At 41.5% G+C, this 287,094-nt stretch overlaps 3 protein-coding genes and 1 long non-coding RNA gene across 23 annotated transcripts; 2 read left to right on the forward strand and 2 right to left on the reverse strand.

The window, feature by feature from the left end:
* Window positions 1-42,042: 42,042 nt before the first annotated feature.
* Window positions 42,043-49,538, reverse strand: OTOR (otoraplin). Its single transcript, XM_075147677.1, has 4 exons — window positions 46,622-49,538; window positions 46,007-46,146; window positions 45,316-45,426; window positions 42,043-42,377 (listed from the first exon to the last, which is right to left on the reverse strand). Exons 1-4 carry the CDS (start codon window positions 46,743-46,745, stop codon window positions 42,354-42,356), a joined length of 399 nt encoding a protein of 132 aa, XP_075003778.1. The 5' UTR covers window positions 46,746-49,538; the 3' UTR covers window positions 42,043-42,353.
* A 249-nt stretch (window positions 49,539-49,787) lies between these two features.
* SNRPB2 (small nuclear ribonucleoprotein polypeptide B2) lies at window positions 49,788-57,746 on the reverse strand. Of its 2 annotated transcripts, none has more exons than XM_075147675.1 (7): window positions 57,658-57,746; window positions 57,265-57,352; window positions 55,229-55,401; window positions 53,548-53,688; window positions 52,357-52,410; window positions 50,696-50,784; window positions 49,788-50,171 (listed from the first exon to the last, which is right to left on the reverse strand). In XM_075147675.1, the coding sequence occupies exons 2-7, from the start codon at window positions 57,326-57,328 to the stop codon at window positions 50,012-50,014; spliced, it is 681 nt and encodes a 226-aa protein (XP_075003776.1). In that variant the 5' UTR covers window positions 57,329-57,352; window positions 57,658-57,746; the 3' UTR covers window positions 49,788-50,011. The 2 variants fall into 2 exon arrangements, with proteins under 2 accessions (XP_075003776.1, XP_075003777.1); XM_075147676.1 differs by having other exon boundaries at window positions 57,523-57,659.
* Window positions 57,747-80,562: 22,816 nt separating this feature from the next.
* KIF16B (kinesin family member 16B) lies at window positions 80,563-220,992 on the forward strand. 19 transcript variants are annotated; one of them, XR_012673241.1, is made up of 26 exons: window positions 80,563-80,750; window positions 96,509-96,578; window positions 97,620-97,733; window positions 102,104-102,220; window positions 106,464-106,561; window positions 107,065-107,174; window positions 107,805-107,947; window positions 109,320-109,488; window positions 109,691-109,822; window positions 113,220-113,395; window positions 115,303-115,368; window positions 118,512-118,571; window positions 144,573-144,692; window positions 145,204-145,255; window positions 146,490-146,627; window positions 151,664-151,746; window positions 151,947-152,035; window positions 159,227-159,280; window positions 160,869-162,224; window positions 165,708-165,866; window positions 166,699-166,804; window positions 167,334-167,384; window positions 174,647-174,769; window positions 175,088-175,156; window positions 175,935-176,061; window positions 181,990-182,056. XR_012673241.1 is itself a non-coding variant. In XM_075147684.1 (26 exons), the coding sequence occupies exons 1-26, from the start codon at window positions 80,704-80,706 to the stop codon at window positions 219,958-219,960; spliced, it is 3,966 nt and encodes a 1,321-aa protein (XP_075003785.1). In that variant the 5' UTR covers window positions 80,563-80,703; the 3' UTR covers window positions 219,961-220,992. The 19 variants fall into 19 exon arrangements, 16 of the variants coding, with proteins under 16 accessions (XP_075003785.1, XP_075003786.1, XP_075003787.1 ...); XM_075147684.1 differs by lacking the exons at window positions 175,088-175,156; window positions 175,935-176,061 and adding exons at window positions 204,131-204,214; window positions 219,802-220,992 and having other exon boundaries at window positions 181,990-182,079; XR_012673242.1 differs by lacking the exon at window positions 175,935-176,061.
* Window positions 220,993-241,827: 20,835 nt separating this feature from the next.
* Window positions 241,828-243,473, forward strand: LOC142081471 (uncharacterized). Its single transcript, XR_012673341.1, has 3 exons — window positions 241,828-242,060; window positions 242,797-242,940; window positions 243,059-243,473. It is a non-coding gene; the product is annotated as an uncharacterized LOC142081471 (long non-coding RNA).
* The last annotated feature ends 43,621 nt before the right edge of the window (window positions 243,474-287,094 follow it).

Below are 287,094 nucleotides of genomic sequence, written 5' to 3' on the forward strand. Positions count from 1 at the left end.
AAATGCAACATGATGCTGGCTGAATAAAGAAATCCAATTATTTTGCTCATCAAAAGGAGACTGGCTTGTAGTATTTTTATTTGATAAAGAATCCACCACTGCAGAAGTCTGCACCTCCGCTCCACATAAGCTTGTGGAAAATGATAAACCAAACAGCACCTTCACTTTAAGCCTCCTTAAGGAGCTTTGCTTCACTGAGTGCTTTTAGAGGGCAGAAAGAACCTGTAGTTTTCACACTGCCTCATCTCAGTAGAATCATAGAATCATTAAGGTTGGAAAAGACCTCCGAGATCATTATGTCCAACCGTCAACCCAACACACCATGCCCACTACACCATGTCCCTAAGGGCCTCATCTACACGTCTTTTAAATACTTCCAGGGATGGAGACTCCACCACTTCCCTGGGCAGCCTGTTCCAAGGCCTGACCACTCTTTCAGTAAAGAAATTTCTCCTAATGAATGGAGACAAGGTTGTACGAAGACAGTATGTAGTCCAGCTAACGGTCTTCCTTCTATTTCCAATGATGCATCTAAATCCTGATCAAGAAAAACATTGTTGAGTCTTCATACTTACCTCTTCTCAATTTATGCTTACTCTTCTCAGCATAATATATTAAGTCACTTGATTGCAATAGGCTGAGAGTAAGAAAGTGATGATGAGGGACAGGAAGAGACCAGCTGATGGCAGAAAGTGGAGAAGATGGAAAGTAGGGCAGTGACAGTAGTGAACCCACGAGACAAGAACAGGGGAAGGTGCGCTGAGCACTAGACTGGTTTCAAACACTGCCTGGGGCAACTGCGGCCGACACTGCTGGTTGTATAGGGGCGAGCTGGCAGAAGGACACCCTCCCAGAGACCAGCGTACTGCAGCAGTTATGGAATCTCCACCAGGTCATGAATCAAAAAGGCATACTTGTCCCTACACATCTGGACACTCAACCCCAGGTGGCACCAACCCACTTCTCAGACTTTGAAGGCAGCAGCCCAGGATGCATGTTTCCAGGGAATTAACCTTGCAGCCTTGGTGGGAAGACAGGAGGTAGAGAAGGAAAGGGAGGGAAGTCCAATCGATGATATTTCAATAGCTGGAGGCTGGCACAATATTCTGTACTTAACTGCTCTCTTTGTAGAAGAAAAAGCCATCTGTCAGTTTGCTTGATAGCCTAATTCTCCCCTAATTCAATCCTCTTAAAGACGATGTTAAAATTCTACTGAAGGTATTTTTGGTGTGCAGTTGGGGGGAGAGAGGACGGTTGTGTTTTGACATGGGAAGAATATAGATACAGCTTTATTTTTTTAAAGCTGCCATCGTAGCAACACACGTAGAGAAGGAGCTTTTGTGCCTTAACCTGCATTATTCTACAGTTTCCTTTGTAAGCTACTCAGATTTCTTAATATCTTAGAACAGAGGAACTAAAAATGCAGCCCTCTGGCCCATTACAGCCCATAAAGGTTTATTTTATGCAGTCACCAAAGAGACTTTTAAACTATGACCTCCCTCAATGGTACTAGCTGATCTTCGCTATCCTCATTGTGGTAGTAACTGCCACAGGATTTCCCCAAGGGATGCAGGGTCTCAGAAGGGGCTCTAGGCATCCACTGGGAACATTTGGGGTCAGGGCTGGGAAGGCCAAGCACTAGAAGATTTGCTGGCTCATTCCAGCAGCTGCTCTGCAAAGGCCATACGTCATCCTTCAGCCGAAGGCATCTTAGACATCCCAAAAGAGAGACTACTCTTTCTTTTTTTTTTTTAAAAAAAAAAGAAAGAAGAAAAACCAACAACAACCACCACACAAAAAAAACCCCGAAACAAAACCACCCACACAAACATCTCCTGTTGTAAGGCATACAGGCATGGGGTGATATGGCTGACACTGGAGATCCCAAGGCTATAAAGAACTCAATGGGCAGATAAAAATAAATGCAAAGCCAGGAGCTGGATAAAAATCATTTTAGGGGTAACAGAAAACAAAGAACAGTTATCCAACGAATGAAATACACAGCATATATATAGTAAATTTGGATGTAATGTGGAGATGCAAGACAGTCAAGAAAAAGCAAGGTATAAAAGCTGTTTGAAAACATTTTAAAAAAATACACCATGTTCCTCCCAGTGATGATGATTTGGGACAGTCATAACTCACTGTAAACCCTTCACCCTAGCCCTGAGCCAACCTTAGGACCCAGAGGGACGATGGAAGGGCAAGCATAATATCAGAGAAGGGATAAGCACTAGGAAGTATCAGTGAGATGTTCCTAGCAGTTATTAAACCACAAGACCACCAGTGTTCTTGTGCTTCAATATTGCTTTGAGAAGAGGCAACGCAGCAGCCATCTGTATGTTATGGATTTAAAAGATTCATTCCTCAAGCAGCACGCAGCAGAGTTGAGAAAAATCCATTGGGGAAAAAAGCTTTAGAAACTAGAAGAAGAAAAGCTGAAAAGAAGCTTTGAAAATAACTTCTTCTGGATGAAAGTGACACCAACAATAAGATGTGATGAATGGAAGGACATAAGGTCAAGCGTTAAAGGAAACCTGCAGCCATTTCTCTCAGCCCAGCAGTCTAAGAGTTCACAAGACAGGAAATCAGCTCAGACCGTAAACAAACTGTCAAGTGCAACGTTTTTTTCATCCTTTTAAAAAGAAAATGAAAAAAAGGACATCATACTTTGAGCTTATGGGTAGCTATATCTTCAGAAAATAAGGATTAACAGGTGAATGGCAAATTAATAAATATCTTTTAAATGCCATACTGCTCTTTCTCTATTTTAGCCATGCCAATAAGCTTCTCTGATTCTCACAGACTTCATACCCGTTTTCTGCTGAGCAACAGTATTGCTGCCAAGCCAGTAAGCTCATCTAAACTTACTTCCCAATTTGGGCTCACAATTTTTAGTTATTGGTAGAACATAGGGAGGCGTAAGACCAATGTGAGAAGGGTTCATAAAACCACAAATAGATGTCAGTGAAATCTGACTTCTGGGGCATGGTTAAGCATTGAGTTCCTAGAGGAAAGGGAAAAATCAGCATATGCATTGACAACAAGAAAATCCCAAATGGCAGAAAACTGGTCCACTCGTCAGCCGTCCTTACAGTGGCCACACGGCATTTCTGAAGATGGAATGAGACTAGCTGTGACTACATGTGGCACTGTAATTCAACTTACTTAGGGCACTGAACAAACCTGTGAAAATCAGAGGCCTGTAGCTTCTCTCCAGTGCGCTCTATCAGTACTGATTCCTGCCCGCCCCCCCCAGTTGTCAGAGTAGAAGTCAACTTAATATTTTGACAGTCTTCCTAAAAGTAAAAACAAGAAACAAACACAGCCTTCAAAAACTCTACTATTACACATGATGATACAGTGTCTGCAGTACTTAATGTGCTGTATTTAATGTAGGAAAAATACTGAAACCTCACCTTAGACAACTAGTAGATTTACCACTTCGCAGCCCACATGCCCATTTTATGGGTGTCAATTTATTACGTTATAAATCGACCGCTGCCAGGACGTGAAGAACATTTTAGCAACCTCTTTATACAAAATGGCGTAACACCTGCAAGCAAAAACTTCAAGTCAAATTCAAATATAAAAGAACTCATGTAAGTGTCATGGTGCCCTCTCAACAGGTAGTTTACCAATTCCTCAGTGTACTTCTAATCAGTTTTATGTTGTGACTTGATTATTTGATAATAACATCTCCCAATATCTTCATTCCTCAGAACTAAAAACAGTAATTGTTTTCATTTACTGCAGTCTCTCTCTTGCCATTTACTCACAGCTGTATCAAGAGAGACAAATTAGCCAAAAAAATAATCACAAAACTTCAGTTTGCAAGCATGATGAAATGAGCAGTGAGAAGGGTACCTATCTAGAATAGTATGTCATTTTTAAAAAATTACTACCACATGAACAAATCAGGCACCAAGAGATCCCACAAGAAAAGTAAGGCTCATCTTAGCCCACTTGAAAAACAGAAATAGGGCCTGCATGCCCCTTCTTTACAGCCTAATGCCTAATAAAGCCTAGTGTGAATCCACTAGACTTCACTGAACTTCTACAAATCTTCTAAACTGACGGACATTCTACCTCATACTTCTCAAAAGAATAGTAATTGGAGATTTAGGAAAGTTGGATAACAAAAACGAGGACCAACACATCTCCCTGGGCATACTTGTTTTTCCTCTAAACACACTATTCTTCTACTCACAGGAGCATCTGTGATTCAGCTTAATCTTAGGAAATTCATAAATTGCCTGCATGAAATGAAACAACAATGCTTCCCTGGCAATTAGATCCCATTTTTCTGAGCACACTGATCAGAACAAATGGCCAGATGTTTACGTGAGCCCCATCTGGTTTGGATTCACTGGCCAAAGAGAAGCAATGCGGATAGAATAGTATTTCCTTTCATTAAGTATAAAGAGCATTATTCATCCAAAATATCTGCCTAATATTTCTCTCAATGTATTTTCTTCATTTTGCTAAAACCATCTTATATTAGCTTGACGTCACGTGGCCTGTCATCACCGCAATTTTTACCATAGCAACCCATTATCCTACACAGTCACATGAACTAAAGCTGAATGTGGTACTGTCCCTATGCATATGAAGTTTTAATTTAGGTCAGTATTCAGTGCTGCCAGCTAACAAAGCGCAGTCACAGGCTGCCTCTCATATCTAGAGCACAAGGAGATGTGTACAGTGTGTACCAAGGCAATTTATATAAGGAGGTGTTTTTGCAATGCCACAGGGTTGGCAAAACATTAGTTATACCTCTCGACTTAACCTTCTGATCACTTTTTTCCCTTAACTATTGTAATCACACTGCCATGTGTAATGGAAGGATTTGTGGATCAGCCTCATAGGGATGCCAAGGACTTCTATGTATGTACAACTGGAGCACAGCTCCTCTCTAGGCACCTAAACAAAAGGCCATGAGCAAAGCCTTCAGATACACTCCTGAAGACCCAAGCTACCTTATTCTACTGCTCAAAGGGAAGCAGATAAGTTTTAGCCTAGAGATCCAACCAAATTTGTATCTTGCACTGTAAAAATTTATCTCAGTAGTATAAAGCAAACCCTGGAATTGGAAATCCAAATCCTGCAAGTATTAGGGAACCTTTTTCCCCCCTCTGGCACTTCTGTAAGATAACATGAGCTCTCATATCAAGACTAATGTGAAAAGAGCTGTGGGACAATATAAGCTGAGCACTGGCAACTAACTACAGCAAGCGAGAAGGCATTTGCTTGAGCTCAATACTGTGAGTATTTCCAGTTGCCTCACAGCAGCTCACTATTTTTTTCTAGTTGGCTCATCGCACCATTGAAGGAAGACTGGGGAAAAAAAAAAGAAACCTACTCAAAGGACAACCACAAAACAAAGTGAACCCTTAGCCGTGAAAGAGGATAAAATGAAACATAAACAAGGACTAAGCAGCTAGTAAGCATTTGGAAATTGAAAATATTATACAGAAACAAAGTTATACAACTTAAATATTTTCTTCTGATTTTCAACATGGAAAATAAAATGAATTCCCAGAAATGGCAGGAAGGATTTCATATTATGCCCACAATGCAAAGGGTTGTACCACTGAGTAAAGAACATCACATTTGAAGCTGTCTCTGAGTGGGCAGTAGGAGAGGATGATCTGAGCATGACAAGTTGGTTAGCGTGACCTCAGTGTAAGGTTTTAGAACAAAATTCTGAGAAGGCAAAAAAAAGGAGAAAAAACCCCCAAGACAATATATAATAGAACATCATTAAGAGGTTAACACATTTCCAGAGGGTCATTTGAAGAATCAAAAGCAGAAATCTAAAGTACGTGATCCCCAGAGAGCATCTCTCAGCCTTCCATTCCTCATCACGCCCAGGGCCAGTGAAATCATTTACTTATCTTTTCTATGCCCCCAAGTGGAAAGCAGAGCACTGATGCTGGTGCAGTCTCACACTAGAAAACTCTATAAATCCCTGTTGCTAGGGTACCCTACAGGCTTTTTGTTGTTGTTTTGGTTTTAAGCTTCATTTCCTTTCCAATTTCTCCTTCTCAATCCTTTTAATCACAGTACAATCTACAATTAGCAAAGTGGTGCAGATGAGCGCTCTCCATTTACAGAAAAAACCCCAACTCCTAAAACCTTACAGACTTCCAATCCCCTGTAACAGTGCCTCCCTACTCAGAGCACTCAAGGTGTCAAGTGAGCTTTAGCTGAACTCCAGATAAACCAGAGATGCAAAACCAGTAGTATCCAGCTCAGAGCACATGCACTGGGTGAAAGAGAAGATGTAAAAGCTGAGACACACTAGAAAAAGATTTTGTAAGTATCATAAGATCTAAATACAGCATTGAGTTACTTTGCTCCCATACACAGTGCATGGGAGCAGAGTCAGGAACACTTCAATCTACTAAAAAACAATCTAAACGAAGAAGAGCTCCCAGGAAATGTTCTGCTATTTCTTCATTGCTACATACATCCACGTGCCTCCATAATCCTCCAGGAAACTGCAGCTAATGCAGTTAGACCCATATTTTCTACTTTACCTCCTCATTTCCTGTTCTGGGGCCCTTTTACAGGTGACCATGTGTAGAAAAACACACGGAGTTCATTTCTTTTTATTTTCAACTATCTTTGATACTGACCATAACCAGATTCTGACCCAGCATTTCTTCTAATTTAAGTAGTCCTCAGCTGAGATCTCAACTTGAATACTGTCCATTTCCAGTTTTGCCTAAAAGACTGTATCCAACAAATCCCTTAAAAAACAACGGGAGTCTTAAAAGCCTGGCTGCCAAGAAAACAAAACCATGCTCCTTGCAGGTTGTTTCTACCCTCATCAGAGCCTGCTGCTCATGACACTGGGGCAGAAACTGCTGGTACTGAAACTTAAGATCAGGCTTTCCAGTTCAAAGGGCTGAATGTCGTCATAACTTTCTAAAAGTGCCCCTGTAATGATGAATCAATTATATTATTCTTACTGTAATTTACTACTGTGCACAAAATGTGCTGCATCTGGACAATAAAATCTACCCTTCTGGTTAGCCGTTTTTACAGAAATTACTGTGTCGGGGGAATTCTTTTATGGAATGAATGCTGAAAGTTCAACTCAGAAGCAGACTCTCAGCTTTGACTAACGATGACATCTCTCTCAAAGTAGCAAAGACAAGCCCTTTTCGCTCTTTTTAAAGGCTCACAGATTGCCACAAATTTAATAAGACAAAAGATCAAAGCGCTCTTAATAAGCCATTGAATTTCAGCACTCCTTGAAGCTCGGGAGAGCAAAGCTACATCTACAGAATTGCAGCGTTACCGATTTAGACTCATCTCCACCAAACAATAATTTGATCACGTCCAAAGGGTATTTTTGCATTGTGCCCATTTGTCTCAATGAAGCCACAAGGAAAAAGGAAAACACAAGATAAAAACATCAAGGAGGAGACAGCTTTTGTGAAAGTGAAAATATAATCAGTAAAAAGAAACCTGCAGCAGCACACTGAATTGGTTTTTCCCTTGGCCACAACGATACAGTATTAATAGCTTGGAGAATCTGAAATAAGACTAAATACGTAATTATGGTACATTACCTTCCTGCTCTTGAGAAACACTGCCAGGTTACTTTGGCACTCAAACTCCTCAGGAGCATCAATCCAATCCTTTGTCTGGCCAGATTGGATTCAGAGTGCTAAACAAGGGCATCAGGCGGCAATTTGGCCAAAATAAACAGATGGGTTTCTCTTGGAGTTCCAAAATATACCAGAACTCCCATTAAAGACGTTTGTTTACAGCTTTTGAGGATAAGAAGTTTTGTACTTCCGTAACAAGCATTGTGTCTGTACAGCAGAGAAATGTCCCAGCATTTCCCTGCTCAGGACTTTCATATTTAACAAGTATCACTGTAACTCCAACTCATCTATTCTTAAAAGGCACCATATAGGTAATTTATAAAGCTTTATGTTTACAGACCACGAAAACTTATTCTACATAGTAATTATGCTTAAGTGTTTCAATGCCTTTGCTTAGTCTGAGATCTCCCAAGCTACCACCCAAGATCAACACTTCCTGGAAAATTAGGATTCCTACCTGACTTCATGTTAAGACACGGCACAATATAGAACCTCCATGAGACCACAAAACCCGCTATCAACTGTACAACAGTCACTGATGTTTCAGTGAAATGCTTATCAATAACTAGGCAAACCAGAGTGACTTGATAGTGTATTATTTTAGGGATAATCCACACTCCATATATTTTAAACTCATCTTAGGAAAAGCTCTGTAGGAACACAGTTACAATCTTGACTCCACTACAGCCACTGGTAAAGGCTACTGGAGATATCAAGCCCAGGATTTAATCTTCTTAACTGACTGCCTCCTGGCCACCAATGTTAGACTTACAAAGGCAAAAATAAGATAAACTGTCAAGTCTCTTTGGAAGTTCACTGCAAAGATTTATTTACTCTCCAGTTTCCTAACCCTTCTGTTTTGTTCACAGGAAGGTGCCTTTGTTTCACAATGCATCAAAATACTCATCTCTAAAATGCTTGCAGCTTTCACCAATACCTTCCTTGATTCCTCTGAACTCTTCTTTCTGTGTTTCTGTGTGTTTGGTACCTTTCCTAATTGTAGAATGACAGGCAATATTAAGCATAGAACATAGCTACAGATTAAATACTAATACCAGATAATAAGTACCAGTTCTTATACAGGAAAGAAGAAACAAATCACAATTCATTTTATCTACAGTATGCAATTTAAAATTAAATAAGGGCCAGAAAATTGCCTGGTAGAAGCACAAGCTCCATTTCCTTTGGACTTTGATTTTTCTTCAATTTCCAAAATTACAGCAAATACAGAGAAATATAAAGAGGACATATAACAAAGTTACATTTTTTCTAGAAATGACAGGCAACCTGATACTAGTATATTGTGAGATGAAACAAAACTAAACAAAAATCAGAAGGGAGGATCTCTAATGGTTACCTCTAATGTTTGTTGTTGGTTCCCGCCCCCCCCCCCCCCCCCCCCCCCAAAAGGAGAGGAGCTTCAGATTTGCACAAGCATTAGATAAAGGATGAACTTGCAGATAGATTAGCTATGCAGACATCTGTTTTTCATTGTTTCTTCATATATTTCCACATTGGCCTGTGCTCTCAAAAGTCAAAGCTACTACGTCTGTATGAAACAAAATCCAAGCCTAACAACATATCTCGTATTAGAAATTTTTGACCCCAGTACTCAATCTTTCAGCCTAATCTCCTCACTGTGAGGCCAAAATAGGAGGTGGTGAAAGGCAAGAACTTCTATAGTTTCCCAACATCCAAAACTGTTAAGAGCTACTTTAGTCCCAGCACAAGGCTAGAGGACCTGTCGCGAATGAGTGGTTTAGAGGCCGCTTAAAGAATCACCATCAAAGATATTAGCAGAAAGTGATTTTAATAGAGATTTATAAAGGTGCAACCTAACAGAATTTGATGGCAACGTTCACTCTATTACTTATTACACGGATGAAACATATAAGGAAAATCATGTAAGAGTTTATATTTCAGGGACTGTATGTGTTTGGCAGCAGTCTAGGTTTCATTCACAATTTAGCAACACTTAATTATCAACTAATCATTTACAAACTTTAGTAATGCTTAATCATGAACTAATTCAATATTTGCAAAGTGAGTTAGTTAGGTCTACTACAATCGCAACTTAATTACAGATTATGCTTACTATCAGTCCACACACACAGAGAAACATACATATATATACATAAAAAAAAAATGTACAGAAGGTATACCTGTTAAAAATTCCCCTCGATTTCAGTGAAGAAATATCCACATCGAATGTCTAGGCATTCTCTCTCAACAGGCGCAAGGGTTGAGCTTCGAAGGGGACTCAGCCCAGGACCCAACGGTCCTTCGAATATCGCAGGCCCGAAAGATCGCAAGCTCTGAGAGGCGTCCCACTCAGAGGGAGATGCTGGGTGCAGCCCGCTGCGGTCCAGGAGAACTCAGAGGGCCTCACTTAGGACCGCCGTTTATAGGTTCGCAAAATGATTGGCTTTAGTCATCCGTAAGTTTCCATCCTGGCCACGGTCCCAGGTGGTAATTACCAAAAATTCTCAAGGTTTCAGTGTTGTTCTACTGGACACCTGGGCCAGGCAGTAGGAGTATGTTCCTAGCCTCAGCGATGTAGTGTTTCTGATACAGTCAAGGAGCGCTCCACTGCCAGACTTCAATACACCAAGGCCGAGGTTTCATGGAGATTTCTGAGATCAACAAGCAGCCCAGGTCAACAAGTGGCCCAGGGAAGAAAGGGGGGGGTATGAATGCACCATCTGCCATTTTGCATTTAACCAACTACAATAACCCTTAATCCTTTCTTTCCTACATGGGAAGACTTCATTCACCTGAAGATCCTGGGGATACCAAACATCCAAAACATCTCCCTATCTAGAAGGAAGTTTTCAGCTGGCCTACAGTGCTTTTTGGGGATGGGATTTTTTTTTGTTTATTTGGGTTTGTGTGGGGTTTTGGGGTTTTTTAGGGTTTTTGGGTTTTTTTGGGTGGTGGGTTTTGTTTTGTGGTTTTTCTTTTTTTTTTTTTTTAATGCAGCCTTATTGATACCAAGGGCATAGGTTACGTTAATTGAATTGTTTTGTCAGCAGTGGGACTGCTGTAAATTATCACCAACATCATCTGACAGTTCTTTTCCTAGCATCATCCTTGTGCCCTACCAAGAGTTACCACATTGGCAGATCTGCCATCAGAAGTAGATAGCTGATTTTTAAACCATATCTACCTATTCTTCTTTATATGTGGATTTTTATATGAATGTATATATGGCATATACATAATGAAAAACAAATCAAAACTGCCTTTGAATAGCTTCTCTTTGGAATAGGGGGAGGAACATTTGCCTGGTTTGATTGTGATTTTTTTTTTTAAAAAAAAGATTAGGTTTCAGGAAGGGCTCACATTTGAATCAGTGTAACTGAGGAAATGGTAATTTTTGTGAGGACAGAATGAGGACTGGCATTACTCAGATCTTTTATAGACAGAGCAATTCTATATAAACACAATGGTTTTTTTTCCCCGGTTTCACAGCATCTGCTCATTTAATAAGCATACTTTATCACACTCACACATGTGTTGTTGCTGCAGTAATAGCTCACCTTTGCTCAAGACACCGATGACAGTACTGTCACACATTTTCCATACTCACAAGAGTCACCAATAGATACCAGATAAAATCAAAAAGGTGAGACTACTATTTTGGATATTTGGTTTTCCCCAAGGTATATCTTAACAGCTGGAGACAAGAATTACACATAGATACATCAAATACATGCATGTTCACCAATCTTCCAATAACATGGTTAAGATCTCAGACAGAAATAAAAAACTTGGATTTTCTGTGGATTTTAATTCAATTGTTTGTGATCCCTTAGAAGTGTTCTGTCAAAGTCCAGAAGTACAGAAGCTGACAAGAAGATTTGGCAGTTTGACGCATTTTGTATTCCATCGCAGACAAAGACAATGTATTCAACAATTTCTACCTTTAGGAGTTAGATGTTTATACTGAAATTCATAAAAAGGAATCACCCTTCAGGAGTACCAGGAAAAGAGGGTGCAGGACAGTTGAACAGGATTAGCTATTTTTGTGTACCGTTTGCTTTGCCACTCATGTATTAGAGACAAAAAGCTCTATGTTGTTGCAAAGCTAAGTGCACAAAACTGCTATCACCTCCCACCAAAGACGTTACCCTTTACAAAATACCACTTCACTGCAGCCGGCAAAGCTAGTTACAGAAAGTAAGAGCTGTGGAAGAAAACAATTTTGTGCTCAAATTGTAAATGGCATAGGAAAGCTCCACTCAAAAACTGCTGTATTACCTGTTATAGCAGGGACGTTTTCTGTTCTAGACTGGCGGTAGGGAAATGGAGCAGAGGTCTGCTCCTAAACGAAGGAAATTGTTCTGTCAGAAAGGTTGCATGGGCCTTACAACAGGGACTCGAAGGAAGCGGTAGCACCTCCCGCCCCCATGCCCCTCCTTACCACCCCACAAGGGACAGTATTTACAGTGGGGCACAGACAGTATGGCAAACCCAACCTCTACATTCTTAAGGGCTTGTAAAGTCCTGGTCTACCAGTAACCAGTCATGCCGAGAGGCACAACTCCTAGAAGAGATCTAACAGTATTTAATTTTGCTCTGGAAACTACTTTCTGCTTTTAAGGGAATATGGGCAATCTCACGAAAATCACCTGGACTTCACAGATCATATTGGATCAAGCTACTGCTACAGACAGCATTAAATAGCATGGAATCGGGAATTTATAACATCATCTACAATAAAGCGATAGTAAAAACCCTGCTAAATAGCTTAACATCAGCCACAACTACAAGTCAAAGCAGGGCAGCTGGGCTAGATTCAGTATAGATTTAATGCCAAACCATTAATATGTTCTCCCCCAGAGACTTGCACAGGACTTTTTTTTTTTTTGAGCAGTAAGGACTGGTAGTGTCACTTCAATTACTCAGAAGACATATAATGGAGTTTTGGCTGTAAATGAAACAGCGCTGAAGCTAGGCTCATGTTAGATCCTGCCGCAGGAATAATTTCCCTGCCTTCTCATTAATAAAAATATAACACCATCAGCATACTCTATAGACTTAACACTTCTCCTATTTTAAAAATAAAGTAAGGCTGCCGTTAGATAGTACTCTCCTCTATTTTGTACTGACTGGTTTTAACTGATGGCAAGCATAATATTGATCATCAGCCTCTCTTTCCCTCTCTATTTACAATAACTAACCTCCAGTCAAATACCATGCTACCATTTATAAGAGTGCTCACTCACTAGAAGATTCTCTGCCCCACCAAGGGCTGTGATGGATGTCTGGTTGATCTTGTTTCATATTCCTCATTTGAGCCTTTGTCCTGCCTAATACATACATGGTGGCCATTATTCTCTCCTCTGAGCTCATTTAATGAACATACCTTAAAAATAACGCTGCAATATACAGAAGGGCTACTGCACTTCTTTAAAGGTGGGAAACCAAGATGGGTCCCTGCCCCTGCAGGGGTGCAGGCATGCCTAGGCCCCCAAGAGGGGCATTCAGCCCTCAGTTAGGTTCCATTCCTGTACAACATGCACAGAAGGCCAGGTGCTTTACAAGAGCCAGCACACTCAGGAGGAGGTCAGCACAGACTGTAAGAAAATTTGATGAAATTAAATATCCTAAACAATATCTCTTTCTGGAGAGGATGCACCTTTTTGGGAGCTGCAAAACCAGATCCACCTCACCTGGCATTCATATTTGCACAAAGATTCAAGCAGCATTCAGGCACCTTACTCCTCCAAGTTGGGGCAGGAATCTGGCGGTGTGGAGAGACTTTACCCACCCTGTATCATTGCATATATTTCTCTTTAGACTCACCAAGAGGTCAAGGGAGGTGATCCTTCCCCTCTGTTCAGCGCTGGTGAAACCATCTTCAGTGCCAGGTCTAGTTCTGAGAGACATGGACATGCTGGAGTGAGGCCAACATATGGCTGACAAACATGGACGGGCTTGGAGCATCGGACACAGGAGGAGAGGCTGAGAAAGCTGGGCTTGTTCAGCCTGAAGAAGAGAAGGCTGAAGGGGATCAGTGTGCATATAAAAACAGGGCAGGAGGACAGACAGCATTGTTAGTAAAGAGGGAGCCAGACTTCTCAGTGGTGCCCAGTGACAGGACAAGATGGCCACGAACTGAAATACAGGAAATTCTGTATTAAACAAGAAACAGTAAAAAAAAAAGCTTTAAGGGTGACAGAACACTGGAACAGGTTGCCCAGTGAGGCTGTGGAATCTCCACCCTTGGAGGTGGACAATATCCAACTGGACACAGCCCCAAAAAACCTCTAGTTGACCTTGCTTGGAGGGAGGGGGTTGGACTAGATGATCTACAGAGGTGCCTTCCAACCTCAGCTATTCTGTGATTTCTGTTGCAATCAGTGGGGGGTTACAACTCCCATGCTCTAAGCCACCTTCTCCTTTACAACATCAGGAGCCTTGGCTCCCAGGTTGCATGACACAATACCTTTTCCACCCACTCCCCAATCCGTCTGTATTTAATAGCACAGAGGCAAACTACCTGCTTTGAAGTCCATTCTGCACTTGCACTTTACACAGTCAGATTTTCCTAATTAATGTCGGGGGTCTGATTTTTTGGGGGGTTTTTGTTTTGTTTTGGTGTGGGTTTTTTTTTTTAAAAAAAAAAAAAGAGTAACTGATTCTTCGTAACATCTTGTTTCCAAAAAAACAAAGCAGCACAACAGCACAGCATGGTCTTACAAGCAGATTGAAATTTAGTTTCTGTAAATTATCAAGTTTCTTAATGCTCTATGTGTAAAACCTGATATAAAATAACAAACCAGGTAACGTGCATCATTGGAAGCACCCTGCCCACAACAGTAATTTTCAGCTTTTAATCCAGCAGCCCGCCCCTTTACAGAGATTACTTAAAACTTCTGCAAAACTGCTGGGTGGGAACAATCAGCTCTTTCAGAGCAGCAGAGAAAAAAGTTGGGACTAATTACATTTCTATTGCCACTGTCTTTTTCACATGGCCCTATTCCTGTTTACCCTCTTCTCCCATTCACTCCAGTTCTGAAAAGAGGTAACAGGAAAGCCACTACTTTCTCTTTAGATATTGGACAACTTCTGGAGACTAAGAAGAATAATTATTGGCCATTCACATATTATAGGACATTCACATATGCCCTAATATATATCAAAGATAGCAGCCTCACCCGGGCTGCCAAACAGCAAGCACAAGATGCTTGGGCTCTCTTTAAAAAAAAAAAAAAAGCAGGGGCAATAGAAGAGATTTCTAGAGTGTAATGGGACCTTGCTCACCTAAGCTAAAAACATCATTCCAGCATTGTTTGCCATCTCTTCAGGGAAAACTTCCTCAGCTCCTTCCCTGTCTCCTAACTCCAAGCTGGCTCCCCCTAATCAAGCCCCTCAAGCCGATTCCTGCTCACTTGCTTCTAACATATGCTAGCTGTTTGCAACTGCATCTGTTCATTCTAGTTCACTGGAAAAGGTCTATTTTTCCAGCATGAAGCAATGCGAGGCAGAGTTATTGTATCTGAATTAAGGCTCTGATGCACTTAGCTCAGATACATACATAAACTGCAGAGAAGACAGAAATGGTGTTTTCTATGACACATGCTAGCTGCCCTCATCACCCAACTCACGATAAGCACTCATCACAAACAAGTTTACCTTCCCCTTCCTCCTGCAAACATTTACCCATTCTGTATTTCTGCTCTATTGCGCTCTGAAGGAAAATCAGCACCTCTGAGTAGATTGTTGCCTACCAGCTTCCAAGTATATACCTGGAAATCTTCAGCTCGTTTACCTTCCGATGTCGCATAATCTCCATACGTGCCAAGGCTGAAACTCTACTTGAGTTTTAGACATGTTATCTATCTTTACAAGTGAGCAGCTTTTTGAAAAGCTGTTCTTTGTTGCATACTAAACCACAAGACATTTTGTGTTATTTCAAACACTTTACCGAAAGTAGATTTTAAGAAACAACGCAGAAAGACCATTCACATGATTACACTTTGTCTGGCCACGCTGAAAAGAAAGGCAAGATGACCCTCTCACAAAATTCTGACTTTAGACATCCAGACACAGGCCACCACACCTGCAAATCACCTAATACATCCAGGTACTGAGAGCAATACATTTCAGTGAAAATGTTCTTAGGAAGAAAAGCAACGAGAGTTTAAATCATCCCACCTGCCATTCTGTTAGTGCACCTTCTTTGAAACGCACTGTCCCTCACCCCTTTGGAGCTTTGTGCCAATATGCAGTTGCCAGTTTTTTCCCCCCCAACCTGTAAAACATTTATGTATTTGCCATCACAGCGTGCGATTAACTTGGCTGTACATTAGCTCAGAGCTTTTTAAAAGCAAGCCACTCGCAGTCCATGCAGGACTCGCTCATGGTCTCTGATTCAGTGGCGCTTTTGCCTGATGTTATGAGATTTATATTCAAGTCTGCCAGGTGCAGCAAGCAGCTCATGCAGACATTTTGTTCCAAAGAGGGCACCACGTCACAAAAAGCAATAGAAAAAAATCATGCCATCGGAAAGATCCCTACAGGGTCCCTGAGCCCCAACACTTGTTATTATGTTTATAGAGAAAGTTACCCTTTCCCGAAAGAAGCAGTGGAGGCCAAGTCTCCTCACTTCCCCTGTCACTCAACTCCAACTGCCAGCTTCCCCATGCTCTTTCAGACCCCGAATTCGACAGTCTCCTCTGAACTGGTTGCTGTTTGTATTCAGTGGGGGACAGCTTTATCACTGTTTGCAAAGGCATTAAAGCTGCTCTCGCTCTTCTTTAACGATGCCCAGTTTTGAAAAAAAGACAGTATCTGCCCCGAGCAGGAGCTCCTATTACGCGTCGCTAAGTTCATGGCCCTGGACTAGGCGGAGGTTTCTTTTGAAGGCTTCACAGCAATCCAAGACCCCTTGCATGACTTTTCTGTACTTCTCTGCAATAACAATTTTTCGTTTGTTTAACTTCGTCACTAACAGATTTTATTTGTACAGTCTGTCGTCTTGTAGTATTTCTCCTATAGAAACACATTTCTTAAAACTAACAATCAATAGTAGAAAATTCTGAATGGTTTTCTCTTTCCTAGTTCTTTCTGTCTTCCCCCCACCCCCCACCCCCCCTTAAGACTTCTTGTAATAACCCCCTAGAGTTCGTTTCTCATGCGGAACTGTACAAATTTAAGTGACATCCAGACAAATGTGAATTTAATTCAAACATAAAAGAGGTGGCTGCGTTTCCTGGAACAACCTCATACAGTAATCCAGACTATGTTTTTACCCCCATTTCCCATTCGTGTGTCATCCTGCTGTCATAATATCCCCCAAATTTCACCTCAGCAGCACAAACCCGCCATCAACTCAGAGAAGTTAGCTCTCAATGTGAGAGTATTTCCTACAAGCTAGTAATGAGTTACAGACATCACTCACACACGCATATGCAGACTACATGTATCTGCAACATGCAGCTTCGAGCATCGTAAGTATAAAAAAGCTGTCCTGCAAGATGAAAATCTATAGATTAATGGCTGCATATCATCCTTTTATCCCCTTTCCAAGCCCTCCCACCCTCTCACACTCTGCTCCAGGGAAAGGCAGCATTTATTTCAAAATGAGCTATTTGTTTATCGCCAAGTTAAATACTAGAGCAATCATTAACACTTCATTAACGCTTCTGTTTACCATCTAGACAGGAGATGGCTTCAACAAACCATGCCCAAGGGAAATTAACATTTCTAAAAATTTAGATGCTAAAACAAACATCCTAATTAAGCTTTGGGTCACAAGAAACACCAGGGAGAAGGAGATTTGAATCTACACCAGAATTTCAGAGAACATCTGGGTACGTCAGGAAACATGAATCCTAAAACAGGACCACCCTTCTGTTAACACTCCACCTAGTGTGAAATTTTTTTGTTTTAAGGATGTCCTCACACCTCCTTAATAGCTGAATGATACAGAAAGAAAGAGAAACAAGTATCTCAGCGCTGGCCATGCAAACGGGACTAGTGCAGTTTTCCTTTATGAAATCCACGTATGGGCATCACATTTATTAAGCTAAAAGACAGGAACATAAAAACCAGATTACCTCTTGCATTTCTCTTTGGGACCAAGGGTAAGCTGGGACCAGATGGCAGGAATGGCATTCCACTTCCAAGGCTGCAGCAACATCCCAAAGTAGCCTCAGGAGGACTGACAGGAGAATGGATAGAACGCTCAGAGGCTGAACTGAACAGTCTCCCTGCAAGATCAGGCCAGCTACCACTGAGACACCTCAGGTACAATTCAAAAGGGAGCTTCCCTGTCAAATGAAGCTACCTTGAGCATTTCAGAAAGGAGAGGGTTTTTTTGTTGCTGTTGTTTCCTTTGCTCTCCCCAAACTGTGATCTTATTGCAGTTTTATTTCCACTTTACCTGCAATAGTTTTAATTACATATCTTCCTTTTCCTCACAGCCAAGGTTAGCACTCTAACTCTTCTTAACCTCCACAAGTTCTTGCTGTCCTGATGCATCCTGGCCTCTAAAACACGGCAGCCTTTGGTTATCAGCTGTAAGGATTAGAGAAGAAGTAAAGTACCCTGTTTCTGAAGCAATCCTTCAGAGAAGAAGATAAGCCACTTTAAACTACCTTTGGCTTCCACTTTTGTTTTTCATCTTAACACTTTCTTCTCAGTATCTCCCATCAAATATTAATAACTCAGTAACCAAAAAATTCACAACAAAACAAAACATAATTGAACAAGAGGTCGGGCAGAGCTAAAATCCTGTAAATTTCATCAGCGCAGATGAGTTTGAAAAATCACTGCTAGAGCACAGATTGTTTGAGCTGCAGCTCAGTAAAGGATAATTTTAAAACATTTACACTCACAGCAATATTTGGATTGTAACTCGGTGGGGTAGGATTATTTTCTACATCTTTATTCCCAATGAAGGACTCCTACTGCAGAGCTGGAGTCAGTTTCATGGGGTTTTTTGTGTCATGACTCATACAACGAAGATGGGGATGACACCATAGAGAAATATTTTTGCCTCTTTCTCTCAAACTTTCTTATCCACTGCCTGTCTGCATGACTCATTTAACATCAAGTACAAATAGAATAAGAACTTTTATTCACTGAAAAATAGTTGTATTTCATGGCTGCCCTTAATGCCAAAAGAAAGTGGGAAAATCTGGACTGGTAATTAGGTTTATGTAGTTATATAAAAATTGTGCACAGATTTCCATGTTTGTGACATTTATAAGAGACTAACCTGTATGAACAAGTTCAACCCCAGCTGAGGCATAAAAACAGTTATTGCATAAAAACATGTTTTATTCATCAAGAAAGCACCAGTACTGTATTCTCTCCAGACTCAGTTTTTCAGAGCTTAATCAGCACTGTTGCACTGAACGAAATGGCAATACACGCTATCTTGAGAGAAACCCAATCTTCAGGCCCACTCAAGATTGATTTACATTTCTGAATCTTGCCATTTATCCTAGCTTGTGGGGCTCACGAGTCAGCCTGTCATGAGCCACATAACAGGGCCTTCACAGACAGATCCACCTCTACAGCACAACACAGAAGAATTCAAAAGAGGGGTGTAACAGCACAGGGGGTCAGCACACCCTGTTCACTTGGACTGTTTCCTACATCCTGCTCTGACCAACACAGAGATAGTGCAGCTCTAACTCATTTAAGCCACTTGAACATCTAGCCAGCTCCTGGTAGAAGTTTTGCAGTATTCACTCTTTGTAACATGATGCAGGAGCTCAGCATGGCTGAGCCTTGAAATCCAACCAAGAACAAAAGGCACCAAAAGAAAATAAGTAAAAATTATAAAAAGTGAAAGACAGTGGTACAGCTGCCCATAATGCAGTAAAGCAAGCAAAACAAGTCACTGTGAAAGGGAAGTACCTTTAAACAACCTGTCAGATTTTTATCTACCACAAAAAGCCATCCACAAACCTCTCAACTCCTAATGGGAAAAAATCAAAACGTCACAGAGTTGTTCTCCCAGACAAATTTGAGCCTAAATCATCACTGGAGGTGCAATCAAAATCTGTTTTTGGGCTGCTGTTTCAAGCAAAACTCTGCATAAACAAAGAAGCAACCCTTTGCTTTCTTTAGCATCTACACCTTCCTGGAAAGTTCCCTCTCCCTACAGGAACCCCTCATTGCTGTAGTTCACAGCAAAGAACAGAAAGTCCCAGCACAAAAGCACAGGAAGGGGCAGCCATGCTTTGTTTAACGATGGGCTATGATACAAATGAAAATGGCTTCCAGGAAATGGCTCTTCAGAGTGCATTTACTATGCTACACACTTCATTTCTCTGTATTTTAGAAATATTCTTCAGCCAAGCTACAGCAAAGTGTCTTGTTTGCTTGAATCACTACCAGTGACAACCAGAGTACTTGCGTTAACATTCACCCTAATGGTTTTTCACTGCCTACCCTTTCACGCTTTCTGCTATTAGATTTTTTTTTAAACCTTTCAAGATTAATTCTGTAAAATGATCAATGACATTTGTAATGTTTAAACAAGAAAGAAAGAGTGCCTTGATGCTTCTTTGTCTGTTTGTACTTTTGCAGCTTCAATGGAAAGTCTACAAGCTGGCTTTTGTTTGCTAATTACTTTAATTTGCAGAATGAAGAGAAGAAGGGTTAGCACATGGCAGGTAAGCTTTACTCTAAACATGAAAGGAATCACATGGCAGAGCATTCAGGCCCTAGGTGAATTATTTCCATGCTCTTTATGAATGAGAGAACAATGTCAGCCATAAATTACATTTCCAGAACAAGAAGAATGTATGCATGTCCCAGGCTCTATCTGCAAAGGAGAACATAGGTTCATTGACACTGTCCTCCACTTACTTGCTTTAGAAAAGAAGTTTACACCGGAAGTAGTTTCAAAATACACAGCAAACAATTCTTTTGTAACACCCTCCTTTTTCAGTGACTAGCGCTGCCTATGTTTCCCCTGCTATTTGATTTCTGTATGCTGTCATCTAGGAATATGTGTGGTCTTAAAAAGGCGTTATTCCTGCCAAACCTGCAAAGCCTCGAGTCTCCAGGCAGCTGTTTGTTGTTAGCCAGCCATGTAGTCCCCATACTTCAGTTTTGGCCAATTGACAATATTCCTCAATATAGCAGGAAATTAGATTATTCATTGATACTAGGAAGAGAGTAACTGGACTTTATTACCGACATTATAACAAGCTGTCTGCTGCTCACCTACCAGATGCTGCTCTGGGGTTTTTTAAACTAACAGGTAAATTTTCACAGAGGATGTGCTGAAGAGGTCCATTTTAAGTTAAAGGGTGTAAGCTTGAACACAACTCAGGAGTCATATGTCAGGTGCTCCAGTCCACCCCACAGCACACAGAGAGAAAAAGAGGGGACAACGCTGCTCCTCCACTAATGCGTGGCCCTCGTCCAGGTCCCTCACAAGGCTGCAGCCACACATCTCACCACACATCTCGCCTCATCTGCCTGCTTCACGGTCGGCAACTGAGCTGCTAGCTGGGAATTCGCTGGCACTAGACCGATGCAGAGACCCCAAGTACTGACCTGTAGAGTCAACACTGACTATAAATCAAAGAAAACCTAATTGAAACCAATCTAACAAACTAAGCATGAGGAGCTATTCCCTCAGAGGAAACCCCACTTGGAAAATTTTTTTTTTCCCCGCTTTTTTTTTTAAAGCTATAATCCCTAAGTGCCAACATAACTTTGTCACAGATACAACAGTGAGGTGAGAAGCAGTAGAGTACAGAGTATAACAGACCCCACACACACACACAACAGGAGAATGAGAATATGCTACTACCTTATTGAAGAAAAACACCAATATTTAAGTTTTCAGTACACTAGAGAAGGGAAAAAATAATCGGAGATCTTTTTCCCATTTCACCTTCTTTAAAGTAGCCAATAATTTACCTTTTGGATAAGAAGCAAATAAGTAAAAAAGGACAATGGTTCAATGCATATGCTGCTTTTGGACACCGATGTTATTCAAAACCCGCCCCATAACGGTGCATTACATTATGTTAACTCCCAATGCAATTCTAGTGTAGCAATTCAAGCTAGACCGCAGAATACTTATGTCAATTCCTAGGTGTACAGTAGTCTTTTCCATCCTCTGCTTTTCCAGTTCCTGACACATCCACTAGCAGGTACCCAAGCTCCTTGCTGATACTTTTTTGTCTGGTCTCTTTCCCTGTACCTGTTGTGAGCACAAGACCAAGCAATGCCACTTGCTGAGCTGTTGCATGGTTTAGACTGATCTGCCACCCAGTGGCTTCCTGCCTGTCCTGCAGCCTGTCAACGCTCAGTTTCTTCTTCAGTTAAGCAGTGTAGAGTAAACTTTTTTTTTCTAGACACTAGGGTCAACTCAATGGAGTATAATGACAGCATAAGCCAAAGCATGGTATTCTCAGCACACTTGAAATAAAGCCACAAGCACTTTTGGGGCTTGGGGTTTTTCTGATGTTCTTTCACTCAAAACAAAGCTTTCCTCAAAAACCATGAAGTTCCAGTGAAGACTCCTCTCGTATTCAAGACGGAAATCCTGGTTAAAATCTGAGGGAATAAAAATAGCCTTCAGCATAATCACCAAGACTGTTTCCCCTGCATTTTAATCCTGAAGCAAGCAAAGCAAGGACTTAAACAGTGTCTTCCAAACACTGTGGCAAGAGTCCCAAGGTACAGCAGTCTTAAACACTTGGGTTCAGGGTTATGTTTGGGGTTGTTGTTTTGGTCATCAAAAGCACTAGAAGGCATTACTTGCATCCAGAGGATACTGGAAGTCAGTCAGATTTCTGAGTTGCAAAGACTTCGACGGAAAATTGCTCCTCTTCTTCCACACCAGAAGATTCCCAACCAGTACCTGAAAGAGCACCTTTGTCCCAGACTTAACTCATACTGCATTCTGACAGCCTTAAATAAGGCTCTAGAGATATGCACCATATTAATTTTATTTTCATTTGATTGTTCTTTTATTCTCTTGAAGAGAGATCACAATAGATAATGCCTCCTTTGTCAGGGAAGTGCTTTTGCAAGTAGAAAAGCTCCTGCTCCAAGGAACCAGTTGCTAGGACCATCTGTACAGATGACCTTGACTTACGGTGAGCATACCTTCTGACAGAAAACAGTAGTCCAGCCTGTACATTTAATGCATTGTATTGTAACAGCAGCCTACCTATCCAACACGTTCTTGTTGTACGTGAATGTTCTACACTTGTGACTGTAAACTCAGTATTTAAAAACTCCTTTTTAAGTTCCATTCCTTTCTCTCTCTCCCCCCCTCCACATAAACCCCATCCTTCCTGAAATGCTACCAGGAAAGCCTTGTGTACCTGACCTTTCACATTGTGTTCTAAATGCTTTGTGCTAACGAAGCGACTGCATTCACACAGACACAAAGACCACGGCACTAAAAAAGAAATTAAACTCACTCATTTAGGCCACACAGTGTAATTTGGTTCTCCGTAACAAGCTAAAAGTAGTTCCTACAGAGACTGCAGTGGGTAAATTCTATACAGATAGCTCTGTCCAAATACAATTTCCCCCACTTCCATCGTGTTGTGACTTCTACTTTCAGCCATTTTTCCCCTCACAGCCTTTGACTCAGTATGACCAACACTAATGCCTTGCCTTACCTGCTAACACCTCTATTCCCTCTTCATGATAAACCCAGATACAACACACCATTGTCACTGAATCTTCATCTTCCCTTACATTTCACTCTAGATTTCAGTTTTCTATCCCCCCACAAAATCCAAATCTGGTTATTTCTCCACTCAGCTTCCAAATAACGATTTCCCTCCCTTAATTAACAAAACAAAAACCACACACACTTTTTTTTTTTACTTCTAGTTACACTGATCGTTGAATCCCCTCCACTGGCTTCCTTGTCCCCCTATTTTCAAAAATCCTATCTCCCACCCTTGACACATTGACATCTTTTTGGTTAATATTGGTTGAACTGCTTATATCTCCCCAGGTATTGAGGTCCCCTGAGAAGATATAAGTAGAAGTCTCCTAGCAAGATTCTGGATTTCATTCTGGGGAGAGCCAAGTCACTAGAAAACAGGCATTTTCACTGACTGCAATGCATCTTGAGTAGCTACAGTATAACCTTGAAGAACCATCTTCTGAAGCCTCGGGAAACTATTTGTATGAGACACGTTACCATTACTGGGTGACCTAGGCTCCGTGCTCAGTCCTGTTCCCAAACTACTTCAGTGGTACATACTGCATTTTTGTCATGTCTTGCTTTGCCCTCTCAATTTTCAGCTGTAAAGTATAAGCAGGTACAAGGAATCTTTAGTCTCCCCTGAAATCTGCCAGCACTCTATAGCATAATCTTGTCTTCTCCTGGTCAACTGAAAACAGTACATCATGGCCAGTTTTAGGCACCATTCACAGAGTAACCCTCCTCTTTCTCCCTTCCCAACTGTTCAACTGGTTGAACAGTTAAGACAACGCTGCTCAGTTGGGATCTGTAGTCACACCTACACCTTAAAAAAGAGAGTGCATACTTAGGTGAGAGGAGGAAAAAAATATAAAATTAGTCCTGAAGTAAGAAGAACTGGCCCATTAACCAGGTTGTCAGGCAAGTAAGAATTCTCTGTCTCACAATCATGGCTTTAGCTTCTCTTGTTTAGAAAGCGGGGAGCATAGACCCATTTTCCAGAAAATAATTCATATAAGGAAACCGTTGTTTCAGACTTCAGAAAACCTAAACTTTAGAAAAGCCACACAGCATTTCTTTCAACTAGATCAATAAGCACATTTTAATTGTCATGTTTGTTTACATAAGACTGTACGAGCTGTCAAGGCCCATCAGCACTGGATGGAAAGCAACTAGCCACCCACTCAGCTCCACATTGCTGACGTATTTGGCATTGCCTTGTCTAACAAGCCTTGACAGCCCTGGAGGCAGGAGACCTTTATTCCCCCATATTCAAGAGGTAGCTCAGGAAAAAAAAAAAAATCTCAAAACTAAGCAGCAGCAAGTTTCACCTCATCTCCTCAGTTTCATGTTTTTACCCATGAAGAACATTTTAACTGTTTGTGTAGAAAATGAGACAGTCTAACAGTGCCTTCGCCTTCAAATGTCTATGGAGTTTTATTCACAACTGTTGACATTGCCTGTTTGTAAACCCATATGACTGGTAGAACATTAAGTCCAAGATAAATCACCCCCTTGCAGCAAAGGCTTCTGGGCACATGGCTGAGGTATTTCAACAGTGAAGGGCAGTAGCTTGCAATGTTACATGGAAAATATCTGTGGAGGTACAAGACAAAGAAGCTCTTTCAATACCACATTAGATTCTTTTGCAGCTGCAAAAGAAAGCTGTTCGCCCAGATACAATTACCGATTTCAGCTGAGTCACTGTAGAGATGAACTTGTGTTTGTTTTAAGGCCTCTTCTACCTAGTGCACTACTGACAAGTGATGCATTAGAGTGAGCAAAACAAGCTCTTCCCTGAAAATGAGTCCAGCGTTCTAGAAACACAGTAATTAATTGTGTCAAAGTCGGACAGCAAAACCTCGTTAAGTCACCAGATTGGGAGCCGGCAGTAAACAAAGCGCATGTCCAACCCACAGCCCCAGGAACCCTCTCTCCGTACAACCCTGTGCACAGTTCTCAGAAGAGAGAAAGGGGCAGAGTCCAGCCTCTTTCTTCTCCCTCCTAGCTGCTAAAGTCAGGGCCAGAAACTCTCCAAATTCTTGCCCTTTTAATTTTCTCCCCTTTGCTGCAGTTCCCTGGCAATGGTAACTTCAAGAAATTGGAGGGGAAGGAAGAGAGAAGGTGTAAACAAATCATTTTCAAATGGAGAAGGGAAGAAAATAGGGTACAAGGAGGCACTCCACACAGCAAGCATTGCAGCCCTTCTATTCAAAGCACTTGCTTTTCTATTTATTGTTGCCAGACAGTCCAGCTGCATTCCCCCTATTTTGTGTGAATCCCTAGGATTTTCTTTGGTTAAGAGAGACTTGTTTATAGGAATGTCTGTAGTCCACTCGTGGAAGAAACTCGAAACCAGTAACTTCACCAAAAAAACTTTTAAAAGCACATAGCAGAAAAATAAAAGGCACCATACCCAGTGCCCCTTAAGTGGTGAACACAAAATGCTATGCTCACACATTTACAGTGGTATTTTATTTGGCAAATAAATCCAGCAAAACTTCTCCCAAAGGAGTCCATAAAGGCAGTCAAGCAACAACAAAAAAAAGCTGCATGAAGATTAGCTGTATCTCGGGCTCTGAAGTTGAGCAAAATAAGGACAGAGGCACTGGAAAGCCTTGCAAGATAGCAGTCGGTATTTCACTGTATTTTGTCATCTACAAATCATGCAGGTAGCACACTGACTGCCCATTGAAAACCGCAACTTGTAGCATGAGTGCACAACAGCAGTTCCCACATGAAAAACATTGCCTAACTATCACATCTACCAAGCCTTAAGAATGGATGTCAGGCAAAACAAATCTAAAATCTAGCTTTAGATTAAAAAAAAACAAAACGAGAAAAAAAGCTTTCACTCTACACTAGGGCACATATTGTTAAACTCGCTGTTGAATACTTTTAAAAATAAGTAAACAAACTTCAGCGCACTGCAACCAAGTGTACTTTAGTTTCCCCAGTGTCATAAAAACAAAAATTTGCCATTTTCACTCATATAATTATAGAATCAGTCTTCTATACACAGGTCTTCTAATAGAATTGCTGTTCTTCTGGGAAATCGTAATACCATTAAGCTTGCATTTAAGAGGGAGTAATGCTGCTTGGGAATACTGCTACAAGCAGTTAAAAGAAAAGAGTCTGAAGAACTCAAGAGTTTTAATAAAGCCAAGGACATCTAAGACTTTTTGCTGATTCTTACTTAAAAGATTTTTTTGCATTTGTAGCACACCTAGTGTGACAAAAGATGCCTTGTAAGTCTTACACTGCTCGAGACTAGTATAGCTTCACACAGTGACACTTGGGACTTGAAATGCCCGCTCTATCCGCAGTGATTCTTTGCAAGACCAGAACACCCTCGCCTGGCCATACCCAGCGCTAGAGGGCCCACCACGTCTGCTCAGGGAGCTCACGCTGTCCAGCAGCGCAACAGCTTGTCAGTGTATTGTAATAATCTGGCTGATGTGTTCTCAGAAAAACAAAAAAGCATGCAGTCAACCAAAAACTCAGTATTATTTCCCTTCATTTAACTATAAATATTTTGCACTAAGTAAAATAAAAAACCCAACCTTCTCAATAATGTGTTACTCCAAAATATAGCTTAGATTACAAACAAACCAGCCAACCCTAGAACTACTGTGAAAGAACTACTGTCTTCTCTGCCTACGTTCATAGGACTTTGACAACACCAAGATCAATCCGTTTTTCTACAGAACTACAGCGCTGTATTACTCCTCCAGATGCAATTGCTATGTGCTTTGAAAAGCACAACTTTAAAGCCTGTTTGGGAATTTCAAGTGCCAGCCTTAAAAACACCAAAATAATTATTAATGAATAATAAAAGCAAAGGGAGGGCTTCCTTTTGTAACACATGTTTTCTTCATGGTACCTGCTAATTCACAAGAATCTATTCTCTTTCCCTTTGTTGGTGTCATGGTTTAACCCCAGCTGGCAACTAAGCCCCACGCAGCCGCTCACTCACTCCCCCCGGTGGGATAGGGGAGAGAATCGGAGGGGTGAAAGTGAGAAAATGCGTGGGTTGAGATAAAGACAGTTTAATAGCTAAAGCAAAAGCCACGCATGCAAGCAAAGCAAAACAAGGAATTCATTCACTCCTTCCCATCGGCAGGTGGGTGTTCAGCCATTTCCAGGAAAGCAGGGCTCCATCACGCATAACGGTTACTTGGGAAGACAAACCCACCATCGCTCTGAATGTCCCCCCCCTTCCTCCTTCTCCCCCCAGCTTTATGTGCTGAGCATGATGTCATATGGTATGGAATATCCCTTTGGTCAGTTGGGGTCAGCTGTCCCGGCTGTGTCCCCTCCCAGCTTCTTGTGCACCCCCAGCCTGCTCGCTGGTGGGGTGGGGTGAGGAGCAGAAAAGGCCTTGACTCTGTGTCAGCACTGCTCAGCAGTAACGAAAACAGCCCTGTGTTATCAACCCTGTTTCCAGCACAAATGCAAACCATAGCCCCATACCAGCTGCTGTGAAGAAAATTAACTCTATCCCAGCCAAAAACAGCACAGTTGGTCTCCTTTTATGATCTTCAGTTTTGTTTCCTTACATTTCTCTGACCCTACAATCTTGCTTCTGTGTTTCCCTTTCACTGCATCTTCCCCTGAGCCAGGCTTAAGAATTGCTCTCTTTCTTGGAAACAATCTCCCCCCCCCCCGCCCCGCCCAAAACTGCTAAGCAAGCGCTTTTAATCTGCTATTACCCCGATTCATTTTAAACAGGAAGGGCAGGTAAAGACACAGTTCTTTCAATCATTGTAGCTGGTATGCAATAATGCATTAAAATCTTGGGTTTTTTTTAATCTGAATACAACGTAATCTAGGATTACATGTATATAGGAAGATCTCTAAGTATAAGCTATCTTTTACTAAATTTTAAATCGGAGCCTTCTAAAACCACAATGTGAGCAATGTGTAAAATTATTTCAGCAATTTTTCCTCATTCATTTTAGCTCCCCAGCATCTACAGACCATCCCTTCTGGAAAACAATTTCCATTTAACTGACATGCAACAACAGCAACAAAGATAGCATTGCTTGTGTATGCAGAATCTCAAACAACTACAAGTGAAATAGAAAAGGATTTTGATATATGACCACCAACTCTCAAATAGAAACCTCATCAAAAGAAGTAGTACTGCATAAAAACATGACACAACAAATGCAGATCATTACAAAGAATGATTTAATGAGATGATGCATATTATCAAAAAAGCAGCTGGCTTTTCATCCTCCAATAATTTCTTGTTTTGCTAAATCAAATGCAAATAGCCCTTAACAACAATTTCTTTAATCTCAATTAGTTACATAGGCAGAGAGGAGAGTCTGGACTAGCTAAACAGAAGTGAGAAAATTCCAGGCATTTAGGATAATATAGACAAAATAAATATCTAAGGCTTCACTCAAGCCTTACAAGACCAGAACTCTTCATCAAGATTTACCAGCCTCCTACATCCTGCCCAGCAGCATCCCCAGCTGCTCCGACCAGTCAATGCAGCATTCATAGTTTTCATTCCCCTCTCCTAATTCCCTCTTACAGAAAAAAGAAACTGAGTAGTGAGGCCAATATCCAGTTCTATCATCTGTTGTTTTATGTCTAAAGAGCTACTTCCCGTGTTCTGAAGAGGCCCAGAGGTCTAACTCTAGTCAGTCCCACACTCCCCGAGATGAGCCAGGAATGGTGCTGCACAGGGCTGGTCACGGGCAAGTTCACTGTTCTATGAAAGGATGCCCAAATGCATACAGCTACTATTTTGCTGTAACACCAACAGACTTTCCTTCCTCTTTATCAGGTATTTGATGGAAAGATTGTTAAGAGATCTTTCCATCTATAAGAAGCTTATTGGCTTGTAATACTGCAGAGCCAAATTAATCTCCTTGAATTAAATCAATACTGCAGCTGAGAGTGATGCTATGACATAATGGATACAGGCTGAAAGGGAAGTATAGGCTGAAAAGGAAAAAAAAAAAATTCACAGAAGACAAGTACAGCCAGAATATAGAAGAAAGTTGCAGATACCCTAGGCCTAATTCCTTTAAACTGAAGAGCTCCAGGCACACAGCCCTTGTAGGAGGGTGGAGGAGGCAGACATGCACAGGAATGAAACAGACTAAGTTTTACAAGCAGTAAACTAGTGCATCAGATGCTATTGTAACATTAATGGATCCATAATTCCTAGCCTGCAACGTGCCTTTCTTGAGCATCCACAGGTTAAAGCAAAGTAACTATGAATCTTTAGCAGCCTGCCTACTGTAAGGGTAAAAAAACCCAAACAAAACCACTTTGCTAGTAGGGTGTTGTGTCCAAAGAAATCTTATCTCTGTTCTCAAGTACCAGCTCAAACAGAAATCTGTTCCATTGTCTCAAAAGGCTTCAGCAACAGCCACTTCCCATTTCTCAGAGAAAACTGTCTCTTCAGCTCCATGAAATTCTACTGAACCTAGGAACGATATAATCCTAGTGGGAAGCAAGTTATGGGGAAGCCTGCAGTAAGAGATTTTAAGCTGCATATATCAACAAATCACTGAGCTTCAGATTACCAACACAGCTCTGTGATGCTGCTGCAGGCCCTTCTATTGGAGCTCTTGCCAGCACATCTCCTGGGAAGTCTACAGTTACCCTCAACATGGCCAACCTTTGACAGATCTTTGAAACAGCAATGTCAGACCAATGGCAAGAATGATGAAAACAGAGATAACACTTAAGTGTGGTGGGTCTGGCCTTGTCTAACACACAGAAAGACCAAATGTGATCAGTTGCCCTGTATCTGCAGATTCCCAGTCTCTTCAATCAGGAATCCATAAGTCAACAATCCAAGTGAACTGCCGGTTGCGGCGCAAACGCTCCCCCCACGCTTGGGCCATACTTACTCAAACTCATAAACTGTCGTTTCAAAAGTTGACATAATCAATTCTGGCTCCTGAACAATTTAAAATGGAAGTGCGTCAACAGTGCAACTCAGTCAATAAAACACCACTTGCATTTACAAAACAAAACCAGTGTGCTGTCTGTCAGCATTTCCCCAAAACATTTGAGTCAGTTACTCAAACTAAGATGGTAAGTTACTGCGACAAACCAAGTTATTGCACTATCACATGCAGTAAGTCTACAAGGCTCAGACCTTCATTTGCGGCAGGGGAGATACTTAAGCCTCTAAACTTTAACAGCAAGGACACCTAAAGTGCAAGGCAACTACTAAACCCAGCTACTCTAGTTAGAGCTGATCTGATACCCAAACGTGACATCTAAAGTTGTTACACAGTGTTACTCTGTAGAGGCTAGAGTGCAGGCAGCATGGCTGAGGCACCTTACCATTTATCTGAGCAAAATGAAGCATTATCTTTGTAGCTAGGTAGCTTGTGACAGTGGGAAACCCAGAACGTTCCGATGTTCAGGTACTCAGAGAAAAGCAGGCTTACACAAGTTTTACTGGAACAGCCTCTGCAGCCACCTATGGCAGCAGCGTGAGGCAGAAATTCATCAACTGCCACATTAAGAGCCATAGAAATAAAAAAAAACAGAGCCCACAAAATGCATCTTTAAGGCACCTCACACCACGCACAATTCAGAGAAGCAAACAGCCTGTTTAATAAGTTTTGTGATTCTTCAGCACAAGGAGGACAGTAACATTAGATGTGCAAAACACAACTTAAACATTGATTTAACAGCCTAATTCTATGCCTTGAAGAAGTCCCTGAGCTAGTTCACAGCTGGATAGTGGTGGCAGTATGCATCACAGAACAGATCACACAAAATTTTAACAATATATTCCCGGATTGAGTTTCCCTCAAAACTGAAGCCTCCAAAACAATCCGTTTTAGTCACCAGCAACGAAAAATCTTCTCCTAATTGTGTATTACTCAAAACCTTTTGTGGTAACTGAGAGACTGAGCAGGAGATTGTGCAGGATGGGGTCTCTACCCATTTTCCTCAAAGGAAATGAGGAAGGGCTGCCCAAAAGGCACATCCTGTAGATGTGTACAAGTAGAGACGTACAAGTAGAGATGAAGGCTACTCTAAGGCTTAATCTCTGAAGGACTGGATTAGCAGGTCACAGTGCAGTCTCAGTAAGAGGATCATGAGTAATCCATGCCTCCACTCATGAGAGCAACCTATTCCACACCTTTCTCTCTCTCGGAGCCGACTGCCCAACTTCTCTCATTCAGCAATGCTAACTGATACATAGAAAACAGAGCTATTTCATAGAATCATTAAAGTTGGAAAAGGCCTCTAAGGTCATCGAGTCCAACCGTCAACCCAACACCACCATGCCCACTAAACCATGTCCCTAAGCACTTTCAAAATGGATGAAGCAGACTTTTTCCCCCCCCTCTTGAAGGATTAATAGCTTTTACCTTCAAACAGTTCTTCCTCCTTCATCAGTTAAGATCATAAACAAGAGAAAGAGCAATTTATTAAAAAAAGGTGCCTGGCAGGTTTAAAACAAAAGCTTTCTCCACAAAAATTAGAGGTGGTGGCTGACACTACCTGTCAAAGCTTGCTAACATTTGGGCTTGCAGCCAGCTCTGCAAAAGCATTTAGTTTTCTGTTTGGTGGTACAATCACTCAGAGTCTCTTCCCTGCAATGGTTTATGAGAAAAGTGGAAGAGGTCAGCTTATATACACGTCCATCTTCACACTTCTAGTTTGGAAAAAGTGCCAGCAGTAGAAAAAGTTGAAACAAATCTGTTCGAGGATACATTTGGGGTTAGAAAACGTGGCTGATTGTATTTCTGTAGGTTCTGCAGTCTTTACTCCTGTGGAATGCCAGCCATACCCACGCTGACAAAGAAGGGGCTGGTAGGGAAAATGTTCATGGTATGTGCGGAACAAGCTATACCTTGAAGAAAGCCAGTTCTTTGCATGGTAAAGGGACTGAGGATAGTTCTGTGAATCTCAGTAGTGCTTCAGTGAAGAAAGTGCTGTGGGATATGACAAGAGGTCAACAGCCTCCCCTTGCCTATAGTCCTCAGAGAATATGCAAGATGTTCTTAAAAACTAGAGCAAAAGGGGATTCACTTACATCACTTTTTTAACATTACTGGAGAAGGAATTTGATGGTGGTGTCAAATATGATAAGAGGGGTACAAATTCAAAGTCTTTAAAGCATAAGCTAGCAGAACTATTTAGGGTTACCATCATTCACATTAGCAGTTGAATCTTACTATTTTTTCCTAGTAGAGACAGAGTAGCAATAGTCGGTTGTTACAAGTGCATCAGGGCAACCCCAATGTAGGAGTGGATGCGAGGTGTGATTCCCACCCTTCAGAACACTGTGCCAAAAACAGCAGGGAGTGATTTTTGCATGTTTGTTCCCTAGGCTATCAATAGGAATGGATGGCTGCAAGTAGCTTCATCTTGTTCATAAAAAGTTACCTGAAAAAGGAGAGAAGGAAAAAAAAAAAGCTGACCTGAGAATTTCAGAGAAAATAGACCAGGCTGTGTCTGCAAGTGGATGAAGAAGTCAACAAGGCTGGCTTATGAGTGGGAACCTCATGATGGTCACACTGAGATGACCATGGTGTCATGCATTAAGTACACAGAACTCTGCTGCTTTCAGTTGTATTGCAACATCAACTGAGAACCAGAGCAATGAGCTCCATAACACCACGGAGACATCTAATCCATGCCGCACTGTGCCTCCCACAAAGAGAAATGCTTTAAAAGCTGCTAATCTTCCCAATCACACCAGCTGCTCTTCACACACAACCAGCCATCAGCAGCTACCAAATTGAACAGAACAAGAAAGCCACTGCCTGCACCCTGCAGGGGCCCTGCTACTGCCAGACTGAAGTTTCAGCACAGCTAGAGCCAAAGTGCCACAATCAGCTCAAGGTAGAACAGAGCAGACCTGCAGAATTCACAGCATGAGCAATACTTATAGAAGCATAACCACTACTCATTGTGCAACAGACATAATTACAGTAGTATTTAGTTGACAGGTAGAGGGTGGGAAATGATCAGTATGTATGTTTGCAGAAAAAGTCAAAATAAGCATTATTCTACTACACTTTTTTTCTTCTCCATAAACTCTACTAGCTAGATACTAGAGCAACATCACTATTCTGAGAAAGCTCCAGAGCTGGCCTGCAAGACTCTCTGTTCACTGGTCAGACTCAGGCAATTTGGGGCCACTCCAAAAACCATCACCACACACTAACACTGAGTCAGAAATTGTGTGAGCTTCCAAATAACTCAGTATTTTTCTAGTGCCCAAGTGTGTCTAACCCACACAAATGAAAACACAAGCTAAATAGATGATTTTGATCAACAGCGTATTATGACCTCACAAAACATACTTTACATACACCTACACTGCAAATGGCAAAGGATGACCCATCTTAACAGCCTGAACCACAGAATTATTAATTTTCTGCCATGGCTGTTCCAAGTATCCTTGAATAGCTGCTTCCTTCTGCACTTTCCTCTCACCCTTAAAACAAAAGAAAAAAACCCCAGTGTTTTGGATAGAACTCTGTAATTGGAACAAAAGGTGGCAGTTCAAACCCTTCAAAACACATAGCATCTGCTTACAGTTCTACAGCACAAACAAACCACAAGCTAGTGAAAGCATATTGAGCTCGTTCTGGCAGAAAACCGTGTCTCCCCCAGGGAAGGAGGTGGCGGTAATGCCTTAGGGACAGAGATTTTGCAGTCTTCCCTCTATTGATTAGGTTTAATGACATAAGGCTTTTCCTGTACATGCAGTTTTCCTGTTGAAGAGCATGGCACTTGGGCCACGACACTGACCTTTTCTTCTGAGTTAACAGCAAGATCCACAAGTCCGTCCACACTGCAAAAAGCAGCATAACGAGGAGAGCCTTGAGCTAGCTAAAAACACGCTGCGAGCATTATAGTTACAACACTGTGGTGCCCTACAAAAGCTATTTATTGAGTTGAAAGATAGGGCTAATCTACAGTAGGCACAATGTCACGCTCACACGGCCAAGCAGCTTTCAAGAGCCACATCCATAGCTTGGTACAACATGATTTTGCACTGTGTAGATGTAACTAAGCCTGGTGCATGTTGAGTATCCTTGCAACACAGAAAGTGGAACAGGGCAGGTATGCTAAGTACATGAAGCTGCAGTGACTGGGATGAGCTTCACAAAGCAACCAAGCAAACTTGTGAAAGAAGAATCCATCCAGAGTTACTAAATGCAAAGACATCACCTCTGGTCCAGGGAATGCAGGGATGACGAGGACGAATCCGTTATCTAACACAGGATGGCTGCATTTTTGAATGCACAAGCTGCAACATCTGCGCCTTGTTCCCCCTGCTTGATGTGGGCTATCTCCCACGTCAAGTCTGCCTCCCTCAGCTCTTTTGAGGTTCCAGGCATCTCTTTGTCCCGGTACCCTACCCAGTCTCCCACTGCTTCCTTTCAGTCCACAGTTCTTTCTCTCCCATTGGTATCATTTGAGCCAGGAGACTTTACCTGTTAGTGCACTGCTGCTTTTACGATACTGTTCTTGCTGCGAGTTACAGCAGTGATCTCACAGGTCAGACCCTGACCGTGGCGGATAGAGTACCCTTCATGACTGTGAAATATTTCAGAAGTTTACTATCATATCTTTGCAGCCAAATGTCCCACGCCCCATGAAAACTGAGCCCAGGTTCTATCATTCACTGTCTTCTCCCACAAAACTCAGGCTAAAATACTAATCCTAGCAAGATGAGTTATACGCCAAGGGGAAAGGGCAACATGACAATAAGAGGCCAGATTAACTATACAGCAAAAGACATGAGAAACAGGTCTATAGCAGAACTGGAAAACAATTACAGACCTCTGCTACTTGGGTAAGGTCTACTCCTCCAGGCATTGCTTAACCTCCCTACTTGCACAGTCTTCAGAAGAAGCTACAGCCCAAATGAAGTTTTGCCAACTCTCTCAATTTCCCATTATACAGTGTAGTGGGATGACACGTTGAAGACCTCATAGTGACTTTGCATCTTCTGCTTTTCCTATTATTTCGCATACTACTACAGTCCTTTATTCTCAACTTTCCCCAGGAATTATTACTTCATCTCTCTTCTCAGAACTGCCTTGCCTTTTGAATCACTGGCAATTATTATTTTTAAGGGGCAATATAAAATGATGAGGATATTTACAGATATCCTTAAAATATCCTTCTCTGTTACATCTCCTTCTAGATATTTCAAGGCAGTGTGTGGAATATTGCAGAGAGCCATTTGCATATCAAAGATGATACAAGGAAGTTTAATGCTTTGGCTGGCATCATGATCAATATATGCTGTACAGTATATTAAGTTAGCCTGACCAGTGCTAGCAATTTTACCCTTTGTAGCTCAAAGTGCTGGAGATTGCCTAAAGAAGAACCCAGGCACCAAGCTAGCTGCATTTAGTTTACACAAAGCTGCGTCACCATTTCCAAAGAGAAGAGTAAACAAGAGTGCATTGGCAGTTACACCACCTACAAGAGGCCATTCATTGGAATAGAATAGCTAACGCTTCACTTGACACAAAGACTTTCAAAATCCACCAGAACTCAGAAGGAAGTAGGAGTTTTTCTCCTGTGAAACTTTCTTACTGAGGAATTTCTCTATTCTGCACCAGAACTGGGAACCATCCCCTTCTATCACCGATAACTGCCCCAGTAGCCTTCAGAAACGAGGACAAGTAGGATGCAGTTAGTCAGAGTCTCAACCACCAGGAATTAGAAACAGGATTTCCCTGTATCACAGCTAAGCGTCCAGCCCCCTGGGTTATTATGAATGCAGAGGGATTTCTCCACAGCTCTGGGTTCCAGAAAGTCTGCCTGGGACTTGAGCGACCTTCAGCCAACAAAACATCACTGATACTGGGAGATTCATAACGGAATACTAACTGGTGTGGGCTATACTCCAACACAGCCATTAGCAGATAGACTAGCAGCTCTTCTTTTCCACACTGCTGTTCAAAGGGTGTACCATATGGGAGGAAAAAAATCTAATCTGAGCAGAGCTGAGTACTACACACCCAAACTTAGTCCACCCCTTAAGAAGTTTTACACACTCTCGTGGCAAAAATACAATAGCGGAGCCCAGTCTCCTTTTATGGGAATCCCCCCCCCCATCTGAAAAAAAAAAAATCTTTGGTGAAACCCTCTAACAAATCTTAATATCACTGCCACTACCTGAGGGCCTGACCATAGGCAATGCTTTGCTATCGAGTATATGAAAACAAGCATTACAATACATTCGGGAGAGCTGTCTTTAAGCTGCATTCTCACTGCACTATCATGTAAGACAAGCTTTACAGTTTGTGTGCTTGTTCAAGACTAAGTGTTCTTTTGCATTTTACGCTCTACAGAAACATTAATACCTTGGTTTAAACAATGCTGAGAAACTCAAGTATTATGTGTAAATATTCAATACTATTTACTAAATACTCATGCAGTTTTACCTAATACCATGTATTTTGAGCTCCTGTTTTTCATGGGCTGGCAGTGTAATTTCAGCCTGAGCAGGAAGAACAATGATCCTCACACCGGTTCCTTGTGATTTGTATTGACATAACACTATTCATCCATCCCAAAGCAGTTTTTTCCACCCACCCCTAAAAACCCAGCCATTTCTAAACCTGAAAGTCATTTCATTCCACAAACCCATCAGTCATCTCTCAGGGCTGGTGACATAGCCATACCACACTGGTTCAAGAAAAACAAGCAGGGGTGGGAGGCTGTAAGGGAAAAAAACCCTGCAGACAAGTCAGTGTCAGCCAATGGAAAATAAAGCATCTCTCCTTTGCCAGAAAAAGGGAAAGAAAAACAAATTATGTTTCAGCTTAATTCAGGTATTTCTAGTTAATAAACATAAATCACAAATAGTTTAATAGCAAGCACTATTTTAAGACTCAACTCAGGCCCCAAGGTTAACAAAAATATTCTCCAGTTATTCTTTTCCTTACCTGGCTACTCCATACCGAGGGTTCCTAAATCTCATGAGAGGTTTCAGATTCGTATCAGAAAGGTATTTTCTTGCAATAGCCAGCTCCAATAAAGTACTCTGGGTGACACAGACTAGGAGAGCACAGGCCACCACATTTCAGATGAGAGGTCACCACTTCTCATTCTCTCCTACATCTTGTCCTACCTGCCAGCCTAGCCGCCTCCTCCCTTAGCCTGCATTTGCAGTCCCTGACTTCCCTCTCACCCTGCCGAGGCAGTGATTTTTATAGCAGCTGTTGCTCATCCTCCCTTGATCCCAGTCAGGGCTGCAATTAGCCCTTCATTAGCCCTGCGCCAGGGCAGCTGGGGATTTTGTTTCCCCTCCTCCAAAGCCCTCATGCTGCAACCTGTGTGCGGAAAGGAACTCAACACCCACCATCTGTCTGCTGTTTTCTGTCGCTGAAGTCTGTGGTACAGAGTTGGCTGACGTGTTGGTACCACCACCCCACTGTGGGTACAGGCACCTCACGCACTGCCTTTTCGCCACAGGGCCGGCACGCTTCAGGAACACACAGCGCTCTCGTCGTCAGAGTGCATTGGCACGACAAAGTTGTGGTGGCAAGAACACGTTTTCTGTGGAAGAAACACATTGCAGGAAAGCCCTGAGTGAACTCCTTGTCATCTTTCCTAAGCCCTGAGGCATATTTATTGTTAGTAGAATAGATTACAAGACACTTACAGCAGTGTATGTAATTAGGAAAAAATCTCCAGTGTAAAATGTTAGTGCCATCACAAGTAAGAATCAGATAAGCACATTGTGAATCCTTCATAAACTCAGTCACCCTTATTGTTACCAAAAAGCCAAATCGGAAACCTGGCCTGCTGCTGTGCAATTTGAGCATGTTCTGCGGAGAGGCAGTGAGATGGGCAGGGGGCCACCAACCCTGAGAGGAGAAGCTGTGGGAGCTGGACTTGTTCAGCCTGGGCAAGAAACCGCTTCAGGAGGACACAAAAGCAGCGCCCGCCGAAACTACAAGGCGTTTATTCAGAAGATGGATCTGGGCTGTTTATTGAGTTGTTCTGTGGAGGAAAAGGGACAATGGACATTAACTGAAAAAAATGGGTTTTAGATAAAGAATGTAAGCTTCACTATGAGAATAATTAAGGAGTTACCCAGTGTCCTTGGAAGTTTTCAAATCCGTGGGCAAATCCGTGAGCAAATCCGTGAGCACTCTGATGTGGATTCAGTGTGACCCTGCTTTGGGCAGGAGACCCCCGAGGGCGCTCCGGCCTGGGGTGTCCCTGTGATGCTATTAACCAGCGAGTCCTTCCCACAGCCAGGCAGAAGCCAGCCGCTGGATGTCACCCTGCGCTCACCAAACAAAGCTGCTCCCACCGGCAAACAAAGGATCAAATCCATTGCAGCAGGAAGGCTTTCTTAATTACAAGCTTTTTACTTCAGGTAATGATTTAGGAGTATTAGACTTCTTCAAAGCCAACCTTGCTGAAAAATCCACAACGGTTTAGTTTAAAAGCTTTGGAATCCCCATCTAAGGTTGAAAACTTAATGCTAACTTCAGCCAGATAGATACCATGAGATCGTAAGTTAAGAGTGCAGTTCGAGGCCACATTGAGAGTCCTACACAGCCTTGTTTAAACGCAAAACCAAAATGCACATCAAGCTGTGCGTATATTTCCCCTATGCTGGGATAAAATGAACAGAAACAGACTGGAAGATCTTGTCATATAAATAGCACACACTGCATGTAAGATACTGTGTACATATTACTAAAACAGTAACAGTGAAACTGCTGTGATTTCTAGAAAGAAACTGCAAGGACAATAATCACTGTAGGGGAAAAAGAAAGAAACTAGAAAATCAAAAGCATCCTCCACTGCCTGCTAGCATAATATTGATTCTCCGCTCCCTCTCCTGAAAGTCAGTTCCTGTTTATTTCAGCCAGGTACGCTACAGCATGAACACTTAGGGGTCTGAATGGCAAGCTGTGTTGTTCTGAAACGAACTTCACCCAAGAATGTGAAATGCAGAAAGCGTATCTGTGTTCAGTGTCAAAACTATTGATCTTTAACTGTCAACTTCACATTAATAGTGCTGCCAACTGCAAGGACTCAAAAGTTTTCTACAGACATCCCGTGCTCCCCTGCCATTTCTTCCTTCCCCACTTCCCACGGATTTCATCGTACAAGTCAGGGATCATTTTGTTTACCTTTGGTGCTAGTGCTGTTAAGATTACGGCTGTCACGCTTCCCTACATTTGTAAAGGGTAGAAACTTAAGACTTTCCTCTAAAAACAGTAGATTCTCTGCAGAGAGAATCTAAAAACAGCAGATTCTCTGCAGAGTTCAGACTGCAACATCTCCACTCTTACGAGTGCACACACCATCCCTTGCAAAGTGAATCTACCCAATGTGCCTTCTCGGTGTAGCATTTACAGTGAAGAGATTGCCCTCAGAGAGATGATGGCCATAAAGATCAGGAATTGCTGCATTCATTGTATCACGTCCCTGGTGACTAACGAATGAAGTCACAATTCTCCTTTGGACAACAAAAAAAATGGATCCTGCCAATAAGTCACATAATGAAGCTATAAATTTATCTAGTCTATCATACCAGAGTTCAGATTGTAGCATAGGTCACCAGTGCTTGTGAGATGACAGCTTTACACAATGTGGATGTAAAAACAAGTACCTACGACATTGTGCAGACGAAAGGTGCTATAAAGCTTCATGAGATTGGAAACCATCCAACAGTTGCACATTAGAGACTGAATTCAGTAGACAAGTATCTTTGCCAGTACAATGCTTCTTCACAGCCAGATGCTTTATGAACACCACAAAGCGAACCCTTATCTTACTTTCCTCAGAATTAGATATTCAAGTAGCAAAGATGGACTTTGATGCCCCTTGAAAGCCTGCTGAGTTATTTTCTGCACAGGAGAGATCGCCGCAGAACAGGGCCTCTGATGGCAGATGGGAAAAGGCAAAGAGAAATAAATACAGACTGCCCACATTCTGCCACAATGGTCCCAGACTCGCTGTAACTGCCAAAGAAGTCATAGCAGGCTGTTTTTCACCGGTACTCCAAATGTTGCCCTTTGTGCACGCTCAAAAAGGACAATATATGCATACCTACGCCCTGTTGTATGCATCCTGCACTGAAAGTATTCTCCCCTTAGTTGTTTTACTATTCTGAAGTATCCATAGCTCATACAAGCTGCTAACGGAGCAAACAGGAGCTGAAAGTAGTTACGTCTGCAAGCTTTTCTTTACAAGGACATGGATTAAGGATTAAGCGCAATGTCAAGGACTACAAGCACTGGTCTCACTTTATAGCACAGAAAGTCCAGTTCTCCCGCCCTGGAGCTCCTGCACTGTAAACGAAGAGGAAAGGACAGTATATTTGTGGAGAAATATATATATAGCTTTTTACATCTGCCTCTTACACATCCATGCAGAACTGGGTACATTAATAACTCTAACCAACTATCTGAGATGGTAATTTGAAGAAGAACTCGTATTTTCCAATAGCAAGTGCTAAATCTCACCTCGCAATTTTCATTCATGATATCCACAGTGCAATTTAATGTATTTTGTGTGTTGTTTGCAACCATCTACTGCTACGCGTACTCTTCCGGTACCCGCAGCTTCTAATGTGTGACCAGGTATAGGATGTGTTTCCATCGAGCCTATCTAAAATGAATGCATGCAACTGCAAACACCTCATCTTGGAAAGCTGTGCTGAGTGGGAATGATCCAGCTAAAAAATTACTTTGTTGGTTAAAAAATAACTGTTTGCTCACAGACAATCCTGCCAAAGGCCTTTCACAAATGCAAGTACTGCTAGTCCTAAAATGTTTTGTCATTCAACCTCCCCCAAATCATGAAATTTTACCTGAAGAACTCACTTTTTGAGGCCTAATACCACCACCACTTTCAGCCACAGGCATGTTTAACATTGAGTGACACAACCTCCCGCTCTGGGGGGCAGGAGGCTCAGTCCAACGGCTCCCCACACGTCCTCCCCTCCAGGGCTCAGCTGGCGCTGACCTGCCCTCGCGGCCATTGTGCCTCAGGCGGCCTTTTCCCCCTCCCGGACCCGCGAGCTGGGGGCGCGAGGAGGCAGAGAATGCCCCATTCCGATTGGCTGCCGCGCGGGCGGGCGGTCGATCCCGCCCTTCTGGAAGGTTCTCCGCCGGCTGAGGCGCTCAGAGCTCTCTGAGGGCAGACGGAGCTTCACCCCGTGTCGGGCTGCCACAAGAGGGCACTCGGAGTCGCATTTAGGCTTTAGTTTCCGAGACAGAGTGCCCACCTCTATTCTGTGGCTTCAGAAACGTGCTTGTTCGTAAAAAATTAAACACGTTTTCTGCTGCTTCACCCGATTCCGTGAGTGAGGCTCTCCACGACATAGCAGGCATCCCAGCGCCGGCAGTACGACTGTTAGAGCCAGAGAGGGATCAGCAGGATACCTCCTCCAATTCTCGTACTTTGAACGTTTAGCAGAGGCCAAACGTCTTCTGTACCAGCGTTGAGGGGAGCAACAGGGCACCGTGCTCCCTCCAAGCTGGGGGACGCCCTGGGCAGGCGCCACCCCCAGCCTTACCCCATCCTCCTGTTTCAGCCCGTGGCTCTCAGCCACGGTTTCAGCTTGAACATGCCCTGATAGGTGAGATACTCTTTTCGACACACTGCTAAAGCCCATATTTAGTTATTAGTGATTTCTCAGTTGTTGGATACTCTTAGAACAAAATTTATTTATTCCAGCGAGTCACTGATGGCCCACCCAAGCCATCTTTTTTTAGTATCTAATACATGGTGTAAGGTTATGGCAGGAAAATGCAGGTCAAGATCGCACATCTAATCCCACACATAGCATATTTATACCACACAGACTTAAAACAATTCAAAGGCTATTAGCTTTATTAACAAGTAACGAAGTATATGGAAGTAAAAAATGGCTAAAGAACAAATCCTGTGTGGGGCTACTTCCCCATCCCAAATCACTCCCTTTCAATAAAGACTTTCATGTTTTGAAGAAGGATTACTTGTTTCACAAACATGTATTACAGGAAGAGCTGTGTGTTCAGGGAGGGTGTTCAGGTTTCCTCCTGTCAGCTTTCCGTGGTAGCAGCCGAGAAATTCCCTGACGGCTTTCAACGCTATTCACAGAAGAAATCAATGTCCTGAAAGAGAGTGTTAAAAGGAAAGATGTTTTGAGATTATTTAAGGATTAATATTCTGTTATCACCCCCCAAAAGTACAGGAATAGATGCAAACACAGAATACGCTATAATATACTCAAAGTATTCTGGAAAAGAAAAAGGTCTTTTCACTCCCTTTATGTAGCTGGGAAGATTCGTTCCTGCCATAAATTTTTGAAGTGAATTAGGCAATACCACCTTCTCTCTTCATTTCAAATGATTCCTTTATCTCCCCTTTTTTTTTTTATTCCCTCATCCATACCTGGATTTATTAGTCATACGTAACCCTTTATCCTTAAACAGTTCCTAATCACACATGAGAAGGGTGGGTGCCTTAAACAGACCGAGGCGATGCGATACACTTGCTACGGAGAAATGTTGACTGGAAAATAAATGCCAGTGTTTTGCTTGAAAACTTCCAGCACGGGACAGACTTCCACAGCATATTGCTTTCTTCTAACTTCCTGCTATTATATCTTATATGGCTATGTAGATCTCAATTCTGCTGCAGGGAGTTATCACACTGTGGTGCTCAAACTGTACAGCATTTACATGAGACCAGCGTATCACATATAGCTGTCCACGGGAAGCAGAAGACAGGGAGCTGTTTTGGAACAGATGCTTACTGGTAATGAAGTACTCTCATCTTAGCCACCAAATGGCCAGTTTTAAGTGATCGAGGGAAGGCAGGCAATCCAACACCGCTTTGAAGTACACACAGACTGTTGTGTTGAGTCTATTGTATTCAGTGTGATTCAATGGTTCAGAAGTAGCAGCACTGGGGGGAGGGGGGAAATTTCCTAAGATTTATTGCTCAAAAGGCAACCAACAAGCATGGATTACCCAGTGCTGCACAAAAGGATGCTGAGAGAAGCTCACAGGCAGAAACGTTTGTTAGCAGGGTCTGTAGCTAATGGCATACATTGACTCCAACAGTGAAAGCTACTTTCGGGAGGAAAAAAAAATAAAATAGAAGGAGGGTCAGAGACAGAGGCCCCCAGGCTGATGTCCTCTTTCAGGCTTCTCTCTGGCGCAGCAGGTGCCCCCCCATAATACTTTTCCCCATCGAGTTCCCTATGAGTTGTTCCTCCATGCAAAGCCATTTGTGTGTGCCACCCAGTGCTTTGATCAGGGTCAGGTGCCGCATGTTGATTAATCGTTAAGCTTTGGGCATCATCGGGTCCCCCAATATAAAAGGCAACCCCTTCCCAAGAGAACCCATCGTAACACCAATATTGGGCTTTGCAGGTGCAAGGCCAGGATAGCAAGGCAAAAACATTGCCAGCGGCTTAGGGGAAGGTTACAGAGCTGTGTGCATCTTCTGACTTGCAAATGGAAGGCTGGTGGCATTAGAGGCATCTATGGTGGTGTGCAACGCTAGCGCTGTATAAACCAGCACCTTTAAGGGATATTTCTGGAGCAAGCAGCATGCCCATACACAGATTGGTCAAGATGGGCTGTAGACTGTTTTAAATGTGATCTTAGAAAGAGTGAGTTCCTTAAGGTCACGTTTGCAACATACGACTGAGAGCAGTAGAACAAGGAAAAGAACGTATCTGTATCGCCCTTCGTTTTCCTTGCAAAGTTCCTACATAGCGAGAACGTGAAGCAAGGGTGAAACAGCTGTGAAAGTCTGTGTCGCGAGTTTTGCAAAAGAAAAGTACTTTCCAATTAAAGTTCTGCATTGCAGCCTGACATCAGCCCATTCTGGACCCCGAGTCAGCCTGCTAAGACATCACTTTAACCTACCTCTGCTTCCAGTTCAGCTTGCTGTGCAGCAGACTGGCTGTCATATTGTTGTGACAAGCGCTTAGAAACATATTTTAGCAATTCTTTCATGTTCTGTGACTAATTAATTGCTGCAATGCTTCTGGGCCAAATTCAGAATAACCTAATGTAGTGTCAAGAGAAGCAATCACTTACCCGAGATTCGCATTGCCTCAAATAAAGCTTGTCTGACACATTATAGCACAAATCCTAGCAACTATTAACGTGAAACAAAATTCTTTCTTTCACTTATTTCCTCTGCGTTAATGAAACCCATCTAGTAATCTGGACCTGGGATTAAAAACTCCAGATACGATTTCAAGATTGAAGCACTAATTGTATTTTGCCGTACACTTCAAAACAGCATATAGCTAAATATTCAATATTGATGAAGGTAATTACTGGAAACATACTACTCCATTTGTTTTAAGCATTTTAAGCACGGAAATAAGCTACCAGTAAATGTTACTTGTAAGCCAAACCATACCAGCCTCTGAAAAAGGACCCTCCTCTTCCACTCCTCTGTGAAGTGTTTCAGATCTTCAGTAAAATTAAAAGAGCTGTCTGGTGCATGAGACACTACTGTACATAATCGGGGACAATCACCCTTTCAGAAACACAGCCTACTTACTCACAGAACACTAATGTGTTTCCAATAGCGTTTTAGTTCAGCTTTTTGATAGACGTACCAATAACTTTGACAGCATGCTTGCCTTGTCATAAAAAGAAGAGAGTAAATCAGAAGTTCTCTATGACAATGTCCATCTATATATACAATTAATAGAAAGCGTGCTTGTATGCGTTACTGAAGTACGCAGCACAATACCCAGACTCTAAAAAAGAGATCTTCTCGCATTGTATTGCAAATGGTTTGGGTAAAACTTACGTGGCCTTGAAAGAATACTATTCAAATCAACAGGAACTCTAATAGGATCAGGCCCTTAATGCAGCATTTGTAATGTCTGCAATATCAGAGCGTATGTTAGGATTTTATTGAGGCTATTTGCCTGTACAGAGGCCCAAAGATTGGATCCCTAAGCATCTGTGATATGCTACAATCAACTGCCACAATTATGATTTGTTTTTACAGCAAATTAGCATTACACAGCCAAGTAAAATTATGTAGCCAGCTGGGCTTTTGCAAATTCCTTACCGTTGTAGGAAGAGTCTTATTTGCTTCTTGATAGACATGTTGTTCTGAGACTGAACTGCTAGGGAAATAACCAACTGTCCCCATATGGTCTTCATACTGTTCTCCATAAACCTTCAAGCAAGGAGATGTATAATTAGGTACCTTAAAACAGTCCTCATCTGGTTTGAGCTCGTTCATGATTTAGTCAAAAGCAGTTTCTAGTAGCGTTTCTTACTCTGGTTTTACGTTTCCCAGTTTCCAGTTAGCTGGCACATGAAACAAACCATTAACACAAGTTCTGATACAGGCATACATTTTTTGGAGTAAATTAATACCGCCTATAGTTTATCTGGAATTTTTTTATAAATGCGGCTAATATTTATCTTTGCTTCCCTTAAATTTAAGACTTTTACGGCCAACTGTGATAAGAGGTTTCTCCATAGTTTCAGCAAACAGCCACAGAAAAGAACTGTTGAGTCCTTCTGTTAAGGTTCAGTTCATAATTACCATATAGTTATTGAAGATATTTCATAAAAAAAATAAAAATTAAAACCCTCAAAACTCCTCAATCAGTTTAAGTTTAAACATTCACTTTGAAAACTAAGTTGCTGCTTTAAAACCCACAATAGCTCAGCGTTAGCATCCATTTCTTGACAGAAATTCGTGTTAATCTACTTCTGGTTTGCTCATATACACAAGAATCTCCTCTTACACTTCCAGCCCAGAATTCTCCAGAGTTCTTTTCTTTCACTAGTTTTGAGTAAACATAAATCAACTGCCCTTTTTTAATATTAATGAATCTGCAGTCTGGAGCATTATAATCCTCTTCTGCTCTGGCAAGGGAAATGGTGTCTAGAAAAAAAAACAACCGAGAATGAAGTGGACGATTTTAAAAATATATATACACTTTTATAGAGAGAAATGTATGTGTGTGTGGATGCACACATGTAAAACTATTTCCACAGACACGAGTAGGTTTTCCTCAAATTAATAGAAGTCTACAAGAATTTGTCCTGCTCATTTTTCTATTCTCCAGTAAGCAAAGTAACAGCTTAAGAATGTGCCATTTCATCATAGTGGAAGTTACAATCCTCTCTACGCTTACTTTCACTCGAGTGAAAAATGTCCCTTACAAATCCCTTTTTTGCAGTAAAACAGCACGCGACATTCCACATAAACCCTCCCACTCTGCTTTTTAAGTTGACAAACCAATTCAAATATAACAGAGCTAAGTAAGCAGAGTAGTTTTCCCTCACACTATCGCATCCAAACTCCACAGTCATTTTTGAGACTATTTCGTCCTCAAAATTAAAGCAAAATTACTTACAGACACACTTGTCATCAGCACACAGCTTCTTGCTGGCAAGCTTGTCCATAAAAATTCCAGTTACAAGAGGACACATTAATCCGAGAGACAAAAGTAAAACAACCAAATAATCATGTCGTGTCATTTTAATTTGCCGCAGCGCTTGCCGAATGCGTGCCGAGTCCAGCGATCCCCGTCTTTTATGGAAGAGGCAGACACCTGGACAAACACGCCAAGCCAATGGGAAGGGGTTGGGGCAACATTCCACCCCACCAGAGGAGCCACAGGCAGAGGAAGACCTCAGGGTCCACTCACGAAACCAAATCCCTTCCCAAAGCCATTCTGCATAAACATTTCAATCAGCAACTTTATTATTTAAACGTTTTAAGCCTTCCTGTAGCTGTCCATAATCTTAATCTTACCTCAAGCAAAGTTTGAGAATGAAAAATTAAGTCAGACCCTGGTAAGCAGTAAAGGAAATTACATCCTTCCAAGTCCTCGAGTCCTTCATTTTCCCAAAGGCTTACTGACAAATGTAATCTTCCCTGGACCATAAACCCGCAGTGGCAGAGATTTCCCTGTTACGGTCTATGGAAAGGACCTACTAGGACCCTAACGCATGGATGCAAATGTAAACAAACCATTTGGGAGTTGAAACACAGTAGAAAGGCTTTGCAAGTCAACAATTTCAATTTGAAGTCTAAAAGTTCACGGACCACATACTTGTATAGGCAAGATCCCTTCCACAGGGAGACGCAGTGGAGAGCAAAACACACAGGTTACGCCAGGACAGCAACCATTTCACTTTTATTTACATAGCTGAACTCAGTTGAGAGTTTGCAGATGCAAGACGCTGAACAACATACAGTGCCACAGGCTGACTTAAAAGGTCCTCTTTATGCCTTGGAGAGGACATGTAGAATTCATCTAACTTCCCAAAAGCTTGTCCTAGCATACATGAGGCAAGACTTGTAGGGAGTATTTTAATTAAAATAGATGCACACGCACGCACGCAGAAAAGGAACAACCGGTGGAGTTACTGCACTGTAAGCGATTCATATCACAGCTGTCAGGCTACAGAAGGCTGGTCTGGATCAGTCCTTGTAAGTGACCAAGAGCAAGTCTGGGAATTCCCAAATCGTCACTGCAGAGAACCAGCGCTTCCCGATTCACAAGGAGGCCTGAAGAGCTGCTGGCCGTACCAGCTTTCAGTCCGCAAGCAGAACAGAGGAAGCTGTCAACTGTCATCCAAAATCCCACACTCTCTTTTAAAGAAAGAGCATCTTGCAGTTTCTGGCATCGCCCTCTTATTACAGCAGACTTCACCACATCCTCCTCTAATCTTCCAGCCCATTACTCCTTCCTCCAGCCTCCCGTATGCAGTGTCTAACTTCCTTTGCAGACGGCTCCACGCAAACCCTTCTAACTGAATAAAGGTGAAGAGCAGTGGTATACCATGGTAGTCTCATGTACACAGACGAGTGGGATGCAAGGACAGCATAATTAATACTTATAAAATGATGACTGCAGAAGGAAAAACAGAAGGTTCATGATGGAATAACGTAGTCGCTTTTGCTCCCTTCCAGGCACATTGAAACGATTTTCACTTGCAAGTATTAGAATACTTGTGAAATCACACACAGACAAAAAAAAGCACTAAAAAGAATGAAAAAATACATATATGGAGATAGGACAGTAATTGAAATGACTGTGGAAGAGGCATCATCTTGCAATGTACTCTGGGAGCAGAAGATGAAAAATTTTTCAGGTCTTGTGCGAAAAAGGTGGTTTATGTAGCTAGTTTTATGCTTACAGATAACATAGCGCTTGCTCAGAAATTGAGTGGACATGCCAGAACTACAAAGAATACCAAGATTTTATAAAAAGCAATCATGCTTCCCTGAAGGTGCAGCACTTTGTCCAAAGAACAGTTTTAAGTCAGATCTCAATTGTTTCAGAACACAAGCTAGGGGAAACAGATGCTCTGCAGCTACAGCCAAAGCCCACAGGAAGGGACTGTACCGAGCCACGGTCATAAAGGAAAGGCCTTCAGCATCCTTCCTCCCGCCCCCATTGACCAAATTACTTTGGAAACAGAAAAAACCTCAACACTTGCAACGTAGCTACAATGCAAAACATTCTTCCTTGTAGTTTCTTGCCTAAACATCAGCTACTCCAATACTTACCTGAACTACTTCTAAAGGAAATCACGCTAACTCTATCCCATTACTTCTTTGTCCGAAAGGGTAGTTAGAGGCCTCACAGAGAAAGTGTTCAAGAAGTGAGGAATGGTGCAACACGACCGCTTCCTCTCAAACATTATTCTTCAAGGGTCTGATTGCAATCCTCCTAGCCAACACCATAAAACAGCTACTGCAAGATTCACCAAAAATACAATCATATTTTAAGTAAACGTCATTATTCTCTTGGCCTAAAATATCTTTCTAGGCCTTCCATCACCTGAACAAAACTCTTCAGCTTTTGAAAGTGATTTTTCCATGCAAATATTTGTAACAGTTACAACTCACAATACTACATCTGATTACTTCATTGCATTCAGTGTATTTCATGTCACACACCACCTGTAAAAGTTTTTGACAAATGGATAAAAAAACCAAAACCAACAACAAATCCAGAGGAATTAGGATATGTATTTTGGAAAAACCTGCATATAAAACAGACCGTCAGGCTCATCTGCATTCTTTGTAAAGAGCCAGAAACTTATTAAAATCACTGGTAATAGGGCTGGAAAGAGCAGAAGAGAAGACAACAGATAAACTTTTATGTTTCTTCTGTGGACCTGCTTCTACTACCAGCCATCATTAGAAAGACAAAACTAGGCTGAACAACAGTGCTGGCAAACTATAATCAATTTCTACCCATACCTGGGAAAAAACCCCACTAATGATAAGATGTTTTTCTTAAGTGACAATTATTCTTGCTGAAAAGCAGCTGTCCCCTCGATAATGAGGCTGGAGATTGAGTGTTGCATTTATTCTGAATATGCTGACATTTATCATTCCTGCTCATGCTTTTTGCTCTGGTAAGACAGCTATTTTTCCAGCACTCACTTCTGAGAAATGAGCGTCACCTTAACTATATTGGTTATATAGTTAAACCAATATACTGAATAAGCCTTGCAAGCCTAACAGATCAATAATAAGACAGATTCGAGGAAAAACATGGCTTGAGAACAGCATAAACTGAATTTATTTTATAAAAAATTAGTATTTCAACACAAAAATTTACTATCCAGTAGATCCGTGGAAATCCTACGTCTGTCCTGGCCGCTGTGGCAATTTTACACAAGTCTTAAGTTTTCTGCAGAGAACAGCAAACGTGCTAGCTGATCGAAGTATCATCGTATTAAAAAACCAGCTACCCACAGAAGTCCTTTACAGGAGCATCCGGTTATTTCTTCGCATAAGTGATTTTCATGGCATGAGACGGAGTAATCTTGAATCCCTGGAGAGCATCTCGAGCAGCTCCTGCTTGATTCTCATTTTCAAACTCCACAAATGCAATGTCATGGCGCCCAGGCACTAAGCGTACTTCTTTGAATCCAGGAAACCTTTGAAATAAGGTGAAAAAGTCAGATAGTATTTCCTAGTTTGACAATACATCTCTCTTCAGTAGCCATACGACTTTATCATAACCATCTATTAGTATAATAGTTAGTACTAACGAAAGATTTAATTGAAGGGTTTTACATATCCAGTCCTTAGAACCATGCCTCAATTAAGGATCATTATGTGGAAGCAATTTAATCGGTCTTGTGCACATACGGAAGCAACTAAATCTAGTTTTAACACTGCTCCTGCTGTCGTAAAGTCTTTAATATTACAGTCACCAGCTTAAATCTAGTGCAGATCGATAGTAGGTAACTTACACAATCAAAACCAGTTACGAAAAAATCGGATTTGCTTTCTGCACCAAGTCATCAGAACTGACATCTGTAATCTTGGCAGTAAGACAAAAGAACTGAAATACCTTCAGAAGAAACTCTGATTTCTAAAAAGTCAGCTTGCCAACTGAGAAAAAGCATACAGGTAACAGAAGAATTCAAAGGAGAAATCCTTTCTATTCAAAACTTACTGATTGAATAACATGGACAGCATCATCTCATTTGTTTCCTCAGGCAAGTTATTAAGGAAAAGGATATAGTTTGGTGGGTTATCAGGCACCTGCAACAACAGAAGATCAAAGTTCAGAAGATTATACACAGCTACCTGTTCCTCTGCATCTGTCTGCATGATTTTTTTGAACCAAGACTCACATATCCTTAGTTTTGCTCCTAACACTGCTAGCTGGACTTCAGTATACCTTCACGCAACAAGCAGAGTCCCTTGGTTCTTTTACAAGGATATGTTAATTTGGAGAGGCTCTTATTTCCACAAAAATCACAGTACTGTATTGTCTCACATGTCATATTTAAACTTGACTGACACTGCAGTACTCTCAGCACAGCCAGGGGTGGGACCCAGGTGCCTAAGTACTGGCTGTAGCGCCGTCCAAGACACCCGTATGGCAGTGGAAGAACCTATGAAAGACTCGCATCCTCCCGGAAAAGCAGTGGGAGGCCAAGATAAAATACCCTGTTCATCTGCAGCAGTACCGAAATACTGAATATTTGGGCAACTGAAACCCACAAAACCCACATGGTTTTACTACAGTGCTCTAATAAATTTAGAAAATTAGAAACCCCGCTAGATTTAAAGCTTTAGAGTCTTTAACAGATTTGCCTGCTAATACGAATTTGTAGCAACCCACCAGACACAAGGCTGAGCAGTCAGTTTGCTGACACTAGACTGAAAGGCTGGAATCTCCCTAAGTCACCAAGGAGATTACAAAAATAAAAAGAAACTGGACACCACAACTTCAAACGTCCTAATAATGATGCCAAGAAAGTTAAGGCCTCAGCAGAACAATCTCCTTCAGCTGATGGAAATATTCCAGGCATGCCATTAGCAAATAAACTTCTGAAGTTCAAACGGTTGTGCTTCAATGCAAACTGACATACACATATTGTGCCTTGTTACAAATGACACCTGAAAGAAAACCCAGACTGGGAGCAAGACATTTCCCCCTGTGGATTACGTATGCAATTCTCAATGATAATACTTCAGAAATGCAGGGCAGACAAAGATCATCTTCTATAGTATTTGCCCTCCTGCAAATCCTGGCTCTTTAGTACCTCCACTTCTAACACATACAAATCATTTAGAAGGTCACTGAGCAGACAAGATGAGTGAAGCGTAAGGAGTTGCTGCTACGTCCCCACACAATCCTTTGGAAAATAAGACACTTATGAGAAAAAAGAAGAAGTGAGCAGACGACCCCCAAACTTCTGAAAGGAAGCTTTTAGGCAGATATTCTGGCACCCTGTGTAGTCTTCCTTCTCCTTTTCTACTACTAGAACAAAGTAAGTTAAAGGGAATTTATTAACAATGAAAAAAAAATTAGGAATTCTTCAACTGATACTAAGCACAGTCCAAATTTAAGAATCGAGTGGGATTTGTTAATAGTGCAGTTTTCTGTATAATGAGAAACTGCAGATTTTCATTTCACGTTAACCAGATATAGTAAAAGTGGGATTTCTGTTGTTTGTTTACCGTGACTCAGCTGTAAGACAAATGTCTCACAGAACAAAAAGGAAGTTGTAAAATATATCCTCAAGTTCCCACGTGTAACAAACTATTATTCATAGAGAATAATTTTAAACATTAGTGCTTTTAGTCACAAAAAAAAAGCATTACCTGCTGATTCTGTGCTGCAGTCCCCGGGGCATTGGCTGAATTTTGTGTTGCTCCCTAGTAAGTAAGTACAAAATAGTTTTACAAAGGTGTTCTGCTAGAAATATGTAAGCAAACATCACCATGTTTCTGTACAACTCAAGAAGTACGTTAAGGCTTTTTTAAGCTACAATCCAAGGAACATTTGTTGCTTATGAGATACCTCTTGAAGAGAAACATAACGCACGTGAGTTTCGCTGAACTCCAAAACCAGGCAATCAAAGAAAAAACATCGGTAGTACCTGATATGACTAATGGCCAAGTCAGCAGATATTGCAAGTCAGTATTTCTCCACATTTAAAAATTTAGTTTAATAGACAGGTAGGAAGTAGTTTCGAAAATGAAGGCCTAGACAGGACATACCTAATAGGAGAAAAATAGGTGTTTCTACTGAGGACTCCAGTTTAGCAAGGATAACTAAAGCTATTACCATTACAGCTAGCAGCAATTATTTCTTTCTAAGAGATTTGTATATAAAGGTTGATTTTTTTAATAAATTCTGAGAAATCTGAATATTCTACCTAGAAAATGTTGCTTTCTATGAACACTTTTATTTCTCCTTGATACCAATTTGTGCCTTGGCAGGAAGTGTAGTTAAATTAACACAATATTCAAACCCTGCCTTGATGTTTTCGGCTATACTTCAGCACATAAATTACTAAATGTTGTTAGTTTAGGCCAGGCCAACCCTTAGTGGAGATATATTCCAAGCCAACTCCTTTTCATCTACCTGTAAATGAATTATCTTGTTCCCATTTACTATTCTTCAGTGCTTACAGAGCAAATAGGGCATTCAAACGCCAAAGGGAAAAGCTGATTGAGCGCTTGAAGCTGGCATTAAAGATAAGCACATACCCCTCCTTTTTCTTTTTTAAAAAGAAGTTAGCTTCTACTTTGGTTTACTGTACCTTTGCCCTACATCTTTGTTTTCATCTGGTAAAAGGCAAGGGCGGGGGGGGGGCAAGGAATAGCAAGGACTATGTAATCAGCCCCCTCTCCTTCAACTTCTAGTGAGTACTCAAAAGCACTAGATATCAACAGACCACCATTTAGGGAATTGTCCAAAAGACAATACTTAATCCTAAAAAAAAAAAAAATTTAAAATAGCTTTTGTGTTTGTTTGTTTTTTCTTTTTTAAATAGAGAAGCAGCTTACCTGGATAACCTTTTTATTTGCTGCATTTGCTGACTGCTCCAGAGATTTGGCCTTCTTCTTTTCCTTCCTTTTTTCCTTATCGGCAAAAGTACCACGCATTTTAGAGATGATATCAGAGTCTGTTTTTGCATACTGAATACGCTTTTTAAAAGGAAAAAAACCAGTACATTTTGCAGTTAATAATATTGAACATTTTGCACCACTTCCATTAACTGTGTTCTACTGTGCATTTACACATTTTTAGCAGGAACTTCTTATATTAAAAATATTGTTACGAACTGTAGGTATGCTTACAGAGTATCTAATCCTCATAATTAATTCTGAACACAACTACGGAACTCTAAAAAACACCGAGATGGAAATTACTAATTTTAACAAATTGAAATCAGAACTCTATTCATCTAACAGCATCTTTTTAACATCTGTCAAGGTTACAGATGTACAAAGCAATATAAGGACATTTCACAAAATTGGCACTAACTTCTGTTAATAAACCTGAGAGGATTTTTTAACCCCATTTTAAGCAGATTCAGCTACGAGTATACAGGTGTGCAACATTATATATGCACACAATCCTATCGCTTTTACTATCAGAGACTACCTCAATACAAAATTACACAGTAGTTGAAGGTTTTTTTTTTAATGCTTTTGTTTAGTGCTTAGATAGAGTATGCATGCTGCAGGCAATATTCAGAAAGGGAAATACACCTGAAAGCTTATGAAGCCTTAATCTTTTTATTTCCTGTGAAGTTTTATTGAGCACAAAACTTTTTAAGGGTAAGCGACAGAACTGAGCTCGCACAATTCCTTGTTAAGGATTTCATTAGAGAATCCGAAAGTGTTAATGAAAAAAAGCTTGTGGCTCAGCAACCCAACTGTCTGTGCTCTCCTTAATGCTCAAAGCCATGAGCTGAAAGCCAGTATTAATATATCCATCCATCACTGAAGTCGTGTGCCATTTGCATGTATCGTTACGCCTCACAAATAGTTGCAGAACTAAGAGATGCCTAATTATCCAAGCAGGCAATGTGTCAATTGTTGTGCTATTCTATATGTTATCAAGTACATTACTAAATCACATTCTATCAACCAGCAGCGTATTTGCTTCACGGAAGTTACACTGAAATTCAGTTATTTGATCTGATACATGCACAAGCAGAACTAGCCATCGACTTAAGAAATAAATCGCTGGTCACATCTGTTGATTTCTGGAAAGTAAAAAAAGATCTTGACCCTACTCACTGTTACCTCAAAAAGGAAGCATCGTATTCTAGCTATTTATTACAAATATAATAGTAATTAAGGTTACTTCAGATAAATTAACTGAAAGCACCTAATTTCAATAACATTACAGAACGAATTTAATTGGTTCAACAGAACACACGATGAGTAAAATGGAAGTATGTAAGATCTTAAAAACTTTAATCCAGGATAGAAAAACATAAAGCCATCACTTAGGAAACCTAAATGCTAAGTTTAACCTCTCTGTGTGTTTTACCTACAGTCTCTCCAGCACCCCTCTAGCTTGCATAAATAGATATATTCATCAGGATGTGACATGATTGAATAACAGTACAATTACAAGTACACGTGATAGTTAATTCACAAGGTGCAAGTACCAAAACACTGTATTGCATCATGGCAATTTTTTTTTCTTTAAAAAGCTAACAAAATATCTTACCATTGGTTTCCCGTAAAACGGAAAGCCTTGTAGTTGTCTCAAAGCATTGGTAGACGATCCAAGTTCTTTAAATATAACAAAAGCCTGTCCTCTCATCTTCATAGTCTTTAAAGCCACAATGTCGACCACATGACCAAACTGTGAGAATAACGCATACAAGGACCTCTTCAGTTCTGTTGACAATACGAAAAAAATAGATTATAACAGGTTACATACAAATGTCCCCTTCTACAGAGTTTGCTGTCCTTCAGGGACAGTGTTTTTTGCCAGCTTTAGCTTGCACAGTGATATGTTACATGAGTTTAGTCAAAACCGTTGCATGAGTACGAGTTTATTTGCCTAGTTTTTGTAAATTGGTGCATGACGCTTGGTTTCACACCTCAAGTGTTCAGCTAGTGAAAAAGTTGTACAGCCACCCATTCTACCATTCTAAGAGAGTAAAAATTACACAAGGATATGTATATACATTTCTTCGTATACATATATATACACACACTCTCTCACACATTCAAGTATGATGAAAGCCATCAAAGACCGATGAGAAAATCCATACTGTAACACGCAATAGTAAAGAGGTATGATTTAAAACAAGAATGTGGCAAAATAGTAACTACTTAAAGGCTAATTAAATTTGGAAATTTTGTTTGCAAGTGTTTAATCAATTCTCTCACGCACATGAAATATTTTTTCATACTCTGGATCCAAATATGTTTTTGTATGGTCACGCTGTACCTTACAACTGCAATGGATTTATTTTCATTATTTAAAAATCACCTGACTGCACACCAAATTAAACCTTAATCTTATCCAATCGAGCTAAATAAATCTTCTGTATTGCGTGATTATTCTAACCCACAAATCTTAAATTTGAAATATTTCAGCAACATAATAGCACTGCCTCTTGTTTATTGCTGTTGAGACATGGTAATACCAGCCCACTGTCACCTTCTCCAGATGCTCTTGACCAACCACAGCGCTGTTTTTTTTTTTTAAAAGTTTTCTTATCAAAACACTTTCCTTAAAAATAACTTCAAAAACTGTATTAAAAAATAAATCACATTTGTAAGCTTTATAGGTAATCTGAAATCCTACATTTAAAAATTATAACCACACAATTTAATAATGGAGACTTACTATTTTATAAGGCACTTAACATGCCACAAACAAACCCCCAAGTTAATTTTTTTCAGTAGAACCATCTTGAAAAGTTAATAAATAATTTCTCAGCAAAGCTATTTCCACTTTCAGATCTCTCTCTGAAGCACCCTGAAGAAACATTTGAGTAGTGCTAGTCTGATCCAGCCACTCAATTCACAAACAATAATAAATAAATGACCTTGATCGCTTTAGATTACAAGCGAAACATAAATATGCTTGTAAGTGGATGGCTCTATGCAGACATTGACTATACAGCCAGGTAAGGGCAAGAGATTTTTTTTTTTTTTTAGCACACTGTGAGGAACTAAAAGTCATCTCTCTAGAGAGGGCTGCAGTAACTGCAAGGCAGTGTCTCTGACACGACGATGCAAAGCAGCCCTAGCTCATGCCACGCTCACCGCCCTTGCATGGTGCTAACACACGTGAGGGGCACACAGATGCCCCCACATTTCAGTGAGAGGGGACTGCTGACCACCGAAACGTGTACCAGCACGGCTCTTAGCATCCATCGGATATTCCGATTACTGCTATCCTTGCAGTTATTCACTGACGAGCCCACCTAACGTATGCAATTAGCTACAGGGCTACAGCAGAGAGGCAATCGGGAGCTTCCTTAGCAACAAGGGCCCTAGCTTACAAAAGGCTTAAGCGTTGTGCTACGTTTGTTGACTTCAGCTGCTGCTCCATTACCGGCAGCCGTTTGCCGAGAGCTCGGTTCCCGACCACCGCCCGCACGGCCCTTCAGGGCGCCCCGGGAGCCCCCGAAGCCCCGGCACTGCCAAAATGCCAAGTGCTGCCTGAGAGCGCAGGACCAGACGCGGAAGCCAGCCCGATGCCACAACGCCCGCTGTCTAAAGGCGAGTCACAGACACCGATACCTTCTTTCTTAATCTTGTCGTTGATGTTGTTGATGTAGATGGTGTGGTTCGGCCTGATGTCCATCCTCTGGGGCGGCTGCAGACCTGCCTGCGGGCAGAGCACACGCGGGAGCCCTTAGCGGCGGCCGAGGCGCGGTCCGAGCCCCCGGAGAGGAGAGCTGCCAGCGCCGGCAACACCCCCGGCAGCGCAGCGGGGCTGGGGCGGGCCCCGGGGGTCTGCCCGCCCGCCCGCAGGCCGCACGCACGCCCCGCTCCTACCCTCCCCGCGCGGGCAGGTGGCAAGGACGGCGAGACGGGCGCTCCCAGGAGGCAGCCCCGCGGCAGCCCGCCATCCCTCTCCGTCCTCCTCCTCCTCCCGCCCGGGCCCGAGCCCCACGCCGCCGCCCGGCTCACCTCCTCCTGCTGAGATGGCGGCCTGCCCGTCCCGTCCCGCCCCGCGCGCGCGTGGACGCAGCGCAGGGGGCAGAGTCGCTCCCGCAGCAATCGATGTGCCGAGCACCGGCGCGCCGATGCCGAGCAGCGCCTGCGCGGTGCCCGCCGCCGCCCCGCGCAAAGGTTGCTCTGCTGGCGCCATGTTGGTCGGGGTCCTGGGGCCCTGCCGCTGCTGCGGCGTGTGCTCACGCCCTAAGGGCAGCGAGATAAAAGGGGAAACGGGTCGTAAAGCTTTCGACAAGCAGCGCGATTTAAATAACGCGGGTTAGCAAACTGTATCGGTTATTTGTTCCCGATCCTCACCGCAGAGGCAAAGCGGCCTGCGGGACAGGCCTGGCCCCGCGGCGGCCTAAGGGCCCCGAGCCCCTGCTGCCCCAGCGGGCCCCGCCGGGCGCCTCTGCCTGTGCAGCAGAGGCGTGGTGCCCGCTCCGCGGTCTGGTGAAGCCCGCAGAAACGCCTCGGGGAGCTTGGCCTATCTTTGGATCAGCGCCGGGGTGAGAGAAGGTCGTAATCGGGGCTCCACGGAAATCAGCGAGGCTCGAAACTGATCGAAGTGGGGATTTCCTGCCCCATTTTTTAGCTCTGCTCTGTGCCAATACAGTAATAAAGTTAGCTGTGGTTTTTGTGTCTTCACGGTTATACCTGATACAACAACTTGTGGAGAATGAAGAGAAGCAGTAACTTAAAAATGCCTGTAGACGTTCATTAGCTAATATTTGTTTTTAGTTTCAACATTGAAAAGGCAAAGTATCTGAGCATGTTATTTCATGAAGGTACTTTGGAAATCCCTGCGATAGTGGTAGCTCAGGATAAATAAATAGACCAGAAATTGAGGTTGCAGCCTTTGAATTTTTGGAATAATTTTGCAGCCTGCATACCTTCATTTCTATGAATAATTACGCAGTCTTTCTCAGAAACAATTTTAAGTTGCAAAGGTTTAACCTGGTTGCGTATCAAAAAATTTATAATCAACCAATAGGATAGTTCTTGCTTAAACCATTAATTGTGTTTGGACAGGTCATCTCTTTGTAAAGAGTTGGGAATATTAGGGAGGGGGTTGTTAATGCAGTTACACTTCAGGAAAAAAAATGCCAACATTACTTCCAGAGGCTGCTGAGTAAAAAGAAAACCTGGTATTTAGGAAGCCTATAAAGAACAACATGGATTAAAGTGAGTTGAATATAAAAGAAAAAAGCAGCTGTAGATTGAGATGTTACTTACTGGTGGAAGAGAACAGTGTGTTCTTTAGTTGTTTATAGCATTGCACGGTATGGGAAATGGTGTGCCAGTACAAAGCTGTATGCAATGTATACGTGCCACAAATTCAAACAACGATAGGCAGCAGTTCTGGTCGAATTTTAGGGTCCTTTTTATTTTTCTTCTATTGTCTTCGAACTAGTTGTTAAGATAAAGCGTAACTTTGAAATCCAAGTACGAACAATAAATTAAAGCACTGTTTTTCAGAAAGGCTGACTGTGCTATTTTATGCGTTGATCAGAAGTATAGTCCGTGTAACTTCATAATTCAGTAACAACGTTCAAAAGTACTTATTTGTTACTGAATCAACATAGCTAAGGGAATTTGTCTCATAGAATAAAAAATATTGACATATCATAAATTATTTTTAAAGTCAAGTCCTTAAGCTGTTGATAGAAAAGACACTCTAAAGAAAACAAACACACAAAAAACCTCAACCTGACACAAAGTAAGGAAGAATTTATGGCTTCTATAATTCTTCCAGTGCAGTATGCCACACTTGTACTTGCTTAGAGTCACTTTAAGCACAGCTGATTCATTCTTGCAGAATTTGAATGCAATAAAGCAGAAAAGCTGTGTCTTTCCTGCTGCTCAGGTGGGATTTCACAGTCTGCCTGCCAGTTCAATAGAAGTGACATTCATTCCTCAAGTTGGCTTTCCTCCTCTCGTCCCCAAGGTTTATTTGGATTACTTTTGTTTTCTTAATCCCCAAACAGAGAGGTAGTGTGCTCTTATATTCACTAAACCGGTCGTTTGTTTAAAAGTCCCTGAAAGCTTAAAGTATTGTAAAAATTATTTCAAGTTTCTGAGCAAGAATGCCTGTAGCAACTTAGTAAGCAATTATAATTTGTCACCAATATAATGGACTGGAAACATACTTCCAGCTTGATTGGGTAGCTGCTTCGTCAGAGGCTGTCAAACAGCATTGGAGGAACAAAGCTAAGAGCACAGGGTTCTTGAAAATACCTTTGTAGCCACTGCTCTTCCCCCTTCCTGCCCTTTGCTCAAGGTCAAGGAAACCTAGCATTTCATTATTATTGCTGCTGTTTGTTATGAAACCTGTAATAAAAACTGATTTTTTTTTTTCCTTCGTGTTCCTTTTCTAAATTCAATGCAATTCTCTGAACTAAAACAGGACAATGACCAAGAGCTGCGTACAGTGGAAGCTTCACAACGTGCAATCCTCACAGCTTTGAGTCCACGTACACATAATGATCCTTCCCGCTTTTCACAGTTGTTATCTTCCTGTATGAAGATTGTGGAATAAGTAAAGTTACCCTAATTTATCAGTGTAGAAATAATTTCGTCTCACCTGTGTGTGTGTAATCAAAATCACATGCTAGAAAGAAACAGAAGTGTGAATGCTTTGTGATACGGCTGGGTTGGTCTTCAGTATTTTGGTTCTACCCTCTGACTGATGTGTTCTGCTGTATCAAGGAGTGTGATAATACAACACATCACTAACCACTGGAACGTGGACAAAGACAATGAACAAAATTACAGGAAATACGGAAATTCCCTAGCAAGTACAAACATATGGCAGTGGTGCTGTGAGCACTTGCAAAGTCAATATACGTGAAACCTCCCATTTAAGACAGAAAAGGTTCTTTGAAGGGTGAACAATTTAGGGATCTATACTCAGTTGGAAGGTGCAAAAGAGAAGGAATTGTGTCCTATAAATCAGTGGTTGCTGGGCAGTGGTACTGACTGCCATCCACCAGTGCAAATTGGCAGGAGAAGCTGAGGAGGCTGCAGTGATTTACAGATTATTGTTCGCAGGCTCAGGATACATGATCTCTGCAAACTAACAAAGCAGAGTGAACGGACAACGTGATGGCACGAGAAATTGAGTATTGACAAATGTGTGGCAAAGCATTTGGAAAAGCACCATTTCAACCACCTGAATTAACTGTAACCGCTCAGGAAGAGGACCCAGCTGACCTCCTTTGGGGGACAATAAAACACCCAATGGTAGGGAAAGAGGCAAACAAAAACACCATGCGGAAGGGAAAAAATGTACAGCAGTTCCTTTAATAAGGCCGTTTCATAATCTCTAGAAAGGTTTTGAATGTATTACTGCTTGATCTAAAACAAAAAAAACCTCCACAGACTCTGACAGTTGTCATTGGCCGTTTATAGAGGGCTCACGCGACCACAGCAACTATCACTGCTCGTAATACCTAAACATTTCAATTAACAACAGTGCTGTTGGAAGCCAGTAACAGACCACCTCCCTGCCCCCCAAAAAAACCCCCCAGACCCCAGAAAGGAAGGGTCTGCGCCCCAGAAAACGTGCAAACTCTTAGCAGACCCTTAGTTCAGTTTGCTCTGTGGTCCTATTCTGGCCTTTCCTTTATGGGAGAGCCTTTTCCCTCTCAGACCAGTTGCTGTCGCCGACACTTGCGTCTCTTATGGTACGCTGCTGCTTCAATCCCCTGGGACAAAAGATCATCTGAAATTGGAAGTATGCTGAACGCTGCCCTTAGCAGAGAACTCCTCATTTGCTATATTTATCATTATGACGATTCCCAATTAGTTTGGGTGCGCTAATATACTGAAAAAGATTAAATGTGAGTAGCGCTTTTAATTTCATACATTGGTGGTGGTTCCAAGTTCAGGGTGCTGGGGTTGTCCTTTTATTAGTATTAATTGGTGGCAGTGCCATCTGCCCACACTGGAGCTCTTCGCTGGGAAGAATAGCAGCACGCTGGTTTGATTTATTATTGTGCAAGAATACCTGCATTCCTTCCCTTGTTCCTTCAGCTTGGGTGAATCTTTTAGTTTTACTGGAATCAGCATACTAAGGTAGTGTAAGTGATGTGACTTATAGTGAGCATTTGAAATGGAATACTTTTCAGTCCTAATACATGTGAAACATGGCAGTATAATGAAATCAAGACTTACCTGCTTAGGTGTATATAATTGCCTGGTTGTTTCCATCACTTTTTAGATCTCACAAACTGCCAGTTCCCCACGGTGAACATCATCACCCACATCAACACAAACCTGTTTTAGCTGCAGCTTTTCCAGCATTTCCCCGGTGCACAAGTTCGCAGCAGACCAGGGGTGTCCTGGCTGCGAAGCTGGGAGAAGAAGGGGAGCGGTGCTCTGTGCAACATCCTCACAGGGGACACGGGGTGCAAGAGAGGTGGGTTCTCACAGGGCATAAAGCCCTGTCTGGAGCAGAGCTAGGAAGCTAGAAACTAGCTGCAGAGCATGACCTGCTAAAGGAACAAGCCTAGGTGATCCATGAAGCAAACAGCATTTGGTAAACCAGCTGGAGAAGGGATCGCTCTCTATTAATGGAGACAGAGGGGCAGCCAGACACCTGGGAGGGATGAGCAAACTAAAAACACCTGAAGGACGGCTGAAGGTGGAGATGGGTGCTGGGAATGTTACCTGTATCTCTGACCTCAAAGCAGCTGGGAAATAGGAGGCTAGAGATAATATTTGCAACAGCAGCCCAGATAAATTGTGGCAGAGGTGAGTAGGAAGCTCAGCCTGCTTTAAGCAACATTGCTGGGCTGGAAGCCAGGGTGGTGGGTGGGCATGGCGGTCTCAAATAGCTGGTGGCACCACTGTGGAGTTGAGGAACCCCCTCCCCAGATGGGGAGGGAATAGGATATGTCCTAGATGGAAAGGCAAACCTGCCCTTGAAAACACAGATTGACAGGGAAACAGAGACAGGTTTGCCCAGAAGGAGGACCTCAAGAGCGGAGAGTTGCTTACATCAATCCTACCTCGGGTTTCCAGAGTGCTTACTAGCAGCTTGCCATCAGCGTCAAATGTGGGGCTCTGTGAGCCCTAAGATCCTACAAAGGAGCTCTTAGATTTCCAAATGCTTCTTTCTCAAACCAGCTCAGCCTTGAAATTGCTAAGACCCATGCCAGCATCAAGCTATGAAGCCATAAATAAGCTTGTTTATTACTAGTCTTATGGTTAATAATTACTGCAGTTTGGGCAAACAGCAGTAGTAAGCCCCTCTAACAAGTTCTGCCCGGGCTTGTGTTGAAGCTCTGCCAGTTCCCCCTATGGATACTAATAAAGCTCGTGAGTTATTTTGATTGTCTCATTCCTTCAAACATTTATTGATTTTAATCATTTAGTTCTCAGTCACAGCAGACACTGGGGAGCTGATGGTAAATCATACCATCTCTGGTACTTGAGTTGGCTGTAAATTTACCATATCTGGTAGGCTCGAGCTGGCTATAAATTCTTCTAGTGCTTCTAGAGCTTGGCTGGCTGTGGAAAAGACTGCATGTGTTCTGCTGCCTTATGTTCGCAGCCGTGCTCGGCGTCAGAGAGCCCTTCAGTGCCTATTTCTCACTTAGCCTTAGTGTGGTAGAACCCCTTCTAAGTGTTAGGGTTCTCCTATGCCATCCCCTTAAAAAAACCCCTACATCAACCAATAGTGTAGGTCAAGAGCAATATCAAACGCGGCTTCAATCTCCTCTCCCGTGGAGCAGCTCTGCGCACGTTGGCTTTCTAAAAGACTCCGTTCCGACTCTGATTTATACCATCTTGCCTTCAGTAATGTAAAAATAAATCTCAGCTCTGTGAGATGAGATCTTACCGCCGAATGAATAAATTTCCCACCTCCAAAGACTGAAATGAGAACAGGTGCTTGGATATATGAACGTATGAATCTGCTGGCTTAAAATTAAGTGCGCAGGTGGATTAAGACAATCCTTTCCACCACACTTCTGGTTACAAAGTAAGGCTATACAATATTAAGCAGTCAACATCCTAAATCAAATAAAAATTTCCTGTTTTCAGCCTGAAAGGCAATTACTTCACATACAGCTGGTCGTAATTTTTCAAGAGAAAACTAGTAGTGACAAAAAACTTTTCATTTAAGAGTATTTTTATAAATTGTATTAAATTTTTATAAAAGGTTTTTGTTCTTCATAAAATGGATAAAACACTTGAACATTTTCAAGCACGGAAAAGTTTTATTAAAAAAGGTATTTTGTTCTTTTCTTGCAAGACAGAGGAACTATGAAGTCTCCCCATACTCCTCCTGCCTCCTTAATTCTGTGTGAAGTGATAGTTTATCCTGGAGAATCCCATTCATCCGATACAACTTTATTACTTTGAGGTTAGTCATTTTTCAGATAAATGTGAAAATGTGCTCTTGTGGTTGCTATCTGAAGGTAAGTCTGCGTCGCTACTGAAGGTGTGATTTCCAGCACAGGGAGACTTTTCTGCTCTGACAGTAATTTAGCTAGCTCGTGAAGCGATAACGTCAAGGTGACAAAAGCACAGGAGGATGACTTCTGCAAAACCACTGGTGATCTCAGGTACCTTTAGGGCGAGAGGAAATGGCCTCAAGTTGCGCCAAGGGAGGTTTAGATTGGACATTAGGAGAAATTTCTTTACTGAAAGAGTGGTCAGGCCTTGGAACAGGCTGCCCAGGGAAGTGGTTGAGTCTCCATCCCTGGAGGTATTTAAAAGACGTGTAGATGAGGTGCTTAGGGACATGGTGTAGTGGGCATGGTGGTGTTGGGTTGACGGTTGGACTCGATGATCTTAGAGGTCTTTTCCAACCTTAATGATTCTATGATTCTATGATTCTACTTGGATGGCAGCATTTCACTGCTTTTCCCTCCCGTGCTTGATTCAGGTAGGTATTGAAACCATCTAAGAATGCATGGAGAAGTGCAGCTGGAAAGCAGACGAGAAAAGTGATCTCCCCACCTCTCCTCCATCCGAGAGCATGGGGCAGGACGGCAGAGCAGAGCCAGCTTATATGAGTTTGTCAGTGAAGACGCACCTATTGGGTAACGTTGGCTTAAAATACAGTGCCGCCTCCTAGACTCCCCTCTCCCAAACCTGCAATAAAATGTCAGAAATACAATACTACCTTTTCCACATTATGTAAAATCTCAGCTAAACAATGTAGAGTAGGTGTAGTCTCTTTCTGTTTGCTGACTGCAAAATATTTTGGAGTTTGGGTTTTTGTTGTCTAGGTTTGTCCTGGTTTCGGCTGGGGTAGAGTTAAATTTCTTCCTAGTGCTGTGTTTTGGATTTAGTATGAGAAGAATGTTAACTAATCCATCGGTCACTGTGAATATTTAGTCCTTCCTAACACTGCGTTAGGAATAAAGCAGCGTTAACCATTCACAGGTAACGACAAACTGAAATTGGGTTGTTGCAAATGCGTTTTCTGCGAAAAAGAGGAAATTTCTATAGTCTTTCCTATGCAACATTATTAATATCAGATATTTCTGATCCCGTTCTCCTATACTGGATTTGGGTGTTCCCAGTAAAGACTCCCTCTGCTTCAGTCTCCATCCAAGCACCAGCTGCTGATCTGCAAGCAGCCCTGCGAGGGACAGCCTGAAGCTTCTCAGCTCTGGCAAATCTGCCTCTAATCTTGTGAAAATGGGGACTGTGAGTAGGAACTGGCATCCAAAACCTGTCTGAGGGAGAGTCAGCTAATCGGTTGCATTTGGACTTTTATCATGCTGCACCCGTGCCTGCTCTTTATAGCTAAGCAGCAAGTAAGGCTTGGGACTGTCATTGCCCCTTTGGACTTCAGCAAACTTTGAATTTTCAATTTCAGGCGATGCATGAAGGGAGAAATCCATACCCTGGGGAGGGAGTAGCCTGTTCTTCAGCCGAAGTGGGTCTGTCAGCGAGGAGAGGATGAATATTGTTCCTCGGTGCTCGGTGCTCACGTCTCTGCAGCCCGTGTGACTTTCCCCATTGAGGCCGTAACGGTGTCACCTCTTGCCCCTCCGTACTGAGACCACGTGTGTGTATAAGTGACCACAGCCGCGGATGGTGTCACAGCTCGTATGCCAGGGGTTGTATTTCCCTTCTGCAGCGAATCCTTTGAAAATGTTAATTTTTTTTTTGTGGGACGTCTGCTTTATACATAGGGAACGTCCCCGTGCTGACTTTGTTCAACAGCCGCAGCCTTTGAGCGAGTCAGCGGGGGATGCTGTCACCCTGAGAAATACTGCTCAGCAGCCAGCTTATGTGCCATGAACCGTTTCTTCAGGGAATCCATCTTAAACTCATTTTAGGCTAACACGGCCAGAGCCGTATATTACAGAAAGGGGCCGCTAACCCTTTAGATCTGCTAAGTGTGATTGAAACACATTACTCACTTTCTCACTACCTGGACAGTTTTATCCAAGAAAACAATCGTTGGGGGGGGAAAAAACTCGCTATGGAGACGGTCATAGAGCAATGTTAATGATCCAAAAGGTTTCTTAGCCCTGCCTTCAAACCAGAGCCAGCTGCCAGAGGGAAAAGCACAGAAAATTAACTGTTCCAGGGTCCGCTCAGATCTTTTTCAAGTCAAAACAAATTTTGCCGTAGGACGTTAAAGTATTAACAATATTGGCGGCATCAGTACAAACCTGAGTATTGATTCTTTGTCAATGCAATGTTTTTTCTTGATGATAAGCCCATGCAATGTATCTTCTCTGTATCCACATGCTGTGAAGCTGACAGCGTTTCGGCATCAGCAAGCCCTTGGGGAAGGCAGATGCAGTGCATAAGGGTCCATTTGTTAAACACGGCAACGTTAACTAAAGCCTCACCAGGGCTGGGGAGGGAAGGTTGTAAGGAATGAGAGTCAAACGAGGTGTTCATCAGAGGACTGCAGATACCCTGCATAACCTAATATAACCAACATAATGGAAATGAAAGAGAGAAGCTTCCTGGTATCAGAATACTGGTGGAAGTTCTCGGTAACCAAGAACAGGGAATAATAGTCTTTTCCTTTCTCTTTCCATATACTTCAAAACCTGTCCTAATCCTAATTCAGCAGAAGTAGTTTTGGTTATTTGGTTGTTTTCTTTTAATCAGTCCAAGTTTCCTCTAGACTGAAAACGATGCTTGGTAGCGGGTACCGTTTCAGATGACAAGTGCAGCTGAGAAAAGCTTCTGGTGGACAGCAAAGTCCCCAGCACAGCAGAGAGGCAGGAGCGTGGCATGCAGCCCCCCCGGGGTAGCATCGCAGTGGTGTGGGAGGACCCTCCCTTCTTCTTCCCGTCCCTTCCCTCAAGAGTAACATCACTCAAATCGGAGAAAGCCCAACATCCTGTTGTGGTTTAACCCGGCAGGCAGCCGAACACCACACAGCCGCTCGCTCGCTCCCCCCATCCCCAGTGGGATGGGGAAGAGAATCAAAGCAAAAAAAAGTAAAATTTGTGGATTGAGATAAAGACAGTTTAATAGAACAGAAAAAGAAGAGATAATAATAATAATAATAATAATAATAGAATATACAAAGTGAGTGATGCACAATGCAATTGCTCACCACCTGCTGACCGATAACCAAGTAGCGATCGCTACTTCCTGGACCACGCCTCTTATTTATATACTCAGCATGACATCACATGGTATGGAATACCCCATTGGCCAGCTGGGCCATCTGTCCCAGCTATGCTCCCTCCCAGCCTTATGGGCACATGGCAGAGCATGGAAGCTGAATGTCCTTGATTAGCAGGGTATTTAGCAACAACTGAAAACGTCAGTGTGTAACCAACATTCTTCTCATACTAAATCCAAAACACAGCACTAGGAAGAAATTTATGCCAGCCAAAGCCAGGACACAGCCTCATGACGTGGCTCTTTGTCTGTTAGTCTTGGTATTAGTGAAACAATCTCTGTCCTTAAAAATGGAAACGCTAATTATTTTCCTTTTGAAAATAAAGATCTGTTATATACCCAGTATGAGATTTGTCACATTACCACACATTGATCCTGTAAACTGGAAAAAAACTCCCAGCCAAGCCAAACCTTGTGATAAAATCAGACTTGTTCTACGCAAAATGAACAGAAATGGGATTGTTATATTTTGGGGTGAAATAATATGGTATGACTCCAAAAATAAATGCCTAGAAAGAAAAATCGAAGTGAGTTTTAGATAAAAATCACATTAATAATGCTTTCCCCATGCAGGAAAAAAAAAAACAAACATTTTGTGTTTGAGTCTGATATTGCAGGAGCAGATACCACTGATCCACTCATTCATTTCGGCAGGGCTCTCCGGAAAGGTCTGCCGGCGGGATGAATGCGGATTGTTAGCATTCATGAAAGTGCCTCGGCGCTTTGTTGCCAGGAAACAGTAATGAAAGTATAGGGATGCCAGCTTGATCATAGGGATACAGGGCGGCGGCATTAATCCCGTGCTTTGCAGACACGAGATCTCTATCATTTGCAAACATGAATGCCTGCACAGGCTGGCGGAAATTTCGGAAGGTCGTTTCACTAATGGTTTTGTAGAAATGTGGAATGTTATAAAAGCTTAAGCCAACAACAGCATCACGCTAGAGCTCTGAAAAACATCCTCTACCCTGTAGAACACGGTTTAATGGGATATTATACTCGTGTAAAGTATTTGTGCTGTTTGCTTTTTAGGTAAGGAGAGTATAACTAAGGTGACTCGCCTCTGCGAGGATCAGGGACCGTCAGGTGTTATCGTTAATTAATAAGCAGAGGGATGCTCATATTTTTACCGCAAAAGGCAAAGAAAGAACTTGGTAAATTAAGATGGGGCTTTTCTAAATAGGCTTGCCTGTGAGCAGAATTAAGACAAGACCTTTGGTAAGTCCCAAGGGTAGGAATGCAGTGGTCAGGATTTTACCTAAACCTGAGGGCTTTTATTTTTTGTTTCTTGTGCGCAATATTTTCTAGCGTTCGCTCAGTGGGAAAGACATAAGGTTCATATTTGTGCATTCATAAAATGGTAGAGTTTCTTCAAGGTTTGTCCCGTACAGGGCACTTAATGTTGTCCAGCCGCCTTTCAAGGGATTAGCGTTAGTTCCTAGTGAGGGTAATGAAATCTTGCAAAGTTTTATGATTCTGCTTCTTTGGTTTTTACCACTCCTTCAGAATAGTTTGTTTAAATGTGTGTAATAGGAATATAGTGAACTATGGACTTCAGAGAAGTTGAGAATATACTTTTTTTTTTTTAAAGCAACAGCTATTTTTCACTCTGACTGATCACTTGTCATTAGGCTGGAATTTCCAAGGCGGGGGACAATCTCAGTGCCCTTCAGCTCTGCTGGACTCTCATACAGGAGACTTCTTGCAAGGCAAAGGGCTGATTATCATCAAAGTCCGAGTCTGCCTTTAGTCCTTCTGTTCTTTAATCTTCAAGAAAAGAAATCTTTGCGTGTATGGGTCTTCTAAAATGACTCTATACATCTTTGATAAATGCTCAGTGGAAAGTATAGCTCAGCTGAAACAACGTTGGGGATAAGGATGTAGGCTGCACGTCTCCTTGCCATTAACAGTGCCATCACCCTGGAAAACTCGCTCGTCTTCCGATAGCCGGACTGCCGTTTATGTGTCTTCAATTGCAATCATCCTGAAAGGAGCAAACCTATATCTTGTTCTTAATTATTCAAATAGCACTTCTTGAGAAATGTTTAAATTCATAATAATACTCAAAACTTCCCACGACGGAAAGTGAGGCAGAACTCCTGCGCACCGCTCTGGGGTCGCACGCGGAGAGGCTGTTTTGTAGCATCGCTTTGGAAGTTAGATACCAGGATATGACATTTCCTTTTAGCAATCTCGGGAAGCTCTTCCAGCGCTGATAGCAATCACCTCCAAAGAAAAAAAGTGCACTAACCTCTGGTGAATATATCTCTTGAGAGAAGCAAAAACAATCTTGTGAAAGGTATTACCCGGCTTCTGAAGGAAGGAGCCTTGGTAAACGTGCCTGTCATTTTGACCTTTCTAGCCGATGGGACGTGAAAATGGGGAGATTAAAGAGGCAGAGCTCGTTCATCAGATGGGAGCTTCTGCGAGAGGACAAAGCAGAACAAAAGGGAGCCCCAAAGCGCCTCCTCTAAACGGATTCAGGGAGAAAGTGAGAAGTGAAATGGTTCCCTGGAAGACCTACGGCCCTGTGAAACAGGTGTAATGGATACGGCTGCTTCTCTCTAACGGCAAGTGCTTTCTTGCCGTACCTGTCTACTGCCCTGCCTTTAGGAAGATGCTTTTCCGCAGTGAGATGAACGCCGACCTTGCGCTGACTTGGTGGTGGGTGGACACCTAGAAGATGGCTGTAGTGGAGCGACCAAGCAAGCTGCCCTTAGTCAAAGGGATGTCTTTTGGGACTCTGTTGTTTGACAGATCATTTAGGGCTACATTACAAATATAATGGCTGAAAATTGTGATCATATTTAGCCTGCAAGAACCTTCACTGTCCAGGGCTGCTTCTCCTTTGCTATCAGCATGCAGGAACACACTGATTATCGCTGCTTTTCCATATGGGATTAGCAACATATCTTCTGACTATACACTGTTATGAGGTATTTCATTTCAGCCTTTGGATGGTAAATACGCCTTAAAATCGCACCAACTTAAATTTCAGGACTTTATTGATTTACTAGACTCAATTTCATACATGAGCAGGTTGGATTTTGTTTAGAGGCAGGGCCCATTTCCCTGTGGCATGCCGGATTGGGCAGGTATACGAGATAAAACGCATGCACATTATATTGTTAGTCTTTTGCTTCTTTTTAAGCAGCGGAAGGATTAGATGGGGGAATGCAGGGGGCTGTTGCTTGGTTTTCTAACACGACGTACACCGAGCTCGGGCTGTGCCCTTTCCATCAAGTCCGTGTGACCCAGGTCTTGGGCTGTGAGCATATGGTTCATAAAACCTCTGCTCAGAAAACCTCTGTGCTTAGGTGCTCATTGACTTCTTGTGTGATCCCGTGCATCTTCTTTCCCTTCTTTCTTCCCATCCTCTTTTACCTATCTTCCCTATTCAGCTGCAAATTCCTGCCATGGAAGGAGCTACGCTGCAGCATATCTGCTACCATGGGCTTTCTGGCTTGACTGAGTGGATACTCCAGACATTTTATATAGCATTATAAATTGTTATTGCCAATAATAATAGTAACATATTTATCCCAAGGCAAGGAGGGGAAACATAAATTCTCTCCGGCAATGCTTATAATCTGAAAGTATGTGTATAACAATATCCCATGTAAATTTTCTAAATATGCCATCATCATTATGGCAGCAATGATGCTTCTCACAGCCAACATAAACGCTATCAGTTTTTTTAATGCAGTCAAATATCAGTGAAATACTGTTTTATGTGTTTATATGCACAACTTTTTGCTAGTAAGAAAGCGATATTACTGTAGATAATTGAAATACTGGTTATACCTCATATCAAACATGGGAAACTATCAATTGAAATACTTAGCAAAAATGCATTTAAAAGAACTGGCTCCTCTCCAATGAAATTATTTTGTCTGCGGTTTTAAAATATGATTCTCCCTGTAGCTCACGCAGGAAGATGTGCAAGATCTCAGTGTGCTGCCTTTGACCAGCAACATTAGATCTGTTAGGGAGGCATTGCTAAGCAGAAAAGTAGACACTTGAAATGGAAAGCAGTTGCACGTCTCCTTCACTCTTCTTTCTTTTCCGGCACCGTCTGATTTCTCTCCGTGCCAGGGTTTGGTTTTGTTTTTAAGGAGAAGCAACGGCCACTAGAGGGAGAATAAGTTATGCGTTTGTTTTGGACATGCATACTTCTTATTCATGTTAAATACTTCTTCTATATGCAGTTACTGACACATAAAACCTGTTTTTCCTGTTCAGGTTTGTGTGATCCTAATCTAATTTTATCTCATTGAGGAAACACAATGAAGTAAGAATGACAAGCTGTAGTTTTTATTAAAATACTTCGCTTGGTTTGATGTGAGTGTAAATTGCAGCGAGCATTGCCTAATGCCCTTTGTGGATATTATTAAAAAAGAAATAATGTTGCAAATTGAAAGATTACTTAATAATAAACCAGTAATTTCTTATTAGTAAGGGTTATTTCTGAAAGGAACTGGGACCATGTACCACCGGCAACTTGGAAGAAAAAAATCATTCTGATGGTGTTTAGTTTCTTGCTAAATTCTCCCCCAAACGCTTTTTTAAAAAAATCCCCAAATCTGTTTTTTTTTCGTGGGTGGGCTGCTCGATGACGTTGTCTGAACATCCCTTTTCTGCTCATGGACAGTATATTTTGCATCACTGAACGAAGGGAATCACCTAAAGCTGTCTGCTAAGGGCCATGTTTGGGAGGGCGTTTCACGGGCTTGGTACCCTGGCACGCCGTAAAGGGATGTCCTCTTCGTGGAGGCTGCTCTGCAGCTGGAGCAACGCTGACGACGATTTTGGAGAGCACACCAACTCTACCCATCCAGCTGCCTTTCAAACGAGACCGAGTCCTGCAGTTCTTACTCTTTATTCAGGCAAAACCGGCCTTTGAAGCCAACGATGAAGCTTATTTTATCTTGTGGACGACAAAAGTGGAGTCAGTTCAATAGATCTCCAGGGGATGGGCAGGAACTGCAGGGATGGATGTAAGCGATGGGCTTCTCGTGATGTTCCCCCGATGGGCTGAATCCTCCCTTGTCCACCCCATGCAGAACCACAGCTTGTATTCATCAGTCAGTTATTCTCCTTGCACCGATGCTTCCCACGGGCTCTGTTCTTCGGCGGGAGCCCGCCTGCCCTCCGCAGCCCCTGGCAGCAATCCCTCATCGCACCCTTCCTTCCGTTTGCTGTTTCTTTTCTTGCTGTGTCTTTTGCTCCTTGAAATTCTCAGCGGGACTCAGGCGCTGGCACGCTGGGCGGTAGACTTGGCTTACTAGCCTGATTAGAAAGAAGGTTATATTTATTTTCATGAGCAAGTATCAGGAAAATGGCTTTCCATTTCATTCCAGTTGAGAGGAATCTGTAGATCCTTTGAAGATGAGTGTGCCTCCTTTCAAGTACCTCCAAAAATAGTTTTCTTATGGATATTACCATATTCAGCAGCTCAGACCTACACCATCTCTTTCCCTTGGGATTACATATAAAGCCTTATCTTATTAAGAAGGCTGACCCGTACTCCAGTCTGTTTTTCCGCTGATCCTAATCTTAACGTTAAATACAACAAGATTTCAGGTAGAAGCAGCGTATTAGGACATAAATGTGCTCTATACTAACTCAGAGTAATCTCTTTATTTCTCTCCAAATTTGGCTTATCCGAATCCTCTAAGTGTTTTCTCAGGGAACGTTATTCCAAGAATATATTTGTCTGCTTTTCCCTGTAGATATTGATCAAATTGCACTGAAGTCAGTACAAGATTTCTCAATGATTTTCAGTGTTTTACTTTCAGCTTTGCATCAATTTATATTTTCCCAGGTTGTTCTTATTTTATTCTGAGCTTGGCTGTGACACTAACCTTCATTTCCATTGGAAATCCAGTCACTGCTAAAGATCGGGGAACAAACTGAGTGTAAAATACACGCAGCGATACTTTTTGTGCCCACGACCTTCCAGTGTCCGGCCTCAAGCAGTCATTCATTATCAGTTACCCTAAACCCACGGGATAAATCGCCCACTAATTCCGCCCCCCGAACCTCTTTAGGCAAAGGAAAAGGGACTTTCTGCCACGAGAAGGAACAGAAATAACATTGGAAATACAGAAAGAAAGGTTAATTATTATTCCTTTCCCGCATGCCATCAACCAAACCTTCTCTGGCCTCCAGGAAAGCTTCTCATGCATTTTAATTTCTTTAACACAACTCATGGCTTCACTCTGCAGCCTGATGTCCTCCAAGGTGGATACCTGAAGGACACTTTTCTGCCTTAAACCTAGATACCCTGACAGCAACCGTAGCCGAGCTCCTGGGTTTAACGTGCCAGGCAGATGTCCTTCCCGGCCTTTATCTCTTGCTTGGTGAGGATGTCGGCATCAGCATCGTCTGGTTTGCTTCTCTGGATGCAGAGTGAAGAAGCGCTTCTCGCCGCTAAACTCTTTGGTCCCTCCAGCACTGTGGCTTGTTGGGGCGCGGCGTGGCTGGGGATGCGAGATGGCAAGAGGTAGGTGCTCAATCTCATGTCTCACTGGAATGTCTGGAAGAGACTTCTCTGGAAGAGATTTCCCTGGAAGAGACTTTGCAGCTCCAAACCTCCTCCATCTTTAATGCCAATGATGGCGATAAAAGGGATCCCGGAGTGAGGAGTAAGGGGGAACGCACTGCCTGTGTTTTAAAAAGCCAGGAGTAAATGGTAGTGCTGTTTGCAAGGAATTTCCTTGGCCTCGTGGATAAAACTACACTGGCATACCCAAGAACTTGGCCCTGACATAGCCTCAAAATATATGGCTATTCTTGATCCCAAGTAGTGACATCTTGACGCGTTGCGTAAATCGCAGGGTGCTGCCGAGAGAACATCTCCAAACACGGCACTGCGATAATTCATTAAACGTTATTAGATCTTTCTGCGGCTTGCGTGCTTATCAAGCCCTGTCATATTACCTTTCGGATATAACGGATTGCCTCTGTGTTAATTGAATGATACACCAGAAAACAGAGCAAATGAGAGAGCTCAGAGGCTGCCACCATCCATGAATTGTAAATAATAAGAACTCGATAAGGAAAAATTATCAGAACATCTCCCTATTATATTTAATAAAGAAACAACAAATTGCTACGTTCTTGGATGGTTGGGAAAAATAATGAGTTGAACAATAGACAATCTCATTTCTCTTTCCAACTGTGCAGAAATTAAATGTCAGCTACAACCACTTATTCTTCATTTCCATTTCTCTGTACCATACTTTTCCTTGTCAGGCTCCTTAACTGAAAGTGAAGCAGGAGAGGGGACAAAACCAACCTCATCTCTGAGAAGCCGACAACACGTTTAAAATGCTAGAGCATACTCTGTGAAACTCATGAGTGCTCTTTGTAATGAGAAAAGTTTCCGCGTAGGGCAAACTTCTATCGTGCAAAGCCATCTCCCGTTAATATTTTAAAATAGAAATTAAGTGGCTGTGTTTTCACAGTTGGAGTTCAAGGTGACAATTGCGTGTCAAAGGAGAAAGTTGACTCCTATAGAATATACATACGCATATAAGCGGTACATTTGTTTCTCTGTTGTTATATACCTTATTTGCTTATTCCCACATGAAGTGTGTTTAAAATGCTTTGAAACTCGACGGAGGTGGAAAGCACAGCAAAAGAAAAGTCAGCTCACAGAAGAATTAATTAAGCAATTAGCAGTAGATCAAAGCAGCAGAAAGTCAGGCCGGTGACTTTGTGGTTCAGTTTTAACTAAGCTTTGGCTGAAGCTGTTCTGGTTCAGGTCTGGATCAAGCCTAACACAACAACTTGAAAATTATGTGTGTACCCAGTGGTTTGAATCTTTGCTCGATTAATTCCCCCAGATGATCAAACTCAAAGGCTATTCACAAACTGTTTCTTCTTCTGTGTGGTCCAGCAGACCACAGGAAACTTTTAGTGTGGACTTTGGTGTTTCCCCACCCTGCCACAGCTGCACCGCGGCGGCTTCTCGGGTGCTTCTGCGGTGGGGCGAGGAGCTGTGCCTGCTTCCCCATCCCAGTGCGAGAGCCAGGATGGCTGTAAACCCTTTGCACCCTCCCTCGTGGCTCAGACGAAGGTCTATGTAAGTGGGTGCCAGTGAAGAAACCCTTCAACCCAGCTAGTCATCTCCCTATATCCTCCGGCCAGGAATTTGGAAGATCCCTGCACGTGTGCTGTCTGCACTGGAAACAGGCTTCGTGTCCACCATCTCCTGTACAAACCTCTCGTGATGCAGCCTCCAAACGTTTGTGATGGGCACAGCGTTCTCCAGGAAGGGATGCACCTGGAAAGATGGGCAGCGTTCACCGATCACGACGTCCAGCTGCCGGATGAGCTGCTGATGGTCCCTCTGCCAAGCGCGGGAGGAATGGTCACGTTCTGGTTTATATTGTCACCATTATAACCGTGAAGGTCAACAAGAGGGCTGGATGTAAATGAAAATGGATCCACTAACATTGAGTTTAAACTGATTTCCCAAATCGTGGCAAGCAGAGCGCTGGCACACAGCCTGGCACAGCAGCGGTCGCTGCCGCTGCTGCCAAAGGCGTCGAGTGCTGCCGTTTCTTCTGCGATTGCTGCAGCTGCTCTACCCGAATGCCGAGGGTGGTGCTGGCAGCGCCAGCTCCAGGCGACCCTCCTGGACTGCCCCAAGTTCATTACTCCCACCCTGAGCCGCCGGCAGCACCCTGGCAGGACTGGCTCCATGTCCATGGCTTTTCATTAAAAAGAAAAAGGCAACTGCAGGAAAGAGCAAGGGGGAAATATCAAAACCTGGCACTGGTGGTAGCTCATTAAAACCTCACAGCTCCGAAGGAGAATTCCAAGCTGACAGCTTGATGCTTATTTACTTGAAACTGCATGCTGAGACCTGCTGGAAATGGAATAATCCTCCTTGTTTAGTGTGGATTCATGCAGCACTTGGTTTAATTCTTAATAGAGTGAAATCCTTTATTTTTCAGCCATCAGGCGGCTCCGTTTGGATCTTCCATCGGGAAGCTGTAGCGAAGCCCTGGCACTCGCCGGGGCTAGCAGAGGGGCACTCGTCCCTTTGAGAAGTTATCCATGGCACGCTCCTCCGTCTGAATACAAGTGTGAGTTCAAACCGGAGATGGACAGCCACGTCTTGAGCAAAGCGGAATATAGACCCGAAACTTGGCTTGGCAGTGAGCTCAGGAAAGCAAACTGTGCGTACGGCTTAAAAGGAACCGTGTTTGTGTGCTGCTGGGAATGGGCAATGCTGTTTATTCCTCATGATTTTGATAGATTGGAAAATCAGAGCAGCCCGAAAAGGAGGACGATTCCCCTGGCTGAGATAAAGGGGTTCAGAACACATCACAGCAGAAATGACAACCGACATGCGTGTGGCACGTCAGGTGTGAAAAGCCCCGCAGAAGCAGGCTGGAGGACGATGCTGAGCAAGTGTTTTCCCCAAAGGATTCCCAGGAGTGGAGAGAAGGATAACTTTCCTGATGGATCGATCCGTGACAAGATAATACCTTCTCCCAAATATTGGCCATGGAGGACCCTCTTAATCTCTTTAGCAGCGAGCGTTGAGCTTTCTGCATCAAATTAGCAAACGCTGATTTGCTAATCAGCAGATTGAACCAAGGCTGATGGCGAGCTCCGGCCCAACAGCAAGTCCTGCGGGATGGGGAGATGCCGGTCCGTCTGTTCCCTCCATCGTCTGCCAACTGGAAGGGTATCTCAGCACGCTCAGGTAGAGGTCCTGGTCGATGTCTCCTTCTCAGAAACATATTTCAAACTGCGATGAAAAGAGGATGATGGCAGGTAAGATGTAACCATTGGCCAAGTCATTAATTCCTGCCCTGCCCTATTTGCATATGAACGCAAGGAAAGGCAACCGGTCATCGTCACGGGGAATGTGCATTGGAAGGGCTTGAATGAAAGACTTTGCACCACTCATTATTAGTAAGGTCCAGCCTGTCATCTCCTGGGCTTGGGACTTGTTTTGCAACCACAGGAAACGAGGGTTTGTGCCTGAAGGTGTTTCTGACTGAGCAGGTCCATTGCAAGAGGTCAATTAGGAGCAAGAAGGAAGGGCAGAAGACGGTGGTCAGGAGTCAGTCGGGTACAGTGCCACTCGTCTCCTTGCCAGCAGGCCGGAGACTCACAGAAGCTCCAGAGATGCCACCTCTGAGCCCGAGCATCATTTCTACCGCAGGTGGAACTGGCTTTCCCAACTCCGAGTGAAGGGTAGCAGAGAGGATCTTTGCGATAACTCAGGGAAAAACCTTGGAAATGCTTCATTAACCATATCTGAACGGTGTGTTTGTTAAAGACACTTATACCCAAGGAGTAGAGAAGTATTTGGGAACGGGTGTGCTTTGGGTTTGGTTTGGATTTGGGTTTACAAACTTTGCCAGGTGTTTCTGAGTGTAAAATATTTAGTATTTAGAAACTGGCAACGGTATTTTCCATCAGGTTTTTAAGGAAAGGAGGCTGAGACACTTGGTGTGGCTATGTATATTTACATACCTTTATATTTGCTTTTTTTGGATTGATGTCTACAAACTGTCATCTACGTATGGAAGTCTCAAAAATATCCCTTTCTGGCAAGTTTTCTAGAAGTCAGGCTGGGAGCAGAGTGACTTTCCTAAAGCCTCAATCCTTCGAAAATCTGCCGAGCAGCTTAATTACAGGACGCAGCCCTACGAAAGCAGCCTTCCTCCTGGATCCTCCTCTTGTAAAACCTACTTGTTCCTTACTGAAATTGCAGGAGATGTTACACGCGGTGGGGAATAATTTAATGTGGTTGAACCGATAAGAATTTCAAGCAAAATATTAACTCATTGCTGAACCAAGGGCCAGAAGAGAGAGGTACCTGGAGACAGAAATAGGTCAAAGGAGCAAACCATGCTGCCTACGGATGTATGTTAAAGCCAGGCAAATAGTGCTGATGCTGAACGTGTCTAACTCGAGCAATATTTAACCAAGTCCTCCTTAGTTTTACTGGGTGGACTAATTTATCCCACTTTCCTGGCTATAGTTTGTGTTGTATTGAATTACAACCTGGGTGGAGCCAGCCCCTCTGACCCTGCCGCTGGGTCGCACCGTAACCGCCCAAGCACTACTTTCTTTTCCATCTCCAAGCCTTCGATGCGGTTTTTAATCTCTGACTCTCAGGCCAGAGGTCCCGTCTGGCTGTTGAAAGCCTCCTGGGTCTCCAACAATGTGCTTTCCTCTCTCTCTGTATATTGTTCCTTCCTCCTTTTTTCCTATTACCAGCCCTATATCTGTTCCTCCCTTCTTCTCTTTCAAGCCGCTGCACCAGTGACTTTCTAACCCCTTGCCCCGGAGCCCCTCTGGTTCTCATCCTTCGTCTTCTCTTCCTCAAGTAAATCAAACCCATAATAGTTTTTCTCTTTCGCTATAAAACCACCCCGTGGACCTGACCTCTCTCTTCAGACATCACCTCATCCTTCAGTTGATCTCATGCACTGATCCTTTCCTTTCTCCACCCCGTGGCATCTCTTTTTGCCCTGGTTCTCAGCTGTGTTTCCACGTCTGGTGGGCTTCCGCCCCATCTCCTTCGACCACCTCCAGCAGTAGTCAATCATCCTCCAAATCTCTTCTGTCGTGGCTCGCTGTGTTCCTCTGACCCTCCTCCTAGTGCTTCCCTACATCTTTGGGGTGAAACGTGGGGTCCTTCTGTCTCTTACTTTCCCTTCTCCGCGCTCCTCCTTTTCCCAGGTCATCTCATTCATCTATGTGATCCTGGTCGCCACCGATGCTAACATCACTCGTCAGCGGATGTTTTTACTGTCGTCCCCTCTTCCTCATCCCTTCCCCTTTTTGGAGACAGCCAGTTGTTAGTAGGAGTCACCGCTAAGGATGAGGTCTGAGGAGGTCTGAGTCCTTCTCCTGTGTTTTGGCAACTGTTTTTTTGGCTTGGCAAGCCGGTAACGTCCTAATGACTTGAACGCAACTGTGTTTGTATAGCGTTTTAAATGGTCTCTCCATCCTGGGTGTGGTTTCTAGGCACTGACAACTCCAACCAAACAAAAATATTTATTATTTATGATAACATTACTTATCCTGCTTTTTTATGTTGTTTTCTTCCTAGTTACTCCTTACGAGCCGTCTCGCTCGTACGAGCCTGCGGCCGGCTGCTCCCGAGGGGCGGACGTGCCTGGCTGGCGCCGGCGGAGCGGTTATCCCCTCCCGTGGCACCGGCACCGCGGCCGTTTCCCAGGCCTCGTTAGGGTTTTTTCATTACTTAAGCATGGCATGAGGGGTCCTGCCTCAGGCTGGTCCAGGTTCCGGCTGCTTCTCCGAAGGTAGCGAAGATGGCGGCGTTCCCGGCGGGAGCCCTGCCGGCGTAGGTTTGGTGCGAGGTCTCCAGCTCCCCGTGCAGGATGGATCCCCTTTGCTGAGCACGTCCCTGCGGGCAGCGCGAGGAGGTGGGGTGGAGCTCCAGGCCCTGGCCCCAGCCCCGCGGCACCAGCCGCCTGGCCTCGCCGGGGTCTCACCAGGGGTTGCGCACCCGGCTTTGTTTTAACACCTTCTCTTAAACATGTACGTTTGTATATACATATATATAACCAAGGACAAAAAAGATACATAGATGTATATGGATATATATGTAGATACATATATATATATGGATATATGTGTATATATATCTATATAGACATCTCTATCCCCCCATATATAGGTATATTTAAGTGTGTATATATATAGGGGTGTGTATATACACAGAGCCGTGTGTGTATATATAGGGAGAGATAAATATGGGGTGTACATAGGGGTATATATATAGGTGTGTATATATATAGATACCACTACCTACAATCCTATATATATATCTCCCTATATATAACAGAGATATATATTTATAGGGTGTGTGTGTATATATACATATATATATATGTATGTATGTATGTATATGCATATACTCCCCATCAAATCTCTCTCTCTGTACTTATATGCACCTCGGGGGACGGCCCTGTGGAGAAGCACTCACCCACCCAAAGTAACTGTCGCTACCCCCGGTACCCCTCCTCCCTAAGGCCCGCCCCCGGCCTTCCTCCACGTCTTCCTCCTCCTCCCCCTCTCCCTCCTCCTCCTCCTCTTCCTCCCCCGCCCCGCCGCAGCCGAGGGCGGGGCCTCGCGGCCGGGAGGAGCACCGCCTCGCGACGTTGTTTGTCCCTGCGCTGCCCCCATAGCCGCCCGGGGCGGGGGGGGAGGACGCTGCGGGGGGCGGGCGGGGGTTGCCATAGCGACATGGCCTAGGCCGGGGGGCGGCCTGCGCTCGGCCCCGGCGGGCGGGGCGCGGGTCGGCGGCGAGGGCCAGGCCAGGTCGGGCGGGGCGAGGCGAGGCTGGGCCGGCGGCGGCTGGAGCAGGTGCGGGTCCGAGCGGCCGGGCGGGGATGAGCCATGGCTTCGGTGAAGGTGGCCGTGCGAGTGCGGCCCATGAACCGCAGGTGAGTGCGGTCCGGCGGCGGGGCCTCCCCGGCCTTTCCTGCGCCCCACTCCTGAGAGGGGGAGCTCTGCCTGGGACTTCAGGGGTTTCTTGGCGCTCGGCTGAGCGCTGCTGGGAGCGCTTCTCCTCCCCGGCAGGCTGGGAAGTAGCTCCCCCGTTGTGCTGGACGGTGTGGGGCCTTTCCTGGAAAGTTCAGTCTGCCACGGTCTTAAGCATTGGTTTGTCTGATGCTTTTTTAATGACGAAAAGGTTACTTTGGTGAAGATAGGAAACTATTGAGAGGCAAGGGCCTGCCAAGAGCATACAACCAGGTTTCTAAAATGTGGAAGAAAGCTACTTCTTCGTTTCATCTAGCAACTGCAACCCCTTCTACCTGGTTGAAAGAGAGAGATTGTTGTCGAGTTCATTTGTAATGCCAGCTTTTGTGGAGGAGCCATTATGGTAAAGGTTATTAGTAGGCTACTTAAGCTGGAAGTATAAAAAAGGCAGTCCGCCCCATTTACTATATTGACAAGAGTTTATCACCTGCTTCCTGAGATGCGTCCGGGAAATAAAAACTCTTTTCTTTGGTGAAATAAATGGATAATGTGCACAATGGAGTTAATTTTTAATGATACAATTTCAGAACCATATGTAGAAAATGATGAGATTCTACTGGCAGTGCTCTTACTTCTTCTCTTGTTCTGGAATGATGTAGGCAGTTAAAAAAAAAAAGTGTTTTAAAAGCCTAGGCAGCCAATCAGGCTCCCACCCTTCCTTTCACTTGATTTGATTCAGGTGTTTAAAAAAAAAAATTTGCCAAGTTCTGAAAGTCAGTTGATACCTTGTCGCTTTCAGTGAGGGGGAAAAAACAAACCTTATGAAAGTAAAGTTGATGAAGGTTGGAAGGGGAGAATATTGCAGGTTGGTTCCAAGTAGTTTAGGCAGTTTGGTGGAGCCGAGTGGTTAGTGGTCAGGGTTGGTGAATAGTTTTGTCACACCCTCCTGCTTCCCGCCCGCTCCATCCCCTGAGTTTAACCGTATGGTTCGTAGAAGTTTTAAAAGTTATTCTATATATGCACTTCACTTTTCCTTTGAGAATCTCTGACAACAGGTAGCATACGTCTTTAAAGTATTGATAAGAATTGTTATTTGTAGTGTTTTGGTAGCACAGAGAAGTTTTGTTTGTGGACCAAAACCGTGATGTAAGAGACAGAAGAGAGAGGGAAATGGAAATCATATGGCAGAAGGGAAAAGGTCTGGTAATTGTGATAGGCAGTAGAAACAACAGCTGATAAAGTGTGAGTAGAAGTTTGCAAGTGTTGTGGCAAAAGAATATTACAGACAATGACTGTGGACACACTCGTGCCTAGGATGCACATGGGAGGATAACTTGGATGGGGCTAGATCAGAGCATACCTAGAAAATCATGAGAGTTGTGATATGGTGGAAAAGAGCGAGTCGAAGAGTAGGGCAGGCAGAGGCCTGGTGTGATCAACATCATCTTTGACGCCGTGTACCGAGTGGCAATGAGTAGGCTGTGAATAAACTTATTCTGAAAACTAGTAAGTGTCTGACTATGGAAATAAGCAAACTGTGAAAAGCCTTCCAGTTCAAATCGTTAAAACTTTGCTATTTATGGGATGGTGTTTGATGTTTATAATACACTATCAGGAAGCTGGATTCAATGTCATGGGATGTTGCTTCTAAGTCTTGATTTTTTCAGAGGCACGGTTGCAGTTCCCCGTGGCACCCAGTACTGCAGCCCGGGAGTGGTGCTGACGTTGGTGGTGCTCCTCTCCTTCAGTCAGTGCTGGACCCGTGTGCTTTATATTGTAAAACTGAGATTCTAAGCCTTAGAGGATCCAATAGCTTCTTCTGTTGCAATAGTGAAGGTATTGTGGACCATAAGCCAGGATCAGTGATCATATTTTGCTTATATTGGTTTCCCCTGTACATGTCTTCTCTCAGCTGTGCTCCCTTCCCCTTTGTGGGTCACTCCAGTGTTTTATGGAGGAAAACCTTTCTGCCCATTCAAAGGAACTTCCCCAACTGGGTGTTCATTCCGTGGCACTTATTTTCAAAATCTTTAATGTGATACTGTGTAATGTTAAATTTAATTTCGTGTGTGTCTCTAAATTTGCTTTGGTTTGTTCAAAACTTAATCATATAATGCAGCTTATTTCATGAGTCATTTTTAATTAGAGAAGACAGAGTTAATGAATGGTTATTGGTAAGACTCCTGCATTATGGAGCAGTTGCGCTGTGTGGTGTCATAGCACTGCTAATTGTGTAATAAGTCATGAACATGGATCTTGGAATGAATCATGTGATAGGGAGGGGGTTGTTGTTTAAGCATTACTTGCTGTTCCATTGCTAGGATGACAAACTTTAGTCGTCTTTTTTTTTTTTTTCTCTTTTCCCCTCTGCTGTGATTTATTTTTAGTCTTCTCGTTCTCTGGCTTGACCTGGAAGGAATTTGTTCTTCAGTGCTGTTGTCAAAGCCCTTGACCATTCTTCTTAAAGTAGTTAACATCCCAAATCGTGTTATGCAGAGGTCACATTAGAGGTTTTTGACTATATCTCTGGATAATGTAATAAAAATGATGTCTAATGGCTTTACAGTTACTGTTTTGAAACCAGTTGTGCGCGTGAGCTTAGAAAGTTGAGTTAGTTGGTGAGGCTCCATCTCTCCTTTGGTTTTCCTAATTCAATACCGAATTGCAATGACAGCTTTTCAGTCCGTGCTTATATTTGAATGTTTCTGTAAAGGGGCTAAAAACCTGCCAGCTGGCAGAAGACTAGGTTTTCTTCATCGAGTAGAAATCTGCAGGGAGGTGAGGTTGGGTGGTTGATGTATTTTACTCTGGCAAGTTAATGGTTTTGGTCACCATTATTTCTAAGGTTCATTTTCCAAAACAGTCATTAGAAGCATCCATTTATTGTCTTATAATTTGGAGGACTTGACTGGAAAATCCCATACCTGGTCCCACAAAATGCAGTTTCTCATCAAGATTCTGTTATTCCTCAGAATGGCCATTTCCTGGGCAAAATAATGGGATTATAGAGAAGTGCAATGGGCTTTGATGCACTTTTCTGTTCACGTACTGAACAGATGACTTTGGGTTACTGGTTACTAGTCACTGTCTTCTGCATAGTGTGAGATATTTGGGATCCTGTTAAGCCTAACCTGATTCTGACTCTCTGTTTTGTATTATGCACTGCATCTGCATAGTTCAAATAAATACATTGCTTTATGTTCAGCTGTTCAGTGTCTTTTAAGAAGAATGAGGGGGTAGTCTTTTCTTAATTCCATTTTATGTCACGTTTCCTCTGCATGAAAACTAGAATTCAATTAGTGTTCAGGAAAACCACTTTTATACTTTTTTTTGTCAGGTAAATAAAACCATCTGAAGTATGCTAAATAAGAAAAAATGTTTTGATATTTAATAAAGGAAATATCAACTTGATTCTTTCAGATACTATCCCTAATTCTTATGCCCCTCAATTTCTTACATGTGATAGCTCTATTCTATTTGGCTTTTAATTCATGAAGTAACAGAGGAAAACAAGCTTTTTCTGATTTTTAACTTTTTTCATCTGTTTCTTGCATTTGCATAAACTAATGATTGTATTTAACTGGTTGAACAAACTAAACGAGGGTCATATGGTGTCCTTACCTGCAGACGATGCAGCTGATGTCAGAATCTGTGTTTGCGCTGCAGTAAGTTCTTCTTCCCTGTGCTTATCCAGCGCTCTTGGTGTTTTTAAATGAGTTGTATAGACTTTCCCACAGCTCTGTTATTTCCAATATAATTATGAAATGATTTACTTCTTAAATTATCAATTTTTAATGCTGCGTGCACACACTCCTTAGATTTGCGCTCCAAACTGATGTGGATGGCAGAAATGCGTGTCAGTGGCTGTAGTGCTTGACGTGGTTGTATGGTCATTCACAATTACCGCATGAAGATTAACTGCTTTTACGTTTGATAGTGGGGAGACAGAGAAAATATGTTTTATTGCTCAGAGAAGGCTTTTGTGTTACTCTGGGATTTGTTTGGATTAAAAGCCATGCCAATGTTGATACTTTAATCCACAAATACATTCTACACTATTATTCATTAGATGTAAGGCTGGCCCTCTTGCTTTTACATTATTACACCTCTTAGTTATGTTTAAGTAACTCCTCTGTGTGCAGAGCTGGAGTCAGAGTACCTTGGGAAGTTTAGGACCAACGTTACATTATCTTTAAAAATAACTGCTTGCACAATCTAAGCCTTAGTATCAATACCAGAGTTTTCAACGGCTCAAATTAACACAGCAATGCAAAGGACAGAGATGTAAAATAAGCTGTTTCGTTTTACAAGGAACATGTGACTAGAGTGTTTTTGTAACAGCAAAAAGGGGTAAACAAGAAAACAGTGAAGAGCCAGCTGAAATCTCAATTTCCATTCCTAGTGTTTACAAGTGATTTAGGTAGGAGCTTACTGGGAATATGAAAGTTATAATTGACTACCTATGTTTTTTTAGAACTGAGAAGAGAAGCAAAAGAAATAAATGGAGAATATATTACAGAATTTCCAGTGCAAGGAAGAGGGGAATGAATTGGTGTCTCATGATGAATTGCTGTGTCTAAAATATAGGTTACTGTGTATGTTTTTCATTTCCATGAATTTATAAAGATGGAGTGTTTTGACAAAATATGTGTAACATCAGTGTAGCACAGGCAGAGTGAGAAAAGATGGAGTGATTACAAGCAAGGACACCCACAGTTAAATATCGTATTTGTCTCTGAAGTGCATGCTGAAATTTTTGCTGCATCTGTTTCTGAGCACTGATTGTTGGTTGTTGCTCTTAGGAGGCTCCAAAGTGATAGCAGAAACATAACTCGGCTTAAATATGGCCAAGTGTTGCAATACTGTCACTTTCTAAACTACAGTACTGATGAGGATAAGCCATTTATCAGCAAGCTGAGTTTGCCATTTCTTATGTTAAGTCTTTGAACTTCTGTTGTAATAATGGTGCTTGTCATTTGATTTACAATCACGTACAATTTCTCTACTATAAAAATAAGTTGAAAGATCTGTAAGGATAGGTGAGGCTCTAGTGTGCCTGGGGTGAGTGTACCTCTCTCTTGCCTCTGCCTTTATTTGTGGGTGAGTCCGAATCCTATAAAAATCTACTTTGCTGAGTTGGCAAGATAAACTAACTGTTCTGAATGTGACTTTTTCACCTTGCCGTCTTTTGTGTCCAAAACCTTGAACCCACTTAATGACCTCCAGCAGTTTTTTCCTTAGGGAAAGCGTTCAGAGTAGATACACTTCTTTCCTTGCATATGTGTGTGTACATATATACACACACAAAAAAAAATGACCTTCATCAGTGTGGTACTTCTGTGGTTAGCATTGGACCAGTGCATAAAGACGTAGACTCTGATCTGAGTTCTTGGATCATGTAAAGTTGGTACTAGGAGAACTTGGAAGTCTGGAATTAAAAGTATGTTTGGTTTTTTAAGGTACATGAAGAAATGGTTTTATTTTCTATTTATTATCTCTCACCTCTTCAAGAGGAGCAAGCAGTAGTAAGAGTTTTTATTCTTCAACATAGCCATGCTGCCCTCCTCAGGACAGGTCCCTTAGTAGAGGGAGGACCAGAGGGGAGAGCATCAGCATGACAACGTACACGTCATCTCTCCTTAATAACCACTACCTTTTAAGTGACCTGAGTGAAGATGTGCTGAACAGATGGGTTATGATTGGCAGTGGCTTGGCGATACGCAGTGGGTATGGCCAGGTTCTGGGGTGGGGTTAAGAGCAGTGGGCTGCTTCATTCATTTGGTCTCGGCAGCTCAGCACAGTGAGGTTGCCAGATGTGAAAGAGCGCAAAAATCCGGTACTCATTCAGTTGTGAGAAAGAAGCATAGAATATGATCCGTGTTTCCCTATAGGCGAAATGATCGTTGTATGGCCACGTTACCTGATTGTTTAAGGTGTAGGACTTTGAGAGAGAGGAAAGGAGAGGTGAGTAGAACACACAGGTGGGCCTGTTCTGAAGGGGCTGTTGGTCCCTGGTTTGGATATCTATCTATTTTGGTATCTAACTGGCACTAGGGAGCGCTCTGCTTGTTAAATGCATCGAACGTGGGTTCTTCGAGCACGGGTACCGACAATAAATTGTGACATAAACATTTGTAATTATGTAAAAATGCCCTCAAAGATGATAAAAGTCTCAGTGATGGTAGTTTATGGCTGTTGTTATTGCCGTCTGTAGTTCTGGAATAAAGGTGCAATTGAGCTAGCAGGGTTTGCTAGGAAACATAGGTGCTATGTATTGTGAGGCTCCTTTAAGTGATATCTGTGGGGATCATGTATTTGAGAAAGGGATGTAGTAAGTTGTGTTATAAAGCTGCAAGCAGGCCATTTGAAAATGGAGGAAGGGCTGGAGAACTTGCTGTTGAAGCAAATGAAGTAGAAACGACAGCTTACAGCAGAGAGTTGACTCAAACTTGGAAGGACTAGAAAAGAAAAAAAATAGAGAAGAGCATAGTGGGCTTACAGAAAAGTCTTGGTTGTCGGTGGCAAGGATAAGTAAGAGGTGATGGAAGTCTTATAATAATCAATATAGTAGCATGGGAGATGGTTGGTTTTTTTAAGTTTTTCTTGGCGTAAGGGCAATAAGTAATAGATAAATAGTTCAGGCCTGGAAGAAGCAGCAGCCGTGATGTGTTGGGGGGAAATGCTAAAGTTATTTTGCTCAGTAGTATAAAGAGAACTCTGCAAATGTAAGGCAGAATAGTCGCTCTCCTGAAGAGTTTAAATCTCAAATGGTCTGGCCATGTTTTCCTAAGGGGTGGTAAAATGCAGTATTGACGGCTGTGTTAAGGAGCGGGGTCTCGTGAGAGTATGGCCGTTGCTAAAATGAGAAGTTAAAGCCAAATAGAGAAGCCAACACCAAGGATGATAGTTGGCTGGGAATTTGGATGCCACAGGTCAGGACATTCTAGAAAAACTTGTTGGACTCTCCTTAGGCTTTTCCACAACAGCAAATGTCAGCAGCGCTGAAGCAAGCTGAAACTTAGGGGTGCGAGCAATAGAGAATGCCAGCACTCTCTGGTGGCTTGTGTCTCTTGAGTTTCTCACCTGTGCTAAAGTACGTGGTCTTTGAACATCAGTGGCTTGTTTTCCTCTTCTTTCTATGCCCTTTTCCTCTGTGGTTAATCTTTGAAGTTTTTCCGCTTAGAAGCGATGAGTTTGAACTTAGGAGCGTGCTGCAATCACAGGGCAGTTCTTGTTTGCAGATATATTGCTGAGCCGAACACTGAAGCTGTGGTTGGTGCTTCCCCCAGCGAGCCCCTGGGTCAGTATCTCGTAAAGTCGTGTTTCTGGGACCTCATTATCTGAATTATGTTGGAAAAGATCAACAAAAATGATGGGAATCATGGATTCAAAAAATACCGAGCTAAATGCGTACTCTATGTGTTATGACTACCGGAATAGATTAGGAGATGCAAATCTAGAAATATTTGCAGGGCTTAAATGTTGAAAAAAGGAATTAAATGTTTAGTTATGGCTCCTTCATAGTATCTTGGGAGCAATGGAATGAAGCTAATAATGGATCCGCTTAAACTGTATCTAAGGAATTACTCCTAATGAGAGAGTGGAGGTTGTGGAAGAGTCTCCCGAGGGGATGAAAGCCCAGGCGGTTGGGAAGAGCTAATTCCTTTGAAGAAAGTCATTACAGGAAACGATCTTGCTTGAATGGGAAGGTGAGACTAGACCCGAGTGACTTTTAAGTGGCTCCTGCGTTTGCCGTTCTGCCTCCGACTTCCTCTGCGGTGGTTTTTGCATAGCTTTATGGATACCCAGCTTATCCTCTGTCCTGTGTAGTCTTTAAAACGGGATCTTCAACTTGATCGCTGTGGAAGGAGTTCTGAAGAGTTTCAGCAAAATACTGGGTTCCCATCAACTGAAGAGTTAATGGCTGGGACTGACAGTTAATCTTGCATAAACCATCAGAGATCGGGAAGCCCACATATAGCCTCTGTTTACATGTGCTTATTTTTCTGTCCTTTTCAGCGCTTTAATGCAAATGCTTCAAAAGTTTTTCAAGCCTGTAGGATTTGTCACAATCGCTACCTTGTTTTGTCTGTCCCCCTCCCTAGCATTGAAGAACAAAGACCTTCCAGTGCCAGCAGGCCGGAGCGCAGTGGCGGTGTGGGCACATGTGGGGCAATGTAATTAAACTGGCCTCATTTACAATTTGTAAGCCCCAAAACTTTATGATCTTAAGCATTTTGAACTGAAAAACCTAGTTTTAGAATAGCATTTCCTAGTTCATTTATTTCAGTAATATCAAACATTGCCAGGTTACCTACGCATGTTACATCACTAAAATAATGAACAATAAAATGCTTTCAAACTCTGCTTTTTGTTGAGAGCTCCCTGAGACCAGCAGAGAAAAAGGTAATGAGTCTCTGTGTTGTAACTTTCCTGACGAAACGAAGCGAGAGAAAGGTGAGTCTGTCGGTTTCTCAGGCTGTGTTTGTTTGAAATTAAGACCAGTTTTGAAATAAATGGGATTAGCAGTCAGCTATTTTAACCTGACTGAGCTCTTGGACTCGAAGACTCTTAGAAGTCCGAGTATCTGAAAGGCAGGTATTGTTGGTAAGAACAGCTGACTGAATTGAAGAGCGAAGTCCTGTATATTGCAGTAGCTATGAATACAAAGCCAGGGTTATTTACTGAGAGAGGGTTTTTCAGAGTTATCTAACAGAAAAAGGGCGTACATGGCACTCGGCATCTTAATTGCTGATGGGCTGGAGACTGAGACACTTCAAATATTGGCTTTATGAAGACTTTTCTCCAAAGAGTTTATATGTTAAACACAAAGCAACAGTGAGATACAGAACCTGGAGTACACCCATTGTTTTTCTGTATGCTTACACACTTGAAAGATATTTGTACTTAGATAACTGAAGTAATTTGTTATTCAATCCAGATTGCTTGTATGTGTTTCAGTTTAGGAAAAGAATGACAGAACGGCCTTGTGGATTACTTGAAGGACTAATAGATCTGTGAAGTCAGCTACAATTTTTTTTTCTTCTGAATTTCTAATTTGAGGACCTTCTTCCCCAAAAGACAAGGGCACTGCGGAGAAACAATGTGATTTCTTTGAATCGCATTTTGCTGTACACAAGAGGTTAAGTCAGTACTGTCTTTATGGCTTGGAATAGCAGGAGTAAAAGAACAAATCAGAAGAAAAAAGGTATTAGAAGCAAAATATCACGTGGACTAAAATCCAAGAGTCCTAGAGAAACTTCATAGTGTCATAATAGTTACAACAGAATTCCAGGATGTCATTCAAATCAACTTGGTTGTGTCTGAGGTTATATTTTGTGTTGCTTCTGCCAAAGATGGGCATTTGCTACATTTTCTTAAAGGCTGACATCAGAAATGTGTAAGAGGGTTTTCACGCGTAGATATCTTAAAACTTAGCTATGCAGGACTAGTTCCTACTGGTAAGACCATTACTGAGCCTGGTCTGACACTTCATCTATTCAGGCAAAGCAGAAAAGTCACTGTTGAGGTAGTCTGCTGATTGAAGCTTAAATATTTTTCAAGAAGTTATGCAATCATGGACCATGGCATGTGTGGATACGGTAACTTCTTTTTTTAAGTTAGCCGTTGCTGATGATTTAAAAATTTGCTCATGTGGCTACCCACCAGACCTGATCTGAGTTGTTGGGAGATGAAGTCTACCTATAATATTATTAAAAATACAAATTGAAAAAGCAATCAGGTACATGATTTAATGTAGTGAGCAGTCTGTATGTGTTACCACAAGCGTGCATAGTTTCCCCCAAAAAGCTAGATATCATTTGACAGAAGACAGCACAAGGACGCCTGTATTTCATTTTCCAGGAGAGTCTTACTGCTGTAGATTAAACTACTGCCTTTCAGTATTGTTGGTAAAATTTATTCTTACAGCTAAAGGCATTTAATCTAGGTTGTCCTTCATACAAGAACTGATATGTGTGTACTAGTATATAAACTAAGGGAATATTTCTGTTTCATGAGATGTACAAGATTTCCCCTGTTTCTGCATTCTCTGTCACTGGGTTTATTGTCCTGGTTTCAGCTGCACTGTGAAAAAAGTTCTGGGAGTAGCAGAACTCTCTCATTTAACTATTTGCAAAGTTTGCCAATGCTTTTTATACAACTGCTATCACAAAAGGGAACGTGGGTATAATTGTAAGTCTGCTCTAGCAAATCATTAAGATTATATTGATCACAGAAAGCCTTATGCCCGCACAAAATGTGCTTTATGACAAAACCTTCTTTTAAAGTACCAAGTATGCGTACGGTTTCTTTCTCTTACTGAGACACAATTGCAATCGTATCCATCGAAAGCTGTTTATTTTAACTTCAATCCCCAGGAATTTTTTCTGCTGGCTTCTTGAGGTGAAACTTGAGAGATGGCACCACCCGTCTGTCAGCCAGTCCGGTCCCATCTAGCAGCTTTTGAATCTGTTGGCTGATGCCAAGCAGATCTGACAGCTTGGTAGAGGTCTCGAAGATAACGAAGATGTGTTGTTCAGAGAAAAAGGGTGGCTGTAAAAGAGTCTGCAGAGCTCTCCCGAATGAGGGGGAGGCTGCAGCCCTTACCAGCTATCAGAGGATCCACCTAGGAACCTCCCTTCAAACCAAATCCGAACGACATCTGATTGCAGTTGTGCCGCTTGATGTACAACGTGTAGTTGTTAACTTTTAGACAATATTAGTGTAAACGTGGCTTCAGTCATTTAATTATGGGCTTGTAGCCATATCAGTCAACATCAGCATGGGGTCACTTTGAGTTCAGGATATGCTTGGCTATTGCCCTGCTATGGAGACAACTGTGATTTTTATGCAGTGTAATCGTTTAGTACCAGTGACTTAAGCCACAGTGGATTCCCAAAATCTTGTGATTAAATCGGATTGCTTGACTTCTGATTTTAGGTCTCAGCCAACTTTATATTGAAACTAGTTGTTATTGATGTTTATGGAAAAAATCACTTTAACCCAAAGGATAATGAAGATGTTTTATATACAGACCACCAGATTTATGTTTTTAGCTGCACTTAGACATGGAATCACATTTAAGAAAAAGTACTTTCGCCAAAATTATTCGATAAGCCTAAAAGCAGTTAAAAAAAAAAAAACCAAAACCACAAAACCAAACAAAAACCTTTGGATAGGAAAGAGAAATTGTGTGGTATTTCAGATTGCACCAACTTTACTTTTCCTGTAGTTACAGAAAGTAACAAAGAATTTCTTGTGTAGGAGGGTTTTTGTTTGACTTTTTAAAGCATACGGTTGAATTGAATGTTCCCTTTTTAAGAGTTACTCAAACAAACGAAAGTGCTTTTGGTCTGTGTAATTCACTGGGACATCAGGGCAAATGTACATCTAGTATGTTACCAATCTACAAGGAAAAGCCAAGTTCTTTCTGTGACACACTTTGTGCTTGTTTTTCAGTTAAATCTACCTTGAATTCTCCTGGTCATTAAGCAACCCTCATGCTTTCACTTTGTGACCCCAGAAATACACCTGGATAGTGGACAAGCAGGTTGATAAAACAGGAAATCCATAGCATTGTGCCTAAAATGCAAACATAAGAAGTAGCAGGCACTTTGCTAAAAAGAAAAGCCATTGAGCATGGTCGAGTTGCTTTTACAAGTTGCTCAGACTATGTTTTTGAGTAATTGAAAAACAAAATCACACATCTGCTCTTCAGTATAATCCTTTTCCAATAGATGTTCCATTAGATGTCTACAGGTAAGTGAATTTCCGAGAGTTTCTTTATATTTTGACACAGAGGTGCTCTGCAGGCAGTTCAAGTAGCGCTTGCGTCCTTGTCCTTGCGGCCTTGGAGGTTTGCTGAAGTGGTCTTTTGAAACACTATTTGGGAAAACTGATGGCACTTTCTGTCCTGTCCTTTCTTGTTTTCCCCTCCCGCTCCCCAGATGAAACGCGTCTCGTTCTTTCTGTTCTCTTCTCAGAGTCAGGTCTGACAGGTATTATGGTAATCACAACTGATTCCCATAGTATCAATTTAATGGAAAACATAATATCATGATTTTCTAATGGGATAAGCTATAATAAATGCTCTAGTGTCTGAATAATACAGAACAGATTAATAAGAAGCTACTGTTTAAATAACTGAACCTTTCATGGAAGGACCTTAAAGGAAGGAACTTAAAGATGAACTTGGAAAAAGACCAAACGCATTTTGCAAGTCTGTAATAGGGATTTTTCTAAAGCTTCCCTTGTTGATTTATATTTGAGGTATCGGTGCTTTTCCATGCTCTTCTTCCTCCTCTCTTGTGAGGAGGATCTTCAGAAAGTCTTGTGGAGGACTGGGTAAGTGACATAATGAACAGGGGTCATTGAAAGTTGCCTTGAAATCTGGAGATGCTGCCAACATTTGGCTGCCTGTAGTATGATTTCGACTAGATGCCCATGGAGGTGCAAAAACTGCTCTGGTCTTTGCCCTGAAAATAGGCAGGGAATATACGGGACAGAGAGAAAGAAACTTGACATAGAGATATCTACATTGCAGCTTCTTCCATGAAGCTGCTGCGTTTTGATAGAGCTGCTGAATCATCTTCAGTTTGGGGCAGTTCTTCATAACCCACATGGCCCTTGTGATGAAGAGAAATTATTAAAACTTTGCCCAAGTAAGCCATTTATCAAGTTATCTCATTACAAGACAACTATACTAGTTCTTTTAAGCGAATCTTGGTACTAATATTGATACTGTTTATGTTAAAATAAAGTGCCAGTATTATCTGAAGTAGTTTTTCTGATTTTTTTTTTCCTTTTTTTTTCCCCTCCCTCTCCTCCTTGCCATTAATTGCTAGATGACTAGCTGAATTTAGCAATAGTAGAAGGTTAATAACAGCACTGGGTTGATGTATTTCCTGGTGTCTTTGCCAAGAAACTTGCCTGCTTGATGACTTTGTAGTTTGGTTAGGGGCCACGGGATCACGGGTTCTAAGTTTCCTTCCCTTGTGATCCTAGAGCTCCACGTGGTGTATGAAACATCAGCGAGAACAGCCTGGAGGCTGACCCTAAACACCGCTGTGTGAGCAGATTGGGCTTCGGGGGAAGCAAGCTTTCTTAAATCATCAAAGTGTTAATTGTGAACTAGTTTTGGCAGCCGGCCCCTTTACGTTGCTTTGTGGTGAGGGGGGTGGAATTTGTGGGGGCAGAGTCTTTGGTTAATGGCTGGGGCTTGTCTCTGGGCTGAGATAGGGCTGGAGGAGCAGCTGGTTGCAGTAGGGTTCTCCTAGCCCTGAAGGTTCTCAGAAGGGTACCCAATGTTGCAATACAGCTTTTTACAGTCTGAACCTTTAATTAAAGTGGAACTTGCAATCAAAACTTTTTGAAAGGGACTCGGCCCCTGCTGAACTGCATTAAATGAGTGCCTGGAAATAACTGGCAGTATGCAAGCAATTGTTTTTTATGGGATCCTCTCAAACTCTTTATGTGTACCATAAATTATACTTAGCTGCTCATATTAATGTGAAGCTTTAGTATTTGATTCCTGTTAATTCTTTTCACTTCTCTCAGGTTGGCTTATTGATTCTGATCATAGTATTCCTCTTTCAGGTTGTCCTCTCCCTATGCCTTCCCCTACAAAAATGAAAAATTCTATTTATGAATTTTTTTTATTGGCTAGTGCCAATATTTTTTTTTTAACTTTGAAATCCTCTTTCTTTAATAGTGTTTAGTAATACTATTATCAGTGTAATCACAAAAATTAATGACTCTAGGCTTCTTAGAGTTCTGTGTAGTTCATATACGGGTGTTAGACTTTAAACATTTTGTATCAATTTTCCATTATTGAGTAGCTTCAGGTTTTGTAATATGGAGAGCTGGCTAGGTCTGGGAAAGAAAGCACCAACATATTTTATTGTTTTCCCTTGTACACCTCAAGCATGAAGAAATCCAGACAAAAAAGCAATAATTCTGGCCTAAACTTCTTCCCGCCTAAAGTCCTTCCAAACTTCCTAGAGGAAGGTTACAAATTATATGTGAAACAAATTTTCATAGTAAGGTAGACCATTTAATTGGTCCACATTTCTTATTACGCTTCGCTGAGCAAATAGTTACAGACAGGTAGAGACTGTTCAGGAAGCAGGGTGAGTCGTAGCCATGCACAAGCTGCATTACTGCCATGTCAAAATCTATTTCCAACTACAAAAGTACCATTGGAAAGTTCTCCGTTTCCCTGTTTATTACTCATAGCTGTATTTTAGTATTTCAGTCTCTTAAGTGTAGACCTAGTAGAAGCTACTAAGGATGACATGGAAATGACTACGAGGCATCTCTTAAGGCATGCTTCTAATGTTTTTCAACGGTAGATCTAAATTCGGTTGTATAATTAATGCTGTAATTATTACAATTATATATTTTATTAGCTTAGAAAATAACTTAATGTGTTGATATTTAAATAAGCACTTTTATTTGCCTAATCTTTATTCATTAATGTAGATTTTAAAATGGGTTTTGCTTTTCTTTAGAATTTCTACTGGAAAACTGAACATGAATAGAGGGTAGCTGCACAGTCAGCTGATGAACAGAGAGTTGGGTGATCCAGTGCACCACAAGGAAGAAAACATCACACTAAAATCCTGAACTCAGGTCTCCTGTTACTAGGAGGAAGTTTCTGTTTTTCATTTTTGGTTGTTGCAAGCGGATATCCAGTTATCGCTGAGATACAGTGCAATATGGTAAAGCAGCACTTTATTGCTTTAAAGCCCTCTGCTTTCCTTTGCACCAGTCGGGCACACCAGTTTGTCAGGTGACTTAGCAGATGGTTTTGGCACAGGCGTGTCTGTTAGCATTTGGGGAGCGAGGTTTTGTGTGGTGTATTTAGCAGTCGTCTTCGGCTCTTTTTTCCTGCGCATGTATTTAGTAACACAGGAGATGTTATGCTCGAGGTTGTCATTCAAGAGCAGCCTATATTACTCTTATGACTAACTATAATGAAATCCCATCTCTAGCAAGCAGGTTAATACATGCTGGTTTTAGACACTAAGCTAACGATTTTTTATAATAGTTTTGAAAACAGTCAGAAACAACTGATGTGAAAGAGGGTGCATGAAAACACTGCTGCAGAACTGGGCTTTTATTCTTCCTGGAATCATTGTGCTCTGGGAAGCAATAAACCTGTGTAACACTCCCTTAGTAGCAGAGCCTCTGTCTTGCACTGCCGTGATGCATCACAGCTCAAAAAATACGTTGGGTACCTCATTTCTAAGAGAGTTTTAAAATACTGGGGTTTTGTGGTTTAAATACTTAGTCCCTAGTTACCTAGGCCATATGGGTAAATGGGGACTGCTGCTACTAGGATGGTGGTAAGAGACTGGGGCTTATCTTGTCATGTTCTTTTCGCAGTTCCTTAGAGCCACATAATTGACTTCACTGGGCTTTGGATCAGAGTACTTCAAATTAAGAATAAACCATTTAATTGACTTGCAGAGTCAAACTTCTGAAGCAGGTTTCCCCAAGCTGCTACTCTGTTTCTAGATGAAGGGATTTGGAGGCAAGCCCAAGTACTTCAAATATATCCCATAGCAATAAGTAAACATTGGTCACAACAATTAAAAAATGAAATAAAAATGAATTCACTTGATAATTGACTGTGGCAAGCAACCTGTGAGTGGAAATATGACTGTGGATTATTGTGATATGTTTTATTTAACATACTCAAGTCTCGTTTTTCTTTCAGGGAGAAAGACCTTAATGCAAAGTTCATTATTTCAATGGAGAAAAATAAAACGACAATCACGAACTTAAAGGTGAGTAAACACAACGTAGAAAAGGAAGTCCTGTCTGAATAGCTGCCAAAATATGACTGGACAAAGCAGTGGTGCTCACTGCACTGGGGAGAGCAGCACTTAGTTTTTAAAATACAGTGTTGAAGTAATCCTTTGAGGAAGCAGGTTAAACTGTTGACTTGCTGCACCATGGTTTTCTGAGAACCACTCTATAGACTGTATCTCATAGGTTTTTCTGAGGTTTATCACTCTGGTCATTACTTAGCTGGAAGATGAAAGCCAACAGTAGAAGGGGAGGTACATGCCTGGTAGCTATTAAACCTTTGCTTCATCTGTAGAAGTACTCTTCTGGAATTCCCATGAAAACAAACTAAACCCAAAGTACCCATCACTTGCTCTAATATTTTGATGGTATATTTTAACATTTCTCTCAGCAAGAGAAATCATGCACAGCAAATAGGTTTTTGCAAGATAGTTTCCAATGACAAATATATGAAAAGGAATTTCAGTGTGTACTTTGTTTAGACTGATTCAGATAGCCGTGAATATTGCTGAAATATAGTGTTAGCTGTCATGTCTTGAGCATGACGATAGACTTAAGCAGCAGGTATGTAACACCATTTTCATTACAACTCCACATTGAGATGCTGTTCACAGTGCAAATGTCTCTCTGGCTCCTATTAATTATATATGCAGGATAATCCCTTATTATAATCTGAATTTCATATACAGGACTGATTTAACTAAATGTAAGTATTGTGACAAAAATATACTGTGGGGTTAGGAGCAGTAAGCTAAAATCCAAATAATTCCTGCTGTGCTGTCTTGTGATGTGACTATCCTTGCTGAAGAGTGTATCTGTTGCTAATTTTTTCTCTCTTGTTGGAATAATAGGCTAACCTGTCATCATAAATTTCTAAATGTGTATAGCCTTATGTTAAATTTGTTTTCTGATTAGTTATTGTAAAATGTTTTTAATTACTTCATGAGGATGTATTGTACCACCCGGTGGATTGATTGGTTTTTTTTGTGGTGTTTTTTTTTTTTTTCTTTTTAAAATAGGTACCAGAGGGTGGTACTGGAGACACAGGACGAGAAAGAACTAAGACATTTACCTACGATTTTTCCTATTTCTCAGCAGACAGTAAAAGTCCCAGCTTTGTTTGTCAAGAAATGGTAGGTTTTCTGAATGTTAATAATTGTTTTTTTTTTTTCGTTTCCCTTTTCTTTGATGTGAAAGCATTCTTTGAAACTTCTTTCCATTGAAAGTGCTTCTTGTGTAATTTAGAAATTCCCTAGGTACGTGAGAATTTGAATTTTGTTTTGTTTCCTTTTAACTTAGCTCACATTATTAAGTGCTGTGTTTTCTAATAGAGCAGGCTAAATGATTCTTTCTAGTTCTCTTGTATGATTGGTCTTGTAAAGTCAAGTTAGAGACCTTCTCTGAGCACTAGATTTGTTTTTGAAAAGCTTTTTTGAAAAAATCACTTTTTAGAAACATGTATCTTTAATTCACTTAGACTGAAACATTCTTCTTATCTGGCTGAAGTGGGCTCCTTTTGTCCAAAAGTCTTGGTACACGTTAGAAGATTCTTCTTTCTCCTCCCTTGAGTATTCAGCTTAGGAAAGGACAAAACTGCCTTTCTTCCTGCGCACTCAGAACAGAAAATCAAACTCAGAGCTATAGGCATTATTTAAATGAACAGATAGACCCTCCCTGACCTTGCGTTTCATGTGAACATTGAACCTTTTTGCTATTTCACATTCCCAAATAAAATTATTAAGGAAAATTCAAGTGTTCTGTAATTGCTATCATCTCTTTTGGTTTTGTGGAACTTGGGATGCTGTAAGCTCAAAGTGAGAGTATTTCTTCCCCCTTAAAATAATGCAAGAGTTTGTCGAATATACTGTAAGCCAGTTGGATACATACCTTTTTGGTATGTGCCTCATCTATTCTGTAACCCCCAAAATCAGGAATATTGATATGGCTAATCCTAAAAAGCCTCAGAATTAAAACTAGTAATAAGAAACAGTAAGTTGAAGCCAATTTTAAATATTTATGACAAGTTTTGCCGTTATATATAATGACTGTAATTGCTTGATAGGGAATTTATACTTGAAATTTCTATTTAACCATCAGTGTAAGCGGTAGGTCCTCTTTTTTCTGAAAGCTTCTTTCTTTATTTCACTGAAGTAATAGTGTTTAATCCAAACGTTTGATCACGTATATTCTTAAACTTTCTGGATTGTGATTTCTTTATGATGTTCTTTTAAGTAACACAGTTTTTGCTATATTCTCTGAAATATCAAGAAGTATAAATTTATTTGGGCATTGATGTAGAAATACCCTAATTACTTTAGCGCTGTGGCAAATTCAAGTAGTAGTGTATTGAGCGCAATGATTGGAATCCTAGTTTGTAGTGGATGTTTTTAAGCAGGTGCTTCAGGCCATATGGCTTTACTAGAACTTTAGCAAATGCTTTAAGTTGAGCATGCAGAGAGTTATTTATTTATTTTAATTAAAGCAGCTTTGATTATGTATTTTTCTGTTCCAATTTTAACGGAAGCTTGAGATTTTTGGTTATGGTTCTGCAGATGCAACAAATGATTGCCTTAGGTTTGCTCATACAAATCGATTAGGATCTTAGTTTAATATTACTTAGTTTCATGAAAATGCATATAATTCTGAGTGATAACTGATTACCATATTCTCAGTTTTTCCTGATACAGATGAGTACGTCTCCATAAAACAGTATTAATGATGTATCAATGCATATTTGGAAAAGTCTGCAAAATGAACTTTTTCATTTCTAAAACGAAATGTAGAAATTCTTCTTAAGCACCGATTGTGGCTTACGTTTATGGATGTTTAATTTTTGCATCCTTTAGGTAGCTGTTTCTTTACCTGACTTTACATACTTCTAGAAAGCTATGTTAGGCAAGACCTCATTAGAAGAAACCCAGGAAGAGAGTCCATTGTGGTGTTAGGCTGTTGCAATGCAGTTTTTTTCCAGAATCTGAATGTGCTGTGAAATAATGAAGTTAATTCTTGTTAAAATAGCCATTTGCAAAGGAAACCTGAATTAATATAAGTGGATATCCAAGTTGTATCCTGTGTTGATGTCCAATTTCTATATATAAGTGATAAATTAAGTTTTCCTTATTTTAAGTTTTTCCTTATTGGTGCCATTTTGCCTCTATTTCAGAGCAGGTCAGGTTGAGGCAAGATCAGTATAACTTGCCTGTGTCAGGAGCTTATGGGGAAAAAAAAATTAAAATGCCCATATAGGGATTGCTGCAGCAGCCTTGAGCAGTGATTTTTTTTTTTTTTTTTTTAAAGCTGTGAGCTTTGTGGTTTGTAGTAATAGGATGCTAACAATAAATCCTAAGAATGGCCTAGATGTCCACGTTCAATATTCCGCTATTACAGTGTGTCCCACAACCCTAGACTGCCTCCTTCATCCTTACTGGCAAGAATGCTAACTTCTCGTGCTCAGCCACAAAAATAGTATTGTCCCCGTGTCAAGTGTTGTTTTAATTACAATGTGCACAGCACATCACATTGGAAACAAAAGGAATTTTCAAACCATGGGAGTGCAATTTCTAAACAAATGCTGCACAAGCTATTGTTTTGCTTGTGTTATTCATTTCATATTTAATTGGAAGACTTTGTAGTTAAGCTCTTATCAAGTTGCTGCAGAATTTCCAGTTTACTGCACCAGTGGCATAAAAAAAGGGCGTCTTTCATTCGTATTCACCTTGCCATGGAATAAAATTGATCTTGATGTTGGTAATGCGGTTGCCTAGCGTGCTTTGTTCATGATTGTTATATTTTTCCTTTTGAAAAGCAGAAAAATAATAAATGGAGGTCTGTCTGGTACTACATGCCCCATTAATATGCCTTGTAGATGCAAAATACGCTTTAGTATTCAAAAATCAGAGTGGGAGTGGCAATTTACCATCAAGCTACTTAGTTTGTACACATGGAAGGGAAACAAATAGAATTTTGATGAGTTTACTGCCCTTTTGTGACAAACCGGTGTCCCAGTCGTTTGGTTCTTACAAAGTCCCATCCTAACGATGTCTTGTCTTCTAACCTGTGTGTTAAGCCTCTGTGTTCAGACAACACTGACTGTAACCGTCTATCCTATGCGCTACCTCAAATCACTTTGCAAAGTATACACAAATTTTTAAAAGAGAAAATGCAGTCAAAACAAAAGTGCATAAAGACTTGGTCCAGATGGTGAGGTAAAAACTTGGACATAGGGAGAGGGAAAAGAGGGGAAAAAATAAAGGAGCAGTTAGTCAGGAGGAAGAATTCAGCTAAGATGCTCCTTTTCAAATGACAAGCAAAAGGGAAATTGTGCTTTGGCTGATCTTTATACTCTTCCTCTTTGAGAAGTGTAACAGATTACAGCATTGTAACCCCTTTGCTCAAGGGGAGGTCAAGTTAAGTATTCCAAAGGCATGCTTGCAACTGAGCATTAACGATTAAAGAAATTACCCAGCACTCCTCCCTTGCAGCAGTGGCATGATTATAGTCTGTATGCGCCATTTGCTATTAATAATGACTTGGAGTCCTTGGTTAATTTAAATCACATAAACTACAGACTAGTAGCCGAATTACATGAAGCATCTATGAGATTTTTGAAAATCGTGTTTGGATTGGGAGACCCAGATTAATAGTTTCATTGAGAGAGAAGCTGCATCAGTGGGCTAGTGGGGGTATGGATGGAAATGAGGGGTAGTGATAATGAAAGGTCAGAAATCTGGGAGGGATACTGGAGGTAGTACTGCAGAGGAAGGTGATGAAGGCATCTGCTGAGAGCTGAACTCATTAGGTGAGAATAGACCCCTATATTATGGGATGTGAAGGAGGAATCATTACCAGTTTCAGAGGTAAACGTTGAGGGCAAAAGAGGGGCTAGCTGAGTAAAGAGGGTCACTTACATATAGAAAACATGTTTCCATGTTTGCCAGCCTAGAAAGTATTGGTATGTAAAAGCAGGTTAAGGAGGAAATAGGAAGAAAATAATAGTCCATTTTCTTACACTTGGTTAAAGCAAAAAACCAAAACCAACCAACCAAAACCCTCCAAAAACACAAACCAAGAAAGTGACAGGATCGCTGAAACATTTCCTTTTGAGAAGGGGCTGGATGTTTGCAAAACATGGAGAGTTGGCAAAGATACAAAAAGTGAATAGATATTACTAATAAGGAAAAGTGAATGAAGTGTGTGAGATCAGCTGAAAGAAATTGGACCTATAGAAAGAAGGGAGTGGTTTTTTTGTACTTCTGCATGTCGAGTAGATCTCTGACAGAAAAAGAAGTAGAAAATATACTGTTGCAGTGCTGTAAACTGAATACGGTAGTAGAATTTAGTAATTTATTTGAAGTACTGATTTCCTGTCCTATAGTAAATATCACTGGTTGATGCCAATAGTTTATATGGTGGTAGTTTATTGTTTAATATTTGCCATGCTGGACTGATGACAACTTTTATCCCCAAGCTTCTGTTGTCTTAAAAAAACTTCCTTTGTTTTTAGGTTTTCAAAAATCTTGGTACAGATGTGCTTAAATCTGCCTTTGAAGGTTATAACGCTTGTGTTTTTGCATATGGACAGACTGGATCTGGGAAGTCCTACACGATGATGGGAAATGCGGTATGTTGATTTTGCAAATGTGCATTTTTATTCTGTAGCAAGGCATTGAAATTACGCTACTGTAAGAGCACGTTTTTACGGAATTATTATTGCTGATCCTGTCTGTATGCTACTGACCCCCCATGTACCATACCTTCTAGTGGTAATCAGAGGTTTTAGAAGCTGTTTCTTTTATAGGTAGGTATTGACAGAAGTGTCTTTAAGTGATACTCTGTTGTGTTGGACAAGAAGCAATAATTTTTGTTCAGTAACAAAACCAAACATTTAAAATGTTACCGCTGACTTTCTCGAGACAAAAACCAAGATACTGATTTTGAGGACATGAATGATCAGCTCTTTCTGAAAAGATCTGTTTTTTAGATATCTTTTGAAGGGTCAGAAGATAGCTCCTTGGCCCCTCTTTAGAGAAGGCTATCAAGTGAAGAGTAGAAACTGGGGATGAGAGTTGCTAAATGTAAGTTTCAGCAAACCGTTATGAGATGATACAGTAACTTGAATTTTAAGGATTAAGTCCTGTTGAACACTGCAGTGAAGACCCTGGAAGAGGAAGGTATGGTAGGAGGGGCATTTGGCAGTTTGTGAGTGAAGGATGGGAGCAGTTTCCTGCAGTTGCTTCCATGACTGCACAAGGACAGAAAGAACCCGCTAAACTGTTGGGAGTGGAGCAGTTTGAAAGGGCCAACTGATGAAGTCTGTTTGCAAGGCAACCTCCACAGGTTTCATTCTCCTTTAATCCTTGGGAAAAAAATACAGCTTGCCTTCTCCCAGCAGAATTGAAAAGGGGAATATTGCCACTTGTCCTTCCTTAGATAGATCACTCATTTGAAATGCAGTAAGATTGGCCACTTTGCACCTCCTTTAGCTTAAGAGAGTAAATTAGCTGTAAATCTTTTTCTTTCAGTTGTCACAGACTAAGTAGCTTTATATTTAACTTCAAAATGGTAAGCAGAATAGACTTTTGTAACCAGAAAAGATCTTATGACCTAGATGTGGATTTCTATTTCAGAAATTTATAAAAGTGACGTTTTTATGAGACTGCCTCACTATATGTAATGACCGTAATCATCAAGACGTTTTGCAAATGAATAGGTGCTGAAGTTTGTTTGACACTATTCAATAATAAAGGTCTAATCTTCTTGCCATGATACATAAATACTTTAATCTGGCTTTGTACAGAGCCTGTGTAAAATATACTCAGCCGCCAAGTTAAATGCTTGAAAATGGATGGCCCTGTCAGAGAGACCACAATGCTATAAGAAAACTTGAATTGGAAATAAATTTTTTTTTCCCCCTACTTCTCCTTAAAAAGTATGAATTCTATTTTCATTTTGCTTTCAATATCTGCTGTTCGTGGCTCTGGAAGGCTTCTTCTGCAATGCTGTGTGCAGCAATCATTTCAAGAAAGAAATGACTTCGAGTTAGAATAAGTCTTGAGCACAGATACTGAAATGATCAGAGATCTATAAAATATGATCTATCAGGAAAGTCAGACTTGCTTACACAGAGAAAGGAAGACTGTGGAGGAACAAAAGTCTTCCAAGACGTGAAAGGCTGCTGCAGAAAGGAAGGGAATAATTTGTTCCCTGTGTCCAAGGTAGATGGGTAAGGAACAGTACATTTGAATTGCAGTAAGGAGTTTTCTGGTTAAATAGCACAGAAGGAAAACGGGCTTTTAATGAGAAAATTCAGCTCTGGAGTGAACTACCTATTTTGATTCAACAGATTGCCATGACTGGAAACTCTGTAACCCGGAAAAAAACTGTCAAAGATGTAGCTGATTCTGTCCTGGAGCTGTAGGGAGTGAAAAGGGAGAAAATGTTTAAATATAGTTTCTAAGAGTGTACATTCTGTAAGATGTATATTTTACTCATGAAATATGCTGGCAACTGTGTGTTCTTCCTTTCTCATCACTATATTGCTATGGTTGAAGTTACTCAATTAAAGCTATTATTTCCTATTTTAAGACTCTCTTTGCAGTTGCTAAATTATGTCAGACACTAATGACTTGCCTAAAACTTTGTGATGGATCTTTCATGTTTTTTCCTTAAGCTTTAATTAAAACTGTTCAGGTGTTTCCAAGCATGAGATGAAAGAAAAGTCTTACTTTCTACTCTCCCTGTGTTTAAAAAAAAAAAAAAAAAAAAAAAAAAAGCATGGGGGAAATTCTGGCGCTGAACCCTGAAACTTTGTCTGGAGTAGAGATTGATACATACTGGGAAAGGCTGCTCCTCTGTTACCAAAGGCAATTGTCTCAAAAAAAGCCTGATTAAGCTGCAAGTTTCTCCCTTCATCTAGGGTGTTGTTTTTTTTTTTTAACCAAGGTGTAATCAGGTGAAGGGCTAGGTACGATAGAAGGAGAGAATAGATTATTATTTCAAAGAATGAAGCCTGGTTTGAGAAGGACAGAGAGGCTCTGATTAAGAGGAGGAAGATGCTGGAAAAGGGCAAAATGGAGGGATAGAATATGATTAAAAAAAGAGACTGGATGATGAATCAGGAATTATATCTGGGCAAAGGAAATGCGAAGAGGAGCTCGGAGTTGACACTTGGGAGAAGACTGGTGGGACAGAGCATGCAGCAGGAAGCTGAAGAATGACGACAGAGGGGACCAGCACAGGAGCAGACTGGAGCGTGCTTGGGCAAAAAGGGTCAGATTTTATGAGGGATTCCAAGTAGAAGAGAAATCTTTGCCCGTGGAGCACTCGCCCTGCCAGAGTCTGGTGCAGAGCGGTCCACTGTCTTCGTGTTTTCCTGCTGCCAGCTATCTGTAGAATCCCACCAGGCAAACTCGCTTGGGTGCCTGGAGTGCCTGCGCTATGCTCACATTGGATGTTTGGTCTGGTTTGTCCTAAGTTGCCTCGTGCTTAATTGCAAGGCCCCTAACTCTAAGCAAGAACATTTCTTGCCTCAGTGGTGCACAGAATTAGAATTAGTCCATCGCATCAAATTGCTTATGCGTTTTTGGACTGGAGGCAAATTGTAGCTGACAGACTGTTTTGTAAGCGACTTCTGAGTTTGCAGCTCCGAGCCCAAAGCTCATCTGTATGTATATATCCTCTCCCTTTATTCCTGGGAGCCGTGTTCACTTATTTCAGCTCTGAAGGAGTGTTAGCTGCTGTCTTCCTGAAGTGGTGGGGAGGAGGTGTGCTCAGCAGGTAGCTGGTCATCTACCTAATCAGACTCGGTGGGAATGGGGCAGCTGGGAGCAAGCAGCCCCTCGTCAGCTGAGACCAGAGCTGCATGGCGCTCTCCTGCTCCTCTCTACTGCTGGGGAAAACCCTGGCTTCGACTTACTGCCTCGTTGCTTGGCTGGAAGGGAGTCTCCCTGGAGCAACGGGAAGAGGAGAGCTGCATGCTAAGTCTCTGGAAATCTCAGCGGTGTTAGCTGCTGCCTCACAGTCTGACACATGTTTGACAACAGTGGTGGAGCAGCAGCCTTACTGGGATGAGGCTCAATTCTCAAGTGCCAGCTTAACTGAGAAGATGACATCCTGCTGCTGCTGGCTGCTGTGTTAGCTGAAGTGGCAAGGACCCTGTAGTGGATAGTTGCAGCCCTGCTAGTAAACCACGTAGTCTGTAGGGATCTGTGAGAAGAAATGTTTTTTCAGTTTGCTTTATTAAACCTACAGAGCACTTTATGCATAAAAACTCTTTAATTGCAGAGTTGAGCATTCAGAAGTTAAGTATCAAATTTAATTTGGCTGCATTGTGGGATACAGTGAATGCAGTTTTAATTTTGTTATTGCACACTAATTTATGCAGAGGACCTGCTGCATCTTTCAAGACAGGAAGGACTGTGAGCTGGGGATTGGGGGTTTGAATGAGAATGGCTCATGGATGCATGTTCACGGCTCTCGTCCCATTCTCTGCAGATGTTGCCAAGTCTATAGTGAAATGGGGTAGAAGGAGAAGTTAGAAAAGATAGTATTCAGATAAGGCAGTTCATATGTTGCTCTGGGGAGCCAGTTTCTGCCTTGGGGTTCTTTGAACTAAGTGAGAGGGGTCAAATGTATCCCAATAACAAAGAATTGCAGCTAATATATACATTCCAACACACACACGAGGATTAACGTGGTAAGACGACTGCAGGTAAATAAAGGGCAAGAGAGTATTTGCTGACAAGTTTTCACTTTTCCCCTTTTCTGGATGTTGGAGCTCTTAACTAATGATCTTGGGTTTTATTTTTCAAAATATATTGCTCATGCATATATAGTCTTGGAAATAACAATTGTTGTTATTGCAGGGTGATGCAGGTTTAATACCTCGAATTTGTGAAGGATTATTCAGCAAAATAAGTGAAAAAACAAAGCGGAATGAGGCATCCTTTCGAACAGAAGTCAGGTTGGTCTTGGTGTGTTAATAGTTTGCTGGTTATCAAACTTGTTTCAGTTACAACCACCCTGTTTCACTTCTTATCTCTGAGAAAAGTGTGTGTTTCTCAGATAACTTTCCATGCTTGGCCTCAGTCCTATAATTGATTTTTGTTGGCAGTCGTAGTCAAAATGCGCAATACTTCTAACTTCAATCCAACAGCTGTGCATTTTGCTTTATTTAAATGATAATGAAAATGCCTTTGCTACTAGACAGCACCTTCCTTATTTTTAACCTTTATTTCAGGCTGGCATTAGGAGATCTTGATCTTGCTAATGTCTGCTTCCTTTCTACTTCTTGCTTTTTTGGCTTTTTTCCTTATGATAGAAGTACGCTGTAGTCATTACTATCTTAAGCCAGCTTTGGATCCATTTGCTTCTTCAGGTATCTTGCTTTCAAACAGTGTTAACATGGCTTTCCTTTTTTTAAAGACTCTTGAATCAGTCAGCGTTCTTTTAATCTTTTTCTTTCAGTTATCTGGAAATTTATAATGAACGTGTGAGAGATCTTCTCAGACGGAAGTCATCAAAAACTAATAATTTACGAATACGAGAACATCCAAAAGAAGGGCCATATGTTGAAGGTAAAAACGCTTTCAGTGTTTTGCACTGGATATTTTATTACCTTTATATATTTTAAAATACCATGTCTAATTGCATGGGGCATTTTTATCTTTTAAAATATAAATGATGATGGATACAGTGCTTTCCTTTGATGTAAAAGCATGAAAGGAGAATAGCCTCTCATTTTGTATCCCCACTCGCTTTCCCAGTTCTAAGATTATTACATATATACAATTTTTATCTTTAAATTTATAACACATTTTTAAATAATGTTGAGAGATGCAATTGTTTTTAAGAATTTGTTGACTATAACTTATAAAACTTTAAAGTTTAGATGGAAAGAACCTATTAGGATCTAACTGTCCTAAATCTATCCTCTACCAGGGAAGGTTCATGTCTCCTGAGGGATTATGCTTATGTTAATGCACTAAACACTTCAGTAAGATTGCATATTTTTTCTTAATTTACTGTAAATGTGTCAGTTCTCCATTGTTCACATGAGGCCTCATCCCTTTCCTTAAGTGATAAACAAGTATGACAATAAACACTAATTGCAGCAATATTTTGCAGTAGTGAGGGTAATTTGAATCTTTTTATAAAGAAAATCAAGTTCACGTATGAGCATACTGTAACACTCTGCTTTTCTTTAGATTTATCTAAACATTTAGTGCAAAATTATACTGATGTAGAGGAACTTATGGACGCAGGAAATATAAATAGAACGACAGCTGCAACTGGAATGAATGATGTCAGTAGCAGGTCACATGCCATTTTCACCATCAACTTCACTCAGGTAATAAAACAAAACCAAACCCCCGTCTTACTATGTGTTTACATTCAATGATTCATATGATAATTAAAAAATAAGGTTGTCAAATAAGCAAGTATAGGTGGATAATGACTATGTTGTTGTCTTGTGATAGGGAAAGTTAGAAGTGTGAAATACTCTTGAGAATTATAAATATGTTTATCAGTGATTATAATCTTGAAAATTACAGTGTAATGTGATTACTTAAAATGATATTTAATACATTTTGAGGAGATAATTATTGGGAGTTCAGGCTGAATAACAGTGACCAGTGCCAGCGTGTTTCACGATGGTGCTGTGACAGGAGGCGTGGGTGAGGAGCATGTTGTGTGAGACGTCAGCCAGAGCTGAACATGGGCTACCTTTTATGGTGTGATGTTATCCGAGGTTTACGGAAAAGAACCTGTCTCCATGGCCCAAATCGTAGAGTGTAGAAATGTTTTCTGACTCTTCATGTTACCATTGGAAACCTATTTATATTCCTTGATTTACTGATGGAATAATAGAGATTTAACAGGTTTTCTCAGAGCATAGTGATCTTTTTGTTTATAGGTAGTAAACTCCTTTTCTAATGACTCTTGCTCTTCATCGTTGTTTTTGGGGGGCTTTTTAGACAGTCCACAGATAACCTGCTAGATGAAGAGAAGGTAGCGTAGAGGTGGTTTGCTCTCCTGACAGAACTTTGCATGTCTTCCCCCCCAAAAAACACACACACGCAAAATCCCGTGCACCAGCTGTTCACTAATGATGAATTGCTCATTGCAAAGCTTTCAGAAGAGGATAAGATGCAGGCAGCAAAAAGTTTTGTTTTACTGTTGTACTGTCAAAGTAGAAGGAAGTTTGACACAGGGCAATCCGAGTTGATTTATATGAATTAAGATAAAAATTGGGAGCAAGCCTCAGTTAAAATCATAGAATAAAATTGCAATTGCTACTTACTTGAACTTGGAGGCAGGGGGACAAATTGAATGTAAGTGTGTCCGTGTATGCTATAACTTGTTGAAAGCTAAATGTAAATATAATATAAATGTTGAAAGCTTAAAAAAATGAAAGCAGCACATGTTCACTGTGCATCATGTAAATACCAATTCACAGTTGTCAGTGCATGTGCGTAAGTGGCTAGAAAGTTGGAAATACCACAATTTAAAGACGTGACTACTTGTGTGGGAGCTATGTGGCAATTCATGACCAAATGCCTTTCTGTGGCACCTCTAATACACCTGTCTTCTGAAGCTCTGCTATTGTAAACAAGTTAAATATAATCATGAAATGAAAAAGGTCACTAAGTTGGATTCAGTAAAATTTCAGAATTTTGTACCTTCATGCACTTTTCTTTGTATTGTTTTTTTTCCTGTAGGCTAAATTTGATTCTGAAATGCCTTGTGAGACTGTTAGCAAGATTCATTTGGTAGATCTTGCTGGAAGTGAGAGAGCAGATGCCACCGGTGCCACAGGGGTTAGATTAAAGGAAGGAGGGAATATTAACAAATCTCTAGTTACTCTGGGAAATGTAATTTCTGCCTTAGGTAAGTCTCTGTTTTTTGTGCTTGTCTGTTTTAAGTTTTTCTGTAGTCATTAAATACCTTTCTATTTTTTTACATACACTTCTGTTAATTTTTACTTACACAAATAGTGGCCTAACGCATACTGTTTTTGAAAATGAATGAAAATACATAATTGTTGTTTGTTTGTTTTTGTGTGTTTTTTTTTCCTACCTCCACATCACAGCTGATTTATCTCAGGATGCAACAAATCCTCTTTCAAAGAAGAAACAAGTATTTGTGCCTTACAGGGACTCTGTGTTGACTTGGCTGTTAAAAGATAGCCTAGGAGGAAACTCTAAAACTATAATGATTGCCAGTAAGTGTTTTTAAATTACCTTTTTGCATCCTCAACAGTTCATGCTTAATAGGAGTGGCTGTAAATAGATTCCAGATGCTTTGTTAAGGCAGAACGTTGTTTACACATACTAATGATTTCTTTCTTTCTGAGTTTTCTAGTAACACTTTGCCTTTACCTACACCCTGCAGAACATCTCTTCCAGCAGTAGAACTATATAGGGTCTCATTGTGTATATGGGGACAGTCTAGTTGTTCAGTAATGTCATGAACAATAGCAGGTATGCCTCCCGAATTTGAGAACTCCGTTTTCATCTGCAGCTTATTTGTTTGGGTGCATATATCCCTGGCTGAGTATTTGGTCACAAAGGTAACAAGGCATCCAGATCGTGTATGTACGGTCGTTAGACATTTGTTTGCATAAGTAAGGATCATCCAAATGTATGTGCCTAATTGCTTGCATTTGCTCTGACATCTACCTCACTGCTCTGTTTCTTTGACACGTGCACAGTCTAATGATTAGCTCATCTGACCAGTTAAACTTCAAGTAATAGTTCCTGTTTATTCTTGAGGTTCATTTGCATTCCAGACAGCGCTGTTACTCATGATAAGTGCTCAAACCTGGACCTAGATAAAATCTTGTACTTCTCTCCCCTTACGCCTCTCCTTCTCAAGTTGCAGACTTTGATCCCCAGTAACAAAATAAGATTCCAGCTTTGTGCATCTCGTCAATACTGACGTGTGAATCGGTTTGCTTTTCCAAAACTGTGTTGTTGTTTGTTGCATTAGTAGCAGAAACAACCTGGTCTCTTTTGACATTCAGTGGGTAAGACTGTCACTTTTATTTAACCTACTTTTTTAATGCACAGAGTGTTTTAAGTCTTTGTCTAAATTTAATTATTTATGATCAGTCATCTTGCAAACTTCTGCAAGTTTCCTTTTTACCTGTAGGAAGCTCTGTAAGGATCACTCAGTTTAAAAACCTACCTATGGCATATGTATTGCAGGTTTTGCAACAAATTGGAATGGGAATTCCATTCCCAAAAAACCCAAGTGAAGCTGGGAGGATGTTTAAGGGGAGGGGAAGATTCTGAATGTTTGGAATGTAAGGTTTGAAGAGAAGAGCAGCTCTGAAATTTCTCTCACTCTTCCGTGCTCAAATGAAGTGCAGTCCAACTGATGCAGTCCTCTCTTGGGAATTGTAGGAGAGCAGAATCGAAGGAATAAAATGCATTGGTGTTGTGGTTTAACCTGGCAGGCAGCCAAACCCCACGCAGCCGCTCGCTCACTCCCCCTCCCCGGTGGGACGGGGAGAGAATCGGAAGGGTGAGAGTGAGGAAAAACTCGTGGGCTGAGATAAAGGTAGTTTAATAGAACAGAAAAGAGAAAATAATAATAATAATGATAGAATATACAAAATAAGCGATGCACAATGCAATTGCTCGCCATCCGCGCTGACCGATAACCAAGTAGCGATTGCTACTTCCTGGATCACGCCTACCATTCATATACTGAGCATGACGTCACATGGTATGGAATGCCCCGTTGGCCAGCTGGGCTGGCTCTCCTGACTATGTTCCCTCCCTTGTGCACCTAACTCGGTCGGTAGAGCATGGGAGGTGTCCTTGGATTAGGAGAGTACTTAGCAACAACTGAAAACATCAGTGTGTTACCAACATTCTTCTCATACTAAATCCAAAACACAGCACTAGGAAGAAATTTAACCCTATCCCAGCTGAAACCAGGACAATTGGATCAAATTCTGGTTCTTCAATCGCTTTGTTACAGTCAAATTCTCTGGATAGCAGTTCCTTTGTGGCATGATTTTGGGAAGGTTTTTGGAATCCATGCCACTTCCTTTCCTCAGGCTGATCACAGTAGTACCAAAAGAGGATCTTGGACCAGACTCTGCTTTGTTTTTCTGTCTAAGTAACACTGTGCTGGCATCTTTCTTCTTGATGCTTTCTTTCAGTTACATGGTTGAGTAACTTGGTGGGTTGTTTTTTTGTTTTTTTTTTCTTTTTTTTGACAGAGGGATTGGGAAGAGAAGTTTTAGAAACACAGTGAGCTTTCAGTGCCTATACTAATGATTACAGTGCCCAGCTGCTTTTTCAGCTACTTCCTCGTTTATTAACGATGTTTCTGCTAGGCAGAGCCCTGATGGTTGATCTTTTCTCCAAGAGTAACTCTACTGGTAATGTGACTGAATTGCCTAACAGAGCCTGACAAGCTGTCCAGATAACGTTTGGCCTGTCTTTTCTGTAACTAAACACAAAAAAAGCAGTAAGATCATCTCAAACTGTAGGAAAGGCTCTTATAAAAATACATCCAATTATGATTTGTCGTATTTCTATTATGTATTGTAACGTTTCTCTTCCAGAAAGAGAATAATTCAGTAGTGGAGAGGAGACAGTAGATAAAGTAGGGAAGTGATAGTGTGTAGTAGGGGAGGTATAGTCTGTTGCCAAGTGCATCTCCCCTAATTCGGGGAGTCTCTACCACAAAAAGAATCTTTATTACTTTTGAGAGAATGAGGAAGGGCAGAATATTTTGGTTACTTGATTATTTTTTCAGATGTTTTCATTGATTCTCTGGGTCTCTTGTTCAGTTTGATAGTTAAGATTTCTGGTCCTGCATCACTTCTGCATGGTGTTCTCTTCTGTATTTTTGTTCATCTATTTGGATGCAGTAATGATCTTTTTAATTGGGAACATCTTGTGTATTGTTAGGAAAATTAAGTGAAGGAAAGCATTAGCACTTTTCATTTTAACTCCATTGTTTTTCCTGGTTAAGTTGCCTGTAAAAATAATCCTGGTTTCTCTTGATGCATCAGATAGGTAACAGTTCTGCGCGCTGCCAGATGCCTGCAGCTCGGCAGAACAGCTAGGTTTGTAAATTATAGAAGCTCTTATCTTGTTTTGGTTTTCGCGTCTGCTTTTTGTTTGAACGCTGTTTAATTTCCCTTCAAAACTTGGACTGAACGTACGGTGTTTTTACCTGCAATGACTTTTCCATTCAATGATTACATTAATACTTATAAAATACTCACCCTTTTTCCTACTCTTCTTGTAAAAAAATTTGCAAGAAAGCCTGTAAAGTATTCATATAGGATGTTTATGCTTATCAGAGAAATGTAAATGTTAAGTAGATTGACAGCAAGATTTCTTTACAACGCTTGATTGTTGGACCTCATTATTCTAATACACTATTCTAATACAGTGTTTACTTAAGCAAAGTTATAGTGACATGAAAGCAGTGGAGCTAGGTGAAGAATTGGAACAAATTGTAGCCATACTGGTTAATCATGTATTTCTGTCTCTTCATCCACATTAAGTTTATCTGACTTTTAAAATGTAAACTAACTTTACTAAATGAAACATATGGTGCTGGATAAACTGTTTCTGATTTCATCTCCTTAGCTATTTCACCTGCTGATGTCAATTATGGAGAAACTTTAAGTACACTTCGCTATGCAAATAGAGCCAAAAACATCATCAACAAGCCTACTATTAATGAGGATCCTAACGTCAAACTGATCCGTGAGCTGAGAGCTGAAATAGCCCGGTTAAAAGCCCTGCTTGCTCAAGGGAATCAGGTTAGCTTTACTTAAAATTTATGTGTAATTTTGCTTGAGTTATAACATCTATTTCTAGAATGTAATGAGATAATTATCTTTCATTATATTGATTTGAGTAAACAAGCTCTATGAGGCTATGAATGAATATTATTTTCTTGATTGAATCAGTTTCCATATGGCCAACAGATTACCTCTTTTAACATAAGGGGGGAAAAATTGTCATCCCAAAGCTTTTAGCTTTCTCTTAATATAACCAGAGCTTAATTGCAGCGAGCTGTGGGACAGGTAGTCACCACAGCGTAAGGAGACTGAGCAGTAACGTATTTCCGGGGTCTAGACTGATGGACTGAAGAGGTACTTTATCTAGTATCTCAAAAGAAGCAGAAAGTATAAAGTATCTTAAGATGCATAAATATAAAAATGTGATGGGTTTGAACAATACATTTTCTTTGTGTTTGGCTGCACAGTACCTTGAAAGCATGTAACATGCTAAATATGTGAAAGTATTTTCAGTGGTGGTGTAAGAAAACGTATCACGCTATACTTCCCTTTTGCGTGATTCTCTTTCTTCTGTCTGTATTAGCCGCTATAAACATGTGCTGCACAAGCTCAGTTAGGCTTAATTTCCTCTGTTTCCAGGATGGTGAAACCAAGCTAACAATAAGGAATATGCAATTGGCTCAGGCCAGTCATCTCTTCTAAATAATGTCACTCGGGACTTCTAGATTTCACACTTGAGCAAATATGATTTGGAAGTATCTGAAATGATGCTTCAGATTTATTTCTAGAACTATCTAATTTTATTTTAGATGGGCTGTGCAATGTGAAATGTCAGTTCGGCGTAGCCTTTTTTTAACAGAAGGCTAGTACATCAGCTAGATTTCATGCTATGAAACATTTGCTGAAAAAGGGGATGGGACCACAGTTGGAAGCAGTAACAGGTATTGTAGATGACTGAAGCGGAGAGCTCTGCTTTGTTACAATTAGAAAATTCTTTATGGGGTTGAATTACTCTATTATACTTGTGTTTCTCCCGTATTCTTTAGGAAGGGAAAATAAATTAACTTTTGAAATAGGGTTTGATTTAGAGTTAGCAAAGTAGATGTAACTTGGACCCCCTTTGAAGATCTAATGCTTTGACCCAGTTCCAAGCTGTGAAACGGTGGATATCACAAAATAAAGCTGGTTCAGTTGTAGGATGTGATAGATGGCTGTGTGGGAGACAATAGAGAACTTGCTTAAGTTAATTGAATTTGTGATGGTTGATAAAACAGCAGGTGGTGTTATGTATGCACAGTAGAATATAAATCTCTGTATAATTTATTTTGTGGTTTTCCTTTATATTCCCAGAATACTGTATTGCAAATGCTTCTGTAGATCACCAGAGATACTGGTTACCAAAATATAGTGCTGGATTCAGTGTAGAAGGTCACATAACAATGAGTATTGCTTGTGTGTGTGCGTGTTGTATAATAGTTTTCCTTTTCTAAGGCCAGTTACCATAATATATATTGATTAAAGATAAGCAATATACATATGTATTATAGCAAAATGGTTAACTATTGATGCATAATAAATTTTCATGTTTAACAGAAATAGAAACATAGATGTATCAGGAATTGCCCGTTACAAACTTGTGTCTAGTTTCAGTGTCTGCATGTGTGACCATGTGTATACACAGTGAATGAAAATAGTACTCTCAAACCGATGATTTGTATTTGAACTATCAGCTTTGACAAGATTTTGATTACTCTGTTTACAGTATTTCAAGGTAAAATGATATATATTAGAGTTTAAAATACTTCATCCTAAATAATCAAAAAAGCTGAACAATTGCATTTCTTTCATTTCATTCCGCCAGAAATAGTTACTTTTTTCCTTCCTTTTTTTTTTAACTTGACGATGTTTACTTTTTACAATTTTAGATTGCACTCTTGGATTCTCCAACAGCTTTAAGTATGGAAGAAAAGCTTCAGCAGAATGAAGCAAGGGTGAGTTACAATTTCATAAAACAGTTTCTAAACAAAAAAAAAAGGAAAGGGGGGGTGTCTGGATACAAGAGTGTTGGTAATTTTCAGGATTTTTTTGATACACAACTAAATTTTCTCCCTCCAAACAGCATTGTCTTGGTACATTTTAGAAAAATAAAAAAACCCCAAAACCTATGTGTGAACTTGTAATTTTGTTAACCTACTAGTGTAAGGTAACATTATAACTAAGAACAAAGTATATCTTTGATATTTATATAACAGTTCTATTTAATGAAAATATTAGTTCCCAGGCCAGCTTGCCTTACTAAAAAAGTATGTTTGTAAATAGAATAGAGAGGGAAAAGCCACTAAATCAGAGTAATCAGTAACCAGTAATCACAGTAACAAAGCATTCCGTGTGTAGAAAATACAGTAAAAGATTTATGGGGAAAATGGTCAACTCTTCTTTGTTTTCAAGTAATCAATAACTTGTAGGATAAGTTTTCAGAAAATTTCAGTCTTTAATTCTGATATGTACAAATATGTTCAGTGCCTAATTAGCTGTCTTTTTGGGGGAGGGTCTAAGATCGAGGTGTACTTCATAGTGTGCTTCACACCAAGTTGTTTTAGTAGTGCAACCCAGTGTAGAGGCTGGGAAAAATTCCCAGACAGTTTAGACTTACTCAAGGGTCCAAAAGAATTTACATATAATGGTACTCTCGTTTCTCTAATTTGCAATCTTTCATTCTTTATTCTGTCATTCTATGTGAATTCTTTTCTATATACTTGCCTGTTTTTAAAGCTACTGCAAACTGGTTTATAACATTAGTATTACTCAGACTTTGGAAAAACAGAGAGGAAAGTATTTGGAATCATCCAGCTACATGGCAGCACATATTTAGTTCTGAATACTGTCAACAAGGTGCCAATCAAATGTAGATATGATACTTTTAAAAAATAGGGGCTGCTTAGCGGGTTTAAATTGTAAGGTTTACATTGGTGCTGCTTAGACCTTTACAATTCGAGAATGAATGCATTGCTTTGAGAATCATGTTTTGACCTAAGTAATTGGTACAGTATCTGTCTGCGCTTTTCAGGATTCCCATTGGTAGTACCGATTTTAAAGACATGTTGAAACACTTTTCAGTGAAATGGTACTTTAAAAATAAACTTCAGGACAAAAATGGTGAAATATTTGTATTAGTATGAACCATAGCTGCAAAGTAGACTCCAGGCTTCTCCATAAGCCAAGTTTCTGCTAGGAACACATTTTACAACTTTGTAAAATATGCAGGAATCCTTACTATGTTGTATTCAATAATTAAAGTAGGACCTGCATAACTGTGCTGTGGGCCTTCAGTTGCAAATTATTTTTTTTCATATTCGTACTAGGTTTTAAAAATGTTTTAGCTGAATCAGAGATGAATGATAATATTGTTAGTACGTGTAGTATGCTTTTATTTTTGTGCACAAACATAAAGCTTTAATCTAAAAGTAGCTGAGCAAGATAAACTGCTGACTATATGCTAATTAGAGTATGTTATTCATGCTCTGACAGTAATCACTGCTTGTCCTGCTCAGAAGTGTTGGCCCCTCCTGTGTGGAGAGTATATCGAGCATATTTTATTATCTTTTGTCAGCCTCATTAGAAGATTATGTGATTACTATTCATGATAATTACAATAGACATAATTAGTGAAAATTCTTAGTAGATATTGCAGTGGTTATAGCTTTTTAATAATTGAATGAGTGCAATAATTAATTTGTTTATACAGATCTAAAGACTTTATCACCGTATTTAAATTATCCGACAAATATATGGTAGCTTTCTTTAATGAGTTGATTTGTCCTTGTATAAGAACAACATTTAAATGATTTCTGAGGAATAGAAATTGTTCTGGTATGGTGAATAGACTTACGATGGACCTCCATGTTTTTCTTTAATCTTTTCAATTATTTTTTGTTTTAACATTCTGATTAGCAGCACTAGGACTGATATGATGCACTGAAAGATGTATTTACTTTTCTCAGTTGAAATCTTGAGATACAGGTAAAGATGAGAGAAGCTTCTTTAGTTCCCATTGATCAATTTGCAGCTGATCTGCAAAGACAGCTAAGATAGTAGGCTGCAGGTAGCAAATGTGGAGATATTTGGAGGAACTGCACTGATGACGTTGTTTTTTTTTTCCTCTACAGTGGTTTTATATGTAAAGTAATAAAGGGACATAGCTGGTTGGATTTGGTTTTTTTTGTGTGTGTTGTTTGGTGTTTTTTTTTTTTTTTGCTTTCTGCAGTTGAGGTAAATTCAAATAATAAATGATTGTGTATGTTTTTAAAAGTCTCTGTATTTAATTCCTGCACAGAAGTCAGGTGATTTAAAAAATGGATATATATTCTATTTAAGGTGATTATGGTTCCAAGTCAGCCAGAGCTTTGAGGTAGATCTGCCTGAAGCACCTCTATGCTCTGTTTTTGAAAAAGTCTGAAAGGCTTTTGAAATGAAAAGAGCCTTTACTGGTATTGGAGCTATGTAAGTTAACTTATGAGATGGACAAAAGTAAGATGAATAGGAAAAGCAGGATAAAACCTAAGCATTCATACCCAGCGCTTTCCCTGTCTGTAATGCCTTTGCAAGCAGCTTCTCACTTCTGTGCTGATTTCAACCAAGTGCGTGATTTCTAAGTTGCAGCAAACTTTTGCTCTTAATCTCTCCTGAAGGCTGCCTGTCTGCTTCTTCCTCTGCATGTCTTCCTCTGCAATTTCTGGAGGGTATTTTAGCCTGAACATGCCTGCCTGCGCTGTAGGAAAGGAGCTGTCGTCTTGTTACAGCTACGGGATCAATCTGTGGCAGTAAACTTTGTAGGAGTGATGAAGCACTTTATGGAATTATTCCCTTTCTTTGAAAATGCCTGCCATCATTTGAAGTGGCTATTCCTGTCCTTTGTTTCATTTTATACTATAAAAAAGAATTTTGTGATTTTCCTTTTTGAGAGAGAGGAATTGTAGGTATGGCCACTTATTGCAGGAGCAGTAGTGCTCTTTTAAATGTTTAAGTATTAAATTTCACAAAGAATTGCACAAATATTTAGTACTTCTCTGAGAATGCGTTATCAAGGACATTAGAAGAGGTGGGATTTTTTTCCAATATTTGTTTTCTTTTATAGGTGCAAGAACTGACCAAAGAGTGGACAAACAAGTGGAATGAAACCCAAGATATTCTGAAAGTAAGGAAAATAATTTTCAGTTTGGCATTTGAACTAGCCTTAAGTTTTTCTTTCAAAAAAAGTTCCTGTTCTAAGTCACCTTCTTTGGCTTTTTTTAATTACCCAAAATTTTCTCAGTCTTGTTTTGGCTTATTCCAAAGAATTAGTTCTTGAGAAATTTTATGGGTGAATATTCAGGCACAGTGGTATTTTTGAATAACATTTTAAAGAATTATTAATAAAAATGAACACAACTCTTTCTTTTCTTCACCATAGTGACCTCAGTGCTGAACAGCTTCTCTCTTAAAAATCTTTAAAATACTGAATGTTTTTATTGAGTTGCAAATGAAGAAAACCTGGGGCAAGCCCAAGTGGATCCCTTATCCCCTTGGTGTTTGTGTTGTATCAAGACCTGTGAATAATCACTTTTTATGTTACATTGGGTATCTCAGTGGATGCGGTGCATAGTGGATACAGATTTTTGCATTGGCCTTCAGGTTCACGTTTTGGTCAGAAATGGCTTGTAAACTTGAAAAACAACTTTCAATGGGATTTCTGCAGTTGAATCTCCTCCAGTAGGTCTTCATCAAGCCAAACAGATGCATCTGACCTAAGCGTGCTCTGGAGTCCCAAGCACAGGGATTTTTGCAACCGGTTCACATAAACTGGCCTGCGTTGCGCTCTTTATATGACTTCAGGCTACTTCTGGAGCAGTTAAATCCACACAGTGCTCTCTTGGGTTTTGTAGATTTAGTACAGATCCGAGAGGGCAACTTGGTGATTTCCGTACTGTGTTTTTTGCATGATGTAGACTGAGACTTTTGTGTTCTCTGCATGTATCTTTGCTTACCTGCTGTCCAGTTCTACTGGTAAGATTTTATGTTGGCATTTGGCTCGTGATTAAGCTGATAGTCTGAGGTGATATTTTAATGGGCTACTTTATGATTCCGTACACACATATAAGCACACATGTGCGTGTGCACACACACAGAGCAATAATTCCCACAATTTCTTTTCCATAACGTAGACTAACATCTTTTTGCCAAATGTTTTAACTGTTCTGTTAAATAAAAATTTTGAAAACAAAGCTTAAGCTTTCATGACTTGCTGTATATGCTGAACATAAACTTGTTTGGAGTGCAATTCAAGCAAGCATTTATAAGTAATTTTTTAATTCTCCTTATCACTGATCTGAAACTTGATTTTTATAGTTGATTTTTTGATTCGCTTTTTGGTTCCGTAAAAGAAAAAATTAAAGTTGACCACCATGTCTTTTTTCTGAGTTCCAAATAAGTTGAATGGCTCCATGCTTAAAAATAAAAAAAAAGCACAAATAGCATAGAAAACAGAGCAGGGTTGGTAACTGCCTAGCAGATGGTGTGACAGAATGGACTGTTTAATGTCTGTCCAGATACTGAACTGGGAATTACCATTTGCATATTCCTCAGAGATGTTTTGGGTCCAATTTTACATTATTTCTGTGTTACTTTGTTGTTTTGAAGCATCTACACGTACATAGAACTTTATTAATCCTCTCTTTACTCACGTCTGGATTGGGGAGTTCATTGTTATGTGGAGAATTTGTGAGTTTTGGTCAATTGTGAAAGTGAACGTGATGTAGCATATGAGAAGTTTTTAAAGCTTTATGTTGGAAACGCACTGATTCTTGCACAGAAATTACAGAATTGTAGGAGGTGTTGACTGAACAGTTCATATAAACAAGGGAAAGCTGCATTTGTTAAATAGCTGAATATAGAGGACTTAAACACAGAAGCTGTAATTCTACTTCTCTGTACTGAGCTTTTGTTAGTTTAATTGATACAGCTTCTGTATTTTGCACTTTATATGCTGATATTTGAGTACGTGAACATAGCTTATATTTCACTTTTGGGTGAAAGGCAGTTGATAAAACTTTCCTGGCCCCGAAAAACTGAAAATCTGCAAAAGATTTCTTGGTTGTACTGTTTTATTTTACATTGTTTTACTGAAGCTATCCGTATTTTTATTCACTTCTTGTTTAACGATTTCTGAAATCACTGCCAGCATATGAATGGAAAAGGGCTTTTTGGAAGTCTGCTAGGTTGAGTCGCTGGAAAGCAGGTTTTAAACTATAGAGAGCAGCGGTGTTTCCTGTAATGGACTCCCTGTAAGTTCACTGGCTTTTTTGTTTCGTTATTGACGTGCCCCCTCTTGCACACAGAGATATTGTTCATTTGTAAAACTAGAATGTCTCGGCACCCTTTGAGCAATGAAACTGTCTTCGTATGTCCACCTCACTACAGTCACAACTTTTTCCGTGCCATAATCCAGTAACTTTCAGGACATTCTTCATTGAGGAACTTAGAACTTCATGTTTGTATTTATGTTTAAAACCTGCTTCCCCGTGCCTCCCCCAGGCTTGTAGTGCTGAGATACTTGCTGCCTTTCAGTTCCTGCCCTGCAGCAGGCTTGAAGAATTAAAAACCTTTTCCTTTTCAGTCCCTAACACCTTTTGCTCCAAATCTTTTAGGCAGTTGAGTTTGAAAATTGATGTAAACAGCTGCCTATTACCTATTCATATATGCCTGGCAGATGCAAGTGCACTTGCTAGTAGAATGGGATTTCCAACTCTATTATATGTAGCTATGCTTTTTCATAATAAGTTCTAAATATCAGATTTCACATGGTTTTGGATTGTTCTCGCAGGCTGATGGGAAAATCTGTTAATGTTTAAATCCAAAATAATTGAAAGGATTTTGCATAAGCCTTGTAAAATACGGGAAGCCAGATTCATAGGGCATGCTGGTGTCTTCTACTAGATCAACAGATATTGCTGGAAAAAGTTACCTAGCTTTTACTGAATACAGTGCTTTCATCAGGCCTGACAAAGAAGTGATGCATACTGTTTTGCAGGGAAGATGTTCCTGAAACTTGTTCACCCTTGCCAGTTAGTTTGAACCGTGTTTTAAATTAGACCAGCAACATCTAAATGCTACCTTGAAAATAATTCATAGAGAATGGAAAATCCTATCCAGCTAGAAAATACTGAGGAAGAGAGAATACCGTGTGAAGGCAAGTTTTTGATAAAAAGTATTTGGCAGCTCAAAATTCAATTATTTCAGTCGGCACAGTGCCATGTGTGCAGCTGACATGTACATCCCAGTATTCTTCCTTATTTCTGCTTGTAGCTTTTATCCCCTTTGACATTTGTCTCTATGTAGTTCACCGAAAGTTACAGTTTTCCATCACGGTGTGCATCTTTAGACTGAATATGTTGAACTATCCTATCTATAAATGTTGTCAATTCCGAATTTGGTGCAGAGTCTGTATGGCTGGATGCCATTATCAGCTGTGAACATCTCCTATAATCCTTCATATACGCTGTCGTCAGATTGGACATGTCTTGGACTGGTGATGGTAGCATTGGTAGGACGCTCTCTTTCTTTCATGCTTTTGGAAGAAGCCCTTTTGCAGGGCGACTGTCTGGGTTCCTCTGGAGTCTGAATCACTGTTAACTCACACCTAAAGCCCAAATCCTTCCGTTTTCCTTATGCAAAGATTAGGACACTGCATACATCGGGGTTTTAAATTTGTGCTGACTCCATCCTTTACTGGGTAGCATGGCAACTTCTTGGCGTTGTTGATCTGTCTGAAGTGACAATTTCCAATGATGATGATTGTTTTCATCCTTGACCTCCTCACTATAATACAACATGACACTCTAACCTTACCATCCTAGTATTACAATCTGTCCCCTGTCCTTCTTTTTAATCAAAGGGAGGGTATTTTAATGCTTAATAAGCTTAATAAATATGTGGAATGATGCTTCAGCATTGGGTAAAATAGTGCGTCGAAAACCAAAGCAAGTGTTTGATTTGAAGCCCACAGCCTTTGGGTTATTTCCTCAAATGTCACCAGCTGTCAAAAGAATTGCACTTTACAGAACAGCACTGCTTTACATTGCTTCTCTATCTCCAGGTGTCTAGCAACCTCAGCACTTAAATCTAGGATTTTGCTTTCATCTCACTCTCATTGAATCTTTCTATGGATTTTTTTTTCCCCCCCCTTCTGTTAATGTTCTTCTGTACACATCCCCAAAGAGAAGAGGAGGAGGGAAGAAAAACTGTTTGCTCTTTTCCTTAGTTTAGTCCTTTTGGTATTGTTCTGTTAAAGATCAATCCTGGGGTCTGTAATTTCTTTGGATGCTTTCTAAGATGTTAGGGTAACCTATCCAACTTTCGATTTTTCTCTTTCTTTGAGGCTTTAATTGGTACAAAACTTCTTTTGATGTGGCTGCTATATTTGACTGCATGTGTTGTCGTTCTCCCAGAGATCTTTTTCTTTTACTGGCATCTTATTTTTGTCATCTTTTGTGCATGTTCCAATTTCTTTCTCTAACCTTTAGCAGCTTTTATATTAATCTTTTTAAAATGTGTACTCCTTTATATAATTCTCTTCTGCTTTTTCTTCCCAACTTTATTTTAAATTTCTTTCCCCCTTTTACTGTTTGTGTAGAAATTGGTTTGACTTTTTGCTTTAGCCTTCTTTGATGTATGTCATCTGAACCTAGCATTAAATCTGTACCTAGCATTAAGGTATTCAGATGCTCTTTTTTTTTTTTTTTTTTTACTTTTAAGTAGATTTAGAGTTACCTTTTATTTTGTTATCCTGTTGTTTGATTCTAATCATGTCATTAGCTTTGTGTGGCAGAGCTCAACTGGTGTCAAAGGATGCAGAGAGATCTGTGTTCAGAGTCTATTAAAGGACAGGGTCTTTTTTGTGTGTGTCTAATTCTCATGATCAATAGTTTAACTAGTAGCTGCTTCAACTGGCTTTGTCCTGTTGGATTTAGTGACACAGCCTCTCGTTCATCAATAATACTAATTCTGCTGCAGTACTTTACCACATGTTGTGTAAATATGTTATTGAACCCTGTTGATTTGATCTTTTTCTTTTTGGTGCCCTTCGGTTGAGTACCGGTTAATAGTACATTTTTGTGGCTGAACAGTCATTGTTCCTACCTGGGGAAGAACAGTGTTGCTAGTATGTCTATCTTCAAGCATTAACATGTACCTTTTTTTTTTTTATATCGTGCCTCTTTTTGGGGGAGATGAAATACTCTTAATTTGCCATGATGAATAAATACGGACTAATACCAAACAGTTGTTTTGGTAGACATACCCATCTAAACAGAAGAATTGCCTTTCTTTATGAATCTTGGCTATACCCAGCAAAGACATTAGGAGACCAAAACTCAAAGTAATTGGGTTGCTATTCATGAGGTGCTGATTAGGGTGGCAGAAGCTAATAGATTTTGATTTTAATAATTTCTTTTCCATGCTGGCTTGTATACCGAAGCGAACCCTGTCAAGAGCAGTTTGTTGTGTTCTGTATAAATGCTGCATTAGTCTACATTTATTTGCATTTTCAGATAATTTTTAAACTACAGTTGCTGAATCTCAGTTCTGCCTGTAAGGCTGGGCATACATCACCGTTGTCGTGTTGTATGCCTTTTTATTACTTCTATTAACCTTGACTTGGCTTGGCTCCTTTTCCTCTTCTCACTTGTTTTGTGTTCTACCCCAGTACTTCGCCCTTCGAAGAGCATTTGTTTTCTTCATTCTTTCATGTCTTTTTTTTAATGTGCTCAGTCCTCTGCTGAAAAGTGCTCTCAGTTAACACCTGCTACTTTCACATAAAGTTCTTGTGTCTACTAAATCCACTTTTTGATGGCTGTAGAGTAGGGAAGTTGTGCAAGCTCTTGGGTTCCTAAAGAAGAAACTGCAGAACTTTTTAAAAGTACTTTTTGCATCACTAGTAATGATGATAGTTCATTAGTCATGGCATGCGCTTCTTGTCCAAAAACCTGTGATTGTGACATTCCCCATTCAATGCCTTCAGCAACCAAGAAAATCTTGTGGGTTTTGTGCCTATTCCATAGTAAGATTACTAGAACATTAGGAACCTAATGCATAATGTAGTTGTCCTAGATCACTAATGAATAGCTGGTTTTTTATTTAGATACATATACATTTTATATATATAAAATTATGTGATGAACAAAAAACTACAGCTTGATGTTTGTAATTATTTGTACTACTTGAATCATTTTACCATTGGGTAAGTTGGGTATTGGGAAGTTACGTATTATGAAGTTTTTACAAAAGACGCCAATGTAGGCTTTAATCCTGCCTTTAAAAAGTACCTGTGACTTATTGAGACTTCTGCACGCGTGCCTTTGGAACACAGGTCCTAAAATGGTTGTATTTACAGGTTGAATGAAAAAAAGAGCGTTACGGGAATGGTGTGCATTTATATACAATACGATGTATGCATGATATTGTATTTAAACTGTTCATTTTCAGCTTTGGCATATGTGTTTGTTTATATGTTTGGCAGGAATAACACTTGTTTCTAAGGATTTTTCACATTTCAGTAAGTGAATCATTTTTGTAAAATTGTTGCTAGTTAGACATGTTGGTGTTGCATTTTGGTTAGAATGTCTGTTGGCTGTGTTTGAAGCGTAACTGTACTTTTAATGGGAGGCCTAAATCTGTACTTTCATTTGAACAAGTTTTGTTATTTTATAACTTCTTCTGTTTGTCATCTGTATTAGCAACACTCATTGCATCCTTCCAGTTCTTGCTTCCTTTCTACAAGCTATGTCTTCTGCTTGAATTTTTAAGGAAGAGGTTTTAAAATCACTGCAAAATTAAAATGGGGTAGCATATCTATGGAGCTGGCAGAAAGAATTTAAGTCAGATGTTGCTGCTAAATTTGTTTTCTTTTAGAAAAGTTGATAGAATAAAGAGAATAACAACTCTGTTCCTAGGGATGTTTGCTTTTTCAACAATTGTTTGCCCTCCAACAATTATGTAATATATGTACATTTATCAAACTGAATTTGTATGGAAAGGAAAATGCACTTTTGAATTAAATAGTCTCTTATTAACATATTATGCTTAATAGGATTCCCTTCAGCTGGCTTGTGAATGTTGTGCAGAAGACAAAATACTAAGAACTTTTTAAAAGTGCTGATGTTAATTATTCTTGTCTATCACAGTCAGAAGTCGCACAATAAATGATAATCGCTTCTCTTTCTCTAGAAGCCTGTTTAAATGTGGTTTTGGTTTCTTGCACTAGATGTCACTGCAGATACAAAAATCAAGCTTTTCTGCATGCTTAATTCAGATTTAATTCAGATATTTTAAGGCAAAATGATTTGCAATATCTTGACTTTCATTGCTGTTCGGATCTACTAAAATAAGATTATGAAAATGCCAAAACATTGGTTTAGGAGCAAGTCCCGAAGAACTTGAGCAACCGCTTTGACCGAAGTGCTTCTGAACAACGATTCACAGGTGGGATGCACTGTGTAAAGTGATTATGTACATTCAAAATTATTGCAATTATTTGTCAGTACATTTTTCAACTCTCTTTTTCGAATTACCGTATATTTAGAATGTTTGACAAATTACTTTAGTTATAGCCTTTAAAACATGTTTGTTTTCTTAACTTTGTTATAGCTCTGATATTTCAAGGATATAAAAGAACAGTTTCTGGGAGAGGTAGTATCTCTTATTTGACCAGGTAATATCATTGAGAAAGCAAACAGGCTTTTGGACATACAGATCTTTCACCAGGCCACTTCTGCTATTTGCTTTCTCTTTTAATGGATCTTGCAGTTGAAAAGCCAGTGGCAATGATATGCAGCTTCTATTTATAACTGTTTCTTTTAACATTTTTCTCTTCATTAATCACTTCTGTAGATTTATAATTGAATTTCAGTACATTAAAATTTAGTAAGTTGGGTTTTTTTCCTTTTTTTTTTGGGGGGGGGGAAGTTGTCTGGCAACAAGGGAATGTTTACTCTTTTCAATTCTTGTATAGTATTTACCCACAACTCCTGCCTCCTGAGTGACGACAGGTAGTATCTAGTTTAACTCTCCGTTTCATTGGGTTTTTTTTTCTTATACCTGGCCTTGTGCATTATTTATTTATTTCCCAAGTGTAGCAGTTACTGGCAGTGGTTGCAGTGTATAAAATCATCTATTCTGGTCGTGAGATTTAAAGTTGGGGTAGATTGTCATTACTAAATATCACATAGCTTCCCTCTCCCATGCCTCTACAGATAGACTTTTTGTTATTTGGGGGTCAGTTCAGAAGCTGGGACATGAAAACATAGCATCATATCTTCCCCCCGCCCCCCCCCCCCCTTTTTTTTTTATTTTGTCATTAAGATAAAACGAATGTATTTACATCCCAGGATCTTTATACTATTGGCCAGCTTACAGATTTCTGCTTTGGAATTTGAGTTTGGACAGAGATCACCCAAACATGATTTGTTTTACCTTAAATAGACATTGTTTTTTCATACTATATTACTGAACAGATGCCGTTATTAAATGATGATTATTACTTTAACTGGTCATCCCCCTTGCTTCAGTCTGGTAAGTATGCCTAGGTCAATGCAGACTGAGAAGAAAGAAAATACAGTAGAGAGAGTTTTCTATAAAAGCAATCAAACAGAAACTTTTTAAGGGTTTACATGGTTGTCCTGAGATACATGTTACTTTTTCTTTAGGAGAGCAGCTCTCATTGCTCTTCACTCACCAGTGATTTTTTTCAGTGCTTTGTCCACTCTCAGCATTGGCTTGCTGTTGTCAAAAGAAGAAAAAATACTGAATTGGGAACTGGTGCTACTGATCTACTGTAGCTCTTTTCCTAATAGAAACACTATTGAAAGGGTCCCAGCCACCCGGGGGACGCTGAGTGCAGCAGTCAAAAGTAGATTTCAAAAGAAATAGTCTGATTTCAAGTCTCTCTCTGCCACCTGTGTTCATCTTGTTAAGAAATCTCTTTTCTCTCTTGCAGCCTCTTTAGCTGCTTGCGATGCCTCTGTGGTGGTCTGACCGCCTTTAACTTTCAGTTTCTGCTAGAAGGTTGCAATCAAGAGATGCCTAATGCTACTGATTGTTTTTTATTTCGGTTTTAAACCGTTTTTCCCACTTGAAACCACCTGGACTATCAGAGAAGCATGGTCGGGGGCCGCCGTTTCTGAGCTCACCAGCTACGGATTAATGCAGGGTTGAATGGTTTGGTTGATCCAGGCTGTGCATTCCAAAAGAGGCCCTCTGGTTTCTAGGAATAACCATACTCCCAAGTATTTCGCTGCCATCCTCCTTACAACTGGGGCCCTGCATTTGTAGATTATCCAGGCCATGCTTAGCTTTAATCCATCCCTAGGGCTCGTAGGCAGTTTTCAAATGAGAGGGAGTCAGAGTGAGTTGCTTTTGAAATCCTTTCTACAGCTCAGATGCCACTTGTTCAACAATTCCTCCTGGGCATTTGGTCTGCTTTTCTATTAATTTTCTTGTGGCAGGAAGGGGAGCTAAATTGAAAGCAGTGGAAGCTCCTGATTTAGCCTGTAAAAAAGAAAAAAAAAAAAGACGAAATATGCCCTGAAAGCTGTTTCTTCTAAAGGATCAGCAGAGAAATAGTGAGAAGGAGAAAAGTCAGAATGTAAATTCCTCCTTGGACTTGGTTATGAGAGGGTAAAGAAGCATTTCAACATCAACATTTTAGAAGAAAAACATAAATTTTTCTTGAGTCCCTCACAAAGGAACTATTTCTAATGGCAATGTGTATTGGATATGAAATACTAGAACCATTTTATTCTGCTGGTGTTTTTAGCAGTATATTTAGGAGTTGATTACTGCACGATTCTGATAGCTTTGGGTACATGGTACTGTTCTGCAACTGACTTAATGTCTTAATTGGCAGCTGAGCATAGCCTTGATTCATGCAGCCATATTGTGGTAGAAGTGCCGCTGGAGTGATGTGCTTGTTCTTTGTTCTTCCCAACTACAGAGATAATATTTTTAATGAAATCCACTAAGAAGTCTCAAACACAGATGGCAGCACAAATCTGCCGCTGTTGCAATCAGACTATATTCCTGAACAAAGCAAAGGGCAGGTCCAGTTTCTGACTGCTACGTGTCTCTTCAGATTCATTCCCTCTATACCTCAGGAGCTGGGCTGTGAGGGACAAGAACGTGACGGCAACCAAGCCTATGCATCTCTCTCTGCAAAAGACTTTGCTATTGCGTTGCTCGTCCTGAAGTCTGTTTTTTCTCCTTGGTAGTTGTTGCTTACTAGTATGCGTAGTCCTACTCCTTTCTTCAATTTCTTTCACTAGTGAGGGTTACATTTTGGCCCTGAGGAAGGGACTAACAGATTTAAAGTAATCTATTACTTTAGATTCATCTCTACAGAAGTAGAGATGAATTTCTAGGTAAATAATAAAACAGAACTCCAGATAAGTGAAACACTTCTTAATTCTCCCATCCCCCAAGAAACACACAAAAAACTGAATAGCTTTTGAAATGAATAAATGTATTAGCTATGAAACTAGGTTTTTTTCCTCTACAATTCCATGACTCATTCATCATCCAGTTTTAGCAACAAATGAGGTAGGAGTCCTGTAGATAATAGTCTAGTTCACTGCGTTCTCTTGATTCATTCCCAGAATACAGTCTATGGAATGAATTATTCACAGGTCCTGTAGAAAATATATAATCATGTAATTAAAGACTGTATTGTAATGCATATGGGAGAAGAGGATGAATTAAGATAGCCTATTTCTTTCTCTTCCAGCCAGGCCCTTTCCCCCTTTTAGATACTAGCATGAAGAATACTGAGGGCAGAGCTGCTGTCTCTTAGCTGGAAGCTATAGTACCTCCTGCTAGGAAGGATCACTAATGGCAACAAAAATCTTGTTCTCTGCCCCGAATGTCAGCGCTGAAATATGTAGACTTATTTTTCCTGAGAGACTAATGTATGCTTAGTGTGGTCACACATAGGAAGCTGTGAAGAGGTGAAGCCTACCCCACTTGAGACATAGCAAAATGCTCTGTGTGCCTCATTTTTTGAAACAGAAGAATAGTTTTGCCCTTAAACCCAAGCTGGTGGGGGCAGAAGGCAGCCTGCAGCAGATGCTGCAGCAATGGAAGAAGGCAGCTTTGATGGTTTAAGTTTTATAAGCCACTGGAAAACAGGATTTTACAGCTAGTGCCCGGGAAGCTTGAGCAGCCAAACAGGCACCTCTACTTACAATTAGCCAAATCCTGCAATTCTTTTCAGGGAATTTTCCTCAGATGTCAGCAGTAGTTCTGTCTGTACAAGGTCTGAAGTGTCAAGGAGCAGGCACTGCAACTTGTTAAGTTTGTCCTTGTAATTCCAGGAACGAAGGCCAAATTTCCTGAAAAATTACTTTAAATCTGCCAAGGCTTCTAATGGAAATCCTTGCAGCACGTTAAGTACAGTGGTGCTTTGGGGTGCCTCTACAGTAATAGGGTTTCTGTGTATTAATAGACAGCCGCATGTCAGCGGTGAGCACCTGGCAATCGGTTTTGAGGGGGAGAGAGAAACAATGAAAAATGGAAAAGGTAAGCTGACCTTAGGAGTCTAAGAACTGCTCCTGTAATTCCCTTATTCTTTAAAGGAATAGCATCATTAATTTTCCATCATTTTAGCTTCGCTATCTTAGCAGTTGCTCATTTAAGCAGTTCTGCATTCTGCATCTGCCTTTTTAATTGCCATTCATTTCAGAGAGCTATTGATGCCTGTGTGGGCTGCTGCTGGACACCTGCACTTTCACAGTAAGCCGTTCACAACAAAACTACAGTTTCTGATCTTGGTTGTTGCAGACTCTTTAATGGCTTTTCTTGATTGATGAGGATGGTGTGGTGTAATCCTCTAGGAGACAGGGAAAAATCTGATTAGGAAGTTTTTTCTCAGTTGTGGTTTTCTTTGTGGCTTTGGATAGTGGAAATTTCTTCCTCTTGGAAGGCTAAAGTGTCTTAATTGTACTAAACTTTTTGTTTTAACCGTGCTGAAACCGGCTCTGGCCGCCAGCAGCATGGTGTTATTTCTTTGTCCCATTGACCAGAAGGAGAAGACATAGTAGGAATTTGTGCCTTTTCTAACATACGTGTGCACGAGGGAATCAATATCCCCTTTCGTAATTGATGATTATATAAATAATTCATTTCTTGCTTATAAAGGAAGAACATATAGGTAATTTTCAAAGGCATTTCATTGAAGTCCTAGGATAGTACAAAACGTAGCTTTTGTGTGTCCGCAGATTATAAAGCATGTACCTCCTCACTGACGGCATGTTCCGTGTTTCCTCCTCTCTTCCCCTTGCCTCCCGAACAGCACCTACTACTTTTGTGGCAGGTGATTCAAAAATTACTTTGTTATTCCAGAAACCATACCTGTGTCAAGCTGAACATAGTAACATATAGGACAGAAATTTGATATTGTATATGCAGCTTTATTAGAATACAAAAAAATCCTGCTTAGGAGAGGCGCAGCTTCACTGATACAATATGGAACAAAACAGCTTTTCCTAGTTAATATATAAGCTGCCACCTTAATGGGAATCTCAAATATTTCAAAGTTGTTTTCTTGGAACGGATTTTTTTTTTTTTACCCTGGAATTGTCTTGTCAATCACAATTAGACACAATCGAATTTCTTTCAGCTGCTGCTCAGTGTTTTGTCTTGGCTGATCTCTTTGTGATAAGTATTTTGTAAGGGAGCCAGGCTGCAGAGCAAGAAGGGCGTTCATGTAACCAGTTCCTATCCCAAACATAGCAAGCTAAATACTCAGCTCTGCTTCTCCCTTCAGCTTTTAAGGAATTATTACTAGTAAGCCCAAACCAGATTTCACAATCTTTTGAAATCTTTTTTTCTCCTCTCCTACCTCTTGTTTTTCTCATCCATACGGTAAATGTTTTCTCGTGCTTTGCAGTGGAAGTTCCTTGTTCCTCTTTTAGTTCTTTGAGTAATATTACGCTTTGAGAAATCTTTTCACGTTCTGAACCATCGTATCAATAACTTTCCTAATGCTGGTATTTCTAATGTTTCTTGGCATACATTTCCAATATTTCCTAATATTGGCAGGATGACTATGTTTATGCTGTCTGGAAAACTGTTGATGAAATGTCTGCCTGTCTTCCAGGAGGCAATGCAGCATTCAAAAGTAAGGAACGGGTCTGTTCCATCTCTTCAGCGTGTAGTCTGGATAGTTTAACCCATCAATGCAAACGCGACAAGCTCTGTGAACATATCTGTGTTGTTTCCATATCATTCTTCTGACACTGTTGTAGGTTTTTCCAGTTGGTCCATAGCAAGATTCCTTTATTATGCAGAATATTTTTGTCTGGTACACTTATATATTTTCTCCTCTGAGTATGAGGACATTATTGAGACGTATAGTATAGAGAATACTCAGCCCTGACAATCTAATATAACTTAATATCCTTCTCTTTCCACTCCAGTCTTCCCAGAAGGAAATAAAAAATCTTGTCAGCAGTGATTGAGTCATGCAATAGAGTCTTGTTAAAGAGAGTGCAGGTTCAGTTTTATTTGGATTCTTGGATTTTCCGTATGGGAAATTTCTCTTAAAAAGTATCTTACTGCATGAGCACTTCTCCAAATCTTTGATTGTCAAAGGCTGGAAGTTTATTTTGTTTCCAACTGTTTTTCATTTCCCCTCGAGTTCTCATTTTGTGCCTGTGTTCACACAGCATGAGGAAACAAATGTGGAGATGGGTTACATTTCAAAACTCTTCATAAAGAACAGTGTTTTAACTTCTTATATTCTGTAGCAGTCCAAAGGTGCTCAGTCCTTAATTACGTCAGGAAGCAGTCTGATGCTGTAAGGAGCAAAATGGGCTTATTACGTCCCCTTAAGAGCTTATTAAAATCCTCCTTGATTTCCATTCCTGAGTTCAGGCTACAGTATCATACCTCTAATTTCGATTGGGTAGAGGCATGGTCAGCACGAGGGTTTGACAAGGTGATGGCAGGCCGAGAAGGGTGCTGACATGACTCAAGAAAATACCATATTTTGAATCTCGGGGAAGAAGCAATGGCTGGTCTCGCCTGTTTTTTTTTTTTTCAGTTGAATGTGGGGATGTTTGTTTTGAAGAAGAATTTCTGGTCAAGGGAAACAATTCAAAATCCCATACCCTAGTCATTATGGGAAGCTTGATTGCTCTAAGGAGCAAGATAAGCTGTCAAGAAGCTTTTAAAAAAAATCAGGATACCTAGTTATGGATTATGTTTTGCTTGAAGGAATGACATGTCCTTAGTGGTGTGGGGTTTTTTTTGTTTGTTTGTTTGGTTTGTTTTTTTTTTTTTTTTGCAGCTGGATCTACCTGTCATACGTGCTTCTGCAGCTTCTGTGGTGGCAGCTTTTTAATGGGAACTCTGAGAAAACCAGAGTTTGGAATATTGATACGGCAATTGCTCTGCAATATTCATTTATTTACTGATTACACGCTCCAGGGACACTCTGAGTTTTGGGGAAAACGGTAAATCTTATACTCAGGCAGAGTGACTATCACATAACCAAGAATTATCTGTGTTAAAGAAGAGGAGCATATAGTTTCGGTTTTCTGGTGTTCATTTGAGTTGTTAATTGGCCCCTATAGGAAAAGCACAGACCCATTTGTCTTTTTGGTTACATATACCAACTTCCTTAGTGTTTGCAAGGAAAACTTTTTCCATTGAGCAATGTATCGGATACTGTGGCAAATATAAAGTCACACTTTTGGGCAGCTGAAATGTAGATGTTTAAAATGCCCAGCTGAATTACAGTAATCCTTCTGCCATTTACCTCTATTTACACAGTCTTTAATTACGTGATCACGTCGTGGTCTCTCATTATTTCTTCCTCTGGTTTCAGTCAATGGAGAGATGACTGCAAAATCCAGGACGGAGTTCTGAGGTGTGGAGGGAAGGAGACGTGGTTCTGATGGACCTTGATTGGTGTCAGAGTTAGGGTCATATATAGGGAGCATAGCAGAAAGGCAAAGGAGGATTTTAAGGTTAAAGATTCCTTTAACCCCTGGAAATTGTATCTTATTGTATCCCTAACCCAGGGAAATCTGAGAGGGTTTCTTCCTGAGGAATTTTCTTTTGGCCGTTTTCCTTTAAAGTTGCCAGTCTCTTAAGACCTAAATCAATTAGCTGAATTTAAGACACTCATTAGGACATTTCATTAAGACACTTAATTGAAATCTGCCTGGGAGAGAATTTGGTTATATTTTGTTTTAGGTTTAAATCTCTGTAGTTTTGTCCAAGTATAAGCTGCTTTAGATAAGAAATCTAAAAGTTTTCTCTATTTTTGAAATAACATAATTAAATGTTTAATGCCATAGATTACTTTTGGTAAAGCAATATTGAAGTTTGTCCTGAACTCAACAAGTAGTATTCAGAGGTCGTAAGCTTTTCCTTACCAGTGATCTTTTTGGTCCTAATCCACCTGTCGCTGGTTTTCATTAAGAAAGGACATTGTACATGTTAAATTGAAGCTGACTTCCGTGTCACATAGTCCTGGTTGGCAACATTTTTAAAAGATATTTTTCATCTGCTCCTGACAGTTTATGTTAATGAAGCATTTAAATGAATATTTCAAACACCTCGTGTGCTTTTTATTGAAATAGTTAAAATTAGACCCGTTATGAGGTCTTATTTAACTTCTGAAAATATGTAACTCTTAGTGTCTTGGCTGCCTCAGGGGCTTAGGATTGAAAGAGTGGATTTGCCCTCCATCTGTCGTGATTGGTGATAGTTACTTGCCGGTCACTATAAGTGATTGAAAAGTGCTACATTGACCTCCATACCAGTGCATTTATCTTTTGTTTTGAGTTCATTTACATAGTGGGATGAATTACCTCCACTAGCTCTATAATTTTGAGGTGCAGTAGTACCTGTCAGGAGTCGCTGAGAATTCAGGTGAGAGGCAAGGCTGCCATGCTATGCAGCATTTGTGCACTAATGCTTTCAAATCTCAGTAGGGTTATAAAAATAACGTAAAGCTTTGCCACTGAAGAAAAACTTGCCTCATTTTTTTGCGGTATGTAAATATAACAAATGTCATACCGCCTTTGGTGAACATGACTTTCTTTTTTATTATTTTGTATTAGCTGGCAAAAAGTAGTCCCCTGGAGATTTTTCTGAGAATGCAAAAAAGATGACAGCTATCCAAGTTAGGGTTCAAATCAATCAGCAAAGTGCAAAGGTCAGTGATTGCTTCTTGAGGTTTGGGTAGATTGCTTTGCATTTTCTCCCAGAATATACAGCAGGTTGTATCTTTAAAGGAAATGTAATTTTCTGTTAGTAGTTGGCAAAGCTGTGCGAAGTTACTGTCATTGGCTAAATGGGCCCTAAATTTAAAAAATACTCAAATCTGGCAAAACTGTAGTCTGCCAAGAATGCTATAATAGACTGTAGTATAGATTACATAGATTACAAGAGTTTCCCCTCCTTCTGTTTTTTTTTCCCATTCAATTTTAGCTGAACTTATAAAAATGTGATGGGAACTTTACACTTCAGTCAATATTTGGAATGTCTACCTTGGCTATGAAATATGATTTAAGTTTTTGGGTGATGTGGGGGGTTTTTTTGGTTTGTTTTTTTTTTTTTCCCTTCCTTCCATTAGATATTATATTTCTTCTGGCCTTGGTTTTAGGGACTGATTCCAGATTTCACAGTATAGTTTGTTTTTATTTAATTTTTAAAGGACAATTCCGTTTGTTTCTCGTGAGTGTTTTTTGGGGATTATACTCTTGTCATCTTGTCCTTTCCTTCCATCTTATGCGTGTTTATCCTCTTTATTTGTTTGACCTACTCTTTTTTTTTTCTATGGATGCTTTTATCTTGTTTGGCATCTATACATGTGATTCATTATAGTTTCTAATTAAAGTTGAGGTCCTTCTATGACGATTACAGTTCAAGCATGTGGCGTCCCCTTATGCTGTTCTTTATAGCAGTTAAATTACTATACTGGGCTATTGCAAATTAGAATGACTTGTTCATTTTTATTTCATTGTTAAAATTGTGAAATAAATTGTAGTGTCATTTAAATATAATTGAAGGGCATGGGCATTTCCTGTGTCTCTTCTCCTGGCTTTCAATCGTTGTACTGTAAATGCTGCAATTGAGCAAATTCAAGTCAATTGACAGTATACTATGTGTATGTATACAGTTTATATTTATATGTACATATACGTATCTTGTATACTGTTAATGATAGAATTTGAGTTTGTTTTTAGATAGGGTTTTTTCCACTGGAATCTGAATTAAGAGAAGTTATATGTAGTTGCTAAGAAAAGTTTAGTTTCCCCAACTGAGTTTACCAGCTTTACAGAAGAAGAGTATCAACAATCCTAGTCACTTCATGACGTAGAACCAGTTGCCAATGCCATTTGTGCCAGCTTAAAGCACCAATTATTTTATGCTTTGGGTACACAAAATCAAACTGATAGTTTTTAAAGGGCACTTTATTTTTTCTTTTTGTAGCATCCTCAAATGTTTGCCTTGAGATCAAAGGGAATATATTTTTTGCAATTTCTGACCTTTTAAACAGTCCTTTAATTTGCATTAAAAACTTCACGAAAGTGACAACTCGTATTTGCTGTCACTGACCTCGTATAACCTAGCACATTATTTGTGGGGAAAAAAGTAAGGTGATTATACCTTCATCAATTACCAGAAAAGTCATTATAAACCCCTTTCTCAAAATGAAGTGAAAGAAAAATAGTCTGCTAAAATACTACCTGGCAGAACTAAACATTTAAAGCTAAATGCAAACGTTAAATTCAGAACTGCTACTCTGACCTACGTTCATTATGCTGAAATAAATTGTGGAAGGACTCAAAACCTTGACTAATAGTATATTTGGTGGACTAGTGACGAGACTTGAATTTTAAGGAATGCTTTTCTTGTGAAGACTTCTTTAAAATGGTATATTTATTTCTGCCATATGTCTTTCAAAAATTGGAACAATCATAACTACCTTCTTCCCTGTTAAACTGTTGTTTTTTTAAATAGTCATTTCCTATTTAATTAATATTTATAATGTTGTCTATAGTCTGTTGTTGTTTCTAGAGCTAGCTGGTCCTGGTTTGTGTGCTCAGTACATGCTGGTTGTGGTTTTGCCCGACAGTGATCCCTGCTAGAAACAGCTGTAGGACTGGATCTCATCTCTGTCGATGTCAGTAAAGCATTTGACCCTGGGACACGTAGGAAACTATTTCCTTGTTCAGGTAGCGTGGAGATTAGAATTTAAATAAAATAAAAGTGGTTATACAGAGGATGTGATGGAAAGCGGTGGTACTGGGAGGGGAGGGAAGTTGGTAGTAGTGTGGTTTTGGGTTTGGTTTTTTTTTGGGGGGGGAGGTGGTGTTGAAGCTCATTTTTGGGCTTGATCATGTTTAACGATTTCTTTAGATGTGTTAACTAGTTTGCTGATACTAAACTATTTGCTGATACTAAAGCTGGGAGATAAAATTTGTCTAGCAGAGCATCTCACAGAGGATGGGATGACTCTAAGGATTAGAATAATAGAAGGGTGATTGATGGTAAATAGTTTGCAGGGCAAAAGCGTTGGGACTCATAAGAACTTAATACACCATGGAAGGGGAGGTGGATGGCGTGAGACTTTACTGTCATGACATAGGACGCCTGCATGAAAGACAAATGAAATCTTGGAAGGATCAGAGAGATGTTTTGTGCAGTGAGTGGAAAATAGGGGTGCCATTGTATACGGTGCTGGGAAAATTGCATATACACTGAGGACATGGCATGTAAATCATCAAGGTCAAGGAAGATGGCCTTGAGAGGATGCGTTAAATGCCAGGGTATGGCGAGCCCGGTCATACGAAGGGAGATGCTTGGAGTTTGGCCTGGTATAACCGCAGTAAGGAGAGTGGATATGACTGCTGTCAGTAACTATATCAATGAATAAATGCCGGAGAAGGAAAATAATTATCTCGGCTGAATGTCAATAGTGGTGCAAAATACACCAGTATGAACTGACTATTAGTAAGTTCAGACCAAATATTTGAAAACAATTAACGTTATGTAACGGATGAGAGCCTGAGTGTAATCTATAAAATGATTTATTATGGTATTTGGGAATTGCACTTGGTAACATAGGAGGTCACTTTCAGTTCTTTCCCCTCAGGTAGGAGAAACATTGCCAGCGTGTTAAATAGAAGTAAAATTCCTGAAATTTTGCTTAAATTACAGAACTAATCAAGTAAGTTTTCTTGTGTTTTGTAGGGCTTACTGGCAACTTCACTAAATTTTTAGTATGCTCGCCTTTTAATATTGTGAGTGCAACTTTAATAGTTGGCTGCGTCTTCTTTGTAAATATAATAATTAGCATGCAATGTAGTGAAAATTCAGAGCAGTACTCCATCTGTTTATGTAGCACTTTTCTTTCAGAAGAATTAAATCTAAAATTATTCATATAATTTCTGTAAATAGAAACAGAAGTCTGTCTGCAGTGTATTCCTTTTAAATCCTGCTATTTTTAATCCATTAAAAACCTCTTCAAACATTAGGACTGTACCACCCAAATAATGGGAATAAGTTTTGAGTGGAAAACAACAGTTAGAAAGCTTGTATTTGGAAGGGAAGAGAAATAATGTAGAGATGGAAGTGGGCCGTGGTCTACAGCTGTTTTGTACAAGGGTGGTGATCCTATTGCATAGTTGAAGACTGGCTTTTGTCAGAGCTCTTAGGTAGACTTTTGATTTAGTAACAGTTGGTGCTTTGCAAGCATTTGCTCAAACGCCAAAGAACACGCAATAGAAATGCTTCGCGGGTTTTGCATCAGACTTGAGGCTTTAGCAATTACACGAGTCACGCAGAATTGCGTGCGAGTTCAAGTCCGAGACAAAGTTAGAGAGGCATTTTCATGAAGGACAGTTATTGTTTGCCAACGCCATATGCGATTTAATATAGTTGCAAACAACATTTTTAAAGCTTACATGAGAAGGGAATTGCATGCTGCAGAATCGTCTGTCTTATCTAAGTAGGCAAAATATTCCCCTGTTTAAAAAGAAAAAGGAGGGGAAACATGACGATAAACAGTATTTTTTCATTTGCACTGAAAGCTTTCCTATTTCTCAAGAGTATTTGATTAATGTAGATAAATGCATAAATGTATGGAGGGTGATGCAGGAATAATAAAGGCATCAGATATCCCAACGACATATCTGGAAAATTTTGTAACTCTAAAGATAAATTAGACTTCTGTGGAATGCACAGATGATGCGTACAATAATAAGATAATATTTTGTTGATCTGAGTTCCTGATTATTGGATAATTTAGTTACGGTGTCAAAGCAATATATTAATATGGAAAATTGCAGAATAATTTAGCTTGTGTACTTCAATTGTTTGATGGAAGCTCTAGTAATTTGTTCAGCTAAACTATTCCTAGATTTTATTCTATAAAACCTCACTGATCTATGATTTAGCTTGTTTGGCTTTATAATGCGATAACAACTTGCAGCTAAATGCAGAAAGGATTTACAGGTTAACAAAGTTTAAGTGAAAAATCGTTTGTGCTGGTAAATTGGAGTTTAGTTTCTTTAGTCGTCCGGATTGTGAGTGGCTCTACACAGGTTTTTACTATCTAATGCAAATTAAACGTGAATTTTTTCTCTTAAGAAGGCATGCGGTGCACATTGTTATTAAAATAGAAAGCTATGAGTGTAGATAACACTGGTAGCATTGCTGTACTTTGTTTATGCCAAGAATCAGAAAGCTACACATTATTAAAGGGGATATGATCTGAATGAAAACGCAGTGTCTGTAGGGTTGTTGGGCTAGACCTTGTAGAAACTAAGAAGAAGAAAGGGCTAGGTGAAGACAGACAATAAAAATAACCCCCCAAAGAATTTTTCTTCTTTTTTTCTCAAAAATGTCAGGAATTATGCAAGGTTTCACAAATGGAAAAGTTGGGGAGGTGGCCAGGAAAAGAGGCGTTTCTCTTCAGTCAGAAGCGCTGTTTCCATGTTTGCCCCTTCTTCACATAGGTCTCTTGGAAAGTAACTCACCAACAGCAGAAAACGCTGCATAATGAATCATATGATTTTTTTTTTTTCTCATTCTTATCACAAATTTGAGTTTCAAGTAAGATCTTTCTTAATCCCTCAGAAGACAGGATAAAAACCCTTCATTGTATCAAAAAAGCAATATATGTGAATGAGAACTGTTTTCTTATGTTGATTTTTATGCATAGTAGCTAAAGAACTCATTGCTGTAAGAGTTTTTTTAAGTAAAAAAATCAGCAGGAGTCAAAAGAGACTCAGAATTCTATTGATAACACAAATTTCTAAGGTATATTTACTGATAATATACATTAAGATACTAGGAAATCTGGTTTTAAATCAAACTTCAAACATTCTTGTCCTTTGTGCCGTTGTTAAAGAAAAATTATACGGGCTCAGATTAAATACCCCCGTAGGTGAAGTAGGATTTATTCAACAGTACTTGATTTTGGAATATAAAACAGGGCAGGCAGATAACAATCTTGCCCTAGAAAACTTCCCATGCTTTCTGTGTCTGCGGTTCTTGAAGTTATGGAAACACAGGTGATGGATACCATGGGCCTTTGTCCAGAAGTACCTTCTTGCCTTTTCTCACCATTTTTCTAATTCATTTCTTAAATCTATGTAAGTTATTGATGTCCGCGGTGTCCTTCAGTTTGAAAAGGGGTTGCTTTTTGGTTTTGAACTCCTGAATAATTTTCTTTTCTACTCCCTTGTATAAGAAACAGCAAGTGGGCGCTGCTTATTTGGGAATTTTTCCGCTTGGGTTTTGTACACATTCATCATGGTCCTGCCCTGCAGTTACGCCTCGTTTCCTCTTTTTTGAAAGGGTTAACTCTGGAAACACAAGTAGTGTAGCCCTCTTAGAGCACACATAGATGAACTGGGTTGGCCTGGTATAGGCATATCTTTTTTGTTAGGCATATCAGTAGTTCAACCCTCAGCTTCCTGAATTTGTCCAAAACCTCTGCGATGGAACTGTAATTTTAAGTCACCTATCTTTCACCATTCTGGGATGGAGAATATATAAATTTCTGACTTCAGTGAGTGAAGTCCTGGGTTTTTCATCCACCTTGATTATGGAGTGACCAGCTGAAGCTGCTTCATCCATATTTATTGCTCTCTCTGTTTGTATAGCCTCTTTCATCCCATGTATCTGCTGGGTTTGGAAATCAACATTTTCAGGTGCCTTTGAATTCTGAGCAGTATGGAATATTTTTTTTCTGTAGGTATGAAACATTTGTTTCCAGTGATTTAAAGGGAACGCAAAGTGTACTGAATACATAACTGGAGGAAAACCAATTAAAAATTAAGAACTTTCCTTGTTGTACAGTTTACATCTATATATTTTATAGAGAGCTTAATGTTGGGCCACTGAGTATCTTCAGACATTTTTGTGAACTCAGGATATAATAGCATATTTTCAATGAAGTCAAATGCACCCAAAGTACCTGTTAGCATAAGAACCTTCTCTAGAATAGTCTGGTTAAATATTAATGCAAAGACTTTTGCCGTTGCACATTTTTACCCATAATTTCTTTAATTTGGTATTACGCATTTTTGCATAATTTAAATACAGACATCTGGAAAATTTACTTAGCCAGCATAATGTTATGTTTTACTGAAAGTGTCTGCACAGTGTATTCTCAGGACTGTGTGCCAGCAGCTAACTGTTCAATATTTAAATAAAAGAATTGAGTTTTTGCATTGGAAAGTGTAACAGAAATTAAACTCTTCCAAGAGGTTCTGTTCATTAAAAGGGCAGTGTACTAATTACTGGTATTCTTTCATATGCGCTGGGCCAGGAGCAGCATATGTTTCACTCTACTCGTAGATTGGTCAAGCAATGTTAGAAAAGTCTTTTGGACTTATTTTCTTTTTTAATTTAATTCGATATACTGTTGGTTAAGAAAGTAAACTTGTGTGATTCCATTTTTGTGCGTGCATTTAAAGAAATGCATTTAAAGAAATCCTATTTATCTTAGAGGTGTTCTTTATTATGGGCAGTTGTATATGATGAAGATTAAGTCTACAGCTCAAATAAATACTTTACACGTAGCTTTTGTTCCTGAACTACCAGAACATACCTTAGCTGTGAGCTTGGAGATGCCTCTCTATTGGTTAATACAGCAAAATTAATACATCAGTGCAGAAGGGATGAGATTTTACAATAGCTCTTATATCTTTCACAGAAGTGTTAATGAATTTACTGTATCAGCATATTTCTGACTGCTGAGTCAGAGCTGAATTCAAAGAGACCATCATTTAAATACGTAATATAATGCCCTTATTCTAACTTTGGCTCAAGAAAGTGTTTTCTTATGTACTGGCTCAGAATTATTTTCTGAGTTTCTACTCTTCAAATAACCTCATCTGATCTAGTGGCTCCTAAAGAAGAAAACTCCCCCCCACCCCTCCTCACACAGTAGCCGTTTATATTAACGGGAGTGCTCCTTTGTGGATAATACTTGGCTTGCTTTATTTTTCACAGTTTATGAATGCATCTTAAATACTGAGGGAGTCTGTGTACACTTTTCTGTTCAAGGATAGTACAAGTTAAGATGCGTGCAGTACATTCAGCTTTCTTAAACTGTACTTTGAGGTTTTCATAAATTTTCTGAATTAGTGTTTTTTTAATAGAGACAGTGACCTTTCTTGCTCTTGTCATTTGACTTATGGATTCATTGCTACTTAAAATTATGTTGCACAAATGAAAGTGAATCAACTCATGGCTCAAACCTAATGATTTCTCTGCCTTATGATAGCTTACAGACCTTCAATTTATTTCAAAAGAGGTATGTCCTCCTTTAGAAACATCCTTCCTATGCCATCGAGGATGAAGGAGGGACAATTTGGCTGCTTCTTTTTGGCCTTTTTCTCCTCTTTCTCTCACTGTGGGAGAACAGAGTAATAAAGATCTATTGTTGATGAGGTTTCTGTGATTTTTGTTTGGGGCAAAAGGGCACAGTTTGGCATTTGGAGCCTTCCTTGCAGAAGCTTTTGAATCTGGAATTAAAATTTAAGCCAAACGATTAAAGTTTAGCAGTTACTCCAGATACCTGATTAAGATTCAGGATTTTAGTAAGTTGTGTCTGAAGAAAAAAATACAGCAAGTATTAAAGAAAAAAAAAAATTATAGCTGATCGCAGCTACTGTCCGCTGCATTTATTATAATGTTTCCATCAACAGGATGCATTCTGTGTGTGAATGGCAGTCATTTACAAAATAAGGGTTTAGAAACTCAATTAATTTGTGTTTTTTAATTTTAGATCTGAATAAATAAGCAACACATCTATTATAAATCACAATTATACATGCTTTATTTCTGAATATAGTAAAAATGTGTTGAATATTAAAAGACTGGAAAATAAATAATCATTTTTTATCTTTATTCTTAATTATTTGTGAGATATTTTGCTCACCCAGTGATAATTTCTTTGCCTTCTGGGGTGTCTATTTTTTCCTCAGTCAGGGACGTTAGCAAATGCTTTGTTATGCTGGGGAAAAAATGTTCAGCTCTTAATATTTTATCAGTTCCATTGGGCCAAAGGTGCCAGCAGCTGTGTAAATGGTTACCAGTCCTCAGTGTTTTAAGTCTTCAACCTTGTCATATGGAAACATTATAAATTATGTATAACAGTAGATGCCACTCAATAAATATTTAATATGTGATAGGTATTTTTGACTGAAATTACTTTTTCACTCGAACGATGATTTAAGCTGTATTTTTTGATTTTATGAGGTGACACTTTCATAATATCAAGGAATAGCTGGGTGCATTTTGAATGTCAGAGAGCTGCAGGGCAACATGAATCACAGTTTTTTTCTTTCTTCCTGAATGCTGGAGAACTTTAATTCATCCATGACCAGAGCGGATTTCCCGGTTTTGTATTGGAGTGTCTTTTGTATGTTGTGTCATCATCTCGTCTTGCCCAGGTGTATCCATACTCAGAATTTTTTAAACAGTGTCAATATTGGTGACGTTTTGTACTGTGCAGGGAAATGAGATATTGCATCTGTTTTCTCCTTTCAGATTTGTCAAGTTGCTGTACTTGGGAAAATACATATAACAATCTATCTGGTTTTTCTTACAAACAGTGTAGTGTCTTGGTTGGCTCTGGAGGAGGCATACTGATGACTTGGAAAAGGATTAGTCACGCTGCTGTCAGAAAACCTATTTTCTTTGTTTACTAGCACCAGGAGAAAAGTGTGTGCCTTATAACACACAGAAGCGATACTGGCTGATGTTGCCTCTCCTTCCTGGGTTGTCAGTCTTCCTTGGCTCATAAGGGCTTAGCTGTTTTACACAGAAAAACGCATTCATTGTGAAAGGCGGTGTGTGTACACATTCACAGTCTCTGTTGCTGTTATCTTCCAGGCCTAGAAGAGCTGATAGGATTTTGTTTCAACTTGAAAGATAAACTTTATAAATACTAAAACTTATTTCAAAGCTATAATTAATTTCTTACTTATTGCATAGACTGTCTGATCATTGCTACATCACATGATATTTTATCCAAGGTCGCAGTCTCCCATTTGTAGTCCTGCTGAACGATGCTTCATCCTACAGGTGGCTGTACAATGTTGCCCGAAGGAATTTTGAAGAATTGAAATTGTATGCTGCCAATATTTCCTACATTTATTTACTGTTGTCATTGGATGATGTTTTAACTGCTTAGGCTTACCGAGTTTTCAAATGTCTGGGGTTTTTATTGTGTAAGGTTCAATTTATTTAAAGGATTGCCAAAGAGTTTTCAGTTTTCTGTTCCGTAGCCGTACTGAATTCTGAGGAGTTTTAAATTCTTCTTACCATTATGCAGGGTGGTACGTAGCTTGCTTTTAGACAACATTGCTGTGTTACGCTCTTGATTGATCTTCCTTATCTGGTATAATTCAGCTGTTTGTCTGTTTTTTTGCAAATAACACCTTCACAGATTTCCTGAATAGCAAGCTTGGAACGCTCAATGGAAATACAGTCGCATTGAAAATGTAAAAAAACATTAAAAAATCCACTTTTTTTTGGTGCTATTACAGAGAATAAGTTACATAAAATGTAGTTTAGAAAGAGAAGGAAGAGCGGTGTTTCTTGCATATCCTAATAAATAGACTTTTGTCATTTGCAGGAACAAACCTTGGCTCTGAGGAAAGAAGGGATAGGGGTTGTGTTAGATTCTGAACTGCCTCATCTCATTGGCATTGATGATGATCTGCTCAGTACTGGAATCATCTTGTACCACTTGAAGGTAAATACACATCTGTGTTTCCATAGCCTTTATATGCTTGTGATTTTTTTCAGTAGACAAATTGTAGTGTTAATTTGCTATCTAAATATAGTGCTCATTACATTTCTGCACCATAGTAAGAAAAGCTTTTAAGAGGTTGCAACTGATTCAATTAAAGTATCTCTTGATTTACTGTTCAGGTTTATCTGGAGGGTCAACTGGTTAACCAGAGATAGGTGTTCAGTATTCCTATCTGAATTGTAAAGCTTGACTTGAAATCCAAATCTAGATTAATTGCCTCAAAACTACAAAGATGGTTCTACACAGGGCAGTTGAAACTTGAATTTGCTAATGATACTGTATAATAATGACTGTGAAAGCATTCTAAAAATGCTACCTGAATTTTTTTCACGTATATTTAAGCATACATTTTTTTGAGGTTACTCTGAGAAAGTGGAAGGATAATTTACATCTTTATGGGGAAGGAAGGGAGATTTCAACTGAAAATAATGTGTGTTTCTCCCTTAATTAGGAGGGCCAAACATATGTTGGCAGAGAAGATGCTGTGACAGAACAGGATATTGGTATGGAGTTTAGCATTTTTTTTTAACATTCTTTCTTTGATTGTTTTTCCTTCTTCTAACATTGCAATATGTGAACAAAGCTTCATAATTTTTTTCCCTTTTTCAGTTAGTTGTCTATATGTTCTTGCATATTTTAATTTTTAGAAAATTTGAGAGCTGAATTACGTGGGATTTGCTTCAGAGAGCATGACTTCTAGAATAGCTTGTGGGCTTAAAATTTATTCATATTCATATACTTGTTGCTAATTTATTTCTTGCTTCTCTTGAGATAGCATCCTGTAAAAATACCATCCTTTTTAATACAGCACCTGTCACAATTACTGCACAGTCATTCTCTTAATCTTTGTATAATGACAGTGTTGTTACATTGTTATACCTAAAGCAGTCTTTAGACTTTAGATTTGAGTTGAAGAAAATTCTGGAAGTTGGTAAAAAGTAGGTAGGCTTCTTGTACTGATTTTCTTATTCACTTCTTATCAAAGCAACTAACTGCCAGACCTGGACTGCCCTGTCACATATGTTGCTTGAAGGCAGTTTCATTAAGTAAACTGCATCCTTTAATTCTCAGGTAAGAGATTGAGAGTCAAATAACATAGTTTGGTATATTTTCGTGGGTCGAAAGATGCCTGGATTAAAATTTCTATATAAATTTCATGAAACTAGTGAACTTGCGTTGCTTTGTGGTATTAAACAATACCACAGAGATAATCATGCGTTAGTTGAAGAAGAGACAGAAGGTACCGTAACTGATGGATAAAAGGCCTGGATATAATAGAACGTAAGAACCTTATTTCAGCCATCCTTGTTAGTCTACACTCACAGATTATATCCTGTCTTTTCAGATTTAAGCATGGTTGCTTTAAGGCCAAGAAGCTTTTGTTATTTCACAGAAACCGTTTTCTCTACAAATACATAAATTTTACTTTCCTGTTTGCTATCAGAAGGAAAGAAGCATTTACTAATCTGGTGCTGAAACATAGGAGGAAAGAACATTACACCAAAAAAACCCAAGCAACCCAACACTCTTCTCTTTCCACTACGATAAAACAATAAACAGCGTCAACATTTAAGACGTGCAGGATGTGATGAAGGAAGGAAAAAAACATTGTCCATAATAAAGAGAAAAGATACTCTCAAATATGTAGTGCAATATGTCCTTAATAAATAAATATCACATGCTAATCTTACCAGTTGTTAAGAGACTAATTATGTTATTTTATTTCTTTGTATTTAGTTCTTCATGGTCTTGACTTGGAAAGTGAGCATTGCATCTTTGAGAATCTCAACGGTACTGTGAACCTAATACCGCTGAATGGAGCGCAGTGTTCTGTGAATGGTATTCAGATTACAGAGGCCACACACCTAAACCAAGGTATTACCCAGCGTAATGTCATTTTTGATACAGCAACAGCTCTGAAAAAATCTGTGTGTATATAAAGGGTTATTGTTTAATTGATTTTAATTGAATTTCTTCTCATCTGCAGCCGAAAGCGATCACAGAGCCATGGAGGTTTTGTTCTGTCAAAGAATTGCCATGTGGTGAAAAGAAAGACAATTCTTTACTAATTTAAGCTGCTTCGTGATCTTGAGTACGAATTGATAGTTACCGTTTGATTTTGTTCAAAGTTTATACGTAAAGTGAACTCCGTGCCAGATTGCTTAGGTTGCTGTGATATTAAGAAAAAGAATGTTGGTCTCTCTATAGGACTAAAATAATGTCAGAGACATTTCCCCCCGTTTCCCCAAGCTTCAGGCCGGTCCTACTTAACGCTATTGCCAAATCCTCTTGTATAGCAGGAGATTCAGCTGGAGTATCTGTTCACTGCAGCTGTAAGGAAATGACAAGAAGGGGAAGGCTAAAACTTGCAGAGGACATTTAGAGAACTATAATTTTAATATAAAAGCTTTAAAATCTGGAAATGAAAAAGCATCTGGGACAGCTGGGAACAAAGGTGTATTGTGTTGGCCTGGAAAGGACTGGCTAACGAGTAAGCTGGTGAGTGCTGCAGCAGAGGTTAGGGATGTTTTATCTTCCAGGAGCACCCAGAATATCTTCCCATTCAGCAATGAGCTGAAGACCTGTTTAGGAGTGAGGTTGTGACACAGCTCAGCTGCTGAAAAGCAATGTCACTTTACGTTCCTGGAAATAAGCTTTCAGAGTAAGCTTATTCTAACAAAGGAAGAACGCAGTGTTGAACAAGCAAAGTCTTGCATCTTTTCTGAACAAAAGTGCTTCAAAAGTCTGCTTTCAGAAAGTAAAGAGTTTTGGTGTAGAGGCGGGATGTTGATTTTGTAAGGTATCTATTGCTTCGTGCAAAATGAGAGATGTATGCGCTTGCTTCTGTTACAGATACTGGGGGGGGGGGAAAAGAAAGCCCAGCCCTTTTTGTCTTATATTTGGGTAAATCCCATTGGTAAATTGTTAGCAATAGAAACATTGACATTAATGGCAAATAACACTGTAAACAATAAGAATTGCAGTTGCAATGACTCATCTTTACATTGTCTTACTGCATTTCAAAGGCAGTAAAGGTTTGATGTGCCTCAGAAGAAAGTAGGAGTTTGGATGCTATTTCCCTCTTCCAGGTGAATGTAACAACTTGATTTTTGTACTGTGAACAGTGGAAACATGGCGTTTTTTTCTCCTGAATTTCTGTCTGTCTAAAGAAATTTGCAACTCCAAAGAAGGGGAAAGGGTTGCTTTGAGTTACTAAATTGTGGAGGAAAAAAAGCTGCATAAGCTGACCTGTAGCCAGTGTAACCAGACTGAGTGTGACATCAGGTGGGCAAAGCTGATGAAATAACTAGTTTAACAACTCGTGCGCAATCCCTGTATGCTAGCTGTGTTAGTATTTAGTCTCACAGCGTGAACTGCCAGCCTCCTTAAATATCTGCTTTAGGTAACACTGATTAACTGCTGATATATTTAAATGTTTCCGTTCATCGTTAATAATTGTTCATTTGAAAATGTGTTAAGTTTTAGACTGTCATGGAGTTTAAAAAAAAGAAAAGAAGCATATTAATTAATTACCACTTCCTTCTACAGATTACTTCCAGCATTTGTGAATTCTGGCTAATGTGGCCTTTTTGTGTAAATGTAACTTACTACAGTATTTTTATATTCTTGAGAATGTATGGTAGGGTTTCTAGAGGTAATCTAATTAATATTCACAATTAGAATTTGTCCTTTACCTTAGTCCTAAAGAGTTTTGGTGAATGGAGTTAAATCCAGTTGGCAGCCAGTTACAAGTGGTGTTCTCCTGGGCTCAGTATTGGGTCCTGTATCTTTATCAATGATCTGGACGAGGGGATCGAGTGCTCCCTCAGTAAGTTTGCAGACGACACCAAGTTGGGCGGGAGTGTTGATCTGCTGGAGGGTAGGAAGGCTCTGCAGAGGGACCTGGACAGGCTGGACCGATGGGCTGAGGCCAACTGTATGAGGTTCAACAAAGCCAAGTGCCGGGTCCTGCACTTGGGTCACAACAACCCCATGCAACGCTACAGGCTTGGGGAAGAGTGGCTGGAAAGCTGCCTGGAGGAAAAGGACCGGGGGATGTTGGTCAACAGCCGGCTGAACATGAGCTGGCAGCGTGCCCAGCTGGCCAAGAAGGCCAATGGCATCCTGGCTTGTATCAAAAATAGTGTGGCCAGCAGGACTGGGGAAGTGATCGTGCCCCTGTACTCGGCCCTGGTGAGGCCGCACCTCGAATCCTGTGTTCAGTTTTGGGCCCCTCACTACAAGAAGGACATGGAGGTGCTGGAGCATGTCCAGAGAAGGGCAACGAAGCTGGTGAAGGGCCTGGAGCACAATTCTTATGAGGAGTGGCTGAGGGAACTGGGGTTGTTTAGCCTGGAGGAAAGGAGGCTGAGGGGAGACCTCATCGCGCTCTACAACTACCTGGAAGGAGGTTGTAGCGAGGTGGGGGTTGGTCTCTTCTCCCAAGTAACAAGCGATAGGACGAGAGGAAATGGCCTCAAGTTGTGCCAGGGGAGGTTTAGATTGGATGTTAGGAAAAATTTCTTCACCGAAAGGGTTGTCAGGCCTTGGAACAGGCTGCCCAGGGACGTGGTTGAGTCACCATCTCCGGAGGTATTTAAAAGACGTGTAGATTTGGTGGTTAGGGACATGGTTTAGTGGTGGACTTGGCAGTGCTAGGTTTGCGGTTGGACTTGATGATCTTAGAGGTCTTTTCCAACCTAAATGATTCTATGATTCTAAATTTATCCGCAACTTATGCTTGATGACATTCAACAGGCATTCTTCTTAGATATAGAGCTATACCTATACATATTTTCCCCCCCTCGCCCCATGTTCTCTGGTCACTTAGGTCTTGGAGTCACCCAGTTAAATTGCAAGATCAGAGCTTCACAAATGATAAAGACTTTTTTGCTTAGTTTTTGTTGTTGTTGTTCTTAGTACTATTACTGTATTTGACAAACCTTTTTTCTTTGCCATTTAACATTCAAGGAGAATAAGAATTGTTGCTTACAGTAAATAAATGGAAAGCAAACCCCACAGCAAATCCAGTTATGTTTCCATGACGACATTTATGCTGCACTTTGCATACTTGCATTCTGATGAAGAGTGGCATTATACAACAGCAGACAATCGAACCTGGTGCTTAGGAAATATTTGACTGCATGGTTTTGTCCAGACTTTTTTTTCCTAAAGAGGCTTTGATGTTGATGCTTATCTAAGTTCTGTCAAGTGGGCATTAAGATTGTAGAGTTTTTCCTTAATAATAGAATAATACAAAAGTGATCATAGGATTCAGAGAACTACTAAAAGAGAAACCTAGGAGTTGTTCATATGATCCATCATCTGGGTTTGACTGCCATGTGCTTGCTGTTAAGCCTCTCCCGCCTGTTTTCTTTTAAATTCATGAAGTTAGGAACAGATATCTATAACTGTATTTATTCTGAAATTTTAATTAATTTAAGTTACTTAGTGGTAAAATATGTTTACAATTCATTATTTTTACCTTCATTTGAAAGTAACTGAAGGAATTTCATAGAAGTCCTCACTGTCATAAAATCCCCCTCCAGGCAGTCAGCAAGAGTGGAACAGATAAATGTTTGGGACAACTGTGAGCGTATGAAGCAGTGGTAGACTAAAAACAGTTTTAGCCCTTTCACTACAGCAGTCGTGACCGTCAGGGATCCCTTTTAATATGCTTACATAAAATTATGCCCAGCGCACTTCTGGAAGGAAGGGTCATCGTATAAATTAGAGGTGGTATCAAAATCACTTTGCAATACAAACCTACGTACAGGTTTATGAAAGGTAATTCTTTTTAAGATTAGACTGAGGTAAACTGTTCATATGGTCCAAAATTGAGGTGTTATATATACAGCAAGAAGTGATGTCGGGACTATAGTGCTTTTTGCCGTTTATTTGCCAAGACTGGATGACCTTATTTGGGTTGATATTCCTAATTAAGCTAATTTTAAGAGGAGCATTCCTTTTTAAGGACAGCATTTCATTCTCAGATGGTAAGAATATTTATTTGTAGTGAACAGTCTAACTGCAGGTTTTTTATACTGTGAGTGTAATGGAGTCCTTTTTCTCTTTAAAAATACCTCATACCGACTGACAGATAAATGCTTGATTCTGTGGTGGTTAACTTGGAAGACTGCCATGTTATGACAGTAGTGAGACATCACTGACAATATACTTCTTAGTAGAAATGTATTAATCTTGGTGCCATTGTCTTTAAAATATGATAAGAATTGCCCAGAATCTCATTATTTGTGACCTGTACCTTAACTGATTAAATACAATAATGGATGTGCATTGAGCAATATGAATTATTCAAGGTTCTTCCCTCCGAAAATAGCTATTGGGTATAAAAGTCTAATAATCCCATTTTGAGTGATGATAAACTTCAGTGTTGTTCCACATAGAGAAGAAAAAGGTAAGTGAGAGTACAAATTACGGATATCTGGAGCTTTTTGTGTAGGTGGATTCAAACCTGACTGTGATCAGTAGTGGATGGACAAGTTTGTTCTTAGTCATATTTATGGACGTTCCCATTGTATCTGGTACCTACCGGAGGCTTCCAAAGTAGCACTGTTGAAGAGTGTATATATCAAATCGGGGCAGCTGCTTCCATTGCTTCTTCTACCTATATTTATTCTTTAATTGAACTGCATGAACGTGATTGACCTTTGTGTGCGTGAACATGTGTGTGGTTTTTTTTTTAAAGTAGGAAGAGGAAGGAATAAACTGTATACGTCAGTTAACGTAGCTGTGACTATGCATCGTTATACACTTGAATTGTCAAAATGCATTTTTGTTTTCTTCTTGCTTAATGGAAGTCTTTGCTTACATATTGTGTGTTTGAAAAATTACTTAGCGTTTTCAGGTACAGTATGTTGTCAGTGAATGGTGTGTGTTTTTCTCATCAGGTGCTGTTATATTACTTGGAAGAACCAATATGTTTCGCTTTAACCACCCCAAAGAAGCTGCTAAGCTAAGAGAAAAAAGAAAGGTGAGCTTAAATCAGTGTTTGGGGAAATTTAAACCTTTTCACAATTTTCTTATTAATATAGACATAAGTCGATTGTTGTAGAATACTTTTTTTGATTTGCTTCACATACATTAGTTAATATTTCATCAAGTGAAACAAAATAAGAGTTTCTAAGCATGTCGGTGTTTGCCTAATATATTTATTTTATGGTCTGTTGTTAGAGTGGACTGCTATCTTCCTTCAGCTTGTCTATGACAGATCTTTCAAAATCTTGTGAGAACCTGTCAGCGGTTATGCTTTATAATCCAGGGTGAGTATATTCTAAAATGCGGTTATTAAAGTTGCAACCATTCTTCATTTTAGTGGTTTGAATGTTCCAAATGGCAGTAATAGAAAATATTTTGTTCTCAGGTTAATAGTATATGCTTGTTAAATAATGGGCTTCTGAATGAAGCCAGAACTTTGCAGAAATGTTATTTGAACTAGTCCATGCTAGAAAATGGGGTGAAGGGACACTGAGGAGCTTTCCATCCTGCCTAAAACTTGCTTTTACCTGGGATTTCTCTACTTCAATGCAAGAAGAGTAATTGCACCAGCAAACAGCCACACTGATAGATCTAACACAAAGAAAGTTGTGGTACCTGGAGCTTGGGAGACAATATTTGCATTATAACCAAGGCAGTTCAGCGCAATGATGACATGGCAAATTTTATGTTTATGCTTTCTTCAGAATTACAAGTTAACTATTTTCCCTGAGAAAAATGCATTGTAAAGTGAAAATTAAGGTTTTTTGAGTTCATATGATACCAATACAAGCATAAAAAGACTGGGAAATGAATGTCTTATGTTCTCAACTATATACCTCCTAGTAGGTGGCCAAGTTAGGATGTGGAAAACAGTTTTATTATACAGTTACAGTGACATAAAGTGATTATTGTAGAGAAGCTGTTTTTAATGTTTTTACCAGTGTTCTTAAAATGACATACAGAGAATTGATGGTGTTTTGTTCTGATTTTTTTTTTCAATGACTAGTGCCTGTGTTTTGAATTGAGTGTGAGATGAGACACTTTAACCACCTATGTGCTTTTGAAAAATTGGCCATAAATTGAATTACAGGCTTGGGTAATGCAGCTTTATTCCCAAATTTTACTGTGGGGTTGCTGTTTATCCATTAGAACTTGGGAAGATTGGACAGATAATAATAACTTCAAGTTAAACAATGTCTTAAATACAGTGTATATGTGTAATAACATTGCTTCAAATGGGACTATTACTGTTTTGCTACTGAGCTACCTACAGAGATCTCAAGATAGTGAGCTAGTTGCTCATAAATTACATCTTTTTTCAGAGATGAAAGAGGAGGTCAAAAAAGTATATGTATATTTTTCTTGAGCTTTTCTGATAGTTTGATCTGAAAACTTCTAGTCACAGTTGCTAGTATTGTATTTTCTGTGGGCTGGGGAAAGTTCCTGGCTGTTCTTTGTTACCTCTGGGTATTGATCAGCTACTGTGGGCTTTTCCCCGACTAATAATGTTACTCTGTTACAATGCTGTTATGAATAATTGCATTATACTGCACAATACTGACCTTGACTTTTCAGTCAGCATAGAGTAGGACAGATTGTTTCAGCATTGCCTCGCTTTTAGTCTTGCAGATTTGCAGCAAAATATGATAACATGGGCAAGGCCCAGTTGAAGGTAGGCTCAAGAATGATGCCCTGCCCAAGGAGTTCATACTGTCTTCAGATAATGCCAAATTGTGTCTTATAGAGAGGAGTTTTCCTGTGACCCTTGGGGGGGGGGAGGGAGAAAGTCTCAAGTGTTACTTGATTGTCTCTATGATGAAGTAGATTGCAGCAAATTCTTCTTCTTCCCCTAAAATATTTTGTGGAATATAGCTTCTTTTTTCCTTATCAGTTCTTCAAACATCTTGCCTTGCTTTCCTGGAAATCAAATGGTATGAATAATATAATTATGTTATCAATGTATGCAGCAATTTTTAGAAACGCTACCATTTTTCCCACCTAACACTTCTTGTAACTTTTTTTTTCCTTTCTTGGGTGCGATTACGAGAACTTTTGCTGATGAAATTGAGGATAAGATGAGGTGAAATACTCTTCGTATTCCTGAACGCTTTCATGCCTGTGTTTTATTAGACTATAAACTATGAGCAGAGGGTTAATTATTGATATTCTCCTGCTAGTCTGCATTCAATTAATCTTTGTGAACTGGCTTGCAGGAATAGATATTCTGTCCTGCTTAATTTGTAAACAGAAGAAAGGATTATGCTTAAGGCTCACATTACAGGAGGAATACAGGTCTGCATGACTGCCGCTTGTTTGTGAGCAATAAAACCTATCTGAGGTGGTTCCATAGTCACTGTTATGTACGTATGTTTTTCTAAGCCAGGAAGCTCATGGTTGCATATTCATAAATTAAACTCGTACCCCTATCTTTAGATGCTTTAACTATGTTTAAAACAATAGATGACATACCTAATAATACACATTGGCAGAGGCGGGTGCAGAGGCGGGTGTCAGCCTAATAGATCAGCGACTTTAAAAAACAAAACCAGAAAACCAAACAAAAAAAACCAAACCAAACCAAAAAACCTCAAATATGGCTGTTTTTATTGCTTTTATGACTGCTGCAAAGAGAAGGTGGGCTCTGAAGTTTGCACTGCAGTTTAACTGAGCCCTGGTCTTACAAATCAGTAGAAGAAAACATCTTCCATAATTGATGTATCTTTATGGACAGCAATTTGGCAACAGCAGCTTTTCAGCTTAGGCTGGGGTTCCATGACAATTTTAAATTTATTTATGTTGATACTAACACTGTTTTCTTTCCATCTCCTCCTTAGGGATAGCATTGGGGTTTTTCTGATTATGTGGTGAGCTTGTCCCAAAGATGCAGTTCTGCAGAAAGTGTTACTTTGAGAGGAACGGGTGGCTGGGGTAAATGCAAGTTAAAGAAAGGAATCTGTTTTGAATAAAGCAGACCCCAAACATTTAGGTCTTAGTAATAATTCAAAGCCCATGGCATCGTTTTTGTAAAAGTTGGATGGCTTGCAGAATGCTTGAGCTCTGTACTTCCAGCTAGGAATGCTGCTTAGCAAGTACAGTGCTGCAGTGGTTATTCTTCTGAGTGGTGACTGTGTTCAGCCTGGGTAAAACATTCAGTAAATCTGATCTCCGGATATCAAAGGCAGGGTAATTGTACCCAAGGCATTAGGTGGGGGCGAGCATCTTGCTTCCTGGAAAAGTGCAAATGGAGAAGAATATCCCATACTAAATTTGATTTGGATTTTTTTTTTTTTTTTAATCAGGAACAATGTAGGACGTGGTCCTTTGGTACGACCCGTTATTACAATAGATTGTAGTATCAGTTTGTCACAATATATTGGTATACTGCCCACCAGCAGTGTAGATCTAGATTCAGTAGCTGGCCCTCTGGTTTTATTTGTGTGACTTCTGTAGCTGACTAGCATTCTGCATATTGTTAATTTAGCACTTTCAAGACCACCTTTTCTTCCAGTTTCGGCATTGATAACCTAAAGGCTGGCAGCTAAATTTGCAATTTCTGTAGGTTGCAATAAACAGCTTGAAGATCTAGCATCTTTAGCAATCAATGGCAGTAGAGCCTGTGGGGTATAACCTTCAGTTGTTGTGAAAGCAGATGAATGATGGGTGTTGCTTATTGTATCTGTATCTTTCCCATGTGAAAATCAGTGTTATCTTTAATTGTGTTTTCAGATGGGTGGTCTTTGTGTGTTTTTTTTTGTTTGGCTGTTGATTTCCCATATGTGGAGATAGTTGCATAAAATTTTGGCTTAACATGCAAAATTCTTTGTTCTGCTTGTTCCCAGTCTTTGTCTGTAATCTGGTGTCATGCAACACTGCTTCAGATAATAAGCTTTGGATAAAACAGAGTTTTGCACATAGATTTATGCTGAAGATTTCATTTGTTGCCCTTTTGTAAGCTACATTATACTGTAACTCTAAAAGCACTCATGAGAAACCTTGGTCTTGTCATGGATTTAGCATGGGGGTTTTTTGTTTTGTTTTTTTAAAATTATTCTCATAAATTGGGCTACTGAGCGGCATTGTAACATCTTTGTAGTCCTGCCAGTACTCAGTCTTTCCTAATAGATGTAGTACCAGATCGCGCTTTTGTGCTGTGTAAATTAAGCTATTGTAGTGCTGCGCGGGTAGAACTGACTTCCTTTCTCTACAGCTTATCTACGCTGCTCTTATCACTAGATATGCCACGTTTTCCAGGAAAATGGTGACTATGTAATTCAACACTGATTAAGTTCCTTTGTGGTAGATCTACAAAAGAAGAAAGAGTGGATTCTAGTTGTTAATATCTGTATGTTTCTTTCTTTTTAATTTCAAGCTAACATTTTTTTTCTATTCACAGTAGTGCTCACATTAATAAAGGGAGTAGAGGTTATGTGAAAAAGGTTTTTATTATGGATAGACTAAACTGGAAAACATCAGTCTTGCACCTGTGCTTTGTAAAACTCGGAGTGATTTGTTATAGCCAGTGATTTTTTTGGTGATGCTGAGATTTTTTTTAACTACCTTCTTAAAGAAACAAGGTTTCTGCAATCGTTGACAGCCTGCCTGCCTCCCCAGATTCTCTCCTGTCCTGAAATAACTTTAAACTCATAACCCGTTTGAAGCAAATACTGCTGAGGTAATGGTCTTAAGTGGTGAATTCCTAAATACATTGAGAAAATAGGCAGCCAGCTAAGGAAGACAGGCATCATTACTACCCTTGCAGAAATAAAGGCTGCAGTGTGAGCACCTTTGATGAAGAATAGAGGCACTGTGAATAACCCTGTGGTAGGAGAGCCCTTAGTGGAGCTCAGACCTTCTTAGGCACCACCGAATCTACGTGGCAGCAAAACACCAGGCTGCGTTAGCCCTTAGCTTCATAGGAGTATTTCCTTGTCTAAAATGCATTAAACATGCATTTTAAAAACAGCTAGGTGTAGCGTTTGGAAACTGTTGATTGGGGTGTTGATGATGATCCATATTTGGCTTTGGGAAATAGCCATTTTCACTGAAGAAAGAATCACTGCTGCGTAGTTTATTCCTCCTTCCTGAACAACCTTTTGAGCACCACCAGCTTCATTTTAGTGTAAGGTAAAACTGATTGTCATGACACCAATGTTGAAGGCATTAGAGACACTTTCTCAAAGAGAAAATTACAGAGTTTTCACCGCTGACTTGTTTTTATATCAGAATGATTGCTATGATGGCTCATTTTCCTTCTATCAGATCTCAGTCAAAAACTAGTTACCATTTTTATGCGCATATAAAATATGTTTGCCAAATTATGTGTTTTATAGGACAGTCAAAATATCAAAAGATTTTTGGTCTGGATTTTGCACATTATGTTAGCTGATCCGAAACATTTTACTTCGTTGTGGCTTAACCAAGCATGGGAATACTTGTAAATCATCTTTGCCAGCTGTCTAAGCAAAGATGGTCTACATCTGACAGCGCCCAACGGACATCTGCATTTCCACAGACCAGAGCTGTATTCCCCAGGGTCTGTATTATTTTGGACTGAAGTAATGATGAATATCGTGGCATTTGTCAGCCAAACCCTAGGTAAGAAGTGATAACTAACAGCTATGAATTCCAGAGGTAGACCGTAGCCAAAGCGAGGGCTTTTGAGGTATAGCTTAAAAAAAAATAAAAGGGAAAAAAAAAGCGCATGGTAACCGTTAAATTAAGCTTTTGCTTTCTGAAGGTCCCTTAAGATTGCTTTTTGTTCTCTTTGCATAACTTTGTGGATTTTGCATTGCTGCTACAGAAATTACGGTAAAATTAAAAATACTAAGTTGTTGTCAACTCTCCTTGTGCTGTGATGCTGAGATAGTGCCCAGAAGTGCCCATCCTAGACAGTCTTAATGCAAATATGAAGGGGCTCTTGGTGAGACATTTACATGAAGGCTCCAGATGTTGCGAGTTGTGTATAAAAAAATCTGTATTTGCTAATCTCTTAGGCATTGTAGAAGGTATTTTTTAAAATGAATTTGTGAGAAATAGGCAAAAACGGAGTTTGTTAAACTAGTCTTTCTCCAGTATTGCAGCAGTTAGAAAGATGCTTCTTAAGCATGTAGGAATCAAAGTTCATTTAAATTGCTTTAAAAACGTTAGATTATTGGTGTATTATTTTCATGTTTCCAAGGGCAATTCCTTTTTGTTGTAGGCATTTGTATGATTTTTAGAAAGAAATACTAAAAATACCGTATTTTTAAAAAACTTGTCTATGTAATTGTGGTCATGACATCTTAAACTGCAGTTCGTCAAATGCTTGAAGTTAACTTGTGGTGCAGTCTTGCATTTTTTCAGTGTTTATGGACTGTCTCACTAACCTGCAAACTCCTTCAGCTGTAGCAGGCCTGAAATACCTAGATATTTGTGTATTTGGTTGAATATTTCAGTCCTTATATATGTTCTCTATGCTTTTTTTAATATTTATTTTGAAAAATTTCCTTAAAAAACCATAAATCTTTCAAAGGAAATTAAGAGAAGGATTTCTGTACAACTGTAATAAAAGCTGATATTAAAAATGATGTAAAATACTCTCCCATAATTTTTCAGAACCTTATCAAACTAAATACATTAAAATATCAAAATATTTTGGATAAATGCGTTTGAATTGTGTTCTGTGCTTGAATGTTGCACTTTGCAGGAATTTGAGGTTTTTCAACTCCACTGATTACATCATAGTAATGTTTGGGTTTTTTTTTCTTTCTTCTTTCTTTTTCTTGGGAGGAAAAGGAAGAACTACAAGCATGCTGTAGCATAGTTCCGTAGCTCTTTCCCTTCTCAGAAGTGGCCAAGTTAATAAACCATGGGAAGAGGAGCATCGATTTAACTATCATTGGCATTTGAAAAATGCGTTTAGAAAGAATAATTATTTAAATTTTAATTTTGAGTTGTAATGTGGCAAATGTTCTATGAATCTAACCGATTTAACCTCTAATAAAACAAACTGTTGTTGACTTTAAAATATTCTGTACCGCTAATATGTTTTTTCTATCAATTCCTTTCTTAATTGATCGCTCTGTTTCTCCCTGCCTCCCATGGCAGTCTTTTCCCTGTAAAAGGACCGATCTGTCTAAGGTAGAGCAATTCAATTTCTATGTATTGATTGCCATGTCCGCATGTAGTTAACTTGCAGAGGCTATGCTAATCATTCATCTGTCTTGTTTAACTTTACTTTTTAAATAGTTCCCCCCCCCCCCCCCCAAAATTCATTTACTTTTCTGTTTGTATCCGTGTCAGACAGCATGATATCTAATTCGTAACCCTAATGAAGGAAATATTTTCTGTTATTGTAGAAAGTAGTTTGATAAAACTCTTGATTTGTACCATTGTTATAATCTTCTAAACAGACACTGAACTGCATCATATCTTCCTATTTTTTGTGATACTCAAGAAATAATAACCTTTTTACTGTGTTCTTTTTCTAAAATCAGGCTAGAATTCGAGAGACAACAACGAGAGGAGCTTGAAAAATTAGAAAGTAAAAGGTAACGTTCTCTGTGGTTTTTATTTGTGTGTGTATTTATATACATGTTGTAGACTCATTTAAATAATTGATTTGGAATCACGGTGTTACTCAGCAAGCAGAGGATCCTGATATAAATAATTCGATTTTGTTTTGTCTTCTATGATGAATTTGGTTATTTTCTTGAACTGTTCATTCTTATTGATTAGTAACGGATAGACAAGCTGAATTGTAGCTAATTGTGATCTTTAGCAAAGAAAATACCAAACACAAAGGTATCAGGAGGGTAGGTTATACAAATGTAATATATTACTCTCGCTCTTAATTTTCATGGTAAAATTTTAAAAGATGGCAAATTATGTTCTTTATTCAGATCTTTTTTTATGGTTTAGTTGCCTTTGGATTGAATCTTGATTGGAAAAACTAATGTTATAAACTCTGCTTATCTTAAATAAAACTGTAGTGCTGGTATGGGCATACCAATTGTACTTATCAGAACATTATTTTGAAATCAGTTTGAAGTACAAAAGAAAGTATTGTTGTCAGCTGGCAATCTGAGCTGACTGTTCTGGGTCATCGTACCTGCCAAGATTTTTAGAAGTAATAGCTCTCACCTTGTTGCAGATCACAGCATTGATGAGATTCATAAGCTGAAAGACACTTTCTGCCATCTCAGCTTTAGACTGCTTGCTCCATTTTGAAAGAGCTGTTTATATAGTTGGACTAAGTTGAGTAAACTCAGAAAAACCCTGAAACTCTGAACCATTAGAAGATGTTCTCCAGAAAATGATGCAATAGAATCATTGATATTTATCCTCTTTGTTATGTTGATAGGATTTGAATTCAGATTGCGCTGAAGTTGCTTTGCTTGTGCTTTAATTTATCTGACTTTAACTTCTCGCAAAATAACCAACCGACTTGCGGGTTGTCTCTACGTGTATTCAGGCGATTGTATTATGGGGATAAAGGTGACCTTCAAGTCTCAGTCTGTCCTCATTTGGAATGCACTAGAACCTTTAAAAGAGAGATTACATAGGACATAATAATTTGTCTTAAAGTAATTTCTCTCTCAAATACGTCTCTTCCTAATCTTATAATCCTGTTTATCAATAATTCAGTTGGGTTCACCTAAAGAGAAGACATTGTTTTAATTCATCTGTGGCTTAAATTTGGTGAGGCAAATTTCTAATCAAGTCTTTTTATACGAGTTTGTGTATATGAGAATGTATGTATATAAAAAAATATATATTTACTTTTCACTGTGTGCATGAATGTGTTCTATCAATAATTTTATTGGATTTGACAGAACTAATACAGTCTAATTTTCTATTAACATAAGTGCCATGTAACATGTCTTCCCTTAACATCATATATCCACAATTTTTTATGTTGAAATAGACTATATGAATCTCTTTGCCATTTGTCTCATGCATTGAGTCACTTCCAAGCAATGTAAGATCTTAACCTGTGGCAAAACAAAACTGTTAAAAAAAGAAACCGTTATATATACTGTAAAATCCTTGTCCAAACCTTTTTAACTTCTACGGGATATGTTGTCTTTTGGAAAAAAAGAAAAGTTTTAAATATTGCATGTAAATGTTCTACTGTAGGAAACAAATAGAAGAGATGGAAGAAAAACAAAGATCTGACAAAGCAGAACTTGTAAGAATGCAGCAAGAAGTAGAGTCACAGCGCAAAGAGACAGAAATAGTACAGCTGCAAATTCGAAAACAGGAAGAGAGTCTGAAACGGAGAAGTGTTCACATTGAGAGCAGGCTAAAGGATTTGCTGGCTGAAAAAGAAAAATTTGAAGAAGAGAGATTACGGGAACAACAGGAGATAGAGCTTCAAAAGAAAAAGCAGCAGGAAGAAATTTTTGCCCGGGTCAAAGAGGAGTTGCAGCGACTACAAGAACTTAATCATAATGAAAAAGCAGAGAAAATGCAGATTTTCCGTGAACTGGAAAAACTTAAAAAGGAAAAAGATGAACAGTATGTTAAGCTGGAATCAGAAAAAAAGAGACTTGAAGAACAAGAAAGGGAGCAGGTGATGCTGGTGGCTCATCTAGAAGAGCAGCTTCGAGAGAAGCAGGTCATGATAGAGCTCCTGAAGAGGGGGGATGTACAAAGAGTTGAAGAAGAGAAAAGAGATCTTGAAGATATTAGAGAATCTCTTTTGAAAGTCAAGGAAGCTCGATCTGAAGGTGATGAAAACCGTGAAGAGTTAGAGAAGGCACAGCATGATTTCATAGAGTTTAAAAGGAAACAATTGGAACAGTTGACTATTTTGGAAAAAGATTTAGTTCAACAAATGGATCACCTAGAAAAGGAAATAGCAGATGAAAAAAGAATTCTGGAACACTTAAAATTTGCACATGAAGAACATTTAAATCTCAAGAGAGATGATGAAAACTTTGTGGATGCCGTACTCAAGGCTGAAGAGGTTGACAAGATAAAGCCAGTGGAGTACAGGCTCCAATCTAAAGTACGCCAGCTTGAGTACCTGAGGAGTAATCATTTGCCAGCTCTGCTGGAAGAAAAACAAAGAGCTTCTGAAATCCTTGATAGGGGCTTGTTAGGGTTAGATAATACTCTCTATCAAATAGAGAAAGAAATAGAAGAAAAAGAAGAGCAGCTTGCCCAGTATAAAGCTAGCACAAATCAGCTGCAGCAGCTTCAAGAAACCTTTGAATTCACAGCCAATGTAGCCCGTCAGGAAGAAAAGGTTCGGAAAAAGGAAAAAGAAATCCTTGAATCAAGGGAAAAACAGCAGAGAGAGGCGCTGGAGCAAGCCGTTGCTAAGTTAGAAAGGAGGCACTCTGCTTTGCAACGTCGTTCGACGATAGACTTTGAAATTGAAGAGCAGAAACAGAAGCTTGCTACCTTGAACAACAGCTGCAGCGAACAGGCAGGTCTGCAGGCTAGTCTAGAAGCTGAGCAGAAAGCCCTCGAACAAGACCGAGAACGGTAGGTGTTGTGGTGGCTTTCATTTACTAGAACCTATCCACAAGAAGCGAATCATTTTATAAATTAGATGTGGCGAGAGCGACTTGTTCTGTGTCCCAGTATTTGAGTTTCTTGATGAGTTTCAAGTAGTTTACCCAGAATTGGAACTCTGTATTGCTTTTTAAAGGATTCTTGCTCACTCATTAATTTCTGTTGTGTTCAGATACTTATCCCATCCTCAGCGTTATAGTATTTGCATTAACCATCACAGTACTTAAATAAATGGTTTTACCTATTTAGAAAGCTCACCCAACCTTATGTTCTGCCCTTACAAAAACATGTACCGTCTAACAACTTTTTTCTCTTAAAATATTAGTGTGTGACATTCTGTTTCTTTTATTAGTAACAAGCTAAATGTTTATTCAAGATTTGGAGACTGATAGTTACGGTAGACTGCCAACTGTCTCTCTCAACTGATGATATACTGAACACTTCTGGTATTCAAAGTAAACAGGTGTAATATTTAATTTTTTATGGTTGGTTTCAGAGCTAAATAAAGTAGAATAGCCATATATCCACGTAAAATTTGATGGTGGTTTTTAAGCTTATTGGAGAATATTCAGAGGCTTTCATACAGCCCTACGTGATGACAAACCCTTTTAGGTACAGAAGCAATGTCATCAGTTGTACACATGACATCTGGTAGCATAACATTCAGCCTAACTATGGGAGGCTCAGAGAAAAGTGATTCAGGTAAGAAAGGATCTTTCTATGTGAAAGAAGGGGAAGAAATGTTTGGTTTTATTTTTGGCCTGAGCAAAAATCCACTGGGATTAATGCATTTAGTCCATGCAGTATGGAAAAAGGGCAGAATTGCCATTTTTAAATGTGTTGTCCGATTTGTCGGTGTTGTCTAATACTAGAGCTTTAAAACCTGTGATCATTGGTGAAACAATGAAGTGTTTTTTCTTGAGGTAGCATTTGTCATTTGTTTTTTTAATATTCCACTAATTATATGACTCTTCTTTCATAAGCCCTTCAAACAGATGCTTGATTAGAAAAACCACCTAAAAAAAGAAACTTGGCTATAGCCAAATTGAAGAGCTCTTCTGTATCCTTCTCCTCTTAAACCATTATTAGAAGAGAATAGTTCCTTTCTGTAGCCTGTGTAGAAGTCACTTTTTCAACATTTAGAGCTACATTGTGTGGATTTTAGTTAAGCATTTTCAATACTGATTTGTCATTTTGTTGTGGATATTGCCCTTACTTTTCGTAATTGTCTTGAACATAAAATCTCATGTTCTACGCTAAGCATCTCGCTTGACTAAAGTCAGCTATAAACAACTGGAGGTTCCACAAAAATAGGCAGCTTAGTTAGCCCTCAGGAGATTGCTGGGTTGTGTGATAAGTGAAAAAAAATATGTTGTCAAGACTGAGGTTTGGAAAAGATACCGAGGAAGTGAAAAGGTCCCCTTTTTTTCCTTGTGTTTTTTTTTTTTTCTTTTTTACTTTAAAGTCCTCTTGCACAAGCTAAATAAAATTTTGAAGTCTTTCAGTGAATTGCCCAGTGGCGTGAATAATTCAAGTCAGAATGTTTTTATGAATGTTGAGGCGGAAGAAAGTCTTAAGATACATGATAGTATGTTAAATGTGTCATGCTACTTAGCGCTCTTGTGTTTGTGTACTGTGAAGTGTAAACTCAATGTCTTGGGCGCCATAGTAAGCATATGAATTATACATGTATGTTATTGTTTATCTAGATACCATTATGTGATGATGTGCTCTGGTTCAGATCAGTGTTAACTCTGAAAATGTTTAAATGCAATATTCATTTGAAATGCTCTATGACCTGAAGTCCATCATAACTGGATAAAAAGTTGTTTTTTCCCAGTTTGAATATGTTAGCTCAAATTCTTTCACCTACAGGGATGACCCCCAAAACAATAATTTGAAGTTAACTTGTACTGGAATAATGCATGCACATTTTGTCTTTACTGGAAGAGGTTTGTGGCAATAGAATGAACATAAAGCAGCTTTAGAGTCGTCTTTGTGACAATGGGATGTATCGCTCACAAGTGGCAAGGTGCAGTTTAGTGTACTTACTGGTGGATGCATCACACAGCTGGATAAGTTTATAGCTATAGGAAGTGATATCTTCTGATAGTAGGATGTTTACAAATCAAGAGATGAGCTTTGTTCCTTTAATGTAATTCTGATTTTTGTGGTTAAATTGATTTTCCATAGATGCAAACACTCTCCTATATCCATCAGCCATCTCCCATCTACTTTCCCTCAGGATGCAAGATTGTTTTGCTGCTAATCAAAAGAAACAGATGGCTTCTGGCAGTGCTGCAAAAAGTATTCTAAAAATGAAGTAACAATTCAGCCTGCTTTACTCCAGCCTAAGCCTCAGCATTCGTCATCTCTTTAATTTCCTGTTTTAACCTCCAGGATGGAATAAAGTAGTTGTGGCGTTGTACTTCAATTTAGCTATATGCAATTGTAGGATAAGTGGTAGAATCCCAACTTTGCATAGTTTCCCCTGCTTTTGCAGGAACTTCTTTTCTTTTCTTCTTTAATTTTCAAGTAACCTCTAGAAAAACAATTACCTTTAGAGACAAAAGTTGTAATGGAAATGAGAAAGATTATTACTGTGTTACTAATCTAATCTCAGCGACATTACAAGTGAAAAGTGTGTTCTGCAGATTACTTTGTTATAATATGGTTTAATTTGACTAAGTGATAAATATTGCAAGATGTGCTTCTTATTTTATACTAGATGCCTCAGGCATTTTCAGTCAAAAATGCAGTATCCAATTTTACATACTCTATTCTGTGCATAAATCTGGCTGGTGTGAAATTTATTTGTTAAAGAAAGTGAGGAGGTTTCAATTTCAAAAGGTGATTTATTAGGTATATACAAAATAAATACTAGATGTTTTATTTTGTAAGTACACTTTCAAAAATGTATGTACAGGCAGAAGGAATTACTGGAAAATAAGATTTATATGTATAGTACACAATTTAAAGATTTTCTTATAGATATGTTTTGCCATAGATAGGTTTTAGGTTGTCCTTGGTTTTTTTTTGATTAGTGCTGTATTTTGAGTTTTTAATTTTTTTCCCCCCATTTATTCATTTACTTCACACTGGAAGCTATAACTGAGGTCATTGATAGAGGTCTGTAATGAGGAAAGTTTATTCAAGTGATTCTAATAGATAGGTTAAGTCTTATGAATTAATATTTAATGTGCTGAATTAGATACCTTTTGCACTGGAAGTTATTGAAGCTGTTTTATTTAACTTAATACTGCTGTTGTAATGTGTTTTTGAGCTGCCTCTATTTTCCTATCTAAATATGCTTAAAGAACAATTATGACTTCATAAATATTAATACCTACAATCTTACATACATGTATCCCAGTGTAAGTACAGTACTTCCCATAAGAACTGTGGGAATCAACTCTAAACCAAAACGAATTACATTTCAAGATCTCTTTATAGCCTGGACCAGGAAATTCAGCAGCTGAAGCAAAAAATATACCAGGGTGATGGTGGTCAGAAAGGAAATCACGGAACATTAGAAGAGAGATTCTCCCATACCACTTCCCCTACCAGCCCAATAAAGCCACAGCCACCCGCTGCTCCGCTAGTTGATGATAGGTAGGTAACCTGCATTTCTGCAATATTTTGATACGAATGCAAACATAGCTTTAGAAAAGAAATATTTTGGAAGATCGTTCTGTCAGAGTTGGATTGTAATTAAATACTGTAATTGTACTTAAAGACTAGCCTGGAAATAATTTGCTGTCTTTTACTTTAAATAACCAACCGGGTGATCTGTTGCTCCTGTGCAGTTTGTTTTAGAATAGAGGTTTGTGAAACTATAAATGTATTTAAATGTTTTTTTTTGTTTGCAGTTACTTGTCTATATGGTATTGTTTTATATACACTTAAAGCAACAAAGTAAATGATATTGTCTTAAGTCTTTTTAATAGGGCAGCTGCCTGGTATCACTTAAAATCTATTTCCTCTCGGTTCTTTTTAGACTTATATGTGCAGTTGTTAGTATCAACTCTTGGAACATTCCTTCTGTTTGAAGACCAAACCTTTGTTAGCCCGAGTTGCCGATATTGCAAAAGTGATAAAAGCAAACCATTAAGTAACTAAAGATGCAACCCCAACCTTCTATTTCTTCTTCATCTCTCTTACCCTCAGTGCCACTTCTATGTAGAGCTGTACACATAGCAGTGGCTTAACCTGTGGTCCATTAAATTGTCTAATTGTGATAACAAATTGTTAACCTTTGCCTGTCAAATGAACACTTGCTCAAAAGTCCATGTTCCTTAAGGAGGGATAAAACTGATCTAACATTAAGCCTGCCAATTAAGAGTTGTGCAGTACTTAGAGTTCATAAGCGTTTCAAAGAGCCCTTTAGCCTGTCTTGATTCTTATCTAAGAGTATACTTTATTTTAACTTTTCTATATCTTGAAGGATAAATGCCTTTATTGAACAAGAAGTGCAGAGAAGGCTCCAGAACATCCATCATAAAGCTGAGGATAATGATGTTAGCCTGTCCTGGTCTACAGAAAGTTTAAAGGTGAGCGGAGATGCGTAGGAAATCCTGACCTTCAATGCACCATGTGTAACCACTGATTTAGTTTTGTTGTTCAATAGTTTTCATGTTTTCCTATGTTTACTTAATTTCAATTTACCGAAAAAGTCAACAGTAAATCAGAGATATCGGATTTTGCTCGTCGTCTTTTCCCAGTGGCTGTTTTATGTTGTATTCCATTTTTTTGCAGGGAAGAGTGTGTAAATGGCAATAGGACGCTTGCAGATAAAATAAAAAACTTCATTTTATGTCTGTAAAATACATTGATAAAATTCTGTCCAAAAGAACAGTCGTTTTTTATACTTGCAGACAAATGCTCATTTGAAAACTGGTGATGTAATTTATCCAAAGACTGGGTTGATTGACTTCTAAGCCAGTGGTTTAATAAATATCAATAAGAAAATAGTTATATTTGGCTATTAAAAAGAATGTCTCTTCCTATAAATACTTTTAAATGAACTTATACAAGACAGGCACTCTTTTTAATAATCACCTGTACCTTTCTTGTTCTTAGGATAATGAGAGGCTTAATAATGGCACTGTTCAACGCAAGCTGAAGTATGAGGTAGGTCATAATTTGTCAGAATGAAATGGTTGTCTAAAATTATGGCATGCCCTGTAATTAAATTTCTTAATGTTTAGCTGCATAATTAGAATTTGGAATTCACAGCAAGATTAATGGCTAAGAGAGACAGCAATGTATTTTGCCAGCTGGAATTAAAGTGATTTTTTTCAGATTGGGCATAGCTTTTTCCTTATTTGAAAGGTGTGGTGTTACTGTGGATGTTTCTTCCTTGTTTCGTCATGATTCTTAATTTGGAACAGTATCTTTTTCCTGATTTTTAGAGAATAAAAGCATTTAATGAGGAGAGAGTGTCTGAATTCAGAATACCACTTCACGTTTTTGACTCACAATGAACTCACTACTGTAAGGGTGTCTATAACATTAGCAAGTAGCATCGGGCAAATTTGCCTATGTCATGAAGGATTCATACATGTATTTTTAAACGGAGTTTTAGACCCCTCCCACTGTATTTGGTTGCCTAACTTTTGCTTGAACCACGGTTAATTAATTGTCTTGGTGAGTAAATCCTCAATACCTTTACGGATTTAAATCTTAATAAGTAGGAGGGCTGCAACACTTCTGATCTGGACTTTTTTTTAGACTTTTACACTGTTATTTTTAAACTGTGTTGGACTTCTTATGCTATCTTGGATAGTATAGGATTACTTTTTTGTGCATGTGTGGAAAAATAATGAAGGGCTTATAAATTTCTGCATCGCCCTTTGACTTTCCTGTGGTTTTTGAGTAAAGCAAACATAACCCAAGTGAAATGGATACTGTGCAAAGGAAAAGCAGTGGTGGGCTGGGAAGATGAACCATTTGTGAATCGGACCTCAATCACTTCTGTTGGATTTTCTTCCTCTAATTTTGAGAGATTGTACAATGATTGTACCAATTTTGAATGATTGTGCAAACCTAATCAAAATCAGTCCTCAATTTTAGAAATGTTCAAATCAGAAGGTTTTATAAAGACGTTTCTATTTTCTTCTTTTGAAATTTTTAACAGAAAAGTCAACAGTGGCAGCCACGTTATGGCTTTCCATTTATGCCTAAAGATGGCAAGTGTGCTTCTGAGTTGTGCGGAGAAATCACAGGAGTAAGAGACCATAAAAGACAGAAGGAATATACAGAGATGTGGGATTTATTTTCCAGTTCTGGAAGAATCTCCTCCCCTTTCACATCAGAGAAGGCATTTGAGAATGAAAGGAGTAATTCAGAACAGGAGAGCTTTGCTTGTCGTTGTGACATTGAAAGTAGTTTAATTCACTCTAAAAATATTAATACTTCAAAGAGTAAGAATGTTCCTTATCAGAATGTTTTATCTACTTCTTTACAAAGTCATGACTTAAATAACGTGGCTTATTTGCTCTGCAAGGTTGAAAATTTCAATCATTTTGACAATAAAATAATGACTTCTCAGGATTGTGACAGCTCAAGAACTGAATCTGATTGTTCCCACTTGAAACAGCTGTCTCCTGTAGGATCCTTAATGGGTGCTAATGAGCAGGCTGGTTTTAACAGCATACTGTGCCTTCTCTTTTCTCAGTCTAATGTGCATTCTGAAATAATAACTTGTGAAGAAAACAGCCCATTTAAGACAGTGTACCCGACAATCGAAGACCAGTCTAGTAATTCTCAGCTTCCCACACAAAAAGCCTCTGATTTGATTTCTTTTAAGTCAATAGCTTCTTGTTTTGATGTGAGACCAGAACACACTTATGGTTTGGGATATCTTTTCAGTAAGCTTTCCTGCCTTTACAAAGATACCAGTAGTCAGCTGCTCAACAGTACGGTGGTTTCTAAACGAATTAAAGAGTTGAGAAGTTTGTGTGGCAGAAGCGAGAGATGTGCACAAGCGGTATCATTAATAAAAAATGTGCCATTTGTAAGAAACTTGCCAGTAAATGTATTCAAGTCAGATGTGAATCAAGACGTGTCCCGCTCTACTGATGATGCCAAAGCTCGTACTGAAAATGTCGTTCAGCCTGAATCCCCTGTGCAAGAGGCTATCACGATGTGTGTAAGCACAGAAATCTCCGATGCTTGTGCGAGAAAGCCCTCAGAAGGATTTGCATGCCGTTGTGAAAATGAAGAGCTGGAAAACAGTCTTGTGTTAAGACAGAAATTCGTACATTTTCCTGATGTCTTTTTGAAGCTTCAGGTCTCTTCCCTGGAAAAAGTGCTGGAATTTTTGACCCGTGCCTTACCTCAAATTTGTGTTGGAATGGAGGAGTTGAAAGGTATATATTGGCTCGCTGTGGGAAATTGCAAAAAACCTGATCCAGAACCTGCTTGCTTGCTTTTGTTCAACTCCGTTCTCTATGTTGTTGTTTCGTCAGTCGAACAAGGCGTCTGCCAGAGTCCCTTGGCAATGTTTCATGAGGTTCCCGTTGTCACGATTAAGGAGATTCAAGTTGGCTTTGCTGGACAGAGTATTACTCTTCTGTGTTCTCCTGAAGATGGTTTACTCACCATATTTACCTATAACAAACACTTTACTCAACGAATTTGCCGCGACATAATGAGCGTTTTGATTTCTACAGTGGGTGATGCTGTTTATTTAAATCACCAGCTCTTGAAAGATGACTTGATGCAGATTTCGCTTGACTGGACATCAGAAGTAAATGACTTAGTTTTTTCAAATGGAGTACGATTGTGCTGTAGATTCAGAACTGTATTAGCTGATCTGGTTTACTTACTCCATGAAAATATGGGAAGTATTAAACCTTCATTAGGTGACATTCACGTCCTGCTGTATACCACAGTGAAAATAGACTGTGTTAAGCAGACTGTGTATAGATCTCTAGTTCTTACAACGACTCATATAGGTCTCTTAAGGGAAAAGAATGTCTTTTATCCTGCACCTAACTTTTTGGATGCTTCATGCCAGCGATCACAATTTGACAGCCTTCAGTCGTACAGTTTGAATGATATCCGCTGTGTAGTTTTGCCAGACAAAGAGAATTTCACAAAAATTGAGCTTGTGTTTTCTAGAAGGAGCAAGGTTGGATCTGATTCAGGAATTGGTTTTTCTAAATACTGTGAAAAAGACATAAATACTCAACTGACAGTCATCCCATCAATTCTTCAAAGCGGTTTGCATATCCCTTCGGAAATCTGGAAATTAACATTCAGTTCAAGTGAAGAAGCCATTTGGCTAATTATGCATCTGACTAGGTGTTGAAATCCAACTACGTTTAGATATATTCAAAATAAGAGGCTAATGAATATTGATAAAATCCCCCCCCCTTTTTTTTTTGTATCAATAGGCAAGAGTCCTTTGAGCCTGTAAAGGAATACTGTGGAGTGTGTACACGCATCTTAGCAAAGATCATTATTACTTGAGTGCTTACTTTTTGTGGGTCTCTAATATGCTGCACATAAATTTCCTTGGGAAAGTGAGGAAATTAAATGTTCCTATCTTATGTAGTAGGTGGATCAAAACTATAATTACAGTTGTGTCTTCTGATTTCCATTTTGGCTGTTGTTTCTGGCTCCCTCCATCTCCTATCTGTCTTCAGTAATGTCTTCTCCATTCCTCCTGGATTGCCTTTTCCTTAATCTTTCTGAGTATCTTTGTTTTTCACGCTTCTCATCTGTTTCATGCCCTTGATCTCAATATTTCAAAACATCTGCAATATTTTTTTTGTCTGAACTGTAAGGTGCGTTTAGGTTCCTATGGTACATTCACTGTATGATCTTAATACTAAGGATGTTTATAGCTTTTATACTTACAATTTTGGGAATAGCACTGACGATTCTCTTCTGCTTCGGAGTTTTGCATTAAGGATTATTGCACTCTTGCATTAAAGTTTGTCACAAGTGCAATAGGAGTTGTGTTTGGCTTATTCTAAACGTGTTGGCTGAGTTACCAGGAATTGATGGATTTGCCATATCTCTTTTCCCCTGGGTTTGCCCCCTTTGCCTAGAGCCAAGAGAGTGTAGGCTATGTGGGAGCAGTGAAACAGAACAAGAAAAATGCAGAAAACATCCAATACTCTTTTTAGATTTCCCCCTCCCCTCCTTTTCTTGCGGGGAAGCAATGCATGGCTTTAAGTCATTCCTATTTATTTTGTACAAATAGTTAACTTGTACTCCCCCACAATAGAATAAGTCTTTATATTCCCTTGATCTGAGTGTTTAAGGAAAATGTGATGTGAAAATGAACCTGGTTAAAGGGTGTAAACAGATGTTGGTTGTGCTTTAAATAGCATTTCGATCTTTGATCATGCTACTATACCTGTGGTAAGACAAACATTTTGGGGTTTGTCATCTGTGTACATGTTTCTCACGCTGTTAAATGGATAGTTAGCAACCAGGGATACTGCCTGATGGATGGAGTAAATTTATCCCTAGAGTTCTCTGCATGTAATGTGCCCCTTTCTCTGCTTCCTTCCTAATGGGGTTGCCGATGCTGTGAGATTGCATCTCTTACAGTCTCTTTAATATTACATTCCAAGAAATAATGGAACTATTGAACGTTAGTAAAAGATTTCCATTAATCGAGGCTTGCCTTTAGCTTAGTGCAAGGTTATTCTTTACCTGTTACACCTGTCAGATGTTCAAATAATAAATAAGCTGTTGTCTCCCATCTTTCGTTTCTTCCCTTGTAAAGGGAGCTGAGTACCTTTTGAATCCTGTTGCTTGAATGTGCCATCTGCCTTGTTTGAGGAAGATGGTCCTTGGCAGGAAAAACAGTGGTATCTAATCTGAAATTCTAAATTCTGTAAGCATATTGCCAGTAGAGGTGCAATCTTCTACTAGACAGAGTTAGACTTCAGTCTCTCTACTAGTATAAGAACATTTCCCATTTGTTCTTACCATATGTTAAGACTGGATAATGTAATTCACGTGGGATTTAAAAAGAAATAACTTGCATTGGATGGGAAAGTTGTGTCTGGAAGGATGAATGCTGGTTTGGATAAAGAATTATGGGGTTTTTTTATCGTAACAAAACTTTCTACTACGTTAAGGGAGTCCAAAGATGAGCAAAATGTGTCACGTTATTTAGAGGTATGGTTTTTGGTTTTTAACAAAAGAAGTATACACAAATATCTCACAGAACGTGGAGCAGACCGAGTAGTTAGGAGTTGGAGCGTAACCTTGCGTCGGTCCTGTTCAGGAGTGGCTCCCTCATGGACGTCACCAAGGCATTTCTTCTGAGCCTTGGTGAAAATTAACATTGAGTGGCACTATCTAGGAGGACTGTCTTAATCAGGGCTGTTAAATTAGAGCAATTTCTGCAAATAATTGCTTTTCAGATTCTACCCCGAAGTTAAATGTTTGTGCATGTTGTGTTCCAGTTAACATGGTTTTCCTCTTTTGTGTTTGTTTTCAAATCTAACTCGGTGAATATTCTGCATGTTTATGAAAAAATGACTTCACAGTTATATCTTTTATTCTACTGTAAATGAAACATAACGTAATGATTGATGTTTATGACTATCAAAGCATTATTTAATGTATTAGGGTATGTTTTTCCCAGGACTTCGTGTTTGAGGTTATTTTCCTCTCTGACTATTAGCTGTTTGTAATAGTTCTCCGAAAGTGACTGCCAATAAATTGCGTGTTGACAGAGGTGGCTTTAAGAGTGACTTTATAGTTTTATTGTTGTTTTAAAACAGATGATATTGTTGTCAAGGCAATGAACTCCTCTTTCCCTCAAGGAAAAAATTGCTTACATTCCTACGCTTCAGAAATGAGTTTTAGTTGAAAAGCCAGTAACTTGGGGAGAAGTGAAAGAAGGGCAAACTGGAGAGGAGAAAATACTTGTTGTGTAAACAGAAGTCACTAAAAGTATTTTTCCATTCCAATGCAAACGTTTTTTGTATCTTCACTAAAAAAATAAAGTAAGTTTGTGGAAAACACCTAGAAAAGTTAATTGGAACTAAAATTCCCTTTCATTGTATTTTCTTTTTCGCTACTCTTAATGCTAACGTTAAAGGAAATGACATTGGCATTTATAATTGACTAGTAATGAAATACCAGACTCCCCTTCTCAATAGCCAGATGAGGATGCCAAAAAGCTGTCTCTAACAAACAGCATTCAGAGGGGCGTTTATGAATTAATTTCAAACTTTTCTCCAGCTCCTACACAGTATCACATGTACTGGGAGTCACCAATAGTTGCTACAGAGAGACCAAACGTCAATGAGCAGAAGCGTGAGCCACGTTCACGTGTGGGGATAGTGTTGGTCAAGACTGAAGAATTTTGACCAAGCAACATGCCTCGTGGTAGTTGCTAAGGGGCTGAAAACGGATGTTGAGAATACAGTATCTATATAACTGATGGATAGCATCACTAAATAGAAACATATAACACGGTCATAACTTTAAAGTGATAGTTTTTCCATCTTTTTTGTTATTAACTTATACTTGTCATGGTGCTGTTATTTTTTAAGTACACGTTCGTGAAGCTTTTCAGACCAAATACGTTCAATTGAGAAAGTGGAGGACTTCCTAAAAGGCAGTGTCTGTACTTATTCACTGTAAATTCTTATGCTACTTTCGGAAACGCTCACTGCAAAGCATTAATTTTTTCAGTTGCAAAAATATTTTATTTTTGACATAACTTCGGAGTTACAGATTCCATCTGGCTGTTAGTCAGAGGAATGTGCCCTCATTACAAATACCTTTTTAGACTTTTTTGTCAAGACCATGAAAATTTAATAGTTGAGTTTTCTGTTAATTAGATATGATTTAAAGAAAATAGTAGGAAACTGTTCTGACGGTGGATTTCTGTGATCTATACCTTATTTAATTATAAAATGAGTTTGGATTTACAAGTCTCAGATCTAGGCAATTTCTGAATTGTCTCGGTCCCATGCAGCGTTGCATGATATTGTAAACAGGTTTGTTATATAAAGATAAAGACATACCAAAAATACGGCTGGTTGTGAAGGCTTGATTCATATATATTTTTTTTTTTTCAAAGATGGTTAATACAAAGTCTTCTGCTTTCCCTTGTTTTTGATATCTAAGCTGAAAATGCCTTTTCAAAGAATAAGCAATATTTTTGAAGATATTTCACCTCAATTTTTTCCATGCATAACAAAATAGTAGAGCTTGCTTATAAAAGGAGATCTACTTTGTTTTCAAGTAATTCCTTCATTTTTGAAATTATTTCTGCCTTCCCCGTGCTCTCTTTCCCTGCTGTTCTGGCCAAGAACATTTTCTCATTTTTAGTGAAGTTCTTTTCTTTTTTTCCTTATGTAGTGATTATGGTTTTCCTTTGTTCTCCCTATTTGGTATGCACATGAAAGCGGATGGTCTGTCGTTCTCTGGGAGCAAATCCAGATGACCTAAAGGACCCCATTAAAATTAGTATTCCACGCTATGTCCTGTGTGGGCAGGGAAAAGATGAACACTATGAGTTTGAAATAAAGGTAAGTGCTTTTCGGTTGCTTCTCCTTAATGTTTGGGTTCTCTGTAAACATATTGCTTGCATTTGTATGACAGTATTATCATAGTAGCAATAATAATAGAAAAATGCATTTTGTTTAAAACCAAATAATTCCTCGTTTGCTCTGTCCAGCCATCGGTGTTCGCTGTGACAGCGTCTCTGTTGGCAAAGATGGAAACAGCAGCTCGAAACGCACCTGAGAATCTGCAGATTCCAGAAATCACCTTACTAACCTCAGAGAAATGTAGTTTTTGTTTCCACCAACTGCAATTTTTGGTTCTATCTCTTTCCGTTGTCTAAGTGGCCTCAGTTCTGCTAAATAAGAGAGGTGGTGAGAAGGCATGCGCAATACAGGACACTGTGAAGACAGGTATTGTCCGAGTGGATCAATTGTACGCAGAAGGTTGATGATCAGGCCCTTGGGGTGACCAGTTGCAGATCCAATGTCAAATAATTCAGTTCAAGGTGTTGCAGAGATGAGGATTAAATGCATATTGGTTATAGGAAAGCCCTTTATTGAGATGTGAGTGTCAGGTATAGAATGTGATTAGACTTGCAATATTTGCCTGTAATAATGAAAGCATAATTAAAGTATTTTGCACAGATCTACGACAAAGGCTTGATTTCTTCCTGGCTCTCTGTGTTGTTCTGATTCTTCCCACTCTGCTTTTCTAAGGTCTGTCTTCTCCAAACTGTTGTCTGCTTCTCCTCCATTTTAGTGGCTTCCTCAGTTGATCTTCTGTGCCGAAATGCTGGAAAAAATGCATATTCATTATGTTTCCTCTGGTACTAATCCAGTGTTTTTTCAAAGCAAGATGTGAAGTCTGATTGGAAATGTGCTCTTAGTGCATGTGGACATGTAGCATAACTAATGTACATGGCATCAGAGACAGAATTGGCAGCCTTCTTCACTGAATGTACTGCCAGATGCTTCATTAGCTGGTTTAAGTTGGAGGAGTGACCTGCCCTCATGGTGTGCAGGACCATTTTTGAACTATGCTCACATTCTCCTTTGCGAAGGCTTTTACTAATGTGGGCAATCTTAGCCATGTTTGAGCTAATTAAATTTTCATCTTGAAACATACTGCACAATTTGTGGATTGAATACTTGCTTTTTCCTTTTTGAACTTTGAATTTCCTGGGGTCAGCGAAAGCCCAGAGCCAAAGAGATGCTGAGTGAAGAGTAAGTGCATACAAAACATCCCCAAGGACTGTTCTAGCCGCCAACTATTTTCAGCACGCGGGATTTACTCAACTGGGTAATGGTTAGTGAAGGTAAATACAGTAAAAAGGTATTTTCTCTTTTTAGTAAGTTGGTGGATTTCTTTTCCAAGTATTCTTCCTTCATCCCTAAAACCCCTGTAAGGATCTGCAAGATCTTAGGGTGAAGGGGCAGTTAAAGAGTATGTGCAGGAGGACTTGGACTTACCTGGAAGGAAATATAATAGAAGAAAAATGTTGGAAGGGGAAGGAATTTGTAACCAAGAAAGGACAGGGTGCTCTGGCTAAGAGCGGTGTATATGGGATGGCTATTCTCTTGTCGTACTTGCCAGTACCACCTTTTCTCTCTCTCTCCTGCCTCTGAAAGAAACTGCTGCTTAAATAACTGCTTTGATGAAGTTCAAAGCAAAGAAGCGGATGACATATGGGGTAGAGAATGGGCTATCACTTAAATAATTGTATTCCATAGCTGTCAACTTCCTTAGAGCACTAAATATTTCTATTGAAGTTCCTGTAGAGCTTAGTTTGTCAGTTTTTGGGATATTTCTTGTAGTCATTCCCTTACACAAATCCATCAACTCTTTATGCTTTTTCCTTTGCTTCCAGGTCTCTCTATGTCACAGTGGGCTGCTTTTGCTGTGGTCAGGATTTGGCTCCAAGCTACAATCCACAGACCTTCCACAAACTTTTTTTTTTTTTTTTAAAACCTTTCCCCTGCAGAGCTCCCAGCTCTACTTTGATCTTCAACTGCTGTTACTTTTATTCTATGGGAAATCAGAATACATGGTATAGTGATTTTTTTTGCCTTAAAAATCAGGAAAGTAGGAAGACAGGGCAGGGAGGAGATAAAGTGTACCTGTTTATTTCATCCCTTCTTGATGGGTCGGGATACAATGTCAGGTGTTGAAACAATTCCTTAATTCAGCCTTACTTTGCTTTGCTCAAGTTTATTTTCAGGTGATCTCATATCAGAATATGTGTCAGTCTTGGGGAAGGGTTGAGGTGTTGTTAATCTCATTTCCTTTGCTAGTTCCCAAATAAACTTTCTTGCTCTTGGGAAAATGGGTAGCTGTCCGTGTGTAACAACGCTTTGAAATCTTACAAAGGGACAAGGGATGATTGAGTTGAATTTTAAGACTCTCCCCCAATCTTTGAATCCTAGGTATATCAGAAGTATTTTCTTCAGCAGACGTTTCTAGTGATTGTGTTTGTAGTTAAATCCTGGCATGTTGCTGTATAGAGGAACAAATATAATAAATTTTTATGTGTAACAAATATATTAATTTCTTCTTGTGACATGCAATAGTAAAGATTATTTCCTTTATATGCCAAAAGAGAAAGAGTGAGTTCCACTTTTCTTGGCAGCATCGCAGTCAGTTCGTAAGTCTTTCAACTCGTAACATCATCCAAAAATATTTTCTTTTAGTGCAGGTTCAGCATCTTGTCCGTCTAGACATATATAACCTTTGGGAATGGGCCAGCAAGATGGTCTGTCCACTCAGGTTCTTCCACTGGGTACAGATCCTACTTTAGATAGGTGTGACTGACTTAATTAATCCCGCTGAAGGATAACTTAATCCTACTTAAGTGACTTACTTAAAACCCTACTTAAGATATTGAGTGACTCCCATGAGAACCTATTGGAAAGAGTTCAAAATAGAAACAAAACCATACTTTATTAGAGTTAAGATAGAACCTTCTCTTTTTGCAGCAAGAGATGTCATGGAGCTGTTTGTGCTGGTCTGCTATTAAGTATTCAGTATGAATAGACAAATTTCAAAAAAAAAGTCCATTTAAGTGACAGTTTCATACGTTGTCTTTAAAGATATGATGAAACATTAGTAACTGAGGTCTAAACATATTTATGTTGGAGCTGAATTAGAGTACCAGAAAACTATTCTTGTATTCTTCTCTTCCTTTCATGTTGATGTGATACGCAGAATATTCAGGCAAGGCTGTGCTAGAAACAGCGTGTGGGAAGAGCTTTTGCATCGATAAGACTGTTGGCATCTGTTACAGACAGTGCCTGTGGTTGCAGACAGTACCTGTGGGTGGTAGAAGGAGCAACGAGGCAGCAGGGAAGGGGGAGCTCCAGCTCACATCAAGGCACGCAAGGTCCCGCGAAAGCAGGTGATGGAAGCAAAGCCTGGAATCAAGCACAGCCCTACAAGGGATCCTCTGACTAGAGGGAAAGTTGTAGATAAGCCTTCTCCTTTTTATTCAGCTTTCCCTAGTTGTTCTGACTTCTTTCATTTTATTTATCCTGTTTGATATTTTTCCAAAACTGGCTTTTTCTTGTGTTTCAAAGTCTTTCAGTCATCTCTGACAAGTTCTCTATAGGAGGAGATCCAGGCAGATGCGCCTCAAAGCAGTGCTTTTCTCCGGGTCTGGTCACAGTTCTGTTCAGCCAAATGCTGTGGTGGGTCTGCTCAAAACGTCTGTGTTTCTAGTTAAAGTTTCTTTCTGAGTTCAGTGAGCTATTGCAGAATTGGAGTAAAGCAGAAGCAGTACTTATTGATAGTAGTTCTTAAGATGTAGTAGTTCTTAAAGATGATGATGCATGCCCCATATCTACCTAAATTAGAAAAAAGAAAAAGCCCAATCTTCCCTCAACTCTATCAGATTAATACCCTCAATAATCAGTAAAAAAAGGTTCCAAGAAATTGTAAAGCAAATTTTAGATTTTCAGCTGCTGTATTCATAGACAGTGTGAGGACAGTTTCAACAAGGTCCGTTTGGAGAAATATGAATTTTCACAATTACTGTAGACAGTTTAACCAGCCCGGATAAGTAAGGTGGGCATGTTCTGTTCTTTCTGATTGCTTCAGAATCAACTGGAATATTTTTTTCTTCTTCTCCCCTTACGGTTTTACTTCTATTTCTGTGGGGCAGAAGGGGAACAAATTCTGTGACATGCTTTACAGTGAAATAGGTTGAAAATGTCTGTTAGGTTATTTTCTGTCAGTCATCATGCAGAAGAAAAGATAAGGAGACAGGACTGTAGTATTTCCTTTCAAATTTGAGTTTTACATAGCAAATGGTGCACTTGAATTAAAAAAAAAAAAAAACACAATTCTGAGGCAAGTCTGGGATTGCTTAAGCGCCCAGATAATATTTTGAGTATCTGTCCTACAGATTTAGTCAACAATATGGTTTTATTATTAAGAACATATTTGTAACTGCTATATTAGCAAATTACCAGTAAAAGTAAATTTGCTTTACTTGCTACTGTTCAAAAGATCTGCGTACGTCCCCATCCCATACTTACAGATATATAGTCTGTCATACAGCTTTTTTAAATGGGGGAAAAGAATCCCAGCCCTAACTGGCTGGATCAGCTGTAGAAGTAAAAGGCTGTGTTCTGGAAATGCTGTTGCTATGCCAGGTGCACTGTAATTATCCTGTTTATATGAGTGGAGTTTGATCCTAATAACATTATTGTTGCGCTTTGGGGACTGGTTAAGATTTTGTTTAACTTTAAAATTAATTTTCCAATAATTATCAGCAGTATGGGAAGGAGGCAGTGGCTTGATGGCGTCTCGCGTCAACAGAGAAAAAAATTTCACTAACAACAATAAAATTTTGCAATGCATTACCTGCTAGTCTCATTGCAAGAATTAGGGAAGTAAACGAAGAGGATGACAGGGACCAAGTCAGGTCAAGCCAAGCCACCGGAGAACGCTCTAGAGAAAATTCTTCAGTTCTTAGGCAGCACAGATATACGGCTTTGCTCTTTTCCTTCCTGCCCATCTCTAACAAGTATTACCAAAGAGGTGGTTAAAACAGTTGTATATTAAACTTTGTAGAAGAAAGCTAATAAATAAGTGGCTGCAGGCAATTTGATTTGGGTAAGTTTGGTACCACCCTATCACCTAGACAGCTGTCAGATGCACCGCGAACAACTTGATTGGCAAGCTGACATAGATGCTCTTCTCCAGGCTGTGTAGCTGGAAGAGTCTTGGATGCTTTGTGCTAGATTGCTCCCTTAAAGGCATGCTTCTGTGAAAACCCTAGGGAAAAAAGAGGTCACTTGTGAATAAAGATCATGTACAAATGAAATTATCACAGCAAAATTTCACGACTCAGAAATATTAAAATACAAAATTAAAGCAAAAAGAAAGCAGGAATGACTAACATCTTTATTTTATGATTATCCATTGCACTCTAATGTTTACTTTGAACATGGAAATCACAAAGCCTTTTAAATTAATTATTCAGAACAAAATGGTTAATTGATTAATCAAGATCAGTGTAACTTGAATATTCCTGAATTGTTACTTTTTTTTCAGTTAAGCCTGCCTATGCACGTTAAATCCATTCACTTGATTTGTAAAGTTCGAGACACTTAACAATGTACTGAGGGAGGGCAACTGCGTAAATTTTTTAATAAGGAGATATAGTCAGTCATGCAGATGTCCTAGTAGCAGTCAAGCTTATTGGTGACATGAACCATGACTTATATCAGAAAGAATGAATTTACTTTGTGGAGATGTGCTAGAAGCAGCTATGTTTTAATATTTGTGAAAAGTTTTGAGGCGGCCAGTTTTGTTTACTTAGATCTTCCAGTTAAAAATAGAAGTAAAAATAGAAAAAAAAAAAAATCCAAAACCAAAAAATCTGGTTCCTGATGTCATAAGACACACAATAATTTTTGGTTTCCAAAACCAGTTTTCCTGTTCTGTATACACCAGCAAAGGCAGTGGGGATGAGGAAGGGTGGACCAGAGATGAGTGTTTTGTGAGCGTGAGGTAGCAGTTGTCAACAACGGTGCTTGGATGCTGGTTTCCTCTGGCTTCATTGCTCTAGTTTCTTTTTCTCCTACTCGGTTATCCTGCTCCGTTGTGGCTTTCTGTCACTCTAACTTTCTGATACACTCAGTAGTGAGGGATATGCGTGTTCGTTTTAGGAGTCACTTTAGGATTAAAAGCTAAGCCTGTGTCTTTGTGAAATGCATTTTATGAAAATGCTTTTTTTTGATCTTCATGCATAAATTCATAGCTAGGCGGAGATAATATCACGTATTAGGCCTGTTAGATTAACAAAGCAACAGTCTTTTCAGGTTTAGGCAATGCCAGTTGGCTTTCTGCAGCTCTACTAGTCGGTGCAGAAAAGTGCCTGCTATCCCTGCAGCATTGCTTCTTGGTAGCCTTGGATCACCAGAGCTACAGAAAGACTTTGCCGTAAAATCAAAGGCTCCAGTCGTAGCACTTTTATGACCCGCTTACAAATTTCTTTTATTTCACCTAATTTCAGGCAGTGAAAAATTTTCTTGTCCTAAAATTTTTGTTGATTTCTCAGTTTCAGGGAGGATTTTGTGAATAACTGATGGTAAGCTTGGCTTGCCCTCCCCCTTTGCTCCTGTTGCTATGCGCTTTATTCACAGGAGTAGTTCTGTTGATTTTAATGAAACCTCCTGTGTAAATGGGACGTTCATCAACACATTGATGACAGGGGCCAAGGGTGTTTTAAAGGAATATCTTTTACTGAAAGCCAGCATATATAATTTTTTTACCCCACAAATTGGAATGCCATTTTACGTGATTATGAACTCTGTGTGTCCGAGAAACATGTATTTATTATTTGTGTGTGTGTATATGAGAATATATACATTTCTGTGAATGTATAGAGAGGCTACACTACGCTTGTGCTGGGTGTTATTCATTCATTGGTGGAACACCCACGGATCGTAATGCTGTGAGCTGCATAGCTGCACCAAGGAATGATTGGGGATATTTTAATGTGTTCACGGCCTTGTCAAACCAGGAATAAGAAATAAATGCATTCAGTTTTTTTGCTTTGCAATCATTGCTCCTTATGAAATACAGTTCTGTCGCTGTAATGAAAGAAAAATTAAGTAAACCTATAAAAGCTTATGAATTTAAGGGAACTAAGAATTGCCTGTTTTAATCTGATAACCTTTTATACTGCGTGGTTTTCAGTGTTATGCATTGTGTGGTTTTACTTCTGTTTCTTCTGATATAGATAACAGTCCTGGATGAGACGTGGACAGTGTTCAGGCGGTACAGTCGTTTTCGGGAAATGCATAAAACTCTCAAACTGAAGTATCCAGAGGTGAGTTTTGGTAAAACTTCTTTTGCAGAAAAGGGTGGAGGTAGGGAGTTGAAAATAAGTTTTTTGAAAGATGTTTACTCAAAACCAATATTCCTTTCAGCCGTGCGCTTCTAGTAAGATTGGCAAGCCCTTCAGCAGTTTAAAGCTCCAAGGCTGCTAGATGCAGGATGGATGTTGCATGCTGTTTCTACAGTGAAACTGCGACTCCATGTGTTGCCTCTAGCCATTAATTCCCTTTACTGCTGACTGGCATCGTTCCCTGGAGGTTGCTGTTTTGTTCATTGCAAGATACTTGCAGTCAGATCATGTCATCCTGACAACTCCTCATTTAAAAGAAGAGCGTTGTTCCACAGATACCCTTTTGTAATAGTGGCTTCCAGGTTTCTGCAAAATGGAAAATTGATCTTTCTGACCACCTCGGAGACTCTGGGCATTCAGGATATGAGGAGCTGTGACTGATAGAGCTTTACTTCATTGGAGTGAGCATTTGTAGAATTACAGGTCTTGGTTTCCACATCTAACTTTTCATTATTAACATTTTGCTTCCTTTCGACTTGCTCCCTTGGATATTAGAAGAAATAAATCTTTCAAGCAATTGAAGTATCCTGATTTGAGAGTTAGCACAAGTAAAGCAGCCTGGGCCATATATTCATGGGCAATATATTAAAAAATAGGAATATGTTCAAGAAAGAGAGAGATGCGATAGTGTGCAAATGCTTTCTTGGGCTTCATTGTCATATTCTTTAAGCTAAAAACTAATTTGGCATACAAAGACTTTGAGTTTTAAAGAGTAAAATATGTAGATCTGTGTTTTGTGGAGGTTCTGGGACTTAAGACCCATTCCAAAACAGTATGAAAACCAGAAATTGAAACCACCACACACCAAATACCTAACGAAAAGCTTAAAAAAAAAAAAACCAACCGAACCAGAAAAAAAAAAAAGAGAGAGAAAAGAAAATTAGATCACCTTTTCTGATTGTCAGAAAATTTTAAAAGGTAAGAATTAATTTTGAATGGAAAATTGAAATGTTCTCTTTCCACAAATGCACAAATGCTTTTAAAAATATTACTTGTGAATGAACATCAGTATCATATTTTTGATTTGAATGAATTGCCATTTCCTCTTGGATGTTAGAGTTATAGTCTGTCGACAGTAATATCCTAATTGCATCTAACTCTTGAAAAAGCAGCTAGGCAATCATCCAGTTGAAATAGAAAAGGGCCACCTGAATCCCTCTGCAGACTGATCTTCCCCATTTAGGAAAATGTGTTTGAGTGGCCGTTTTCAGAGTCTATTATTGGTCCTGACAGTACATTGAGGAACAATTGAATTTGGCTTTTACAGAGGGAGAACAACTTCTTTGTAGTATGTGGTAGTCAGGTTCAGGAGCAATCTGATGTTCTTAAAGCCATTATTAAAATATCCTGTGTGCCGCAGCATATTAATGTCACTTTCTTGCATCTAGCATTTGTGATTCAGTACAAATTCGGGCTTTTTTGGTGTTACAGGAGGGAGTGAGTGCGCGTTTTTTGTGGTTTTTTGTTTGCTTGTTTTGAAGAACCATTAGAACATAGGAGTGGTATTATTAGGTCAAAATCCCAGCCTAGAGCAGTACATAGTTTTCTTCATCTTGGAGTCTTCCCAGTCTTCCCAGAAGTTGTTTTCATTGTAATTAATACTTCATGATAAATATTTTTCCTGTGGATTTTACCTATATTTTCCGTTCTCTACACCACTCACTTTATGGGTATCTCATATAGGCAATTTTCTTTTGCTGCCTTTTTTTAGCTCCTTCCCTCTGTTGGTGGTCATGCTTGCAAGATCAATACATTCTCTGGTTTAATGTGCCGGTTTGTTTCTTATTGACACTTCTGTGTTGCCATATGTCTGTGTCTTAGGTCAACTTACTGAGATTCACATCTAGTACATTAACGGAATTATTGGTTTAACTATGCAGATGAAAAAATTCTTAATTTCCACATAGGAAACGCATTATAGGATGTTTTATTAAGTTTTCTGTTCCCTTTTCAACCATTCTTGTCAGTTGGGGCAAATACCGAGTCTGACAAGCTTGCCAATATAAAATACGGTATTCTTTGGAGAAGCATAATAAGGTGTTTTGGCTTTTAATATATTTGAAAGAAATGTTTAGTCGTGTTACTTTCTGAAACAATAGATCTATCGCTTTAGTAGTATCTTCTTCCAGCCTTTATCGAGCCTCCACTTCACAACAACCTTCAATAAATTATCAGTGAGGTTCAAGTGTGCGTATCTTTGCTAAGTACAAAGCACTCTAAAGTTTGGGAGAAGGCAGATGAGCATTTGATCATGTCATCTACTGCCTCTACATAGGTACTGTCACTTAAGTACCTGTTTTGGAAACCCTTGCAGCGCTGACGTTGTCTTGTCTATTGTACTAGTACAGGCTGTTGTGTTGTGTCCACTCGTGCTTTGAGACGTGGGGCACCACAAGGAAACGGCAGGTTTGTGGGCAGAAGAAACCTGGCTAATACGCAGTTGGTTTCTTCTACTCATCAGCATTTCTACAAACTACTGGGTCCTTGTTTATCAGAGGGGAAGAGCACATTGTGATGGATGAAATGCGTAATACCGTGCGCTGTAGTAAAGATTTGGTGTTTGCTTTCTTTGAAGGAATTTCATTATCGATGTTACATATGTGAATGATCGATAGCTTCCCATATTTCTACCTTTATTTAAAATAGCCTTAATTTATGGTAATTTTGGATTAGTTTTGCAGCGTGAGTAGGAGTTTGGTTTCTTTGGTAAATTGAAAATCATCTGTCTGCTTCTGCTCATCTGTCATCGACCTAATTTGGGATTCACCATGACGCTAAAATGCATTTTAATACCAAACTTGGCAAAGTTGCATCCTTAGTTACTGTATATTATTCCAAAGAAACTTGATCCTTAAAAGTAATGTTATCAGGATCCATCAGAGTTGAATTTTATTTTGCATAGTTCACCTTCCAACTCTAAATTAATATTTATAATGAACAGCAAAAATACTGTGGACGTGTTTAATGTATGAGTGTCCTGCTTTTAGAAGTGAACTTTACAGCTCATTAGTTGCTCAGCGCTGAGTTACTACATCAGTATTTTAATAATTTGCTGATCTGGCATTTCGTGTTGCTGCCACTGAGTTTCCCAAGGAATGTATTGGCAAACTGATTTATTGGGAAGGTTTTAAAAAAAAAAAAAAAAAAGGATAATCTTTTTCAGAAGCAGAAACTGTCTAATGTCTTCCAGTCTTACAATATGCCATATATTTTTATATACCTGCACATCTCTTCTAATGTAATTAAGTGGCTGCTGACAACTGGATATCTAATTGAAATGTGTCATATGCAAATTTTGAAAGACTGAAAAAGCTGCAGGAGGGTGAGATTGTGCCAGAGGCAGATAAGTACCAGCATTTTAACAGTGCCTATTTTTTTTAGGTTTGCATGATTGTCATTTGCCCAGCTTCAGCTTTCTTACGCCGCTAGATTGTTAATGACTCTCTTATTATTTTTGGAATTTTAATTAAGACCATACTCGGCTTTCAGTTGCTGTAGTCTTTGTAATGAATATACTTTTTCTTTGTCATTAGTGAGAAACAGGAGCAAATGGGCTCTTCAATAGACAAGTGAGAAATTTCAGAGTAAGATTCTCGGTTTTTTTCCTCCTTCTTCATCTTTTCCTAGCACTTCATCGTTTTGAAATATTACCGGGGTGCTGGTTCCTGCAGAAAACCTCCCTTCCTGATCCCCATCTTGCTGTGAGGGAAAACTCGCTCTCCCATCTCTGTTAGTTCAGCAAGTTTGAGTGATGCGCTGTTGTGATGGCCAGCGCTCTCCTCTTCTTACCACTTTCTTGTCTCTTCCCTCTTTCAAAGGAGAGCAGAGGAACAGTTGTCTGTTTGTCTTTCCCTACCCGCATCCAAAGTTTATGAAGTCCCTCATCCGTGTGGATGTCCTTAATTCCTACTTGCATCCAGGTATCTAGGCCAGGTTTTTTGGGGCTTTCACTGTAGGCTCTGCTTATGGAGTTGCCTGTCAACCTTCTTGAAACCTCTTTCTGTGTGCATAAAAATCTCTACTTGGCGTTAAGGGAAGCACCTACTATTGAGGCATTTTTATTACTAATAAGAATTCTTGACTTAAAATATTAGTAAATCCATAGAGAGCTGCCAAAGAGAAGTTAAAAGGTGTGCTTGCATTTATAGATTCATTCATGGAGGTAAGGACATAGGTGTGCGTAGGCAAGATTTCTGCAGCAGTGCTAAAGCTATTGACTTCTAGCTTATTTAAAAGAATGTAATAATTTGTGTATTTGTATTGGATATGTGGGTTCTGTATATAAATATATATTTGTATCTTTCACAGTCTAAAGCACAGAAGGACTGTTTATAATTGTTAAAGAATTTTAGGTCGTAATTGAGCCAGCTTCCCCTTCCGCTGGTCTGGCTTTTGTCATCTTACGTGACTGAATGGATGCGTAATATCCATATCTGAAACAGCAGGAATGTCTACGTAAACTTAAACCTTCAAGCCAAAGTTACCAGGTGACCTGCCTCTACCCCCATCTGCTATTCCCACTGGGGAAATGAGTGTGCACGATATATTGCAGCAACACATCCATATCGTGAATCTTGGAGGTTAGGATTAGAGGCTGTTGCTTGGATGACAGGGGTTTTCAGGTACATTAAGTATTGGATAGTAAAGATTGTATTTTATAACTGTTAGGAAAAGATGCTGTCTGGTTTCCTTTTTTTTTTTTTTGTCTAGTGTTCTGGAGGAAAGGCTCTCATCGGTAGTGTCAATGAGAGTCATGTGTTCCTTTATTTATTTCTGAAGATAATACCCTCTGCTTATCAGAAATCGCTTTGTTTGACAGAGTATCGTTCTGTTTGAGTGAACTCAAGGCTCTCGTCAACTGGAGGAGTTAACAGGCTGCTCCTCGCTTTGCCTATCTGCAAGAATTGCATGCAACTCTCAAAGAGCAGAAAATATTTCTCATGTAGTTCAGAAACAATGTGTGAATCTTTTTGAATATATATTGAATTCGGAACAGTTGTTGCAAGCTTACTTTAAAAATATTTTTCCATATTTCAGATGTTTCAAAACTCCAAGTTGTCTGTCCGTTTTTTACTGGAAGTGTTTTGTATCTCGGAGAAGAGATACAAGAAATGTGTTGTATGTCAGTGAAGCCAGTTCCCGTTTCATCCATCCATACTGCCCACAACCACCCAACTTCATGTATATGTTTGCTAATTAAATTATAACAGACAGCAGTTTGTTATATTTTAAGAACTTTAAGTTCTTTTTAGACTCTTTTCTAGTACCACTTACTGTTTAGGAGTAATTCAGCTCTGTAATGGTGAATAAAGAGGCATGAACTGTTCATTTAACGACCGCTCACTGATCCCGCTGTCCTTTCCTTTTGCCTCCGTACTCCTCGTCTGGGTGACTGCCAGGGAAGGACTTCTATTTTCTTTTTAAGTGGTCCATACATCTGGTGCTCTTGATAAGTAATACGTGGAAGAAATCTTCAATGCAAAATGCTGGCACAGATAATGGTGAAGGGATGAGTTTGAGGTGAAGCCATCAATTTTAGGAGAGCATCCTTGGATTCTGGAAGAGATTCTCTCCAGGATCACTGTCCAGGATCACTGACAGAGAAATGCAATTTTTGACTAACTTTCAAGACATGGTTGGTGGGCGTTTAGGGATTTTTATTCTTTCCCTCCGATAGTCTCAAGGATAATTAGGCAATTTCTGTGTATTTATGCAATTATTAAATTATTTTTAAAAGTCTTATCAGAGAAGCAGAGTTCTCCCTCCTAAGGAAGAACACAAATAGAGAAATTAAACCAGGAACAGAGGGGTAAGGCAGCAAACTTGCGCAGAGCGCTTAGGGCAGTATTTCGGCTGGGATCTCGGTTGTCTGGCTGCTCCGATTCTGGTTTGCAACTGTGCGGCTGTAGCGTTTCATTAAATATAAAATTTGTGTTAATCTCCTGGGGTTACTTTAAAAGGGAAAAGGATGAGGAAGCAGTAACTTTGAGGTGCTTGGCTTGCAGGGCTGGCGAGCCGGTTGCCATGTAACTGGTGAGCTCCTGGAGCTTCGGAGCTGCCTTGGCAGCAGAAGTCGAAAGCTTGTTGCATCAGAGCTGGCCAGCCTGAAGCTCTGCTGGTTTTACCATTGGATTTTCTCATTTACTGGCGTCAGTAACTGTATATTTAATTAATGTGTAAGATTTAGGTAGTTATTGAATGCAAAATTCTGGACATTTGAATGCTTCTAGTGCTCAATTGTAAGTAGTGTAAAGCACTATAGCTGTAAGTAACTGTAACTAAAAACTTCTACGATGATATTTAAAGTGAGATAGTTCTGAAACCCTCAGTGCTTATGCCAAAGCCTTGATCCTGCAGTGACCAAAGCCCTAATCCATTCACAAGTTCAATGATGAGATTGATGTTTAGAAGCTCTTGTCACAAGAAGCAATTTAAATCACGGCTTACATGTACTAGAGAGAACAGGGTATGGGATATAGTAATGAACATGATGGTACAAATCTTGCTACAAATGCTATCTCATTATTTTAGAAAGTTTAGGTTTGTCTATATATGGATTCTTAATTCAGGTTCTTTTAGCCTCTAGGAACTCCATGACCCTTAGTGAGCATAGCCTATGACAATATTTTAAGATTTATTTCTGTATTTGAAAACTTGATCCAATGAAGAAATAAACTTGTTGATGTGTTCTGCCTGGACTGGAAGGATGTTTCTGGGTATTAACTAGCAAATTTGGGTATTTTTTTTTTTTAAATAATCAAGAATATATACTGTAGTTTTGTTTTCATACAATGGAAAAACATAATAGGAGTAACAAATTTAATATGACAACCTTAGGGCAAATACCAAGAATGCATAAACAGTCTAAAAGCTTTTTTTTTTTTACTGGAAAATTGTACATTTGGGCACAGATTAAAATGAAAATTGTTTGCAACATTGATGTGCTTGTAAATAGCAATGCCATGATGTGTATTAAAATAATACAGCTGGCAGAATTATAAGTATATAGAAAAGCATTTAGGAAATAGTTTTTGAAATATAAATCCTACACTAAAGGCAGACCTTAATTTTTACTTTCTAGCCTGGAACTTCGTTAGCCTTAGTAGTGTATCTTTCCATACATATTGAAAGAAAAATAAAGCAGTAATTTTTAGAATCCATATCTGTGTGTAAACCTTATAATACTATTATACAAGCATGTGATTATAGCCTTCACCTTTATTCAGTACAAATTACAGTAATTATGGTATAGATAATTTTAACATTTATATTCTTGTCACCTATAACAGCCAGGAAGTACACACAGAGGAAGCATATTTTGTCACATACACGTTTCCAGCTCCCATTCCTAATTATATTATGTTCAGAGCATTCTGAAAGCCTGCAGGTTTGAATAGGTAGTACTTATATATCAGCTTTAGTTTGCACTAGCCACAGAAGGGATTTAAGAGGTGGATCCCTAAATGCTTCATCTGGCCTTTCTTTCTGCAGCACAAGACTTTTGGCTGCTGATAGTTTTAAAAGAAATTTTTGGTCTTTGCTCAGCACATCAGTCTACAAATGAATAGGAGAACTTGTTCCCATAAGTAAAGTGTGAAAAACATCGCTGCTAACCATATCATGTAGTTCAGTGCAAGTTCGATTACGGGGAATTGTGTTTATTCCATGTGGTCCGTCTGAATTCATAGTTGCTAACCAGGACTGGAGCATCTGAGACACAGCAAACCCCTTGGCGTATTTGCTTCCAGCATAATACTCAATTCCCAATCTATTTCTAGTGGGAAAACGAATTCAGTGTGTGAATTTCTCATCGTAAAACTCAATCTGAATGTGTAAGAGCCTTGTGAAAGCCCAGCTTTGGGATTAATTTCTGATTTATTGTTGTTTTGTGGGCTAGATTTGTGCAGCAAAGTTTTATTGGCTTGGAACAGGCAATTCTGCAGAAATACAGTTTCTATCTCTCCTTCTTCCACTTCGTCCCTCCCGTGTTTTGGTCGATGATGAGACCTGTTTTTTTTGGTCTGTCCTGAGTAGCTAATGAAACCTGTGAGTTTCCAAACGGTTCTCTGGGAAAATACCGTTAGCTTTATAGGTCTCCTGATAAATTCAGCACGAGACAAGATTAACTGGCAGGCAGACGTCAAATGCCAGGTTTCATTGATTGTGCTGTGCAAAAGTCTTATACATTAGTAATGTAGAAATTGAAAAAAGAAGCATTTGGAATGGGGTGAGCCCTTCATCTCATAATTCACGAACCATTTGACAGAATAATTGCTTTGACTATTTGATAATCGGAATTTCAAGGCTCTGCTCAATTATCTAGTGAATTTGCATGATATCAAAATATTCATGTTGTTTTATCAGTAAAATAGTTTCAGATGGATAACAGCTATCTGCGAGAGTGGAAGGCCTCTGAGAAGAAAAAATCCTGGACAATGTAACTTGAGATTTAGGTGCTCACTGAGATTCTTAGCAGCTCCTGGCTGTAGGCTTGGGGAAAGCCTTGGCCTGCAACCATGGGTCTCTGTTTTCTTCCTGCTTAGTGAAAGGCAGAGGGGAGGATTGGAGTTTTTGCTGTTTCTTTCTTTTTTTTAATGATTGCCTTGCTTTGGAGGACTTTAAGACTTGTGCCCCATTAATCATTAGCTGTTATTGACAGTCTTGCTGTCTTCTAAGGCTTTTGTAAAGAACAACTTGTTCTCAGTGTATTGGTCAGGGATATGCTGCTAGATGAAGTATACTTTTCAAGTAGAATCCTTTGGTTTTGGTTGATTTAGGCTACGATGATTTAGCTGTATCTCTAGTTTTTGTGAAAATACCCAGGTTAACTTTGAACAAATAGTGTAGATAGTAGCAAAAACTGTCTGGTTCCAGCTGTGCTGCCTGTTACTTTTTTCCTTACCCGTATAGATCATATTGCTCATACAACTGCAGATGTGAAGTTGTTATGATAAACTTCGTTCACTGCCTAATCTGGAGGATTATACCAAGCTTCTCTTGAACTTCACGTGGCAGCTTTCGAGCACGGTATTACAGGGTTGTCCTCTCTCTGTTCATTTAGAACCACTGGGAGAATAAACAGGAAAATACAGGTTGCAGATTTTGCAGTACAGTAAGAATATTTAGCTGTTTCTTTTGGCATTGCTGTATGTCCTTGTTTTGGCTGGGATAGAATTAATTTTTTTCCTAGTAGTTGGTATAGTGCTATGTTTTGGATTTAGTATGAGAATAATGTTGATAACACACGGATGTTTTACTTGTTGCTAAGTAGTGCTTACGCTACTCAAGGACTTCTCAGCTTCCCATGCTCTGCCGGGTGCACAAGAAGCTTGGGGGGGAGCATAGCCAGGACAGCCGACCCAACTGGCCTATGGGATATTCCATCCCATATGACGTCATGCTCAGCACATAAAGCTGGGGGAAGAAGGAGGAAGGGGGGACGTTCAGAGCGATGGCGTTTGTCTTCCCAAGTAACGTTACATGTGATGGAGCCCTGCTTTCCTGGAGATGGCTGAATGCCTGCCTGCCGATGGGAAGGAGTGAATGAATTCCTCGTTTTGCTTTGCTTCCGTGTGCGGCTTTTGCTTTAGCTATTAAACTGTCTTTATCTCAACCCAGGAGTTCTCTCCCTTTTACCCTTCCGATTCTGTCCCCCGTCCCACCGGGGGGGAGTGAGCGAGCAGCTGTGTGGGGCTTAGTTGCCGGCTGGGGTCAAACCACGACACTATATTAAGCACATGAGTGACTTCTCATCTAAACAGGATTGACATAGAGATGACTGTTAACTGCTGGAGGCCCCATTCAGATAACACTGATGTAGTCTGCAAGAAAGAAAAGCTCCTGAAAAACAGTTTTCTGTCTCTGTATTTGACAACAGTTGTTGGGGTGTAAAGGTGAAATTGAAGCATGGTTCCCTGTCTCCATAGGCCCCATTTGCATGCATTGTAGAGAGATCAATGCCTTCACGTGGCATTTCAAAGCATCCAAGGTCAGTCTCCTGCCCTAAACTTCCCACTGGAGGATCCTACACAGCTGCCAGGGAGCAGCAAGGTTGGGGCTGTTCCACAAGGGAAGACAAGCCGGGAACTGAGGGTGGCTGCAGCACAGCTCGCAGCGGGGACCTCGGTGGCCAGGGCAGAGTCCCGCAGTACCTGAGCAGGGCCAGGACAGTGATAGTAACCGCTCCTGTTGATACTCAGGGATCAGCTGGGAAGGTGGGGTGGTAAGTCAGGTCCAGGGTCCATCCGAGGGAGGCCAATTACTAGTGAAAGACTGAGAGCCACTAATTGTAACTGCAGTGTTCTATTGTAAATACTGCTGTTTTAATATGTTAGGTCGGTTAAACGGTGAATTTGCTTTAAAAAAAAAAAAAAAAAAAAACAACCAAAAAAACACCCACCAAACAAAAAAAACCCCACCAAAACCAACCTTATGGTTAGCATTGTTACAATCTACAAGAGACACTTTTGATCTAAGGGTCTTCTGTAAATACTAGTTTGTCATGTTCCTGCTAATGAGCTTTCGGACTTGATATGGTGAAAATAATATTATTTCTTAATTAGAAATGGGTTGACTTTAGAAGAAAGGAAGAAAACAAATTTCTCAGACCTGTGCAGCTGACCGTATAGTTTCTAAATAAGTTTCTAAAAGCGTTCGGTTTTGTATTCACAATGAGATCTTCCTGTAAGTCTCTCAGGATATTTTCTTGACTGCTGTAATGTAAATACATTAAAAAAAATAGATCTGGAAGGGTCTTTTACCATCTGTCTCTGCAACACAGAACATACAGAAGGCTCCATCTTACATGAGAGAATTGTCTATCCCGCTACAGAGCCCAAAGCAAGAAAGCCCAAGCAGTAAAATTTATTAGACATGCTTGCATGACAAAAATCAATAAAATACAATCTCTAGTGGTTTGATATGAAAATAAACATAAAGAAGCAGTGGCTCTCAGGAAAAATATTGAGCTGCAGGTATAGAATTGAAAATGTCAAGAGGAGAAGACTGAAAGTGGGGGATGTTGTCCAGTTTACTGTAGTGCGTATTTCAGAAACAAAGCCAGAAATAATAGTGCGGAGGGCAAGCCGTCTGGCCACCTCTGAAAAACAAAATTAGTTATGGGGATGTTGGTGATGTGAGTGCCAGTGAGGTGAAAAAGCACGCTTTTCATTGTGCCAAACTTTGGGAGCAAGTGTTAAAACATTCAATTAATTCATGGTTGTCTATAAATGGTTATGATGCTATGAATGATAAAAAGAATCAAAGCCACAGTTCCATTTGGCCACTTTCTTCTGAATTGAATCTATTATTTTCTATCATACTTAGTTCTAGGTACTACTGGGTATTAATGATACTTTAACGCTTTGTGTTGTGCTGTGCTGTTGGCAATGGGAGCAGTCTGAGGCTGTTAGTGTGTACGCTCTGTATTTTCTATGAAATACTTTTAATTTCTTTCAAACTGCATCTGAACACTGCATGTCCTAGTCTTGATATGTCTTTTTTTTTTAAAAATTACAGAAACACTTTAGCAGTATTTTAAATCCTTAAATTACTCACTGTAGACTCAGTTCTAACTCCGATTATATTTTTATTTTTAAATCAGGGAATAAACAAGCATACCTTTACTTTTCCATTCAGCTCAATTTTTGAATAGTACCAGTATTGTTAAAGTAATTGCAAACTACTGTATTGCAGGGTTTTATTTACATATTTAGAGTAGCCATAATTTCCATTCTGATTGTACCTGAAGGCTCTTATGTGCTATAAGTCATTGTAAGGATGCTGTAAAAAACCCAGTAATTCATGTGGTCTTTTAGCTTTCCCCTGCTTTCCTGGCTTACTAAAACTTGTGTAGGTGGAGCAGCATCACTCGTACACGGACTCAGGGAGGTAGTGCTTGTTGGGGACAGAAATATTGTAGGCTTCCAGAAAGCGTCTGACAGACAGTAAGTGTGATATTACTGATGTGTAATCCAAACCCAAATACTTGCAATAGTGAAACACTTCCCTGTTTTCTCCCCTGCCCCGAAAAACGATGTTGAATTCGATACCATGGCATTTTAATCAAGTGTGTCTTTGAGATTTCCATGTATATGTGGTATATACCTGGGTGTGGCTTTCTAAGCATTTATCTTCAAGTGCTTGATCAAGAAAGTTTATTATACTTGGAAACAAATATCTATTCTCATCCACCACCGTGACTCTAAGATCTCAAGAGCGGTACTAAATAGGGTATTGTTCGTGAAATTGATAGTAACAGTGATCTTTCTGGTCCCCATAGTTGCTTTTTCGGTCCTGCAGATTCAAAATCCTTTGCCAAGCAAGCTCATGAGAACACATCTTTTAAGTTTATTACATTTAATTAGTTATCTGTCATTTTAAGCTTCAGCTAGTGACAACAGTGCTAGTGGGAGGAAAATCCCAAATTTCTGTGAGGCTTACAGCTAGTTTTTAATCCTGTGATAAAGCAGCTAGTTCCATAATGTCTCCGAGACTAGATGTAAGTGAAAATTTATGTATAACCTATGTGACTATCAATCACTCTCACTGTTGGAGGGGAGTAGTTCCTTTTAAGCTTCCCATTTGCGTACTTGCATGGCGTTTTCTCTGGTTTTATCATCTGCAGTGATGATGCAGAAGGCTGGCTAACTTCTCCTTGCAGTCAGTCCAGTTTGTTGTGAGAGTTGCTGCTTTATATCTATACCAAATCAAACTTAGAGGCAGACTGCGTATTTGTTTGCAGGTGTAGTTCTCTGTGACAGCTGTTCTTTAAGACCCTGAGATCTGCCATTAATTTTGAGTAGTCAGAAAGGCATCCATCTAGTCAGTAGTAGAAATTATTGCTGCTCTTTGATGAGTTTTCATTATTAGCATTTCTCAAAGGCAAGGGTGACTGAAATTTATGGCCTCAGTTGGCCACAGGAGATGGGGATGCTTCATAAATGCTGCCAGATGTCACTGAGATGAGCTCGTATGCAACAAGCAAATCTTTTTGGGAAGAGCTGTTAAAACTGCTATGGTGAATTCTCCTCTCTTGCTTAAGTCAAATGGTATTGTGACTTCTTGGTGTTCAGTCAAAATGGCCTGCTAGCCAATGTGGCATCGGCAGGAATGCGGTATGGGGTGGGGCAAGGCTGTACGCATTAAAAGAGCGGTTTTTAAGAGATTAAAATCCCAAAGCTGCATAATTTTATATAACTGTGAAAGGTTTGCATGGACTTTGATACATCCTATCGCTCATTTTTGTAGTTACTCTGTATTTAAATGCTATTGTACTGCTTATAATGAACAAAATGATGAAGTAATTTGTCAAATATTATATTGACCATCGTTTATGGCTCTATTTCGGTATGTTATTATTCTGGCTAGTCTAGAAATTGCTTTAAGGAAAAGAAAAACAGCTCTGTAATGCAAGGTAACTTCTTTGGCTGCAGTTAATTTGATTTTTCTCAATAGCAGGAGGCAGACTAAATGGAGTTTAAATAATGCGATAAACAGTGGCCTCCACATCTCACCATAGCTCCAAAAATGCATATTGAGTCTAGGTCAGCCTGCTTGTTTAAAGGAGAAACTTGGCTATGAGAACTCTCAAACCTTTTTGATAATTACAGGTGATTATTTGATAGGCAGGTGGGCATGATTCAAAGACAGTGAGGCACAGTTAGTGAAATGCAAAAGAGAAATCTTTGGTGTCCAGTCCTACTTGGTAATTTTGCATCGTCAGAGGGAGGTTTCGGGGGGGTTCACAGGAGGCGAATTTCTTTTTTGTGTTCTTATCCCTCTTCGGTGACAGATGAAGTTGAAATGTTCTTTGGAGAAACAGTTATGCCTGTCTGAGGAAGGTAACTGGCAGGCATGCCAGGAAAATCTTAAAAGTTCAAAGCGAGTTGACCAGTATTAGAGACAGCAGAGACAAGAGAATTTGTGCGTCCTGAGAAGATGTTCATGTATTGGTGAATCCAGAGAAGGTGATATGTGGGGGTTAGTCACAGTATCCAGACTTTGAGGGGACTCGCAACAGAACTGCGTATATTTATGCGAGGAGATGTAAGTGCTTGTGCTTCTTGGCATGTCTTAGTGCCAGTATTGCAGGGGAATGATGTTGAGGAGGTACCTGTTTATATATGAGTGATGCTCCAGAGACATAAGTAGGAAGAAGGCAGTTGTAGCCAGTTTGAGTACAGCCGGTTACAGTACAAGCAGAATTGCTTGCCTGGCAGGTTAACCCTAGCAGGGTCTCCAATACACTCTGGCCTCAATGGGATGAGTTCTGGAGGGGATGAAGCAGACCTGGCTCACCGGGCTGCCTGCACTAGAGGCCAGGCAAAAAGCAACGTGTAAACCAGGAGTTGCTCCTGCCAGCCAGAAATGCAAAGGTTAAACCAGTTCTGTGGGTAGGTAAACCTCTGGCACAGGACAAAAAGGATGGAAAGCAGGAAGAAAAGAGTATTCTCACGTACATGGGACAAAACAGCTTCCTTTTTGAGAAAAGGCTGTGCTGCAAAGGGATGGGAAACTAAGTTGTGGTATAAATTGTATTCAGGAGAGACCAGGGGAAAAAAAAACCCACAACAAAACAAAACTCCAGTATGTCACTCTGCAATATGGTCTCTCTTGTCTTTTTGAAAGGGGAGAGATTTGCAGACTGATTTATTTAGGATTTTTCAGAGTAGACTCCCTCAAGGAAGGAGGGAGATGCTCGTTCCTTTGTGTGTGTTTGAGTGAGACCCAGACCCTGCAGCCTGTAGCAGCAAGGAGAGACAACAGAAATCTGGAAGCCTGCAGCTCTGATGGAGGAGCTGAGAGTCAGCAGGGATGAGCCTAGAGCAGCTCCTCGGGTCTCAGAAACACTGCAGAGACCTGGGGAGCAGAGGGGCTGGAGCAGAGTCTGCTTCCCTCAAAGCCAGTGGAAGACCGACTGTGTTAGGCTGGTATCGGGGACCTTCTGCGGGGACTTCTCTGCAAGGGACCCTCTGCGTAGGAGGAAGGTTGCGTACAATCTTTTTCCAGTTCTGTTTCCTGGTCGCTTGAGTTTTCTTTGGCTTAGGAGGTTAATTATCCTTGTTTGTTTGTTATAATCAATTGTGGCTTTTGTTGTTGTTTAAAAGCTGTTCAGTCTTCTCCGAGGAGTTCCCTACATTAGAAGGTTGACATAGGTCCTCCTCAGAGCTTTGGCTGATCCTTAGTTGCTCTGATATCCTGCTTCTGAGAATATCAAATCCCTCTCCCCTTCTGGCAGATAGTAGGGAGGATGGTGTGGGAACAGGAGATTTGGTCTGGCAAATGGACAATGGAGTAAGAAAAAGAATTAGGTGGGTCATGGGCGGGGGTGGAAAGCATAGCAATAAAATAGAGACAAGCTGGGAAGCTAGAAAGTGGGAGAGAACATGTTGGAAGAGATGAAAAAAGAAGTAAAGAAAGAATATTAGAAAAGGAAGAGACAAAGGAGGTGACAAAGTGAATATCCAGAAAATGATCCCCTGGATATTCCCTCTCCTCGATTAGTTAATAATGGAAAATATTGTCTTTAATCTTCCTGTCCTCTGAGGGCATCACTTACCTATAGCATATATATCGGGGAAGCACTGTAGGGTTTACATGATGGAGGACCACGTTACTATTTTTTTTAAAGGAGAGTAAGTTTAGTGTTTTATTCGCTCATATTTGGAAAAACATCATTTGAACTTTAAACAGTTTGAGCTATATCACCTGAAAATGTGACTTAGGTGGTTTTTAAGTTATTTTGTTGGTTTCTTTTTTTGTGGATAGTATATGTTCAAATGACTTATCTTTGCTCTCTGTTTGACTTTTTTTGTTTTTGCAGAATTGATAAAGTAGCCTTTAATCTGTTCATTAAGTGTTAACTTTTTCCCTTTGCCTAAGTCTCTCGTATGAAATTGTGTAGAATAGGTTGTTTATTTCAGGCAAAATACTAGTAAAAATATAGAAGTTAAGCTTTTTCTTTTTACCTTGTTGTCAAATCCCTAAATATTTAGTGCAAGTTCCTAGCTAAGAATGCAGCGGTTCTCCGATTTCTTTAGAGTTTGGGAGTTTTAGTACATCTTGAAGTTGACGCTTAAGTTACTTTGTTTAAACTTCAAAAACTAAAAGTAGGACAGTTTTTTCTTTCATTGCTCACTGCAAAATCAAGTCAGGTGCAGCCTCACCGGCTGCAAAACTGTGCCACATTCTTCTTTTTGATTTGTCTCATCTGTGACAGAGATTTCTGGTACAGAGGATCAAAAGTCAGACATGCCCTTTGAAAAATGAGAAAATTCAGAGAGTTGTAAAAGAGTTAAAGACGACTGACTTTTTAATTTAATAGTTAGTATTTCCTTAATTTTCTTTTTTCCCCCTTCCCCCCCCCCCCCCCCCCCATTTAAATATAGCAAAACATTGAAGTACAAAGAGAATTCGGGATGAAAGATTAAAGATGACTCAGCCTCCATCAATGTCTGCCCTGTTTTTCTTCTGAAAAAAACATCTTTTACCATATTGTAGGCACTAAAACATAGATTCTACCACCAGAAATAATGAGATGTTTCAAACCTGTAGATTTTTGCTTGATGTCGGAAAATGGCGCTTTTTTTAATGTTTAGGGAGCATAACACTTTGAACAATTTCACACTTCAGAAGTGACAAGCCTACATGACTGTATTATGTGGTATTTTACTTTGGTCCACTGTATATTGAAATATCATCTGCAAAGTACTGTACAAGACTTTTTATTAACGTGTTATGTTCCACTGTACCATAAAACCCCTGAACTGAATTAAATCCAGCAGGTCCCTAGCAAACTTCAATTACTGTCAGTGAAGAGTCTCCAACCGAATATAATAGAAATTAAAGGACACCCTTCAAATGCCGACGGCTTTGGTTTCTAAAGGTCCTGAAATGAGAGTGCACTCCGTCCCAGGCAGAGCCCTTTGTGGTATTGGAGCCTTCATTTGCACTCCCTTGGCTTCCAAAAGGCCAGTATCCAAATTTGCATCTCTTCCTGGGGCTGAGTTGTTGAAGGCTGTAAAGATGTATGGTTTCACTTTGAAAGAGTATGCTTCCATATAGATGTTGTTAGGTGTACGCTGTTTTCAGAAGTAGGTGAATTGTAAGGTCAAAGAGTTGTATATAAGATGAAATAGGTGACTAAAAAAAAGGGTCACTTGCTGTTCTGGCATCTACTCTTACCAGCATTAAACGCCTGCTGATAACCTTGTTAAAACCAGTCTCCTGGCAGAAGTGGGAGAGAATAAAGGAATGCATTAAGCTGTTTAAAATTTACTAGAATAATACTTGCTAGGTATGAAGCACCTTCCCCTTGAGGACTGGACCTAGTACTGTCTAAACTTGATCATACTAATCTCACAAATACTGTATCATGGTAGGTAAGTATCGTTTCTTACAGATAAGTTTGCTGAGACACAGACAAATAACATGCCCCCAAGTAATACAAGACCCAGAAGTAAAACACAGCCTTTATTTATTATAAAGAAATTAGGAAGTAAATTGCAAATGACTGTTTGCCTCTCCCTAAGACTGCTCCTGCCTAGCAACGATTGCCAGATAGGATAAACATCATTAACTGTAAAAAGTTTAATGTCTAAAAGACATTAGGAGTGCTGATACGCAGTCTTGAGGTGTCTCTGTACTATTTTAAAATATTACCTGGCTTTGCATTTTGGGTCTAAGAGTGGTCCCAGCCTTGCCCATGGTATGCGTATGCACACTCATATGTATGTAATGGAATTTGTGTTGCAGCGATGCTATAATTACGTATAGGAGGGAAGTGCTTCTGCAGCCAAAATAAAAATTAGAAATCTTGCACACTTCATGCAGAAGCTTCTCAGGAAATCATTCGAGCTCACTCTTCCTGTCAGGCTGGGGAATATGCCTCTTAATTTCCCCTGACAGAAAACATATCACCTCATCAGCAGCCCTAAAAAACGACAAAACATCCCCGCCGAAGAAGACTGACTGCCAAATGCTTTCACTGCCACTGCAGCAAGGGGGACAGGGAGAGGAGGGGTGTGCTTCAGAAATTTCGGGAACGTAGTATAATTTACCTTGCTACCTGTAGAGTCTGTTATGCCTTGTACTGCTGCAAAACGTTCATCTCGTAGTCAAGGTGTGACCCTTGAAGAATTAATTTGTGCCAGAGGGCACACAGCCATTTAATTCTAAAAGAATAATTTATACTCCTGAATCTGGATAGTGTGAAATTCTCTTACAGTGTTTGAGCCAAGGCAAACATCTCGATGCAAAATCTACACCTGCAGATCTCTTACATATTTAAGTGACAGAACAAATGGCGGCTCAGTCACATACTGTGCTGTGTGCATTATCCTGTAGCAGTGGTAATCTCATCTGAAGTTACTGTGCAGTTTCTTAAAGGCGTTGTAGCACCACTAATAACAAAATTTGATTTTATTGAAATATTCACTACTGCGATTTGGCTTAAATGAGTAAGGTATCTTAAAAAAACCTCAAAATTCTCTTGAATCATTGCATTTCTGAATCGCACACAATTACAGAGTCTGTACGTCAAATGATACATCAGGACAGAGGATCTTTATAGACAATTATTGTAACATTTATTGTTACTTCAGTGTATTTGTATTGCTGGGCTTTTTTCTTTTTTTATAAACAAAAATTACGAGGAGATGAGAACATTTTATCGTCACTCTGCATGTTTTTGGAACTCTTGCACCAACGTATTTTTCCGCACACTAAAGGAGTAACTTTGTAAGTCAGAGTGACAGAGATCAATGGTGTATGTATACATATATAAGCACACTACCTCTGGTAAATATACTAATATTGTATTTTTATATAAGTATACTACAATGGACCAGCTTCCTATTACAGGGAAATGACACAGTCACATACGGGACCGCATAATTCCCATTGCCGCATGAATGGTTCTAGTTCTCATGTTGCAAAGATAATTTTCAAGCTGCGAACTGGGTGGAAACTGGTGCTGTCGTGTCTGCATTAAGTGTTCGGACAGCCTGTAACTCGGGCCTGGAGAGTTTTGAATGTCTCTTTTTTCATTTTGGTGGGGATTAGACTCTTGGGCATGTCGTGGAGTAGAACGCATTGGAGTAATTCAGGATTTCAAAGAGTTGCTGAAGTGATAATGAAATCTACGGCTGGAGGATTTTCTGTCATATAGCTGGGTGGTCATCTGTTGTGTGACAGAAATGGTCTCCGTTTTTTATTTGTGAGATGGATATCTGCCAATCATTTGGCTAAAAGAGGAGCCAGAGGACCCTTGGGAAAGAGTGGGACACAGAAGTGTTCCAGCAGGCCCGAGGTTGCGCGCTTTCTGCATCCAGCCCCGTAGAGATGGTGACTGCAGTAGATGATCGTAACGTATCCTCTGCAGGATGCAAAATCCTTCCGAGTTACATATATGTATGTATAGGTATATTCTGTACACCCATATGTGTATTACAAACGTTAAGTAACGTATATACGTGTGCCAAGCATAGTTTGGCACATTGGCGTTCTGATCTGGATGGAGGTTTTTATTACATATAGTTCTCTAAGTCCAAAGTATTCAGGTCCAGGTCTTGCCCAGCAATGAAATTATGATTTTCATTTAGGTACACGTTGTGACTTTGAACATTTCAGAGCCAAGTTTACTGGCTGAGGCCTTTCTCTTGCGTATTAAATTCATGACTGTAATAATAGACTTTCATTGGCTTGGTTGCAAAGATTTGTGCATCGTAGAGATTTGGGAGTTAAGAAATGTTAAAACTATGTGAGTAGCTACTTTGGTTTGAATGAGTTTAGCAAAACTTACTGGCTTTAGAAAATGCAACTGTTTTTCTTCTTAAGATGTATCCAGAAAGCTAACAGATTAGGAAAACAACTTGCCCATCCCAAAATTTTGTAGAATCCCCAAGTCCCCAAATGCCTGTTAAAATCAAACTTAATTTAGATAAAGAAATCATTCCTGATTTTAGCTGTAATACCTTGCTATGACTTGCTTTGACTCTACAGAGTATGTCTGAGAACGTTGTAGCAGTAGGTTTTTTTATTTGTGCAAATTGTTTTTTAACAGACACTATTTTAAAATTGTATAATGAAAGTATTTAAAAACAATCTCCCTGGGGCCAGGAGGGGATTGTGGTGGTAGTTGCTTTACCTTGCTTGTTTCTGGCAGTGACATGATGCAGTACTATTTTAAAAAATATAATTTCTGCAGGGGTGGGATTTTGAAGTGCTTGAAAATATTAGCACTTATAATCCTGTATAGGTTAAGGAATGAGTAATGCAGTGAAAATAAGTCCCAGGGACGTAATTACAGGGTACTGTTTGGTTGTGTACTGCTTGTCCTGCCAACATGAAGAAGCGGGCACACCGAGAAGAGTATGGTTGGAGAAATTTGAGGAATATAATTGGGGCGTGCTGGCGAGACTGATGCAGAGCAGACATCTCTTCCATCTCCTCTGGTGCCCCAGATCACTTTATATCGCTCATTTGAAGATGTCTAGGCATTTCTTTAAGATTATCCAAGTTGGAGTTGAACCAGAGAATGGGAATAAATTAGTTGTATTGCAGAATTCCTCTGTATTTTAAAGATGCTTACATTCAATGTTAATAATGAAGCTCCTCATTTAATTCAGTATACTGCTGCTCCTTGTAACCAGCCATAAATTCTCTCCAGTCCTGTATGTGCTGATATACTAGAAAATGATGCATCTTGTTTATTAGTTCAATATCATCAAATAGCCAGGGGGATTCGTGCAGGAGGTATTTTTACACAGGGCTTTCGCCTGCAAAACAACTCCAGCAATGCCAATGGGAGGTTGCATGTTTCTGTCTCATACAGTGAGAGCAAGGAAGAAATTGGTTTTGATGTGCCTTCAAGTGCAAACACAAACTATGTGGAGAGAACTTGCTTTCTTGTGGATCGTTCCCAGCAGCAGTGGCTTAGCAGACCAAGTTCATTGGTACTTGTTACCCACTCTTGAGTCCTCTGTGCGTTTCCAGATAAAGCTGGCTGGAATTTGTTCAAGCATTTTATTTGTTGGTGTGCAAGAAAGGAAGACAGTTCCCTCGCTCTCTCCCTTACCAGTGTAGCTTGCCACGGTTCCTACAGGATGAAAAAGAAATGAGAAGATCGCTTTGAACACCTCTGTGGAACATCTCCTAAAAGGACAGATCTGAACAGTTGTTTTTAGGACTTGTGCTTGCTGCCTTGTTTTCATTTTCAGTGTGATAAACGGGATTTTGCCAGCTCATGTGTATTCTCTTCAGAAACTAAAGCTATCGGCTTCCGGTGTGGACACACATTGAATGTGATTGAGCTACAGTTGAGTTACAGCTCAAGAAGTCCCACTTCCCATCATCTTAGCTGCAGTCACAGCATAGGTGCATGCTCGTAGCCTGTCCCTGCTGTGAAGGAAGAAGTCGTAGTTCAAGGCACGATGAAAGATCCCTCAGGTCCGTCTCAGGTGTCAGCTGGAGTCCAGCAATGCCATCTTCCACAGCATAACTTCAGTGATAGTTCCTAAATCCAATGATCTTACATTTACGATACGACGTAAGAAAAGACAAACAAATTACATGACAGTGTGGTTGGAGACCACAGTTTTTTAAGAGATTGAATGCAATCTTTTAAGATACACCGAATTCCTGAAGAGATCTTTCTTACTTCTTAGTTGGTGCTATCACATCAGATTCAGTTTGCAACTTTGTAGTCTTTATGTGGACAAATGGTGGCAGTCCAATTCCTAAATAGGCTTTCTTTTGCTCATTTATGACAAAATGCGTTGTTATCTTAGCGGTACTAGAGACCAGATTGTAATAATGTCAGTAGAAATGTGTAATATGATATTTGCTAATAGCATATAGTGTAGCTCATGAATATTTGGCATTTTCTTCTTCCCAGTTGCTTTGTAGTTTAAAGAGAATTTTCTCATTTGAGCTTGTCGCTTCTGATGCCGATTCATCCTTTAATATCTTCCAGCTTGCCACTTTAGAATTCCCTCCAAAGAAGCTCTTTGGAAACAAGGATGAACGAGTGATTGCAGAACGACGGAGTCACTTAGAGGTAATGTCAACTTTTTAACAGGCTTCTGCGGTATATTTAGGTGGCGTACTCTCTGCTTGACCAACAGAAACCATTCCCATATGGTCAAAGTTAAATAGCCCGCTTGTAAGTACGAAGTTACTTGCTGCCTCATTTAACACAGGAGATGGCAGCAGTAGATTGCAAAGTAATGAAACATGCCTTAAAAAAAAAAAATTAATCCTAGTCTAGGAAAAAAAGCATGTCTTCAGAGATATTCATAGGAGGTACATTTATTTAAGGGGGAAAGGTTGTGGGTGAGGTAAGTGTTCACTGTAGACAGATGGTCTCTATGCAAGACAAGATTAAAAAAAAATGTTGCTACTTTAAATGCAATTTGTTTGCTGAAGATTTACTATTTTATCATAGTTACTATATCCAAATATCTCATGACAGAAGGAAAGCAATATTTAGGCATCTTTGAGGTTTATTTTGTAACCCAGCTTTCTGAATGTATTTTTTTTCTTTCAATTAGTTTTAAAAATTAATTTTATTGTGGACAAGGTTACTGAGTTTATGAGGGTTTGGGTTTTTTTGCTTTTTCTGCGGTGCTGTGTGGATGGCATAATTTTGACTTCTGTCACATGTTAGGTCTTTATATTTCTATGTTAATACATGTGTTATTGCAGCCCAGGGGCAGGAGGTGAGGTTTTGGGAAAGAAGAGGCGTGAACGAAGACTAAACCGTACACCCCGCAACTATATTGTAGCCACATAGGGATTATCTGATCATGCAAGTCATTAAGAATTATATTCTTTGTAGAGCTGAAGTAGCATTAAGTAGAGCTTTAGAGAAATTAGTATAAAAGTAGATTGCTTCCAACTGGAATCTTTTCTTCCATGTTTTGAATTTTTTCTACGTACTTCATCTTTTCTTTGATCTGCAAACAAAACATCCTCCCACTGACTTCTGATGAGAGGCTGTCTTACATGTAGCACAAATTATGATCTGGTTTTTGTTCTCTGTAGAGGGTATAAAGGCATGGCCACATTACAGTCTAGTACTCAATTTGCATATTTTTGTACCATTAAAAAATTTAATCCCTTAATCTTTCTGACCTTTAATTGATTTACTAACAGATTTTATCGTAATGTTTCTAAATGTTAAAACTGCTGTGTGATCATGGTCATATAGTACGTATAGCTCTCTACATATATCCAGTTTTTAGCTTAGCATTAAATTGTGTCTATTTTACCTAGATTAAGTCATTCAAACTTATTACCTATATATTTTGCAAACCTAATAATAACATATGACTACTGTTCACATGAATATGTTTTGCCATATGCCAGATAGTACACTTGGTCATGCCACTCAATAACCCTAACAAATCACTCAGCGTTGGAGAAACTGAAGATCCCCCGTGGCAGCCAAACGAATGTTGCCATCCTTGTCATGAGGAATTTGATGCAACAAACTGGTCAAAAGCCCCTTATGTCTGGATCTCTAATCGTGGTATTTTCACTATATATTTTGCAGCGGTTTGCTTTGGCTTTGCCAACAGCTGGCGAGTTTCAGCTACCATAGCTGCAGCCTCCTTGGTGTAGAGTGGGAGAAACTACCTAAGTGGTGATGGTTTCCAAAGTCACGTAACGCTTTGAAGGCTCAAAGCCCATCTTGAGTTATACCGGGAAAGCATTTGGCAGCAGAGAAGGTGCGATAGTGGAAGATGGCACAGGCACCACTTCTATTTAAAATACTGGCTGTTACTGCCTCGTGGCTTTCAATCTGGTATGAACCTTGAGCACGCTTCAGTAGGCTAACTGGAAAGTGGTAAATGGACGAATTGCCTCTGTAAGGGACCTTCTTGGCCTTTTGACCATAGAGCATTTCTCACGTGGAAATTCGATCGGGTAAAAGGTGAGGGCATGAGACCTTGGTAACAAGCAGAAACATGGCTTGTGTTCAGTTGGCTTTCATACCTGATCCTGTACCTTGATTTGCTGGAAACCCTTTGCAATCTCTTTCAGGCCTTGCAGGTGATGTGTTGTTACAGCTGTAGCATGGTATAGAAGCTTATTTGATTCTTCCACATTAATCAAGAGCTAATGAGCTAATACAGCATTTTTAGAAAAAGTAAAGCACAACTTCCAGGCCAACGAAAATGTATATTCTTACCCAACGTCTGCGCTGACTTTGTTGACTAAAAGTAGATGACAGCCTGACAAATACCTGTCACGTAAGTGTTCTGAACAAATATTCTGTATTGTAAGATCATTAGTAGAGCTGTCATCCCGACGGTGGATGACAAAGAAATTACTCTGCTCTTCGAGTTTTTACATTAGGCATTTATATGTCTTGAATAGGCTGTGACTTCACATTGTTTTTCCTGAACATTTTGGATTGAAGTGGGATGATACAGCTTTGGCTAATCCGGTGTTTTCCACAGGTCATCTCTGAGCAGCAGCAGTTTCTTTTTTTAATTTACCTTTTTTTTCTTTTTTAAGTATGCGCATAACAAATTAACATTCAAACTCCAACGTACACCTGTGTGAGGGATAAGGCAACTTAAGCTGTCATATCAGTCAAACAGCCTGACTAGAGTATTTGCTGGAATTAGCAGTTGGTCACTGAAATGGCCTTGCAGGCTCTTTTTCTTTACGTCAAAACTAAACTGGAGCGCTCAGTCTGATCTGGGAAAACGAAGCAGATAGTCTGGGAGTTATTGTAGGAGCAAAACTACTCTTCCAATTAACTAAGCGTACAACAATCGGAGAGCTGGTTCTAGTGCAGATACCTCAACTGTTTCTTTATTTGACTCATTTTGGCTTTAGTCAGGGAAATTTTCCTTGTGCCTGATGATAAAAAGATTTGTCCAAAACGTCCTTTGCGGGACTGTTTAGGAAGAGTTTGGTTTTTACTGCGCATCGCCTCTCGGATTCTTGCCACAGTAGAAGTGCTGAGGACAGCAGGGGATTTGTGGTACCTTTCAAGGCAACTAGAATCAGGAGGCTGCAGGGTTTGCTTTGTTTTAAGATTGTCATGTGGAGTTACCTTATTTCAGCTTGACATTAGAAGTAGGTGTATTTCATCATAATGGAGATGAAATTACTTGGGGTAAAAGACTCCAGAGAGCCCCAAATTATGAAGGTTGTGATTTAAAATCACAATAAATGCAAAGTTTATGTAAAACATGAAGTTCCTTTATTTATTCTAGCTGGTACAAATGCTTAATAACCAAAAACTTCACAATACATTGTTGCTAGGAAAGCACATTATGTGGACATTGTTGTGTGAGATGCACCTCAGGAGAAGACTTTGATCTCTAGTGTGATACATAGTTGCAATGTAAACACTTTCGCTTTGATGTCTGGTATAATAGAAAGTCTTTTGACCAATATCTTACATTTCCATTGAGGTTTGGAAAAAGAACATGCAAGTTTGCACAAAGGTTTTGCCTATACATTTTAAGAGAAAACACCTAAATTGTATTTAAAATTACTTATCCGAAATGCCCCATTGCAATCTATTAATTTAGTATTTCATCAGGGACCTGTTGCAGGGCAAAACTCGAAATTAATTGTTCTGCAGTCTAAAGACTGTAATTTCACTTCAGAGCCAACCTTGCTTGATTAAATCCGCCTTAAATGAAACAGCCAAGAATTCTTTTGATTAAAGTTAATGAATAGAAGTTAGTGTGTATCTATCCTTTCATGCAATTAGAAATCAGTAGATAAGAGTATAGAATCCTTTTTTTAAATGAAATCAGTTGATGTATATTCCTTTTTTATTTTTTAAGCAAAAACTTTGTAAAGGAAACACATGTCACAAGAGGTACGTGATTCAGTGAATGTATCTGTTCCTGTTTTAACTGCAGAATATCTTTTATTCCTTGGTGAGTTGCTAGATCTGTGGGTGACAGGAAAAAGTTGTTATTCCTGAAATCCCAGCTTCTTTGGATTCTGCATTTCTATATCATATAATTCCCTTCATTATTTTTCTTCTTCTCCTGGACTCATGCTTTGTTGTAGTAATGAAGATGATTATTAGCCTCATTTTCCCCTTGTGCAGCCAGAAAAACTGGGCAGGAGTAACTGTCTAAGCTGACATAGCAGATTGAGTCGTGTTTCTTGCAGCCATGGACCCACTAGGCTTTCTTTTCTACTCTTGCTGTCACCAGCGTGCTTAGGAAAAAACAATTGTTATGCTGACAAATATCCCAACAGGTTGTTGCTTAAAGGAAGACAAAAGCTGCCCCAAGCCTCAGCTTGTCTCCTTGTCTCTGTTCCCTGTTTCCCGTTCCTTATTCCCACTGCTGCATTTCCTCAGGTTTGTTTGTGGACAGCAAAGGCGAACAAAGAAAATCTCCGGTCGGGGAGGCACCGACAGACAGCTCAGTGGTCGGTAGGAGTCGTGTGTTTCCTTTTGCTGCCACTTGCAGAGCTCAGGGAAATGGAAGAAAGTCAACCTGTAACACTATGGTAAAGCAAGCCTACTTCAGGATTTGTAGAAGCACATATATCTTCCTGGCATTGTCTCTGCTCTTCTTTTTTTCTTGGTACTTTGAACCTCTTTAAAAGATAGACGCGCTCAATTTATTTAAAATTAATAATACAATTGTCCTTAACCTCCTCACTTCCTGATGTCATCTGATGAGGTTTTCAATGATAGGTGTTAATGCAAGAGGCAGAAATAAATCTTGTATGAACTGCATAATTCAATTTTGCTCTCGAACCTGTAGAACTGGCTGGGGAAAGCATTGTAGACACTGAACTGACTGAAATATTCCTGTTACCTACAGACAAAATTAAGCTTCTTTAACTTAAGATTCTTTAACTTAGAAGACAAATGCTTTGTTTTGTTTTTAGTTTGTATTCTCACTTGAATTCCTTTGGAGGTGATAATTTCTAGGGTTCGGGCTGTTTTTTGTTTTTTTTTTTGTATAGGGCTCTAAAGCTAGTCACTCCAAATTTCCCCTTTAAAAGTGAGATTCTGCTGGTTTTGCATGGCTCCAAGAATCTGGTTTTTAAGGACAATATGAAATAATGGAAATAGCACCTTTCCTTGAACTTGAATTCGTTCTTGTTATTTAAATGTATTATTAGTTTTGGAATTAACAGCTTGGTGACAACCAGCAAAAGAAATATCTGAGGGGAAGAAAAAAATCTCAAAATATTTGTCAACAAATTTGGGCAAACAGAATGTTTGAGTCTGTCTGAGACCTCATTTCTTGAGGTTTTCCTTCACGAGGGCAGAAACATCTTAATGAGATTTTAGATGATTCATCATCTGAATATTTGCTTTGGACTTCATGAGTACATCCCACTGGCCTTTGTTTCACAGCCCCATCCCTTAATCTGTTTAACTGAGGCAACCTGCTTCATGCTAGTTACAGGCAAATTGATGTTTCTATTGTAAAAAAACCTGTCAAGTGGGGTCAGAGTTACCATTTCTGTTTGATTTATCCTGACTCTGACGCCAGTCACAAAGACCTTTCAAAGCTACTGATTATGTGTCTGTTCAAAGTGATTATTAAAAGGAAATTATTAGACTCCAGTATCAGCTTACAACAACATCCCTAATACCAAAGCTTTTTAAGAAGGGCTTTAAAGCCAGCTGTTCACCAGCCTGGCTGTTGCAGATTGAATGTTTGCCTCTGACAGTGCAGTTGTAAATACTGTTCTTAGAAGCATCTCAATGAGAAGGGCTTCAGAAAGCATTCGGAATACATTTGATAATCATTGAAAGACAAAAGGAAGCTTTTTCTTTTGTTACAGACACGAATGCACACCAGATATGACTGCTAGTGCAAAAGCAGACCGATGCAAATGTCAGCGTTTGATAATCCTGGAGAAGATTGTTTCATACCCATAGTCTGAACTACAGAATGCAGCATCTCGGAGAGATGGTTTTAATTTCCCACTAGAGGAATAGGGATGTAATGGGAGCACGGGAGGAAAGAGCATAGATGCATCCCCAAAGACCAGAGAAGAGCGTGTGTGGTTGGGCCATATTGTGAATATCAATTATATGAAATCCATGTCACGGGTCATTTTTTAGATGAGGTATAGTTAGTCTGCACCAAATGCCTTTCATAACCTCTAGTAACTGTTTAAAAAATTTAAGAACAAAAATAACTGCTTTTCAGCAACAACACGAAAGTCCTGCCTTGCCTGCAGACTTTGCAGTTAGCCATCTGAGAGCAATTTCACATGGCAGGTTCCCATCCTTCAGTGCATCACCAGGGCTGCCCAAGGCACCTGGCTTTTCTTCTTTGAAGCAGCAGTCCTCAAAGAGGAGTTATAGCAGCTCTCAGTGAAGCATTTCATCTTTTTTTGGGTGGTGCTGCTTCTCGTGTGAGGCGTGTTGGCTTCAAAAAGTGAATAAATAAAATCAATTTTACTTACTGATTACAGTCACTAGATACAAATAAGTCGAAATTAGGATTTTGTGTACGTCGGCAGTTGGTCCTATACCAATAAAAAGTTACTTTGATTAAATACCACAGACTCTTAGCCAGGCCCACAGCAAATGCAAGACGTTATTCTTATAATAGCAATAGAAGAGAAAGATCGTAGTTTAGAAGGAGTGAAAGCCTGGGGTTATTTTCTGGATGAGTTGATTTTAAGCTCTGGTCCAACAGGCTACTGGGTGCAAAAGGAACAGTGAGCGTAAGCAGTCCCTTGGTCTCATTTGCCTAAACTCAGTGCCTTATTCAAGATCAGGTCTGAAACCCTGTTTTGCGGAGTTTGCTAGAGGTAACTTGACATAATATACATACCCCTTCACAATAATTTTGGTGTTTCTTTCTTTAGATGTATAACTTCAGATCTCTACCTCAGAAACTGGATCATTTGTGATAAAATGTTATCTCCATTGCAACCAAAGAATTAAATAAGATGTGCAATTCAGAGACCATTTTTCCTTCCTTTTTAGAGATTTCAGAGTATCAGAAGAGAGGTATGTTTATCATAATTCAGTAAGTTCAGGATATGTGACAGCGTATAGTTTGAACTCTAGTTTAGCTGCACGTCATAATGTGTTTTGCCGTCAGTTCAGAATAAATTTCCCAACATCCTCCTACAAATCAAGTTGTGAAGTTGTCTACTTTTCATCGGTCTCCAATAATGGCTCTCCACATTCAGATGTGAGCAGATGAATAGAAGGAGTGCTCGACCAAGGACGCTGGGTTGAACTCGGTGCTATCCCTTTTCAAAGCGAGTGTATCGGTCATCCTCCAGCATCTGATTTCGCCAAAGGAAGTAGAGGGTGAAGCATGTCAAGTGCTTTGGTAGCTCTTTGCCAAGGCCGCTCCAGCAGACGACACGCTGTCGCTGCTGGCCCGGGGATGTGTGGTAAATTCAATCCTGTTGCTGTTCTTTCTTGAATAGATTTTGACAGGACTTGTTTTGACTTGTGCTTCGGAGAGAAGATTGGTTTTCTTCACTAGTCAGGTCTGTTTTGATCTTTTTTAATATGGCCGTTCACTTCCAAAAGAAGACTCACGCTGACAGAGCACCTGTAAATCATAGACCTTGCTGCCTTTTTTTTTTCCCCCTGCCAGCCTACAATTCAGTTTTCATTGCAGCTACTTAGAGCCAACAAATATAAGCTTTTAGCATGCAGGCGTTGTAAGAAATATTAAGTCCTGTGGATTTTAAATGAATTTCAGGCAGAATAAGATTGTAATTTGGGATGTAGACTGACTTCAGAAGTTAATTCAATTGATGCGGCATAATAGTAATTCAACATAATGTGCTCATGCCATTAGACTTGCACAGAAAAAAGCTCTAAATAGCTATAATGAATAGTTTGGATTTTGAAAACCTGGGAGAGCAATTTCACCTTGAATCATAACTGGCATCTCTCAGAATGCTTGTACATTACGAAAATTCAAAAAGGTGTATGAATTCAAGTAAATTTCAGTACCACCCTGAGTAAAATTAAATTTTAGTGGCACTCAAACGCTTCTGGAGATGTAGTGGTAAAATCTGCTTTCACCTGTATAGCAGTGGAGGAAACGAACCCTGATTCAAGGAATCTGCATTACGCTGCACCTAAAAACGTAGGGAGAATTTCCCAAGGGGCTAAAAATGTAAGTTCTGGGGTTTTTAAATGGAATTTAGCTGCTTAAAGAGCTTGATTCTTACCTGCTTAGTTGCAAAGTCATTTAGATAGCTCTAAACGTGCCCAAAGGAGTGGTGTGTATGTTATTGCTGCTTCTCTCTCTGCTTTGGTTTAAGTCCACCACCAATACAGACTGCTGCAGTGTTAGTGGCAAGAATACAAGTCTCCATAGTTCAGTTTTGTGGCTCCAACAAAAGCAGAGGCAAAATTCTTTGCTCTCAAAGTAAAATTTTGTTTTTTGTAGATCCAGCATTTACAGCCATGTTAACATTTGGGAGCTATATAGGTAAATCTGTTCACTAACAAAAGAGCTACCTTACATTTTTGGTAGGAGCTTTCAATCTCATCTCCTCCTGTCTCCTGAGTTAAGAGTTCACATACGTGTACCACAGTCAAACTGGCAAGATATTTGCTAGTATATTAAAAAAAAAAAACCAACCTAGCATAATTTGCCGTACTCATATTATTTGTGCAAAGGGAAATCTGTAAATCCTGGTTTCTGTGGAAACGTCGCCAGCCTATGGCACAGGCAGCTGGACCCTGCAGCAAATGCTCTGCTCCCCCCAAAGCTGTGCCTGGCTGCTGCATCCCCAGCAGTACTGGCTCCTGCGGTGCCAGGCTTGCTTTCCTCCATTGGTAAGAGGACGTTCGTGCAGGCACAGTCTGTCAGTAAGACAGCAGGAAGTTTAACATAGGCGTGCGTCGGGAGAGCTGGTGATGTGCGTTGTGCATGGCTGTAGAATTATATGTAGGGTCTATATGTAGAATTTGTTTTGGATGGAAATTGTTGGCGCGTGGGGTGGAGTTGTACGTAGAGGTATAAGACATGCAAACACAAGGTAAGGTGATACTGATTGGGAAGTTCTTGATTTATTTATTTATTTGATAATTTTTTTTCTTTTCCTTCAGTGACTACTAGGCATTATCTGTAAACAGCCTTGCTTCTGATTAGGCCTAATCAAAGTGAACAGGAAGGGTTTGATTAAAACGAGTCAATCCTTTATTCTTGGCTTGTGTAATGTGAAGCCAGTTAATCCAGCCCTGAGCCTAATTAACGTCTGCCAATCTGAAGCAAATAACCCCCCCTTTAATATTATGACTAACGCGGTGGTGACTTGTCATTTTCAAACATGGGTGAATCTGTCTTTACACTCGTGAAAAGTCTCTCTGGGCTCACACAAGTTGTGTGCGACTAGAGCAAGGTCTCTGGTACCTATGGGATAGATACGTTCTGGAGGCATTTGTTACCTCTGACTCCTCAAGGAAGCTTTGCATAACTTTGACAGTGTCTAAGAGTTTTTTTCAGGAGAACCCAGCCGTCCTGGTCTTCCTGCAAAAGATACCGGCCCAGGTGGTCGTGTCATAATTTTAGAAGCTTTCTCTCCAAATTTTCCACAGAAATAAGATCCTTCAGGCACCAGTAGTCTCCCAGGCAGTAAGTCTTTTTCTCATCGCTATGAAGTCACAGCTGCACTTAATGACCTAAGGGCGTATGTGGGAGATAAATGTGTACGGATCTGGAGGTGAGATGAGGTACTTCCTGAAGGGCCCGAAATATCACTTGAAGTATTGAATATCACATGCTGTCCTGCTCACATATTTTACTCAGAGCTGCTTTATGATATCTTGCAATGTATGTCGAGGTGTTGGGGAAAAGAATTGAAGCCTCATGTTTTCTTTATTAAAAAAAAAAAAAAAAAGAAAACCAAAACGTTTCTGAGCTAGTTATATCTGGTGAGCGGAGAGTTGATCCTAATCTTGAATGGCTGGAGGTGAAGATATTCGTCATAGTCTGTGTATGGTCCCCCATCCTTTCGAGCTGCTGTACTCCAAAGCGATGCCACCTCGTATTTTATGTTCTTGCTATCTGCCAATTCTTTCCCTGCTTGCTCAAATTTAATAAATCCAGAAGTGGATCTGAAACTACTTTTAGAGAGCTATCAGAGCATGATGCTGGCAATTACTCCTAATTAGCCAGTTTAGCCTCAGGTGGTCCCCAAGGGAAGGGGAGATGGTTTTAGTGGCACAGGGGCAGAAGCTTAACTGTGGTGAAGCGAATCGTGACCTAGAGGGCCAAGCTATCCTTGCAGACCACAGGAGGAGCCTGCTGGGACCACTGCTTGGATAAAACACCTCGGTTTGGACAGCTTGTGAATACCCCTTGCTGTGTAATGTTGGGGTATTTGGCGTAAGAGAACCTGATCCCTTGGAAATCAGTTCATAAAGCAACTTCTTATATGCTGGCTAGTGGCTTTCCTTGTCCTCCACACCTGACCCAGATAATCCAGTCCTGCGTGGTGTTTGAGATGTGGTCTGTGTCCCGGATGAGGCAGAGCTGGCTCAGCTTGCAGCCCTTTTCCTAAGGGTTCCTGTCTTCTGCACCCTCCTTGGGGTATCGCAGGCTGCAACCCCAGCTTACCTCCCCGTACAGCGTGTTAATTCCCTCTGACTTTTGCCAGTAAGGAGAAAAAAAACCCAAAAAACGCAGCCATGGAAGAAGCAGATCTAATGAGAAGTTTAAATCCTATTTTTCTTGGGAAAACGTACAATCTCTTCTCTTCAGATTCTGTACATAGTATCACCCCAGACAGGGCCCTTTGCCAGCCTGAAGTCTCTGTGGGACACCATCTTCTGTCAGTGCCATTTAAGCCAGGCTTTTTTTGCAGTAGAGACTGTAGTTAGTGATGATAGCTGGTGTTTCTGTAGCGGTTTGTATTTGAAAAAACACCCTGGAAGTAATTTTTTTTTTCTCTTTAAGACACCAATGGAAAGGTCCAAAATAGGGAAAGTTGGTTAATTTCGGAAAGGATCCCCAAATGTACATTTTCCTTTGCATACGCCCAACAATTTCTTCCTAGGAGACAAAGGCAGGAGATGCACTCCCGTTTCTGCATTACAGCAGGGTCCCTTTGCACGCGTTGTCTTTGAAGCAGATCCTCATTTTTGTGATCACAGATTGGAAGCGGAGCATGTTCCTGTCTGCTTGTTTTGGGCTAGAGTCTTCGTCGGGAAGATCTTACTTTGCAAATACCTAATTGCAGCATAATGTGGTTTTTCAGAGTCAAGGAATATGCTTCAATAGGTGTCTCTTTTTTTTTTTTTTTTTTGTAATCAGATCCCTATCCTATAGAAAACAGCTGTTGATACCTGCATATGCTTTGCTCTATGAATAATTCAAATCAAGATTTGATTTAAAGCTTGCAGCACTTAACAGTAGTCAACAGAATAATTATGTGATTGGTGCTGGGAGAAACTGGCTTCTATATTCAAGGGAGAGAGGAGCCAATGCTAGAAGTTAGATGAGCAAGTTAATTAGTCCTGCCTCTGCCACCAATGACCTTCTGTGACCTTGTGGTAAAGCTTTTGACTGTCACATTGATGTGTAGGTGTTGAAAAGGAGGTATTGTTTCAAAGAAAAGAGGCTATTGTTTCAAAAATCCCTAAAGCCTTGTAAGGTTTATCTTATTAAAGTTTGTGGTGCTTTCAGCTCTGTCAAATACTAGCAGGTGATATTTATTATGCTAATTGTAAAGTGTTATATTCAAAGAATTTAAAATGCTGACTTTTTTGAGGGAATTGCTAGAAACAGCAGTAGGAGAGAGAAAGCTCAAAGTTTCTTCACTTTCTGGAACTACCAGAGTTGATGAGTTTTTAAACACACCAAAGTTTAATGAAAAATCCAATTCCTGCTAAGCTCTGCTATTGGTCTCTGAGGCTGTCGCTATTTGTAATGGATTATGAGAACAATGTCATTGAACTGAATTCCTCTTTAATATGCCACAATTGAAAGGATGATAAGAACACTTTCACATTCCAGAAAGCTTTTTGATTGTAATAACTTTAATAACTTTAAATTAAGTTATGGATTTATATTAAAATGTATAAAATTATGAGGTCCCCACATCACAAAGTAGTGCAAAAATCATTAGAATGACTTTGCTGTGCAGATGGATTGAGCATGAGATGAACACTGGCCTACTGCTAAAAAGGTGAACCCTATTAAAATGATTTTAATAAGCTTTTAAAATGGTTGCCATTTTGCTAATCACATAGTTAAAAGGGAGGGAAAGCTACTCAAAATAGTAAGTAAAGAAAAACCTTCAGGCCTCACAACACTTTCTCCACTCTTGCTTCCTTTGCAAACGCTTGGGATACAAAGTTAAAACTTGCAGACATGGCTGTCATAAATTTTAAGTTAAAGGCCATGAGGATTGTAATGCGTGCCAAGAGGGCAAAACCACTTTTCGTATTTTGGATTATTTTTTTAACCTGGCTTTCAATCTTTAAGAGTTTTGTACATGCCAAGAGTATTTCCGTTCTCTAACCCGGTGTTCCTGAATGTGTGTTTAGACTGATCAACCAACACGATCGGTGTGTAAGTTACCCATTGTACATCCCTGTTACACTGCCGGGGTCCTGTGCCCTCACACTGGGATGTTGACAGATTTATAATTAGGATCTTTTCCAGCAAACCACAACGTAGCGAGTTGAACACTAGCAGTGAAATGAAACTCCAAAGTACGTTTGGAAGAACACTGATTACCAGACTAAATAACCCGGAACAAATGGCTGGAGTTTTGAAAGGCTAACAAACGAAAACGAGTAATAAAACCAAGCCTTTTGGAATATTTGTAGCAGTTATCTAGTTCTTTCTTGCCAAGGTAATCATGCAAACCTAGCAAAAGTAGGATTGCTATAATGTAGTGCTTTGCATACCTGGGGCAATGATTTAGATGCTATTGGTGAAATGCTGGTAGGAAGTGACTGATTTGTATAAAATTTGGACATGTTTCTATGAAGGCACCCTGAGCTTGCCGGTGTCTGCTCAGAAATTTTTTCTTTTTAAGGGAGCACATCAAAAGATACCAGAGTGCTTCCTACCTAGTTTTAACTCAGCACAAATAACATGATTCTGTAAATGGAGAAAAATCATATCGGCTGCTGGAAATGGATTTAATATAAAAGCTTTGAAAACAACTCTCCCTCTGCCCACTGAGTGCTGACAGAGGAGATCCTTTCATCTAGCCTTGCTCCCACTCCAGCAGCTTGCAGTGGCTTCCTGGGTTGCAGCAAAGTCCATGCCGAGTCCCTTCTGGATCTCGAAGAAGGTTTTCTTTACGTCATCCTTGGTGTTGATGTGCTCCTGCCCCTCTCGCAGCTTGCTGTCACCCTCATCCTCTCCCTATCCTATCTGAATTTGGGAAGCATCTTTCCACGCACCGGTAAGGAGCACTCTTCCTTTTCTCCTTCCGCTTTCTTCCACTTCATCATCCACGTTGCAGCCAAGAGGACAGAGCAACCTTCCCCCTTACTGCCTAGCCACAGCTCTTTAATCGAGGCATATGCTTGTGGTGTGAGCAAACACTTCTGCCATCAATCACTGTTTCCCTCACTATGAGACTTAACTCCTAGCCAGCATATCTGGGCAGAGCAGCCTTTATTTCATTGAAGCAACAGCTTCTTTGTGTCAAGGGCACATCAGCTCTGTGCTATGCTAACACATCAGCATTGCAAACAAGGGCAAATGCAGATATGGGATTTAAAAGAGGGCTAATTTGCTCAGAGGTGGTTATTGAAGAGCACATAGTGCCAAGCCATATGGCTGGAAACCTTCGTACAAAATGAATTCCATCATAATCTGGTAGGGTCTGCTTGTTGCCATTTTCCCAAGGATCTTTTTCATGTTCAGAGAACCTGTGATATTCACTGAGCAACTCTTGTGCACAGATCTGGGAAAATAAGTATACCTGCTGTTCCTAGCGTTTCCCTGTCAGATAAGTATACGCTTATAGCAGAGGGATTTTTTGCTCTGCCATTAGAGCTATCATGCCAAAACAATGAATAATGGCTCTGCAGGAAAGGCATGACAGTCAATTATCTGGCCATACATACCAAGGTGAATGCAATAGGTCTTGTAATGTCTCTGGCGAGATATTTGGGTACCTTTGAGCCTTTGGTAGCCATAAACTGGAATTACTGCAGTAACTTTTCAGCACAGTGCTAAAACTCTTAGAGGATGCCATGTTTTACGTTTGATTTTCTTCCATATTCATCCTTCAGGCATTACTGGATTGGGACTTTTTTTAAAGGGCCCTACTTTGTGAACTAATTATGACAAATGTTGATATGACATCTGTTGCTCACTTTAAATTACCTCTTAGTCTGTTGGAATTCATCTTGAAGGCATTTTTGTAATGAAATTTTTTTTCATGAACATTAATACAACCTGTGGGAGAGCTGAATAAAAAAGAAAATCCCCCAATCTTGCCAAGAGAATAGCTTATGTGCCAGCTGCTTTTTTTTCTTGTTTTTTGTTATCCTGATTTCTGTGATATTAATACAGCTGGTTTCCAAGGCACTTAAGTAGATAACAGGTTGTTATAGTATGGAAGAATTCTCCTTGAGAAGAGAGTGAATAATTAGGACTGCTTCCCGAACATGGAACCACTTCCATGACCCAAAAGCTGCTCCATTCAAATAACTAAACCTTGTGGTCTTCATAGGAGATTGTGCTGTTCTGTCTTGCGGGTGTATTTCCCACTGCATTCAAGGTTAGTGAATAATTTCTCAAGTTTTCTTTTTGTGTGGTCAGTCTGTAACAGAGCAAAGGAGGTTATCCCTGTGCTCCATATGAGATTTGCCTTACGACTATTTGGGTGACAATGGGTACTTTTTTAGCACCCGTCGGATCAACGTTTCGCCTACTGTGTTTCATTCAAAAGTTATAAATATGACTTCTTAAATCATGCTAAATGATTGTAATAATTCAACCCATATGTGAAGGAAGCCCCATCAGGTTTGTGAAAACTAACTTCGTGTTAACGGACATCTGTCACAATTTCTCTAGGTACAAACGGATGCAAGCCGCACAGCGGTTGTTGAATATTAACTTTTGGGAAGGGAAATGTTTCTTATGTGTAAGACTTAAAAACCCATGAAATTTAGAGGGCAGCTCAGTGAAAAGACGCTGGTAGGTTCTGAGATAATATGGAAGTCATGCAATCTTTGTGCAGATGGCCTTGATCAAAACAAATCCTTTTTGATGCAAGGATGGTGGAGGCTTGATGAGGGAAAGATTTCTGAAGGCCTTTTGTGTCCATATGTAGTGAAATTCCTGCAGAATGGATTTGAGGTTTGCATCTGCTATAGTGTTTGGTAATGCTAGACGGCAGTATTAGCAGGTCATGGTTAGCAGAAAGCCTTACATGACTACAGAATAAACCAGAAAGCGTCACACAAGCACAGGATAAAACAGTTACTAAGCTTGGCAGGGGAAGAAAGTGGAAAATGGTTCTTTTCTGCTTTTCCTGAGCTGAATACAGACATTTCAGTAGACATGTTAAATGAATGGATTTAAATGCTGACGGTTATTAAAAGGACTCTTCACAGTCTATGGAGATCGTGTTTCTTTTTTTTTATACCAGTATTCATTTAATTCTTCAAAGTGGTCCTAATCAATTTGATCAAGCAAACCTTATGACATTTTGCATTTTGTTCCACAGAAATACCTCAGGAGCTTTTTCTCCGCAATGCTGAAATCTCCATCGTCTCCGCTGCACATTGATAAAGTGGGGCTATGTCTGTCAAAACACACCATCTGCGAATTCTCACCTTTCTTCAGGAAAGGCGTTTTTGACTATAGCAGCCACGGGACCAGCTAACTTTTGGACCGGGACCCTTCTGCCGGAGGAGCGCAGTCGGAGTGGTGCCTTCACTTTTGCGGTGCGAGAGAAATGGGGGGAAGGAAAAAAGGTATCTTCCTCCATACCTGGGAAGTTGCATCAAAACGACTCCAGTTAAAGACAGCTACTCCCCAGCGCTAGCCTTTGGCCTTCACCAGTTCTCGTATTAGTGCCTGCATTTTCCTGGTGTGGGGTATACAGACATTTTTGTGTAAGTTGCTCTGTTAATACTGTACAGAGATTCTGACTCGCGTGCTGTGTTTGGATCCGCTCCTTAGCGGGAGTGCTTCCTTCCCGTTTGCTCGGACAATTCGTTCTGGTGGTGCGAGAGCATCTCGTGTTTACCGTGGCGGTGTGTCATGCTGACAGAGGGTTTCTGAGCAGCCTTTCGGTTTCTGTCCAAGCTGTTCCTTACAGAACACTTTATCTTTTGTTTCCTGATAGCATACTGTGGCGTTTAAGGTAATGCTGGTACTCCACTGGTGTTTGTTTTCCCTCCCAGACACACATTTTAACTATTTGACTGTATAATTGTATGGTTTTCCGCAGAAGAATTAAAGGGCCTGGGCAACTTGAATGTTTACAAAAATATATGCAGCAGAAAGACTATAATTTAAGCCCTGTAGAAGTCTTCCACACTTCGTTGTTTTGAAGCAGAACGAATCATTTGCCATTAATTAAGAAGCAGAGGAAGCAATAGTTACCGAAGAATGAGGTCAGCATCTTTTCAGATTTTCTAATTACCCAGACTGTAAGTGGGTACTGTGCACTGTACAGAGCTCATAGCTATGCATAAAGCTAATGCAAAGTGTTATATTTTTTTTTTAAAAGTAGCTTCTTCACAATAGCATAACACTGTAAAACCTGAGTTTTATTTGCATCGGTTAAAATTTACAGGATTTGACTAATAGTACTTTAAAATTACTCAGGACGCATTCAGACTTGCACATGTATATACAGGTAGAAGTCATTTTATATTGCTGTGGATCCAAAAATATATATACACTGTGACTGGAATTGAGTATGTCTACATGTTAATGTATAATTGGTTGTATAAAAATCAAAATCGAACAACTTCCAGTTATTAAAAACACAATATGAAAGGTAAGTTTTGTGTGCCATTTGTTAGGAGTGTGAAGCATTGTTTGTGAGTCGCCATCATTGGCCACCGGTAGGTCTTGGTAATCAAACTATTTCATGTTGTAGAAAATGATTATTAAAACCTAAAGTAACAACACTGGTGACATTTTTATTTCATGACTTAAATTATAGTAACAGTTATGTTTTACATTTAATATGATGTATAAAGATAATTGGGTTCTGTTACTAAGCCTAGCCTGCTACGATAAGAATTTATAATTTAAAAAAAGAAAGAAGAAAAAGAAAAAAAATTATTAGAACGGATCATTTAAATTTTGAGAGTATTTTTATAATTTTGATTCATTTCAGTGAAAACAAAAGTTACGGTAAAGTTTCTGAACTACCGGAGCCCTATTATCAGCAGGGTAGACTTCAATGTCCTTGGATATGTTTGACTGTATCTGACTCGAGCATCTTAACACCTTCAGTAGGGAGCCAGGTTTTTAAGCTAAGCATTCCAATCAAACCTGTTCATTCCCAAACTGGTTTTGCACCGTGTCCCAGCTGTTCCCAGTCTCCCTCATGCATTTCTGCACTGGAACGCTAGCTTCATCACCGACAGGGACCTGACCTTGTGATCCTTACCATGGCCTGTGCTTCTATTGCACCTCTCCGATCTCTCCCAGGGCCCTTCTGTGCACGTATCATCCCCCTGACCACGAGGCCGTGTCCTCCCTTCCTTCTTCACCCCACCGTTTGGCTTTGCCCGTGCTTCCCGAATCAGAAAGGGGAGGTTGGGTCCTCGCTGGGTTCCTCCGGTGAGCTGAGTAAATGGAGTTTGATGTTGCTGCACACTGTAACGGAAGATCGGTAACTTCACTTGGCTGTATTTACTCTCGTGACCCATATGAATTCTTCAGAGGCAGAAACTGGGCATGGTATTGCTGGTTTTCATAGTGGCCTGGGACCCTAAATTGCACCTGAAAACCAGAAAGTCTCTTCTGTCTCTCCTTCTCCCTTGGCCTGCTCCCCCTCCTGCCTCATTGCAATGCAACATGATAAAGAATTAATGCTTAAGAGTTGTAAAAAATGAATTTTACATAACTGTAGGGCATTATTTCCTGAGTGCCACTTCTATGAAAGGACCTGGCAGGCCAAGAAATGGCAAGCTGCTTTATCTGCTGCCAAACCCAGTTTCTGCAGATTTCCTACCTGAAAAAACCCCAGTGGTGCCAAGCACTTTCCCGTGGCAAGCAGCACAGAGCCTGATGAGCGAAACTCCGACATGACGCATGGCAAATGCTACTCTGCACAGTCCTCCCAGAGGTAAGTCCCATGCTTCATGTCACTTTGGATTTGGAGAACCTGTTTAAGAAAAACACAACTAGACAGAGAGTTAAGTCGGGTGAAAAATATGAATATTCGTATTTTTCACAAGAATTTAAAAGACTTGTACTCGGTTCCTGTCTACAGCACAGATTAATTCAGGGAGGACCAGATGCTCTACTGGTATAAACCTGCCAATAAGGTGGCTAATTTATGTTGGCTAGTTTATCTGGCCTGCAGCGTTAAATGTGTACGTTGCAGGTAACAAAGTAAAGGCCGATTAATCACTCCATTTAAAATGTCATCAAGTTAAAAGCTACAGAAATGCAAGTGTAAGCATGCAATTAGGACCGCAACCCCAGGCTACCAGCTTTTACCACCTTCTTATGTATCCTTCAGTGGTACTCAGAGTTTAATCAATGACTGCAAACTTAGGCTAGACTAAGAGGCATCTTTTAATAATTTCATCAGTAAAAATACGATGGCTCTTTATAACCTACAGTCTTTAAACCCAGACTTCATGAGAAATTTTCAATAGAAGCTGAGCTGTATGTTGAAATTATTAGCCATTTTCAAGAGGTGCAAACTGCATTTCTGTAAAGACATCCTCAGGCTCTAAATTTCTCCACATTTTATTTTTAAAATATTGGCACTTACAAAAACATTGTGAAAGTCATCTCCAGGCCTTGTACGGTTTTTTTTTCAAAGTGCCTCTGTAATTGGGCTTGTGGGCTTCGCATCAGCAAAGTCCTTAAGCAAAACCTGAACTTCTGTATTTCTATTTCAAGCGAAGCATGTATTTAAGTGCTTTTCTGAACCGGGGCATCGCTCCTACTCATGTAACTGAAGTTGTGCCTCCATTTAAGTCACCAAACCACTTGCCTTATGCCTTTGCTGCCCCTACAGCAATTTTTCGTCAATAGGGATGCCCAAAAAAGGCCAAAAGGCACACTGGAGATGGTGCTGGGCTATTTTTCTGCATGATAACTTGGTCAAGATGCAAAAAACCTCTGGGCAAAGCCTCCTTATTTGTCTTGACCCTTCACTCCTTTAACTAGAAGTGCTTTTCCTCTGAGTATGCTGCTTCGCATCGGAAAGAGATAGAGCAGCCCCCAAAGCCCTGCTGCTAAATGGCTCCTGGCAGTCCTTCGGCTCCACAAGCTGTCCTGTCCCCAGAGCCCGCAGGGTCAGCCCTAAAACCGATGCTCAGCTGCTGCTGTTGGAGGTGATGTTAGAGATGAGGGTCTTTAGAATTGCCCTGAAAATGTGAGGGGCGAAAAAAACACCTGTGTACAGCTTGGCTGGTTACTTCAAGTTTTTGCAGTTGTTGCAGATAAAATGAGGAACAGAAATATGTAAATTAAAAAAAAAAAAAAAAGAAAAAAAAAAGCGGTGCAGTAAATGTGTTGCTCCACGCAATCAGACCCAATTTTTCTAGTTTAATCAGTGATCCTTTAAAAGCTATTGCAGAATTTCCTATTTACTGTTCATGCGACCTATCCCGTATATGAGAATAAGAAATACGTTTGTTCTTGACTGTGATAAAGCTTGAAATTTTATATGCTGCTGGCTCACTGAAGGCCCAAAATTGGAAGAAATTAATTCTTTTTAACTTAGCAAGATTCTTATTTCCACTCCTGTTTTTTTTTTCTCTGTATTTCGTTAGATCCTGGGGGAAAAAAACCCATACATTTGATAAGCTGAAGAGCAAAAATTTGATGGCTTCCAAACCTCATCATGGGAAGTAGAAGACGTTCCTTTGCAGGAAGGTCTTCGTGAGCAATTAAGATCTATGGAGTTGCATAGGTCCCGAGATGCAGTTTAGGGGTTGAAGTCTGGGTATATTGTCTTGGCAGACCTATGAAGTGAATTTTTGATATACTGGATCCTGCCACTTTTTTTTTTTTTTAACGTTGTTTTACTATATTATATATAAGAGAGGGTTTTGTTATAATTGGTTGCAGACCAGAATGCTGTTGTGGATGCACTTTTGTCAAAACAATGACAACGAAGTTGATCAGAAAAGAAACCCAAAACCAAAACAGGTAGGGAAAGTGAGCTGTGACCTGAATATGCTTTTTTGTGGGAAATACGTAAACTTCCATGATGCCATCCTGTCTGCTGCGGTTAAATCAGTAAAAGAGCTTGTCCAACTGGGCAAGAACACCGGATCGCAAAAGATACTGTTCGTTTGCCTTCTCGAGATTGAGTTTTAAAACAGTTTTAAAAGGAGTGGGTGTGTGTGGAAGCCTTAAGGGATCACATTAATGTTTGATAAAATGGAGGCAAGATTTTGGGCTAGAGGCTTTAGACTCGTGTCTCAGCAAAAAATGCTAGCGACAGCATGGGTAGCCCTGTTTCTATGCTTTGTAATTTTATTCTCTTTATAAACACTGACATTTTTCTCCAATGTCATGCTGACAGCTGAAGTGTCAGCTCCCCGTAGCACAGCTTGTGCGCTCACAGAGTGTTTCGGCAGTATTTTTGTTGTTGTTTTTAAGAAATCGGTCTTAGAAAGAGAAATAGATCCAAGAAAAAAGTCTACAGACTTTTTCAAAGTCCTTCTCTGTTTCTTTTGATAGCTTCTTCTATCTTCTCATAACAGTTTTGTCTGAATGGCTTGTTCTCATTCTTCATAAGTTTTTGATTATTTCCTTTCTGTTTTCTTGTTTTACAGACGGTTTAGAAGAATGTGCTGGGAAGAGTTGAAGAAAAAGAAAACCCTTTATTATTTGAAAAGAGGTAGTTATGTCATCATCTTCTGATCTAGCAAAGTGGAACACGAGCTTCTGATCTTTTTACATATTTTGAACTTCTGAGCTTTCAAAGGTCTTGCATGCTACAGCTTTTTGGGGCATTATTGTACTTTTTCATGATCATTCCTGTATTCTTTTCCATTGCAATTAACATTTGACATGAGCCTTTCTTCAAACAGTATGTTTGAGGAGAGGGAGCCTTCTATTTAATAAACCTCCTTGTTTAGGTCCGGAGGTCTTTGTGGGACTCTACCTTTTGTCACCGTCCTTGCCCAGCAGTGTCTTTTCTTCATGTTAGTCTGTTTTAATGTGGCCTTGAGACGGGGGTTGCCTCTGTGGTGATCTGTTTTTCCTTAAGATATGGATCGGCGATCACAGATTAAAACCGGGTTTTAGTCACGTTCTGCAAAAATCAATGTCCTTGCTTTTTGGTATTGTGAATTACATCTAAAATCAGAGTCTCAAAAACGAGGAGGGGAAAAAACCCTAAATTACTGGGAAACCCCTAAAAACTGGGAAATCTCAGTGTGTTTTCAGGACTTCTGCAACATGGTTGTCTTTTATTCCCGAACGTGGATAGCTAGGAGATGCATGAGTTGGAATTTACTCCTTTTCCTGGTGCAAATGAGCATACTAATGAGAGCTTCAAGAATTGTTCTATGGAAACTGAAACCATCTGCGTATCAAATCGCCTGTTGTTCCCATTGAGTTCAACAGGAGCCAAGGTAATGTACTGCTGCTGAAAAAACAAGCCATGGCACATTTCCATCCATAACCACCTCTAATTCTCATCGTTTACAGTTGGACTTGATGATCTTAAAGGTCTTTTCCAACCTAAATAATTCTGTGATTTTAGTAGCTGAGCAGCAGGGGGAAGAGTGCTGGACAATGTAGGGGCAATACAGCCCTCCGAAAGGTCAGCATAAGACTGTGTGAGCAATTAGATAGATATCTCAGTTTTTCCTGTATTCCAATCTGTCCAATTTTGAGCTTGGGAGTGTTCATTAGTGCAGTGTGGATAAACGAAATTGCCGGTTCTGGGAAGCCAGGGCTTCCAGGAGGTATGGCGGACGCCCTTTGTGCTCTGACATGAAAAGGTTGCTCAACAGCATGTGAAAACAGACTCTTGGACAAGCTTCCAAGCTGCTCGAGCGTATTGATTCTGGCACCTGCTTTCATAGGCAGGTGCTCGGGTTTATGTGTCCAGATGAAGTTACCTCTTAACATCTTAATTATATGCCAGACTTTGGCTTTATCTGTTGTGTGAGTAGCACTGGGTGTCATTAGGAAAGGCAATGGAGAATGGATGTATGCCAAAAAAATTGCAAGAAAATTAAAAAAACAAACAAACCCAAGCGCTTGTTGTAAAAACACGTATCACAAATTTCTTAATCTGCGGTAACAATAACATTTGCATAGCATTATCTACTGAATGGAACCAGAATTGCTCAAATGTGAAAGAAATGAGGGCATCCTTCAGCACAGCTCATCTCATATGCGGGAGGATTTCGCTTCCCCCATTCTCTTGTAGTGGTGGAGCAAGGTTTTAGTGTGTCAGTGAGAAATGCTGCGGGCTTCCCAATCCTAACTGGGACTCTGTTAGGGTGTATTGGCAACATGTATTTCATTCAGTGAACTAAATTAGGGGTGACATTTGAAAGTCGTACTGAGTAGTCTGGCCTTTACATGCAGGATGAGATTTTACAGGGCAAGTTTGGCTGCTTTATTAAGACCCATCTGGCGTCCTGCACCTTGCAGGACAAAAGGCATATAATAATATACACTATTATTATAGTGAAGCCTGTTGTAATACCTTTCCAGCAAGAATTTCACAAGGCTGGTAAGTGAGACTGCCTAGATGATATCCTGGAAAATCGGTGAGAACAGGACCTTCTTGGGTTGAGTGATTTATTATCCAGGTAGGAGGGGTTGGGCTGTGGTTATTGAGGCTTCCCAGAGCTCTCTGCTGAAAATTTTGTGGTCAGTATCCCTCTCCTTGGAGATACGCTGAACTTACAACAACTAATCTGTTTTGTGAGCCTGTGATTTGCCTGTACTTTGGCCAATATTCACTGTTCAAGTGGAAACTTTTCTTCCTGTGGTAGGTGCCCATTCAAAACGCAGGAAACTAGTGGTGGCAAGAGGGTAAAGGCAGAAGGGGACCAAGAAAGGTGCTGGTGCCACTTGGGCACCTCAAGAGCTAAGTCTAACACCCCTTCCCCAGGTTAACCTGCCTGATGAAGCTCGGGACTCGCCAATTACTTCCTACGACTTCCCAGAAGTCACGGCGAAGGAGCTGCCCTGTGGTTTCTCTGTGGGTTTCCGATGATGTTCACTTTGCCCAAGTCCTTTTTAAAGTAAATCATGTTACCGTTGCAGTTGTTTTGGAGATTAAATGCACATGTCGTGTTGATCCTTTTTCATTCCCTTGGTGTAATTTGTTTACTGTCCCCTTAGATAATGCCAGGGATGTGGGGGGAAAAAAAAGGCAAGCTGAAGTACCCATTTATTTTTGTAATTTCCTCTCTGTTCCTCCGGCTTTATGATGTTCAAACCCCCCTGTTTTCACCTTCACATAGAAATGCACCTTCAAGGACAGTTTTACACTCTGGTTGGTCTCCAGGTAACCTAAATTTTTCATTCCCTTATTATTAAACCTAAGCTTGTAACTGAAACTGAACTCTCATCCCTTTTTAAATTAACCCCTTGGTGCAAAATGTCAAGGGTTTTCCAACTCTATCAAATGGAAGTCACTGAAGCTGGGAACCTATTGACACCAAGGGGTTAACCCATTAGCCACTATTTAATGTCCTCAGCTTTAATCTACAGAATCACAGCTAGCGCTGTGACTTACTAACCCTGCCACAGAAATGTCCAAGAACTGGTGTTATTAGGTCTTTTATTCGGGGATAGACTTGGGAGAAAACCAAACAACTTCACAGCTGTAAAGGAAAACAAATAAAGGACCTAGGAGTGGAAACCAGCAGTAATTAGAGAGGTTCATCCCATGTTAACAGGCCTTGGGGCAAAAACAACTGTTAATTACAAAAAATTCCTCCAGGTTTCTAATCTCAGTGCAGCTGCGGTGGGATGATGCGTGTGGTACCCGCGGCACCACGGGGGGCTGGAGCAGACTGGGCAGACTGGTCTAGAGTGACTGCCTGCGGGAGGGCTGTTGGGTTTGGCTGAGCCGTCCCGCAAATCTCCCAGCTCCGGGCATGTTTTCCCCCAACAGCCAGTCCAGCTGTGTGACCGCGTGTACATGGGATCACCGGGACGAGCGCGGGTACTGCTCTGGGTAAGGGCACGTGGACGCTCCAGAGGGCCACGCCAGGACAGGAGAGCAGAGGAGGGCTCCAAGGCACCCCCCCGCCCCTGCTCCCAGCGCTGGAGCTGTCGACAGATGGTTTGCAGGTTTGAGAAATCAAAGCCAGGATTTCTGCAGACGCGCGGGGTACCCCGGAGAGCCCCTCCTCGCCAGCTACTAGCTCAGGTAACACAAATAGGCCAGGGAGCAAAAAAACGAGCTTTCCATCTGACTCCATCACCAAATGCTTCTTCCCCGCGGTGCGTGGGGTGGGAGCGAGAGCTGGGCGAGGAGGACCCCAAGGGTGCAGGCAGCCCCGGGACGAGCGCTGCCCACCCCTGCTCCTGGCTCTGCACGGCAATTTGGCTTGTTCCCCCCAGCACTTGGGTACGGACTGGGAACACAGCATCGTTTTCTGGCCACACAAATAACCCAGCAGCTTAAAAAGCAAAATGTGAATGGGAGGTAACAGGGAGCTGGGCAGGGGAGGGTAGGGAATGGGGGAGTGAGTTTGGATTTGCAGAGGATGGTAAATCTTCGGGCGTTCAGGCTTTTGGAGGAGTGGGCTCAAAAAAAGATGTATGTGCATTGTTTCTTCCTTGGGGAAACACTGATTACAAGTAATTCTAAGGTCCATAAGGCTGAAGGCTGGCAGTCTTGCCTTATGTTATTCAAAATATGCTGTCGTCCTCTCACCGTCGCCTGGTTTTTCTTCTACAGAAATGTCTTGACAAGATACTGCAGCAATTTTCCTAACCGATCTGATAGTCCATCTCTACCGCGGAGGCTTTAGAAGGTATTTGCTCAAGGAGAGCGCTTTCCCAGTATCACCAATTCTGTGAAAGTACTAAATTAGGATATTAGTTATTAAATTCGACTACACAAATTACCATTTATATAATTATAAATCTGCCTTTACTGAACAACCATTTTTATGGTGATGATCCTAGTATTTACATAAAAATTGCAGTACACAAGGTAAATTATGTATTCCAACGTGCAATTTTTGCCGAGGATTTACACATGCAGAATAAATTATTTTCTCCTTCTTAAGCAAGAGTAATCATAAGTAATGTGCAGAAACATTCATAACCATGGTCTCACACGAAAGCTACATTTTTTCCCTCCGTAACCTGCTGTAATTACAGTGTACATCAATTCCACCATAGGTAGATACACCAGGTTTTTTTCCCCCTTTTCCTCATACAATTTTAATGACTATCCCTGCTTAGAATACAACATTTTAAATTAAAAAATTAAAAATTTAGAGGTAGATTGTTTCCCCGACAACAGCAACGGCAACATTTAATTCCCCTCTGTGTCATTTGTAAATAAATACATACAGTTGCTGATACTGGTGAGATAATGTGCCTGAGGCTAATTGTGCCATTACAAATATTTTGAGCCTGAGCTTGATAATGCGGGTCGTGGTACTTAAATATGTATGAACTGAACTAATTTAACCTTCTTGCTGCTTACCAGCATATTGGGAAAACCCTTTGTAGCGGGGCTACGTGGACATGGCGAAGCAGCTGAGTTGTGCTGCGTTGGGTGTTGTGGGCTTTGGGTTTTCTGGGCTCCTGGGGGCAGCTGAAGGGAAGAGGCTTGTGTGGGATCATGGAGGGTGCAGAGCAGATCCTGCCGGCTTCCTTCAGCCCCATGGATGTCTTCTCCTGGGGGCTTGGGATGCTGTACTTGTGAGACACCCCAGACCTTTCAGGACATACGGTATGTTCGGAGGAACGCCTGTAAGAGAGCTTTGCCTTAGTAAGCCCTGCCTAAAGATAGCAGGCTTGGTTCTTTGGTTTGTTAACTAGTCTCCAGGACTGGTCCCAGGAGAGGATGAGCGGTGTGTCTGGGTGGGTTTTGCTCAGAACCATGAGTGTGAGCGCCCCGTGATTGTGTTTGGAATCTATGGCTCTGCAGAGCAGCCGCGTGGTCCGTCGTGCTCAGCTCCTGATGGTGCGGCCAGAGACAGAGTCCCCGCAGGGGGTCTGACAAAGGCCAGCCGTGCTTTTGGCACTGCAAGTTAATGAGTCATTAAGATAGAAAAAGATGAGGAGAGAAAATGCCAAACTGCTTGGTCTAATCCCCATGTCTTGCCCTGTGGCTATATGAGAAATCATTGAAGTTTACAAGCTCCCTGTTTGCAAGATATTCTCCCTGCCGTGAACTCAGCTCTCGGTTTTGTCCTACCAAGCATCGAACTCGGCTCTAGTGGAAAAAGTCCTTTTTAAACCCCTCTGTGAGCATTGCTCTTAGGCTCAGGACTGCAGGTTTAGCCTGTAAAGAGCTTTGGCCGGGCTCAGCGATGCTGTGCCTCTCCAAGCAGTGTGCAGCTGGAGGTGAGGAAAGCAGATTCCTCGTCTCTGCTCCTCTGATCTCTGGGTTGAGCCTCGCTGGGAAGGGGAGTATCTCCTGCAGGGCTTTGGCTCGACGTGCTCCCTCGGGCTGGTGGCAAATGAACTCTTGCCACATCGCTGCGGTATCAAGTTTGGCTATGGATAGAGTGAAACGTTCAAGGTACAGGTTCTCTTAGATTTCTTACCTCCACTTGTCATGTTCTTTCACAGCTAGTTAAGCAGGTGCTGAACCAAGTAAAAATTTACCAACGGTGCAGCTAGCGCTAACCCCAACTCCAGCGTTAGGAAATCTTGGAGACCAAATTGTGGTCGCCTCCCTCTTGGCGTGGCGCTGGCTCATCCTCCCTAAGGCTTATGTGTGTCAGCTGAAGGCTGCAACCAGCACAGCGTACGCAAATTTGCTTGGACGCTTTGGTAGCTGGGCAGGTTTGTTGTCCTCATTGCATCGGCAAAATCTTCAGCAGGACTGTCGAGGCTGGCTCAGATCCTCAACCTGCGCCTGCTGCTGGGGCTCGCTTGAAGTCAGCAGCGCTACGATGTTTTATCGAGTCTGAGGCCCTCGCTGTGTGCTGTGGGGAAATATAATCCTTGAAAGCAGCGTATTTTAGGGGATGCAATTTCAGCAGAGCAGAGCGTTGCTCCTGCAGGGCTCTTAGCTGGGAAATGGGCTGCCACAAGTCACCTAATAAAGCTCAGGGCAACATGCCATGATGTACCATGATGGAGGGGAGGAAAAGCAGACATAAAGGGAGAAGAAGTAATGAGAGAGAAAAGGCTTTAGAACCAGACCATCATGGTTCGAGTCACACTAAAAGGATTATTTGGTTGTGAATAACGGGGTCAGCAATTCTATATCTAACTGGAAGAACCACGTGCTGTCCCATTACAGCCAGCTCTACTTAAAGCTTGTTAGATTGAATGTGTTGAAATAATGTTACACATAGTCAGCCTTGGTCCATGCCAGTAATTAATGTGAGTGCAATTAATCTGAGTGGAGATGACACCTTTTGTCAGCAACAGGTAATCCTTCCTAGCAAAGGTAAAGCTGAGCAAGCAGTTGAAAGGGAAATCGTTAGCAACGTTCCTCTGCGATCGCAAAGTTTATCTTCACACCTTGTTACTTCCCTAGACGGATGAGCTAAACGCAGAGAATAACAAAACAAGAAAAAGACCTTCATGAGGTTCTGAAGCCGTTCTTGCTGGTTGAAAGGAAAGCTTTCCTTTGTATACCTTGATATTTCTTAAATGAGATGCTTTGATGGTCCCTGAGGGATTTAGCTCATCTCACAACAAATGTGGAAATTAATGGAAGTACGCAATTTGGAAGACAATCGTATTGTTTGAACAAAGATTGGCTGCAAGTGCTTTTCCTTAGATTTAGCACATTTAGGCATGTTTATACCCATTGCTGCTTTGCTGGAGTCTCTATCAGAAATATGGCCCCATTTGGGTACCGCGCAGGACCCGACGTTAGACTGCTTCCCATGGCCCGGCCAACCAGCGCTGCCTGCGGCTGTCGGGGGACCCCTGCAGAAATGTCAATTAGCAATAAAAGTTCTGCAAACAAGCATTGTGCCATCTCCTTATACTTCCCCTGCTGCTGCTCACAGTCGCACAGTAACGTCCAGAGCTAAAAAATGGATGTCGTGGGCTTCTGCGGCTCCTCCGTTGCTCTAAGTTCAGTGTGGTGTTTTTCTGGACACGCTCTCACGTGGAAGTTGGGATGTCAAATTGAAAACAGAGGATTTAGCCATTGGTATCCTTTCTCAAGGGATTGGAGTGCCTGTTGCTTGCATCTAATTCCTCTTGGGCTAAACATCATTGCTTTCGGTTCCTGTCTGTGCTTTTCTCTCAGGTGGCATTTCTGCAGGTGACTTGGGAATCTCTTAGCTCCTGGGTGTCATCCACACAGCGCAGAGGGGCTCAGCAGGCATTATTTACCACTTCTGTCCTCAGTTCTTTTTTTTTTTTTTTTTTTAACTCCAATCCCCTTGATTTTAAAAAGCAAAGTCCCTATGGCTGAGCAGTGTCTGCCTTTATCTATTCAGGGTGCCGCATAGATTGCTCCATCAGGGGCTGTGTAACTCAGGGAGGTTTTCCCAAGTGGAAATCCTTTCCCTGATTGCCCCGAGGGGAACGAGCTATGGATTTGCCCTACCTGCGTGGGGTGGAAGGAGAAAGCCCAAAAGCCTTCCCAGCACTGCCATCATGCAGGCACAGAGCTGGGTGCGCGATGCACCGCCCGGAAGAAGGACGCAACAGCAGTTACCGCATTGGTGACAGCCTTGCAAGGGAGATGAGAATTAACAGAGCAGTTAAATCAGGGACCGGAGAGCGTGCCTGTGTGCTGCTCTGCAGCACCGCCTGGAAAAGCATGTCTTGGTGTTGAGGGACAGGAGAAGGCCTTGGGCTAAATCTTTCTTCCATTAGGCAAATGCTTAGGTAGCAGATGTCGTGATACTTCCCACGTAGCACCCACAAGGCTGAGATGAGTCTTTAGGTGCCTTTTTCCTACCCGAACACGATGCATCTCCTAACCTAGGGCTACATATCTGATGCACGTCATCCATCTGGCATTGAGTTTGTCAGGCAGCGCAGCGTTTTGGCTGCAAGCTGACAGGGGCTTTTTTGAGCACTGTCAGCAGTCAGGTGCTGTGCAGATCTGAGATATAGCGCTCCTTTGCATGGAGATGCTTCCTCCCGTTTGAAATAGTCTTACGAAGCTGGTGTGCTCCAGAGATGAAGGGTGCTGTGGGCACACCCATGCATTTTACTTGGCTTAACTCATTTGTTCTTTTAATCGTTTGTGAAGTTGGGAGCAACTTCAAAGTGCTGTTTCTCTGCAAGACATGTTCACCCCTATCACTCCAATATGCCCAAAGCCAGTTTCCTGCAGGACTTCACTTTTTTTTTTTTTTTGAATGTATAGTATTTCAAAGTTGCTTTATGATTAGACTAGGATCACTAGCAGTTGAATCTGTCACGATCCAAAGGTGTTTGGGGCATATTTTTCCTAAGCCTGGGTGCAGGCATAAAGGGCTCAGCTGCAGAAGGCCTCCAGGTGCTCCACTGTTCCACATAAAAGAATAATAATGGATGTTTTCATTAATAAAAGTGCAGACCATCGCTTATGCGCTCCTAATCCTGGAGTAATTAAATGGCTGGAGAGAAGGATGATTCATACCAACAGTGGCTACGTTGAAAGAGTTCCTTTTCTGTATGTTTGAGTATGTCTCTAAGAATGAATTTGTTTTGTTACATCTGGTAAATAATTTATTATGCTCTTGTTGAAAAGCTGCTTTCTGAGGAGAAAAAAAAAATCGGTTATCATGGTATACCACACAAACCTAAGGTTGACTAGTGAGCGTTCAAAGGGGATGGTGTGAGGTCCTTCTGGAAGAAGCAGTCCAAGGCGAGAGGGCTCTGCCTGCGAGTGGAGGCGCAGCCTTGTAGCGGTTTCGGTGTTTTGAGTTCCTGCTGCGTGTCTCATGGCGTTGGGCGTTACAAAACATCCCAGCATCGGGAATTCTTCAGTTCTGTGCGAATATCAGCTTTCATCAAAAAAGCTTTTTTTTTTTTTTCTTTACTCCACATGACTAAAGAAAAATGGTCACAAATGTGACCCTGCAGGCTCAAAAACCCAACAAAAAGAACTTAGGTTGACTTAACATTTATCTCATGATTAATATTGGGGCTGACTCGCCAATTTATACTACTTGAAAGGCCGACTTAAATAACCTGTAGCATTTATATACTACCCTTCAGATGTGGATTGAAAAGCCCTTTCAGATGTGAAACTCTGTCCCTTGTGATATACTTGTGATAGATTGTTACTGTGAATTTCGGCTAATTCAGTCTCATTTTTCTATGGTGATTTTTCTTAATTCCGTCTCACTTTTCCGTGAGTGATGGGCTGTACGCGCGCGTTGCTCTTGCTGGGATCTATAGAAGCCTGCAACATCCAGTGATTTCACCACAAAATTATCTGGCTGGGGACTTCACCTGCCCGAAAGTTAATCTGGAGAAGGGCATGTGTACAGAAAAGAACTGACAGCCGAGAGGTGATATTTCAAGAAAACCTAGCAAGGAAATCCCCCAGGAAGACGTGTTTCTGCAGCAAAGCAAAGCAGCTCCACGTCGTCCCCAGATGAATTAGCTCTCAGGTCTTGGAGAATATACCCTCCTCAGGAGCAAAACAGAGTGCCCACCTTTCTTCTTCTAACTTTTAAAAATGATCTTTGCTTGAGTAATGCCAAGCTGCTTCAACGTAAACGTATATAGAGATATAATGTTATTTGCAAGAGAAATTTAGGGAAATGCTGGCAGTAGATGGCAGATGGTGATGTGGGACACAGGGTTGTCCTTGTCTTGGCCATGAACTTTCTCTGTGCCTGGAGGTGAGGGGGGGCTCCGCCGTCAAAGGACGCTCAAAGGATCAGTGACTGCAAAAGCAGTCGGTGTTGATGAAAGCCTCTGCCTTTCTTCAGCTGATGTGTTGGTATGGATTGGCAGCGCCTTCCTTCTACCTCAGAGCATTTTGGATGGAAGTATCCAGAACTCACCTCTTGTCTTGATTGGGCTGGACTAAATCAAATTGCACCCCGCCGCCTTTTTTTTTTCTATCTCCTTCTGTGCAAACTCTAAAGAGAGTCTTCCGTGTTCGCATTTGTGTATGAATAAACACCTATTAGGGGAGGTTGGGGTGGTCACCAAGAGGGCTTGGAAGTGAGCAAACCCAACCTTGCAGCTAATCCCCTGGCCACACTTTCTTAGCGTCTCATCATGTAGCTCTTCTTTCCCCACTTGCTCAGAAATAACAAGCATAATTTTCATAGAAATAATAAAATCATAGACTCGAGTGGGAAAAGACCTTTAAGATCATCAAGTCCAACAGTTAATCTAGCACTGCCAAGCCAACCACTAAACCATGTCCTTAAATGCCACATCTACACATCTTTTAAATACCTCCAGGGATGGTGATTCAACCGCTTCCCTGGGCAGCCTGTTCCAAGGCTTGACAACCCTTTCGGTGAAGAATTTTTTCCTAACGTCCAATCTAAACCTCCCCTGGCGCAACTTGAGGCCATTTCCTCTTGTCCTATCGCTTGTTACTTGGGAGAAGAGACCAACCCCCACCTCACTACAACCTCCCTTCAGGTAGTTGTAGAGCGCGATGAGGTCTCCCCTCAGCCTCGTTTTCTCCAGACTAAACAACCCCAGTTCCCTCAGCCGCCCCTCATAAGAATTGTGCTCCAGGCCCTTCACCAGCTTCGTTGCCCTCCTCTGGACACGCTCCAGCACCTCCATGTCCTTCTTGTAGCGAGGGGCCCAAAACTGAACACAGGATTCGAGGTGCAGCCTCACCAGGGCCGAGTACAGGGGCACGATCACCTCCCTGCTCCTGCTGGCCACACTATTTCTGATACAGGCCAGGATGCCGTTGGCCTTCTTGGCCACACTGCCGGCTCATGTTCAGCTGGCTCTTGACCAACACCCCCAGGTCCTTTTCCTCCAGGCAGCTTTCCAGCCACTCTTCCTCAAGCCTGTAGCATTGCATGGGGTTGTTGTGACCCAAGTGCAGGACCCGGCACTTGGCCTTGTTGAACCTCATACAGTTGGCCTCAGCCCATCGATCCAGCCTGTCCAGGTCCCTCTGCAGAGCCTTCCTACCCTCCAGCAGATCAACGCTCCCGCCCAGCTTGGTGTCATCTGCAAACTTACTGAGGGAGCACTCGATCCCCTCGTCCAGATCATTGATAAAGATATTGAACAGAACTGGCCCCAAAACTGAGCCCTGAGGAACACCGCTCGTGACCGGCCGCCAACTGGATTTAACTCCATTCAACAGCTTTTTGGACCTGGCCATCCAGGCCATTTTTCACCCAGTGAAGAGTACGCCTGTCCAAGCCATCAGCAGCCAGCTTCTCCAGGAGAATGCTGTGGGAAATGTGTCAAAAGCTTTCCTAAAACCTAGGTAGACAACATCCACAGTCTTTACCTCATCCACTAAGTGCGTCATCTCATCAGAGAAGGAGATCAGGTTAGCCCAGCAGGACCTGCCTTTCATAAACCCATGCTGACTGGCGCTTATCACCTGGTTGTCCAGTACGTGCCAGGTGATGGCACTCAAAATGATCTGCCCTGTAACCTTCCCGTAATTTTCCACTGAGAGATAATTTATAGGGCAGACAAGCTCACAGCAGCAGGAAGAGATAAGCAACACACCCCAGAAATCTCACTGCTATATGGTAAATGTAGCACCAATTGCTTGTACGCTGATGTTGGCATCTCTGGCTCTACTGTCAATATTTTTTCTTACTACCATTTAAGAGGAAATTTCCCTCCTGCATAGCCATGAGGTGATGGTGGTTCAGCAGAGCTCCCTTGCCAAAATCTTGTCTTCTTTTGCTTTGCATTACCACCCCCCAACACACACTCGCCTCGTGCACCCCCAACAGCGTAAATGTTTCGGTAATCCCCAAATGCGTGACCTTCTCTCTGCAATATTGACCTTCATTCCACTTCAATGTTTCCCAGCTCCTCAAGGTTTTCTAGTTCTTCCCGTTTAATGCTCTGATGCACCTCTGTATTGATAAAGTCTCTGATTTGCTCTTCATATCTTACTTCCCTATGGATATTATGTCTGTTGAGCAAATCTTGTTGCCTCCACCTGTCCCTCAAGTGTCCCAGATAAAGGCACTGGGGAGGGGATGAGAAAATACGCACTGGGGAGCTGCGGGGGGATTTATGCAGCGATACTCTGAGCATGTGTTTGAGAAGGATGAAGTATGTTTGTCAGGTTTTAGGATTATAATTAGAATCAACCCACCTCAGAGCATATGAAAAAAACAACTGATTTATGAGAACATGCATTTAAAAACCAAAGCACAACACGCGTGCATGTGTGAATGCGTTACGCTCGCAGGGCTCGGTTCGCGTGTGTGCCTGTATGTGTGCTCCGCTATGTAAGTGCAAACCCGTTAATAGCTGTGCTTGCAAAAGGGAGTTGCGTGCAAGGTTTTGCAGGAGCACGAGGCGGTTCCCTTTGCAACCAAATGTGAGTCACGGCTGTAATAGGCTGCGCTCGCTCCCCACACCCACCTGGCAAACAGAGCCCAGGATGTGCTTGGGGGAAGGGGTGAGATTTAATTCATGTGCGAGCATAATTAAAGCAGATTTGAGTCTGCAAAATCAACTTGGGAGAGAGCTCCGATTACCGCCTCTCTGCTCCTCGCTGAACCACCTCCTGGATAAAAGCACGAGGCAGAGATGGCGGGAGCCGTGCAAACCTCCCTTTATCTGCTGGGGTGAAACTTTTGATTTGCCCACACGTCCGAGGTGAACGATATCACTAGCCGAATCAGATTAGAGAAAACAGCGGAGAGAGCGGCACAGCCGTGGGAAAGATGGGAGCAGGAGAGTTTTGAAGGCTGGAGTTCTCCTCCCAGCGAATGAATGGGACCAGATGAAAGGATGAGATCAGTGAGCAGATGAAGCGCAGAAGTTAATAAAATCCTCAGACTTCGGAAGATTTACCTGAACCTATTAAAATGCAGCAGGTTTTCCTCACTGGGACCACGTGAATGAAAGCGTGATTGACAGAGCAGCCAAGCCTTTCGCCTAAAAGCAAAATTAGGAGGGCATGAAAAATAAGCGATGCTGGTGCTTGAAAAGCCCATGCAAATGACTCTGAGGCAAGAACAGGAGAAGGGATCTGTCTGTGCAGGCGGTGTGAATGCCGAATCAGTGCTATTAACGGTGAGGGTGGTAAAAGGCTTTGCTGTCCTGCTAGAAGCATAGCGTCGCGGTCGGTCTCCATCTCATCGCGCTAGCCTTGGCGCTGGGAGGCATGCGGAGAAAGGCGAATGCGTTCCACATAATAGTTCCTAATGATTTGGTCGAAAACGCGACGTAGGTTTATTGAGACGCTCTGAATGCCTTCTTTGCCCTGCGAACACGAGCCAGGATTTTTCACGGCTGTGCTGTCGGCGTTGCTCACCTCCGGGGATGTAACTGTGTCCTTGCTCCGTACAGCAGGACTGTAAATCACGACAGCGGCATTCACGCTGCCAGCATCGGAAACCAATGAGACATTTATATTTTCCCCTATCTTCTTGAATCAGCTAGGCTTTCTTTGGATTGCTTTTTTAAAAAAAATTTCTTAGATCATCTCATTATTGTAGCATGTACGTTTAACTCAAAAATACTGCTTTGGAATTAGTGTCAAGAGAATTAACCACACTTTTGTGAGAAGACCATTAACACGTACAGCGAGGAATCCAGCGTGGGGACTGATAAAGATCAGAAGTCAGAGAGCTCAGGAGGGGAGGCTTAATTAGCCTGTGAGGTTTTTCTTTAAAATTCTTTAAAAATTAGAGATCTTCTCCAGGAATTTATTATGGGCTCCTAAATGATTTTCAATTAGGAGCTTAAGGGTTTGACCCAAATCTTGTCCTTGTTACACCTTAGAGAGATTGCAGCGTTAAGTGCAGGTAAGCCTGGAAGCTGAAGACGAATCTTCCAAGAAGTCGACCCAACTCCAAACCCAACATGGTCAAAATCTCCGCCCTTGCAGAAATATGGAGACTTTGAAGCCAAGTTCTTGGTTTAGGACAGGTACTTCTGAAAGAGGGCTTTGCTCCGCTGTGTAGCTGAGCCTGCTGTGGAAAAACAAGGAAGATAAGACTGCAGGCTGCTTTCCCAAGTTTACGCGTTGAAGGCAATTTAACTGGAGGCTGCAGATGAAAGGCTGAATTTGTTTAGTCGCTATCTCCTGGGAAATTACCAGAGTCTTTGAGGAACGCTGCAAGCCTCTGGGCAGGTGTTTGTTATCCCTCTGGACACTCGGGAAATCGTTTTTTTAGAATTTTAGGTTGTTCCTAAGAACATGAGTAGGAGAAAATCATGTTTGTGAGAACGTAACACTTCCCCGGAGCCTGGGGGTAGCCGAGCTCATGGCTGAAGCATTGAACGCCAACCAGCGGGGTGGAGAACAGGCAAATACCTCGAGCCTCCTGAAACACAGGATATCAGTAGCGTTTTCTTTCTTATGTTGTGTGCATGTGAAGAAATTAATTACGTAACCAAGCTGCACTGCAATTTGATTCAGTCAGATAATGGCCCTGAAATTCAAAGAGGGGACATGAATTTTTGCTTGCTATGAGTCTTCCAGTCCTGTTTCCTTACTATGTTTGGGTTTCCCACTGTGGCACGGACCAGCCAGAGGAACCGCTCGACCTTCGGGCCTTGCCAGGGGCTGACAGAGCAAAGGCTGTCTTAAATATACAACTGGAAGACCTGGAAGTTGCTGGAGGCCGAGTGAGATGAGCAGAAAAGACTATTTGTGCCGGCAGAGGTGTGGGAAGGTGCTTTCAGACCTTTGCCCATCGACCTGTCTCATCCCGAAGTGAAGTTAGTCTGCGATCTCTAGGCTCACCTCGCTCTCCTTCGGGCTCTGATCACGCAGGGTGTTGGAAAGCCTTTTATCACTTGCTCGCTTGCAAATCCAGGTGCAAGCTTTTCTACTTCAAGGCTCCGGCAGCGCAGCATCCTGGGCAGAAACCACCCAAGCACCTTCCCCCTTTCACCTGCCAGTCCTGCTGCCTTCCAACCCACGGCGAAGAGCCTGTGGCACCGGCCCGGCAATGACCCCTGGCTTTTAGTGACCCCTCTCTCGTAGCAAGATGCTTTGTCAGTTACTGCCGCGTTTCGGCTGCTCCGCTCTGTTTTCCACCCTAAGTGGCTTGTTCAGAGTTTGGTTAATTCAGCGTCTGGGTGCAGCGAGCTCCTCGGTTCATTCGCTCCATGCTGAGGAATGTTTATCGCTGGGTAGCATATGCTCAGATTTCCCAAGTATTCTTCTGCAGCAGAGGCTTTACGTACCCTTCCTGGTTTTCTGATTCTCCAAGCGTCTTTCTCAAAATGGCATTTTTAGCTGAGGGAGGCTGCTTTCCTAGGCACTCCTGGTACCTTGCTGATGTTACCACTTTTCCATCACTTTAATAAGTGCTTTCTCATTTTAGCTATTTCTCCAGTTTCTCTCTTTTTCCTGAATCTCTTTGGATAACATCCCTCTTTTTTTCCCCCAAAACTTTATTCTTTCTCTCCTTCAGATGTAAGCTGACAGCAGCTAACCTTGCTTGCCTTGTCTCAAGAAGACATCTGCACTGAGCAGGTTGGGTCACGTCAGCCTTGCATTTATATGAAGAAGGAAAACCCCAGCCAACATGGCAATTAGAGATCAGGGAGCTGATTAATGCCCAATGCAAGAGCTGCACGGAAATGTTTGCACTAAGCACTTACCGTTAATTATTCATCCTGCCCAGGCAGACCTTATCTTCGGCTCGACATCCCAAGGTACAGGGAAGCTGCAGAGTCCCCTGTGGGTGGAGGAGACGGGGAGAGGTGAAGAACGAGGTAGCACCTCATGTTTTACTGTCTCCTACTGCCACGGAGGATCCTGACAGGGTCAAATTGCTGTTTCGCTTCTGCACTCTCGAGGCATTTTGTTGCAGGGAAAGATTTATTAGCTGAGCAAACATTTTACATGGGCCTCCTCTGGCAGCCATAATCACAAGTGGGCTTTGCTGGGATGCTTTTTTTCTCCCCCCTGTTAAGATGCTGGTCCCTGTAAGTATACAGGTATTTACCGAACGTCACGCTGAGGAAAGGCAGCATTCGTGTTGGAGGGGCCAGCAGGAGGAAGCAGGAATGGTGGATGGGGACCTCAATACAAACAAAATATATTTTATTTGTATTCTACTGGTCTAACCCTGAAAAAAGAGAGGCCAGTGGTGTCTGTTGTTGTTTTGCCCCGTGTATTTTGTGCCTTTTCTCCTGTTCACAGAGTTGGCCACTGTCTATGTGCTGACCAGAAGTGCTTTACTATATAAAAGCCTGCGGCTGACAGCCCTATCTTTGCATCATATATGAATATGAGATATATAGTCACTGCTTCACCTTGGCTTCAGGTACCTTCTTATGCAACTCTGGCCTGTTCCCCACGTGCCTGTTGTGCACATTTGCTTCCAGATCCCGCGGTTATGTGAAAGAGTGCTGCACCAAGCTGATGAAGGCTACGAAAGCGTGAAGTGGCGTCCGGTGGAGAGTCAGCAAAAGGGGAGCAGATCCTGGGAGTGGTGAAGGAGCCCGCCTCCAGCTCCCTTGCATCAACGGCACCTCTCAGCTCTTTGGAAATCCCGGTTGGTCTCTGGTACAGATTCCCTCTGGATGTGCCCCAGGCTGATGGTACCTCACAACTTTTTTAGGTGTTACGTTTTTTTAACCATCTTTATTAATAACTTTGACCTTATCTCCTGGCCTGCTCTGTAAAAGTTTTTAAAAAAAAAAGTTTAAAAAAGCCTAACCCATTTAATGGATGAGATGGAAACTTCATTGACTGATTTACCCAAGAGAGATGTGTGAAGCTCATCACACCTAAATTAAATTGTATCTTGAGCACCTTTCCTTTGAGTGCTGTCATTTTCCTCCAAGAGGCTTTATAAATTGCTTTTTCATTTTATTTGATGTGGCAAAAAGCCAGGACTGGAATCTATCGTTCTCCAAATCCTGAGCAGTGGTGATGGGTCAAAGCAATCTAACATGAAGGTTATTATCGCTGAGCCTCTGGGTTAGCACTGTTGAAGAAAATAATGTATTTGCCTGAATTAACACCTAAGTGCATCCTGACACAGAAACTGTTCTCTCAAGACTTTTTTTGATTCAGGAACTCCTGTGAACTTCATTGATTATCTCAGCCCTTGATTTCCCATGAGTGACACAGAAGGCAAATTAAGTTTATGGCAGAAAGTCTTCTAAAGATTGTGTAAATCTTTATACTAATTCTGTTAATAAAATAGGTGGGATAAGCTGAAGTGCTGTGTACTGGGTGAGAGTGGACTGCGTAGTCAAACCATACAGGGGATGAATTTTGACTCACTTATGAAAAAATGAACACTAACATCAGAATTTGCTTTTTTCCCAGCCCAAGTACGTTGAAAAAAGATGCTGGTCCATCATTTCGGTAGCGACCAGAACTCTTGCACCACAGGCTGCAGGTCAAGCGAGTCAGTAGGGCCACCCTCCAGATCTGCTACCCCACCAGCCTGGAGATTTCCCACTGCCAAAGGTTTGCAAGGCATCTTACTGCGGGCGATGGGCACGTTAATGCTTACCTTAGTGCCCTTTAGTTTTACCTATCTGAGGTGTACATCAGCCAACGCGTACAGTGTATATCCTCCTTGCAGAGCCTCTTTGTGCGTGACAACAGCTGCATGAGCTGAAGTGACCCAGCGATGGGTGGTTACCCTTCTTGTGTTCCTGCTGCACCCCAAACTGCTCTTCTCTGTCTTCCCAAGCCTGATACGGGACAGAGCACAGAGGCTGTGAGGCTGTGTGGCGGTGCCAACGCTGTGAAAGAGGAAAAAGAGGAAGGAGATGAAACCATTGTTTAGTTCTGCTCCCAGCTGGTTGCCTTCCTGCCCCCAGGCGCGCACACACGCACCTGCATTTGCGTGACATGGGTATCCCGGGACAGGCAATGAGATGCACTCAATACGCAATCAGGTCTCACTCAATGAGTGGGTGATTAGTAACTGCATTTGTGCTAGTGCAAACTGAGGAGGAAATCAAGCCGTTGTCTTTAAATGCAAAAAAGCTTTGACTAGTTGGCTAGGATTTTCGTTTCTTTTGTAATATGTATATTTTTATACATATGTATTCACATATATACCTACGTATGACTCCTGTATGAATCTGACATACTCAGGAAGTTGGAATCTTAACGTTTGAGCTGAAAGAGGTGAGAGTAATGCAAGTGCAAATGCTTTCTGATGTCTGAGTATTTTTACTAATAGTACTTTGCGGTTAAAACGTGGTTTATGTCCTTTCATGCACTGAAAATGCTACTGGTCTCCACAACAGCTGTGAAGTCGGTGAGCGTTATTGCCCTATTGTCGTCTAAAACTAATGGATTTCTCCTGGCTTTTTTTATAGCTTTCTATGTTGGCAAGAAATGAACAAGATATGTTATATAGCGATCAGATCCAAAGGCCATTAGAAACAGTGAAAAGATGACCACTGACTGCTGAGCCTTGGATCAGACCCAAATATTTTCTTGGAGACAATTTGTGTGGCAGTTCAATCCCATTTACGTTACGTTCCTTTCTGGTTTATGGTTCTTTTTGGGTTTGATTCAGTAAAGGACCTGATAAGGATCAGAGTTGAGCTAAGGCTGCTCATCCCTCTCGTATCCCAGCTCCTGGCCAAGGGTTTGCTTCTCGCAGGACGAGGGTTTTGCTAAAGCCGGGAAGCTACGCTGGCTGTGTGCCGCTTCTCCCTTATGGATCCTTCCTGGTCTCGGTGGAGGTCCCATCCTGCTCCAGCTCTTGGCTCATCAAAGGTATTATCTATCCTCACGGCTTTGCAACACCTTACGAACGTTAGCAGAGCATAAATCTATGCAAGTTGTCTCCTACGATGTTAACAGCGCGGATGTGCCATTCATTTTCAGGCCATCGCTGGCCGCCTGCCACTGGGTTTTATGATTTACATGAGGTTGATGGACAACCTGCAAGTTCTCTGGCCAGTTTTGAAGCACCACTTTGAATTTTGGGGCTTGCTTTCCTTTCAGATTTTTCCTGCCCCTCTCCCGGCAAGCTTTTCCAAGGCTGGCTGCAGAATGGAAGGAGCGGGGGGAGATTTTCTTCTGTGTCTCTCTTAATTTTTAATTAATCAGTGAGGTTTCTTTCTGACTTGGGTTCTTTCTAGCTTCAGTGCCGCTGTCTCATTAATTGCAGCCAGTTAGCACAGTGGAGATGCAGCCAAGCGTCAGCTGGTGTGTGCTTTTTGTCCCTTTTGTCGGCATAATTAGAGAGTATTCACCAACCATCACGTTGCTCAAACATACTCTTTTGTGTTGTTTCCTCTGTTGGGTAGCTGTATCTCATGGCCCTTTGGCTGAACTTTGGCTTCTGCGGTGGGGAAAGGCGGCTGGGATATAAAACATGGCTTGGGATATAAAAGTGTTGCTGGGAAGGATTTGCAGGCTGATGACAGCGTGTTTCCTTGGCAATCCAGGACCCGCTCCCCGTGCGCAGCACTCAGCTTCGTGATGGCAAGGCGAGCACGTTGCCCTGACGCAGTGAGCGGGGTTGGGGCATTTGGGGTATATTATTAGTGCCCAGGGTGGCCTTCTCTGGCCACTGCAAGGTATGTGGGGGACCTCCTGAGGGTTAGGAGGTGCAGAAGAGCCTCCGTGGGGCTGAGCGCTTGCCTCGCTGGAGAAACCCCAAAGCCTGGTTGTGGCTGGGCAGCGGCTTCTCCCTTCGGCTTCATTGAGTAACGGCCTGGCAGTGGCCAGGAGGGAGGGATCGGACGGGAGCCTTTGCACGAGAGCATGAGGCTCCCGGTTCTGGTGAATATTTTTCGTGATGTTTCCCGAAGTCTCAAAACCAAACGGCTTGTTTCTGGTTGTATGAAGCGTCTCACTCAAATCAATTGGGCAGGAAAATTAAATGCGGATGGGGTTTCTTGGGTAGCCTGTGACCTACAAAAATGCCACTACTTTATCCCTGGGGATTCAGCCTCGTTTATTCTCGCAATCTTGTATATAAGACAGGAGCAACCCCTGCCCGCTACAAACCAAAACTGAGGTAAGGGAAAACTCAAACCACCCGAGCTCTTCCCTCCTCCAGCACCAGACCACTGGGCACCGGGGTTGGCCCGCATCCCTCTGCCCCGCCGGGGCGTCTGCTCGACACTCCAAACTGTACTTCTGGTGTGGGGTCCTATTTTTTTTTTTTTTCTCCTTTTTTCCCCTAATTTGGAAGCGGAGCCTCATGCAAGGGATGTTAAGTTACAGTTCATCTCCACTATGCATTTCTCTCTCTGTCTTCTCTCTGCGATCAAAGGGAGCAGATGGAAAACTTTGCAAAGAGAACAGACATCTCTGCTCCCCGCTGCAAATCAGGAGGGGGCTCAGGTGTTATCTCTCATAGTTCGTGCTGCAGTTAACTGGATTTGTCCAGGGGATTTAGGAAGAAAAGATGCCATTGCCAGGCATCTGCGTACGGGTAATTTGTCTTGATATGTTTTTGGTGTTACTGATGAGAGGAGGGAGACGAATGCTTAATTAGGGAATTAACTGTCTTTTAAAAGATTAAGTTTTCTTTGAACTCATTTATCAAAAAGAGAAAAAAATTGTGCTGCAGACTGTTTGACAGAAATCTCTTCTCTCATTATGAATGAAAGGCTGAACAGTTAGAATAAAACAAGAGTGTAATTACTGGATAAACCTAGGACTGGGCTTGCCCTGTAGAAGTACTGCTTTCCCTCGCCGTGTCAGTCTCGTGTGCTGGTTGTATTTTCTTCTCTTCCCAGAGCTACTCTATCCAGCCCCTCGGGACAGGGGGGCACGTGCAAGTAACCCCGATTCTGCCCTCATCACATCACGCGGCGCTTGGCTTTGCTTCTGGAGTCCTTCTCTGTTATCCAATACCTGTTAGCTGGAGTGATGCGGATTATAATTTTATGGCACCCGGGCACTTTTGGGGGAAAATGAGAGCCCGAGGTTGCTGCCCAGCGTATGCAGCAGCGGAAGATAGTTGCAGGTATCTCAGGGTGACATGGAAACCGTTTGTCTGATGCAGTGCTACTTCTCACAGTCATACCCTAAGTTACACCTCAAATCTTTAAGTTAATCAAAGGTTAATTCGTCCCTCTTCCATTAATGAGGATGAATCCCGTTTGGTACGTGAGACGGGAATAACCTTTTTCCCCTGGGATGCGCACCAGGACAGACGTGTGTGCACACACCCGATACTCCTGCGTGCATCCCTCTGGCTGAGACTTAGTATGCAGAGTGGTTAAAAAGTTCACCTTTTATGAGCAGAAAGTAGCATCGTACAAAATGTGACAATATTTTTTCCCCTCTATGACCTAAAACCAGATATCAGTGGTTTTTCTCCTACATTCCTGCCTGGCACTTCATCGAGATTCTCTAATTCAAATTGACAGGTGCTTGTACAGCGGGCTGAAATGCCAAACAACAAGCTACATTTTACATCTTTATTGCAGTGGAATATGAATTATTTCAAATTTATTGTGGGAACGGCAGGGAGTTAGACAATGTGGACCACCTTTTTTGTTGTTTCTGCTGCACTTCATCTGCCCCTCACGAACCTCAAAGAGCGCCCAGCTATTAGTGGTTTCCATTTGCAGCAAAGCAACATCTCTGATGCTTCTCTAATATTTGCCAGCGTTTGGCTGGAGAGGGGGAATGATTTTTGATTCTGAAATGCCACACTCAAACTCTGCCCCAGGCCTTGCTTCGAGGCTGCATGTAGGAGAGGGATGGCACGCAGCTGCACGTCCGCAGAGGTTCCCTGGCCCTGGGGCGATCCCACAGTCTCATCTCCTGTGCCTCTCGAGCGATGATTTCATTTCGCTCTTGGCAGTAAAGGCTGTTAGTGGTTTCCTGCAGGAACAGCAGCTTCTGCAAACCCATCCCATGTGGGTGCTCCCCTGGGGCTCACGTGCAGGTGGGTCCGTCGCGGGTGGCTCGTGGCCGGGCTCAGCGTGACACGGGGTCCCTCGGGGGCTGCGGGCGAGACCCTGGGCGCTGTGCAGCTTTTGGGTGCGCAGGGAGGACAGGCAGCTCCCTGGGCATGGGGGCTTCCAACGCAAACATGTTTGGCGGGGTGAGAGTGTAAGCAGGTGCCGTCAGCCCGGGATTAACCCCACTGTTGGGTGCTCCTTTGGGAAAGCCCCGTTCGAGTCCCCACCTCCAAGTGTCCCCATCATGGGACATCCCGGTGGAGCCCAGAAGAGAGGATCCATGTGCACATCTGCACCTGAGCTCCCTTCTCTCCTGCAAGCCTTTTTCAAGGCAAAGAACCGTTCCCTGTGCTGGACACGGCAACCAGGAGATATTTGCAGGACAAAACCCGAATGTTTGCCAGCGTGCTGGGAGTTGTCTTTGGAGCCATTGTAAAAAGAAAAACCAGCATAGCTTCACTGAAATCCAACAAAGCGGCTATGTTAGGCTGGAAAATTGGAGCAATAATTGGCACCTCGTTTGCTGTATATAGCTACGAGAATTCAGTGCTGCTGTGTAAAGTGAGGGTTATGGCCGTGAATTTGCCTAGATGCGGCACTGGAACGAATCCCTTTTTGTCTACTCCTTAAGCTAATAGAGCATCCTTGGTAATCCTTGGTCATGCTAAGACGGCTGAAAGCAGGCTTGTCCCTTGAAAACAGGGGGGTGATGCTCACGGACAGCAGCTGGGCCTCATCTCTCAGGCAGCGTTCTTGAAGGCCGTCTCCTTTGGGGCAGGTGATTATTTTAGGATCGTTGCAGCCGTATGTGTTATTTACCATGAGTAAATAAAAACGTTTCCAATCCGTATCCATCGGCACGGGATCACAGAAGGGAATGAAAGCCAGGTTTTATTCTTTAAGCTGCCAACAAGGCGTTCCCATTGCACGAGAGCTGCTCTGCCGTTGGAAGTCCCTCACCTTGGTGGGAACGACGCTTTCATCTCTCCTTCCCCTCAAAGGTATGGCCGTGACTGCGTTTCCCGTGGAATAATTTTGTGGAATTGTTTAAATGAGCCATAAAATGAAAGGGCTGAGGGGGAGATGCAATAGGCAGGCTCCTGCGTTGGCAGGGTTGCCTTACCGCTGGGAAATTGCTGGTTCTGGTTGTAAAGCGGGGCTTAGTCAAGTCAGACCCTCTGTCCCCACCCGTAGATCAAAGCAGGCTGAAATTAAAGGTGTTTAAATGACATCCGAGGAGTCCTTTTGAGTGAGCCCTGCGCACCGGCTGCGAGCTCGTCCCTGCACCCCGCAGAAAACTAAGCCCCGGTTGTTTGCCGGCTAAGGAAAACCGAAATCCATGGGGCGGATTTATCAGACAGTTAAATCCATAGCCGTGGTCCCCGCTCCAAGCTTGGTATTCTCCGTGGGCAATACAATGATGAGTAATTAAAACACCCTGACCCTTTCAATTAGAGCTTTCAAAGCGCTTGCTAAGCATTAATTAAGTGCAGCAATGCAATACGAGACAGACAACATATTATCAGCCCCTATTTGCAAACAAGAAACCCCCAGTTTGGTAAAAGAGCCCTATTTAAAAACCAGAGCTGAAATCTTTGTCCTGTGCAAATCAATGTTCAAAGTCTCTTGAAGTTCAGTAGGACCGAGTTTTCACTTCAGGGACCCCTGTCCCCAATAACCCTCACAAACAAACGTCTAGTTCAAAATATGAAATAGAAGAAAATTTGTTATGTTGTCCCCAGACTTGCTTCAACATTTTGAATAATTTTGCAATAACTTGTGATGAGGCACCTGTAATTACTGTGCCAGTTTAATTTAGAGTAGGTATTTACCAATCATATTATATCTGACTCAGTTCTTGAAGGGATGGAAGTTATCTTAAAAAAAAAAATCACTATGTGCATCAGTAATATTCTAAAAATCAATGTTGTTTAGCAAGCCATATTGACCTTCTTAGAAGCTGAGATTTTTTTAATTACATCTCTGAAATAAGATTAAAACCTTTCATTATACCTTTAGAATTGCTTTAAAATAAATAAATAAAAAGCACCAGAGCATTTCTTATTGATTTAAAAGTATCTTGAGTCTCATAATAACAGTCTTTAAATCCAAACAAGTCAAATTACAGCAAACCCCACCCTTCTCTATTATTTTCTGCATTAGGGGGAAGTTAGGCTTTGACATATATTTTGCAAATGCTTTATTAATGATACCTCCACTGGCTTTTTTTTTTTTTTTTTTTGTTTCTCCTTTTGGTGTGCCAGCAGTAAAACCTACCTTTAAGCTCCTGAGGCCTCAGTAGAGATGGTTAATAAATGTTGTTATTTTGGCACCTGAAACTATGCAGCGAGTAATGCCGCTCTGTTAGCACCGGCGCTGACATCTGTTGCTCATGAATCATCGCTCATCGTTAGAATGCATAAATGAGGATTTGTTTAAATAAAAAAAGCTATTAGCAGTGGGAGAGTCGAATTTAGAAAGAAGGTTTCAGCTCCACGGGGACGAAGGAGCATCCACGTGCTGAAACGTGCCCCGAGCTCCCGTCAAAGCCCACCCCGGGGCCCGAGGCACGTGCAAATATGTCAGGAGGAGGCAAGCAAAGAGAAAATAAATGTGTCTGGGGAGATTCAACTAGTTTTCAGGTTTTCTTTGGGGGTTTTAGCTGCTCTGGACCAATCTGGCCTTTCAGGGTCTGTCTGTACATGGCTGGGATGTCCCCAGGTGTCCCTGGGGCAGACCACAGCTGTGGTGTAATGCTGCTCCCGTGTGCCGGGCACTGTGGTTGGTGATGCTACAAACATAAACGAGATAATGTTAAAATAAGCAATACAAGCAGACTGATTTATTTTTTTTTTTTTCCCCCAGGGGGATTTTTGGGGGAGAAGTAGGGGGAGACACTGAAAATACTCACTTTCAGTATGCAATTGGCAAGTAGCTGGGGATGAAGAAAAGTGGAATTTTGTCCCTTAAAAATTCTTTGGTTTGTTTCAAAATGGTTTTTTTTCCTACTTAAATATTAATTTAAAAACTGTTCTCTGGTACTAGCTTTAAAACAGCTTTAATGGAGGGAAGAGCATGGGGAAAAAGCAATAAGGGAGAAAAAACGAGCGAGTGAGAGATGGGCGAGATGAAGCTGCTGTTCCAGAGGTGTGGGTTAATCGGAGAACGAGAAAGCATCATCAGATGGGCTTCACCAAGATGCAGGTTTTGATGTTTCTCCTTTTCTCTTGCAGCACCAAAGTGTTTCCCACTTCCTCCGTGCCTTGGTAGGGAATTCATGTGCCAGCGTGGGTCCAGGGTATGGCAAAGAGCAAGGGATGGACAAAACAGTATCCCAGCGCTCCTCCTCACAAGCCGAGGTACGATAAATACACCTCTGGACAGCAATTCCGAGCTGTTGGGTCAGTTTTATTTAAATGCCTTTGTGGCTGGAGGACTTTGGGTCCAGGCGCTGGGGGTCTGGCGTGTCTTTTGGTGGCTCCAGCGCATCCTCACGCACGCAGCCAGCTCCAGCAAGACTGGTGCGGAGCGAGCTGCCTCTCGCCCTACACCATCCCGGGCTGCATTTGGGTTTGTTGCTTTTTCCCCAGTACAACTGAGCTCCAAGATGGAGTGGAGACATCAAATCTTCTTAACCCCAGACTGTTGCTGCCGGCTGGTGGGCAGGAGCCTCCAGGGCTGCTGCGGGGCTCGGCTGAGCACATTTGCTGGCGTGGCACCGTGCCTGCTCACGCAGAGCACAACGCTGGCTTAATTAGGGGCCTCAGTGCCATCCCAGAGTAGGCTTAGGAGGTGGCAAGAATATGCTCTGTCATCAGACACCTCCTCCGTGATGCAATGGAGCTATGAGCACCTTTCCAGCCGCTGGCAAGCAGGAGAATCGTAGGGACGTGCAGCCCTCTTGGCTGCCAGGAGAGGCTTCCTGCGATCCCAGGGATGCTTTCTGATGTTGCCTCCGATATCAAAGCATAACATGCCCAACGTGGTGACTTAGTTGAGTTCATAAGGTCAGCTTCTTCAGAATTTGGCATGTACCACTGGCCTCGTTTGTCCTGGCAACCCCCTGGGTTTTGTTTTAGAGGTTGTGATTTACAGAGGGATTTTACAGGGCCAGGTCCCTACCTAAGTTTAGAAGCAAAAATGCCGTGAGCCCTTCAAGCCAGGCCTTACTCCTCCATGGAACGCGGTTACTGTCTGCACGAAAACGGCTCGTGGTGTACCAGCCTTAGGGATGGGGAGGATGCACTCGGGGACACAGGACGAGAAATCCTGTGATCGTCACAGACTTGCAGAAGGGATGAGGTTAGAAGGGATTTACTTGTATTGTGTTTTGAATTATGTTTACACGTATTGTCGTATGAATACTTTCCACCGAGACCAACCTGTTTTAGAGCCAGGTGTTCGAACAGTGGTGAATGTCTCTGATTGCTCTCTGCTCCTCCAACCTGTCCAGCCTCAGCCCAGCGGCTTCTCAGATGAGTCAAAGCTGCTCGAGCTTTGCTCTGGTCTTCTGTCAGCATCTTTCCCCTCCTTTCACTTGAAACGGTGTCACCAAAAAAGCAGTGCGTGTGCCAGCGTCTTGTCCACTGCTGGTGTTAAACGTGGTGAAGGCACCCTCCTGTCCAAGCTGGTGGGGTGAGTGCTCCTCCTTCCTTTTAGATGAGAGTCCGTCCTCTTGGGGACCACAGGAGGGAAGGAGGAAGCATTTTGCTCCCTACCACAATCATGCAAATGCAAAAACAGATTCAAGAAGCTGAAAATTGACTTCGAGGATCCTTTGTCCTCAGTTCATAGCTGTTTTCAAGAGCGATGTCAGTTCATTTCTTCACTCTCTAAGCTTTGCTTACTGCTTCTGTGACTTGACGTAGTGGAAAACATCTTTAGAATGTTTTTTCACATGCACGCATGTGCGTGCTATTGAGGTAAATGGCATGGTTGTAAAAATGAGCTTGGAGTCTCGAACCAGGATTTTTCCCCCGAGCAGTAGTGGTACCAAGATCGCTGTGCTGCGACCGGTCTTGGCCAGGGACACTTTGCCCCAGAGGATGGCAGAAAAGTAAGAACATTGTGCAGTGATAACTCAGAGGCACGAGGACTGGGAATGAAAATCCTCAGTTAATAAAAATGCTTATCTCATGAGAAGGAGGCTTTGAGACCCTTAACCAGAAAGCTGCGTAGAAATTACTTATGTTGTGAACTTACCTGGATCCTCAGGGCCATGTCCCCTGGTTGATGTCTCCAGAAGAAATTGAGAAAGTGTGATGTTTTCTTCTTTGTGCTCTTCGCCACAGCACATCAGCCAGGGAGACCCGGTACCAGCACTGTGCAGAGCTTTCCCTCTGGATCTCTTGGAGGATGTTGAGCTTTATACTCTCTTTGCATTTCGGTTGTGTATTTGCTGATTAAAGCATTGGTTTGTACTTTAGGAGAAGCGCACCTGATAACGAAACTGATCCTTGCTCCAAGGTGTTAAAGTATTTGGGCAGCACCTCACCCTGCAGGCTGTAAGCTCCTTGCAGCTGGGATAATACTTTGTTTTGTATTCAGGGGAGCGTCGCATAACAGAGTCCTGCTCCTCAGGGCTTAGAGATACCGAGATAATACGAATGGAACTAATAATGAGTAATTAGCGAGCCCTGTGAGAAATGCCCCTGCTGTTTTATGGTCCCATCATCAGGAAAGGCAATGTGAACTGAATTACTGCAAGCCCGGGGTGCCCCAGTTTGCAGCCTCTGCTCAGCAGCCCCGACCCTCTCCACGGCCCCGTCGCACCCCAGCCCATCCTGCACCGCACACGCAGCGCTGAGACACGTCTCTGACGGCAGGGTGCTGAGCCGGGTGCAGGTCTCAGATCTCTTGCTCCTCTCGTTTGGCGTTTTACCTGTGGTTTCTGGACATGCTGTGGCAGCCCCATCAGGTACCTCCTTGCTGGTTTGCTCCCTCGCCTTTTAGTACAACCCGGTGCCAGGTGGCACCCCTGCAAGCATCGTCGGGTGAAGTCAGGCAACCTCGTTTCCCCTCCGGAGGAGAACAACGCACACTTGCTGGCTGTATTTAAGCACTCTTCAGTGAACCCAATGCAATATTCATACCCCAGCTGGCACGCACGCGAGGATGAGCAGACGCTCCCCTCATAGGGAGGGCGGTCAGCGGTGTGGGGACCCAGTGGCTGAGATGCACAGCTTCAATGCCCAACACCGCGTGGGCAAAGCTTGTCTGCAGAGGAGCCAACCCTGCCTCCGGCGCTGGCCTGGCGCTGCGGGGTGAGCGTCAGTCCCCCCCAGACACCCTACCCTCTGCTCCCTGGACACGAGGCCGGTATTTGGCTCACCTCTGTCATAAGCACAGAGCCACATCTGTGTGGAAACGAACACAAATCTGTCAAAATGAATCCCGGGAGGAACAGGCAAGTGCCAAATGTTACTGACAAATGTTGTTGATGTTATCATGACCTTAATGGAGCGACATGATGTAAGCTAACAACTGATTTTCATCCCACGTTTTTGTTTTGCCAATATTCAAATTTGCATAGCAGCTTTTGATCACATAGGCAATTTAATAATTTTGGCTTTTCGAGCAGATCATAAATTTTAGCAGGTGCAGAAGGGGTGCACTTGTAGCCCTTTCTCACTGTGAGGGATGTCTTTGTCTTTAGATGTTCAGCAGTGGTCACAGCAGTCATCTCTACGTTTCCATCCTTGCAAATACGTGTCTTCTCATAATTTCTCTCCTTTGCCCAATTTGTCACAAATACCTCTGCCTCCAGCCCTGTACCTCTCTGGTTTCTCTGCAATTGCTGTAGCGACTTGATTTGATCCTCCTTTGGTTCCACCAACGTAACTCTGTTAATTGCTGGAGACTGTTTATGTCCTCTGCTGTATAAAATAAGCATAAAATAAGACCAAAGACCTGAAGTGTACTGAACACAGCTTGTAAAAACTGATACGTTGTCTGGCCTCGTGTCTTACCTGCGTCCCTCAAGTCCATCAGGGCGTTTGATGGTCCCAGATGGGCCAAATCAGCACCAGAAAACCCTTTTGTTTTACTGGAGAACCGCAATGGTTCAGAAAAGTCAACATTTTTCTGAGAAAACAAACCACATTTTAAAGAAATTACATATTCAATGGAGACATAAAAAAGACATGTAAAATTTGCAAACAGCTGTAGCATTTTTAGGAACCTCACAATATGTTGTTTTTCTTCCGTAGAGGAGCCCGTGTTGGTGTGAAAGGGGAGCCCGTAATTTGATTATCTCCTAGTAATTTTCCTGTCTTCCATTTCATACCTTTAAAGATGTAGGGGGATGCGAGCGAATATGTTCGTTTGCAGTTATGTTTTGTTTTGGTGGTTTAATTTAAGCAGTACTGAAACTCAAATTGAAATTAGTGTGAAAATGCAGTAGCGTTGTAGAGACAGTCCTGAAGGGGGAAAAAAATCCTTTCCATGTTGCTAACTTCACTCAGGAATTTGCTTTTGTGTTCTGAGCTAATCTTCTTTATATTATGCCTCCATTGTTAAACATTTAAGGACCCAGGCTGCAAAGAATTGATTAAAAATCTTGGCAATTGCCGTGTGCCATTAAACTTCATTTTTGCCGTAACGTACTTTGCTAATTTGCTATGATGTGTTTGATTTAGTAGTTCATTTAGCCATTGCCAGAAGCGTTAGAGGAAAAGGTAAATTTTCAGCTTGTTGACTTGTTTAATAATTTGATTTAGTCCTTCCTCTTTGACAGGCTTACACCGATGGCAGCAAGAGCTGTAACCATTACTCAGTCAATACTTGAGTTTCCCGTGCACTAAGAAATACTTCGGGCTATAATGGGGTCAGGCTTGTTTGTGACCGAGGCTTTCTGAACAAACAAATGTTGCAGCACTATAACCAGTTTCTCTCTTTTTTTTTTTTTTTTAATGAATTCAGTACTTGTAAGCTACTTTGCAGAAACAATCGCACGCATTAGGTCCATATTAATTACTTTATTTTCCTTATTGTAGGCTTGCACAGCCTTAGAGTGAATTGCAGAGGCGAGGGTTTAAAAGATAGCGTCCCTCGAGAGGGACCCCGGGGAGGGCGCGCTTACTGCGAACAAGGCTTGGGGCAGAAGGACCTTTTCTGAGAGAGGTTGACTTAGGCGAATACAGCTGGAAATTGTCTCTTTGCCTAAAAGTAAAAATAAATTTGTTTCCGGTCTTTTGCCGTTCACTTACCATGAATATTAGAGCAATCAATTTTGGGAAGGAGAAAAGATTCAACACTCGAATATTTATGAATTTTAAATATACAACTAGAAGTGCTCTTAGTGTGGACGTGGTGGGTTTTTCTCCAATGAAGTGGTCACAAATTACTGGATGAGTGCATTTAAAAGCGCTTTACAGAAGGCTAATCGTTTGTAGGTATTTTGTGCTACAGTTAATCAGCTGTTACAAGCAAACTAACCAAACGATAACCCAATGCAGGGCAAAGAGAGCACTATGCTCTGGATACGTGGGCAGTTCAATGAATCACTGTAGGATTCAGTGCGTCTTGCGCAACCACAAAGAAACCCCCTGTGTCGTTTTGGTTTGTGCCCAGGATGTTGTTAGTGCCTGTATAATACTTATCTGTTATAATAATACTTGTACTTTATTATATTTTATATAATACTTTTTTTTAATATATATATATCTGTTTAGCCTATCACATAGCTATGTATCTCATTATTTAGCAGTAATTATATAATTATAATTATATAATATATAAGTATATAATTATAATGAACAGTAGAAAAACAGAGGTTGATAAATGCCCTGGAGTCATTGGGGGGGGAATACTGTGAGTGGGATCTAATTCAGGCATCTAATTTGAAGTACCTGTTGGAGAGACACCTTGGTGTGTTGAAGGTGTGTAGAGGGAGAGCCTAATTTAGGCATTTAACCTAAAGATGACAGGTTATCCCTCTAAGGTCCATGTTTCCCTCCGTTGACTACCGAAGGCCCTGCTTCTCTACGCCAAAGGAGGTTTTTCTCCACTGACTTCTCATCACTGGCTCTTCCACTTGCCGCTGTAGCTGGCTGGAAGATACGTAAACCATTTTAAAAAATGAAGAAATCGGGCTCTGCTGAAAATCCCTGTTGGCCAAGTGCTCCAGGGATGTCCCAGTCCAGGCTGGAGGTAGATGCTCCCAGAGACGCTTGGGTGTCTCAGATTCCTCTGCAAGCAGCTCTTTTAATTATAGAAGGTTCGTTAAGTTTATTTTCTCTAAGTAAAGCGTTGAGTATCCGATTACAGATTTGGAAAACCCGTACAGAAGAAAACCAGGAAAACAACCCAAGCCAAGCTTGTGCTGTTGGGATTTCTCCTGTAGCCCTGAGGTGTCCCACAATACCAATTTCACTCCACGGTCCCACGGTGTGGTGCAGAGAGGAACCCTGTCCGTGGGCTCTCCACTTCCATTTGTAGTTTGGAAGTCAGTTGCCTCTCCAGAGTTGTTGCTATGTTTCAAAATACGTTTATTTATCTCCTGATTCAGGTGCTCTCTTCCTGGTGATGCTTCTCTTTTGCGCGTTGGCATCCGCAGGGTGTTGAAGACACCTCTGGGCATACGTGAGTACTCCTTTCATTAGCAAAGGGGGATCCTGAGGGCCACGGAGCCGTAGGCATAAACTGGAGAGGTTTAGACTGGACATTAGGAAGCATTTCTTTACCAAGAAGGTGGTCAAACACTGGAACAGGCCTTCCTAGAGAGGTGGTCAATGACCCGAGCCTGTCAGTGTTTAAGAGGCATTTGGACAATGCCCTTAATAACATGCTTTAACTTGTAGTCAGCCCTGAAGTGGTCAGGCAGTTGGACTAGATGATCATTGTAGGTCACATCCAACTGAAAATCTCATCTCTTCTCTTCTCTTCTCTTCTCTTCTCTTCTCTTCTCTTCTCTTCTCTTCTCTTCTCTTCTCTTCTCTTCTCTTCTCTTCTCTTCTCTTCTCTTCTCTTCTCCCTTTCCTTTTTTCCCTTTTCCTTTTTTCCCTTTTCCTTTTTTCCCTTTTCCTTTTTTCCCTTTTCCTTTTTTCCCTTTTCCTTTTTTCCCTTTTCCTTTTTTCCCTTTTCCTTTTTTCCCTTTTCCTTTTTTCCCTTTTCCTTTTTTCCCTTTTCCTTTTTTCCCTTTTCCTTTTTTCCCTTTTCCTTTTTTCCCTTTTCCTTTTTTCCCTTTTCCTTTTTTCCCTTTTCCTTTTTTCCCTTTTCCTTTTTTCCCTTTTCCTTTTTTCCCTTTTCCTTTTTTCCCTTTTCCTTTTTTCCCTTTTCCTTTTTTCCCTTTTCCTTTTTTCCCTTTTCCTTTTTTCCCTTTTCCTTTTTTCCCTTTTCCTTTTTTCCCTTTTCCTTTTTTCCCTTTTCCTTTTTTCCCTTTTCCTTTTTTCCCTTTTCCTTTTTTCCCTTTTCCTTTTTTCCCTTTTCCTTTTTTCCCTTTTCCTTTTTTCCCTTTTCCTTTCTATACATTATGGCACGTGGCAAAGCTAGACGCCCCAAGAGCATCACATAGCCGTTTCACCCTTCCTGGAAAACATGACTTGCAACAGGCTTGTTATTGCCTCAGTGCACGGCCTGCCGTGGAAGGCATTAAGGAGAAGCATTATTTACACAACCTTTCCCACTCTCTCAGTTCAACCTCTGTTGCAGTGTTTCCAAATACTGCGCATATAATATTAATATCAGTTACTGACTTGGCCCACGAGTGCCTCAGGTTTCCCATTTGTAGGATTTAGGGCATTCTGCCACCGCCCGTTGAAAAGCTTTGGGACGCAGAGTCCTTTCCAGAGCCGTTCTCTCAGGCTCTCTGAGAGAATTACAAAATTATTATTGCATTGGTGACTCCTGGGCCACATTTTCAATTTTTTTTGCTTTAGCGCAGTAAAGCCTGGAAAACCATTTTCTTTAACACTTCATCGAGTCTCCCTGACATTTTCTTTAGTGCGAAGTAATTATTACGGCTGCGTGTGTTCGGCTGATATTCATCCTTCCCCATAGCTGTTGTACACCTTGACGTTCATCTGCATGCAGGCACCGTCATCTTACGACGGCTGGGCACGTCGCTGGCAACAACAGCGTTGTGCATCCCGTTGTTCACAGGCTTTTTTCAGAAGACGAAGCCTGAAAGCGCCCTCAGATACACTTGAAAAGCCGAACGGGGTCCTCGATTTCCAGGCTCTGAGGGGAGGCAGGGCAGTCTTTAAACCTTCATGAATAAGCTGGGAGCAAACAAACAATTAACGAGATGCTGACGTGCGTGTGAGCGCTGAGCAGGCTGTGCTGGGGCAGAGCACGGCGCCGGGGCTGACGGCGAGGAAGACTCTGGAGGAATGAAAGACTCTTGGAGGTGCAGGCTGCTGCCAGCAGCCTTTGCTAGACCTGGCGTTGGGGAGAAACCGCTCAGAGCAGTCGTACCGCAAGAGCCAACGGAAATTTTTACAAAGCGCATCATCTACCTGCCACCAAATGGAAACCTAAAGCAGCCAAACCGGGTGAAATGGGAGCTGAGGGTATTCTGCCTCCACTGAATCTGGCCCGTAAATGAATACCGAGTGATGGAGACCAGGGATACTAAGTGTAGTGCTTGATAGGATGCTTCCCGCAGACTGCTTTCTGCAGGCATGCAGATAGTCCCTTGGCTTACCTGAAATTGAGAAAAGCTTCGGAAAAATAAATGGCTCCTCTTCACAGCACCTGAGCTGGCCTGTCTCCAGCGAGCGTTTGAAGAGCAGCCTCGGTGCTGCAGGCAGAGGGCATGGGTTTGATGTTGCCATCACTGAGCATCTCGCTTAATGTGAAAAACCAGTTTGGAAAACATCCCAGATTTTTCATTTCTTTCTGCTAACAGAGGTGATCGGCTGAAAGAGGAGGAGGAAGGGTGGCAGAGAAGTGTCTTCAAACCCCTAGAAAACAGTGGCTAGCTCGCCCCACAAAAGCCTGACCATCGTCGACGTCTGGCCACCAAAAAATAAGCGCCCACATCTCCTGCACCTTCCAGGTTTGTACCCTTCACGTTTGCAGAGAAAAGCTTGGAAACATCACTGAAATAAATCCTAAAAGTGAGAAACCATGTGGCAACCCTAGTCCCTGTTGCCTTTTTTTTTATTCTTCGTTTTTTTAAACTCCTTTTTAGCTAGTCTTATGGTGGTTTGAATGTCTGACTCGTGGGTTTTTGTGTGTGTTTGGGATTGGCAGTACTCCGTGGGACGCAATGTAACAGCAACCCACACAGAACTGGTCAGACTTTTCTGCTGCAGAAAACATTTTTGAAAAAAACATACCATAAAAACAGCCAGTAATTTGTTTTCAAATAAAATTTCAGTGGAGAATGCTGACTTCTTATCCAAACTCGAGGCGCAATTTCCCCTCACCTACAAAGCTTTTTCATAAACTGAGAACATCCTTCTGAAAAACTGGATAAACCCAGATCATGCGCCAGCATATTTTGGTTTAAAAGAAAAAAACAGCTTATCTCATGCCGCCCCTGGGGAAATATGGCAAATTCCCTGGGGAATCTGGAAACTTCCTTTCCAATGACCTTTTAAAATGGGGTATGTGTTATTGAAGGTTCTCGCTTAAATTCACCGTCGTCTTCACCTTTTTTGCAGCTCAATGCTGGAGAAGCTTCGCAGGGGCGTAGAGTAAGAGGCAGTGACAGTGACAGATCTCTCCGAAGAAAAGGGGAGCAAGGTAAGAAGCCCCAGGAGAACACGGAGCAGCATCCACTGCCCCAAACACTGGTGTAATGAGCTTGCTGGCACCTTTTTTCTTGGGCTGCCAGTGGAGCACCCTTGGAGCCTGGCTGGACCATCGCTTTGGTCCCACCTGCCCAGGGCGTTGCTGCAGCCACCTCCGCACAGTCAGGGTTACATTTCACTTGTAGTTTCTTCAATGAGCTGCCACTGTTGCTATGACAATTCTTCTGTAGCTTATTAATAAGGGAAGAGTAACAGTTAATTTAGGGAAAATGAAAACATGAAATATTTACAGCTGACTTCTGTTTTGTTATTGCTAGTTTTCTTTTTTTTTTTTTTTTCCTTATAAGCAACAAAAAGAATGCCCAGTTTGTGAAAGGACAGATTGGATTTCTGTTTCAGGACTGCTTTATGTAATTAATTCATAGTCATAAACCAGGGGAAAAAAAAAAATCCAACCCCCCAAAAAAGAACAACACGGAGGATCAGCTGAAGCCAAACTTATATGATGTTTTTCATTACGTAACCATAAAATGCTCCTACTGAAAGGGTTTATTGATCACCCAATAATGAAGGAACAAGACTAAGCTTCCAAAAACGCAGCGCCCAATCTATATGGACTGATAGACATAATTGATTCCTTTCAGCGTGGAGGTGTTAACGCAGGAAAAGATTAGGTTATCTGAGAGGAGCAGCCTGAATGTTTAGATTGCTATTCAATAAAGGCTTTGTATGGTACCAGCACTTTGAGGGGCCTGTTTCATATTTTCAGTCTTATCTGTCAACAGCTGTGCATAATCCGCCACGGGTGGATCAATATGAGCCAAAGGTATTGCGTTACAGGGTGGTAATTCCTCAGAAAAGAGAGCGTGCATTTAGGCTTCTTTGATAGTATTGATGTCAGTGGGCAAGCTAAAAGCTGGTAATTATCCCTCTCTCAAACATTGATTATTTAAAAGTTCCCATGGCTTGGCAACATGCGGAGCACAGACCGCGCGGAGGCGAGCGGCAGAGGAGCGGGTGCCTGCCACGGTCCCCTTGCGTCTGACGTGGCCCGTCGCGGCCAAGGCGTCACAGGTCCACGTGCTGGTGGAAGAAGCCTCACCCCGCACATCGCAACGCCCAACACCAAGGGGTTTCAGCAGCGTGACCGGCGTCCTCCAGGCTCTCTGCCTTCAGACCCGGCGGGGCAGCGCCTAATAGAGGAGATGGTTTTGATGCTTGGCGTCTCTTGCACGAGGGCTTTCCTGGGCCAGGAAACACCGCTACCAGGGTTTCGCCATCTGCCCGCTGGCGCAATGGAGCGACTCAGCCCCGAAAAGGGCAACGTGTCAACCCTGCTGCGGGGCAGAGGAGGGGAAAGCAGCACTGTTTACGTGCTGACTCTGAACCAGCTGTGTCTGAACTCATCCCCCCTTGACCATCAAGACCAGTGAAAACAACCCAGCAATGAATTTTGAACCCTCTCCTCTGCAATTCCTCACTCCAGCTACCTCTGCCAGTATCCTGGATCTCCCTCCCCAGCAGTCAGGGCACCATGAGCCGGGCTGGATGATGCTTTGTGGCTGTGGCAGAGGTAAAATATTCAGTTGTATTGATCCACCCATGGATTTTTTAGGCTTGTCTCAAACATTCATCTGTCCAACCCTACCCATGAGGAATCATGTAATCCATAGGCTCACTCAGGAGCTGCAGCGTGCTGTAGTATGAAGCATCAAGCTCACCGCTAAATTATAGATATCATGTACTAAAGAGGAATTACATGTGAATGCGTGTGTTTATTTTACACCATGAGGTTTTATTTGTAAGAATTGTGGGGTTTTCCCCCCTCTTTATATAAGCAAAAAAGCAGCTTCCAAATGAAAATCCCTTTTTCAGCAGTGACCATAAAAAATAAAATAATAGCAAAGCCAGTGCCTAAATTTTTCAAACTGGGGCTCCAAACTGGATCAGAGGAAGAGCACCCGTCTTCAGAGAGCCGGTAAAGAAAGGGCAGCAGAAATGCTGGTGCCAAGCAAATGCCACAGAAAAAGCCCAGGAACAAAATTATACAATCTGGAGAGAGCTGAGCCGCGCTGTCTGAAAGGAGACGGTCTAAAAAAAAATCCGTTTCTGCAAGCTCCAAAATCCAAGATGGAGCGATTCTGGCTCCTTGCTCCCAGCCAGGGGCAAGACAGCGCCGGAAGCCTTGGCCGTCAGCCAGCGCCGGAGTAATGAGAGGAAAGCCGGCTGCCTGGCCGTGCTGCGCTCCCTCTCCCAGCCCCGAGCAGGGATTCCTTCTGGCAACCGGCTTCTTCGTCCATCAGCTGGCGTGGGATCTTTTGCATCCTAAATCAGCTGGTTGGGGGGGGATTAGGAACTGGGCCTTCTGCAACGGCGGGGAAAGGAGGGTGTCCCCGGTGAGATGTCAGGTGGGGGTTTATGGTAATAACTCGTTGGCACCGTGCATTTTTTATCCAGTTTTTTGCAACGTTATTCTGCAAGCTGCTTAGTTTAATTAAAGCTCCCCAGCATGGGCTTCTCCCTGCATGTACTAAGTGCTGCCTTTAGGTCTGCTAACTATTAATTTCTGTAAGTTAATCTGCGTGCCTGCCTGTTCTTTTGCCTCAGGGGACGGGAGGTTTCTGCGCTCCCCGCTGTCCCGTCAGCCACTCAGTATCCCTCTGCGGACGGACGTGGCATCGTCAAACCTTCATCTGTTACTTGGTGCCCGAGGGCTGCACCCAGCTTTGCCCAGAGGTGCCGGTGGAGAAGCTACAACCAAGTTTTCCCGCAGAGACAAGAGATTTGAATGTGCAAATCTCTTTCTAAGGAGTCATGAGGTGGCCAAACACCCAAACGACAATTTGGTTTGTCTACCCGTTGTTTTAAAAAGCAAATACATGAAGGAAAAGCCTTGCCCTGGTTATGTACATCTATTTACAGATTTATGTACATCTATTTACAGATTTAATACACGCAGCAAAGCGAGCGAGTGCCGGCCCCGAGGTCAGGGCCAGCCTGTTCGCTTCTCCCCACCCACCTCTTGTTTCTGAAGTCTTCCTCATATCTGTCTTTGTAAGTCCCACTGAAGAAGAACAGAGCTGTCTCCTTCTGTCATGGAAATGCCAGAAAGAGCCTTTAGCTCCTCAAAAACTAATAACCAATATGCTGGGATTGTTTCGCTCCCCGTCCTTCCTCGACAGCACATTAAACAGATGTCACAGCGTCCACCAGCAAGACGCACGTGGATAAGCGGCAACTGTCCGGAGTTTAACAAAACTGAGGGAGAAGGAAAAAGAAGCGTACGGAGGAGCTGGTCAAAATCTGATTTGGTGGGGACACCTGCCCTCTCAACAGTAAAATGAACCAAAGCCTCGGAGGCACTGGATTCATTTCTGCTCACTGAGAGTTAACGCGCCCGCAGGAGCAGCTGCACCTGCAGTGCACGGTAATGTCTGCGCGTCTCTTGGGGAAATGTTGGGTACGGACACGTCTCCAGGCTCTCCACTGCTGCATTTCCCTTACAGTGGCATTTTCCTTAGACTTCTGCCCAAAGCCCACCGTGGCTTTGTTTCATGCCGTGTCTGTGAGAAGCCGAAGGAGCAGAGATGGTCTGAAAATACATCAGGTGAGGGCCCTATGCTGAACGCTGCTTCTACTGCAGTGCAGGGTCTTGAATTTAATCTTTGAAGCAAGCTGGACCACGGCTTCCCTGATGCCCGAGGAATTCACCCTCTCTAGACCTAAACCCAGGGTGGGAGGGATGGCACCAGCTTGCTGAATTGCAGAAAGGTGTCTCCAGTAGCAGTGCTGCTGGGGGAGTGCCTCCTCTGGGAAATCAGTATGTACGGATCATGTTCAAAACTCGACACAGACCTCATCTCCCCCTGGTCTTCACCCAGAGGATCTCAAAGCAACAAGTCTAACAAAAGGAGATGATTGATGAATGAATGAGTGTTTAATCAGGTTGCACCCTTGGCTAGAAAGTACATAGAGGTGTTGATTAGGGGTTCATCGTTTGATTCGAGATGCCATGATTGTGATCTGCTTGAGAGTTTGGGGATAAGACATATTTTTGGCCAAGAGAAGAAGTCTTTTTCTTAAATGGTAATCATTCTGCTCGTGCCCATGTAAGGCTATGGATTTGATGTAATGAAGCTATAATATAGTAGGTCTAATCTACTCTATAGGTGCATTGCATTTGGCACTTACCATTTCTGGGACATCTGTTCATGAACTCAAGCTCATTTCAAGAAAGCCGGAGGCGGGAGCGGCTGCGGCACTGAACTAATAGCGGCGAGGCTATTGTCCTGATGAGGTATCAGATCAAACTCTTTCAAGCTGCTTCAGGTGACCAGGCCATAGCGGTGTCCCAGAAGGCAAAAATAATTTACTGCTGGGGTCGCATACTTGGCAAGGGAAGGCTGCCCTGCTGAGGGTGAGCTCCTGGTGCCCAGCTGAAACCGAGCATCGCGGTGCTTGGTGGACTCTTTTTCTGTTTAAGGGCTTCGGCATTCATGTAAGATTTCACCAAAGGGTTTCACCAGGAAAGTAAGGGTTTGCTAGAAGCTGTCCCCTCCTTCAGCTATAGCATTTTGCTCTTGTGCCACATAATGCAACATTCCTGAATGGTCCCGTATATGCCTTTTCCTGAAGCCGTGATACGTAGCATCATTCCTGACAGGCCATTACTCTTTCCTATAAGACCTTTACTCGTTCTTCTGCCATATAAAGAAAGGCCTATGGTTATGCCTACGAGCCTCAAGGATGCTTTGCCCAGCCTACAGGCACCCGCTAGCTGGAGCAGTCTGTCTACATGCTTTGCTTACTCTTAAGTTTCTTTTTTGGCCTAATTTAGACTGATGGCCCAAGTAATGAGCTTTCTCAGAAAGCCTTGAAAAGCTCTGGAAGCAATGTCAGTGCCAGGGAAAGAGACCAGAAGAAAGGTACGTACTACAGGCAATCTGAGAGCAAGAAGTGACAAAGCTCTGCCTCTTTGTCATGAAGAAAATGTTAATTAAAATCCTTGTAAGCCTAGAAAGAGCGGTTTCAAAAATTAAGTACCTATTTTGTCATATAATGAGGGACATGAAGCAATATTTTGCAAAGGCTGAAGAGCTGTTTCGGCATCTGCTTGCTGGGCTTGTGGCGGTCTCTTTTTGAAAACAGAAAACCGATTCCTCTAATTCCTCCTTAAACGAGAGAGCTTTCTGCCTTTTTTTATTTGCTGCTGCTGCTGGACTGCCATTACTTTAACGTATCCTGAGGTGAGGGAGAGAACGGCTCAGGTTTGTCAAGGCAGCGATGGCAAAGCCTAGCGTGGCCGTGCTGCAGCCTATTTGTGCTCTTTAATGCTTCGGAGGCTTGCACACGGAGTGAATCATGCCAGAATAATAATGCCACATCTTGCAATTCATTCTCATCAGTTTTAATGAAGATAAAGGGGCTCACGTTATGAATCCACTTGGGCTTAACAAATTAAACATCCTGCTGAAAGGGTACATGTGAACAGAATATTTGTCCTTATAATGTTCATTTAGGTGGATGAAGTTAACTAACCTTATTCCATATATTTTTGTTTTCTTCTTGCTGCCTAAAGAAGACCTCACAGCTACACAGTAGAGTCTGATCTTGTTCCCTGCTCGTTAAACACATTGTTTAATTATCATTTTAGCACCATTCCTGATGATGTAGCATCGTTTTGCTTTGAAAAAGTATTTTAGGTGTCCGGCAGTCAGAGGGAAAGAGCGGCAGGGGGCAGGGGAGAGGGGGCAGCAGCACAAGGAAATCTCCCTTGTTTTCTGCAGCAGCAAAATCAACCACCAACCAACCGGTCCCACCTGCAGGCAGTTCTCCAGCTCCTCTGCGAAGCTTCATTTCATGGTCCTGTGTCTACCCATCGCTGCCAGACTGCAGCAACCACCTGGAAGGGAGAGAGTAACCCTCCCGCCTTGCTGGGGAGGTTGGCTTCAATCTGCAAGTTGCTCAGATTTGTTACGAGCAGATGCTATGGGGAGCGCTTAAGGATAATACCAGCTTTGCCTCCAGAAACTCGAAAGCAAAGCAAGCAATATCTATTACATCAAACACCTCCTTTCTGTAAACCGCGGAGAAGAGTAAGATAATAAACACTAGAAAGGAGGTCAATTAACACCCTGACAAGATTTATTTCCAGCAATAAACAATCTCCTGCAAATAGCCAGGGAAGGGTTGCAAATATTCGCTCGCCTGGAGCTGTGACCTTGGATAAAAACACAGAGCAGGAGTGGACAAGCCGAGGGGAAACAACGCTGGGCCGTGCTGGGGATCAGCATTTATTACTGCAATCCGGGCGGCAAGGCAGGCTGCGCACAGGCGGTACCAGGAGCAACGTCAGGGCGGGTCCCTAGCAAAGCCGTGCCATGGAGCAGGTACAGCCGCTCCCTGCCCGCAGCGTGCTTAAAACAGTAGTGATGCCATTCACAACTTGCTTTTTCTGCCCTGTTAATGGTAGGGAATAAATAGCTACAGGGAGTCATAGAATCACAGAATCATACAGGTTGGAAAAGACCTCTAAGATCATCGAGTCCAACCGTCAACCCAACACCACCATGCCCGCTAAACCATGTCCCTAAGGGCCTCATCTACACGTCTTTTAAATACTTCCAGGGATGGGGACTCAACCACTTCCCTGGGCAGCCTATTCCAAGGCCTGACCACTCTTTCAGTCAAGAAATTTTTCCTAATGTCCAATCTAAACCTCCCTTGGCACAACCTGAGGCCATTTCCTCTCGTCCTGTCGCTTGTTACTTGGGAGAAGAGACCAACACCCACCTCGCTACAACCTCCTTCCAGGTGGTTGTAGAGCGCGATGAGGTCTCCCCTCAGCCTCCTCTTCTCCAGGCTAAACAAACCCAGTTCCCTCAGCCGCTCCTCATAAGACTTGTGCTCCAGGCCCTTCACCAGCTTCGTTGCCCTCCTCTGGACGCGCTCCAGCACCTCCATGTCCTTCTTGTAGTGAGGGGCCCAAAACTGAACACAGGATTCGAGGTGCGGCCTCACCAGTGCCGAGTACAGGGGCACGATCACCTCCCTACTCCTGCTGGCCACACTATTTCTGATACAGGCCAGGATGCCGTTGGCCTTCTTGGCCACCTGGGCACACTGCCGGCTCATGTTCAGCCGGCTGTCAACCAGCACCCCCAGGTCCTTTTGCTCTGGGCAGCTTTCCAGCCACTCTTCCCCAAGCCTGTAGCGTTGCCTGGGGTTGTTGTGGCCGAAGTGCAGGACCCGGCACTTGGCCTTGTTGAATCTCATACAGTTGGCCTCGGCCCATCGATCCAGCCTGTCCAGGTCCCTCTGCAGAGCCTTCCTACCCTCCAGCAGATCAACACTCCCGCCCAACTTGGTGTCGTCTGCAAACTTACTGAGGGAGCACTCGATCCCCTTGTCCAGATCGTTGATAAAGATATTGAACAGGACCGGCCCCAGTACTGAGCCCTGGGGAACACCGCTCGTGACCGGCCACCACCTGGATTTAACTCCGTTCACCACAACTCTCTGGGCTCGGCCGTCCAGCCAGTTTTTCACCCAGCGAAGAGTGCATCTGTCTAGGCCGTGAGCCGCCAGGTTCTCTAGGAGAATGCTGTGGGAGACAGTGTCAAAGGCTTCACTGAAGTCCAGGTAGACCACACCCACAGCCTTTCCCTCATCCAGTCGCAGGCGATAACTTGGTTTTGACACTAAGCAATGCCACGTAGCTAAACAAGATCCGTGATTGGCCTTGACCTCTCGTAGACGCTCACTGGCAGTAAAACTGTTATTTTACCTTTCTTTTTCTTTTAAGAAAAGGAGATGCCCCCGGTTCAGCAGTCTGTCGAGAAGAAGAGAGGGCCCAAACGTCTCCTGGGAGGACAGGAGGACCAAGAGGGGACGTTACTTGAGCTTTTGCAGTTGCTTTTGTTACAAAGAGCGGATCCTATTTTCTTGAAGACAAAACAATATATGCAAAAGGCCAAAAAGGGGAGACGAGAACACCGACTCCAGAAAATACAGCTCTCCTCTCTGCTGTTGTCTTTTCCTTGCAGCTTCATTGCTTAAGAAAGATAAGCACAGTATGTGGTATTATCAGTGACTGGAAACCTCGGTCAACGTGTACCAGCATCTGTCTGTTCAAAATATTTCAAGCTTTGTTTTTGGTCACGGACTCACAGCAGTTGTTAGAAAAAAATCCTGGCTTGGCCGGCGGCGTTGGGCTGTTACTGGCAGGAGGCAGAGAGGGAGGAAGAAGAGGAGAAAGAAAAGGACACGCAGGGCAGCAGCAGGACCACAAGTGTCCCACAGACCGATTGCAAAGATCAAAACGGATTCAGTGGCTCTGACTTACACCAACTTACACTTATTTAGAGGGGCTGCCTTGAAACACCGTCTATTATCAGCACAGGCGCATCCGCAATTGGGATGCAGAGGTGGGCACCCCAGCCCCACAGGATGAATTACCTTAAGGTTTTCCAAATTAAAATCATCCCCCTATGCAGCACAGACAGATTTGTGTGGTCACAGCACGCAAGGCAACTGTATTAAAGCCAATAGCTCGTAAAGGAGCAACTAGACCAAAAGTTAAAGTACTTATTAGCCTAACAGTTATTTAGCTCGGTGGTTTTCTTCTAGAGAGAAGCAAAGATTTTGAGGCCATTATTTAAGAAAACCTGTCTGCGGCTTTTAAGAAGCAACATTTGAGAAGAAATGACGGTGATTATTTCTGAAGTATCTGTAATAATGATTCCCCACCAGTCGTCCACTCGTAAGGAAGAACAAAATTTTCATCTTTTATTGTTGTCAGTCTTGTCTTTTCAATGATAAAATACTTTTTTTTTTTTCTTCCCTGGTGAAAAGCCTTCTTCGGCAAGAATTCCTCATTAACCTGATAAGACAGCTGTCCCTTTCCTGAACCATTTCAAATGTCCCCCCCCAGGTTCTGAGGTAGCTTCAATCTCTAGGTCACACCAGAGCATTTCATCTTGTAGGCAAGACCATCCAATTTAGGAATAATAAAATAAAAAATAACGAATAATAACAATAATAAAAAAAAATCTGACTGAAGCCAGAAAAAAGCCCCAAGCATCTGTGCCTGGTGGGGTTAATCACAGTGCAGATCAACCTGACCAGCGTTGCACCTTCCTTTTCATTTCCCTTTCCCCAGAATCATCTCTGAAAGTACATCAGAAAAATACAGCACGGTTGTTTGCTTGCCGTGTGCTCCGGCTATCTTTGGTTTGCTTAACCATCTTTGACCTTTCGATCCCTCGTGGTCATGTCCAAATAGATTTTTCCCGGCGAATAATTGCAGAAAGGAATCGGCTCGCGCAGCCCCCTCCGACATTTCTGAGCCAGGATGGAGGCACTCTTATTGCCCTCTGTGGGGTGATAACACATTAAAAACCCTCTTTTGCCATCTCATTTATTACCTGGAATTGCATCGCACTGAAACATTAGAAGATCCAGCATCCACCGAGATAGGCTAATTTTAATGATTAACTGAGGAACTGTTAAATTTTACTTCAGTGCTCCACTGTCATTATGGAATTAGTATTAACGGCCATGTACTGCGAGAGCTGTAATGAGGCTGGCTGGAAGTGACAGTGCCAGGGAGCTGGAGCTCTATAAATACAAACTTAGCACAAATCATTAAAAAAGAAAAAAAATTAGGGAAAAACCCTCAAGAGCCTCACTTTGTTGCCCAAATTGTGCTTGGGTCCCTGGAACGTGAAGTCCAATAACTTTATTTTTCCCCCTCTCTCCTCCTCCCTCTGTCTCTCTTGCTCTCTCTTGTTGCTTTTAATTAAGCCTGGATGAAATTAGCAGACAGAAAATCAACACTTGTAAAAATGTCTCATTACAGGACGATGGTGGGGCAGCTTCCTGAAAACCCCAGCAGTTTTTCACTACGCTGGCCGTAAAGCCTGTAGTGACGCCAGGCCTCCCGTACGCCTGCCGCGTCCGCTTGGGAAAGCAGGGGAACAGAAGAGGCAAATAGATATTAAATTCAAGACTTCTGGTGTCGCCCTTTCTCCCCTCCTGGCCGTATGTTGATCCTTTAAAATTTGCCGCCGGTCAGGCGGTCTATTTTATCGCTGCTCTGAAGCCCGCTTTCCCTCCGGTCTCTGCTCAGACCTGCCTTTTGTTAACGATCAGCCCAAATTTGCTGCCGACAGAAATGCCCATTGCCCCGTGGACGTGGACAAGCCAAGGCTGCACCCCTTGCTTTGGTGGCACGTCCCACTGCCGCACAAGAAACGCGGGCTCCCTTTGGTTTCCGCCAGCACCGTGCTTTGTGTCATTTGTCTTTGGCCCTTGACTTCATCTCTGCCTCCTTCCCGCTCGCTCCTCACCCCTTTTGAACACCTTCCTGACTGTATCCTTTGCTTCAAAGCATCTCAGTCCTCCGGTGAATAGCCTGGCACTCTTTGAAGATCTAAGCTCCCCCTTCATCGCTTGTTTTGGCTGTTTTCACTTTTCTGTCATGAGCATCTGATCCACCCACTGGAGCTTCCTATTCTCTGACAACCATTTATGCCTCATTATCTCCTTGACAGTTGCATTTTTCACTCTGTCTTCTCTACTTGATCTTCCCAATCTTTTTCAAACATTTGTTTTCAAAGTTATTTCAACTTTCTCCGTTTGTTTTCATGTGCTAATGTTTCATGTCCTTACATCATCTTCAGGGCGATGCTCACCTTGACAGCCCTCCCTTCATTTGTGGATAATCTACCTGAAGAACCTCCTGGCAGTCTCTCATACACCTGATAGCCGAGCAAGTGACCCTCTGGACAGATTAATCAGGTAGGAATGAGGTTTCTGTGGTGAGTCCTGGTCCTCTTCTGCCAAGAGGAAGAACATCCTCTTGATGGCAGAGGATATAAAACGGAGGCTCTTCCAAAGAGATATCTCGTGGTTTTTTGCTTTTCTCTCTTCCAAAGAGATATCTCGTGGTTTTTTTGCTTTTCTCTCCAATTCCTTTCCCCAGGAAGATGCATGAACGCAGTCCTCGTTGTTACCATCGGTTTGTAATATCCACAGGGGCTTGATGTGCAAGGCTGTCCACTTTCTTTGCAGAATTTCATTGTATCTCTAGTCCTGCATGTTTTTTGTTATCTTAAACACAGGAGTTGTTTATCATTGACCTTGAATAGCAGCTCTTGCACCATAAAAAGTCCGCTGTTCCTTCCTGCAACCTCACTTAAATGTCATTTTTTTTCTTTGGCGCTATTACAGTGCCAACAACTGCTCTGTATAACATGGAAAGAATTTTTCTTTTAACACTCTTCCTTCTGCAAGGTGCACTGCTTGGTTACCTGCGGGGGATGCCTATGCAACGCTCTCCCTTTCCGAACTGCCCTCTCTAACATTTACTATAATCAGGTCTGATACTGCTTTAAGCTATTCTTTTTCAACTGAAAACAAGGGACAGTACTTAGCTCCAAAAGTTTTATCAAGTTCTCTTCTGTGTCTCCTCTTTATGGAGAGAAGAGATCTCTTCTGGGTGGATAGTGTCTATAGTGCATCCCGGAAAAGATGTCCTGAGATGTCCCAGAGCTTGCAGGAGATGCCGCTGTGCATGCTTTAAAGCTGATTTCTAGACACGTCCTTCAGTGCCCGCATTTGCAAAGTTGTTGAAGGGAGGGCTGGGGACCTGGCAGCGAACCACTGCTCCAAACGATGTACTCAAAACACATTAAATGTTAGAGGCTGCTTCTGCATGAGCCGCAAGAAATGAGTTATCCGAAGGGGTTTCCGTTGCCAGGAGGAACCAAGCCAGCAAAACAAAGGACAAAAGTGGTTTGTGTTGAAACCCCATCTCTAAAAAAGAAAACAATGCCAACCCAGTTAACCCAATGGCTTCCAGGCTGACCTTCAGGCTACATCACATCCCACGTAACAAAAAAATAAGGTATTTTTGTTGCACAGCTGGAAGCCGGGGTACCCTCTTTCTTTAACAAAGTGGTTTACCATGCTGGGGATTTGTTTAGACCCAACCAAGTTGCAGGTAGTGGTTGTTGACCACAACGTGGTCAGCACAAGATTTTGTACCTTCTTTCTGTCGGTACTCACGTTAGCATGGAAAGGCCGCTCAGAAGCAAAGTCCCGCTTTGTTAAATATGTTACAGACGAATACTTGGAGATAACACTGCCCTCCTGAAGAGCCTGCGGTGTAAACAGCGAGGAGAGCTTACCCGGAGAAGAAAGGCAGAGTTGCGATCCCCGCTCTGTCGGTAGGGAAAATCAACCTCACGGCGTTCAGAAGGCGACACCTGACCCTCGGGGACGGGCAGTGACAACCCCCTCACTACCTTCGGTGGCAGCAGGATTTTTTCCAAAGCCGTCTGCCCAGCTGCACATACTCTGCTCATGATAAGCTGAAACGTCTGTCTGTCTGTTTTTTTTTTTTTTAAATTGTTATCAGTGTTTCTGTAACTCGTACAGAACCTCTGAATCAAAACAGAGGGACAACTGCACATGGCAACGTGGTTAAATAGCTGTGTACTTTATCTCTGGAGTAAGAATGGATTAACAGACTTTCTTTAGATGAATGTAACCTATGCCTCATCAGGGACAAAATGATGACAATTTTTCAAGTCAAATAGCTTTGGGACTTAAAATAGTTAATTGCCAATGGTATTGTAATGACAGCACAAAGCACCACAATTCGGAAAAGGCTGGTGGGCTTCATGGATTTGTGCCCCTCCTCCGTTTTATCTAAAAACGACTTCCTTTCTTAGAAAAATTAAAGAAATTTATACCGCTTTACCCTTTTCATAAAGATTCATTTCCTATCAAGTACATCTTAGATTTGCCCTGTTCCTGTGATTCCTTGTAGAACCAGGATATCGCTACGTTAATGCTTTAAATGCTGCAATTCAACAGAAGCTGGGGATTCAAATGCCTTAAAAAAAACCTTTAAAACTAATTTGAAAACCCAGCTTTAGGTCACAGGCATTTATTGATTTTTTTCCTATATAGCCTCATCTCGTGCTCCTTGCCGTTAGAAGAATTTTTCTGAAACAGTAATATCTTGCCGCCATAATTTAAGCAGGCCTTTAAATTTCTGCAGGTATTGCAAACTTTCAAATCAATCTCATGATAATCATTTATCTTAATAACCTGCTAACTTTCCGGGGTATTGATCTGGCATTGCATCCCCGTGGGGCCTTTTGCATCCGTACATTTCTGCGGCACTTCTGTTGTCTCTTCAACTTGCGTTGGCATGCTTGCCTGTTAAAATTGACTTTATAAAAACAATATGAATGTTGAAACCGAGAAAAAGAGAAGAAAAATACAATCCTACACCCCTGAGCCTTGAGCTTCCTTGTTGGGAACGTGAAGCAACTCAATTTGCCCAAGTTTTACCTTTGAAAATTTCCCTTTGACTGTGCCCCTTGCCCCCCAACCTGCAATAATCACGACAGTTGATAAAACGGGGAGATTTGCTTTTTATCATCTTTTGTTCATTACCTCTACAGGACAGCCGGCTTATTGCAGTCCTGGGGAACTTCCTCCACCTGCCTTTCCGGAATGGTTTCGTTTCCCGGTGCTCCCTGCCAGAAGCACTGCCTGGTGTCCCGGTGAAGTTTCTCCTGTGCAATTTTTTCATACTAAAGGTGGGTAAGCACTTTCCAAGGCAAAATAAGCTGCCAGTGTTATTTCCTGGAAAGTCCTCTGTTTCTCAAAAATCAGAATTTTCTTTATAAGCCTATTGGGAACGAGTATATTTTAGTGAAATATGGTCATTAAAATCTCTTCCCTTCAGAAAACTGTCACGCTAGTGGATGCACTGCGCCGTTTTTCTTCTCAAGATAGAGGCTTTTACGCACCACCAAGCATTGCTCTAGCCCATCAGAATAACTTAGCCAGTCGAAAGGATGTGAGAAAGTTGTGGAAAAAATAGGGCTAGAACCTGATTTGAGATTTTACCGAGTCACTGGAAAACTTTTATCCATGTGCAACCATGACATAGTTTATGACTACACGCTTCAAAGATTTAGCTTATTTATTTTACTGACAAGGTGACGCCTCGCTCACAGGTAGGTCTGTCAAAATTGAATTAGTGTTGATAAACAGCGACAGTCTGAGCAAGGGACAGTGTTTGGGCCACAATTACCATTTTATGGATTATCTTGTTTGCTCATTGAGCTCTCCAAAATCAATTCAAATGGGGTCCAACCCTCCCAAATGCTTCCCGTGTGATTTACTGGCTCGGTTATGCAGCGATCGAGAATATCAGCTAGAATGAAGAAAAGTCCAGACCGTTACGATCTAGAGCTCAATAGCCACAGGAGAGAAAAGAAGGAGAGGCAGATGTCTAGCTGAGGTGCTCTGAGCAGCAAAAGAAAGGCAGGGTGGAGGAGAGGCAGGGTGTCAGGAGTGATGGCTGCATCCTTAAGCGTTGCGCTGTAGAGGGATCGTGGGGGTCAGAAAGGAGCACAGGGGAAATAAAAAGTTCTATCTGTGTGAATGAAATAAGGCATTGACTGGTTTTGTGTAGCAATTAAGAAGAAAAGAAAGAAGCGGGCCAGAGAGATGAAACGTCATAGTGGAGCGGAAATGATTAAATGGTCTGCAGCGGGGAAATAAAGAAGCATAAATGTTTGATAAGTATTAGCAAAGTAGGCGACGGAACAAAGACAGAGGGATAAAGAAAGATAAAAGAAGACCTGAGCTCCTAAAGCACACGAGAAATGGGAACGCAGGCAGCATGTCACTGGGGCTATGGGAGGGCTGAGCAGAGGAAATTAGTGACAAACGAGCCCCGGGCAAATCAGCAGCTGCCAAATACAAGAGGGTCCTGGGAAATGGCTAATGGAGTGATTGTACATCCTGTAAGACTCCAAAAATCCAGGGATCTCCTACAGGACGTCTGGCCTCACTGATGTCAGGCGTTGCTTTGCCTTCAGAGTCAACAGAGCCAGGATTTCTCCTGGGGACTTTGGATGGTGTGTGCCTGAAGCAGGTACTTTCTTGACCAAATTGTTTATCCTCAGACATCTTGACTCAATAACCAAATCTGGAGGAAAAGATCATGACTCTATCATTGGTTGGTGTATATTAGCTTGCACGCTTGTTTTGTCCAAAGGACCTGTATCAATTCAGACCAGCCAAAGGGTCTACGTTGTTGGATCCGATGCACTTTGCGCAGAAGGTGGCATTACTAACAAAGGCAGCAATAGAGATAAGATTCAATTAATATAATTGATCCAAACTGGATCACCAGGTAGTTGTTGTAATGCTTCCACAGCTTTCTGCAGAACCAGAGGAGACAGCTTCTAGTCTGAGGATTGATGTCTTTGTAATAAGGTTGATGTCTTTGGGGTTCAGAGGAACCTGCCTACTCAAATCTCCTGTTAGGGAAGGCCCCGCAAGGCTTTCGCTGGCATTACCAATTAAGTGTCTTGGCTTGTGTGGCAGGTTATTATGGCTTGTCCAAAATCAGGTGGTTAATGGAAGGATCAGAAATAAAATGGGAATCTCTTTGTAAAGGCCATGAAAAACAGAGCCTATTTAACAATGTTTTAAATATGAATTTTATTTTTTCTTACTGTTTCGTATTTTTTATTTTAAGATTGGCTTTTCCAACAGGAAGTTCATTAAATCTTTGCAGGGTGACTCATTTGAGATCAACAATAGCTTCCGCATTTCCCAAATGAAATATCTAGAAGGGTTTTCAAAGAACTCAGAAGTTTCCTGGAACAAAGTGACGTTTTCAAGAAGTTTTCTCAGGGACTTTATCCAGAATGGGCGAAGTCCAGACGAGCCTGTCAGTTGCTTTTAAGATGCTCTGAATGAGGCCTGTCTTGCAGGATACCTTCCAGTGCATCTCAAGCTTGGTGATAATTTCTGGTCTGCATAGGCAATGCATGCAAGAGCTTTCTTCCAAACTAAGCAAATTTATCCAATTTCTGTTTCCTGCAGGTTTCTTGAACACGTCTCTTGGATCTCGCGCTTGGTTAGCATCGAGGGCCTCTGGTCTCTTCACTCCCCACTTCTCCAGCCATCAGCGTTGCCCCCTGCAGAGACTCGCTAACGCAAGCAGAAGGGCTCTTTAGAGAGGAGCCTCTTTGGGGAGCTGCCATTTCACCATTTGGCCTTCTCGCTTCCTCATTCTGCTACAGGCTTGCACGCCAAGTATTTAAGGACCAGCTTTGGCTGAAAACGCAAGGCTTAAAAGTTAAAGAAAACTGAGAACGCGTCCAATTTGCACCAGAGGGAGCCTCTGTAATTCGTTTTGTTGGAAGACGGCATCCGATCGGCAGTACGCATATAATCGTAGCCTGGCAAGCAGAGCCGCGCCGCTCTCGTCCAAACTAGCGGCAAAGGGACCGGCCCATCTGTGAGCAAAGTCCTTGGGCTAGGGGCTGTCCTCCCCTTCCCTTTCTTTTTTCTTTGGTTGTTTTTTTTTTTTTGCCCTCCTTCATTGGCATTTTTTCAAGGAAGTAACAGCATTTCAGGAAGATGGTGCAAAGAGCACGATCGGATTTATAGCATTTCCACTATCTGCTTCTCATTAATATTGATTTTTTTATATTTCATCTCTGACAGCAAACATGACTCTTACCAAAAAAAAAAGAATCCTTTCTTCAGTTCCCAGCTTTTCCTGAATGGGAGATAACGTGCCTTACTCACTCCGAGCGAAACATTTACTGCTTCTCTACATGGTTAATTACAGTTTTTCACTTTATTGTCTGGCACTCCTAAACCATTGCTACAAGTTTCTCACCAAAGTCTGGAACCGAAAAAATAATTTCGTGGGAGAGAACTGTATTCACTAAGTTAAATCATAATACGCCGCTCATTTTTCCTCCACCAGCACAGGTGACAAAAGCTCTCCTTAAAGCCGAAAGCTGCAGACCGCAGACTTGGGCGGTGGGAGAACCGTGTCTGCGCGTAGCCGCTTCGGACCCCACACCAGGCAAACTGGGTTTATTCTTCACGTGCAGCGTGACCCCCTTTAGCCTACGTCGGAGAAATGCTGTGAACTGCCTTCTTATTTAAACTTGACCTGGAAAGGAAAGGGTATGTGTGTGCCTTCTTTTAACCCCTAGCACATGGGTTTTAAGGAATGGCGGAGAGATTTTGGTGGGGGAACAGAAAAATCTGTTACATGAGAAACACTGGGCTTATCAGCCTGTTTTTTCCCCACGCCAGAGCAGATGCATGTGTGTCTGGAGCAGTACGATGAGTCTGAGATTATACCTCTCCAGCAAATAAAACCTGGTGGATTGAAATAGAAACTCACTTTTATTGACTGTTTAAGACTCTCTGTTTTCCTGAAGGCAACTTGCTTGTCACAGGCAAAACAAAATAAGGACTCGGCCACCGTCAGCAAGCAAGCCGGTCCTCTTCTTGCTCCAGAAGAATCCCCGACCTGCCCAAATTAGCCAAATTGAGAAAGGTCAACCCTTCTTCACAGGCCATCCTATGCCCATAAGCCGGGGTGTCCTCCGGGGATGCTCCGTGCCCCCGCTCTGCCCGAGCGCTGGGGGTGAGGAGCTGTGTATTGCATAAAGCAGATGGAAAATAAATAAATCCCCTTCTGAGAGCTCATCCGCTGCTTACAGCGTAGCTTTTATTCCAATATTGAAAAATGCATTTAAGTGCCATTCAGGCATCCACAGACAGCCCAGCAACCATACTGGGGTTTTCTCACCACATTTCAGGCTGATTTAGCATTGGGTACGTTGCAAATCCCCCAAAATAAGAACTGGGAGCGAGGAGGACGGGAAGAGAGATGAGGAAACTCTGCAAGGAGCAGGCGGTGACGGAGGGCTTGAACGATGGGATCGACACCTTTTTGGTCGCTGGGTGTTTGAAAGGGGTTGGAAACGGGGTGTGAATTTATCAATAACTGTCAGGAAGCATTGCCTGTGTTTGCTGCTTTACTCATGGCTTGGTACTTAAAATGGAAAGATTGATTGGTTTCAGAGCACGCCGTAATCGATACGGCACGTTTGGATGAATATTGCAGCTTTCCACTTAATTAGACTTGACTCGGTTGTCTAGTATTTCAAATCAGTAAAATGATCGTGTCAACTCTGTAATTTCCTAAGAAGGGAAATATCGCCTCATTTTCTGGTCTTTGCTTTGTTTTATGCATAGGCACCCGTATTTCCGCATTTGCTTATGCTGTTTGCTTTAGTGAATATTCTTCAGTGTTTTTGCAGGCTAAGATTGAGCAGAATTTGTCTTTGAGCAGAGCTTGACATAAAAGCTTAATTGCAGCCGAAACACTTATTTTTCTTTTTTCTCACAGGGACATAAAAGGAGAAGAGAGTAATTGCACGGAGCATGGTCATTGTACCCCCGCGCTCAAGCACCGGCGGTCAGCGAGAGGGGCTGCGGGCTGGATTTCGGCAGCATCTTTGCAAGTGTCTGTGGAGCTTCCGGCACTCACGCCGGCTCTCGCCATCCGCAGTGCTACGGAGACAACATCTCGAAAACCGGGCTAACCCCTACTTACGGCTTCATTTGTGCCACGACGTTTTAATGCCACTATAAAATGCCAAGCGATGCCCTGCAGCCACGTGATGGATGAACACATGCCTTGTGCCCCGAGTGGCCCCGGGAGTGCCGGGGTAAGCAAAGGTGAGCAAAGGGGGTCTTGCGGCCTCTCCAATTAGCCGACTCTCCAGCACGCACCGCGGGTGCCCGACGGGGATTTGTGCCCGCTAAGGCAATCATCTGTCCCTGCAGGGAGATGTGCTAATGAATTAATCATGCAGGACTGAAGTACTCGGGTACGAAGGAGGAGCAAAGGACCCTGCTGTCACAGGTACTTTCAGGGTTAGGGGCAGACTTAGGTGCCCCAAACCAGATCTTTAACAGATTTCGGGCTTCAAACCCCATAAAATCCAGAATCAGGACAACACAGTGTCTCTGACCCTCCTGACTGTACACTGATGATATTTGGTCCTTCCCAAGTGTTGTTTGCTTTTAAAGATGCGTCTGTCAGAAAGGGGCAGACCTGCCTCTCATAGGTGTAGAAACCGAGAGGCCAGAGTTCACGTGGGGGAGAGGGAGATCCGGCTTCTGGGCTTCACCGAGGCCATGCACAGCCACCCTTGAGCTCTCTGGTTGCCATCCCACCTAATCAGGTTATCGTCTAACCCGTGGGAGTGAGGGGACAGGGAGAACGAGCTCTGTCTTGCAGAGCTGAAACCTGAGGGCTGGGCGATGCGGAGAGGGTGTAGGTGCTCGAGCAGAGCTTTGTGCCACACCGAGATCAAGGTGCCTAAAAATTCAGCCTGGAGGCACCCACATCACCATGCGGATGAGCCCGTAGGTTCCGTCCTTTCACAGTTACTGGCAACCAGTGGGTCCCAGCGTAGCTGGCAGTCGTCTTGCCTAGGTGCCAAGGTGGACATGGCTTTGCCCTGCTCCGGTTCAGGGAGCATTTGCAGAAACACTGTCTGCAAGAGAGCAATTGATGAATGGACCCAGGGAGGCAAGCAAAGATAAATGAGCTCCATAACCCTTGGCTTTGTCCACTCTTCTCGTCTTTAATAACACCCCAGACGAGGTTAATCTGCATCAAATGCCTCCAGCAGCAAGCCGAGCATGCTGAGACAGCCTATCGCATAGGCTTTTAGCACACCTCGTTGCAGTTTTTTCCTGTCACAAGGCTATTTAAGCTTGATGCCTGGCAATTAGCTGCCAGTCTGCTGCCTGGAGAAGCAGTTCAAAACAGGACGTTTGGTTGGTGGTTGAAGGAGCCATTTTTTAATGTATATACATACATACATACATACACATATATATATATAAAAAAAACCCTAAATACGGCCTTACCTCCTCCTAGCAGCTGGGTCTGCCCAGCCATCCCCCAGCTGTGAGCACTCACAGGGTCTCCCCCGATGGCACCAAACCCCTGCAAGGGCAGATTTCCTCCAAAGGGAATAAAAAAGGGACAATAATCCATGGCTAAGCTGTAACAGGAGCCTGTCTGGGGACACTCAGCAGCAGCCAGCACAAAATACCTAAGCAAGCAGCCTGAGCTGCCTGCTGACTTCTTCTGCCTTTGGTTTCGCAGCTGAAGCTTCCAGTCCTCCCCAAATTGTACCCGTGCCTGCGAGAAGACACGGAAAGGGAAAAGGGAAAGTAGGAAAGAAAAGGACAAAAAACTTTTGCCCGTTTCGGTCTGGTTTTAATTGCTGACATGTCAAAATTTGAAACACTCCAATTACCTCTCAGCAGGACGTTGGAGATATTGAGTGGCTCCTGTTGCTCTTTAAATATTCATCAGGGTGGTGGGGGATCTAATTAGGGACATTCTGATTGTGATGATGTTGCCCTGAGAAGCAGTGGTCTCTCGGAGACCAGAACAATCTTTGCAGTAAGCAAAGAGAGACGCTCGCCATCAGAAAGGGGCTGCCATCGTCCCTTGAGAAGAAAGAGCTGAAATTAGACCATCCTTCATTTCAAAATGGGATTCCTTCACCCGCAGGTTACCAGGACCGAGCCTGAAAGCGGTGAGCAGTGGAGATGGGCGATGATGAGACGGTGGCGACTTCCAAATGTTTCTTTCATCGTAATGGCTTGAAAATCCTGTGAAGCTGTGAAAGCTTTTTTTTTCTGACTGATTTGGACTTCAAACCAGCCTTTTCTGAGAGGTTTTTTTATACAATTCTCCTCTTTTTCAACCCTCCTTCTCCTCTCTGTCTCTTGCCCTCTATAACCTCTCTCCTCGCCTGTGCTATCCACCAGGGTGTTGTATTTCCCCCACCACGCTCTGCCTGCAAGGGAACGGGGAGGAGAGAGCACGGGTCTTGTCGAGGGCAGGGGTTGCCAGGCGTTGCCCACCGGCAGGACCAGACCTCTCCAGCTGTCCCTCCGCAGACCATCACGAGCAGGTTCCACAGCTCCCAGGGCACGGCTACTGCCGAGGCTGGAGGAAATCATACAAAGTCAAATGAAATCCGATTTTGCATCCCTCCCGCCCCCGTAGGTCTGCTTGCCTTCCCCAAACCTTAAGACCTAAGCTGCCAGCGACCAAAGCAAGGCGTAAAACCACCACAAAATGCCCTCCGGAGTGTGGCAGGTGGGCCTGTGCTGGGCTTTCTTCTCGTGATCTTTCTCATCCCGGCGGTTTTGGTAAGAATTAAATCGCCTAAATTCCCTAGGGGTTTTATTTGCGTGTATCAATTCCTGGAGAGTCAGGAATTTTAAATTGGAGTGGTTGATCGGCACAGTGTTAGCTCTGATCAATACGGCACCTTTAAATGAATACAGTCATCTTGCACTTAATTAGAGATGACTTGGTTATTTCGCAGAGCATTTCACGTCAGGACGGGTACCCGATGCAACTGTTCAGCTCGCTGCAAGGGGAAGCGTGGCCGAAGGGTGGTTCTGGTTTGCCCATAGATACGTAAAAGCAGATGGAGAGAGAGCAACAGAAATTTGGAAGGGGGGCATTAGCCCAGCACTACCGAACCTCGCTACCTTTGCTGAGAGACGGCGAAAATGAAAAACGATTACCTTCTGCGTGGGTAACTTGTGCGTGCAGCGGCGAGGTGGAGCCCTGCTTCGTGCTGCGGTGAATATTCAAGTGTCCACAGCGGAACAGCCTCCCCGGCAGCAGGGGACGCAGCTCGGGCCCCAAAACCCTGTAGGACGTAGCTGAGGCCCTTAGGCAGGAGAGGAGAGCGGGATTGAGAAGGGTACCAGACCACAGCCTCCCTGCTACGGTCAGTTAGCGGTGTAATCGCCGCGCGGACCTCCGCCTAATTTGTCATGGTGAACGGCTGCAGAGGAAGATGGTGTGTTTTTCAGTGAAACAAAAATTTATTTGACCCATAGTGAAATCACTTTTTAAAGTGAAAAAAACCCCTAAAAACAAGATAAAATAAAGGTAAGATGCCCATTTGTTTGTTTATTTCCACTTGGTCTATCTGACAGCATTTATGAATGTTCCGTTTCCTCATCCTTGTGCTCTGAGGATTATTTAATTCGGAGGAATAAGTCCATGAGCTGCATCCCAACATAGAGCTGGACACCATGAGAGATACCCCCAGCGCCCTGAAGCGCGGTGTCCCTGGGGCAGAGGGATGCTGGGGACCTCGGGGCTGCCGTCCCCTCACCGAGTGAGGGACCGGGTTCCCTGTCCATCCCCACTCCGGCACTGGTGCCTGCTAGTCCCCGCTTCCAGAGGAGCTTCCTGGGTGCTGGCGTCCCTGGTTTTGGGGGTTTGCCCGAGGTGATGGGAGGAAAAGCCGGGTCCAAGCCCAGCGCCCGCGTCTGCCAGAGCTCGGTCTTGCTCGAGCCAGTTTAATTCCTGTGCTGCTTTGCACTGGATGTTTAGTCACGGATTCCCCAGTTGCACGCGGGCAAAGCACAGCTGAGCACTCATCAGGCATCATTATTAAAATTTTATTACGTAAATTAATTGCATACATAAGCACTGGCATAGCACACTGGAGCGCAGGCTTTGCAGACTCAGAAAACGCCTGCAACTTCTCTGGATTTCTGCAGTTTGAAAATGTTTCCTTTTCCTTCCAGAAACACCAAAGCACACAAATGGGTTTTTCTTACCCCGGGGCAAGGAGATAAATCATCCAGCACAAAAAAAGGGCATCCAACATAAGGAAGGAAGGATGCAGCGAGGCAGCCTGCCCTGCGCACAGCTCCTCGGTGCAGCGGCTGTAAGTACCGCCCCGCCATCGCATCGCCAGCGCGCTTTCTGAGGCACGTTCCCTGAGTTCAGTGCAAATAGCTAAAGGTTTCCCCAGATCCCCATTAATGGTTTCCAAACAAATGTTCTCTGTAGCTTGGCCGTATTTATAAATGTTTCTCCACCGCTCCCTCCATTTGCTCGTGCCATTGGTCTTCAGCTACCGTCACCCCCGCAGTGACTTGGGAGACGTTTCGCTGCTGGCGTTGGGTGGGCAACCCTTCTTCCTCCTGGACCACGTGTCACGGGAAGAGGTTCGATCTCGATATCTGTCGGATTGAAAACGTCTCAGAAATGAGCTCCAGAACATTTTTTTTCCTCCGCAGACGTAATCCCACGCTGGGTGGAAACAGAGTCCGACTGCGCCACAGCGTCTCCCGTGTAATGTCACTTTGATGTTAATTTAACTCCCCGGGAGCCTTTTGCGGACGCGGGGGGCGTGCGATGATACAGCCCCTCGAGTGGAGTAACTCTAACGCGTCTGTATCTTCCTCGTGCTCCATGTCAAAAAATTAATTGCGGTCAGAGCATTCCTCATCAGTTCATGGCATTAACGAAGATTGCATCTGCTAAGCTGATTTACGTAAAAAAAAAAATTAAAAAAAAGAGGTGCAGAGGGCGAGCCTGGGTACCAGGGGATGGGAGATGAGCTGAAGAGACGCGCGCTCCTGGGTGGGGAACGAGCCCCCGGGTGGGTTTCCCCACTCGCCTGCCTGACGCGCACCCCCACCTCGGTGGGGAGCACCGGGCGGGCGCCACCGCAAAGGGCTGGAGGTAGGAAATGAGGGACCCACGCGTGCCGAGGAACCAGTTGTTTGATAAATTACCAGGCAAATTAAAACAATTAGAGAAAACTTCCTATCAGCTGCTTTCAGTAATGAAGTTTGACGCTGATGAAATCATCCATTTAATTTCCACACCCCCCCGTCCTGGAAAAGCTGTGGGAAGGCACGAAGAGTGAACCAGGGTCAAAACTGACTCCGTGCACGGCTTCATCCCGCCGCGCCAAATTCCCCGCTCAGCGTTCCGGATGGGATTTTTTAGAATTGTTTTAAACGCACATGTTTTGTCGCGGTGCTCGCCACCTCACCCTCGTGCAACTCAGACACAGGAAAAAAAGGAGCACGTGCCTCCTGTCCGTTGGGAATTTGGGAAAACCCAGGCACGTGTCTGGCGCACCGGGGTTGGGAGACGTCCTGCAAAGCTGCGTCGCTCTGTGACCGGCAACTCTGTGACGCTGTAGAGGATTGCGGATGTGTTCCCTCCATGGCACGTCCCTTCATAACCCTGTCCGGCTGCCTCCGCGCTCCAGGCAAAAATTGAAAGATTAACTGAAAATCATGAGATTAAAAAAAAAAAAAAACGCAAAGGGCGTCAAGAGCTGGGCAGTAAATAAACCGGCAGCTCTTGCATCGCTCCCGGGAGTTGGCACAGTGTGCAGGGATGCGAAAATCTGCCTGCACCGCTCCTTGCACACCCTCACCCTTCAAGGCCAAGTATTCCCTGTTGGATGTATGAAATGCTCAGACACACACATGCGCGAGAAATGTATAGAGGCTGTTAGCTTTTGTAAGTGGTTCAATTTTTGCCCTAACAGGAGAGGTAAGAGGGACTCCAGTATCGCGATCCTCATGAATAAAGAGTTGCTCACTGCCCCGGGTCAGTAATTTTTGGTTCACTTCCTAAAGAACCCAAGTCCTCCACATGCTCTTCTGTTCCACCAACCGAAGTCCTCCCCCCTGGGCAGCAAAATCTGATTCAAGGGCTGGGTTTGATGGATGCCCGTCTTCTCTGATGTGCTGGGCTCCTGCAGCCCGCGTCCCGGAGGAGGACGAGAGGAGGTTTAGCTGCAGGTGGAAGGTAGTGGTGAACCAAGGGGACCCAAAGCAAAGCCAGGCAGATGCTCCTGGGCTGGGGGCGATGCACAGGACGTTGGCCTCACCGCGTAACCTCAGGTCTGCCTATGGACGGAGGCCTGATGTAGTGAGTGGCCTGGGTCAAGTTAAAGCACAAACCAAGCCACTCTTAAGTGACGAACTGCCTGGAAGGAGTTCCTTTGGGATTTCTCTGCAGAAGGTGAGAGAAGAGTTTCCTATTGAAACTCTTCCATTTTGGATAAATATTGTTTTTAATTCTAAAGACATATTTAAATGCATTCAGTGTGAGACTGGGAAACCACGGGGGAGGGAGACAGGAGGAGGAGGGGCAGCCGGGAATGCTGTGGGGACATCTTTGGGAGGAGAGAGCCATCCCGTCACCCTCGTGGAGTAATCCCCTACAGCGGCACCGCCGCCGCGGCTCCCCTGCACGTGTCGGCGTGGGTTAAGTAAGCGGCAGATGGACTCTAACAGAGGTTAGAGTCGGGAGGATTTTTTCAATATGCCTTTTTTTTAATCTCCTCTTAAGCAGACCCACTCAAAGAAAGCTGTAATTATTTTAATCTCTTTTTTCCCCTTCCTGCTCTGCAAATGCACTTGGCTTTGCAAGTCCTCAGAGGCAATTTTATGGAAGAAAACTTGTGCTTTTTTTAATATTTATTTTAGATACAGTCCTAACAACATACTTGCCAGGGAACAGGGTTTTTTTGGGTTTTATTCTTTTTTCTTATGAGAGATAAAATAGCCACCACAGGCCATTATGGATCAATGAGATCTGGCATATAATTACGAACCGAACTCTCAGCTCTGCACGCCCCTGTCTGCCCTTGGCCCCATACAGCAGCCCAGACCGAATCCGCATCCGTCGGTTCTGCCTCCCTCCTCCCTCGCACCATCGATGACGGCAGCCTTGTCACCTCCTTGTAATTACAGACCAAGCCATGCTGCCAGGCAGCAGGGACAAGGCACAGGGTGCCCTTGGGGATGGCGAGGTGGGATTTACTTTGAGGTCTGCACCAAAGCCATGCCAGCAAACACTTCCCTTGCGCTTGGGGTTTTTTTAAATTTTGTTTTATTTGTCCCTTGTGTAGTTCCAAGTCAAACCTTCCAGCCCCATCCTCCCGTGGGTTCCCTTTCATTAAAACCTAGAAGAGGGTTTCTTCTGCAGGAGTTCATGCCCTTCCTGGAGCAATGCGACGTTTGTGGAGGAGCCTGAGATCTCTCAGCCCTGAAGGATGCACTTGCAGCCTGCGCTGCTGGACGTGTTTGCAGCAAATTTTTCCGGCTGCTGTTGTGTAATGCCATAAAGGCAAGAGCTGCCTCCCAGAATAAAAAAAACCAAACAAAACCACATTTTGGCTGGGAGAGCTCATGCCCCACAGGTGCAAGCGGTTCCCCCAAACAAGGTGGCACCTGGCAAGGCAGGGTGGGGCCACAGGCCACAGCTGAGGGAGATTTAGCACCAGCATTGCACCTTAAAAGGCCTGTGGGGTCAGATAGGAGCATGCTCTGCTGCAGTGGGAGCATGGTTGGGGTTGTGTGTGCTCTCCTAGCAAGAGGCCCTGGCCCTGGCCCTGGCCCTGGCCCTGGCCCTGGCCCTGGCCCTGGACCTCTGCCTTGCTGAGTTTGACCAGGAGCTGGTGTGGGAACTGCATTTAGGATGGGAGCTGTGATGATACCTCATCTCCTGCTGGCCCCAGGTAAGTGGTGACTGGCTGCTTCTTAGTGGGTTATGGGTGTTAAAGCTATTTTGTTTAAATATACAGAAAATGCCTGTGTGTGCGGAGAGCCTCTGCAGCTTTGTATGTCTATAGATGCATGTTAGATTCCTAGTGAGGCTTTTAAAATAAAGGGCCGCAAACCCATTCCTTAGCAAACTTGATCTCTCTGAGAATATCTCTTGAACCTGTCTCCTCCCCTAAAGATGGGGGGAAAAGAGGAAACAAGAAGAGTTAATCTGTGTGTGATTTGAGGGTGAGAAAGTTGTGGCCTTGGTTGCCTAAGGTGTGTATTTATTACTCCACCTGGGGATAGATGCACAGGTTTAGTGGTTACTGGCAAAGCTGTTGGCTGGTGGTTGCTGGAAATGGGAGGAGCAGAAGGAGGGAAGGAGAAGGGACTCTGTGGAGTAGCTATGGGAGGCACCTGGCTGTTCGCACCTGAGCTCGTACAGGCTGATGAAGGGAGAGGTGGTTGCAGGAGCCCTGATGGGCAAACCAGGGACAGTCTCTGCAGCCAGCTCTCCTCCTGGCGCACGTGAGCACGGTCCAGAGCAACCTGGCCTTTCTGGAGGTCCTTGGAGTGCACTTGGAGGTGCACTTGGAGGCCATCTGCCCTGCCTCTCGTTTGTGAGTAATTTTCATACTGCATTGATGGTGTTCTTGTAAAAGTGCCTGCCAAATGTTCGGCGCGGTTTACTGAAGAGAAGCTGGTTTTAGTGGTGTGACCTTCAGCTGTAGGGAATTTGTTAAAGCCAA

The sequence above is a fragment of the Calonectris borealis genome, chromosome 3 (assembly GCF_964195595.1).
Source record: "Calonectris borealis chromosome 3, bCalBor7.hap1.2, whole genome shotgun sequence".
In the NCBI taxonomy this organism is placed as follows: domain Eukaryota; kingdom Metazoa; phylum Chordata; class Aves; order Procellariiformes; family Procellariidae; genus Calonectris; species Calonectris borealis.

Bases quoted from the DNA above. Each gene is read 5' to 3' on its own strand.
- SNRPB2 (XM_075147675.1), bottom strand. From the start codon at position 57,328: ATGGACATCAGGCCGAACCACACCATCTACATCAACAACATCAACGAC. The intron at 55,402-57,264 runs GTATCGGTGTCT...TATTGTCAACAG, and splicing joins CGACAAGATTAAGAAAGAAG to AACTGAAGAGGTCCTTGTAT. The intron at 50,172-50,695 runs GTAAGTTTTGAA...CTTATTTCAAAG, and splicing joins CTGTCCATGTTATTCAATCA to GTTTCCTGGATTCAAAGAAG.
- KIF16B (XM_075147678.1), top strand. From the start codon at position 80,704: ATGGCTTCGGTGAAGGTGGCCGTGCGAGTGCGGCCCATGAACCGCAG. The intron at 102,221-106,463 runs GTATGTTGATTT...TTGTTATTGCAG, and splicing joins ACACGATGATGGGAAATGCG to GGTGATGCAGGTTTAATACC. The intron at 165,867-166,698 runs GTAGGTAACCTG...TATATCTTGAAG, and splicing joins GCTCCGCTAGTTGATGATAG to GATAAATGCCTTTATTGAAC.
- OTOR (XM_075147677.1), bottom strand. From the start codon at position 46,745: ATGACACGACATGATTATTTGGTTGTTTTACTTTTGTCTCTCGGATTA. The intron at 46,147-46,621 runs GTAAGTAATTTT...TTTTTTTTCTAG, and splicing joins TGCTGATGACAAGTGTGTCT to ACACCATTTCCCTTGCCAGA. The intron at 45,427-46,006 runs GTAAGAGGAGAT...CCTTGCTTGAAG, and splicing joins GAGAATTCTGGGCTGGAAGT to GTTTATGGAGAACAGTATGA.